This window comes from Marmota flaviventris, chromosome 3 (genome assembly GCF_047511675.1).
Source record: "Marmota flaviventris isolate mMarFla1 chromosome 3, mMarFla1.hap1, whole genome shotgun sequence".
In the NCBI taxonomy this organism is placed as follows: domain Eukaryota; kingdom Metazoa; phylum Chordata; class Mammalia; order Rodentia; family Sciuridae; genus Marmota; species Marmota flaviventris.
In genome coordinates this window covers 76,650,524-76,938,881 of record NC_092500.1, presented here as the reverse complement: position 1 = coordinate 76,938,881, position 288,358 = coordinate 76,650,524, and the positions used below count along the sequence as shown (strand labels likewise).

Below are 288,358 nucleotides of genomic sequence, written 5' to 3'. Positions count from 1 at the left end.
ATAAAGGTCAGAGAAACAAAGGACCTACTTTTTAAAATACAGTAATCAGTAACATCTCTAAAAAGATGATGGTAAAGGTAAACCTGACTACATCTGTAGTGATGAGTATATATTTAAACATTTTTTCCATTAAAGTTATAAATATTATTTTCATAGATATTTAATTTTGAATTAAATTATTCTCTTAAATGTATGCAAAATTTAATTTACATGTGTTGAGTGATCTAGCATAATCCTATTTTCCATATAGGCTGTTATATTTAATGAGTGATTTTATAAAGTATGTTTGTTTATTTTTTCCAGCAACACTTACATTATGCCATTGAGAAATGATGATAATTAAAGTAGGGGACCAGAAATAGTGGCACATACCTGTAATCTCAGTGGCTCAGGAGATTAAGGCAAGAGAATTGCAAGTTTGAGTCCTGCCTCTGCAAGTTAGTAAGGTCCTAACCAACTTAGCAAGACGCTGTCTCAAAATTTAAAGGGCAGGGGGTCTGGGGATGTGCCTCAGTAGTAAATCACCTCTGGGTTCCATCCTCCCTACAAAAAGGAAAAAAAAAAAAAAAGCAAGTGGCAGAGAACTAATGTGGGGTTGGTGGCTGTCTCCACACTGGTCCTTAGAACTAGAATAAAGGAACATGCTTCCAGACAAGAAACATGTCAAGAGTCATTCCCTCTTGAGTTCCACCTGATTCACTAATTCTTTCTTTTCTGCCACAGAAACATAAGTTTTCCTAGCCTTGTCCTTTGGTCCTTTCAAATACCTCAACAAATGATGTATGTTGTTCTTCTCCTGATGAATAAGATTTGTCTGCTGCCTTATCTAGCTTTCCAAAAGCATATTTAGTTAGAGTAAAATAACTTGGAAATCATGCTACAGGTTTTGTTTTATTAGTTCAAATCTTTAGTAAGTTCTTAGAGAATACTCAGAAAATAATTAACCGAAGAAATCACAGACCTTAAGGACACTGTACTCCACTTCATTTGGCAGCACCATCCCCACAGTTTGGGGCAGCAATGTGACCCCCTGGCTAAAGGTGTGACTGTGGTTTCAGACCTGTGTTCAAATCCTGGCCTCCTCACCCTCTGAGTAAACTTGGAGGTTCTTTCCCTAACACTCGGGTATTCTGTCTAAAAATGCCCCATCTTCTTGAAATTATTGTGGCATCTACTGCCCTGTTAACTAAATACTATACATAAAGCCCTAGTAATATGATTGATGCATAGAGAAAAAGCAGAAATATTAGCTATTATAAACATAGTATGAGCTTTTAAGTCCATAGATTGCAGGGGAAGGGAGAGTTTTGTCAACTTTTAAAAGAGTAATTTCACTGTGGGGTAAGAATCAAAACACATCTACTCCCTAAATATTTCAAACTATAAATCACAAAAACATAGATGTGGGCTGACCTTTATCTTAGAAACAGCATAATTTTGTTTTACGTATTGTTATAGTCACTTAAGTATTCCTTTCATTGCATTTATAAGAACCCCCAAAGGATCTCTTGGCTTCACGCTCATCGCCCCCATAGGTCGTGTTAACAGTTCATTTCTCTTACTACTTGCTTTTGGAAAAACATTGTTTTGCCCTTACCCTCACCCTGTCTCTTATAAGCACTTACTCACATACTAAATGGGCTGCTGTCACACAGGCACTCCCAGATTAGCAGTCTGCACAGCCGCTGCAAAAGCAGGAATGGAAATCAGGAAGATTTTGCAGTCTTTCACATATGTGTTACCAAGGAAACCATCTATGTGTTAGCTCAGAGTTGGGTTGGCCTTTGTTTTGTCTTTGATTCCGTGTGAAGAAGATACAATAAACTCAGATTTCTCAAAGATGCCTCACGAACCATAGTTAAACTCTAATTTTTTTTTAAGTCGATAAACTGCCAGTGCTAGGATGCAAGTAATAGAAATACAGTAGACATTTCAGTACCAACAAAAATTCATTGTAAACCTTCATAAAAATGCATTTGAGATTTCAAGTACAACAGCCAGATAGATAGTTTAGAGAGAACACAGAGCTCACATTGCAGTCAAGCGAAGGTGTGACTAATTTCTTTTCATTCGCAAAATGATGGTTATGAAGATACTGTCAGGTGTTAGATAAAAAGGTAGAAGACTAGTCTTTACTCTGAATTCACCCCATAACATTTTGGAGTCTTCTTTATCTTAGGTTTAAAATTGGCACAAGGATACCTACTCTTTCTACGTCAAAGTTTGTTTAGGATCTATAAAATACGAGTAAGGGGCTAAGGATGTGTCTCAGAGAGAGTGCTTGCTTAGCATGAGTGAGGCACTGGGTTCGATACTCAGCACCACATAAAATAAAATTAAAATATTGTGTCCACCTATAACTAAAAAATAAGTATTAAAAAAGTGCATGAAATACATTGTGAAGTACTGAATTGCTGTTTAAATACATATATACATATGTGTATATGATTTTTATAGTATAATTTCCCAAGATGCTGGAAACATGTAAAGTCAAATTAGTTCTTAAAGTGAATAAATTGGGTATTTTAGTTCATTTTTATCCATAGACATCTTTTCTTGCCATATTAATAGTTGTTGGTCAAGACAATAAAACTAAAAAGTTAGTAACTATGAAATGGTAGAAAGATCTGAAATTACACAAAAGCTTGCATTCAAATATAATTCTATCCACAACAGGTTTTTAAATCTTAAGTAGATGTAGACAAGTGAAGAAACAAGTAATATGGATGTCTAAGATGAAAGATTTTGAATTTTATATATGATAAGACTACCAAACAGATTAGGACATAGAGATCCCAGCAGTAGTTTCTAATTCCAGTCTTCCCCCTGCCATGGAGTAGCCATAGATCATAGTGCCAACAGATCATTCTACCCTCACATTTATCCATAACTTATATATCTCTATGGTCTACCATGGTTGCTTTTTAAAATCCATCATAATGTAATCTCAATCTCCTAAAGCTCACATCTCTATTATTAGCATGTATTCTCTATTCTTATGAGTTGCACTTAAACAATGACCATTTCTAGTCCATCATCTATGGAATATGCGTATTTTCATTTCTAGATTGACTACACAAGAAAAATAGAGAACCTGTAGTAGGACCTTCTCAATTAGACTGACAGTACCCATCTTCTCAGAATCATTCATATCACTATTTAAGGAGGGAAGTCATTGTCAGTTTGTCAATAAGTGTCTTAAAACCTACATTCCAAAATTAGTGTTCTAGAAACTTTGTAGTATTTATGCTACAAAGTGATGGACTATATTTTTTTGTTCAAACTCATTATAACATTATTTTTTTCTAGTGACCCTTTTATCTTCTGTGTAACTAAAGGGAAGAGCTCTTATCTGATATAATCCTTAAGGTATTCATCTTTACTTGCCACGTTAATACTTATTGGTAAAAATAATATTTATAAAATTTTAAAAAATCACTGTAGGGTAGTAGAATTTGAAATCCCACAAAAACATATGCTCAGGTCTTGGTTCTAGACAAGAAGACACTTATATTGTCTAGATATATTAATCTAAAATGGAAGAATAATACCAACTTGATTTAGTTGAATTGAGCTTTGATATATAGAATCTGATACATATATGATTATATAGACACATGAATAATGTATTATACAGAAAAGTCACAAAATATCTTAAGGTGCTTACTACATACATAGTCACAAATGGTGGTAAATTACTGAAAAATCTTGAATGTTAAGTTAAATTTTATTCTCTGAATTTTTATAATACCTGTGAGTTTTCTTCTATTGAAGGAAGATTGGTTCCATCTGAACATTTTATTGAAAATTATGAAGATTCACAGTTTTAAAAAATTTGAAAGAATAACAAGTCCAAAATCTTCCCTTTTAATATATCAGATAATTTGGAGATAGAAATTATAAGCACATTACCTACTAAAACCTCCATATTTTCACAGTTAAGGAGAAAGCAATCTTTTCTTGAGGAAGTGAAAGGGTTTTATATATTAATATTCTATTATGGGAATGAAGACACCAAAGGATATGACATGTTCATTAACTTGCTTATTTCTAGGGGCACTATAAAGACTAACTGCCTGGGTTTTCCTAGATCTTTAAGTAAGATGTACAAATAATATGATCTCTACATAATGATTCACTTTGTTGCTTTTAGAAATTAGCATGAAATATTTAGACCTATTCAGTCAACCAAGGTTTTAAACATACGGGTGGAAAATCTGAGGTCAGTAAAATTTCATGGAGAGATTTATCTCACAGGATTTTCAAGCAAAGGAAAAGCTAAATTATCCTCACTGGTAATTTCCCACCTCCATCTTCACAGCATATCCTGTTTCCATACCATGATTGCTGGGTCCTTCCATGATCCTGTCAACCCCCGCACCATGATATATGTGCTTTCTTCAACCTCCAACACCCCTGCCTTGAAGAAATCTTACTCCTCTTCCTATTCCATCCATGTTCTCTCACACCCACTTTGTGTAAGCCCCATGTTAACCCACTTCTACAATTTTTGAAATAATGTGTGTTCTCCCACATTAAACTTTGAGCTCCTTGACAGAGTTTATCATGCCATATGTATTATTGTTTCTTCATGACTTAGAACTGTGCTTGATAGTAGAGGGAACTGGGACCAAACACAGAGCAGGCCCAGCGGCCTGCTGAGGGACAGAGCCGCCCTCCACCCCCCTCGCCTGCCAGGTAGGGGAAGGGTGACCACCGACAGAAAAGGCCCAGTGGCCCGCGGCGGGACAGAGCTTCCAATCACTCCTGCAAGGTAGGCGGGCCTGCGACCCACCGGCAGAAGAGGAGCAGCCGCCTGCTGAGAGGCTGAGCCGCCCCCTCCCCCTGCGCCGGCATAGTAGAGGGAACTGGGACCAAACACAGAGCAGGAGCAGCGGCCTGCTGAGGGGCAGAGCCGCCCCCCACCCCCCTCGCCTGCCAGGTAGGGGAAGGGTGACCACCGACAGAAAAGGCCCAGTGGCCCACGGCGGGACAGAGCTTCCAATCACTCCTGCAAGGTAGGCGGGCCTGCGACCCACCGGCAGAAGAGGAGCAGCCGCCTGCTGAGAGGCTGAGCCGGCCCCTCCCCCTGTGCTGGCATAGTAGAGGGAACTGGGACCAAACACAGAGCAGGCCCAGCGGCCTGCTGAGGGGCAGAGCCGCCCCCCACCCCCCGCGCCTGCCAGGTAGGGGAACTGTGACCACCGACAGAAAAGGCCCAGTGGCCCGCGGCGGGACAGAGCTTCCAATCACTCCTGCAAGGTAGGCGGGCCTGCGACCCACCAGCAGAAGAGGAGCAGCGGCCTGCTGAGAGGCAGAGCCGCCCCCTCCCCCCCGCGCCTGCAAGGTAGTCGGAACTGAGACCACCATCAGAACAGGTCAGACCTGCAACCGAGAGACAGAACAGGCCCAGTGGCCTGAGGAAGGGTAGAGCCGCCCCCCCCCACGCCTGCAAAGTAGGCGGACCTGCGACCCACTGGCAGTACAGGCCCAGAGGCCTGCAGAGGGGCAGTGCCGCTGCCTGCGCCTGCAAAGTAGGCAGAACTGCGACCACCGACAGAACAAGCCTAGCGGCCCGCAGAGGGACAGAGCCACTGCCCGCGCCTGCAAGGTCGGCGGACCTGCTACCGACTGGCAGAGCAGGCCCAGCGGCCTGGGGGCGTGGTAGGCACATTGCCCCAATTGGAGGAGGGGCAGAGCCGCCGCCCGCGCTTGCGAGGGAGACTTTGCAACTATACAAGACCAATATAAATATATAGGGGGAAAATTCAATAGCACAACAGTTTCACCAAGAAGAAAGGAACGCGAACAGTATGAAGAGACAAGGAAAGAAAGGACCACAAGCATTGCAGGTCAACTCAACGTTAGAACAGGTAATAGCTGCAGCTGATGGAATGTCAGATAAAGAATTCAGGATATACATGCTTCAGATGATCTGGAGTCTCAAAGAAGACATCAGACAGCAAAATCAGACAATGAAAGATCACTTCAACAATGAATTACATAAACAAATCCAAGAAGCAAAAGATCAACTATACAGGGAAATAGAGGTTATAAAAAACAAACAAACAGAAATCCTAGAAATGCAGGAAGCAATAAGCCAACTTAAAAACTCAATTGAGAATACTACCAGCAGAGTAGAACACTTAGAAGACAGAACATCAGACAATGAAGATAAAGTATTTCAACTTGAAAAGAACATAGACAGCTCAGCAAGACTGTTAAGAAACCATGAGCAGAACATCCAAGAAATATGGGATAACATCAAGAGACCAAATTTAAGAGTCATTGGGATACAGGAAGGAACAGAGTTTCAAACCAAAGGAATGAGCAATCTATTCAATGAAATAATTCGAGAAAACTTCCCAGACTTGAAGAATGAGACAGAACCCCAAATCCTAGAAGCCAACAGGACGCCAAATGTGCAAAATCATAAGAGACCCACACCTAGACACATTATAATGAAGATGCCCAACATACAGAACAAGGAGAGAATTTTAAAAGCTACAAGAGAAAGGAAGCAGATCACATTTAGGGGTAAGCCAATCAGGATAACAGCTGATCTTTCAACACAGACTCTGAAAGCTAGAAGATCCTGGAATAACATATTTCAAACACTGAAAGAAAATGGGTTCCAACCAAGAATTGTGTTTCCAGCGAAATTAAGCTTCAGGATGGAAGATGAAATTAAAACCTTCCACGATAAACAAAAGTTAAAAGAATTTGCAGCTAGAAAACCATCTCTTCAAAACATCCTTGGCAAAACATTACAGGAAGAGGAAATGGAAAATAACAATGAAAACCAACAGTGGGAGGTAGGACACTAAAGGGGGGAAAATAATCAAAGTGGAAAACAAACCATGTTTAGTAACATAAATAAACAAATATGGCTGGAAGAACAACCCATATCTCAATAATAACCCTAAATGTTAATGGCTTAAACTCACCAATCAAGAGACACAGGCAAGTAGAATGGATCACAAAACAAGACCCAACAATATGCTGCCTACAGGAGACGCATTTGATAGGAAAAGACATACATAGGCTGAAGGTGAAAGGTTGGGAAAAATCATATCACTCATATGGACTTCGGAAACAAGCAGGAGTATCCATACTCATATCAAATAAAATAGATTTTAAGCCAAAGTTAATCAAAAGGGATAAAGAGGGACACTACATACTGCTCAAGGGAACCATACACCAACAAGACATAACAATCATAAATATATATGCCCCAAACAATGGTGCAGCTATGTTCATCAAACAAACTCTTCTCAAGTTCAAGAGTCTAATAGACCACCAAACAATAATCATGGGAGACTTCAACACACCTCTATCACCACTGGACAGATCTGCCAAACAAAAGTTGAATAAGGAAACTATAGAACTCAATAACATAATTAATAACCTAGACTTAATTGACATATATAGAATATACCACCCAACATCAAGCAGTTACACGTTTTTCTCAGCAGCACATGGATCCTTCTCAAAAATAGATCATATATTATGTCACAGGGAAACTCTTAGACAATACAAAGGAGTAGAGATAATACCATGCATCCTATCTGATCATAATGGAATGGAACTGAAAATCAACGATAAAAGAAGGAAGGAAAAAGAATACATCACTTGGAGAATGAACAATAGGTTACTGAATGATCAATGGGTTATAGAAGACATCAAGGAGGAAATTAAAAAATTCTTAGAGATTAATGAAAACACAGACACAACATATCGGAATCTATGGGACACATTGAAAGCAGTTCTAAGAGGAAAATTCATTGCTTGGAGTTCATTCCTTAAAAAAAGAAAAAAACCAACAAATAAATGATCTCATACTTCATCTCAAAATCCTAGAAAAAGAAGAGCAAAACAACAGCAAAAGAAGTAGAAGGCAAGAAATAATGAAAATCAGAGCTGAAATTAATGAAATCGAAACAAAAGAAACAATTGAAAAAATTGACAAAACTAAAAGTTGGTTCTTTGAAAAAATAAACAAAATCGACAGACCCTTAGCCATGCTAGCGAAGAGAAGAAGAGAGAGAACTCAAATCACTAACATACGAGATGAAAGAGGCAATATCACAACAGACACTTCAGAAATACAGAAGATAATCAAAAATTATTTTGAATCCTTATACTCCAATAAATTAGAAGATAGTGAAGGCATAGATAAATTTCTTAAGTCATATGATCTGCCCAGATTGAGTCAGGAGGATATAGACAACCTAAACAGACCAATATCAATTGAGGAAATAGAAGAAACCATCAAAAGACTACCAACTAAGAAAAGCCCAGGACCGGATGGGTATACAGCAGAGTTTTACAAAACCTTTAAAGAGGAACTAATACCAATACTTTTCAAGCTACTTCGGGAAATAGAAAAAGAGGGAGAACTTCCAAATTCATTCTACGAGGCCAACATCACCCTGATACCTAAACCAGACAAAGACACTTCAAAGAAAGAAAACTACAGACCAATATCTCTAATGAACCTAGATGCAAAAATCCTCAATAAAATTCTGGCCACTCGGATACAGAAACATATCAAAAAAATTGTGCACCATGATCAAGTAGGATTCATCCCTGGGATGCAAGGCTGGTTCAATATACGGAAATCAATAAATGTTATTCACCACATCAATAGACTTAAAAATAAGAACCATATGATCATCTCGATAGATGCGGAAAAAGCATTCGACAAAGTACAGCATCCCTTTATGTTCAAAACTCTAGAAAAACTAGGGATAACAGGAACATACCTCAATATTGTAAAAGCAATCTATGCTAAGCCTCAGGCTAGCATCATTCTGAATGGAGAAAAACTGAAGGCATTCCCTCTAAAATCTGGAACAAGACAGGGATGCCCTCTCTCACCACTTCTGTTCAACATAGTTCTCGAAACACTGGCCAGAGCAATTAGACAGACGAAAGAAATTAAAGGCATCAAAATAGGAAAAGAAGAACTTAAATTATCACTATTTGCAGATGACATGATTCTATACCTAGCAGACCCAAAAGGGTCTACAAAGAAACTATTAGAGCTAATAAATGAATTCAGCAAAGTGGCAGGATATAAAATCAACACGCATAAATCAAAGGCATTCCTGTATATCAGCGACAAATCCTCTGAAATGGAAATGAGGACAACCACTCCATTCACAATATCTTCAAAAAAAATAAAATACTTGGGAATCAACCTAACAAAAGAGGTGAAAGACTTATACAATGAAAACTACAGAACCCTAAAGAGAGGAATAGAAGAAGATCTTAGAAGATGGAAAAATATACCCTGTTCATGGATAGGCAGAACTAACATCATCAAAATGGCGATATTACCAAAAGTTCTCTATAGGTTTAATGCAATGCCAATCAAAATCCCAACGGCATTTCTTGTAGAAATAGAGAAAGCAATCATGAAATTCATATGGAAAAATAAAAGACCCAGAATAGCAAAAACAATGCTAAGCTGGAAATGTGAATCAGGCGGTATAGCGATACCAGACTTCAAACTATATTACAGAGCAATAGTAACAAAAACAGCATGGTACTGGTACCAAAACAGGCGGGTGGACCAATGGTACAGAATAGAGGACACAGAAACCAATCCACAAAACTACAACTATCTTATATTTGATAAAGGGTCTAAAAGCATGCAATGGAGGAAGGATAGCATCTTCAACAAATGGTGCTGGGAAAACTGGAAATCCATATGCAACAAAGTGAAACTGAATCCCTTTCTCTCGCCATGCACAAAAGTTAATTCAAAATGGATCAAGGAGCTTGATATCAAATCAGAGACACGCCGTCTGATAGAAGAAAAAGTTGGCTACGATCTACAGTCGGTGGGGTCGGGCTCCAAATTCCTCAATAGGACACCCATAGCACAAAAGTTAATAACTAGAATCAACAAATGGGACTTACTCAAACTAAAAAGTTTTTTTCTCAGCAAAAGATACAATAAGAGAGGTAAATAGAGAGCCTACATCCTGGGAACAAATCTTTACTCCTCACACTTCAGATAGAGCCCTAATATCCAGAGTTTACAAAGAACTCAAAAAATTAGACAATAAGAGAACAAACAACCCAATCAACAAATGGGCCAAGGACCTGAACAGACACTTCTCAGAGGAGGACATATAATCAATCAACAAGTACATGAAAAAATGCTCACCATCTCTAGCAGTCAGAGAAATGCAAATCAAAACCACCCTAAGATACCATCTCACTCCAGTTAGATTGGCAGCCATTATGAAGTCAAACAACAACAAGTGCTGGCGAGGATGTGGGGAAAAGGGTACACTTGTACATTGCTGGTGGGACTGCAAAGTGGTGCAGCCAATTTGGAAAGCAGTATGGAGATTTCTTGGAAAGCTGGGAATGGAGCCACCATTTGACCCAGCTATTCCCCTTCTGGGTCTATTCCCTAAAGACCTAAAAAGAGCATGCTACAGGGACACTGCTACATCGATGTTCATAGCAGCACAATTCACAATAGCTAGACTGTGGAACCAACCTAGATGCCCTTCAATGGATGAATGGATAAAAAAAATGTGGCATTTATACATAATGGAGTATTACTCTGCATTAAAAAATGACAAAATCATAGAATTTACAGGGAAGTGGATGGCATTAGAGCAGATTATGCTAAGTGAAGCTAGCCAATCCCTAAAAAACAAATGCCAAATGTCTTCTTTGATATAAGGAGAGTAACTAAGAACAGAGTAGGGTCGAAGAGCATGAGAAGAAGATTAACATTAAACAGGGATGAGAGGTGGGAGGGAAAGGGAGAGAGAAGGGAAAATGCATGGAAATGGAAGGAGACCCTCAGAGTTATACAAAAGTACATACAAGAGGAAGTGAGGGGAAGGGGAAAAATAATACAAGGGTGACAAACGAATGTCAGTAGAGGGGGCAGAGAGAGAAGAGGGGAGGGGAGGGGAGGGGAGGGGTGATAGTAGAGGATAGGAAAGGCAGCAGAATACAACAGACACTAGTATGGCAATATGTAAATCAATGGATGTGTAACTGATGTGGTTCTGCAATCTGTGTATGGGGTAAAAATGGGAGCTCATAACCCACTTGAATCAAATTGTGAAATATGATATATCAAGAACTATGTAATGTTTTGAACAGCCAACAATAAAAAATTAAAAAAAAAATTAAAAAAAAAAAGAACTGTGCTTAACAGATTGTAGTCAACAAATGTTTGCTGCTGTTTAATTAAAAGTTTAAAATGGCTTTATTTGCCTTTTTAAGTAGGATAATTAAGGTAGATAAGGGGGTTGTATCCAAGGAGAGCCCAGAAAGAAACTCCAAATGAGAAGATTCTTAGCCAACTGCAGCGGAACTGCAGCTAAATGTGACTAACTTGAGAATAATTCAAGACCCTGATTCAAAGAGAAAAAGATTTTTAGGTAGTGCAAGTTTTCTAATCACATTTTTTTTCTCAAAATGATTGGATTTAGTGAAAAAAATAGAAAAACAGTTTGCACAGTCAAGAAGCTGCGCTATAGAGCTGAAACAGCATAAACCAGGCAAGCTGGTGTACTTGGAATGCTGGATATGCTCCTGGTAACCACGCATGGAATATGTTCTTATCAAACTGCAGTGATGCATTTAGTTTCTCATATTTCTTGTACTTTGCATTTCCAACAAAAACTATTTTTTGTCAATGCTAATTTTGGATTTTTGAGCGTTGATATTTGAGTTGCATGCAAAATCCATCCCCACTAACAGGAAGACAAGTCAATACAACACAGATACTCTTAAAAAAATCACTGTCTCATTGCTATGCCTGGCACATTAATTTTCTAATGACTGACAAAATAAATCACCACAAATTTATTGTTTTTTAAGCTTATAGTTTTGTAGGCTAGAATTTCACTGGGTGAAAATCCAAAGTGTTAACAGAGCTCTATTCCTCCTGGAAGCTGTGAGGAAGAATACTCTTTTCCCTGTTTTCACCAGCTTCTAGAGGCCACTGATATTCCTTGACTCCCAGTCCTCTTCCTCCTCCTTCAACCTGGCGACCCAGCAACACTCTGACTCTGCTTCTGTCACAACAGCTCTTTATCTGACCCTCTCTGCTGCCTCCTTCCACATTCAAGACTCTTGACATTACATGAGGTCCACCCTGAACAATTTGAGATAATCTCCCTATTTGAAGTTAAGATGATTCGTAGCCTTAATTCCTCTACAACCTGAAATCCTCTTTGCCTTGGAACCTAACATATTCATGGGTTCTGGGCTTTAGAATGCAGACACCTTTGGGGACAATTATTCTACTTCACATACCTGGTAAGGGAAGTTCTTTTTTAGCCTCAACTATTAACAACACCTGACTTGAAAGAGATCCAGAGCTGAGGTTGAGATCATTGAGTTGAGGCAATATTGTTACAAAGGTTTTTCTTCTGGTCAAGGAATTCTTAACCTTAAGCATTCCCTTTTACAAACTAGTGTAAACAATTGCTCTACCATGCGGCCTGCGCAATGGTTTCATTAATGAGGTTCTAGGCATAAAGTTAGTTAGAAGAGATCGAAATAAACACACAGACTCAGTTACCTTATTTCTATTGCCAGGTCCGAGACGGCTCCCCTCTCTGGCTCCGACCTCTAACCGCCCAGCAGGGCAGCAAGGATTACTCAGGGCTAGCAGGAGAGAGAGAGAGTGAACACGCCAGGGAGTAGCCTTTTATTGGGGAACAAGAAATTCAGGGGATAATTCCATCCAATGAAGGTTGAGGGGGGACTGCACTCCAAGGTCAGGGTCAGTGATTGGGCCCCCGGGGTCAGTGGTCAGTCACACACCCACACGGACGGGCTCTCTCATCAGGAAAGGGCCGGAAAAATTCCGACACAGCCAGAAGCCTCAGACCCTTAACGGGAGTCGCCCAGTCACGTGTCAGGATGGCTTCCCACAAATTGCCACATTCTTCTTCTTCATATTAGAGGAACATCTTCCTATTAAACAATTTTACCTTTCCTTGTACCTCCTTTTAAAATACTTATTCCCCAAAAGCTATTTTTTAGGATCTTCATAGTATGTTTCTAAACAAAGTCCATATTGAAGAAGGACATCCATTGTTGTTAATAGATCAAGAAATAAATCTATACAATGTTTCTAGCACTAAATAGGACACAAGTAATCATCATTGTATTTGTTCTCTTCTTGACAGAGAAGTAATATTAAAATTAGCAATATTAAACATTATTTTCATTGAACATTTATTAATTTGTGTTTAAAAACCTACGTTAGTATATTCAGTTGTACTTGAAAAGATCAAAGAAGAAAATGGTGAAGCCAAGTATCTGGAAAAAAGACACAAAAGAGTAGTAGAAACTACATGAAATATGTCCCATTGAAAAAGACCATTAAAAGTAAGTCATAATGGAAGCAAGAATGCTGTTCTTCAGAAGGATTGTAGTATAGCTAATACATAGGGGCTGAGAGGCCATGTTTGACTTTGGCTGGATAAAATTAAAGTAGCTAGATAGAGAAAAGGAAGTCTGAAAGAAAAGAGGAAGATGTTAGGGAACAATTAATCTTCATGCCCTGATTAGCAGTCAAAAGCTTTAAGTAGAATTTCATAGGTTAAAAAAATAGCATTAAAAATTATTTGAAATCTAATTGAATTAATTATTACTTTTGAGTTGAACTGCATTATTCATATCTAGCTCTCCTCTTAATAATAGGTACCCAAGAAGAAAAATAATTTTTTAAATAATAAAAATATTTTCCATATTTACTAATTCTACAACTACACAGCTACACTGTCACATGTATTTGACATTAACCAAATATTGACCCTACCATCATAAAGTTTATACTTTTACTGATTTGACAGTAGTATTGACACTTGTACGGAAAACATAAAACTTAACAATGTCATCAGCGGTAATGTACCATGAGGAACATGATTCAGCGTAAGTAATAAATAAGTACTAGTATATTTCAGACCGTGCAAACAGAGCCATGCTCCTACTAATTTAATTCAAAGGGTGTTGCTGCAGGAAGAAATAACAAAGAACAGCCTTCATAGCTACATATCCAGATGTTATAATGCACCGACCTCATCAGATCAATATTGTAATTGTAGCAATATTCTGAACTCAGAAAGCCCCCAGGAAATCCTCTCTTGCTTCTTACTTTGGCTTTATCATCACCATGCGGCCTCAAATGCTCTCTCTTTTTTTCCCTTTGGGATCCTTCTATTTTACCCCATACTGTTATCTTTTTAGTGTCTTCTCTGTTTATATACTGCCTTCTGCCTTGATCTTTCTTTTTTTTTTTTCATTTATGTTTCCTAAGAGGAAGAGAATTTGAGTGTTTGGCAGTTATGTCCAGAGATGTCATAATTGCTCCCTTGAAGAGCCTCTGCAGGCTGTCCTCAGGTACTCTCTCCACTGTGGCCAGGGAGGAGATTCACATGGCACAAAGAAAGAGTAAGTGCCTCTTACTGTTTTTTCTCTAACAGGTTGTAAACATGGCAAGATCCCAGAAAGCCTTACTTGTTCATAGGTAATGTATATTCCATGACATTTTGGGAATTGCAATTGTTTAGAATTTTATACTCTCTGGAATGATGACCCATAGCACAGAATTCACAGCCTGATCAGGTGAGAGCATGATACAATGTGAAGTGTGTGGAGTGGTATTATTTATTTACTCATTATTATTGGGCATTTATTGAAAATTGAGTTCTATTCTTTGTGTGATATAATAGGCACACATTTTCCTAGTCCATTGAAAGTTTCCAGTCTAATGGAAGAACCAGCCCTTACCACAAAATTAAAATAGTACAAATAACAATAATTCCAAATGTAATAAATGCCACTTTCCTCTGCTGCTGCCATCAAACACCTAAACCACCTCATCTGTACCCTTACTTTCTGTCTTCCCTCCTGGTACTGTGGGGGAATGACTTAGGCTCCTCCTATAGAATGGAGTCTCCTCACTCAAGTTACCACTCCCCAACTCAAGTTACCACCGCCATATGTCTCTTTTTGCTCTCTACTAGATTATTCCCGTTATTATCTCAAAATGCTATAATTCTCCCATCTTAATACACAAGTCTCTTGATCGTAGATCGCCTTCCAGTGATGGCCCAATATCTATGCTTCCAAGAAGTGGTATACTCACTGTCAAATATTTCTTCCTGTTCTCTCTTACTATCTAGCCAAGCTATTTTTTTCAACATCTCACTTAAACATTAAACTGTGCTTTTGAGGGTCACCAATGACCTCCAAATGGCCAACTTATAAGACTAATTTTAATTTCTATATCATTTGTCTTATCAGCAGTTTTCCCATAATTGATCACCTGTCCTATAAAACTTTTTTTTGTTGTTGTTTTACTTTGCCTTTGGCACACAAACTTCTCTTACTTCTCCACACAAAGGACTAGCCATTCATATGTCTCTGCTGATTCTCTTCATCTCACCTGCATCAAGTACTTGCAGTCTCTAATCCCTGGACTTCTTTATGTATCTATTGTTTTATGTGTGAGGTGTACAGAGACTGAAGCCAATCTAGTTCTAAGGACTTCACAGTTGACTGACATAAGAAGGAAGATGAATATTTTGGGTGTTTGGAATCCAATTGGATCTTTGTCTATTAAACCTTTAAATGTAGATTCCATTTTCCTCTGAATCATAATGTCAACTCAAAAGAATATATATAATTTAAGTTCTTCTTTTCCTATTTTTATGCCTTTAATTTCTTTCGTCTGTCTAATTGCTCTGGCCAGTGTTTCGAGAACTATGTTGAACAGAAGTGGTGAGAGAGGGCATCCCTGTCTTGTTCCAGATTTTAGAGGGAATGCCTTCAGTTTTTCTCCATTCAGAATGATGCTAGCCTGAGGCTTAGCATAGATTGCTTTTACAATATTGAGGTATGTTCCGGTTATCCCTAGTTTTTCTAGAGTTTTGAACATAAAGGGATGCTGTACTTTGTCGAATGCTTTTTCCGCATCTATCAAGATGATCATATGGTTCTTATTTTTAAGTCTATTGATGTGGTGAATAACATTTATTGATTTCCGTATATTGAACCAGCCTTGTATCCCAGGGATGAATCCTACTTGATCATGGTGCACAATTTTTTTGATATGTTTTTGTATCTGATTCGCCAGAATTTTATTGAGGATTTTTGCATCTAGGTTCATTAGAGATATTGGTCTGTAGTTTTCTTTCTTTGAAGTGTCTTTGTCTGGTTTAGGTATCAGCGTGATGTTGGCCTCATAGAATGAATTTGGAAGTTCTCCCTCTTTTTCTATTTCCTGAAGTAGCTTGAAAAGTATTGGTATTAGTTCTTCTTTAAAGGTTTTGTAAAACTCTGCTGTATACCCATCTGGTCCTGGGCTTTTCTTAGTTGGTAGTCTTTTGATGGTTTCTTCTATTTCCTCAATTGATATTGGTCTGTTTAGGTTGTCTATATCCTCCTGACTCAATCTGGGCAGATCATATGACTTAAGAAATTTATCTATGCCTTCAATATCTTCTAATTTATTGGAGTATAAGGATTCAAAATAGTTTTTGATTATCTTCTGTATTTCTGAAGTGTCTGTTGTGATATTGCCTTTTTCATCCCATATGCTAGTAATTTGAGTTCTCTCTCTTCTTCTCTTTGCTAGCATGGCTAAGGGTCTGTCGATTTTGTTTATTTTTTCAAAGAACCAACTTTTAGTTTTGTCAATTTTTTCAATTGTTTCTTTTGTTTCGATTTCATTAATTTCAGCTCTGATTTTAATTACTTCTTGCCTTCTACTTCTTTTGCTGTTGTTTTGCTCTTCTTTTTCAAGGATTTTGAGATGAAGTATGAGATCATTTATTTGTTGGTTTTTTCTTTTTTTAAGGAATGAACTCCAAGCAATGAATTTTCCTCTTAGAACTGCTTTCAATGTGTCCCATAGATTCTGATATGTTGTGTCTGTGTTTTCATTTATCTCTAAGAATTTTTTAATTTCCTCCTTGATGTCTTCTATAACCCATTGATCATTCAGTAACCTATTGTTCATTCTCCAAGTAATGTATGCTTTTTCCTTCCTTCTTTTATCGTTGATTTTCAGTTTCATTCCATTATGATCAGATAAGATGTATGGTATTATCTCTACTCCTTTATATTGTCTAAGAGTTGCCCTGTGACATAATATATGATCTATTTTTGAGAAGGATCCATGTGCTGCTGAGAAAAAAGTGTAACTGCTTGATGTTGGGTGGTATATTCTATATATGTCAATTAAGTCTAGGTTATTAATTATGTTATTGAGTTCTATAGTTTCCTTATTCAACTTTTGTTTGGAAGATCTGTCCAGTGGTGAGAGAGGTGTGTTGAAGTCTCCCATGATTATTGTATGGTGGTCTATTAGACTCTTGAACTTGAGCATTGATATTTGAGTTGCATGCAAAATCCATCCCCACTAACAGGAAGACAAGTCAATACAACACAAATACTCTTAAAAAAATCACTATCTCATTGCTATGCCTGGCACATTAATTTTCTAATGACTGACATAATAAATCACCACAAATTTATTGTTTTTTAAGCTTATAGTTTTGTAGGCTAGAATTTCACTGGGTGAAAATCCAGTGATTAATGGGTATATGAAAAAAATTCTTGACCTCACTAGTCCTCAGGGATATGATCACAACTAAAATAAGTGTCACTATTATTTTTAAAGGCACATAATAACAATATTTGCAAGGATGTGGAAAATTAGAATCCTTTTACCATTGTTTGTGTGAATGCAAAATTGTGCAGCCACAGGGAAAACAGTATGGAGATTGCTATAAAAAAAATCTAAAACTAGAACTAGCAGATGATCCAGCATTCCACCTCTGGATATTGATCAAAAAGAACTTCATCAGAATCCTGAAGATATTAGCACTCCCATGTTTACCACAGAACTATTTATAGTACCTAGGATATGGACACAATCTAAATGTCCACTGACAGATAAATGAATTCTTTAAAAATATAGTATATATGCTTACCGTGGGATACTATTCAGTCCTAAAAAGAATAAACTTCTGCTATATATTACAATATGGATGGACTTTGATGACATTATGTTAAATGAAATAAGTCACTCACAAAAGGATGTATACTTTAGTATTTTACTTACATAAGATACCTAATAGTCAAATTTGTTAAATGATGGAATGGTATAGTAGCTCCCAGGGACAAGAGGAAGGGAGAAATAGAGTTAATAATCAGTAGGCATTGAGTTTCAGCTGAACAAGGTGAGTAAACTTGAGCCCTGCTGTACAAAGTGTACATAGTAGTCAGTAATAATCTGTTGTACACTTCAAATTTTAAGAAGGTCGATCTCACATTAAGTATACTTAACAGAATAAATTCTTTTTTTTTCATTTACTCGAATTTTTTTTAAATAATAAGCCTGACTTCTAGATAGATACAGTGACAGAAAATTTTGCTATTAGAGATAATGTCAGTTACCTGGAAGACTTGCACTGTCTCTGTGGGCAACTCCATGAATCGAAGCATAAGCATGAATGCTGAGCAGGCACGAGGGCTGTTCCTGCAGTAGGAGCACATCCACCCACATTCTTGTCTGTGTTCCCCTCTGTATCACAAGGGCCAATATGTTGAAGTACTATTTCTTGCAGCTGGAATCAAGGATCTGGCTTTGTTTTGCCAGTGAAATTTACTCCTACATGTTGGGAAGGTGGAAATGAGATGGAACTAGTCTTACTGGGGTTGCAAAGGGTAACAACAATGTTATGGTGCATACAGGTGTGGCTGGATCAGAGGCAGTTACAAGGTCTTCAGTAGCAGAAGCACCAATCACATCTCTGGATCACAACCACAGTTGTGATATGGACACTGATTGCTTGGAAGCCCTAAACTTGCATTTTTTTCTATCCTTCCAACAATTTGTGAGCAGCTTTATTCTCTCTACGATATCTTTTTCTTCTTGAAATATTAATTGCTTTCTCTTTCTAGCATGACACATTGCTGCATACATTATGCACAAACTTTACGATGGTGAAACCAGTTTCCTCACTGTAAAATCATGATGAATATACTGCAAAGTTTTGTTTTTATTTGAGTGTATAGAAATTCTAATAAAAACTCAGTGCATAACTGTTCTTCCCACTAACACTCACTAATTGTTCAAATGTAAAGTATTTGACCACTAGCTTTATTACATTGCTAGAACTATAATACTACAGATGACTAAGTTTTGAGCATTATATTCAGTGTCACAAAGTATGATTGAACAGTTTTGTGGTTTCCTGGAGTATATTAAGAATATATTTTCTTTGGAGTGTGTGTTAAAAATTTCACATCCCTCTCCCTATTCTATTTTGTAATCCTTGAAATTTTAAATCAGGTTAGAGAGTTTATAAATATTCCTATTTTCACAGGGATTACCATTCATCTCCTTTTTTGTTTACACATAGTTTCTGAGAGAAATAGAAGATGAAAACTTATTATGCTATTCATAGATTGGAATGTTTCCCTCTGGTAATTTATGTGGCTTAGATTTGTCACATTAATGGGAAATGTCATTGAATTTATGCTTTGATTGTGTGTGTGTTTAATTCCCATAAATAGAGAAATTTTCTAAATATATTCCCTGGAATTATATTAATGAATACAGCTTTCTTAATCTTCAGAGTAGCATTTTAAGGTAAAGGAAGACCCACATTTCTCTGTAATAAAGTGAGAAATAAAGAAATCCTTCTTCATGCTGCTGTGACCTTTGGCAGGTGTCATAGCTAACTGGTTGTGGCAGCAGCAGGATTTATTTCTTTCACTGAGGTTTGTGTTCTGCCAGGTGGAGACAATACAAATCTGGCAAAACTGACATTCAACATTAAGGGAAAAATTAAGATAGTCTCAGATAAACAAAAGCTGAGGGAGCTTTAGTACAAGATCTGTCCTGTATGAAATGTTAAAGGAAGTCCATCCAGTTAAAAAGAAAGGACAGGTACTCGAAGCCATATGAAGAATAGAAATATTCATGAAGGTAAATTACAAGGACAATTATGAAGCTAGCATTATTCCAACTTTGATTTGTTAACTTCACTTTTGGTTTTCTTCATGATTTAAGAGACTAATAGCCAGGCCTGGTGGTGCATCCCTGCAATCCCAGTGGCTCAGGGGGCTGACATAGGAGGATTGCAAGTTCAAGGCCAGGCTCAGCAACTTAGCAAAGCCCTAAGCCCCTTAGTGAGATCCTGTCTCAGAATAAAAATATAAAAAGGACTGGTGATATGACTCAGTGGTTAAGTATCCCTAGACTCAATCCCAGTCCAAAAAATAAATGAATAAATGAGAGATTAAAAAAGACTATACTCAAAAGACCTAAAAACGGCATACTACAGGGACACAGCCATATCAATGTTTATAACAGCACAATTCACAATAGCTAGACTGTGGAACCAACCTAGATGCCCTTCAATGGATGAATAGATTTAAAAAATATGGCATATATACACAATAGAATATTACTCAGCACTAAAAAATAACAAGATCATAGCATTTGCAGGGAAATGGATGGCATTAGAGCAGATTATGCTAAGTGAAGTTAGCCAATCCCTAAAAACCAAATGTCAAATGTCTTCTCTGATATAAGTGAGGTGACTCAAAATGGGATAGGGAAGAAAAGCATGAGAAGAAAATTACCTTTAGATAGGGAAGAGAGGTGGGAAGAAAAGGGAGGGGGAATGGGAATTGCATGGAAGAGGGAAGGAGACCCCCTTTGTTAATCAGAATACAGGTATGAAGATGTGAAGGGGGGAAAAAGAAGAAATGGGTCACATTAGAGAGTGACTATACTAATAGAGAGAAGTGATGGGAGGGGAGGGGAGGGGAAGGGGGGGAATGGAAGGACAGCATAATAAAATAGACATTATTATTGCTGTGGGTATATACGTGACTGCATGACCAATGTAATTCTGCAACCTGTACACTCAGAAAAATGAGAAATTTTATACCATCTGATCCAAATGTATGATATGTCAAGATCATTGTACTGTCATGTGTAACTAATTAAAACAAATAAAAAAATATAATAAAAAGAGAGATACTGGTGAATTACAATATATTACACATGCCTATAATCACACTCAGATCGTAGGAAGGCTCAAGCAGGAAGATCATGAGTTCAAGGGCAGCCTGAGAAACATAGCAAGGCTCCATCTTCCCCTCCCCCACAAAAAATTACTAGTACAGAATTTTGTGCACACAACATATAAAGATGTAAATTTGTGATATCAGTAACTTAGAAGAAATGAGGCTAGAGAAACATAAAAACATAGTTTTTTAAGGTGTTGGTAAAAATCAAATTAGAATGTCTTAACTATAGGATGTTAAATATAATAACCATGGTAAACACAAAGATAAGAGTTATAGAATACACAAAAAGGTAATGAATGCATTTATTATAAAAAGTCAACTAAGTGCAAAAGTAGACAGAATACCTAAAATGATGGACAAAGACTGTAAGGCACACAAACAAAAATAGCAAATGGAAGAAATAAGTCCCATCTAATCAGCAAAGATTGTCTCAATTTAGAGTGGTTTTTTTGACTTTATGATGGTGTGCAAACCACATCTATTCAGTAGAAATCATACTTCAAGATTTGATGTTTTCCAAGGTAGCAATACATTGTAGGGAACTCTCTCTTGACACTGAGCAGTGGTAGTAAGCTACAGCTCCCAGTAAGCCATGTAAACATGAGGGTAAACAACTGGTACTCTACAGTGTGCATTGTTGCTAAGCTATGATATTTGGTAGTTTACGTGTATTCAATGTATTTTTGACTTACTATATTTTCAAGTTATAATAAGTTTATTGAAATGTAACTCTATTGTAAGTGGAGGGACATCTGTAATTACTTTAAATGTAAATAAATTAAACTCAGTGAGGCAACCACATCAATGTCTATAGCAGCTCAATTCACAATAGCCAAGCTATAAAACCAACCTAGGTGTCCTTCAATGGATGAATAAAGAAAATGTGAGATATATATATATATATATATATATATATATATATATATATATATATATATATACACACACACACACACACACATACATACACAAACACACACACACACACACACACACACACAAAGGAATATTACTTGGCCATAAAGAAGAATGAAATTATGGTATTTGCCAATAATGGATTGAAATGGAGAATATCATGCTAAGTAAAATTAGCCAATTCCAACAAACCAAAGCCCAAATGTTCTCTCTTATATGTGGATGCTAACCCACAACAAGGGAGTGGGGAAAGGGGAAGAATAGAAGTTCATTGGATTAGACAAAGGAAAGGGAAGGGGAAGGGGAAGAGGAAGAATAATAGAATTAATCAGACATAACTTTCCCAGTCTTGTATTTGAACACATGACCAGGGTAACTCTGCATCATGATAACCACAAGAATAGGATTCTAATTAGAATAAGCTATACTTCATGTATGTATAATATGCCAAAATACATTTTACTGCCATGTATATCTAAAAAGAACAAATCAAATTTTAAACAAAGGCAGAGATTGGCAGAATAGGTTTATAAAATGACTCAACTATATGCTATCTAAAAGAGATTTGCTATAAATTCAAGGACACAAATAGGTTGAAGAGGAAATAGTGTAAAATCATTTACCATGTAAATAGTAATCAAAATAGAAGGGGAGAGAGAGTGACTATACTAATATCAGACTAAATTTTAAAACTTAAGAGATAGAATGAACATTACTCGTTAATAGAATTTTTAATACTGCAATAAGATAATAATTATTAACCTTCAGATGTCCAATTATCAAATTATATTAAGAATGGGAAAAATTCAAAAAGATAAATAGTTCTATAATAATAGACACTTCAATGCCCTAATTAAATAATTGATAGAATAACCACATATAAGATGGGTAAGGAAATAGAAGACTTAACACGACAAAACAAGATTTAATAAACAAATACAGAACTACTTAATAACAATACACAAGTGTACATAGAATATTCTCCAGAATAGATCACATGTTAGATCACAGATTAACTTCCAGTAGATTTTAAAATGGATATCAAATAAAATGTCACTGACTACAGTAGAGTGAAATTCCACAGATTCATAAAAAATAAGCAATACATTCTTAGACAAACTATGGATCAAAAGAAGAAATTATAATGGAAATTAGAAAAAAATTGGAGATAGTTAAAAGCAAAAACACAACAGACCAAATCTTATGAAATAAGAAATATCTCAAATCAATAGTCTAAACTTACAATCTAAGGAATTCAAAAACAACAACAACAACAAAAAAAACTAAACCTCAAAGCTAGCAGAAGGAATGAAATAGTAAAGATTAGAGATAGATTAAATAGAGAACAACAGCAAAAAAAAAAAACAAGCAGAGAAAAGTCAACAAAACAATAAGTTGATTCAAACATACTGATAAAATTGACAAAATTTTAGCTAAATTGACTAAGAAAAAAGAGGGAAACAGATCAGGAATGAATATGGAATCATTAGTACCAACTCTACAGAAATGTATCATAACAGATTACTTTGTACAATTGTACATCAACCAATTGAATAATCTCATTGAAATGGGCAAATTCCCAGAAACACAAAGGCTACCAATATTGAATCATAAAGAAAATCTGAATAGAGCTATAACTACTAAAAGTATTGAATTAGTAATCAAAAATCTCCTAACAAAGAAATGTCTGAAGCAAATGGCTTAACTGGTGACTTTTCCTGTAGATGTTTTGTGCTACTACAGCAAAATGCCTGAGTTGAGTAATTTATAAAGAAGAGAAATTTGTTTTTTCACAGTTCTAGAGGCTGAGAATTCCAAGATCAAGGTTCTGGCATCTGGTAAGGGCCTTCTTGCTGCATCATAACAGGGAAAAGGGTATCACATAGATAAGAGAAAAGGAAAACAGAGCCAAGCTCTCCCTTTTATAATAAACATATTCCCACAATACGGGCGTAATCCATTGCCTTGGTACCAAAGCCAAAGAGGTACCATAATAATGTCCCTGATGAAAATTGATACAAATATCCTCAACCTAATACCAATAAGTCAAATCCAATAGCACATTAACAGAATTATACATAATGACCAAGTGAAATTTATTCCTTGAATGCAAGGATGGTTCAATATACAAAATTGAGCATCAATGGTATATACTACATTAACAAAACAAAGAATAAAAATTACATAATTATCTCAATTGATGCAGAAAAAGCATTTGACAAAATCCAATATCTTTTCATGAAAACATTCAACAAACTTGGAATCAACAAAAACTATCAAAATAATAAAAGCAATTTATAAAACAAACAAATGAGAACAACAACAACAAATATTGAACACACTCAGTGGTAAAATACTGATAGCTTTTACTTAAAGATTAGGAATAGGGAAGAATGCCTATTCTTCTCACTTTCATTAACCATGGTACTTGAAGTCCTAACCAAAGCAATTATGCATGAAAAAAGAAATAAAATATATCAATGCTAGAAAGTAAGTAACAAAATTCCATTTTAGATGATATGATCTTATATGTAAAAAGCACTAAAACTCCTACACACAAAAAAATGAAACCTACTATAATAAACAAACATCACAAATTAGCAAACTACAATATGTACTTGCAAAAATCAGTTGCATATCTACATACTAACAATAAATAATACAAAATAACTGAAAAAGTAATTCCATTTATAATAGTAAAACAAGAATAAAATCCTTAGGAATTAATTAAGAAACTAAAAGACTTAAAAATTGAAAATTATAAAACCCTACTGAAAGAAATTCAAAAAGATATAAATAAATGGAATGATATCCATCATTTGTGTATTGGAAGACTTAATTGTGAAGAGTCAATAATACCAAAAATGACCTACAGATACAATGCAGTCCCTGGCAATAAACCAACAGTCCTATATATGTCAAGGAGAGAGCAGGTACAGTGTCCAGAGGCCATTCTTCTGATTTCTTAGCTCATAAGTGAGGGGGACATATTCTAAGCCTCTAGGGACCACATGCTTATCAGCTATTAAAACACATTTGGGATTTTAAAATATAATCATAATAAATGGAAAAATTGAGTAATCATAGCAGAGAAATGAGAACTACAAAAATATATATATAAGAAACTTCTAGAGGTAAAATGTATAATTACCAAAGAAAAATCAATTGGATGATTTAACAGTAGATTGGAGGAAATGAAGGAGTAAGTAATGTTTAATGAGAGAACTGAAAATATTATATCCAGAGAACTGGGATAAAAAGGATTGAAGAAAAATTAACAGAATCTCACTAACCTATGCAAACTCATAAAACAGTTTGAAATGTATGTAATTGAAACTACAGATATAAACAAGGAACTAGCAGAAAATACTTACATTTAGGAGTTCATCGTTTTTGATACTCTTGGGCTTTACCAGGAGGTGAACAAAAATGAATCTGCTTTAGCTGCTCAGGCATTTTGAGCTTCTTCAATATGAAAACCATTAACATCATTTATAACCATTATCTTCCATAATTAATCCCCTTCACCCACTTAATAATTAACATATTTCTCTATAACTGATCTATCATTTCAGCTTTACTGACTTGAGACTATTTAACAATAAAATTTGCATGTCCTAAATTAACCAAATAAATTCCCATTTTGGGACATTTGATTGTTTTCAGTGTTTCTCATAAGCTCTTTCTCACAAAGAATGTGGCATTATATAGTTATTTTTTTTCAGTAAAAAATTAAATGTCTGGCAGAAAATAATAACAAAGCCAAAAAGAGAAGGTTCCAGGTGTTAATTAACAATAGTCTTAGAAAGTGTTAGTAAATAGGAGTACTAAAAGTTTCCATTCCCTATGACAATGTTTCAGCAATCAAATGGCTTTGTTTGTTTGGAGTAGGTTGGTTTGTTTTTACACAATTAATGGCCCAGAAAATGAAAGAATCTCATAATAAACCAGAAAGAAATGCCTTTGCCAGCACTGTTATCTCAAAATGAGGTTTGCAATGCTCTCAGAAAACTCCCACGTCATTGGCAGGGACATGACTTCCTCTACTTCACATGGCCTTCTTCCTATTTTGAGGTGCCTACTGGATGGTAACATACAGACCCAGAGAAGCCTCACTTCATCAGCCTTGGGAAGAACTTGCAATTGTGGTGAGGGCATCACAGCTGAAACTGCTATAAACTTGAGGAAACTCATCTTTCACGCTGTTTCCAACACTGTTGCATTGCTTATCAGAACCAACACAGGTTAGCATCCCTACAGCTTCCTGAGTCTTCTTCCATCTCAGAAGTCTATTTCCATTAAATGGAGTATTTTCCATTAAACTAATTATTTTTTAAATAAAATAAAGCACACAACAACAAAGTAACTGCAATGAAGAAAGCAAAACACAAAATTCCAGGATAACAGCCAAGATTCAAGACAAAAGTTGCTGAAAGAAACAAACAAGAACAAAAATTGGATTCCTAAAGATAATTTTCTCAAGAATCAAGTGACTTTCTTTGAAAACCAGTTCCATCATCTTGACAATCAAATGTTTTTCTACATAAAATGCCAGTAGACCCAGTCTTATTATTTTCATTCTGCACACTGTGGTCTATGGAGAGTACATCTTCCAAAATAGTTTAAGCTGAAGATAATGTAACTTATTTTCTATTTGAAGGCCCTATTTTTACTCTCATAGGTAAAGGAAAGTTAAATTGCTTCATCTCTCAATTGGCTAACTGATTTGATTGTCAGTACCACAAAATGTTCTTCCTGCAGACTTTCAAGTTTAATTAGGTCCCTAGAAAGTTACATGAAATGCCGCACTGCTTAGTCCATGGCACAAACACACCTGGACCAAAGAGAACTCAATCTTGTGATGTTTGATATGGTCACTGAAGCCGAGGTAGTGACCTTGTTTAAGTGACAGCCAGGATTGTGAGGCTACAGCCTAGCTTAAGCAAGTTCCCAAGAAGGAGATAAATCCCGGCTCATGTTTGATACACTAGAAGAATTTAAGGGGAAATCAGACTATTGTAAAAAGAATAAATAAAATTTAACATTTCTTCAAAAAGATTAAAAAAAAACATAAGCAATGAAAATAAGCATTTTTGCCTGAATAGAGAAAATAGCAAGAGAGATAGCACAATCTGTGTGTGCTTTTCAAAGGATTATCTTTGTATAATCTAAAATTATAAAAAATGTAATGGGCATTAAATATTAAATAGAGTTCATCAGTTGGAAAATTTGAGGAAGTGTTGTGGAAAATAAAGACTGGTGGAACTGTGCTGAAGATATATTAGGTTCCTACTGCAGCTGTAGCAAACTACCATAAGCAAGTAGCTTAAAATAACATGAATTCATTATCTTATAGTTCTGGAGGTCAGAAATCAGAAATGAGTCTTAAAGAGCTAAAATCAGAGTCAACAAAGCTGTATTCTGGTGGTTGTGGGTGAAAATTCTTTTCCTTGACTTTATCAACTTCTAGTGACAACTTTGGTTCTTACTCTCTTTCTTTATCTTCAAAACCAGCAAAATAGGATCTTCAAGTCTGTCTTTCTAACTTTTGCTCCTGTTGTAATATCTCCTTCTCTCTTTGACCCCCCCCCCCCCCCCCCGCCTACTCCATTCACAAATATCCTTGTGATTACATTGGGTCCACCTAAATAATATATTTTCCATTGGCCTGACCCTTAACTAATCACACCTGAGAAATCCTATTGCTTACATAAGATAATACATTCATAGTTTCTAGGTGTTGGATCATGGATATTTGGGGGAAGCTATTTTTCTATCTGCCACAAAAGAACAAGAGTGTTATTTAAAACTTCTAATGTTTTCCATCTTATAAAACAGCTGCCATTTACTTTGTAAGTACAAACAGATGAGAAAGTCTACAATACTTAACACTGCAACGTCTGGAATCACAGTAAATTTAATGTCTTTTAATCACAATCCTCATAAAATGCAAAAAAGTGCACATTTTTTAGTTGTTTTTTTCTTTCAGTAGTTCTTCTTTTGCACTATCGACCACTTAGAAAATCTGATGAGTCTTGCAAAACGCATCTGTGGACACATTCATCACATTACTATGCTAATACTACCCTTAAAAGACCATTCATGAACCATAGGGCTCAGTTTAAGAATCTCATTTGATCAGGTTTTGTGGCTCATCCATTAGTTCATACATTTCAGGATATATCTGTTCTTGGAATGAAAAGCCCGATGAAATACGTGTCAAGAATGTAGACCCTTAAAATCTGTGGCTCCATTCTAGAGGAATTCCTTAGCTGCAGCCTGTCTCAAAATTCTGCAAGTATAATTAAGCATCTGTTTGCTTTGAAGATGTCTTTATCACAACATGACACGTAGCCTGGGCTTTTCAGATCATTCACCATAGAACGATGCAGAATTAAATAACCGGATCATTTAAGATTTCACTATCCAAACCTGTGATATGACAAACAGCCTAAATTTATTATCTTCCTCCATCCCTCCCCTTTTCTCCCCTTCTTGTTCTCCTCAGATTTCTCTGGCTCTTGCCTTAGCTTAACTTAACTGTTCACTGACTTTTCTAATGAAGAATTAATCCAGCAATAAAAAGATGAAATTTTTCAAACTGATCACGTAAGAAGAACCTGGCTGCATGTTTTAGTTGAAGAAATAGCATTAGGTTTGTGTTACAAAAAGTCTGGTGGTCCATTTTCAGAATACAGTATTTAACTTTAAATGTAAAATGATTGCAGATATAAGAAAGGCAGCTGGAAGGGACAGCAGACTGAAAAGTTACAAGCAATTAACATTGAAGTGTTAGTGAACAGTGAATGGATAAAGAATGAAGAAAAGTGGGTAAAGAAAACATGTGCTCTTTTGCCTCAAGAAGTGTTTCCCAAAGTTGATCTATAACACATCTGCCTGTATAGCATTGACCTCTTGGCAACACCTAGGCAAAGGGGAGAGTAAGAATCAGTCTTTCATTCAAGCAGCCACAGCTAAAATTTCAGGAATTCAAGAGGTTAAAAAAATATAGATAAATGATAGTGGGGGACTATTGTTAGATACTAGAATAACCGAACTCTGGCTTCCCAAAAATCCAGCAGTATTCCTTTTTCTCACAAAGTAAAATAACCCCATCCTTAAGTAAGACACTGTCAATGTCCCACTACATTGCACTACATTCAGCCCCAATCCTAGATCTCAGATTTCAGTATTTTCTCTTTTTGATATATCCTAAAAATTCAAATATAGCATTTGCCCTCATTCCACCTAATATACAATGACCTAGTCAGAATGCAAAATTGTAATAAAAATTTGCAATGGAAAATGAGAGAATGGGAAAAATATGCAGTCATTGATCCTTAATTAACATAATCGCATTTCTATGGAAAGTTATTGTAAAGACTTCCTCCTGTTGCAGTCAACTAAGTTCCTTAGAGAGTAGCCCAGGTGGCTTCTAGTTCATGCTTGTCGTAAAGTTTCTTATCTGGTGACTTCCCTGGTCCCTTCCCTGATGTGCCTTCAGAAGTTTCTTTGGATGCCATTCTTGGGAACTGCATACTTTTGGGACCTAGTGGTGGTGCTGGATGCAGGAATTATTTTAGGTATTAAATAAGCAATTCCAAGTATTTCTTTAGCAAAATAATTTCCTAAAAAATACAGCGGGCAACAGATCTCTTTTCTTTTGGTCAGTGCCATATCTGAGTAACCAAAAAAAAAAAAACTCATTAGACATCATTTGTTAGTCTGGAGACTCAGGCCATCTAGATTTTGCTTTGTTTTTTCTTTTACCCCTGGGCTCTGCCCATTCCCTCTTCTCTCATGTAAGTCAAGAATATCTTAAGACCATTTGAAACCAAAAACATAGGTAAAAAGACAATTTTTTTATTTGTTCCTCCATTTTTGGCAGAGACTTCTTAAACAGGGGGGTTGGGCAGTACTGGGGATCAAACCCATGGGTATTTTGCCACTGAACTATATCCCCAGCCCTTTTTAATTTTTATTTGAGAAAGGGTTAACTAAATTGCCAAGCTGCTTGAACCTGCTGACCCTCCTGCCTCACCTTCCTGAGATTAGAAGAATGCAACACTGTGCCCAGCCTTGCTTCAGTATTTATCACCTCGTAAGACCCTTGTAGGCCTCATTTACAACTATTTCAATATGGGTGCAATATTTGAATATTTGTCTTCTTTAAATAATGTTGAAATGTAATCGCCTTTTTAATAGTACTGGCCTCTGAGTGGCGCTTAGGCCATGAGGGCTCCACTCTAGTGGTTGGGATTAGTGCCATTTGGGCAAGTTCAACCCTTTTGCTTCTCTTTGTCTTTTTGCCTCCTGTCCTGTGGTAATGCAGCAAGAAGGTTCTTGCTGAATCCAAACTTCAGCCCTTTGATCTTAAACTTGCCAGCCTCCAGAACTGGTAGAAAATAAATTTCTGTTTATATAAATTACCAAGTCTTAGCCACTCCTTGGTAGCTGCACAAAATGAGTCATCTCTGCCACATGTTCTAAGACTGTTTAAATGTTAAGGGTATATAATTTTAAAATACATTATTTTTCTTTTTAATGGATGGCTTGATCAAGATTTTCAAATATGCACTAATTACTGTTCCCTGCTTGGGCTATTCATTCCTACAGGCAATTAATTAGTATTAATTACCCCCAACCTCATGCTTTATTATTTAAAATAAAAAGAAAAAAGATAAACACTGACTCAGTGTAAAAATAAAATTACAGCTTGATGAATAATGTAAGAGAACTATATAATTATTAAAGAAAAATTCAAGAAAATGTAATTTAGGATCAGATTATACAGTATATATTTTTTTAATCTGCAGGAATTTGAAGAATTATGAGATCACAGAGGTCTACATTTACTCCTGACTACATGTGAGAAATCCTAAAAAAAAAAATTACAAAATAGTCCAGGACCCACCTCCTGAGAGCTTGATGATTTATACAGGGTGAGATACAGATGCTGGTAGTAAAAACAAGTCAAAATCAAAAGCCTTACATCGATTCTACTGTGAACTGTCATTGAGAATCACTGACTTCTGTTATTACAAATATTTAGTTGAGACGGTGTAACTATAACCTGTAAAGAATAAATAGAGCTTGGGTTGGCTGACAATAGAATGGCTGAATACAAAATTGTTATATCAGGCCAGGACCATGTCTTTAATGTTTCTTTATAAAAAGCTATGCCAACCACTGTGGATTAAGTAAATTTATACATATTCTATCACCAATATCTCATTTCCATCTTTAGTCTCTTTCAGATTTCTTGGTGTCTATTCTGATGATTTATAAACCGGTTGTGCTTCTTTTTAGAGATTTTTCATGGAGCCATCATCTGGACTTCTATTTGACTCTGTCCAAGCTTCTGCTTCACTTCTCTGTACCTCAGTTATATAGACATATGCATAAACAGTCAATCCCAGTCAAACATTGCTCACCTATGTGCCCAACCTGAGTTTCTAGGACATGACCACCACTACTGACCATCAGCATCAAGGGAAAACTGGCAGAGTTCAAAAAGCTTGAGCAAAAATAAAATCAACCAACACATAAAATTCGAACAATAGATTATTGGTCTCCAAGTCTCTTAGTCTAATTCACTTTATGTACAGATTTTTTTAAATCCATTTTTTATTCCAATTGTGGTCCTTATTTCCTTAGAAATTATTTTACTTTATCCATGTTGCCCTTCATACTTTTTCAATGGTCAGCTTCACATTTCATTTCTACATGTAAGAAGAGTATTACATGTAGAACTCACTAGAAGAATGCCCAAGTTGGAAGAACAGTATTGTAGATAACCCTCCAGTTCCTTGTTTTGGCAATCAAAAACATCTCTTCATTAGAGAGTTTCTAGGTGATGCCAAAAATGACCCTATGATAACATTTATTATTTTCTAGAAGTAATTACAGTTCAGTTAATACTTCTTTTAAGTAACTTGTTCTCCAAATTACTTTTCTTGTAGATTCAGGTCATTTTATATTTATTATTTTTCAAATATGTTCTACTTTAACATTGAAATCTCTCTTCCAGAACTTGGCCATGTAATTATGTTGATTGCATTCCCACTTCTTTATTTCCAAAATGCAGCAGGTAATTGTAGAGGTGCAGCCAAGTCTATGCTAGGCTCAGATTCATTTACTGTGCTAATAAAAGGCTTAACCCTTTGGTATTGGCAGCTTTGAAGCTCTTTCTGTACATGTTCCTACATTTTGTAGAATAAAGTAATTCCTATCACTGGGAGCTTAAGTAATAATTAAAACAGAATTATTGATGGTAATTTTTAAATATTAAGATTCTCAGATTTGTTGTTTCCTCTCACTTGCCACCAAGAATAGTTCTCAAAGCACATTTAATCAGAAAGTAGAACATTTTAAAACACAAATAATATCACATTTCAAATGCAAAAAGTTTAGAACTCTCTAGATATTGTACATATGACATAGAATTTAAATAATGAATTCCTGAAAGGTAATCATACTTATAAGTGGTCAATATCAGATGTTCATATTGTACACTCTGAGATTTACACCAGCATGAAGTCTGGCCAAAGAGAATACAACTCTCCATATTTTACTAGCAAAACTTATTGAAAACTTGAGGGAACTAACAGAGTCAAATTCAATAGAAATACAGGATACAATAAAGGTTGTCAGTGCTGGGGACCAGGAAGAATGAGGTGTTGTTCAATGGGCACAAACTTTCAGTTATAATAGATGAATAAATACCAAAGATGTGTACAACAGAGTGCTTATAATTAACAATACTGTGAACTTCAAAATGTAAGAGAGGTTGTCCAATGTTAAGTTTTCTCATCACAACAATTCCAAACCAACAAATCAAAGGAACATAAGGAAGCTTTGGAAGATATTGGATATGTCTATTACTTTGATTGTGGCAATGGTATCACAAGTGTATATATTTCCAAACTCATTAAATATGTGTAGTTCTTTGGTTATTAGTTATACTTCAATAATCTAAAGAAGTGTTAGGAGACTGAAGATTTAACTTAGACCTTAGGATCACAAATGCCAAATCTACATATGTTTATGTTTGCTTGTATATTCAACCTGCCAATCAAGGCTCTCACATTTAAAAAAAAATGTCTTTCATCTAGGCTCAGTGGAAAATTCAGCTATTTTTAATGTGTTTTGTAAAAAAAAAAAGAGAGAGAAAAAAAGAAAGAAAGCAAGAAACAAAAGGGGAATAAAGGGAGAGTATAATCAAAGAAAATATTTGAGCATATTAAAATGCTACTTAAATTAAAGAAGATTGGGACTAATGTAGAGAAACATGGAGAAAATAGAAAAAAGGAAATAGGCCCAAGTATACTGTTATAGAATTTAACATATAAATGTCATCGGGAAAAGAGGAAGTACTCAATAAATGTTAAGACTAAGAGCTAGCTAGTAAATAAACCTGGTTTTTCTTGTCATCTGTTATAACAAAACAAATTTTACATGGATTGAATGTTTAAGTGCTAAAAATTAAAAGTACTAGAGAAAGCAAAGGCAGTAATTACTGAGTGTATAATGTTTCTTCTCTATAAAAGAAAAACACCAAAGATATAAAGAAATAATTTTTATTACACACATGGTTTTAAATTTCTGTACGATATAGGTGAATACCAAAAATAAAATAATTAAAAATCTAAGAAAATTATTTCTAATATTTGTAGAAAAAACAAATTTTCTAGGTATGTAAGAAGCTTTTCAAATTAACAATAGTTTCATAATTTCTCATATAAGGACTTATTATAATATGCAAATTAGCTTCATTGAAGCATATCTGCTGTGGTAAAATATGAAATAATTCTAAATACCAATTAATAGGATATTATTTTATTAAATTATGGTATAGTCAGATAACCAAGAAAATATGGTATAGGCAAATAAATTATTGTTCATCAGCAGAGAATAAATAAATAAACAAGTAAAACTGTATGTGTAGATAAGAAAAAATATCCAATATATTCATTAATGAGGGCCAGGTTAGGAAAAACAAATGCAATATAATAAAATCTGTGTGTGTTGAGGGAAAGCATATATAAAATATGCTTATAGGGAATAGGTTTTGTGAAATGATGCTAAAGAAATTGCAAATAGTGGTTTACCCCCCTGAGGAATCACACTTGAAGATAGGAAATGGAGATTTATTGTGCACTTTAAACCTATCTGGACCATTTTTTTTCTTTTTGTTGGTTCTGGGAATTGAACTCAGGAATTCTTTACCACTGAGTCACATCCCTAGGCCTTTTTAATCTTTTATTTTGAGATAGGATCTCACTAAATTGCTTAGAGCCTCACTAAATTGCTGAGGCTGACCTTGAACTTGAGACCTTCCTGTCTCAGCCACCTGAGCCACTGGGATTACAGGCATGTGATGTCATGCCCAGCTTACATCATTTGATTTTATTCAAATTAAAAGATGAAACAAAACAACAAAAATAATTGAATAGCTCCAAATAGCAAATAAACATACTGAGTATGGGTTTTTTTTTTTCTTGGTGTTTGTGTATTTATTGCTATTGTCCAATGCTTAAAGTCCAGGAGATTCTACTTAGATCCTCACCCCCTGATGACTGTTCTCTTTGACCTTAGAACAGCTTGTAAACTGCATCGATGGAGCATATTTTCGCAGAGACTGACCCCGACTTTCCAAATTTCCCATCTACATTAATAACTATAGTCCAGGCAACTAAATTAATTGCCTGAGATGATGGTGACCATAAAATGAAGCAATTAATTCTTGACAAAAACAGATGCATTTACCCTGAATGCTCAATATAAGCCTAGTTTACCCAGCAGATTATCACTCCCAAGGCTTCGTCCACATACCCAAACCAATTAGTACTTTATAGTACTCTCTTGATTGACACTGAGAATTACAAAATGTTAGAACTGGAAGAGACCTTGAAAGTAATTTAGTCCTGTCTTTTCATCTTGTATTTTAGAAAGCCAAAACCTGGTGATAGTCTAGTTACTCAGCTAGCTGAGGATAGCAAGGATATTTCCTAACCCCTAGTCAAAGGCCATGGATACTGGATAAAATTGGTTGGAAATTCAGTCGTTTTCAAAGATGTAGACAGATAACTATTTGGACTCTTCCTTTTTTTGGTTTTTATTGACATACTAACTGAATGGTTTGGATGAGATTTCATTTAGAATGATGATCCATAAGAGCTACACAATTCCCCATGACTTCAGAATGACCTTGGATGTCCCTTCTTTCTGTCCAGGATTCCTTTGAGGCATAATGTTTAAGAGCAAGAAATCCAGGATCACAGCATCTAATTTTGAATCTAAGGTCCACAATTTACTAGCTGCAATCTTGGGCATGTTACACTTTTGGGATCTTTGTTTCCTCATATATAAAATGGGAAAAATAATACCTATTTCATAGGGTGCTTGAAAGAATTAAATAAAATAACATATGTAAGGGTGACCAAAGTGCCTGGCACATTCATGAGAAAAACTCAAGAATACTAGCTCTTGCTACTAATAACCCAGTAGTCATATTATGAAAATACCTGGAATCATTATGTGTTCTTGTATTGTGAGTATATGATCCATATTTTCATCTGGACTATTGAAATAACTTTTCAACTTTGTCCCCTGACCACAATCTTTCCTTATTTTGTCTTATCATCCCCCTGATTGCTACCATTAGCTTTATATAAGATTAAATCTGATAATGTTATTTTTCTGGCCAAACCTTTCAACTCCCATTACCTGACTAAACTCTGAACTCCATGGCAGAGCACATGAAGTCATTTGTGCTGAGTTAATAGATCATTGCTAAGCACTGCCCCCTTCCCCACTCCCTGCACAATAAAATTATAAAGAAACAAAGCTGGTTGAACGTATTCCATCTCATTATAGCACTGCCTTTTTAAATTCTGTGCTCTTGTAGCATTCAGATGTGGCCCTATGTAAAAGTTTCAAATATATTCATATTTTTGGTTCATAAATTATAAAAAATTATGTTTCATAATTTAATTTGATATGCTTGGATTCAGTAGATCTGCAGACATTGTACAATAATGCTAACATGATACATCTGTTCAGTTGATTTGGAAATGTTATAACTTCTTTTGACAATAAAGATCTAAAAAGAGGGAAGATGGCAGCGAAGGGAGTGCATCAGCCCCGTGTACCGTGTCACTGTGCGGGAGAATGAAGAGTTAGAACGGCTAAAAGCTATCTTGTTAGGAATTTCCAGCAAAATTGGGGTGCTCCAAAACCTAGAGGAAGGATTTCCATCGCACGAGGATCAGCTATGGGGGCTCAAACGCGAGAGATTTGTCCACACGGAGGGTCATGCTACTTATTCAGCAAATCGCCCCGCAGCTAGAGTCTGCGACGCACGCTGGGAAATGGCGAGATAGCAACGCAAAGATACAGCACTGCGGATTCTGCGGGCTTCTGCCAGCTGTGAAATCACCGTGCTCAGTGCTGAATTCTGGGTTTGAGACGGGGGAAGGAAGCGGTCCAATTCGGTTCTCCACACCGGTCAGACCACAGAGGAAGCCAGCGGCCACCATCTTGGAGAGTTGATGTCACCATCCCTGTTTTCGACTGATCACAGCTCATTCAGCCATAGAACAGGTAATTTCAGGCTGCCATTCGCCTGCATCTCACAGACAAATTACTCAGGCTCAGTGCTAAAGAACCTGCGGAAACTGCTTCTTGGAGCCTGCTCCTATCAGAACATACACCGAGCCTGGAGAGGCCGAATTCTGGCTCCTGGAACTGCTCTGGCGCAGGGATAAAGAACCCGCAGAAACTGCTTCTCGGTCCGGGTCCTGCTGAATACTGTGGAGGTAAATACCAACCAGGCCTTCATAGGCAGTGGCAACAGGATTGAGACGGGGCTTGTGAGGGCCGGTCAGGACTCACCCGTTGCTTTGGTCACCCGGCAAAGGGAACGAAAGGCTGCCATCCGCATGGGATACCAGCATGGCAGAGATCTGATGTCATCAGAAAGCGGCAGAGGAGAGAACTTCATTGATACCAGTGGCGACAGAAACAGTTGGTCTCCTGGTAAAGAAAGTGAGTCACAAACACCCAAGTCTCTCTCACATTGTCATCAAGCCAGAGGGGCAGAGCAGAGCCACCGCCCGCGCCCGGAACAGGCCCAGCGGCCCGCCGGCGTGGTAGTCACGTCACCCCGATTGGAGTAGGGGCAGAGAAGAGCCGCCACCTGCGCCCGCAAGGTATGCAGACCTGAGACCGACCAGCAGAATAGGCCCAGTGGTCCACGGGCGTGGTAGGAGGGGCAGAGCAGAGCCGCCGCCTGCGCCTGCAAGGTAGGCAGACCTGCGACCAACCGGCGGATCAGGCCCAGCGGCCTGCTGGCGTGGTACACACGTCAACCCAATTGGAGTAGGGGCAGAGCAGAGCAGAGCCTGCGCCCGGAACAGGCCCAGCGACCTGCCAGCGTGGTAGTCACGACACCCCAATTGGAGTAGGGGCAGAGCAGAGCCGCCACCCGCTCCCACAAGGTAGGCAGACCTGCGACCGACCGGCAGAACAGGCCCAGGGGTCCGCGGGCGTGGTAGACAGATCACCCCAATTGGAGGAGGAGCACAGCCGCCGCCCGCCCCTGCAAGGGAGACTTTTCATCTATACAAGAGCAATATAAATATATAGGGAGAAAATTTCAAAAACACAACAGTTTCACCAAACAGAAAGAAACGCGAGCGGTATGAAAAGACAAGGAAAGAAAGGACCACAAGCAATGCAGGTCAACTCAACTTTAGAAGAGGTAATAGCTGCAGCAGATGGAATGTCAGATAAAGAATTCAGGATATACATGCTTCAGATGATCTGGAGTATCAAGGAAGACATTAGACAGCAAAATCAGACAATGAAAGATCACTTCGACAAGGAATTACGCAAACAAATCCAGGAAGCAAAGGATCAACTATACAGGGAGATAGAGGTTATAAAAAACAAACAAACAGAAATCCTAGAAATGCAGGAAGCAATAAACCAACTTAAAAACTCAATTGAGAATACTACCAGCAGAGTAGAACACTTAGAAGATAGAACATCAGACAATGAAGACAAAGTATTTCAACTTGAAAAGAACATGGACAGCTCAGCAAGACTGTTAAGAAACCATGAGCAGAACATCCAAGAAATATGGGATAACATAAAGAGACCAAACTTAAGAGTCATTGGGGAAAGGATTAGGAAGATGGCGGCGAGGGGAGTGCATTGCCCCCGTGTGCTGCTTCGCTGTGTGGGAGTATGACAAGTCAGGATGGCTAAAGGCTATCTTGTTAGGAATTTCCAGCAATAGTGGGGTGATCCGGAACCTGGAGGAAGGATTTCCATCGCACGAGGATCGGCTACGGGGACTCAAACGCGAGAGGTTTGTCGCACGGAGGGTAACACTGCTTATTCAGCAAATCGCCCGCGGCTAGAGTCTGCAGCGCGCACTGGGAAACGAGGAGATAGCGACGCAGGAATACAGCGCTGCAGTTTCTGCCAGCCGTGTAAGCACCGTACTCAGGGCTGAATTCTGGGTTCGAGACGGGGCAAGGAAGCGGTCCATCTCGGTTCTCCACACCGGTCAGACCACAGAGGAGGCCAGCGGCCACCATGTTGGAAAGCTGACGTCACCATCCCTGTGTTCGAATGACCGCAGCTCATTCAGCCATAGAACAGGTAATTTCAGGCTGCCATTCGCCTGCGGCTTGCAGACAGATTGCTTGGGCTCAGTGCCTGGGTGCTTCTTAGAACCTGCTCTTATCGGAGCGAACACCGAGCACGGGGCGGCCGAGTTCCGGCTCCCGGAACCGCCCTGGCCCAGGGCTGGGGAGCCTGCGGAGGCTGCTTCTTGGACCCTGCTCCTATCAGAGCATACACCAAGCACTAAGCGGCCGAGTTCCGGCTCCCGGAACTGAGCCCGCGGGGGCTGCTTCGTGGAGCCTACTCTTATCGGAGCATACACCAAGCACGAAGCGGCCGAGTTCCGGCTCCCGGAACTGCCCTGGCCCAGGGCTAGGAGCCCGCGGAAACTGCTTCTCGGTCCGGGTCCTGCTGAGGGCCGGTCAGGACTCACCCGTTGCTTTGGTTGCCCGGCAAGGGGAACGAAATGCTGCCATTCGCATAGGATACCAACATGGCAGAGATCTGATGTCATCAGAAAGCGGCGGAGGAGAGAACTTCATCAATACCAGCGGTGACAGACACAGTTGGTCTCCTGGTAGGGGGGGTGAGGCACAGACACCCGAGTCTCCTCGATTTGTCGTCGAGCCAGAGGGGAGGAGCCAGGCCGCCGCCAGCACCTGGAGCAGGCCCAGCGGCTCGCCAGCGTGGTGAACGCGTGACCCCAATTGGAGAGGGGGAGGAGCGGAGCCGCCACCCGCGTCCGCAAGATGGGCAGACCCGCGACCTAGTGGTACACGGGCGTGGTAGGAGGGGCAGGGCAGAGCCGCCGCCCGCGTTTGCAAGGTAAACAGACCTGTGACAGACTTGCAGGTCAGGACCAGTGGCCTGCCAGCGTGGTACACACGTCACTCCAACTGGAGTACGGGCAGAGCAGATCCTTCGCCCACGCCCGGATCAGGCCCTGCCGGTGTGGTGGTCACGTGAACCCAATTGGAGTGGGGGTGGAGCGGAACCGCAACCCATGCCCGCAGGGTGAGCAGACCTATGACCAACCTGCAGATTAGGCCCAGGGGTTCACAGGCATGGTAGGAGGGGCAGGGCAGATCCGCCGCCCGCACCTGCAAGGTAGGCAGACCTGCGACAGACCGGCAGATCAAGCCCAGGAGCCTGCCGGCGTGGTACACACACCACCCTAATTGGAGTAGTGGCAGAGCAGAGTCGCCGCCCGTGCCAGGAACAGGCCCAGCGACCTGCAGGCGGGGTAGCCACGACACCCCAATTGGAGTAGGGGCAGAGCAGAGCCACCACCCGTGCCCGAAAGGTGGGCAGATCTGCGACCGACCAGCGGGACAGGCCCAGTGGCCTGCCAGTACGACAGACACGTCACCCCATTTGGAGTAGGGGCAGAGTAGAGCCGCCGCCAGCGCCTGCAGGGTAGGCAAAACTGCAACCGACCGGCGGATCAGACCCGGTGGCCTGCCGGCATGGTACACTCGTCACCCCAATTGGAGTAGGGGCAGAACAGAGCCGCCGCCAGCGCCCAGAACAGGCCCAGTGACCTGCCGGCGTGGTAGTCACAACATCCCAATTGGAATAAGGAGAGAGCAGAGCCGCCGCCCGCGCCTGAAGGAAAGATACGCAAGCAGTATGAAAAGACAAGGAAAGAAAGGACCACAAGCAATGCAGGTCAATGCAACTTTAGAAGAGGTAACAGCTGCAGCAGATGGAATGTCAGATAAAGAATTCAGGATATACATGCTTCAGATGATCTGGAGTATCAAGGAAGACATTAGACAGCAAAATCAGACAATGAAAGATCACTTCGACAATGAATTATGCAAACAAATCCAGGAAGCAAAGGATCAACTATACAGGGAGATAGAGGTTATAAAAAACAAACAGAAATCCTAGAAATGCAGGAAGCAATAAACCAACTTAAAAACTCAATGGACAATACTACCAGCAGAGTAGAACACTTATAAGATAGAACATCAGACAATGAAGACAAAGTATTTCAACTTGAAAAGAACATAGACAGCTCAGCAAGACTGTTAAGAAACCATGAGCAGAACATCCAAGAAATATGGGATAACATTAAGAGACCAAACTTAAGAGTCATTGGGATACAGGAAGGTACAGAGCTCCAAACACAAGGAATGAGCAGTCTATTCAATGAAATAATACGAGAAAACTTCCCAGACTTGAAGAATGAGACAGAATTCCAAATCCTAGAAGCCTACAGGACGCCGAATGTGCAAAATCATAAGAGATCCACACCTAGACACATTATAATGAAAATGCCCAACATACAGAATAAGGAGAGAATTTTAAAAGCTACAAGAGAAAAGAAGCAGATCACATTTAGGAGTAAACCAATCAGGATAACAGCTGATCTTTCAACACAGACTCTGAAAGCTAGAAGATCCTGGAATAACATATTTCAAACACTGAAAGAAAATGGGTTCCAAGCAAGAATTTTGTATCCAACGAAATTAAGCTTCAGGATGGAAGATGAAATTAAAACCTTCCACGATAAACAAAAGTTTAAAGAATTCGCAGCTAGAAAACCATCTCTTCAAAACATCCTTGGCAAAACATTACAGGAAGAGGAAATGGAAAATAACAATGAAAACCAACAGTGGGAGGGAGGACAGTAAAGGGGGGGGAAATAATCAAAGAGGAAAACAAACCATGTTTAGTAACAGAAATAAACAAATATGGCTGGAAGAACAACCCATATCTCAATAATAACCCTAAATGTTAATGGCTTAAACTCACCAATTAAGAGACACAGGCTAGTAGAATGGATCACAAAACAAGACCCAACAATATGCTGCCTACAGGAGACGCATTTGATAGGAAAAGACATACATAGACTGAAGGTGAAAGGTTGGTAAAAATCATATCACTCATATGGACTTCAGAAACAAGCAGGAGTGTCCATACTCATATCAAATAAAATAGATTTCAAGCCAAAGTTAATCAAAAGGGATAAAGAGGGACACTACATACTGCTTAAGGGAACCATACACCAACAAGACATAACAATCATAAATATTTATGCCCCAAACAATGGTGCAGCTATGTTCATCAAACAAACTCTTCTCAAGTTCAAGAGTCTAATAGACCACCATACAATAATCATGGGAGACTTCAACACACCTCTCTCGCCACTGGACAGATCTTCCAAACAAAAGTTGAATAAGGAAACTATAGAACTCAATAACACAATTAATAACCTAGACTTAATTGACATATATAGAGTATACCACCCAACATCAAGCAGTTACATTTTTTCTCAGCAGCACATGGATCCTTCTCAAAAATAGATCATATATTATGTCACAGGGCAACTCTTAGACAATATAAAGGAATAGAGATAATACCATGCATCTTATCTGATCATAATGGAATGAAACTGAAAATCAACGATAAAAGAAGGAAGGAAAAAGCATACATCACTTGGAGAATGAAAAATAGGTTACTGAATGGTCAATGGGTTATAGAAGACATCAAGGAGGAAATTAAAAAATTCTTAGAGATAAATGAAAACACAGACACAACATATCGGAATCTATGGGACACATTGAAAGCAGTTCTAAGAGGAAAATTCATTGCTTGGAGTTCATTCCTTAAAAAAAGAAAAAACCAACAAATAAATGATCTCATACTTCATCTCAAAATCCTAGAAAAAGAAGAGCAAAACAACAGCAAAAGAAGTAGAAGGCAAGAAGTAATTAAAATCAGAGCTGAAATTAATGAAATCGAAACAAAAGAAACAATTGAAAAAATTGACAAAACTAAAAGTTGGTTCTTTGAAAAAATAAACAAAATCGACAGACCCTTAGCCATGCTAGCGAAGAGAAGAAGAGAGAGAACTCAAATTACTAGCATACGGGATGAAAAAGGCAATATCACAACAGACACTTCAGAAATACAGAAGATAATCAAAAACGATTTTGAATCCTTATACTCCAATAAATTAGAAGATAGTGAAGGCATAGATAAATTTCTTAAGTCATATGATCTGCCCAGATTGAGTCAGGAGAATATAGACAACCTAAACAGACCAATATCAATTGAGGAAATAGAAGAAACCATCAAAAGACTACCAACTAAGAAAAGCCCAGGACCGGATGGGTATACAGCAGAATTTTACAAAACCTTTAAAGAAGAACTAATACCAATACTTTTCAAGCTACTTCAGGAAATAGAAAAAGAGGGAGAACTTCCAAATTCATTCTACGAGGCCAACATCATGCTGATACCTAAACCAGACAAAGACACTTCAAAGAAAGAAAACTACATACCAATATCTCTAATGAACCTAGATGCAAAAATCCTCAATAAAATTCTGGCGAATCGGATACAAAAACATATCAAAAAAGTTGTGCACCATGATCAAGTAGGATTCATCCCTGGGATGCAAGGCTGGTTCAATATACGGAAATCAATAAATGTTATTCACCACATCAATAGACTTAAAAATAAGAACCCTATGATCATCTCGATAGATGCAGAAAAAGCTTTCGACAAAGTACAGCATCCCTTTATGTTCAAAACTCTAGAAAAACTAGGGATAACAGGAACATACTTCAATATTGTAAAAGCAATCTATGCTAAGCCTCAGGCTAGCATCATTTTGAATGGAGAAAAACTGAAGGCATTCCCTCTAAAATCTGGAACAAGACAGGGATGCCCTCTCTCACCACTTCTGTTCAACATAGTTCTCGAAACACTGGCCAGAGCAATTAGACAGACGAAAGAAATTAAAGGCATAAAAATCGGAAAAGAAGAACTTAAATTATCACTATTTGCAGAAGATATGATTCTATACCTAGCAGACCCAAGAGACTCTACAAAGAAACTATTAGAGCTAATAAATGAATTCAGCAAAGTGGCAGGATATAAAATCAACACGCATAAATCAAAAGCATTCCTGTATATCAGCGACAAATCCTCTGAAATGGAAATGAGGACAACTACTCCATTCACAATATCTTCAAAAAAAATAAAATACTTGGGAATCAACCTAACAAAAGAGGTGAAAGACTTATACAATGAAAACTACAGAACCCTAAAGAGAGAAATAGAAGATCTTCGAAGATGGAAAAATATACCCTGTTCATGGATAGGCAGAACTAACATCATCAAAATGGTGATATTACCAAAAGTTCTCTATAGGTTTAACGCAATGCCAATCAAAATCCCAACAGCATTTCTTGTAGAAATGGAGAAAGCAATCATGAAATTCATATGGAAAAATAAAAGACCCAGAATAGCAAAAACAATGCTAAGCAGGAAGTGTGAATCAGGCGGTATAGCGATACCAGACTTCAAACTATACTACAGAGCAATAGTAACAAAAACAGCATGGTACTGGTACCAAGACAGGCGGTTGGACCAATGGTACAGAATAGAGGACACAGAAACCAATCCACAAAACTACAACTATCTTATATTTGATAAAGGGGCTAAAAGCATGCAATGGAGGAAGGATAGCATCTTCAACAAATGGTGCTGGGAAAACTGGAAATCCATATGCAACAAAATGAAACTGAATCCCTTTCTCTCGCCATGCACAAAAGTTAACTCAAAATGGATCAAGGAGCTTGATATCAAATCAGAGACACGGCGTCTGATAGAAGAAAAAGTTGGCTACGATCTACATACTGTGGGGTCGGGCTCCAAATTCCTCAACAGGACACCCATAGCACAAGAGTTAATAACTAGAATCAACAAATGGGACTTACTCAAACTAAAAAGTTTTTTCTCAGCAAAAGAAACAATAAGAGAGGTAAATAGGGAGTCTACATCCTGGGAACAAATCTTTACTCCTCACACTTCAGATAGAGCCCTAATATCCAGAGTATACAAAGAACTCAAAAAATCAGACAATAAGATAACAAATAACCCAATTAACAAATGGGCCAAGGACCTGAACAGACACTTCTCAGAGGAGGACATACAATCAATCAACAAGTACATGAAAAAATGCTCACCATCTCTAGCTGTCAGAGAAATGCAAATCAAAACCACCCTAAGATACCATCTCACTCCAGTAAGATTGGCAGCCATTATGAAGTCAAACAACAACAAGTGCTGGCGAGGATGTGGGGAAAAGGGTACACTTGTACATTGCTGGTGGGACTGCAAATTGGTGCAGCCAATTTGGAAAGCAGTATGGAGATTTCTTGGAAAGCTGGGAATGGAACCACCATTTGACCCAGCTATTCCCCTTCTCGGTCTATTCCCTAAAGACCTAAAAAGAGCATGCTACAGGGACACTGCTACATCGATGTTCATAGCAGCACAATTCACAATAGCAAGACTGTGGAACCAACCTTGATGCCCTTCAATAGACGAATGGATTAAAAAAAATGTGGCATTTATACACAATGGAGTATTACTCTGCATTAAAAAATGACAAAATCATAGAATTTGCAGGGAAATGGATGGCATTAGAGCAGATTATGCTAAGTGAAGCTAGCCAATCCCTAAAAAACAAATGCCAAATGTCTTCTTTGATATAAGGAGAGTAACTAAGAACAGAGTAGGGACAAAGAGCATGAGAAGAAGATTAACATTAAACAGGGATGAGAGGTGGGAGGGAAAGGGAGAGTGAAGGGAAATTGCATGGAAATGGAAGGAGACCCTCAGGGTTATACAAAATTACATACAAGAAGAAGTGAGGGGAAAGGGAAAAATAATACAAGGGGAGAAATAAATAACAGTAGAGGGGATAGAGAGCGAAGAGTGGAGGGGAGGGGAGGGGAGGGGGGATAGTAGAGGATAGGAAAGGCAGCAGAATACAACAGACACTAGTATGGCAATATGTAAATCAATGGATGTGTAACTGATGTGATTCTGCAATCTGTATACGGGGTAAAAATGGGAGTTCATAACCCACTTGAATCAAAGTGTGAAATATAATATATCAAGAACTATGTAATGTTTTGAACAACCAACAATAAAAATTAAAAAAATAAAGATCTAACAGTATCACAGAAAAGCCTTCCATTTTGATATAACTAACTCTATCCAGAACATCTTCTACAGTTGCAGTCATTTGATATGAATTGTTTACTGAATATCTGCATGAAGAGATCCTATAGGAATTTAAACTTGGTAATAAAATATATGCTCTATTTCCTTTATTCTCCACCCACTGAGTTCTCCCAAACAAACCTGAGATACATTTGATATTCCTCATCACCCCCTGAAACCTGATCAGTCACAGATTCCTTCCCAATTTGCTTTCAAAACTGTTCCTTCCTCTCCCCTCTAAAAATCATTAATCTTATCACTTCTTGCCCATGTGATTCTATGAGCTCCACCAAATACCTCTGCCTCTATACTCACCCCCACCTGTCATACTCTCCACAGCTACCAGAAGAAAACACCTGAACTAAAAATTTTATCTTTTGTTCTCTCTCCCAAAATCCTCAGGAATCCTCCCATAAAGCTTCAAGAACAAAATTCAAATTTCTCATTCTATGATGTAACATATTTCATAGATATTCTGTTATCTGCCTCTCTAGACTTACTTAATCCTATTTTCTTAAACATACCTTTTACTCATTCATATCTAAGTAATTATAGGCTCTTGAAGGCTATGCTATTTCATGCCATTGTTCTCTTAATCTCTTTGTTTGGAATATGTATATCCTTTCCCCTCTGCTAACTTCCTCATTTATTAAACTCTTTCCTGCAATTTTTTTCAACTGTAAATTGATAATTTATAATTACATAAATTTATGGGATACAAAGTGATATGATTTATGAATACAGAATGGAATGATTAACTCTAGCTACATAATATATACATCACCCTGAATACTTAATGTTTTATGGAGAGAGCATTTGAAATTTATTCTCTGAACAATCTTGAAACGTATAATATTCTATTGTTAACTATATTCATTATGGTATGCGGCAGAACTAAAGAAAAAACATAATTTTCCAGTCTGAGATTATGTACCATTTGACCTCCATCTCCCCATTCCCCTTCCTCTGTAACAACCATTCCCATTCTCCCCATCCCCCTGCCTCCATAACCACCATTCCACCATTCCACTCTATTTCTATGAGTCCTATTGTTTTAGATTCCATATATATATATATATATATATATATATATATATATATATATATATATATATATATAATGCAGTGTTTGTTATTCTGTGCCTACCTTATTCATTTAACACTTTCTCCAATTTCATTCATGTTATCACAATGAAGGATTTTCCCTTTTTTGAAGTTTGAATAGTATTACATTCAGTCTATGTACATTGTCTTTGTCAATTCATCAGTTATTGGATACTTTGGTTTCATAACTTGACTATTGTGAACAGTGCTGTAATGAAAATGGAATGCAGACATCTCTTGGACAAACTTACTTAAGATCTTTTGGGTAAATACTCAGAAGTGATATTGCTAAATCATATAATAAATCTCCCTACAGTTTTCCATAGTGATTGCTCTAACTTACATTCCCCCCAGCAGGCATAAGGGTTTCCTTTCCTCCACATCCTCATCAACACTTGTTATCTTTTGCCTTTTTGAGAATAGCTTTTTTTTGACAAGTGAGAGGTACCTCACTGTTAACTGCATTGTGTTTTATTTTGCATGACCTAATGGTTAGGAACGCTGAGTACTTCCTCGTCCCCTTTGGTCATTTGCCTGTCTTATTTTGACAAATGTCTATTCAGGTTTCTTTCCCAAGGTTTAACTGAGTTTTGATTCTTTCTAATGAGTTTTTTGAGCTTCTGATATATTTTGAATAGTGATCCCTTGTATTATTTAAAGTTTTCTAGAGCAGATTTATCAAAACCAGATGATGACACTTCCAGAAAATAAAATTATAGACCAATATTCTTGATGAAAACAGATGGAAAAAACTAAAAGAAAAAAAAATCAAACTGAATTCAACAACACAAATTAGGCATAGAAAGACCTTAGCATTAGGCCTACATGATCAGAGGCTCAACTAGTTCCACAATGGCTACCTGCAGACTGAAGACCTGGACAAAGGAATAGCTGCTCAGTCCAAGAAGTTGGAAGTCTCAGAACAATAGACTAGTGATGCAGCCTCTGTTTAGAGCTGAAGGCCTAGAGGCTCTCTGGAAAACTGCTAGTACAAGTTGTGTTCAAAGGCTGAAGAACTTAAGTCTAATGTCCACAGGTGATGGTGGAAGAAGAAAATGCACCTGCTCCAGGAAAATGGAGCTTGCCCAACCATGCATGCTTCCCACTTTTTCTACTTTGTTCTACCAGGGCCCCTAGGCTATTGGATGGTGCTTCCCACATTCAAGGAGGATCTTGCTCAGTTAGCAAACTGAGAAAGACCCTCAATTTGCTAACCCACATGCCAGTCACACACACACAGAAGTGCGTTTTATCACTTTTATAGGCATCTCTCAGTTCAGTCAAATGTACAACCAAGATTAACCACCATACCCCATATCAGATTATCATCTCACAAGGTTTGCAAGATAGTTTGTCAATCTGTAGGTTGTCTCTCTGCATGGTTAATTATTTCCCTTGCTAGCTGTACACTTTTTAGTTTCATGGAATCCTATTTTTCCGTTTTTGTATTTGTTGCCTGTACTTTTGGAGTCAAATCCAAAAAGTCATCACCCAGACTAATTTCAAGCAGTTGACTGCTCTGTTTCCTTCTTGTAGATTTTGCACTTTCTGATGTTACATGTAACTCATTCAGTTTTGAGTTGATTTTTGTATGGTGTGATTCAAGGCTCCAATTACATTTTTATGCATCTGGATGTCCAATTTTTCCAACAGCATTTATTGAAGAGACTATCTTTTTATCATTTTATATTCTTGGGTGCTTTGTGGAAAAACCATACATGCAAGGGTTCATTCCTTGGTCTTCTAATCTCTCCCATTGGGGTCTCTCTCTCTCTCTCTCTCTCTCTCTCTCTCTCTCTCTCTCTCTCTCTCTCTCATCATGCTTCATAGTTTACTATAGCTTTATAGTATAGTTTGAAATTAGGTAGTGTCATATCTCCACTTTTGCTCTATTTTCTCATAATTGCCTTGACTATTTGGTTGGTTTTGTTTTGGTTTTTGTTACCATATAAATTTTTGAATTGTTTTTTTGTTGTTGTTGTTTTTATGAAAAAAAGACATTGAAATTTTAATAGAGATTGTATTGAATATGTAGATCATTTTGAATAGTTTGGACATTTTAACAACATTAATTTTTCCAATCCAAGAACACAGTATATCCTTCCATTTATTTGTGTCTTCTTTACTGTCTTTCATCAATATTTTATGGTTTTCAGTGCACAGCTCTTTCATCTCTTTGATTAAGTTTATTCTTAAGTATTTTATGTTTTTGCAGCTATTGCAAATAGCATTGTTCTCTTGTTTTCTTTTTTGGATCATTGTTAGCGTACAGAAATGCTACTGACTTTTGTGTGCCTATCCTGTACCCTACACCTTCACTGTATTTGGTTTTTAGTTCTAACAGGTTTTTGGTGTAGTCTTGTAGGGTTTTATATGCATGAGATCATGTCCTCAGTAAACAGTGACAGTTTCACTTCTTTCTTTCCTGTTTGGATACTTTTTATTTCTTTCTCTTACCTAATTTCTCAGTCTAGGGCTTCTATATTATGTTGAATAGCAGTGGTGAGAATGGGCATGTCTTTAAGCCTTTGTTACAGGAAAGGTTTTGAATTTTTCAAAAGTGAGTATAAGAAGCTAGGGCTGTAGCTCAGTGGCAGACCATTTGCCTAGTATGTGTGAGGCACTGGGTTCAATCCTTAGCACCACATTAAAAAAATAAAAAAATAAAAGCATTCTATCCATCTACAACTACAAAAAGAATTTTTAAAAAGTGAGTATAGGGCTGGGGTTGTGGCTCAGTGGCAGAGTGCTTGCCTTGCATGTGTGAGGCACTGGGCTCGATCCTCAGCATTACATAAAAATGAACAAATAAAATAAAGGTGTTGTGATCATCTACAACTAAAAATTATTTTTTTTAAAAAAAGTGAGTATAATATTAGCTGTGGGACTCTCGTGGACCTTATTGTGTTGAGCTACATTCTTTCTATGCCTGATTTAAAGAGTTTTATCATAAAAGTATGTTGAATTTTGTCAAACACTTTTTCTAATTTTATTGAGATGATCAAATATTTTTCATCCTTTATTATATTAATATGATATATCATATTATTTTTTCACATATTTTTACCCATCCTTGAATCCCAGGGATAAATCCAACTTAATCATGGTGGACAGTACTTTTAGTGTGTGGTTGAATTCAGTTTGATTTGTTTGTTTGTTTGTTTGTTTCTATCTGTTTTCATCAAGAATTGGTCTATATTTATTTTCTGGAAGTGAAGTGTCATCATCTGTCTGGTTTTGATATCAGAGTAATGTTGACCTTATAAAAAGAGTTTGGAAGTATTCCCTTGTCTTCTATTTCTTGAGATAATATGAGAAGAATTGGTAAATAGTTCTGTAAATATTTGGTACAATTCTGCCGTGAAGCTATCAGGTCCTGAGCCCTTCTTTAATGGGAAACTTTTTATTACTGATTCAATCTTCTCATTTTTGATCTGTCAAATTTTCTGTTTCTTCATGATTCAGTCTTGATAAACTGTGCATACCTAGGAATTTAACCATATCTTCTCTATTATCCACTTTGTTGTACATAATTGTTCATGGTGGTCTCTTTTAATCATTTAGAGTATTAAGAAAGCACAAAAGAGTTTTTAATTTAGATAGATGAAATAAAGCTTTCCAGAGATGGAGGACTATTGTAGTTATTTTTGTAACGTATAGGATCATTTCTCATCCTAAGCGTAGCCATTTAGAACATGTCACACTTTCCTGAAACTGTCAGCTCTCTTACCTCTGTCTCCTAAACTTCCTTGAATACAGGGATGATACATTATTTACCATTGCATGCTCGGATATGTCCATAGTCCTTGGCATTTGTTCTTTAAAGGATCCTAAGGTCAGTGTGGTGGTGGCAGCAAGAGTTTTTGAGCAATTCCCAAAAGAAAGAGAAAAATGAGCATGTCTCCACATAATAGAGGATCTTGGCTTGATGGTCTTAAGGAAACTAGGAGTTTCTTTATAGTGACACTTGTTTGCTTACATCAGTACTCAAGAAATCCATGTTGAATAAATGGCATAATTTGATTCTATTGAGAAATCTTCAAATCTTTTTTATTATAGTAGTCCCTCCTCAAACTCCTTATGTTCAAATTCAACAAGAAGGACATCCCAGAGGAACAATGCAATTCTAAATCCATTACAGTTCTAAGTAGAAGCATTTGTTAGCTTTTTGTCACTGTAACCAAAATACCTGACACAAACTACTTGGAAGAGGAAAGGTTTATTTTGACTCATAATCCATGGTCAGCCAGCTCCATTGCGGTGGGCCTGAGGTAAAGGCAGAACATCATGGTGGAAAAGTGTAGCAGAGAAAATTTGCTCAGCTCATGGCAAGTAGAAGCAAAAAAAAAAAAAAAAAAAAAAGTGAGAGGAAGGAACCAGAGATGATATAGTCCCCAAAGGCATGCTCTTAGTGACCTACTTCCTCCAACCATGTCCAGCTGCTTATAGTTTCCACCACTTCCCAGTAGTCCATTCAATTCTTAATGGATCAATTCACTGATGAGGTCAAAGCTTTTATGTTTCAATCACTTTCCCAAAGCCCCAACTCTGGAGTTTGCTTCATAGAAGACCAAGCTTTCAATGAATCAGCTTTTGGGGAACATTATAGGTCCAAGCTATAACAGAACTATTACATCCATCATAGAATGTGGAGTTAAGTGATTCTAATTATCCACATGGGTGCCTTAGTTGGCTGCTGGATTTTCAATATTTCTCATAGATAATTGTGAGTAAAAAATAGACACTATCTTCTATTGTAGCTCTGAAGGAAAATAGTACTTATTTAGCAATAAAATACTGTTTTGTTGAAAGTCTGACTGTTCCCTGTTTTAATACTTTTACTCTCCCACGCAAAACAATATCAGAACCTAGAAGTTCAAAGATTTTTCTCATTCACTGGAACTAAATGTGTCCTATTTTTATTCACCCAAGAGGCTTAGTAAGATAAGAATGCTTTTATAGCAATTATCTAGGCCTTGCTTTGGCACAGATAGTCACCTATGTGAAGGAGAAGAAAAATTTTACAAATAAGTATTTCATCATAGATTTTTGTGAGATTGGTACTGGTTGAAAAGTACTGCTTCTATTTATGTACATAAATTCTCTTGTGCTAAAGCAAATGAGTGAGTTGTAATCAGTTTTAATGGACTTTATTCTAAAGGGAAAAGAATATATAGAGAATTTTTGGTTAAAATACAAATATAAAAATAATGTTCTATACCACTGACAAAAAAAAAATGGTAAGGCCCACTTAAGAATTTGTAACTCCCAAATAAAAGACATCAGGGAAGTGCTAGATAAGTTAGGAGAAGCTTGCTCTAATTCTCTCATAAATAATCCAGTTAATTCCTTTATTTCTGACAATCTAATTATTCAAACAATAATGATTATTTTTACTGATAGTTTGAAATAGATCAGGTCAGAGGCCATTTTTATGAACTTAATTATGGTTAACTGTCATTTCTATTAAAAAGTAGATTTCATGAGAACAAGAATGTGGTGTTTTTTTTTCCTTTTCACTGCTGAATCCCATTGTCTTGTGCAGCTCTATACATACAGTAGGTTCTCATTGAATATTTGGTAAGTGAAAAAGTGGTGTCTTTTGTGGTAAAAGGCATGGACATTAGGAGAACAAGAATCAACTCAGTAGAGTTGAACAGGAAAAGCATCATTACCTGCATAACTCACCCCCAAAATTCAATAGGTAGTAGAGACAACAGAATGTACACAATTCCCTTGATACTAATATCTGCACAGCTGTAATTTTAGATTGTCTCTTTGAATGGATTTTGCAGTTTCAAACAAGGCAAGTTTAAGAGGAGATTTTTATTAATGTTTTATGGAGTATTAAGCAGAATTGTCTGGAAAATATATTTACTTAAAGTCAGAAGGAATATATTGTAACAATCATTCATGAGAAAACGTTTCCACTTTTGATGTGCACTACAGCCTTCAATTCAGTAAGCCTTTGTTGGGCAACTACTGTACATTAAGAAGAGTTTTATGAGGTACAAGAGAGAGCATGAAAATTATACTCTACCAGTTCCATTAAGGAAGGTTTTGTTTACTATTATTGACTTGTCTTTCTTCCCTAGGATTGAAGAGGTCTTTCTCAAAATTTAATTTTTTTGGCATTGAAAGATGATTCAGGACTTTCTGAAGTCATCCCAGAACTACATGCATTGTTAACTTCTCTAATCAGGACATTATTTAGATGGATCATCATATCCAGAACCCTTCCAGAACAGAGACTGTATGGCATATATGAAAAATCTCAAAGATGGAACTTTTCACTAAAAATATTTACACTAGAATTGTTTTCATAGACAAGAGATATCAACTGTTAATGGAAACTCATGTCAACCACATTTCCTTAGTTATTTATGAGTACATCTGTTGGATATGCAGATGAAAAATCAGTGCTCTGTATTATCAAAGAAATCAATTGTTCAATAAAAGTCAAGACACTATATAAGGTATGTGTCATATGACAAGCCATCCAATCAATATGGATTTTGAATCTTGAATAGATTATTCATTCTTTGATTCCATTAGGACTTCTAACCAGTCCAAGACCCTCAATGGACACTATGACCCAGTGTTTGAAAAAGAGATATTACAACACAAAGTAACAGAATACTTCAGGAGCACCTGATAGGAGTTGAAAAGAGTACCCAGGCAAAGGTAGAGGAGATTAAAATGTCACATTCAAGAAATTAAAGATTGAGTGGATCAATCAAGAGTTTTTTTTTTTTTTTTTTTTTTTTTGTGTGTGTGTGTGTGTGTGTGTACCTGTGTATGTTTGAGAAGGAATTAGTGAAAAAGAAAAAGATGGACATGAATCTAGACATGCAAATTGGGCTCATGGACCATAATAACCTATGAAGGCTTTTTCCTATGGGCAGTGGGAAACTCTTGATAGATTTATTGAAGGATACCAAAGTCATCAGATTGGTAAAGATCCCTAGCTGTAGTTAGGTGGAAAAATCACAGCAATAAACAGAAGAAGGGAATCAAGGTAGATGGCCAGCATATTTGTTCAAGTTAGAGATACTGGTAGATTTATTTAGGGTAGTGGTGGTAGAAAATAGGAGTTGGTGGATTTGAGAGGTATTTAAGATACAAAATAGAATGTGTGCACTGTTTATAGAAATAGTGATTATTTCCTTTTATTGACAATGGTAAGAACTGACCTTGTTCAAACTCTGAAGTCCCAACAAGACCTATTCCAGAGGGAGGGGTGCACATGAACAGAACAACTTCAGAGCATACCCTTGCCTTTCTTATAATAATCATTCCTGGACAGAGGGGCTTTCGGAACAGTACTGGGGATATGGCAAATAAATAATCTGGATTTTTAACAACTCATTCTGAGGTTCAAGATATATGAGAAAGTAAAGTTGATGAGGCAATTAAAAGTCAAAGAAGAACAAGTCAGATTTTTGGAAAAGTGCTTTTATGAATAGCTTCCCACTTAATTGTGAATTTCAAACATGTCTCCAAAGAATCCCTTAAAAGAAATTTATATCAATCAGGTATTGAAACACAGACAAAACTGGCTTGATTCTATGTATGCTAAGGCTTCAGAACACTTTGTTAGTGTTTCAATAAATAATAAAGTATTAATTCAACATATGACTACTTAACTCTAGGATTTTATAATTTGGAATGTTAGGGTTAAAACTAAGGCAGACATATTTTGTAGCTATATAAACAAGATGAAGTGAGAGGAAAATTTTTTAGGTGTGTTTTATTGGGATGAGAATGGCTATAGCTATAAGGCATATGAAAAAAAACCCACAGATTTAGTGGAAGTCATTATTGTTACTTTCTAAGACTTTAGGATGACTGTGAGGATTTTCATCTCATAGTAGAGGAACTACTACTGTATTTGTTAAATTATTGGGATGGAGCACAACAAACATTCCTCATGCATTAATTTACTTATTTGAATAATATTCATTGACTACCAATATGAACACTTACTAGAATCTGAGTTTTCAGGACAAATGATACTTGGCATTTTCTCTCAATAAACATAGTTTTATTAAAGGACAACAACAACTAATTCAACAATGATAGCACTGTGTCAACAATACCGTGATCAAGGATGTATAAGAGAATGGCAGAAAAAAGTCCATAAGCATGATGTCTGAGAGAGCTACAGAGAGTTCCAAATGATGAATTTAAGGTTGGAGGGATGATGGTGGAAACTGCCTAAAGTAGCATGCAGGAAATGGACTCATTATTAAGACCATGTGTGACAAGAAATGGTGTTTAAATTTTATCCTGAGAGCTATGAGGAATTGCTGGAGGATTTTAAGCAGAGAAGTGATCCAGTTCAATGTATTATGGAAAGTTGGCAGCCCCTGGGCTGGGGATGTGGCTCAAGCGGTAGCGTGCTCGCCTGGCATGCGTGCGGCCCAGGTTCGATCCTCAGCACCACATACAAAAACAAAGATGTTGTGTCCGCCGAAAACTAAAAAAATAAATATTAAAAAATTCTCTCTCTCTCTCTCTCAAAAAAAAATTTAAAAAAAGAAAGTTGGCAGTCCAGATATGACTGGAAATTCCAGTTTCATGGAGATGGAGAACAAGCAAAGATCCAACAACTACAATAACACATGTGGGTTACATTTGATCATGACAAATCTACTGATTGATAGTCAGCAAAGTGTCAGTAGGAACATTTCTGACAGTGTAACACATGCATGTGTAAAAAGAAAGAAAACTCTCAACAATGGGAGGATAAAGTAAAATATCTACCCCTTGGATTTCATTCTAGGGTGTAACAAGTAGTTAAAGTAAATGGTTTAAAGCTGATTTGGCCAGACAGTGCTATTAGACTTTAATCCCCAGCAAATGCCCTATGGTCTTATTGTTAATCTCAGACACTGAGAAAAACAATAACTAAAGGTGTACTGAGGTTTTAGTGGGTCATTCAAATTTAATTGCCAGTGTGAAGTGTATCCAAACATGATTATTGCCTACCACAGAGACCTTGCAATACAAACACCTAGAATACTACGGCTGCTTCAGGGAGCTTTCTTATAATATCTGAGAGATAATGACACTTCTTTTTAATAATCATGCAGGCACTTACATATCAAAATGAAGCTAATAGCTTTCAGCATAGGCTGTGTACTTGTTCCAACAGTGCTCTCTAATAATTCTATGCATTTACTCAAGCAAGATACAAATTTTAAAATTTTATGAACACATTCCTGAATTAACATAGTAGGCAAAATTATCCAAAAATGAATTCAAACCAATAGGAAAATTTATTTAAAAATTGTAAATTTTATCTTTTATTTTTATTTAATTAATTTACTTCATTTTGTTTCATTTCACTTAAAAATAAATTTATACATTTTCATTATTTTAGAATTTAATGCAAAGTAGCAAAGAACTATGGAGAACTGTGATGTCCCCTGAAGTAGCTGCCGTATCAGTTTAGGAAAAACTGACATCAAAGATATTTATTGTGCTCAAGGAAGAATCTAGACAATGTATTACCTCAACATATTTGGTTTTCTTTACCATGTATTTGAATTTAGTAAAAGTTAATTTATTTAAGAATTTTATCTTTATCCCTAATTTCTATAACCCATAAATGTAGGCCAGAATATGATTCCCTTTACCACGGTCCTATTTTAAAACTCTGGCCACTGCCACTGCTTTTGTGTGTGTGTGTGTGTGTGTGTGTGTGTGTGTGTGTGTGTGTGTTTCTAATTAATTTATACCACAATAATTCAATTAGAAGAGTAGTGAGCTAAAGAGGGAGTTTTGTGAGCTCTGATGCCTTCAGAATGTGTTGATTGAAGGTACACTTTAAAAGTACTATGGAAATCACAGGAATATCTTTCAGTAAACCAGGCAAAGCTTGATCTATGGAGAAATTGATGTTTTATGTTATCTGCAATAATTGACACCAAGTAAAAAAGAACATACTTATTTTGGATTAATCTCTCCTAAAATATTGGTACCCATGGATTATAGCAGATATTTACCCCTGGATTTTTTTTTTAAAAAAGTTGTTGAAGTAGACATGTCATCAAATTTATTCATTGTAAATATAAAATTCATTGATTTTAGTATACTTGCATGGTTATCCAACCATCACCACAACCCACCACAACTTAACAGAACATTGTCATGCTCTGTTAAGTTCATTTTATGAGAAACTCAACATTCTTGAGAATACTAATAGCTTATGCCAGCCCTGCCACTAGGCTCAAATAATCTGTTATCTATTTAATTGGTGGATTGAATCACTATCTTCTACTTGTAGGAGGAAATATGACAGTTCCTTGAGGTAAGTCATGATAAAGGAAGAAATAGCCAGAAAAATATAGTTTTATCAAATAATGATGAGTTCAACAGTTGAAGGACCCATAATTCATATGTTACTAGAGATTCATAGATGATTAGATGATTCTGCTCCCATATTAGATACATGCTCATGGAATTTTGTCTGATAAAAGTACAGGTTTAAAATATAACACAACTATTCTATTAATGTTGTATAATAACAGAATGGGAAAGTTTCATCTACTCTGCACTAGGAAAATGAATGATCATAGCATCTGACAGTTCCATTAATTGGCTTCAGAAAGAATGAATACCACTTGCAGAGAGAGAGCACTACCTGTGGACAGCACTACCTGCCAAACCCAGGAGAGATGGTTTGGTTATGGATAAAGAGTGCAACTGTTACACGTTCTTCTAGGATCTAGCAATTCCCCCTGGAAAACTCATTGGGTGAAAAGATTGGATTATGAGAACAATAACTTAATTACATTTGATGAATTAAAAATTGAATGGAATACTGCATGTTAACTGTACACAGATTAGTGTATCTGGAAGGAGGTGGGTCACTGGGGCTGTGTCCTTGGCAATTATATCTTGTCCCTGGTCTCTCCAACACAACCACCTCCTTCCTAGCTGCCACAAACTGAGCAGCTTTCCTCCACCATGCCCTTCTGCCATGATGGTCTGCCTCATCTCAGACCTAGAACAATGGAGTTGGCTAACCATGAGCGAACAACTCTGAAACCATAAGCCAAAATAAACTTTGCTCCTCCAAGTTGTTCTTGTCCTGTATTTTGGTCACAGTAACAAAGAGTTTATTAACACAGAAACACTGTATTTTCCTGAACTTTGTACCAGAAACATTGTATTTTTCTGAACTTTGTACCAGAAACATTGTATTTTCCTGTTGCCTTCCAAAACTTGTGGGGAATAAGAGACTTGACTCCTCCACCTAATTCTGTACCACTCATGCCTTTGCTCAGTAGCCTATTGGCACAGTGGCCCTCTTCCTGACCTTCTGCCATGATAAATTATTCCCTCACTCAGGGACTTTTGCTCACTGCTTCCTCACCAAAGACTGCTCATCTTGGACCCTGAAAGGTTGATTTTCGTCTTCAGATTTCAATTGACCTCCTGTCTGTCCAATATAAAGTAGGAATCCAACACTATCTTTTTTCATTGTACTTATTAGCATACACTTAGAAACTTATATATTTTATTTTATAAGCATAAGTTAGGAGTAACAACAATGAGAACAAATTTATTTGGATTAAAACCATAAGGTTATCTCATAAAAATATATTGCTAAGGCCCACTGTAGCACCACCATCTGCCACTGTTGCCCATCTCTAGATATGCCACCTCCATCTTGGGACATTGCTGCCACTGCATCACCATCTTGAGACATAGCAGCCTCCATCTTGGAATATTGGCCAGGGCCTGGAGGTCCATTATCCTCAGGTTTGATTACATCTGAGATCTTCCTGCTGGGCATGCTAGTAGCCACTCTCTTATTGCAAAAGCAGGAGAGAACTGGACTCTCCCCAGCTCCACAAGTCCTGAAGTGTGCGGGGACTGGCAACAGTGGATTGGAAGGTAGGATGAGGGTGTGAGCATATCTTGCTCTCAGCTCGCCCAGCCTTTTATCAAACAAATAAACTTTCTTCTCAGCAGCAGAAGAATCATTCTCTAAAATAGACCATATCTTATGCCACAAAGCAGTTCTTAGTAAATACAAAAAAGTGGAGATAATATCCTGCTTTCAATTTGATCATAATGGAATATAATTAGAAATCAAGGATAAAATAAAAAATAGAAGCCACTCCAATACCTGGAAATTAAATAATAGGCTATTGAATAAGAAAGAATAGCAGAAGAAATCAGGGATGAAATAAAAAAAAAATACTTGAGGTAAATGAGAACCCTGATACAACATATCAAAATCTCTGGGACACTGTTAAGGCAGTGCTAAGAGGAAAGTTCTTTGCATTGAGCTCAAGCACTAAAAGAATAGAAAGCCAACAAATAAATGACCTAACATTACATCTCAAAGCATTAGAAAAAGAAGAACAAATAAATACCCAACACAGTAGAAGACAGGAAATAATTAAAATCAGAGCTGGAATCTATGAAATTGAAACAAAAGAAACAATTGCAAAAAAAATTGACAAAACAAAAAGTTGATTATTTGAAAAAATAATAAAATTTAAAAGCCCTTAGCCATGCTAATGAAGAGAAAGAAAATTCAAATTACTAAAATTGATAATGAAAAAGGAAGTATCACAATGGACACTACTGAAATACAAAAGATAATTATAAACTATTTTGAAAATTTATACTTCAATAAAATAAAAAAAAATATTGAAGGCATTTTAAAATTTCTAGAGACATATGACCTACCCAAACTAAATCAGGATGATACACACGATTTAAACAGATCAATTTCACGCAAGGAAATAGAAGATGCCATCAAAAAATTACCAACCAAGAAAAGCCTAGGACCAGAGAACCCTTCCAACATCATACTATAAGACCAGTATCACCATGATACTAAAACCAAACAAAGACACACCAAGGTAATAAAACCAATATCTTTGATGAACATAGATGCAAAATTTATTAATAAAATTCTGGCAAATTATATACAAAAGCATATTAAAGAGATAGTGCAACACAATCATGTGGGGTTCATCCCAGGATGAAAGGTTGATTCAACATATGGCAATCAATAAATGTAATGCATCATGTCAATAGACTTAAAGATAAGAATCACGGTCATCTCAATAGACGCAGAAAAAGCATTTGATAAAATAGAGCACTCCTTCATGTTCAAAAAACTAGAAAAACTAGGGATAGTAGGAATGTACCTCAACATTGTAAAAGCTATCTATGCTAAATACAAGACCAACATCATTCTAAATGGAGAAAAAATGAAAGTATTCCCTCTAAAAACTATAACAAGACAAGGATGCCCTCTATCACCACTTCTATTCAACGTAGTCCTGGAAACTCTAGCCAGAACAATTAGATCAAAGAAATTAAAGGGGGTATAAACAAGGAAGGAAGAACTCAAACTATCACTATTTGCTGATTACATGATTCTATATTTAGAAGATCAAAAAAATAACACAAGAAAACTTCTAGAACTAATAAATGAATTCAACAGAGTAGCAGGATATAAAATAAACACCCATAAATCAAATGCATTCTTATACATCAGTGATGAATTCACTGACACAGAAATTAGGAAAACTACCCCATTTACAATAGCCTCAATAAAATAAAATATTTCAGAATCAATCTAATAAAATAAGTGAAGAATCTCTACATTAAAAACTACAGAACAATAAAGAAACTTAAGAAGAACTTAGAAGATGAAAAGATCTTCTTTGTTCTTGGATATGCAGCATTAATAATTTAAAAATTGCCATACTACCAAAAGAATTATACAGACTTAATGTAATTCCTATTAAAAGCCCAATGATATTTTTTACAGAAATAGAAACAGCAATCATGAAATTCATTTTGAAAAATAAGATACCTAGAATACCCAAAGCAATCCTTGGCAAGAAGAGTGAAATAGGAAGCATCACAATACCAGACCTTAAACTATACTACAGAACCATAGTAACAAAAACAGCATGGTATTGGCACCAAAACAGACATGTAGACCAATGGTACAGAATAGAAGACACAGAGACAAGCCCACATAAATACAGTTATCTCATACTAGACAAAGGCACCAAAAACATTCATTGGAGAAAAGATAGCCTCTTCAACAGATGGTTCTAGGCAAACTGGAAATTCATGTGCAACAAAATGAAATTAAACCCCCTTCTCTGACCCTGCATAAAACTCAACTCATGGTGGATCAAAGATTTAGGCACTCAAACAGAGACCTTGCACCCAACAGAAGAAAAAGTAGGCCCAAATCTTCATCATGTCAGCTTAGGAAATTACTTCCTTAAACCAGACTCATATAGATTAAGAAGTAAAATCAAGAATCAATAAATGGAAAGTATTCAAACTAAAAAGCTTCTTCTCCTTAGAAAAGTAAACAACAACGTGATGAGAGTCTACAGAAGGGGAGAAAATGTATATCACATGCACCTCAGATAGAGCATTAAATTCCAGGATATATAAAGAACTCAAAAACAAAACAAAACAAAAAAACATCAACACCAAAAATTAAATAAATAAATAATCATTAAATAGGCTAAGGAACTGAACAGATACTTCACAGAAGAAGAAATACAATCAATCAACAAATCCATGAAAAAATGTTTAACACATCTAGCAATTAGAGAGATGTAAATCAAAACTACTCTTAAGATTTCATGTTACTCCAGTAAGAATGCAATTATCAAGAATACAAGCCACAGTAAATGTTGGCAAGGATGTGAGGGAAAAGGCACACTCATACATTACTGGTGGGACTACAAATTGGTGCAACCATTCTGGAAAGCAGTATGGAGATTCCTTGGAAAACTTGGAATGGAACCACCATGTGACCCAGCTATTCCACTCCTTGGTTTATACACAAAGGATTTAAAATCAGCATACTATAGTGACACAACCACATCAATGTTTATAACAGCTCAATTCATGATAGTCAAACTATGGAACCAACCTAGATACCCTTCAGTAGATGAATGGATAAATAAAATGTGGTACATATACACAATGGAATATTACTCAGCCTTAAAGAAAAATGAAATGATGGCATTTGCCAGTAAATCGTTAGAGCTGGAGAATATCATGCTAAGTGAAATAGCCAATCCCCAAAAGTCAAAAGCTGAATGTTTTCTCTGAAATGTGGGTGCTAATTCACAATAAGGCAGGGGGACTAGGGAAACATAAAGGTATTTGGATTAGGCAGTGTGGAGTAAAGGGAGAAGACGGGGTGTGTGGGGAGAAAGGATAATAGAATGAATCAAACATTATTACCCTATGTACATATAAGATTATATGACTGGTATGATTCTACATTATGGACAACCAGAAGAATTAGAAGTTGTACACCATCATGTGTGATGTATCAAAATTCATTCTATTGTCATATATTATTAGTTAGAGCAAATAAAAAAAATCTATTGCTAAAAACTTTCTGTGACATGCCCAAAGGTCATCCAGCTTTTTCTTTTCAGTAAAAGAAAAATTGTTCTCTCATTGGTCAAGATACTCAGTAGATAAAAGATTCATATTTGTTTTTCAAAAATTTTTTGGTAGTAGGAACATTTTAATAACTTTTTGCTATAACTGTCACTATTCACCATTGACACTACAGTAAAATGACAGAAGTATTAATTTAAAGGTTCTTTGCAATATGGAACTTGAAACACTACCACTGAATAGTTCATAATCTGCCATGTTAAAATCCATGTCTATCATGCACATTGAATGGATCTTATACTAATGTATGAGATATTTAAAAAGCAATGCATTTTTTCTCAAATTACATACATCTTCCCGTGTCCCCATACTTAAGGGCAAATGACCAAAAAGTCACATTTGCAAATATTATTGCAGATGCCTCAGAAAAAGATATAAGTAATGGGAAGAAGGTAGGGTTAGGGTTCCTGTTATTCAAATTCTTTCTCTTCAGATCAAAAATTTACTGTCAAAAATTTTTATATTGATTCAAAATATGCTTTCTTGTAACTTTAACAGAGAGCCTTGCTTTTTCCATCTTAATTATGTAAAATAAATCAACACATATTTATACATTTGATTTTTTTCTACTATTTGATACAGCTTAAATTATTGCAGATTCAATCTTTAAACAGGAGTGAATACATTTTCATGTTCTAAGAAGATGTCTCATCAAGAATTAAAATATGTTGGAAATAGTAACCAAAGTATGACATTACAAAACAAAGAGCTTACAAGAATTTATTGTTCACTAAACTGATTGGTGGTTCATATCTCTGCCAAAGAAATGAGCAGGGGGAATCTTAGATGAAAGGCAGAGCAGAGGTAAGCTTAACAGGTAGGTGCTGACTAGTGACTGGTGGGCTAACATCTTCATCTTGCAGTTTTTTTTTTAACCAGAGAGTGGAAGAAACATCAACCACTGAAACTAGTTTGAGGCTTTCAGAACTGTTTTTTTTTTTTTTTTTAGTCATAATGATATTGTATACCAAAACAATATCCTTCGATGGGTTTGCTACTTTGAGACTGCAGAAATGACTTCCTTCCTATGACAGGAAAAAGAAAAAGTCTGATTCCTTTTGCAATTCTGATTATTTCACAAAAAGATGAACATGCTGTGAATTCTGTTGAGTTTATGCTTTTCTTAGAAAAGTTAGTAGAATAAGAGAAGTACTCAAAATTTTCTTTGTAATTAAATTACATACACCTGGTTCTAGACTATTCCTATCATTTTTGTTCAATGGACATTTGACTCAATTTGAAGTATGGGTATTGAGTACTGAATTGTACCAGGCCCTGGGTGGGCTGTAGGTAATCAACCCCCAAAATGCAGTCCCTGTCCTTGGGAAGCTCATACTATAGTGAGAAAAGCAGATAAGTGGGAAAATACTGTTGCAATTCCACCTGTGAAAATAGAAATACTCTGCCCCAGACGCAGTAGGAGCATAACCACGAGGCAGCTGTGCCAGTCTTGGAGGACCAGGGGAAGGTCCTCAAGGAAATCACCTCTGAAGTGACACTTGTAGAAGGAGGAGAATGAAGTAGAGGAAGGACAGTGAAGGACGTGTAAGAGCCTGCAAATAAAAGAGATCATGACCTTGAGTCACAGCAAGTAGTTCTGTATGGTTGAAGCACAGGTTTTGAAGTTTGGAGAGATGAAATAATAAGGCTAGAAGAATGAACTGAAGTCAGATCTTGAAATGTTCCACATTTTGACTGTAAGTCAAGAAGGAAGAAAAGCAAAATGAATTCTCATTCATATTCTCTAATTTCAGATGACACTGTACCTGTGCATGACCTCAGTTTCTCCTGTCCTATATTTGAACATCACAAAATACTATGAAACTCAAAAATCATATGAATGAATGACTGTGAGCATTGATCCTCCTCTTTTCAAATAGGTAGATGCCAGTTTTAGGACCTCTTAAGTCATATTACCTCTTCTAACAGCACTCAGCTAAAGATGAACTCTTTCTTATCTAGTAGATATCAATTTAATCCCTATAAAAGAGCATATTATACTTATTTAGTAAATTTTTAGTAGGTAGGGAATATTGACAGGTTAATAATTCTAGGAGCTTTCATTTCTAGTTAGAATTGAGGGACCTGTGACACACCAATATTTCCCATGCAAAAGCTAGAAAACATAGAGGAAGAGTGGGAAGAGGAAGAGAACATATAATTCATGAGGAGGATGAAGAAAAAGAAAAAATATGTTAGAAGATAACTATGCCATCTGGTAGTGGTTTTCATCCTCGGATACATTAAGGACACCACGCTGAATGGCTAAGAAAAGGGTTCAGGGAAAAGTGATGCTACCACTGAGAACTGAAGAGAGTCCAAGGTCTTGAAGAAGATGAATTTACACATTTACCCAGGCTCAACATTCTGCTTTTGTTTTTCTTTTCATTTGGCACATTTGCTGATTTGGGTTTTGGGGATAAGGTTAAAAGGATGAGAGTATCTTCTAAGAAAAAGAGAAGCCAACCAAGACGTCAGCATTCTAATGGATACAAGGAATTATCGCTTAAAAGTGTGAAGTCAAGCCTCTGAGAACAGTCTACTACCTTATTTGGAAAACTTGCAGAGCAAAGTATTCCAGGAACAAATGTGACGCAGAGGTGACATTGGTAACAAGCATGCATTTTAAACAACTTACTCCTTAATTGGTTCACTCAGTACAATCTATTCACCTACATATTGGTAGGTAGAAAAAACGCTCCATGGAGAAACATTTTATATATTTTCAGACATTTTTCTGGCATTAAATAAAATTATTGAGCAAACTAAGAAACAAGACAAGATACTAAATAAAAAATATAAATATATCCATCAACATCACATACATTGAAGTTATCAGATAGAAACTTTAGAATGACTGTAATTATATGCTTAAAAAATAGAAAATATAAAAAGTCACTGTAGAACTGAAATTTATAAAATCTAATAAAATGAAAATTCCGTGGTAAAAATATAATAATTGAAATTGAGACTATAATAAATAGGTTTAATAGAATACTGCATTCTAGAAATGATTAATCAAATGGAAAATGTATCAGTAGAAAATATCCAGCTGAAGCACATTGAAAAAAATAAGTGGAATACTTTAAAAGTGTGTAATGATTTATAGGGCAGGTAATTGAAATTCCAGAAGCAGAGAAAAGAGAAAATGGTAAATAAACAAATTTAAGAAGGATAATGAGTGAGAATTTTTAAATATTGATCAAAATAGCAACCCACACCTTCAAGAATAGTTCCGAGCAAAACTAAATACAAAGAAAACAACCCAATTTTACATCACTGTAGAATTGCTGAACACTAAAGACAAATGAACAGTCTTTTTGTGGGAACAAAGAGGCATTTTACCTTTCAAGATAAACACCACATTCTAAATAGTAATGAAAGCAAGAAGAAAACTGAGTGATACCTTAAAGGTACAGACCAAAAAACAAAGTCAATCTAAAATTTTCTGCACAGAGAAAATATCTTTTAAAATTGAATGCAAAATAAGACGTGTCTAGAAAAATAAAGATTGATTCTCTTACCAGCAGAATCTTAATAAAATATAAATAGAGTTCTTAAGACAAAAGGAAAATTATCCCAAATGGAAACACTGAAATGCAAGAAGAAATGAAGAATCATGGAAAAGTTAGACATGAGGGCAAATAAAAACTAATATTAACTGTGAAAAAATAATCATTGCATGTTGTGGAGTTTAACATATATGTAGAATTAACATACATTTCAACACAATCACACTAATTCAGAGTTAAAATAGTCTACAAGTCTTGCATTACCTGAGAGGTGGTACATGTACTAATTTCTCTAGACCCTACTAAGTCAAGGAGATATATATATATACATATTAATCTCTCTACTAACACTAAAATAATAGTAAAAGAATATATAACTAAGAGGCTAATAGATTGGTAATTTTCTTATGAGATTAAAAAATACTGGTTAATCAAATCAGAATGAGTGAAATGAATTCTAAAAAAATTAAGATAGTAAATATTAAGCTAATCAATTATATTAGTAATTACATCAACTGTTATTGGACAAAATACTCAAATTTTTGTTCTCAGTCTGGATATACCTAAAGATTTAGCAAGTAAAACCACATGTCACCCAGTTAAGTTTAAATTTCAGATAAATGATGAATAGTGTTTTAGTCCTAAAAGACTGCTTATCTGAAATTACAATTTAAACATGATGTATTGGACCTGGCAAACACAGGTTTACCCTTACCACTGATGAAGTTATCAGTCATGCTGGAGAATGCAACTTTTTGCAGAAAGCCTCCTGAATAACTTCAGAATCATACAGGTTAACCCAACTACAGTGCTAGTTCAGGTAGTCCTCCCTGCTACAAATTCAAAAGCTGTTCCTGGAGAAGCAGAGTATAAGCCCCAGTAAATGTTGCTACCAAAAGACAAACCTTAAATACAGAATAAGAAAAACTGAAAGTAATAGAATATTAAAAATATACAAATGCGAATACCAAGCAAAAGAATCCTAACTTAGCTATACTAATTTTGGACCAATAAACTTTAAAGCAAGAGAGGTGGAAGATTACTAATTTCTCTAAACCCTACTAGCCAGGCAGGGTGGTGCATGCCTGTAATTGTTTTCTGCCAAAAACAATTCTGAGAAGCATTCTCTATGATCCTCATAAGATGACAGAGGACAAAAAGGGAGGCTTGTTACCTTCAGTGGTAACCTTGATAATACACCCTTATAATAACTTTTTGTGTTTCCTCCCTCTCCCAAGTCCCTCACTCCCACTTCAGAAGATTTGCCTCCTTAACGAATTATATTCACCCTGTCCTTGTCTTGGATTCTGCTTTATGGGAGAATACAAACTAAGAATTGTGATTTCTATTCTGCAAGTCAGGGGAACCCATGCACAGAGCCATGTTGGAGTGTCACATTGCAGGCAAGGAACTCATGGGAAGACTGTTGGGGTCTTTGAAAGCCTGGATAAATCATCCCCTTCTTTGCACAAGCAGTGAAAACAAGGACAAAGAAGTAGTGCAGATGGAAAAAAAAAAGCATTACCTTTATTGTTGGCAAAGGTCAGAGTGCAGAACGTGACTCATCTTTAAGGCACATGAGCTTCCTGCTAATGTTCTTTGGTCAGATATCGACTTCTGACAGCTTTAAGGCAGTAAGACCACCCCACTGTAAACACATCCTGCCCCTAGAGAAGCAGAGCAGAATACCTACATACAGACTGGGAAAGAAGGATTGATTTCTAGTAAGCAACGGAAAACAGGAAAGCTGTGTTGAAAAACAGCTTTTTGATTCAAGCCTTAGCACCTGAGTAGTTTTGACAGGTGTAGACAGGAGATTATAAGTGAGATAGTTCTTCCTAAGTGATTAAATGCTGAAGCAAAGTTATTACTACACTCATGGCTACAGGAAATGGATCATTTAATGGAGGATACTGGTAGGATTTTGAGTATGTATTCATTTCTTCTCAGAAAGTCAAATGGAATTCAATCTTATCAACTAGTGGGTGGAATTCTGAGTTAAAATATCAACATGTAATAACTACAGTCCTCCACATTTCTTCCCTACAGTCAAATTTATATTCATTAAATCCTTCTCCCTTGTTGCTAAGCAGGGAATTCAAGAATACATTAAAATCATAAATATTAGCACAGTAGGATTTGCAAGTCAACCTGATCTATTATGAATGCAGTTGTAAAGTTTTAACCTTCAGAATTCTTGTCCACATTCTGAAGACGCCATCAACACTGCCTGGAGAATAAAAAAAATTGACACCAGAAAATGTGGCAAATGCATGTAGAACATTGTCATTTCTTTTGTACCTGGTCCCCTTATTTACTGTGTTCACATAGTCTATTGGTATACATATACGAGGGCACATCCGGGAGTAAACATATGTCACACCCCACGCACACACACAATCCACTTAGAAATGCACACAGATAAAATGTACACTTTCCCAGTACCTAAAAAATAAGATCTTGCCACTTCTCCAAGTTTAAGGGAGAATGTGAGCCAATATTAGGCTTAATAGAGTCTTGTATGTTATTTATCATATTTTGGTTGGCATTGGGGTTAGCATGCTTGGCAAAGGAAATTTCATAATGCACATAAGTACAAAATCTTGACATTTTTAAATGCTTTCTCCCGGACCAAGCAGCTATCAGATTATGTCAAAGCTTCATTAATCTCTTCTCCCCTGCTGCTTGCCTGCCTTTTGACCATTTCATTGCTAATTAGCCCTGAAAGCAAGGGAAAGAGAGGCTTTTGATCTCTAGGCACTCCATTTCACAGTTAAAGAAAAATGGGAAAAGTGAGGTTTGGTGCTGCTTTGTTTTACAGATCTTCACTCTAAGTTTGGACACAATGGAATTCAGGCTTGCCTTAAGATACCAGTTGCTATTGTAACCTTCATAGCAACCAGTCTTTTGATTCAATTGGCTTTCATGATTCCACTAATGATCTAGCTAGAGCTGGGCCTTGTCATGTGTTAGGAATAGATGAGTAAATTAGACTTCCCTGCTTCTTTCCATGGTGGAATTTGTGGAGGAAATTGTAATTACAGACACCACACACATAATTGCACAGCTGATGGCAGGAGGATAGGGCAGGGTGAGGTGGGTATGCACAGCAAGGAGATTTGGGTCAGTCTATCAGGGAAGGTCTCTGAGGGAATGGTGCTAAAGAGGACACAAGAAGAATAAGTAATAGTTTGCAAAGTAAAAGCATTGGATTAGCATTTGGTGCAGGCAGAGAGCATGCAATCCATCAAATGATATTACCTAATAAAAAATATTTGTTTTGAGTGGCCGTGGTCTTTGTTTAGGGCAAATCTCTGAGTGTCGAGAAACACCTCTGAGCACTCTGAAGACTACTAGGAAGTGGGAAGGCCAATGGCTCTCTTTGTGAGTGCAGGCACAGGGTCACATACAAATAGGTTTAAAGACCTTCATGGAGCATTGGCACTTCAGCTTTTTCTCCCTTCCTTCCCATACCTTCTGTGTTCTCCGGTGAAAAGAAGAATACTGACAATACATGACTTAGAGTAATGGCTAAGCTAATAACCTGCCTTTTTGAATTAGAAGTAGAGATTTTTCACTTACACAATCTCTCAGAAGATTCTTTGATAGCTCAAGTTCTTTCAGTAACCTCCTCCCATCTGGATCTTAAACATGCAAGCTTCTGGTGAGCTCTAATTAAAGCAACTTCTGACTTTGAGAGAACAGCTGGATAGTGCTTTGAGGACCCTTGGAAATATCACCACATTAAAGAAATGATAAAAAAAAAACCAGGTTGGGGCATTTACATGATATTTTTCCAAAAGCAGACTGATATGATGGAAATTTAAGTCCTTTGGCTACCAATATATCCAATACCGATGAATCAGACTCCCGGTGAAATTTTTAGGAGTTTTGTAAACAGCCTATAGGAGACATCAAGCATGTATATAATTCTTTGGATTTAGGTTTCAAATCCCTGGTTTAAAATTACTAAATATCCTCATAAAATAAATGACAATTAAAAGCACCTATGATTGTTAATCTTCAAGTCTGCCATTTGATGACCTAAGTCAGGTGCAAACTATAGAATTGATTTTTATTATTGTTGTTAGATCCATGTAATATCCATATTTGGACATTAAGGGATTTCTAGTGATTGTTGCTTTGTTTACTTAGGCTTCAACCACTTTCTTACAGATGTGGTGCAGAACTATCTCAAGTGTGTGCCAAATTCGCCATTCTCTAAATTATGGAATATGCCATAAAGGCTGTGCTGCTAGCTTGGATTTTGATAAGGTAGAAATGTCTTTGATGAGTGAAATATTTTTATTAATTTTAGGTAGATTCATATTCGAATCATTTTTAAAGATTTGAAAGGTTTTTCATTTTTTTTCTTGTCAACACCGCTTTGTGGAAATTATAAGAGTTATCAAGGTGATTGTTCTTTGTAAAAATGGCTGAATCAGTCTTATGTCCTTTTAATTTGCTTATTTTGTAGAGTGAAGGTCTGTGAAAGATAGCTATTTTTAATCCAACCCTAAGCATATTTCTTCCTTCACCCTTCCTCCTAATTTGTAAGGTCAATGATACTCACTCCTTTCACTGATAGCAAATCCTATCTGTATGAAATCAGCTTATCTAAATGCATCACGAATGCCCAGCAGGCCTGTTTCATGGAAATTAAATAAGTGAATAACTTTGTGATGAGAACATCATGAGGTCATGGCCACAGTCGCTTTAAAACTAAATGAGCAAATCTTCAGATCAGTTTGCTTTTGCTTTTTTCCATGGTAAGAGCTCAGTGGTCATCTTCTTGTTGTAATTTTGAGATTCAGAGCCTCTCCAAGGCCCAGGAAATAAAGTCAGCTGCTAGGTTTGGGGTGGGTTGATGGGACCAACAGCCCAACCTTATGAGATCTGAAGAAGCTTCCTCAGAAACTGTTCAGGAGTTTGAGATAGAAATTAGAACTATTATGTCTTTGTAGTCTTCCAGATACAGATGTTATGTTTGAAGACTCTGGTGTATTATGCTGGTATGCTATGTTTAACAGCTTACTATTTCCACGTAGTAAAATGGTTACTGGGGTTACAATAAGAAAAAATAACTTTGTCCTTGACATCTATACTACTCTGTATTGGACAAGTTTATACTTCTACCTTGTGCCTCTTCATTTCACATTGTGAAACTTGAAATCTGGGATGTGAACACTGCTAGGATGATCATCTATTAAGATTATAAACAGCTTGGACAATAACTTGTGAGGGAAAATTTGTGTTTGTTGATGCTGTAATTTCTCCTCCCATCTTCAAAAGATGCCCTTGCAAACATTTGTATGTTAATGATATACCAAATCTTCCTCCTCAAAATCATATCTTAAAAAGATACATTTTTAGAAACAATTTTTGGTGCAAAGAACTATGTCAGTAAGTTTATAAGATGCACTTATTAATGCTTTAAAGTTCCACCTATTTTATCTCAGTGTCTTCTTATATTTTGAGGGATGTGAAGCTTTGCCATTGATAAATGCCATTCAGGTATCAGTAGTGCAAATGGAGGAGTGTTTGGTGGAGGAAAAGTGGGGTGAGGAGTAAAACAGTTGTGAGAAGGAAGGAAAGGCTTATAGAATTGTGCTTATTGTAAGGAAAAGAAAACCTGAATACTTTTGATTTTATGCTTCAGTGTCACATGGGTCATTTAGTGATAGATTCAAGAACGCTCACTTTCTGTAAATAGTAGGGTTTATTTAGCTCACAATTTTGGAGGTTCAAGAACATGGTGTGAACATCTGCTTGGTTCTGGCGAGGACCTTCTTTGCTGTATTACATGGCATATGGTAACACACCACTTCTCTTTAGAAATCCCTACTTTAGGCATTTTGTTATAATACTGGAAAACAGACTAGTCTAGAATGCAAGTAGAGAAAAATTGAAGGCAACACCTATTGTAAACAGAGACTGAGAAATTATCTCTGTAGTGAGATAATATAATTACTTCATTTTTGGGTCAAGACATAAATAGTGGGGTTATGTATAAGACAGCCTGAGGTTAGCTAATTAGAATGCTGGAGGCTGGAACCCCAAATACCCCCGATGTTTCTTGATTAGGAAAATAATGGCAGAAATTGTTCAGAGTTTTTTAAGTGTCTTGCCATTCTGTGTCAGATATAAGTAATGCAAAAACATATAATGGTTTAAACATATCCAAGCTAAAAAGTAAATGTATACCTTTAGTAAAATCTTTGGCAGCTGTGGGTCCTAAAATACAACCTCACCCTGGCGAGAGAAATCTATGTCCTATGTTGTCCTAATCTATGTCCTGTAGGTCACAATAATGTTAAAAGATAGGAGACCATGGTTTTGGACTGAACTCCTACAGTAGGCCTCTAAAGACCAGACCAAACAAAAATGGAATCAGACTTGCTAAGTGCCATATAACCAATCCGAAACTTTAAAGAGGTAGATAAGATTTTCCTGAAAACAGGATATTCCAATCTACCCAAGACAGCATAATAAGGAAGCTCCCTTTGCTTCAACCCTTACAAAACAGTAACCTGATATAAAAAAAAAATCAATTGTTTTTCCTGATGCTGTTTCCTCATCCTCACCCTACAAAACCCACTGTTCTGCTATTGCTCACAACTCTCAATTCTCATTCCATTTTGTAAACAGGAGACTGAGCTGATTGATGAATTGCAAATAAAAGTTGATTAGAACTACGTTCAAATTTGTTACAATTTTGTCTTTGACAGTAATAAAAATGTGCAAGGGTCCAGCTAATTATCTCTACAAAGCATATGAAACAAAATAGCCTATGCTCCAGGCCTGCTCCCAGTGCCCTCCTTCCCTGACACCAACATTTAGACTCATACCCACCTCTTTCTCCATGTGCCATGCTCAGGAAGAGAGGCCTTTAAATATAGTGATTGAGTCATCTGATATAATCTTTAATTGCAGCAGTTATACACCCTAGTTACATATTAAACTGGGAAACACTTAAAAATTTATCTATATCCAGGTGCCATTAAATCATATTCTCTCAGGATGATGAGACAAGGTGCCTCATAAGAAGTACATAGTTTATAAATAATCTGAGGTAATGATTATACTAAGATGCACTGTGAAGACTAATTCATAGAAAGGACTGATTACTATTGGCTGGAGTTAAAAGAACACAGTTTAGAGGAGTTGGGGCTTGACCTGGAAAATGCCAATGATATTTTAAGTGGACATTAGGAGAGGGCCCAACAAAAGCAGTGTGGGCAATATGACTGGGATTCCATACTGATCCAGGTCTGTTGGGAAAAAGTGATCAGAGGCCTGGACAGTGTTAATACTCATTTGTGAAGCAATGGGAATTGGTACAAGTGGGCAAGATCAGATGATGGAGAAGATTGAATAAAAGGTGAAGAATGCATTGTGGAGATACAATGGTAATTTGAGGCTTTTATCAAGAGGACAACATTGAAAGTGCTGGGGATTCCCAAGGACACCCATTCCTAGATTGGAATTTGTTTTCTGTAGTAGAGTGGATGACTTAGATCTATTATTCATCTTTCAATATATACCTTTCTTGTTGCTCATTATCTAATGTCTGAATTTCCCAATACCTAGTTTGTAGATGCAATAACTAGCATGCATTTGAGTTTATGCAAGGTGTTCCTGGAATTTTTTCATTGCACAGCACCTAATAGCCACTCAAAAACTGAAGTGAGTATAACAAATATTTTCACAATAGCAATGAGCTTTCTTTTCTGATTAGCCTTACACAAATCACTTAATCCTTTCAGTCTTAGTTTCTTCATTTGGCCAATGAAGAGACAATACTAGACATTTTGTAATTTTACATAGAGAAGTAGCATCACATATATTTCTGATTATTCTCAGCCACACATACAGTAAGATTTGTAATTGAGATTGTTCCTTTCCTGGCCATCTATTCCCACTTTGTCTGTGTACACTATTATTTAGATGAGAACATGTGCATTATTTTTTCTGGTGAGTCCAAAGAAAAGTAACTGATGTTTGACAAGAAGAAAATATTGATCATGTTTATTTTTTTTTTGTTTTCTGAAAGGATGAATGAAAGTAAATAAAAAAATCTGCAGGTTAATAAATTAGACTGACATAAATATTTGAGTAGAGGAAACTTCATGTCACCCATATATGAAACATACAGAGCAAATAGTTATCCTTTTGAAGATTTTAATACAGACTTAAAAATGGACAATTTAATATTACAGTTATATACCATTGATTCCGTTAGATATGTGGATGAATGTGTTTGTTTGTTTTTCAGTAAAATAGTTTCATGCTTATAAAAGTCACCGTAGGTCAAGTTGGAACAAAGAGAACCACGTACAGTAGAAATAAACCTGGTATTAAATAGGGTATAGGTAAGGAAAAAATATTATAAAGCAGTTGCATTGTTGACACAAAAGAAAAATAAATAAAAACACTTCTCTACATTTTGAAGGCAATTCACAATCATTTCCAGGAATTCTGTGAGAGTTTAAGGCCATTTGTTCTAAAGAAATGCTTTAATTTAGACACAACTTCACAAAACTTTAATTCTTGTAAAAACTGTACATGCAAAAACTTTACAATTAATTGTGGACAGGCAGATCAGTATATAGGAGTAGTTTATTTCACAAATGTGTTGTGCACTAAGTCACATAGTTGTATATATTGAACTGGGTATTTCACAAAAGACTCCAGCCTGTGCACCCTGTGTGGCAAAGTGGAATGGTGAGAACAAGGAATTCCAATCAAGAGAGCCAGTATCCCTTTGAATTAAAATATCTAGACAAGATATAATGGAATAAAAAGTTTAAAACATCTGCTACATGGTTCATAGTTAAATAGTCTTGGTTTTTAGTCTTTCTAAACAGCATTATAATATAAGGATGCTACTTTTTACATAATGTATTTTCTGTGCATTTAAAGTTCACAATGTTTGACTTTTTATTACTTCTACTTAGCGTTACAAAATATAAACTGACTGCTGTCTAAATTTAGAACCGGGAAAATTTGTGTTCTTATAGGATAGACATCTGCTAATCTTAAACTCCCATACTTGGCAAACATTGCAGAAAAATTAATTACTAAGCAGATGTGCCTTCTTAAGACAATTCAGTTTCTGAGAAATACAGAGTATCTTCTTTCCCTATTTGCAAATGTATTTGTCCAGACAGTCATTCAAAGAGATATTGCTCTTGTGATTATAACTATTGCAATTTAGAAGACAAAGGATTCAATATTCAAAACTCTTATTCTTAAGAACAGTTATAAAAGTATTGAAATTTAAAAAGTAGTAACATGTAAACATTGATACAGAGAGACTGCTCTCCTATACATATAGCAGTCGAGGACAATATTTGAGTTAAAAACATAGTTTGTGCTTTTCCCAACAATACATTGGAAATTAGCTGTTCAGTCAAAAAAAAAAAAAATTAAAGATTCAGAGAAGACATCCGTACTTTGCTTCAAGCATTTAAACATCTTTTCTGTTGCTCATGCAACAATCATATTTACAGTTTTGGTTTAGGAAGAGAATTAATTTTGGATCCAAGAAAGCACGTTAACTAGTACTGCTGAAACCAAACTGAGAGAAGTATCTTGATCCCTGGTTCATTGCAGAGCACCAGGCACAAAGCATTGACTCAGCAGCTCTGACTGATGTGTAGGTAACACGAGCATCTGGGGGCACAGTCATATTTGTGTCTGCAACACATGTGTAGGTGGGGTGTATGGGGGAGGCGCGGGTGATGGCTTGATTCCTCGGGCCCTCATGTAGGAGAGAAACTGCTCGGGGATCTCAGCCAGGACATCTTTGGCCAGTCTAGCCATGCTCAGTATGTGGTTTCCACTTCTGTCAATGTAATCCCTGAATGGCACAAACTAAAACAGCGGCAAAAGAAAATTATTTCATAGGCTCATAATCTCTATAAAAGACAAAAATCAGCACATATAAACATTTGGTAGGAGGAGAGTCACGGAAGCCCAGGATAACCAGGAGATGAATGATAATAGTACATTTAAAAATATTTGATACACTATAAGCAACTATAATAGTAAACAAATGCTTTTAATATATACTTTATCTAAAAAGGGATACAATTCTTTTCTTTTCTTTTTCCTGCAAAACTAATGCCACTTGGTCCTGACACACTGATTATATTGCTACATGTGTTCTGCAGTTTTGAATTCTATATCCAGCCTGATGCCCCAAAAGGACGGAACATGTAACCTCTTTAGGGCTCAGTTTCCTATCAAATGGAGTAAATACATGTCTAATTCAGTTCCGATCCAAAAGTATTACTCGATGCAACATAAGGAGCAAATATTACTCAATTCAATGTAAAAAAATATATATATCATTAAGCAATCCTAAGTACATGGATGAGGACACAAATGGTGTGACTCTACTTTGTGTACAACCAGAGACATGAAAAATTGTGCTCTATATGTGTGATATTAATTGAAATGCATTCTGTTCTCATGTATAACAAATTAGAACAAATAAATTAATTAAAAAACAACTATTGTTAGGAAACACAAAATGATCACATTGCTATAGTAAACCAAGTTAAGATTTTGAAAAATCAAATAGCAGGTGTAATGTCTGTAACAAAGTGAAAGCTGTCTCTTAAAAGGAGAAATATACTCCATTCTCTTTAAAAGAAGGCATGTTTGGGCTGGAATTGTAGCTCAGTGGTAGAGCACTTGAGTCACTAGTGTGAGGCACTGGGTTCAATCCTAGCACCACATTAAAAAAAAAATTACAAATAAAGGCATTGAGTTCATATACAACTAAAAAAATAAAATTAAAAAAAAAGAAGTCACGCTATAGGCAGAAGCATGCCTTTGTCACTAAAATGTTATCCTGTTTTGCTATTAGGAGGAAAACTCAGAGCAGGTTTCAAATCAGTGTTATAGAAAAGTGACACATCTTCCTCTTACCCCTAAAGGTAGCTAAGTCAGGGTAAGAAAAACTTAACAGTGAACGTAATTCAGCTGAGAACAGGGAGGGTGTGAACTTTTGTGATGTCACATTATCTAGCTATGCATAAGACTTGACATTTTTAACAAAAAAGCAGAGAGGTGACAAAAAAAAAGTTAAAGTTTACATTCTCCCTGAAACTTGAATTAGAACAGTGAGAAAATAGGAATCAATGTAGGTAAGGATTAAGAGGAAACAAATTACAATTGCAGTTACAGTTATTTTATTCTTACTTTAAAAGTCATGATATTTTACAAATTAACATTTAGGAATGTTAATACAGTTAGTATACATATAGCTATTTTTTAAACTATTTCTTTAAAGGTTTAGTTTTTTGAAAACGTGTAGCTAATATGTTCATTTCGGGAAAATAGAAAACAGTGGATATTTCTTTAGAAAAAGGGGAGATCATATCTGCTTGTGTCTTACCTCAACTCTGGTCTTTCAGTTTTGTTTGATTCTTTACCTCTTATCATACCATGGACATGAAACTTATCTTTTAACCCTTTATTATCACACACTCTGGAATTAGACTTCTTAGGTTTGAAGCCTGATTTTGGTACTCATTACCTGCATGGACTTGGGAAGATATGTTCCACTATTGCCTCAGTTTCCTCTTATATAAAATAACTATAATATATATAACATCTACTTCATTAGGTAGTTGCATTACATAAATTAACATATACATTGTTTAAGACAGTGTTCAATCATAACATGTACCATATGTGATAATTATCATTATCATCATTGCTAATACTATTCACCCATTTGTTCATTCCTTGAGTTATCAATATAAATATGAGGCTTTTCTCAACAGCTTTCTATTCACACTCATATCAACCATTGAGAATAAAGAACTATTATATTTTCTCTCTCTTAAATGGAAGTACAATAGCAACTAATCTAAAACAGTAATTCATAGAATTTTGGTATGTTGAACACTTGTTTTTTTTTCTTCATCTTACTAGCAGGTGTTATAGGATCTATAGGTTTTTAAAACTGAAGTAAATTAAAATTCATTTCAGACTTTTATGATTCTCTAGAATGTCACAACTACAGGTTCCCAGCCACTGTTCTCACATCTCACACACTTATACAGATTTGTAAAGTCTCCTTATAAATGATGGGTAAGAAAGAAACCCTTCTTTTCAACCAAGCATGGGAATATATAAATCATATAATTTAGGCATATCAGCTGGGGTCATAGACTCTAATGTGCCACTTGAGCCCGAGGTTGAGAATTGCTGTCCCAGCAAGTCACTGTCCTCCACAGAAGCACATTTCATCCTACATATATGTGGGGAGTAGAAAAAGAAGTTGGAAACTTTCTCCTCACTAACCTAAATGATCTCTATCTTTTCCAAAGGAACATTTAATTTTTCAGTCCACTTTGTAAGTAAGAAATGAAAATGGCAAATGACTCTTTGTTTCCTTTACCTCTTATTAGTGTCATATTTTGTAGTTTTCATGATGAAATATGCCCTCATTTTTCTTGGAAGATGGATCATGGCCTTCTACCATTAGAGATTCCTACTAAACTACTCAGACCACTCTCTTTATTTTCTCTTTCAACCTCATTTCTGAGTCCTCAACTTGGGGACTTCTTGTTCAAAAAAATTCCCACACATTTGTGGCTGCAGGTTGACCATTAATTCAGCTGGACCCTTAAAACATTCAATTTAAATAATAAATAAATAAATAAATAAATAAATTTTCACTCTTCAATAATTTATTACATTCATATGATAAATATCAATAAATGCATTCTGTACTTTATACAAATATGGTATCCTTAATACTCTACATCCTTTTCTCAAAATCCACAAGTATAAGGAAAACATTCCACACGGCTGCTCTAATGGCTGGCTTTGCCTGTTTGTGAAAACAAGTTGGAATTAGTTTGGGCAAATGGGTTTTTAGTTGCTGTTCTGCTCAATTTTGTTTGATTGTTCCTACTGTGCAGAGCTCCATTAGTGATTTTCAAGTCTAAGCCTTCAAGGTTATTATTCTCCTTTTAATGGAAAATATGATTTAAATATAATTTTTCAGGAAATGATATGCTGGTCAGCAACTGCATGCAGCTAGGAATAATGGCATTGAGTTATTCACAATGGTCAACCCACAGCACAAACAAACAAACAAATAAAAAGCCTTTGCATATATGACTTGAGGAAATAACTCACTTAAGTTTTAGAATAACAACCACAGGAACTCATCTTGCTTACTGTTTATATTATAGTCATATGAAATTGAATCCCAAGGCAATGAGACATAATCACTCATGAGATTCACTACATGTGTCAAGGTACAGCTACTTGAAATAGTGACAAACAAGTGCCTTCCCATCAGACTGTGCCAACACACTAGCCGATGATAATAATTGATATTGATATTAATGTATTTACTGAGCAGCTCTTCAGTGGAAGGACTTCTGCTAAGGGATTTTTAGTATAATACCTCATTTAATTTTCACAAGTGTCTATCCATATTTTAAATTTATGTAAGAGGAAACTGAAACTCAAGAGGGTTTAATTAACTTACCTCTCAGTAACAAGTATCATTATTTGAATCTAAATTAATCCAACTTTGACCCATTATCTACTACAGAAATCTGAAAAAGGGAATAGATCCCAATGATGTTTAGAATCTTGCTTTTTAAGGGAGTAGGCATATTATCATAGAACACAGGTTTGGGAATCAGAATGGTGTTGGAAATCTCGACCTATCAATTTATGACTTAAGCAACCTGGCATAGTTGTTTAGCTTCCCAACTTAGTGCACAGTTTCTTTATGTGCAAGTGACTGTAGGCAAAAAGGAACTAGCATGTTTAGGAGGATATAAGATGATACGGGAACAAAGTGAAGAAGAGGAAACTAGTTCAGGTGTGGGAGTGAGGGTAAGACAGAGGAAAATTTTAAAATAGAAGATTTCCATCAGTACAGATGAGGAAGCAAATGACATCAGAGGTAAAATGACAACAGAATAAGAGTAAATATTATGAAATTGTGTGGTACAAGTACAATTAATTTGTCTACATAAAATTTAGTATGTTTGTGTGTGTATTTAGCTGAAGAGGAAAACTGAGGTCAGGTTATAGAGACTCTTAAATGCTATGTTGATGTTTTAGAATCAAAGTTATACAGAATACTTCAGAATATTACAATCAGATATTTTAGAATTAAATCCAGATTCCACTTCTTGTTAGCTGTGTGATTATGGACAAGAGAAAATTGAACTCATTTTTTTTTCTTTTGTAAAATATAGTAATCCAAGTACCTGTTTCATAAAGCTAATTAAGGAGGGAGTTATGTAATGCTGTACCATGACCAGCACATAAGGCATGTCAGAGTTAGAAATTTCTACTAGGAGAAGAAGCTGTTGAAGATTTGATGTAAAAATAAATACCCAATCTACTATCCTCGACTCCCTCGACTCTCTGCTGAACCTCGACTACATATTATTTGTAGTCCTAGGCTTTTGTTTGTTTACTAGAGAAATCTGTTTTATTTGTGGTTTATTTAACATGATTAGCTTCAAAATGTAAGAAATGGAAAGAAGAGAAAAAAATAAAGGAGTCTAAATGGATCCTGTTCTCTGGTAATAGTTTAGCTAGTTTGTTTATAGATATTTTCTGGCCAAGAGGAGATGGACAATATTAAGGGAAGATTGACAATATTATCCTAGATGTGCCCCTGCAACCTCAATATTCTAAATATTCAAAAATGCTTCTATTCTTGAAAATAACTCATTTAAAGCAGTTTACAAAGGCTGGGAAGACATGGAAAGCTTTGAAGGTGGAATATTTAACCTTATTCAAGATGTGAGACAAGATGCCAGTTCTTCAACATAATGTAAATGTTTGGCTTGCTTACTATTTTGAAAAGGTCAATCCCCATTGAGGAACATCTCTGTGAAATTAGGAAGAGTGCATAAAATCTCCTTAACTGAATGATGAAATGTAAAACAAGATGTCCCTTGTCATTAGGGGGCTCCTCATTTGCTGGCTATACTGTAATTTCCTGTCCATGTCTCTAAGAATGCTCTACTCTTTCAGCTCAGCGTTTTGTGGCAGAATCCTTCAAGTGATTGCCTGTATCCCCAGGTGTGTTCAAAACCTTTGGGGATCCCAGTATCACTGAAGGACTGGTTATAAGGATTCTGATTCTTAAGAACAGGAAACTTAAATAATTACACTAACATATGTCTATGCTGGTAGACAACAAGTATTTTATGTTGTTACTTCTTCTGAGACTCATCATGGGAAGAGCAAAGATGAAGGAACTTGAGTTCACACACAGTGAAACAAAGGCCACTAGAGATTTACTGGCTTCTTCAAGATCGTGTCAAAATTGTACTTTCACAGATATATGGGTCCTATCTTAATATTCTACTCAATGCAGTAAATCCACTGAGAGAGCCTAGTTGCATAATAAAGGACATTGTTTTTATAAATGCAAGCAGGCATAACTCTTTGTTATCACTCACATATCAATTCTTTTAAAGAAAATCTTAGTGATATGAACAATCTTGGCTACTTCCTGGGGGAGGAAATAGTATACTAAGTTTCTCTCAAGCATCATCTAGAAGGAACTATGAGATATAAGGTGTCCCTTGCTAATTTCATAACAATTCATTACAACAGCAACATGACACTTTCTAAATGACTTCAAATTCATACTTCCCTCTGGTAATGTGATTTCTTGGAAACTGTGAGCCGGACATTACAGAAAGCTTTTAGATAAAGTGCGTAATTACTTGGACTTATAATTATACTGATGAGGTTGGTGAATAATTATATGTTTATGAAAAAACACCATGAGATTCTTAAATAGATGACATCAACACGTCATCTTTCTCAGATGCTTTTAGTCTATAATCATTTATTGTATATCTGTGTGCTTTTTACTTTACCAATTATGTTAGAGTGGAAGTTTAAATCATATTTAATTATTTAAAAAAACTTATATGGTTGTTTCTGTTTTAAAATTTGATTTTACTAATTAATGCAAAAGTGTTTTTTAATCTTTAGGAACATTATTTACTCTTTACATGATCATATTCATAAGTTGATTATAAACTGACATTATTTTCTCTTTCACTATATTAATCATTTTTGTTGTTTTTAGTGACTTCTAGTTCAGAAATATATTTTATGTAAGTCATCTCACTTAATTTTCACAATGCGATTTGCTTTGTAGAACACTGAAATTTTGAGAGTTTATCCAATTATCACAAGTAAGGATTTGAACCAAATTCTGAATGAGTCCAAATTATATTCTCTGAATAGCTCTAATATAGGTAAATATATAAGTTTGATTATTTTGGAGATAATACTGAAGTCCATTGTTTGTTCATCCAAAAACTTCTATGTACTGTGCTTAAATAATACTAAGACCCTCTTCATTTCCTAGTTAAAAGATGTGCTTCACGGCCTTTTCCCCTTTGCATAACCTAAAAAGTATGGACACTCTAAAATATGCAACTGTTTAGTTGAATTAACTCCTTGCTTTCAGTTATAAATTTTAGCTGAATCTTTGATTATTGAATGTTTTCATTCTATTCACTCCCCAAATAGTAGTCAGCAGTTATTTCTTCTTTTTTTTTTTTGATTTTTTAAAAAATACAAGACAGTGGAATGCATTACAATTCTTATTACACATATATACCACAATTTTTCATATCTCTGTATGTATATAAATTAGGTTATTTCTTAATTCTAACATTTTATATGTAAAACTTATGACTATAACATATTGTTATATATTTTATACACACATATTACATATATGTAATTTTAAGATCTATTTCTCCACTTTCCTTACTATAATCTATGGGGAAAATGTGACAATAATTATAATCTTTTTGTAACTATTTTATTTGTACATTTTTTACTATGTTTACTTAATCTGGATATATGTCAGCTGTTTTGAAACACTTAGTTTTTCCTGAGGACTAAAGAATGAATAAACAGGCATCATTTAAAAGACTGTTATGTTTCTAGCTTTTGATTTTACTAAAGGTCACAATGATGTTTTCTGAAAATAGTAAAGTAGGAAAAACACTTATTAGTAATTCCACTTATACCAATGAACCTGAAGGAGGAGAAGTGCTTAATATAACATCTCACAGAGAATTAACCAACTTAATTAAACAGAACCTAAAATTTCTGATTTCAATTTAAGTAAGTTGCTTATTTTAAATTATAGCAGACATGGGCTCTTCACAATGAACAAAACATAATTTTTGCTTAGTTTCTCCCCCGCCTTCTTTCTTTTTTGGGGGGTACTTTTTTGGGGGATACTTGGCCACTGAGCCACATCCCCAGCTCTGTTTTGTATTTTATTTAGAGACAGGGTCTCACTGAGTTGCTTAGTGCCTCACTTTTGCTGAGACTGGCTTTGGAATCATGAACCTCCTGCCTTAGCCTCCCCTCAGCCATTGAGATCACAACCATGCACCACGGCACCTGGCAATTTCTGCTTAGTTTCTTACCTGCACAATGTCCCTTTCGGCATATTTTCCTCTGGAGGAGACTCTTACATCATCACCATCCAATTCAACCATTGCTTAAAAATAAAATACAATCAATGATTTATTCAGTATATTTTTATCAAAATTTAAAACTATAGACAGTAAGACATCAGTATATATATATATATATATATATGTACACAGCAATATGTTCTATGTAATGACAGCAAGCCTGCCACCTTCATCTCTTCATTTATTTCTCCCACAAAACATGACTGAGTACACCACTTTTTGATAAAAGCAAGACAAGACCTTGAATGGCCCTTTCAGAGATAGGCAGAGCCAGTACATTCAGGAACAGTCTTTGGGTCCATTTCTCTCTTCTATAGGTTCTAAACTTTAGTTACATGCTTTTATGACTGATTGGGCAAGTAATATTAGCCCATTAAATTTTAATTTTTCTTTCTAATTTAAGAAATTTGGCAGCAATTTTAGAATTCTGGATGCCAAGTTAAACTGCATTCTCATCGGAACTACAACAAAGCTATATGTCCACATTGTCCAATTTTTACTTTATAAATAAATTACAAAATAAAGTGACATTTTATCAGTCCTTATACTGATCGCATAGTTAGGTTTTTATAAAGTCTGTTTTGTTGTTGTTGGTGGTGGTGGTGAAGAAGTAATTTCAGCATTGCATAGATCAGCTGGTATTTGGAAATGCTGTGATATAATGGGGCAGCTGGTGGCATAGAATGCCATGCTGCGATTAAGAACATTTTCCAGAGTTTATTAAGTTTTCAGTGAGAATTTTCTAAATAATTAATTACATGAGGGATGCTAATTTGTTCTTAAAGTATAATTCTATTACTTATAATTCATTTTGTATACACATGACATTCACCAGACTCCAGAGAGCCACTTGCAATTATGTTTGCCTCTTTACCCCCCAAAACAAAATAGTGCTCAGTCAGAATACAATCCACCTCTTCACTATTTTCTTCAGTCCTTGGATAATGTATTTGAGTTAAAAAAACATTGTTTTCAATTTTATCTTTCTATATATGTTTGTGAGTCAAAGTTTCGGCTGAAGTAACACTAATACGTACATCAGAGAGCAAGCATTCAACACTTTGCTTAGATATACCACACAAGTCATAATTTTATAAGATGTATACATTATCAATAATAAGTTAATGAACTTATTTAAAATACAAAAGACCTATATTTTCTCTGCTATTTCTTAGGATATAAATATGATGTTCAAATATTTTCAATACTTACTTCCTATTTCAACTAGGTTAGCTTTCATAATTTTCATTATTACTTTGAGACAAAATGGCACATTATACCTGGGCACAGTGGCCACACCTATAATCCCAGTGACTCGGGAGGCTTAGGCAGGAAGACTGCAAGTTTGAGACCAGCCTTAGCAACTTAGCAAGGACCTAAGCAATTTAGTGAAACCCTGTCTCAAAGTAAAAAAAAAATAAAAAGGGATCGGGATGTAGCTCAATGATATAGGACCACTGGATTCAATCCCCAGTGCAAAACAAACAACTGCACATTGATAGTGACAGATCAGCAATCACAGAAAATTCCCCTTTATTCTCTAATATATTAATAAGCTACAATAATTACCCTGTGCTCACTCTAAAATGGGAAACAAGAATCCAGTGATAATCTAGGTCTCACCTCCACAGTCCTCTACAATATCTATCTGTCTTTGAGAATGTTTCATTATCATTAATGAAGACAATGACAGTAATTCAGGTAATCCATAAAAGGATGAGATCTTATTAAGCATATCTTACTTTTCAATGTGCCCTTTGGGTTAAAAGGTTTCAGGCAGCAAGAGCCGGAGGCTCTGCATTTGAGAGAAGAAGAAGGGATGGTGTGCAAGTAGTGAGGGGCCACATCCACTCTTCAGGTTTTCAGACCATCTTATTCTCAAGGAGGCAGAGATTATGAGTCCCATTCCCTACAGGTATCCCAGCCCAGAAAGAGGTGCAGGAGAGACATACCTGCACTTCTTTCTAGCCATGAGAAAAAATGAATTTAGAATCCTTTCTATTTACTCCTTCCCCAACTTTCATCAAAGCTGATGGCCAGATGCCGCTGTAAGTTTACTCTTTGAATGTCTTTTAAGGATAAAGAAATCATATTTGGAGAAATCATTTTTTATTAATGAAGGTGCTTTATATTGGATAGGAAAGTCACCAAGGAAAATTACAAAGAGCATTTAAGACTATTCTTATTAAAATATAGAAATGGCTGGGTGCAGTGACACATGCCTGTAATCCCGGTGGCTTGGGAGGCTGAGGCAGGAGGATCATGAGTTCAAACCCAGCCTCAGCAACTTAGTGAGGCCCTAAGCAACTCAGCAAGACTCTGTCTCTAAATAAAATATATTTAAAAAGCTGGAGATGTAGCCCAGTGGTTAAGCAGCCCTGAGTTCAATCCTGAGCGCACGCGCACACCCCACCCCCCACATATATACACATTGCACACACATATGTATAAATGAATGAGAATATTCACTAATCTAATAGTTTATTCTTATTTCCTCTCTTCTCAAGAACAGATAGAAAATTTTGCATTTCTTGTTCATGCCAACCATGTCTTTCTGATTAAAACTGTGTAGATGTAGACTTATGTGATTAACAGATATAACCTGCAATTTGGATTTCAGTCTTTACTTTGCTGGATTAAATATATGAAATGTAAATTTATACTATGGTAGATTTCAAAGTTACAAGAGAGGCTCTTCTGATAGGATAGCAGTAATTTGACTGTAAGTCAGAGATTTTTCTATATTATGCATTATTGTCTCCTAACAGGATAGTTGACTTTTCTAGTACTCTTGAGTATCCTGAAAGTTTTCCATCCTATTAAAAGTTCTTTCTGGTGAATATAGAAACCAGGTGTTGCATGATACTAATTCCATATTCACATGTTCCCCAGGGAAAGTTTCAGTCTAATTTCCTGGAGGGGATTTTACTCGGAAGGTAACTTCCCTTTCTATCTGTAACCACCACATGCTGAGAGAGGAGTGAGTCATAGGATTACTAAGATTAGGAGAAAGAAATAAACTTGACTTCCCCTATCCTTGGAATGAATGTAGTTTCTCCTATGGAATGTTTACCAGCTAAAGCTCTACCCCATCAGGAGATCTGCAGATAACAACGAGGTCATTTAATCTAAAGGTAATGGAAAGTCCAACTCTGTTCACAGGATAACCCTATATCTCAAATTCTGCATTGCTGGTAATATAAGCTGATATGCTGGTCTGAGTGATGCCTGAATATTTTTTTTTTTCCAATTAGTTCAGAATCAGGGAGGAAAATGATGAATTATACCTCAAAACATAACAAATTCATTGGGAACAAAAGAAAAAAGAAGATAAATAGATGTGGCTGTGGGATGAGGGTAGTGTCCAGATGGTTGTACCTGCTGTTCTTCATAGAAATACGTGACCAAAAATATCAGGAAAGTGCTTTGTAGTCATGCACCATGTGTGGGGGTTCTTGAACAAGAAGAAGGGACTGAGGCTGACTATCACTGAGGTCATACACTTAACAGCAAAATTCTATAGGTGTCTGGAGACCTGAGATGTACCCATGAGTGGTGAGTCCGTTAGAGCTAAAAGCAAACAATAGCTGAAGAAAAAATGAGTTTAGTTCAGCAATCAGTAATGTTTGTGAATCACAGTCCATCACTGATTACTGCACGTTATCAGGTGCACAAGCATGGAAAAGAAGGCATTCCTAGCTCCAGAGAGGTGTTTCAAATTCACGCCTGAAGTACTATGTAAGCTGATGCAAACACTGAGAGAAAATATTAGCAGAAGCAGTAGCAGTCAGGACTAAATGACTTTTGCTTTAGAAACTGTAAGATAATGATCATGAAAAGGATGATCAGTCAAGCAAAAAATCTAAGGGAATCCAGAGTCAGCCAGATAGCTTTGCCCCTTGTGCTGTATCAGAGACTGACAGATCAGCACTATCCTTAGGCAGGGAGTCTGCTGATTAAACAAGAATCACCCGGTCATAATCATACTCAAATGAGCCACATATGTGCCTAATTTAACCAGTAACTTACCAAGGATGGTTCCAAACATTCTAAAAGTATTTTCTTTTCCAAAGTCCCGGGCTAAATAAATAGCCATTGTTAATAAAAATACTAGAACCAGGTGAATGTTCTATGGTCACACTATTGTTCAGCACAGTTTCCTAAAAGGAATTCACCAGATGACTAGAAATAGATTATGCCTAGTTTACCCAGATCACTAGTTACAAAACACCTGTAACTTAACTGATATTTGAATGAGGCCGGGGTCCACAAAGAAAACCACTCATGAGCCAATTTAGCATAATCATCTAAGGTCTCATTAAATTTCAGCTGGTCAGTTCCAATTCGTTTTACTTTGCTCTTTCACATGACAGCACTTCTCTATTTATAAAACTATGTCTATCAAGAAGCCAGGGTCTGGAAACTTATTAAATTAACATATTATGCTTATTTAACATTTCTTTTCACAACTTGATGATTTATTAATTTAGTGCTCATCCTTAAAGGTTTTTAGTGAACTCAGAATGTGTTTTGCCTCGGGAACTAAAACTCAATTTATCACCCTGTCAGTCTTAAATATTATTTTGAGGTATAAACTATCGCTAATGAAATGGTAAGCTACATGTTGAATTAATCTGAAAACTAGGGAGAGAATGTCCTATTTGGAAGACAGTACCTTTTACTTTGTTTACCTTAACAGACATCATCATGAACTGTCTATTTTTATGTCTACCTGGAAATTTTATCCAAACCCAAACAACCACAATAAAAGTCTATGAGCTTGACATATCAAACTCATTAGATTTCCAAGGAATGCTATTGCAATTTTACTACTTACCATCAAATTCAGCTGGTCCAACACCCACTATAATGATCGACATTGGAAGTTTTGAGGCCTTTGGAAAAAATAACACAATTAGCTTTCAATTGAGAAACTTAGTTATTAAGAAGAAGAAAATAATATTCTGAGTTTGATTTGATGTTTTCACAGATGTTCATTAACACAGTTTTTAAACGTATCCAAAATTATTAATAGAATGATATACTTGATTCCACTCTTATCCTTTCCAAACTCTCTAAGTATGCTAACCCAGTAGAGCATTTTTTCAGGAATAACCAGCTCTATACAAAACCAAGGAACATACACTTTCATTGCTATTTTCAGCCAAAATCTTTCTAAGCTGATGCTGGGTGTCTTTAGTTGGTTTTTCATTTTCTTTCTCCTCCCTGGATCTACCAGTTGCTAAGGGATAGGGGGAACCAAATTATTGCCAGATTCATGAAATAGTACTACCATATTTTACTTCATTTATACCAAAGGTTAGAAAAAGCCATTTTCACAGTAAATGAGGAAAAAAAAATAAATTATCACTATAGAAAATAATTTTCAGAATTCTTAGTTTATGTATTAAATATCCAGGAAATTGTGAGGGATACTGAATGTTTGATGTTTTTCCATCATTTGTATTACTTAATTTATATTATCACCTTAAATATTTAAATGGCAAGAAGGTGAGATCCAGCAACAGATAGATGGCACTCTATAGCAAACACATTTTCAGTCTGAAGGTCAATAAATTATGAATAATTGTTTCTCAGTGCATCATGTCCAGTTAGTTAAAACCTAAATTATTAAGTCCATATTTTAAAGTGCAAACTAATGCCGCTGAAGAAAGCATCAAGGAAATTGATAAATTTCAAGCATGTCTAGTTAAAAACACATAAACATAAATTTGTCTGCCTTTACCACCTTTTTGTTTGTTTTTTCTAAGAAAATCTATAATGCATTTGATTTTCCCCACATGTAACTGTTTTTTTTTTCTTACACCAAACAGTTGTATTTCTCTGTGTTTTTATTAAAACTAATTTTTCATTAAATGTCTACATTGTGCCAATCATTGCCAAGCCTAGGTATAGAAGGTGAGTAAAAGTGGATATGATTTAATAGATTATCATCTAGTAAATAAAGACTTCTATAGACAATTTAGAACAGAACTGGGCACAGTGGTATATGCTTGTAATCAAAATAACTTGGAAGGCTGAGGAAGGAGGATTGCAAGATAAAGTCCAGCCTTAGCAACTTAGCAAGATCCTGTCTCCAAATGAGAAATAAAAAGGACTGGAGATGTAGCTCAGTGGTAAATCATCCCTAGGTTCAACCCCCAGTACTATAAAAATTTTTTAAAATATATAGTAATAAAAACTAAACATACAATTAAGAATTAAAATGAGGAAAAAATCAAGTCCAGTTCTATAGAATTAGACAGCACAATTCTGTAACTGGAATGCAAATGTTAAGAAATAATCTTTACAAGTCATAACACTGCATACAATTATATCAACTAACAGAGGTATATACACTAACACACATTAAGCTAATACTGCTACTTTCTGTTTTCAAGGCAAGAATTTTATGCCAGTTGAACTATTTACCCAGACGTGTCCTTATGGATCAATAGTGAAGATATACATGAATTACCTGGATAAGGTTAAGAATGCAATCTGCTGCAAAGGTATGGGCATATTATTTCACTGTTATGTCACCTAAAATAGATTCTGTTCTCAACCTAAGGGGCCCCATGCTATTCCTTAGCCCAAGACTCCAGATCCCTACTCACATTAACTATGGACTCCTTGGTTTGAGCCATGTCAGAGATAACACCGTCTGTAACAATCAGGAGCACAAAATACTGGGAACCATCCTTCACAGAAGAAGCATATCTGTAAAATTAAGGAATACTGTGGTAAATAAAACATTCTATCTCCATATGATGGTTGCTAAATAACACAGTAAACAAACCTTTTAATCTTGAGAAAATATTTAGACATGTTAGAAGTCTACACAATGCAAACTCTTATGTAAACACTTTTCTGAAATAACACACTGGAATAACAGCAATGTTAGTGCCTGCCGGCACACAGAAATATACGGATGCCTTAGAAGTTTGTTTTTAATAAAAATTTTACTAAGATGAGGGCTGGTTTAGCACAATGGGATACACAAGGGTTTGGGAATAGACTTGTCCTGACTAAGCAACATATTATGATCTTCAATAAATTATGTGAGCTGTCTGAACTGTATTTTGTTATCTTGAAAAATCAGATAATAACACATCTCTATATTGTTGGATGAAGTAATAAAGAATTACACGTATGATTCTCAATATATAATAAAATTTGATAAGTTATAATAAAATAAATATAATAATAAAATGATTTCTGTTTGGAACAATATAGAGGTGATGGTTGCACCAACATTGTGAACATATTAAATACCTTTAAAATGTACACCTTAAAATGGTTAATTTATAGAATAGAAATTTCACTTCAATAAAAAAACTGTAATAGAAGAAATGCCTTTTGACATACCCACAGTTCAAGTTCTTAATACACACGTTATTGATGAAAAATGGGAAGAAAATTATAATACGGAAAAAAATTACATGTAGAATAATAACATTCTAGTACTTAAAGTCTATCAGAATTCTCACCAAATAATAACTCAGAGGCAGATTTTATGAATTTGCTACATTTTACTATATTTCGTCTTTTCCTGTTCTTCATTCTAGATTCGTAGTCAATATTGTCAACTAGATAATTTTTATGAGTTCTGTGCCTGACCTGTATGCAGTCCATATCCAAGCAAACACTCACTGGTACTTGTAAGAGACATATAGTGAACAGGAAAACTACGGTCCAAGTTTCTAAAAAATTATCAGAATTACTGAATTTAAAAAAATTCTATTGACCGGCCAATGAAATTCCTTCCAATCTGAAGGACCCCAAGGGATCCTGTTTGAACAGGTTGCAGGGCAGACAAATAGCACATCATCCCAGTGAACAAGTTTTTTCTTGGACTGGAGAGTAAGCAACCATATGAATAAAAAAAATGTATTTACTAGTTTCTTAGGTACTACTGAAACTAATATGTATTCATGCTTCTAATAAAATGACGGGTAAATTTCTAGACTGATGAAGAGAATATGAACAACTGATGCTGGATGTTAAGGAAGGTGCATTAATTTGATTGTGCTACAACCAATGGGAAACAATCCAAAGCAGTTAGGAACCTACTCTCTTAATACTTTTACGAAATCTCACAACTTTACTCAGGAATTCAATTTTTTTTTCTTTAATTTTTATTGTTGGTTGTTCAAAACATTACATAGTTCTTGACAAATCATATTTCACACTTTGATTCAAGTGGGTTATGAACTCCCATTTTTACCCCGGATACAGATTGCAGCATCACATGGGTTACATATCCACTGTTTTACATATTGCTATACTAGTGTCTGTTGTATTCTGCTGCCTTTCCTATCCTCTACTATCCCCCATCCCCTCCCCTCCCATCTTCTCTCTCTACCCCATCTACTGTAATTCATTTCTCCCCCTTGTATTATTTTCCCCTTTCCCCTCACTTCCTCTTGTATGTAATTTTGTATAACCATGAGGGTCTCCTTCCATTTCCATGCAATTTCCCTTCTCTTTCCTTTTCCCTCCCACCTCTCACCCCTGTTTAATGTTAATCTTCTTCTCATGCTCTTCCTCCCAACTCTGTTCCCAGTTACTCTCCTTATATCAAAGAAGACATTTGGCATTTGTTTTTTAGGGATTGGCTAGCTTCACTTAGCATAATCTGTTCTAATGCCATCCATTTCCCTGCAAATTCTATGATTTTGTCATTTTTTAATGCAGAGTAATACTCCATTGTGTATAAATACCACATTTTTTTTATCCATTCGTCTATTGAAGGGCATCTGGTTGGTTCCACAGTCTTGCTATTGTGAATTGTGCTGCTATGAACATCGATGTAGCAGTGTCCCTGTAGCATGCTCTTTTTAGGTCTTTAGGGAATAGACCGAGAAGGGGAATAGCTGGGTCAAATGGTGGTTCCATTCCCAGCTTTCCAAGGAATCTCCATACTGCTTTCCAAATTGGCTGCACCAATTTGCAGTCCCACCAGCAATGTACAAGTGTACCCTTTTCCCCACATCCTCGCCAGCACTTGTTGTTGTTTGACTTCATAATGGCTGACAATCTTACTGGAGTGAGATGGTATCTTAGGGTGTTTTTGATTTGCATTTCTCTGACTGCTAGAAATGGTGAGCATTTTTAGGAATTCAATTTTTACTATTTAAATAGCAACATTTTTTAAAGCATTCTTACTAGCCCTAATTCTAAAACATGGGAGTTTTACCTTTTGTGTAATTAAAGGAAGGTTAGAAATAGTAGTGGTGAATTTTTACCAGGTTCAAAAATAATACAGAAAATTGAATATTAAGTTGACATCAAAAATTCCACTTCAAGTAACTTGGCTGATTTTCTTTTGATTCACCAGTATATATGTCTAAGAGGAGATCACATTCATAATTCTCCCCATTTATAGGGGAGAGCAACTGAAGCAGATCATAGTAAACTGTGAATTTCTCTTAAATTTGTTATTTATCTTATAAATGCATAGGAATTTTGCACTCATAGTATATATGCAATTGTACTAATGCTTTATATTTCTTAACTTTGAGGAAAACTTATGCTGTAGAAAGATGCACTCATTTTATTATGTGATTCCTTCCACCACTAAATCATTTGACCTGAGAATAAATTACATTATTTTATAGAAAAGCATCCAATCCATTTGAGTCTTTATCACAATCAGCAGCATAAGTCAATGTTTTTAAACTATTTATTGTTTCTATGGCATTTGCCCTATGCAGTGGTATAGTGTTCCACTTTGTAAGTAAATCTAAATTTTATACAAATACAGTGTTGTACTACCACTTCTTCTAATTTAGCCATTTATTTTAAAAGTATTACTTAGTATTTCTTAAATATGTACTTAATATGCTACAGAAATGTATGAAGTAGAAAGCCTATGCTGGCCACACCTGGATACCTCTTCCAGGAGGTGACACAGATACATGGACTGGCAGAACAGATCATATTTTAAAGGAAGCTTGTTCCTTAACAGAACCTGATGATGAATCATTCAGTAAACGCATAATTAAAACTTGCATTAAAAGTCACCTCACTGCCTTTTCTCAAACATAGCCAATCTATAATTTATATATTAATATTACCATGATCAATCTGAGAGAAAAGCTAGCTTTGTCAGGGTTGTGGAACTTAAACATATTTCTTTGGAGTTTCTGTCCAAGTTTCTAGAATTGTTCACATAAAAGCTCAGAAACTGTTGGCTCATTTTTGTGAAACATTATTTCAACTTATTATTAGTTCACAGGAATGGAGAGGGCATGAAGACAAGAAACTGGCTCAGGAATGTTTTACTTAAGGAACTCGGTTATGATTTATACAATGGATTGAATCTTCCTACTATCCAGTAAAGGAATGCATACATTTAAATATTTCAAAACAAAGGAACCATAAATTTTATGCTAACAAGTCATCACCCCAAACTACTTTTGCCTGTGTAATGAAATGACCAAATACATTCACAATGACAGGTAGCCTTGCTTCAGTTCCTTTTGTGTCTTTACCTCTGTAGCAGTGACAAAAAGGTTTAAAGAGGCAAGATGTCAGAACAGACTGGAGTTGAAGTCAGACTATTTAGGTTGGAATTTTAGCTCCACCACACTTAGCCACTCACCATACCCACTTGATTATCGGTACCATAGGAACAATAACACTATTGTAATCTCCTAGAGTTATTATGAAGATTAAAAGAAATAATCCATATTGCAGCACTGAGATAATGCACGGGCTCAATAGTGATTGTTTAGATTTTATTATTATTGATCATATGGAAGAAATAAAGTAGACTACACTCTATAAATTAATTTGGAAATTCCAAAATAAAAATGTCATTTTTTTTTCAAAAATGAAAATTAATTTTGACTAATTATCTAGATTCTGCAATGTTCTCAATATCAGGAAAAAAAATAAATATAAAAAGCCAGTAGAGGGGCTGGGGATGTGGCTCAAGTGGTAGCGCGCTCACCTAGCATGCATGAGGCACTGGGTTGGAGTCTCAGTACCACATAAAAATAAAATAAAGATATTAAAAAAAAAAGTCAGTAGAACAGAAGTTGATAGATCCCTCTTTTTTATGGTACCAGGATTGAACCCAGGGACATTTAACCAGTGAGTCACATCCCCAGCCCTTTTTATTTTTTATTTTGAGACAGGATCTTGATGAATTGCTTAGGGCCTCACTAAGTTGTTGAGGTGGCTTTGAACTTGTAATCCTCCTGTCTTAGTCTCCTGAGCCTGTGGGATTATAGTTGTGTGCCACCACACTCAGCTAGATCCCTTTTTTAAAAACAGAAATGATAGTGCCTCAAAACAAGTAATTTATTAGGCAGTGGAAACAAATGGCTAAAAGGAAACAATGAATATATCTATGTCAAGTAAAGAAAATGGAGAAATTTTATGGTAGTCTGGAAATATATTTGATATTTTCACTGTATTTATTTTTGAAGTATTAAGTTGTTAAAAATATACCAGTACATAATATTCATCTCAGAAAATTTAAAATTGACATAAAATTTTAGATGAATCAAAACTTTTAAAAAAATAAGAATGGAAATATGTTACCATAGCCAAGAAGAAACTGTGATTAATCATGAGATAGTTAAAACTACATTTTATTCAAACGGAATACCTACATACACATAATTTCCTTCATATTTTCTATCTACTGTTATTAATTAATGAAATTGAAACAGCATAATAAATATTAAGCACTTATTAAGGTCATTATATGGAAGCCCCCAAAATTATTTCTCCAATTTCAAACTTGCTTTCAATTTGCAAAACAATGGTAAAACATTTCTTTCTTTGGTAGATATGATGATTAGTATTGTGTGTCAATTTGGCTAGATTTAAAACCCAGTTATTTAATCAAATTATAATCTAAGCATTGCTGTGAAGGGATTTTGTAGATATCATTAACATCTACAATCAAATGACTTTTAAGTGAAAGAAATTCGTTCAACTAGTTGAAGGCCTTAACTTGTTTTGTCCTATTGTCCCAGATTTGGAACATATATAAACAGTTAGATATAATATGTAATATAATTACATAACATACAATTATAATAATAAACACACAATTATGTTACAATATAATATTAATTAACATGATGATATATTTAAGCTTTAGATTAGCATTTCTAACCTATCTAATGTAGCCATGTAATTTCATTGTAACATTGTTAACATTCCTAGAAAAAGAGAATTCTATTTTAAGAATGCAGTATCAGCTTACCTGAGTTTCCAAACTGTCCACCTCTCCTATAAATATTACACTTTCCAGCACCTACAACTGCTTGAGTCAATTCTTTGAACTACATCTCTACATGTATACCTTTTTCTACATGTCTCTTATTTGTTGCAGAAACCCGATAGGGCCGGTATCAATCACAATCACATTTTCCACAAGTGATTAAGACAGACTAAGCATTTATATTGAATAGTTTCTTTAGTTTTCAATTATAATCTTGCTAATTAAAATACATTCATAATGTATAATATTTAGCTAATTAAACAGGTATGGATTTCTCAGTATATGCAAACTACTGTGTATATACACATAAGTATATAATTTAATCACAATAAACAGTTCCTACCTTCAATGTGGAAAATATCTACTTACATGTGACAATAGAGCAGCATTAAATTAGGTAAGTGTTGTGATAGACACATACATGGAATGATATCACAGAGCAGAAGCAATGATTCACTGTGACTGAACTGTGGTACATTTGGGAAAATGTGAAGTAAAATGGAGTCAGATGGGTGGGAAGTGGCTGGATATTGGAAGTTCTTGAATGCCTAGCTAAGATATCTGCACTTAGATTTATGACAAGGCATTAATAGATATTGAGTAGAACTTTTACATCATTTTAAATATTGTTCCTTGGCCAGCTTTGGGAAAAGATAACTGAAAAAGCCGGAAATCAGAAGCAGAGGGTTGGAAATCCTCAGAAAAGCATATAAAACCTTCGAATATTACAAATTTGATATCTAGAGTCTTCTCTATTTCATGGTCTGTCATCCCATTAATATTGTAAGTCAGCAGTCTTACTACGCAAAGATCAGTTCCCAAAATGGGCATGTGCTTAAAGTCATTCTTAAGAAGAATAAGCATTCTTCAAAAATGCCAATAGAAATGATAAAAAGCCACTAAGCTTTTCCTCATTTAAGAAATATACTTCTGAAGGTTCAAAAAAAATGAAACAAATGGACAAAGTATATACAAATATTTTCTCGACTTAAAACAAGTTTTAATAGCAATAAGTTAGTATATTTAGAATTCTTTTATTAGGTATTTGTTGATTACTTACTGCCTATATGATAGACATGGTGCTAAGTACTATAGAAATGCAGTTACAAGTGATGAATAAGAAATTATATATAAGTAAAGGTCACACTCATTTTAAATATGGTATGGCACTTATTTTGATGTAGAAAAAATAGTACCTTGTTTGTAGTTGATAAAGTTTTTGGATGAGACAAATTGTATGCATGTTTTAATAAAAATTTAAAAACAATTGAAACATAACATTTAAAGATAAGAGAATGAAGAAAGGTATTTCTTTTACAGATCTGTAATAAGAGATAGATACACAGCATTTCCTATTGTGTTGAAAAGAAATGATGATTCATAAAAAGCATCTTTATTGTTTTTTCTCATTTTCTTCCATTTAAAAAAATAACAATAAAGAATTATTAGATTATGTCTTATTTTCAAAGAGTCTAAAAGCTTTAGCTAGCAACTACCTCTATATTTGAGAATTTACAAAATGCTGGGCAAAACATAAAATGGCAATAGAATACTATAAATAGTATATACAAATGTATCAAGAAATCTTGTGTCTGTAATTTTAATTTTTATAATGGAGATATACCAGGACAAGAAAAATTTAAAATTAATTTGTAAGCACTGATGAAGACAATTATAATAACTAGCAGGAATTCACACAAAATAAGTTCTGCCATTCTTGTCTTACCTTTTTTGTAAAAATGTGATCTGTTAGGTCATATGAATCAATTAAAATTTGTCTTGTACTAATATAATATTGATTCTGCTTTTTTAAAAAAATCATCAAAAAAACTAGGAAATTGTAGTATGTATAACATTTCTTATCCAGGCTAATATAATAAGGTATGATATGTCTTTCAAATTACAGGTAATGACCTACTAGTGTATTATGATATGAATTTTGTGGGCCAAAATCTGAATTGGGAACAGAAAAGAATAGCATGCCATAGAAACAGAAAATATGAGATAAGAATAAGTATCATTCTATAACTAAATTTTTTGTGTGTATGTACAAGGTTGAGATGTAAAATTCACATTTTAGCACAGATTAGAGATAAAATGTTAGAAAAATTCAAACTAATGGGTAAAATTCACAGAGTTTTCCTTAATGTATCACTGTCATTCCGAGGTAGAGTTTCCCCTGGGGAGGTCCACTGAGGTCAGCTTTGGGTGCAGGGGTACTTTAGCATCTTGTCCATGTCCCAGATAATGGAAAGTAGAACACATTAAAATTTTTAGTCATGTCCAGCAGGGAAGTGGTAAAGCAACAGAACCTTCAGAGAACTAGAGTTTCATATGACCTTTGTACACTGATAAACTGGTGAGAATGAGATACTTTTTCAAGTTTTGGTTACATATTTGAAAGGACATAGAGATATTCCTTTTTGATTATCTCAAAATAAGACAGAGCTTCATAGGATTTGCAGTTGGCTCAAGTGAAACATTTTAGGGATTTGAAAGGCAGTGTCTAACTCATTTTTTGCATTAATGAACAAAATGGTAAATAAGTATAAATAGATTTTCAGATTTTTAACATTTTCTCTAGAACATGTAATAGATGGAGTCACAAGCAATTATATTCTGATCTCAGTACTATGCACTATATATAGGTAAAGCACTGGGAATTTATAAAATTAACTACTATATTAATTCCAGAAGTTAAAATAATGTGCCCTATATATATCATAAAACTTCAAATTGTTGTCTTAATTGAATTCAGTCTCATTACTTCTATGCTACTATGGAACATGACATTAAGTATGAATGACTAACATAGTTGAGCTCATCATCAATCATGTTATTGCTCTCATGAAAGCTTTTTTTTTTTTAAATAAAATTCCATTTTGTTGAACAAAGACAGGTCCTAACATAACTTAGTGTATGTTTCTTCACTTAACATTCTGATGTAAAGTTCTCAGCGAAGTATCCTGAGAGCTTAATAGGGGCACCACCATTTTAACTTTTTCCTCACTTTATTAGAGGTATATTAAAGAAAGCAACTTTGATGTGTGGAGTCATTCCAAAAAATATCATCATCCATTACACTGGAATAAATACCTTCTCTATTCTATACTTACCTTGCCACATGGTTAATTACAGGAGCAAAGTTGGTTGGCCCATACAGTTGGACAGATTTCAGACTCCTATAATAAGCCTCCATAACCCCTTCAATGCCATCACAGTAGGGATTTTGAGGGTTGCCATTCTGTAGAAAGTTAGAGGGCAAAAAAATTAAAAACTTAATGTCTCAGCCAGGTGTAGTGGTGAATGTCCGTAATCCCAGCAGTTTAAGAGGCTGAGGCAGGAGGATCACAAGTTCAAAGCCAATCTCAGCAACTTAGAAAGTTGCCTCAAGTAACTTAGTAAGATCCTGCCTCAAAATAAAAAGTAAAAATGGAGTGGGGATGTGGCTCAGTGGTTAAGTGCTCCTGGGTTCAATCCCCAGTACCAAAAGAAAAAGTAATGTCTCTGTGAATATCAAATGAAAAAAAGGGAATAATACACACAGACATACATAAAGTTACTTTTAAGAGATATTCTTTTGTAGACTTTATAAAAACAAAAATATAATAAAGTGTTCAATAATATATTAATATATATTACAATGATATAAAATGCATAGACAAGAAAATTCAAATTAATCTTAAGAGAAACAGAATATCACACATTCTAAAATGAATACTGTCTTAATTTCACATATGTTGATAAATAGGTAGAGATGAACATATCAAAATTCTGAAAAGCAGAATATCAAAATAGCGGTTACATCCAGGTGGTTAGATAACTGGTGATTTTCATTTCATTCTTTAGCCTATTCTATATTTTTTTTCAAAAATGCATGCAATGAACATACATTAAAATGAAAAAAAAATTCCAAATGTATAACTTTAATCTATTTTAACTGAAAGAAAGAAAAATGTAAAATATATGCCACATGGACAATTTTCAGATTACAACTGATAACTCCAACTAGAGAAGGGATCAGAGGGATGATAATTTGGAGTGGGAAACATCAAGACAAAGTAAAAGGAAAAATATTTGAAGAAACATATGCACATTGTTCAAGGGAAATGAATATGATACTAATGAGTTCTGATTCTGGGGATGGTACCCAGATGGACAACTTGTAGTGCTTTATCTACCTTCCATGTTCTTGTCATTATTCCATCTGATTCTCCTATTTCCCATTCCACAAATAAAACTAATAATTATTATGAATAACACATGGTGCACAAAGTTGTGCCCTTTTGCATAGTTGCATAAGACAATAAACAATTATTGTCTCACACCTGGGGAGAATCCAGAAACTGCTCAACTGGGTGGCTCTTGAACAGGATCTCTCATGAGGTCAAAATGCTGGCCTGGACTGTAGTTATCTGAATGCCTGACAAGGCTGACGGATCTACTTCCAAGACTCACAAGGCTGTTCATCAGAGGACAGATTGACTCTCCCAGTGCTGCTTCTCATAACATGGCAGCTAACTTCCCCCAGAACTTGTGATCCAAGAGAGATGACAAGGACAAAACACCAAGGGACTTTCATAAGCTATTTTAAGAAGTGGCATACCATTACTTCTACTTAATTTGCTAGAAACCAGTCACTAAGTATAGCCCACACTCAAGGGAAGGGGAATGAGTCTCCACCTGTGAAGGAGGGGCATATGGAAAATTTTGTAGTTATATTTTGAAACACAGGGATAGTTATTACATTTAAGCACAGTTAGCAATCATTTTGGCCTGAGTGTGCTTATCTTTAAAAAAATCACAAGTAACTGGCAATCCACAATTAAAATTTGTTGAATTTTATATGCCAAGTTTTAAAGTATTTACATATATAATTTTTATAATAACCTCTAAAAAGGTAGCTTAAAGTACTGTCATTATCCTTGCTTTATAGATAAAGAACTGAGGCACTGAGATCATCGTATGCCCAAAGTTACACAACACAAATAGGAGATCTAAGATTTGAAATTTAGTTAGTCTAACTCCAAGGCTCCCTCTCTTAATCACCATTACATCACCACATTATGAAACCCTAAACTTTTCGCAAAGTTGGAGAACTTGGAAACTGAGCCAGAAATTACCAACTACTTCAATTTTGTCATTTGTAAGAAAAGGATTTTTAATCATTTTTTTCCTTTTATTATTCTCTCTTCAGTTTTTATTAACTCTCACATAATGTTTTACATAAAAAATTATAAAAGACCTCTGTGAATTATAAAATCGGTTACACAGATTATTTGAAATTAAAGTGTAAGAGTTTAACATTTAGCACAAAACAGTTGATGATTGGTTTTGATGTTAATCTGAGCTGGCCTATTTAACCTTCTTTTAAGTAAGATTTTTATGGTGCTCTTTTCCCTTGATAAGATATGAAACTAATTAAAATTAAAACTCATTACCAATTTTGAACATATAAAAATGTAGTATGTATCTGCCTTAAGGGAACAATTACAAACTAGGATAGTTCTGAGCTACTTTTTGATCAGCATTTTAACATTTTACTGGGGGTTTTTATTTCTTTTTCTTTTCTTTTCTTCTTTTTTTTTGAGAGAGAAGAGAGAGAAAGAAAAAAAGAGAGAATTTTTTAATATTTATTTTTTAGTTTTCGGTGGACACAACATCTTTATTTATTTATTTATTTTTTTTATGTGGTGCTGAGGATCGAACCTAGCGCCCTGCGCATGCCAGGGGAGCCTACTAAGGCTTCAGCCACATCCCTAGCCCCAGGGGTTTATGGCGCTATGAAACTATTTTCTTCTTTTCCTCTAAAACTGAAATTACAACAAGGCTCATGTTTTGTTTTGTTTTTTTCTTTTGGTAGTGGGAAGATAATCATTAGACCCTATTCACCACATGGATTGGTTTAAGCTTTGATTTCTGAATTCTTCCTAAACCATAAGTTGCTCTAAGGTTTCTTCAAATGGCTTAAATGATAATAAGAATGTGTTGTAATATAAAATCATATCTTCTTTTTCACATGTATTCTGTATTATGTCAGGATTATTTTAAATATTTTACGGCTACTCAAAGGAGATTTTTCTCTTTTTAAAAAAATATTTTATAGTTACTGATAGACCTTTATTTTTTACTTATTTATATGCAGGGCTGAGAATCGAACCCAGTTCTACACACATGCCAGGCAAGTGCACTACTGTTGAGCCACAGCCTCAGGCCCAAGGAGATTTTCTTTTTAATGGTAAAGTTGTAATGAGTTACAAAGGATTTTTAGTCTGCTTAAAAACTAATTTCTTTAAACAATTATACATGGAATCAATTTTTGCTTGTTAAAAGATATTGAAATGAATATATACGTGGCTCTTGCATAAAAGAGCTAGATAAAAACTAGATGTTTTTAAAATTAAATTCACTTAATTCTGTTGTTTATTAATGAAGGAGGCAAAGGATGCCCTACTTCATAACTTATTTTTAATTAATAAATTTTTATATTATAAAATTATGAATATTTAGTCGTAAATATGTAGAAAAGAATAAAGAACTGAAGTCAAATGAGCAATAATTCCACCACAGAAACCTACCTGGCTGGAAGTGTCTAAGCTCTCATGCCTTTCCCTCCCCATGGCTGCCTCAGGAATCCTACTGAGATTTAGATTCAGTTCCATGCAAGAAACCCATAGCATCTATTGCTGCCTGTAGCCTATAACAGTTTTCAGCAGGGCTAACAAGCTGATAAGACACTGAAGAGAAGCTGTTAGAGGCTATTTCTGTGCTATAAAATATGTCTGTTGTTGCTTGGAAATTTTCTTTTCTATGGGAAAAATGTGGGAGAATTATTCCTTTTATTCAACCAACAAACATCTTTTGAGCTTTTATTTTATGTATGTATAGTGCAGTGTTAAAAACAGTTGTTTATTAAATTGTTAGTGTTTAGCTGGAAGAAAGATATCTATGTAAAAATTAAAATGTACAGATTTCTATAAATGCCAAAATAAGTGAAAGGTATGCAAGAGATTTAGACATTTAGAAGGAGCTATCACTTGGACAGGAGTAGCATTTCTCTGCTGATCAATGTAGAAGCCTTTCTTTTTAAAGGTCCCTGGCCACATGCCCATTGGAAATATTCTTCTAGAACTCCACATGATTGCATTTTAGAATAGCCCTACAAGGAGTCATCAAAAGTTATAAAGAGAGGGGAGAGATGACTCATTCTTTTTACAACTTGAAGTGTTAAAACTGTAGGAAATTCTTTCTTTCCTTTCCCATTCCCTTTTCTTTCCCCATGGTATCTATTCTTATACATGCTTTACATTAAAGACTCAGTTTATCTGAGACTTTGTTGATAAACAAAAGCTCAATTTCAACATCAGTGCTAGCCAAAATCACTCACTAGGAATTATTTTATTTTCAAATATGCCTCCTTTGCCATCTGAAAAAAAATCGATTTGGTGAAATAGTGACTATATCTCAATCTCACTATATGTCAATATCTCATTACATTGGCAGTTAATGTACATCATATATTTTTACCATGGAGATATGAGGGTTGGTTACTACTATGTGGTCATTTATTGTCAGATTGTTACAGGATTCAAGCTTTTGTATTTGCCATGTTTGGTACCTCTCTCTATATCTATTACAGTGATTTAGGATGAGGTTAATGTAATGTGTTAGCAGACATCATACCAAATATCTCATCCAAGACCTAAACATTAAAGTAATACCATTGTTACGTAATACTAAATGGAAGCATTCAGATCATCACCATCCACATAACCATTATTTTTATCATCAATTTAGGAGACTAGGCTTCATTCATAGATTTCAGAGGGTAGGATACCTATGCTGAAAGATTTGAATTGTGTTAGAAGAAAAGCTTAAGGTGAAAAATAATAATAATAAAAAATCTTTCCTTACAAGTAGATCTCTGTATAAGTTTGCCTACATGGAGTGAATACAGAGGTAGAAAAAAGCAGAGCTGAGGAAAGTAGGAGAGATTATAAAGAAAAAATTATACACAAGGGTGAAAAAAAAAGTGTAGAGGGAAAATTAATAAACCTCATTTAGTTTAACACAATTATTCCTTTTCCTAGGTTTCAAAATAGCTCATGACCTTTTTCCTGAGGCACTTAAGACTTAGGATCACATGAATGATTTTCATGGTTTTATAAATTTCTGGGAGATTTTAATTCTCTAAGACCCAACAAAATCCAAACAGACACTCATTTTTATTTGACACTGAGAGTGTGACATGTGGGCTATTTCATGGAAGAAAGAATTAAACCCTGCAGCAACCTTCCCAGAAAGTGTCTGGGTGACAGAATAGAAAAGCAAGAATAAGTACAGAAATAAAAATACTCTTCTCAAAACATATTTGACCAAGATGAAATGAATCATATCAAAGGATTTGGAAATATCATTGTGTTGATAAAGCATGCATCTGAGTGACAGGATGAGAGTGATTTCATAGGATACAGTTTGGTAGCAGCTAGGAGCCCAGATCCTGAAAAAAGACTGAATGAAGTTCAAGTCCTATCCTTTGGAACTCTGGTTAATTTCTAAGCCTCTGAATTTGACATATACAACTCTTGGGGGTACTCTCCTCACTGGGTCAATAGGAGAAGTGCAATGTATCTGCCATGACATTTCTAACTCCCAGGAGTTACAAAGATTACAGAAGATAATAAGTATAAAGTGTATGCCTCAATAGTGATTATGGAGTCCCAAATCACATACCATCTCACTGAATCAAGACCACTTAACCCGCCCTGTTTTACCTACTCAAGAAAAAAAAAAAAGGGTTTTGAAAAAAATAATCATAATGTATAAAGTTGAGACATTATCATCATCATTGACCATAATTATTGTTGCTCTCTTCATCAATTTGGGAGACTATTTTTCATAGGGTTTAAAGAGCTCTGTTTCAGTCCATTGTGAATTACAACAGCAGCATACCTGAAGCTGGTAATTTATAACACAGAATGCTATGTCCTCATATGACAGAGGTAGAAGGGTAAGAGACTGAGTGCTAGCCTAAGTTTCTTTTATTAAGGCTTTAATTCCATTAGACTCTCAAGGTCTAATCAATCCTTACATTCTTAAATTCCCATCTTTTGATGCTATTCCATTGGCAACACCAGAGTTTTGAAGAGGACCCATTTAAACCATAGCAATCTCTGTCCTATACGTGTTATTTTGGGATCAAAGAACAGATAAAAATGCAAATTAAAAAATCCTTCCTTAGCAGTTTATATCTGCATTGGTGTAGTTACATGGAATGAATGAGGAAGTAAAAGCAGAAAACGAAATAATTAGAGGAAAAGAGAAAAAAAAATCACACATAGGATGAGAATTATCATTTGTAAGAAAAATTAATAAGCTTCATTTAGTTTAACATAGTCATTCCTTTCCTCAGGTGTGAAGAAAGGTGGTAATTAAGATAGCCAGGCATTCTCTGATATTCCTCCCACTGAGAGGTGAAAATTAATTTCCCTACCTTAAACTTGGGATGGCCTCAGTAACTTACGTAAAGAATAGAGACTTCTACATCTATGCTATGAATGGCCCTGGAGTTTCTGTCTCAGACTTAAATACTCATTTTGGGCCATGTGACCACGATGAGGCCACCATGTAAGGATGAAGCCCACAACAACCTTGGATAGACCAGATCTAAAAGGGGAAAGATGTCCAGGAAGCCTCAGCCCTTTCAGCCATCTCAGCCCAGGCACTGGACATGAACTCAGATGAAAAAGCTATAGTAGGGAACACATGCACCCCTGGATACTTGACACAGAGAAGACCTGAGGAATTCAACCAACATGAGAACTGAAGTTCAGAAGTATGGCCCTAACCAACAAATGCAGCTCTCTCGCCATTCAAGTCATAGCAGCTGAGGCCCCAGCTATTGAAAAGGAGAAATGTGCTACTCCACATTTCTGACCCACAAATTGTGAGCATAAAGGAATGATGTTGTCTTATGCCTCAAAGTTTTAGGGATGTCTGTTATGCAGCAACAGAAAAAGAAGAGACCTCCAATTTATAAATTAGAAATACTTCAGTTAGATTTACTCATCGTCTAATTTATCTTCGTTTTCCATTAAGATCACATTTCTAAGTCAACTATTTACCAAAACGAAGCTGACTCTATGGTTATGAAAGTTTGTGCACAAATGAGTAAAGAATAAGCAGAAAATCAATGTTAAAATAGCTAACATATGAATTTTTCAAAATACCAAATCCCTTTGGTATATTCTTACCAAAGCAAATTCATGAGATATCCTTCCATCTGGAGGCAGCTTTGCACCAAAACCCAGAGCAGGGAACATCTTATCACTGTCATAGTCTTGGACGATTTCTCCCACTGCTTTCAGCGCCATGCCATAGGCGTTCAGCTGGTAAGGATTCATGTAGTGGAGAGAAGTGGGCTGGGCAGGGTTGCCTGACAACAGAAAATGTATTGCAAGTGTAAGTCATCAGGCTAAGGATATTTTTAAACAACATTGTTCTCTGATGTCCATTTCAGAATAAAATATTCAAAATCATGATTTCCTGCCTATTTCCATAGTGTGTCTAATAGTTTCATTTTTGATGGATATTAAGATACAGGTTGAATTCTTATGCCTACAGTCAGAGGACCAAAATGATTTATGCGTTCAATAATTGTAAGCCCTTCCTAAAATATAACTATAAATATAAGTTGAACTTTGGAGAACTATCCCAACTTGTCATTCAAGAAAAGCAGAGCACAGTGATTTTCAAATTCAAGGTGATTAAATACGTAGATTGGAAACATATTCAGACTTGCTAACTAGACAGTAGGTTAGGAGCCAGTGGCCCAGAGGTAAGTCTCTCCATTTCCAGGAGAACATCTGTAAAATAAATCCTCCCTTAGTGATATCTGGGAGGACAAAATAAGGTTATGTGTTTGAAAGTGATTAAAATTTAAAAAAAAAGTATCACAGAATTGTAGGCTTAACTATTACTGTTATTATTGGTTGGGTTATCCATAAGGTTTTATATTTCTAAAATGCTTGTTCTATATAGGGGATGCATCTGAATGGAGATGACCTTGAGAGCAAATGTAAAACACCACTCAGACACACTGAAGTTCACACTGAGTCACCTTAACTGCCAGCACAAAGGCAGCCTCCAAGTCCATTCAGTATCTTAAGTGAAAATGGAAAGTTTGATTGGACTTGTAATAGCTCATACGACTCTATTCCACATTAAACCAAGGCCCAAAGAAGGAAGGCCTTGAGACATTTTTCCCCCCTAAAGGGGAAAAAATAACAATAAATACTTGCAATTCAGAGAGAAACAAAATAAAAGAGAGATTCCTCTTGGTTTATAATACGTATAACTACACAAATGCATTTGTATTTCCAAAGGGTTACCAGCATTCACATGTTGGTTCTGCATGACGAAATTTCTAAGACAGTCTTCTATAGATGTCTTTAAAGGTTCACCTCAACTTGACTGACTTTTGAATGGTTTCTTCCTGACTCTAGGACCCTGACCTCACTTTTCTTACAGCATTTGCTTTAGAAAACTTGCAACTGTAAATTCTTTCTTTCCCTCTCAAAGAGGAAAAATTCTATAACCATGAAGTATCTTCCTTAAGAAGCTGGGGGGGGGGGGCATTCCTTTGAAATATAATCATTTAAAAATGCAGTACTACTATCTTCCAGTTTCTGCATATTTAAGAGGCTGCTTTCAATAAGAGCCAATCAGCAAACACAGAGGCCTGCTCACATAGACCAATCTCCTAGTTAATGTCCCACTAAATCACCCTAGCATTCAAATCCCTCCAGCCTTTTGCTTCAGAGCCCCAGAGTTCAATTTTTTTCTCTTCTTAACTCTTGATCCCTATTGCTATAATTCTGAATAAAGTCTTCCTTTTCTTTTTAATTCATCCAGTACAATTTTTTTCTGTTATGTCCTTCTAAAGTAGGGACTTTGTCATTTGGTCAAAAGTCTACTGTAGTCAGAAACAGGAATACCATTAAAGGACTAAATGGTTATTTAATGCAACTCTCAAATAATGGTAGCAATATGACAAATACTTCTATTTCTCTAAAAAACAACAACAACAACAAAACAAAAACAAAAACAAAAAACCCCAAACCATTAGAATCCCAGCATGCTTAATATCTGAACCTCTCATGCGTAGCAGGACCCCACCCCTCTCTCTCAGCATCTTCATCTGAACCATCTCCACTGTACACCAATGATACTTCCCTCCCCTCCCATCTCTACAGACTTCTCAAATTGCCACCCTGTCCTGAAAATAAATTTCTTCTCTTCCAGCTTATGTCTTCTGTGTACCAAACAACGTTCTTCTTTAGCTTGGCCCTTGCTATCTTTTCTTTTATATCCTTATGGCTCTGATGTTCTGCATTACAAAATTTGGCAATTAAAAAATTAACTGCCAACTCCAAGAGTCTCTGACCATGTTTGTCTTTCCTCTATATCTGCAATGGTGCTTATAAAGAATGAACTGTAATAGGTCAATATGATATAGTTATAATAACAGGGAATCTAAAATATATTGAACATATTATTTCATATCTCACTTAAGCGTTTCAACAAACCAATTGCATGGGTAATTTTATTATACCTGTCTTTCAGATTAAATAACTTGCTCTAGATCACATAGCGTAAATAATTGGTAAAACTAGAATATGAATTCAGGCAGTCAGATTCCACAGCTCTTGACCTTAGTTATCATTCTTTACTTAAGGTTTTTATAATAGTTTTAAGCCTAGAATAATATCACACTTAAAGCTGATTTTATTTTAGAGATAACACCAGGCGTTTGTAAGAACATTAGACTTAAATAGATTTTTAGCTGCTTACTGAGACATAATTCACATCATTTGTAAATTACAATTCTATCATTTTTTACTACAATATACTCACAGATATGCACAACCCTCATTACAATCAATTTTAGGACATTTTCATTGCTTCAAAAAGAAACCCTGTACTCATTAGCTATTGATCCCTTATCATCTACCCCAGCTCTAAACAGTGAATGTCTCTCCTGATTTTCCTAATCCAAATATGTCATACAATGGCATCCCATAATATGTGGTCTTTGTAACCAGCTTGTGATTTCAACATCCGTCTATGTTGTAGCATGCATCAGTTCTTCACTCCTGCTTATTGTGGATCAATATCCATTGTATGAATACACTGCATTTTGTTTATCAATTTATCAGTTGACAGACATTTGCATTGTTCCCATATTTTGGCTATTTTGCTGCTACAAAAATCCACTGGCAAGTTTTTCTGTCCACGTTTTCACTTCTCTTAAACATATATCTAGACGCAAAACTGCTGGGTCGTATGGTAACTTTTTATTTAACAATTTGACTAACTGTGTTTTCCTAAGTGGCTGCATCATTTTATATACCCATTCATAATATTATAAAATATCTGGTTTCTTCACATCCTGACCAATACTGATTATGGCCAACTAAATAGTTGTGAAATCTTACACTTTGATGTCTATTTCTTGAAGTCTATGCATGCTAAGAATCTATTCATGTGTTTACTGGTCATTTGTATACCTCACTTGTAACAATATCTACTCAGATTCTTTGCCTATTTTAAAAAATTTGGTTATTTTTCTTATTCAGTTAGAAGAGCTCTTCATAGTCTACGGCCATACCACCCTGAACACATCCGATCTCATCTGATCTCAGAAGCTAAGCTGGGTCGGGCCTGGTTAGTACTTGGATGGGAGAAGAGTTCTTCATATATTCTAGATACAAGACCTTATAGGATGTATGCATTGTAAATATTTCTCCCATTCTGCAGTTTGTCTTTTCACTTTCCTGATAGTCTCTTTTGGAACAAAAGTGTTTTAATTTTGATGAAGTTCAATTCATCTATTTTTTCTTATTGTTCATGGTTTTTGGTGTCACACTTAAGAATCAACTGCCAAATGCAAGATACAACTTGTTTTCTATAAGTTTAGCTCTTACATTTACATCTGTGTTCCTTTTTGAGACTTTTTTTTTAAATCTCATAGAGGTAAGAGTCTAACTTCATTCTTCTGCATGTCTATTCAGTTGTCCAAGCACCACTTTTTAAAAAGATTATTATTCTTTATCCGGACATCTATTGAAGGGCATCTAGGTTGATTCCACAATTTAGCTATCGTGAATTGTGCTGCTATAAACACTGTATGGTTGTATCACTGTAGTGTGCTGTTTTTAAGTTCTTTGGGTATGGATGGAAGAGTGGGATAGCTTGGTCAAATGCTATTTCCATTGCACCTTTTCCAAGGAATATCCATACTGCTTTCCAGATTGGCTGCACCAATTTGCAGTCCCACCAGCAATGTATGAGTGTGCCTTTTCCCCCACATCCTCACCAACACTTATTGTTGTTTTTATTTCTAATAACTGCCATTCTGACTGGAGTGAGTAGTTTTGATTTGCATTTCTCTAATTGCTAGAGATGTTGAACATTTTTTTCATATATTTTTGATTGATTTTATATCATCTTCTGAGAAGTATCTGTTCATTTCTTTGGCCCATTTATTGACTGGGTTATTTGTGGGGTTTTTTTGGTGTTAAGTTTAATATTTCCTAGAGATTAGTGCTTATCTGATGTGCATGTGGTAAAAAATTGCTCCCATCCTGTAGGCTGTCTCTCTTCACCTCACTGATACTTTGTTTTGCAGAGAAGAAGCTTTTCAGTTTGAATCCATCCTACTTATTGATTCTTGATTTCATTTCTTGCACTATGGGAGTCTTGTTAAGAAAGTCAGGTCTAATCTGACATGATGAAACTGTGACACACACACACACACACACACACACAATGGAATATTACTCATCATTAAAAGGGAATAAAATCATGGCATTTGCAGGTAAATGGATGGAGTTGGAGAATACCATGCTAAGTGAAGTAAGCCAATCCCCCCAAAACCAAAGGCTGATATGTGGATGCTGATTTATAATGGGTGTGGGGGGAGCATGGGAGGAATGGAGAAACTTTAGATAGGGCAAAGGGGAGGGAGAGGAAGAGAGAGGGATTGGGGATAGACAGGATGGTGGAATGAGGTGGACATCATTACCCTAAGTACATGTATGAAGACACAAATGGTGTGAATCTACTGTGTGTACAACCAGAGAAATGAAAAATTGTGCTCTATATGTGTACTATGAATTGAAATACATTCTGTCATATATAAAAAATAACAATAAATAAAAAAATTTTAAAAAATTCTTATTCTTTCCCTCACTGAATTGTGTTGGTATCCTTGAAATCAGTTAACTTAAATGAGGTTTTTTTTTCTTTTTAAAAAATTTTTTCATTATAGATATACAGGACAGTAGAGTGTATTTTGACATATTCTACATATATGGAGTATATATTATTCTAATTAGAATCCTATTCTTGTGTTTTAAATTTTATTGATCTTATATCTATTTTTATGCTACCATCAAACTGTCTTGATCACTGTTGTTTTATAGTAAATTTTAGAAGTTGAAAATGTGAATCTACCTAGGTGATCTTTTTTAAGTTTTCTTTACCTTTTCTGGATACCTTGCAATTCCTTTATAATTTTCAATATGAATTTTCCACTCCTCAAAGAAAAAAATGGCCTTTGGAATTTCAATAAATATTGAACTCAATCTGTTGATCATTTTGAAGAATACTTCGATCTTCACAATATCAGGTCTTCTAATTCAGAAACATGGCTATATTTTTATTTATTCAAAATATTTAATTTCTTTTGACAATATTTTCAGAATATAGTTTTCAGAGTATAAATTTGATGCTTATTTTATTCAGTGTATCACTAATCATACCATTTCTTTTGATGCTATTATAAATAAATCTGTCTTCATTTTTTTGGTACCAGGAATTGAAACAAGGTACACTTAAAGACTGAACCATATCCCCAGCTCTTTTTTATTTCTTATGTTGAGACAGGGACTCTCTAAGTTGCTGAAGCTGGCTTTGAACTTGTGATCCTCCTGCCTCAACCTTCTGAGCCACTGGGATTACAGGCATGCACCACTGCACCTGGCTTGGAATTGTCTTCTTAATTTCATTTTAAGATCATTCCTTAGATGGGCATATTAAAAAATTGATATATATATATATCAATTTAGACTTTTCTATATATAAGATCACGTTACCTGCAAATAGAGTTTCAGTTGTTCCTCACCATTCAGGATATTTTAAGTTTCTTTTTCTTGCCTAACTTTCACGGCCACAGCCTCCAGAACACTGTTGAATAGAAGCAGTGAGAGCAGATATCCTTGGGTTGCACTCAGGAGGAAAGCATTTAGCTTTTCACCAGGAAGTATAAGGTTGGTTTTGTGTTTGTCCAAGACTCCCTTCATAAGGTCAGAAAATCCCTCTACAGTTCTAGTTTGTTGATTGTTGTTACCATGAAAATGTGTTGGGCTTTGTCAAATGGTTTTTCTCTATCAGTTGGGAGTTACATGGCTTTTGCATTCTATTTTTTTTAATGGTTGTTCAAAACATTACAAAGCTCATGACATATCATCTTTCATACATTTGATTCCAGTGAGTTATAAGAACTCCCATTTTTATCCCAAATACAAATTGCAGAATCACATCTGTTACACATTCACATTTTTACATAATGCCATATTAGTGACTGTTGTATTCTGCTGCCTTTCCTATCCCCTACTATCCCCCCTCCCCTCCCCTCCCCTCCCATCTTCCCTCTCTACCTCATCTGCTGTTGTTCAGTTCTCTCCCTTGTTTCCCCTCCCTTTCCCCTCACAAACTCTTATATGTGATTTTGTATAACATTGAGGGTTTCCTTCCGTTTCCATGGAATTTCCCTTCTCTCTCCCTTTCCCTCCCACCACTCGTCTCTGTTTAATGTTAATCTTTTCCTCATGCTCTTCCTCCCTGCTCAGTTCTTAGTTGCTCTCCTTAAATCAAGGAATACATTTGGCATTTGTATTCTAGGGATTGGCTAGCTTCACTTAGCATAATCTGCTCTAATGCCATCCATTTCCCTGCAAATTCCATGATTTTGTCATTTTTTAGTGCTGCGTAATACTCCATTGTGTATAAAGGCCACATTTTTTTTTTATCCATTCATCTATTGAAGGGCATCTAGGTTGGTTCCACAGTCTAGCTATTGTGAATTGTGCTGCTATGATCATTGATGTGGCAGTATCCCTATAGTACGCTCTTTTAAGGTCCTCAGGGAATAGTCTGAGAAGGGTGATAGCTGGGTCAAATGGTGGTTCCATTCCCAGCTTTCCAAGAAATCTCCATACTGCTTTCCAAATTGGCTGCACCAATTTGCAGTCCCACCAGCAATGTACAAGTGTACCCTTTTCCCCACATCCTCGCCAGCACTTATTGTTGTTTGACTTCATAATGGCTGCCAATCTTACTGGAGTAAGATGGTATCTTATTAATAGAGTATATTACATTATTTGATTTTTTAATATTAAAGGAATCTTGCAATGCTGGGATAAATATTTTGTCAGAAGATATAATTATCTTTATATGTTGCTGGATTCAGTTTGTTAGTATTTTGTTGAGGATATATACCTCTGTAACTAAAAGAAATACTGATCCTTAATGTCTAGCTTTGGCATTAAAGCAATAATAACTCATAGAATAAACTAGGGAAACTACCATTTTCTTTCTTTTTTATGCAAGAGTTTGTGAAGAATTGGTATTAATTCTTTAAATATTTGATGGAATTTACCAGTGAAGCTGTCTGAGTGTCATGGCAGATACACATTGAGGACAGATTTTTTTTTTTTTTAAATTACTAATTCAATCTCTTGTTACATATCTATTCAGATTGTCTATTTCTTCTTAAATAAGTTTCCGTAGTTTGTGTCTTAATCGACATTTATTTGCTTCTCTTAGTTGTGCTAAAATTTATCAGTTCAAAAAAAAAAGCAAGTTTTTAAACCAATTGCCTTTATTACTTCTGTTTCATATTGTACTGAATGAGTAAAAATCACTAACTTGAAATCATAATACTAGAGAATAAACTCAATATACAGTGACAGGAGAACCGAATTACAGTTTGGTCTTCTCATCTGCAGTTGTACCTCTAGGACTAATCTTTTTATTAGTAAAAAGAGTTTCTGGTTCTCAGTTTCCTCATTTGCATAAGAGAAGGGTGGATTAAGTGACCTCCTATGGTGCAGTTTTCCCTAAAAATTCTGTTATTTTGTGAAATACGAGTAAATTTAAGAGAAATATGAAGTAAAGATCTTACAATGTGAAAGCCATGGGAAAATAAGTAATTTTTTTAAAAAAGAAATAACCCTAAGGATGCTCCTCAATTGATGATTGAATAGTGTTTATGTCGCATGTTTACTGGGATATAAGTTGAAAAATATCATAAATAAAGAATGTATTTAGTACACGGAACCTACTGAATATTATGGACTAGCAACTCAGCACACTCCAGAGAACCAGGCATTCATCCTCATGGTTGTGTGGTGGACTGGGAGTGGAGGTTGCCTAGCACCAGGAGGGGATACTGTTCCACATATCTTCAGCCCAAGAAAAGAACAAAATGCAAAATTGAAAAGTGGTTTCTGCTAAATGTATTATAATATAAATATATAATAAAAATAAAAAATATATAATATAAAGGTATTATAAATGTTCCGTACCTTTTTAGAGTTGAAAAAAAAAATGTAAGTCAAAACCTTGTAAGTTGGAGACCAATGGTAGACAAATAAAACTAGTTGCCACTTCTGGGAAAGGATAATGAATTTCATGATCTTGTGATATCTAACAATGAATTTCAAATGGTTGGTCTACTTGAAACAAAGTTGGTTCCAAATAAGATTAAAAGTATACTAATTTTCTTTCTTAAAATGTTTCATACATGAATTACGAATATTCAGTCATGGAATATCATATGTCAGTCCCAGTTAATTAACTAGATATAAATATGTTAATATGAGTAATTCTTAAAAATAAATGAGTAAAAATTAACCAAGTTGTGCAAGGTACATGTACTGTTAAATTAGATCTATATGGATTAGAACACACAAAATTACTACAAAAATGAGGATTATAATTAGACACACATCAGAATTATACTTATATATGGAAAAGAGTAAAGGGTATATGAATGGGCCAGAGATAGACAATGAGATTAACGATTTCTAAAACTTGAATTCTTCTTAAATACATGTGGAACAAAAAGGACAATATTTCAACATTTAATAAATCTGTTATGCATCTTTGTGACATTTTTTTTTGTAGTCTGTTAAATATCTTAACTTTTTGTAATGCTAACAATATAGGAAAATCTATGTTTTTTTTTTTTGGTACTGAGATTGAACTCGACCACTGAGCCACATCCCCAGTCCTATTTTGTATTTTATTTAGAGACAGGGTCTCACTGAGTTGCTTAGCACCTTGCTTTTGCTGAGGTTGGCTTTGAAATTGCGATCCTCCTGCCTCAGCCTCTTTAGCCACCGGGATTATGTGCCACTACACCTGGCCTATGTGATTTTTTTTTTAATGAAAAACTTCAGAAGTATGTAAAGATAAAAATGAAATACCTAACTCTCATAAAAATAAAAATGTATTTTTCACTTAATTGGTGATAGCTTTTATCAGGGAATAGTCTTAATACTCACCATTTGATGCTGTAAAATCAATAGCCACTGTGAAGTTGATTTGTGTTCTAGAATATAAATAAATGAGAATCATTAATAAGCAAATAAGTGCACAAAAGGAGTTTGTTTTCCATTTGTGTTATATTTTTTAGTGTGACTAAGTTTCTTAAATGTTACTTATATGCAAATATATTAAAATATATATTGGATAACATTAGATAGACAGTTTTACAATATAAAAACTTGATAAAAATACTGTTGATAAAAATATATTCATACTACATACAATAAAAAAATTAAAGTCCTAGGAATAAAAGTAACTTGTATTTTTTACCACAATAACTATGGGAATAGCTCACAGTGAAGAAGTCAAATTGCAAATATTTTCCAGTTTCGAATGCCAGTATTTATTAGTAATTTATATTAAGATCAAAATTATTTTGTAGTCATCATACTACACCTTAAAGTATTGCATTGCTAAAATCATTTCTAAAGATATTGCTTAAACTAATTTTCTTTCAGCAATCCTGAAAGTAGGATTCTCTTCTATTTTCTTTAGAAATCAAGAACTCCAGGTACATATTCATCTCTAATTGCAGTATTCCTCTATGTGTATATATGTATACTCATTCATCATAAATATGGAGATGTTAATGAGATCTGTCATATATTTTAAAAATTATCAGCCCAGGTAATTAACAAAACTATTTTACTGAATTAGTCAGATTTTTGTGTTTTTTACTATGTTAGCTTTTTTTTTTTTTTCTCATTTAGAAACCAAACAGGTGGCATTCACCTAAAAAATTTACTCAGGAATATTTATGGCTCCTTCTGTTAAGTAATTTCATCTCTTTCTTACCAAAGAAGACATCAAACACATAAATAATGATGATGATATGATTATTGTAATAACTATAATCATAGTTATTATAACTATAACTATAATCATTATTTTTATAATCATAAAAATAATTCCTATTAAAAAGGAAATCATTTGAAAAGATGATACTTGGACTATTGTTTAGCCAAAATTACTTTTGACACATTGAACAACCAATGCAAGGCTTCAAAGTTTGGAAATGTTGGATAAATGATGATGATGATGGAATTTAAAAAATAATCTGGCTCAAGGTACCTTGTTCTCTTAGCAAAAAGTATGACAATATTTCCTTCTTTCTCCAAAAATTCAGTGTAAATACTTAAATACTAATCAGGGATTTAATCAAATTCATTCATTCTTTTCCCTAAACAATTGAAAAACCTTTTGTGGTTACACTTAACAAAAACTAATGTAGATTTCCTTTATATTCCCTTATATGATAACTTCTCTTCGAAGTGGAAATCACGTTTGTAGTCTAACAATATAGGCTAACATGGAACAAAACACTAACCAATATGAACCAAAGTGCATACAAACTTTCAAAAAAAGAATACAGTGAGACTTTTGGGAGAACATTTCCAAAATCCTTTGAGGGCTTGAAAAGAACAGTCCTCATCAGTACACACCTTCGCCATGCAACTTCTTATGAACAAGTGACCATAATTCAGGGTAGGATACTGTATCTTAGAAAGGGTATGGTTTTTGAATTGGAAAGGACAGGGATTAAGTCCCAGCAACTCAGTTGGTGACCTCAGCCAACTTTGAGGGCAGGTTCCTGGCACACAGTAACAAAAAGAAAACTGAAAGATAACTACATAAAATATTATATGCAAAATATATTTAAGTGCATAATATATGTAATATATTTTATATGCACAATAATTTGATAAAGAACTATTGTCTTACTTTTACAGAATGAAAGTTTTGCTCATAAAACTTAGTATCTTCCCATGCCAATGGTAAAAACAAAATTATAAAATCCTGTATTATGTTTATTTTATATATACATAAAATATATTTAATTTTCAAGATATACATATATAAAAAATAAACAAATATACATATATATATATATATATATATATATAAAATGAATTTATTTTAAAAAGACAAAAGATAAGAAAAGAAAGGGATAGAAAGAGAAAGGAAGGCAGGCGGGTAGTCAGGCCAGCCTAAAGGGTACCACTAAGACCCAGGATGCTTTAATACTAAATATAAAAGATTGATGCATTTAGCATTAAGGGTAAATAAGACCATTTGGTAATCAGAGAGTAAGAGAGATATTCAAGAATTAAGCATTGTGCTTGATGCATATTTGGTTGCTCAATAATTACAAAGTTTGATTAATTCTTTGTCTCATTATGCATGTCAGAAAGATTTTCTGCCTTTTATTGCTTTGAATCAGCAGCACTATTCAGATCAGAAGGGAAATGTGGCTCACAACAGAAAGCTTCTCCTCATGGTAGTGATGTTCCCTTAGCCTACTATAATACCACTGAATTTTTTTCCTTTAAAAAACTAAAGCTCAGCAATTACTTATTAAGCATCTTCCAATTGGCAAGCACTGTGCTGAGATGAAATGAAATAAAACAAATGAAGCGCCATCTTTGATCTTACAGATTTTACAATTTCAACTTTCTATTCTTAAAAACAATTACAAAAACATCCTGGCATTTTTATCACTAATTGATTATCAAAAGTATAACTAAAACTCAACTGCACATTTACTGTGAGTAACAGATTATTCATTTCCATGATTTCTGAACATTTTCATTTCTACTACAATGTATATTTATCATATCAAATACTATATTCTATATATTTAGAAAATATTAATTAATAAATGTTTTAAAGATGTTAGCAATATGACAACTTTAGGCTATAAGGCAGATTTCTCGAAGATAATGATTAATAATCTGTTATAAAAGCAAGCCCCAAAATACCACCAATAATCTTGTTATCCTTTTCATTCCCTAATATTGCTTGAAGTCTAATGTTAGAGGAAAAAAATCAATCACTTGTCAAAGTAAAAAATCTGAATTCACACAGATGACTCCTGATAGAATATTCATAAAAACAATCACATATAAATCCTTGAAACATTTTGCTTAGGAAGTGTTACTTTAGCTGTCATTTTATGTTTTAGAAACAGAAAAAGAAATGCAAGGTTTCAAGAATCCAAGATAGGAGCACCATATCCTAGAATATAAAAAAAGTTATGCCTGCCAAATAGCACAAGCTAGTACCAACATCTCATGAGACTTCCCAATGCATATGTCCTAGTACTGCAAAAATATATACTTGGAAAGTGTTCCTATTTTACTTTGCCACCTTTCCAAAAACTGTGAATGACAGAAAAATTAAATGTCAAGATGGAAAGAATTTACTAGCACAGCAAGACCCACAGAAAACAAGAATGTATACACACACATGCACACACACACACGTCAAAGAAAATTACACACACATACAGTACTATCATCTCAGAATTTTTTATAGCTATTAATATGAATTAATTATTATGAACTAACAGTTGTGATGGGGGTATATAGAAACGCTGTTTTCATTGATTTTCAATTTCAAATCCTGTTGTACACACTGCACATTATGAATCCTAAAGATGGACTTCCCCCATCCTTATTTAATTCTGACAAACAGATTCAGATTCACCAGCTCGTGGAATCTAGAGCCCCCCAATACTGGGATGCCCACCCAACCCTAACATGCATATCAGGACTTTGCTTCTGCCTTGATTTGCCAACATACAACCTAGTTTATACCTCAGTTCTGGGACCTGCTGTGGACTCCTAGGCCCCTTGCCTCGGGCACTGTCACCCAGCCTGAGTGACCCTATCTCATCATGGGATGAACTTTATACCCTTTTTTGTCCTAACTTTTTCCTCTTTTTTAAAAGTAGTTGAAGTACTTTAATGACAGTACTGAGTTGCTAGATTCCAAACTTTCCTGCCTGTTCAAAATTGCTGCTTCCCTTGCTCATAAACTATTCCCAGGAATACTGTCCTCTGGAGATTTGCCTAAATGAGGGCAGGTTTTAAGATATAAATGTGAATTCCAATATAAACACTTCCAGCTATTGGTAATGTGCCTTTCATAAAGCTAATTAACCTCTTTGCACCTCATTTGTAATAATAATAAAGAAAACTTCCTTGGATTGTTGTAGATGGGACAAGAAAAACACCTGTGCATAGAAGGCATTGAAAAATTAATTAGTTATTATATCTAATATTGATGCAAGTGTGTTAGGACCTGAATTCAGCATACTTCCTTGAATGTAGAATGTACAGTGCTTAACAAATTTCTGGGTCTACCAGAGTTACAGGTTATTGCCTCAAATCTGATCCTTCCATGTCAGATTTTCTTTATTTCACACCGGCTTCTTTATTTCCCAACCTGCCCAACCCAAGACTGCACCATGAATGATCCATCTTTTTAAAAGGTATCATCTGGATACCTCTTCAAACAAAATCCTACTACATGAAGTAATTATGAGCTTGGACCTCCTGCTTATTTCCTTTCTATCCTTCCAAATACTCTGGGTTTCAGAGGGATCATTGAAATATTAAAAGTAAGAACTAAAAAGAAACTAGAGGACAAGTGATGTAATTCCCCAATAGTTTATGCTAGTATTCTTGGTCCTTAGAGAATCTAGTTGTCATAAATTAACAAAATGTTCTTTCTCCAGACTTTGGTGATTGATTTCAGTATGTTCTAAAGTACAACTTCACAAGGAGGCTAGCTCATCTTCAAGAACTCCAAGTCAAAAAGCTATGCAAGACTACTAATCTTTTTTTTTTTTTCTAACGAATACTTAAAAAGGATCTCATAAGTAACATAATCAAAATAAGCAAAAAAAAAAAAAAATTAACATCAAACCACAACATGTAACCACAATTAACATACACTATCCAGAATTCCATTTAAAATGAGCTGGGTGCTAGAGAAGAAATGGTACCTAGAAGAAAGACAGTGAGATGTCAATCATATAGACTACAGCTTGAGCTCTAGGATCACAACTAGCCAGAGAGTTGTGTCTCCTTGAAAAATTAACAACTGTCTGCACCATTGTTTTGAGAAACAGGTAATGGCTTCTTTGAAGAAGTCCACTAAATATTAGAAATAAAACTCTTAAGTACCTGCACACGACAAACACCCCTGCATGCTAGAGAATGAGGTCTTATGACATCTTCTCCTGGTTCATATGAATCACTGTTGGGTCAAAAGGGGCAAGGTCTCTTTACATTGTCATAAATTTATTTTTCATTAATCCTTACTATAATTGTCAGTCAGTGGTTCAAGGTGAAGCAGTAAAACTCCCACCAATGCAGGAGTAAGAAAGGCACTGTCTGCAGAGAAGTTAAAAGCAACCCATAATGCAATCTACTAAGGAGCAGTCTTCATTCAATATTAGCAATTCTAAGCAACGTCAAGTACCCCACTACTACCTGCCTTTGGTAAGCCACTATTGTTTTATTATTTATCCTGTCACCAACCTTTCAATTGCCTACCAAAATGAAACTATTTTAGAGGGCAAAGCCTACTGTCCATAATACAATAATTTAAATAAATAAAATTTTGTTCCTACAGAAGTTCTTATATTTTAAAAAGTTCTATGTTTATAGCAGAAATAATTAGCCCATCATTAGTATGAAAAGATGCAAAGGGTAGCTCTCGTATTAGTAATAGGTCTGCAAAATTCCATTGCTATTACAGCACTCAGCTCCTTTAGACTTGGCTTTGGTTGGCTAAATGTGCAGACTAACCATGCAAAATTAACTATGAAACTGCATGCTACAAAATAAATTGTCAATATTTTGGCTGCATTAGCACTATTTCCCTATGATGAAGCATGCATACAACTTTCTTTGACTTTGAATGGAATTCTCTGAAAGAGTTTTCTGTAAAATGCATCATAAAGCACATAACTGGATACCCAAGCTTTTCTAAGCATGCATTTTAATGTACAAAAATTAGAATACAACATTAACCCAAACAATGTTTATGAGATTCTTCTTAATGTTTATAAGACTTTTTAATATTCATAGAAGTTTCTTTTATAAGTCCTAGTTTAAATGAGTTTAGTTGAGATATGATAATGTTCTCTGTGAATTTTTATAGAAAGCAGAATGGCTTTATTTTTATTAGATTTATCCCCGTTCAGCCCGCAGGATTTAGTTCTCTACTGATTTGATAAATGCAAAGCATTTAGGTGCCACAACAAGAAGCCCTATAAAAACAAAACAAAACAAAAAAATCACCACTAGACATGTATATTTAGTTTCCAAGTAAGAAATTGGATTAGGAAAAAACTTTATAGTGTTGCATGTTCGGGCAAAATGTGCTCCCTGAGGCAAAATATCCAATACAATACCATAAATTTTATTAAACTAAGGCAAACATTTTTATATCATTATTGTATTTGCTTTAAGTATTTTTAAAGAAAAAAAATTCTTGTGGGGCTTGTTGATAAAAGCACTTACTGATATTCAACTTGCCTTTAAAATAAGCAATATCAAGAAACTCATTTCAGCCTTAAAAATGAGCTTATGATATGTAGGTAGCTTTTTTTAATTGCCCCCTAAGATATATTTTCACTTCTTTTAAATGGGATATCCATTTGTCTATAATTGTGGACAAGGTTTAGATTCAGATAAAGACTTGGGGTAGGGTGAACAGGAATGTCTGAAGTGAGTGCCCATGAGTTATATCCTCCAACAATTTACACAAGAAAATTACTGATGTAGTAAATTTGAACACATTTTTTCTCTCAATATCTCTGATAATGAGGGCAATCACCACTAACAATGTGATGATGAACATTGCTGAGATATGGTGAAACTTTAAACACATTGACATTTTTCAAAAGAAATCAGTCGAGTGTTAACCATATAGCATTTAATTCTCAAAACTGTCTATAAGAAAGGCATTATTATTTTTATTTCTATTTGTCACTGACAAAAGGCAGATCTAAGATTTGAACTGTGCAATTTAACTCAAATTCATGGCCATTACATGCACTGCCTCAACTACGAGTAACACCTTTTTTGCGACTGTTTTGATTATTCGCCAAATAGTTACCCCTTATCGAAATTCCTTCCTGGAAATTGCCCACCCAGAATCATCCATTATGTTCGTTCATGCTCCCTTCTGTTAGGATGTGCAGAAAGAAACGTTTCATGATTCTAATCTGATCTTGCCTTTCCTCTAAGGAACTACTAACCAAGATATTAAGTACAGTTGAAATAATTTCTGTGGAGGCAAAAAAAAAGGGGGGCATATTTTTTCTTATCCTGGAAAACCTGGTCCATATGTTTTGTTTGGTAATGATTGTAAGGAGCAGAAACAGAGGAAGGTCACAAGCTGATAAGGTCTGAATCATCACACTCTGTTTAAAGTTCTATTTGTTCATGTTTTAATTACACTGAGAGATTTGGGCAGAAAAAGGTAGAAAATCATGCTTAAAATGATCATCTAATTAATCCATATTTATTCAATGGTTACCTTGAGTTCAGCCTTATAAAAATATTTAAAATTTGTGCCTCTATGAAGAGACAAACATAAGAATGGAGAATTAAAATGACACCAAGGCAGGCTAGCACCCACTGACTATACGTGGGAAGGCCACGTATTACTCACTTGGGGTGGTTGGATGAGTTTGGAAATCTTCCCAATATGATAGCCTGTTGGATGAGTTTGGAAATCTTCCCAATATGATAGCCTGCAGAACTCCAATTTTCTAACACACTCAATATTCTGATAAAAACGCAGACCAGGGTTTCAGGTTGACATGAAATTTCAGTAGCTTCACAGGTTCTCAGTGTGCAACAGCATTTGTGATCTCTTTCCCTGCCTTCATCTGCCAGTCTGAGAGACATGAAAACTTCATGGGTATGTGTTCTTGAGTCATTTTGGTGGAGTGCAGATTCAGAAAGACCTGGGAGGCACAGAGGATTGAAGGGCAAGCAAACAAACTGAAATTTAAGATTTTGCCCTTAGATTCTTAGAGTTAGAGCTGTTGGGAATATGCAGATTTGTATTCTGTGTAGGCAAATAGACCCATTTCACAAATAATAATAAAATAATGATGATGTTACCCAACAAAGTATTTTAGAGCAATATATGATTTGGAATGAATATGACATTGTCCTCACTAATGAAAATTTAAATATTCAATGCCATGAATTAGGTTTTAGTAAATAAATATTTTTAGGAGACAAATACATCAGATATTTAATATCTAAAATCATTTTAAATATATAAAGTGAAAAAACCCTCATGTATCTATGTCTATAATTTAGATAGATATAGATATCTATATATCTTATGTATATATTTATATATGATATAACTCAAAATAATGATTGCAAAGTCGATAATTCAGGGGAAACTAACAGTTTTTGTTATTCTGTATTAGAGCTCCTTTTAAATATTATTCTATTTAGAAAATAAAACTTTTCAAGTCATAGAATGTATCCCACGATCCAGGAAAATCATGATAGTGCTTAACCAAAAAAAAAAAAAAAAGTCTAAAAATTAGATTTTTATTTCAGAGAATATTTGCATAAAAACTGGATCTTGGCTAATTTAGAATGCATCTGTCTCATCTCCTCACCTGAGTCTATCACCCATCTACTGCAGCCAAACACAGTATTTTAAAGGGGTTGAGACAATAAATGAAAAATAACAAGCTACAACCATATTGATTGCACAAACAATCAAGGGTATATTTTCATGTAACTATCTATATCAATTAAGATGACAGCAAGGAAAGACCAGAATGTCTGATACCAAGAATTGGGCCTAAAAGGAAGCTCCTTTGAAAGGGAAAGATACTAAAGGACTATGAAAATAATTTTGTTTCATATTTAAATGTGCTCATTCTTAACTTTGCATAACTTATACCTGAATTCTGAGAAAACAAATAACTTGATGTTTTTATAATTTTCTATTTAATTTTTTGTGAGAACAAAAAAAGAGTTGAATTTTTAAAGTGAAATTGAAATATTTCTATGCATTTAATCTCAGTTATGACTATCAACAACACTGCTACAGTCCACATCATGGTGAATCTTGAGGACAAAGTAAATTCAGGAAAACATCAACTAACTTTATTTTGGTTGGAGCAGAGTTAGCCAGAATAAGTACCAATTTAATTATTATTATTCATATTTTATATGATGATTACCCATCCTTTTGAAGACCTTAAGCTTTCTTCATAAATTAAGATTCAACATAGGCAGAACTCAACATTCTGTCAGATGAGAAAAGTGACCCTAAATGATGAGTGTGACTCTAAATTGATGCTTCCCAGATCTAGAAACAAAACAATCCTTTTACCCAGCTATCCCACTCCTTGGTCTATACCCAAAGGAATTACAATCAGCATACTATAGTTATGCAGCCACATCAATGTTTATAGAAGCTCAATCTACAATAGGGAAACTGTGGAAACAACCTAGATGCCCTTCAATAGATGAATGGATAAAGAAACTAGAGTATAAATACACAAAGGAATATTATTCAGCATTAAAAGAGAATACATTCATGGCATTTGCAGGTAAATGGATGGAGTTGGAGGGTATCATGCTAAGCAAAGTAATCACAAAAAACCAAAGGCTGAATGTTCTCTCTGATCCATAATGGGGGGTGGGGGATGGAGGAACTTTGATGGGGCAAAGAGGAGGGAGAAGCATGGGGGCAGGAAAGATGGTGGAATGAGATGGACATTTTTACCCCAGGTATATGTACGACTGCACATATGGTGTGATGCTACATCATGTACAACCAGAGAAATGTAAAGTTGGGCTGGAATTGTGTACAATGAATCAAATGCATTCTGTTGTCATATATACCTAATTAAAATTAATTAATTAAAAAAATTTAAAAATCCATAAAAATATAGGAAACACTGATTTTAAAAATTCTGATTTATTCTTAAAGCCATGCTGAATTTTGTAATTTCTACTAATTGCTTTTGAAATATCATACCTATTTTGAAATATGATAGGGCACCTCTTCCAAACAATTAATCTTGAGAATCCCACAAATCTTCAAATGTACTAATAAATATGACTCCAATATGCTATTTTGGTTTTTCGGTTGATCACAGCCTGAAACACTTGCTTGTTTCATTGTTCCCCAGGTCCACAGAGGGTAAAAGGCAAGGTCAGATTGTTAGTTTTAGTCCCCAGATGCATGCTGAAGAGAACTGGCATCAAAACCAAGGCATGAACCATAGGGTGGTATTGCTGAAGCCTTGCTCATCTAAGGAAAGCAGCTCCAAGCTGCCCTCCTGTTGATGTCCTCAGTTGAAAATACTGAAGTCCTTTGAAATGGAACTGAGGAAAGAGATAGTGGAGAAAAAGAGGCCTGAAGGCTGTCTGTTCAAAGACACAATGGGTTTAACATGGGACTTGGTAAACAGATCAAATTTATCTATTAAAATCGGCAAAATAAAAAAGGAGAGATGCTATTTAGGAAGGGTAAGGATATGATAAACACTCAAAAACAGATGTTAGGAACATAAATTATTATAGCCTTTTAGCAATACCATTAAAATATGTACAAACTATAAAATACATATACTATTTAGCCTACATAATTTCTAGGCAGTGACTCTAAAGACATGCTTAATGATGCGCACAAAATGCTATGCACCTGGAATTTAAAGTACAGTCTTATTTATAATTTTAAAAATTGGATACAACTAAAATATGTGTCAGTAGGAAACTTTTAAACTAAATTATCTATAGCTATACAATTTGGATCTATTAAAATAAGGTGGATATATAAGCAGTGGCCTGGTAATAAATATGCACAATATACTTAATGAACAAAACATACAATGCAGGAAACTGTGCATATCCCACTGTTTTAAAAATATTGATACGTGTTAGAAAATAAACAGGGAAGAATAAATATCAAGTCTCCAACAGTGATTATTGTTAGGGTGTAATATTATGGGGAATTTTAATGTAACACTAAATGTTTCTCACTTTACCTAACTTTTCTTTTTACCATTTCATCTTTTATCTTTACAGTGTGAAATAAAAAATATAGTATTTTAAAATTTGAAAATCTTGATACTATGTCCTCCAATATCTTAATAAACATTAATAAAATATAATAGAACTAAAGCATTCTGTAGTTTTAGAAAAAAATATTATAAAGCATATTAAATATCACTGAGGTGTTAAAATGTTTCAGACTATTTTTTTTCCATTGCAAGAGTCTGAACTGTCAGTTATATCAGAAGACTTCTGTCAACAATCTTTGATGTCATTCACAAAAGTCAGTAGCCATTATTGATACTTTATTTTGACTGGTAGTAATTAGATGTCATCTATTAATTATACCAATACCAAAACATAAATGCAAGTAAATGATTTATTTATTGTAACTATTTTTGGAAAGAGAATATTATTGCTGGGCATGATGCCACCCAGCAGTAATGCCAGAAACTCAGGAGCCTAAGGTAGGAGGATTATCAATTCAAGGCTGGCCTGAGCAACTCAGCAAGATACTGTCTCAAAATACAAAAGGACTGAGGGTGTTCTTCAGGGGTAAAGTGCCCTTGAGTTTAATCCCCAGTAGCAACAAAAAAGAGAATATTACCAACATTAATATTGTTCATGAAAGAAAGGAAGAATGAGAAAGGGGAGAACAAAAGGTGAGAATCCCATGGAAAATGGGAGAGCTTCCTTCAGGCACTTATCTCAGGGCCTAGCATGTGATAAGTGGTCAACAAATGTGAGCTATCAGATATGCAAATTATACTGTATAGTAAACTGACAGTTTAGATTAAGCCCCTGCAAAAAATATAAAAAATAATTCCAGGGAAGATAGAATAAATAAGAGAATCGTTGGCTAGTTGGAAGATCTAGCTGAATTAATCATTTTGGAACATCGTATTCACGTGAACCCCAGGAAAATGAAGTTTACATATATGAAATCATTTGCCTATTATGTAAAATGGGGAATGTCATAATAGAGTAGATCTCCTCACTACATCTCTAATAAAAATCAGAAGTTCTGTGCCCAGTTACTTATAACAAGGTCTTCAGAACAAACACACATAAGGTCACACAATAAAATAATTATTACTGCTATTGATTTGGATTCCACTGTCAGAGGGATGATATATTCATAGCTATTTGTTTTATTTTGGATACTACAGTGATGAATGATATGTAAATGTATAATTGTAACATCTTTAAAAGACATTATATATATTTATTAAACATACTTCCATAAATAATATTTTCCATGTTATTTTAAGATACTTCTTTAAAAAAGTCAACCAATTCACAGAAATAATTCATAAATTTTAAATACTTTTATTATAGTATTTAATGTTTGTTTCATTATTATTGTTGTTAATTTCTTCCTTTGTCTAATTTATACTTTTAAATTTGTAATAAATACGTGTATCTATAAGAAAAGCACAGTATCTATAGGGTTCAGTGCATCCCTGGACATCTTGGAACATGTCTTGTAGATTCTACATGAACTAATATAGGTCCAGTTGGATTAATTATCTAGTGAAATTCAAGCTCTGTTTCCCCCATGTCCATTTATAAATCAAAAATGGGTTCTTAGGGAGGATTCAGGGAGTCAGGATTGTTGCCTAGCGTAGTAGAGTGGGTGGACCTATTAAGATGGGGCTCCACAAGTATACTGCCTCCTGGAACATCCTCCAGCACAGGCAGTGCTGGAAGTAGGAAGTATGGAAACACAATGAATTGTGGAGGACAGAAGCCACAGAACACAGAACACTGTGAGTCTGTCAAGACCATCATTGTTGTATGTAGTGTGGAAACCCATTTGCTCTGATTAGCTATGAGGATTTTCAAAAGGAGAATATGAACAACCAATAAAAGTGATCTATTGGAAATAATTTAGGAAATATTTTTATTGATAGACTCACACCAAAATATCTCTAGATGTGTGCACTGCTGACAAAACACACTAGCATTTTTTTATACATACACACATACACACACACACACATTTCAAAGATTCACGAAGGAAAACAAGAAATAAATACCAAAAGGAATATAACATTTCAAAACTTAAAGTCATTATTTCAATATGCAAAATATAACCAGATATATGAAGCACTTTGTTTATAAATAGCATGGTAAAGTATATCTGTTGTCTTACTTTTTCTTCTCTACCATCTATTATCTATAGCTACTAATGAATTTATCTATAGAGGAATAAAATCTATAGTAACAAACTCAGCTTACTATCTTTCCATCCACTAATGATAAAAAATATGCACAGATGTTGGAATACATAGGCAAACTTTTTTTTTTAATTTGGTACTTTAAACTTTATAGAAACTACCATCATAGATTCAGGGGACAGAATGGAAGATACCCACATATAGACCATAATTCCCATTTATGCAGGTACTGGTTTTTGCTTGGTTTCTTTTCTTAACAAAGAGTAAAAAGGAGCCAGCTCTCTGTTTTCTGGGTATTTATCTTTGCTTCTTTGGTTCCTCATTCCCTTATTGTTTTCTTTGGCCCAATGACATTCTATCAATAAATAAATATTGCAAAAAAAAATGGCTGACATAGTTAGGAAAAGGTTTACAGAAGTGATGTCTCTGGCTGTTATTCATCATGACTTTACTAAACAGTCAAATCTACCTTACCAATTTTGTACATTATAAATATAAAATGAAAGCAAGTAAACATGTGAATATTTTGTATTGTGAAAAAGAACGAAAGCCTTTTGAAAAAAAAATCTTTAGGTCCTAAATACTCAGGTAACAAACAAACAACAACAAAAAAAAACCTAGGTTCAAAACGGAAGAAAATTATTTACCAGAAATTATAAGACATTACTAATGTGGGATCTATCTGAACTTAGGAAAATTTAAAAATGGTTACAACAACTGTTTTTTTTTTTTTTAAGGAAATGTATTCTTACCTGGGAGCTAACAGAACAACTAAATGACTTTCATAATTATAATGCATGTCTGCATTATGATTTTATGACAAGGTACATTCCTTTAATATTCTGAAGTTAGCATATGCATTTAAATAAAGCCCTCAAGCTGCTCTGCTATTCTAAAAGCAATAAAAAGTACAACTAAAACGTCCTGTGTTAGGCAAGTAAAAATATTCTATGTTAGTGTACATAATAGTTTTATCTACAACTATTAATGGCATAACAAACTATTTTTCTTGATTAGAGAAAAGTTACATTTTGTACCAGAAGTAATAGTGCTTGGTATGTACATTTTTCTGTGTAGGTTTGAAACAAAAATATAGTAGGTCTGCATCAAAATGTACAAACTTGCCCCCATGCCTGGTGTTGCTACACACTGCTAAAACAATGAAATAATTTGAAAGAATGACTTACCCTCCCTTAATATAGTCAAGGAATGAAACTTCGGTTTCTACCAAGAAAGAAAGTAAAGTTACCTTAAAAAAGAGAGTGAGAGACAGAATTACCTGTTAGTACTAATTATAACCCCAAATGGACTTTTTTTTTCTAACTGTTAAAGAGAAAATAATATTTCCTAGCATTTCAAAAATCACTAGAGACATTATTCTTTATTAAAATCTGCTAGGACTGACTGTTCATACATTTTAAATTATCAGAAGGAAAGGGATAAAAATATTAAATGAACTTCTTTCTATGATCAGTTTACTTTCTTTGAAGAACAGCATGAAACTTATCCACAAGGACACTTTGTTATTTCCATTTTAGATAAAAGGAAAGATGAAAGGGTGTTGGAAAATGGTTAAAACCAAAAAACTGGAATCAGTGAGCTATGCTACACCAGAAGAGATGTGTGTTTTTGTCATAGTTTTATAATAAGTCCACCTAATATTTTAAGTGTCTTGGTTTATAAAAATATTTGAAAGGAAACTTGAAGAAAACAGATTTTGCTTCTTTGAGAGAGAATCAATCTTCGAAAAGAATCTTCAGGACATTTTTTTTCTCAAAATAGGAGGACATTGGATTTTCACAATTTTCAGATACATTCATCTTTGCCCCCTCCTAGGCTGAGTTAGAAGGGCATTCCAAAGAAAATGTACTATATAAATGGACACCTTCATAACCCGTAAAATGAATCCTAATAGTTAAGTGTAGCCTATAAAAAAGACTATTTCTTACAACCAATTAAGATTTTTTCAAGTCTGCCTGATTCTCCAGTCTGATTCCACTGGTCAAAGAGTTCAGAAGAAACTTCAGCTTCCCTCTGGGACCTTACTAACTCCAAGAAAGGGGGCAGGAAACCAAGCCATTAACTTTCATGATGAATTATCCATATAGTCACTCCAACAAGAAAGTAAATTTTTTGCTATAGTCTTTCATATTAAAATCAGAGGTAAAACAAGATTAGTGCTTTAGTTGCTTTTATTCTGATTAAAAACATCATATATAATTCATTAATTTGAATCCTTAATGAATAACATAAAATTTGACTTACAGTTCCAGAATTAATGTATTTTTTCTTTTTTGCTTTCTTTTTGGGATTCACCACCTTAAAAAGCAATTAAACAATTAAAATGTTAGATTTTATACTGAAATTTTTTAAAAAGATGGAGTTGATCATGTTGCTTCACTTCCTGTCCAGGTTTTCATTTGTAAGTACCTTCAGGAGGATTCCTAGACAGTTAATTGGTGAAAACGTCTTGGCAAAAGTTACTAGGATCATCTTTTAAAACACAATCTTTGTTGGTACTATTCTTCTCAATCATTTTATGTATCGATTACCTATAACTATCTGAATCTTCCACATTTGAGAGAGACTTTTAATATTTAAGGTCCTAAAAATGTTGATTGCTTTGTAGAAAAATCATAGATTGCTAAAAGAAAAGTATATTGGAGAGGCATAACTTTTACATCCCAGATTAAATACACTAACATAGAAATCAGGCAAAGCATGAATATTTAAGGAATCTATCGACCTAACTATTGTTTTATAGCACTAGAAATTTCTACCAGATACCATGATTGGAACATAATAATTGGTAAGGGTCTGGTTTAAGAACATAAGGTTGAATTTTTTTTATTAATAGTTCAATGAGGAAAATATTGCATTCCTGTACCCACAAGACACTAGGGAATATAAAAATGAGGAGGACCTGTCAATCAAATAGGGGAAATTAAATACATAAGTGCCCTAAAAGAGGATCCTCCAGTTTTTCTCAGTCCAAAATATGGAGAAAGCCTTTGACGGGGAAAGAAAGGTGAAAGATTTTATGAATAAATATTATTTGAACTAGTATATATTTAAATAGGGCTTTAATATAAAACAAATTGACAAATACAATGTTAAAAAGAGGAAAAAGAGGGTATATACAAAGAGACTAAAAGGTGAGCAGAAGCCACATTAAAATCCTCCGTACAAAACTAGAGAGTTTGAGTATTACTCAATTAATATTTAAATGGGAGAATGATATAACTGATCCTCAGTATAGAGTTCTAAGAACAGAAAGTGGAGGCAACAGTTAGGGCCCTATAAATCATCTACCCAAGAAGTAATGTTGCATTAAATAAGTTAGTACCATTGAGAATAGTTCACAGGAAAAATCTGGGACATAGAATAAGCTGGATTTAGTAGGTATAGGTTGAAATCACAAAATACAAATTGACTCATCCATTCATTCAATGTGTTATTTTCAATATTTGCAGAACCCTCACCAAGCATATTTTACATGCAAAAAAAAAAAAACATACAATGATTAAGATATAGGACACCATCAGCAAAATGACACATTTTTCAGATTAAGTAAATGTCTTGAGAGTAAGAGCATTAACTATGTAGAAGGTTGTTTCAGTGGTAGAAGGGTCAGGTTTGACCTTGAAGTTTGAGGAATTTCTCAAAATTGTTTGAGGAGAATAGTACTAAAAAATACGGGAGAAACCATGGAATAACATGAGATCAATCAAAAGATAAGAAATAAATTTGATGATTTAATTTTTTGAAAATTTGTGTGTTGGCATTTTGTGATCTAAAATCAACCATCTAGCATTAGGATTTTTCCTGCATCTTTGGACTGAATTTTCAGTAAAATTTCAAAAGCATTTTTTCAAAAAAAATCATACTAATCTCTTTGGCTTCCAAGATATCATTAACTAGAGTCCAGAGGAATTATCTTAGATTATTCAATTTTGTGATCAATTTACATGAGAATTTGTCATTTAGTCCCATAGGAGAATTTCAACTACCAAAAATAAAGTACCTTCTGTAATAGCGATAACAATGTTAGTTATATAAAATGTAAATATAATAGCATTATTATTTTTAACATAAAAAAATGGACTAGGGAAACACTTTTAGAATGGTGAAATAAGAATCTCAGAAAATATCCTCCTCCATAAAGGCAAATGCGAACACTAGGAAAAAAATGTCAAAATCATTTCCGCCCTCCTCAAGAATCTGAAAAACTCAAAAGCATGCACCAATCTTGGGGGTCAATCATTTAAGGAAAAAAAGGCTGAGTCTCACTTTGTGGCATTTTAACTTTTCCTATTCCAATCGCATTTGCCTTAACTCCATGGTGCTGAAAATAAGCCAACCTTGCAACCATAGTAGCTGTGTAAATACAAGTCTAAAAGCCACTGAAGGGGAAAGAATGGGTATGGAGTTCACTAAAAAGTATCATTTTCAGAGAACTGTCATTAACTGACTTAGTCAAAAGCTCCTGGAAAAGACCCAATTAATGGAGGTTGGACTAGTTTTGACCCCCACTTGAAGTTTGACCAATGGGAAAAGCCCTGTCTTCTGAGCACTTACTGGAAATAGTCAGAGGCAACTGTGTAACAGCAGGTCCGCCAGAGGGGATGCAACAAGTTTGGGCAAATAAAAGCCTGATGCAAAAATCAAAAAGAAGATCTGGGAAATGAATGAGATGTTTATAGAGGGTTTTAAAAGCTCTAGTGTAATGCTGGGGGTCGATAAGACCATGTGCTTATGAAGGGGTACGCATATGCCTAGGAAGGATCTCAGGAAGCCCCAGTCCCTAAGCTCTGGCTGACCTTTCAAGTCCTTACCCAAAGAGCATATGAAAGCTAAGGCAGTGTTATACACCACTGGAGCACATAAGGAGCAGCCAATGCACACAAATTCTAGTCTGGGAAATGTGGGTGCTATGATTTGAATATATTCCTTCTAAAATTCAGGTTTTGCCAAAGTGTTAGTATTAATCAGTGAGGTCTTTAAGAGATGATCAGGCCATAAGAGCTAGTCCTTTGTGAATGGAATTAGATGCCCTTATACAAGGATATGACAGAGAGAGCTGTTTGTTTTCTTTCTACTTTCCACCATGCTGAAGATACAAGAGAAAGCTCTCAACAGATGCTGGCACCTGTTTCCCCAACTGTGAAAGTCAAATTTCTGTTCTTTTTTAATTTAATTAAGCTTTTCGGACAGAGACAGTTGTTGAAGCTAACATGTGAAAAAATAATTTTCAGGTGTTCTTTTATAGTAGCATAAAATAGACAGGAACCTGATTTGACCTGTAGTGTTACTACAATGTATTATTTAAGATTTCTGGCATTCAACAACAAATAAGACATACAAAGAAACATGAACTTATATACCACATAGGAAAAAATATGTCAATATAAATTGTCTTGGTACTCTCAAATAAAGCATTTAGTAAATAGTCTTTAAGTCAGCTAATATGCATGTATTTGAAGAACTAAGGAATTGAAGTATGAAACAATGTCTCACCTAAGAAAACAGGTAAACTGAGATTTTAACACAGTACCAAATAGAAATTCTCAACTAAAAAAAAAAATAGCTATAATGACAAATTCACTAGAGGGGTTCAATAGAATATTTGAGATGGAAGAAAAAGTAATCAGTGACCTCAAAAGTTGGTCAATTGAGATTTTTGAATTTGAGAAACAGGGAGAAAAAAAATAAACTGTCTAAGAGACCTATGAGACACCATCAAGAAAACCAACATATATATGCTGAAATACCAAAAAGAGAGCAGAGAAAGAAAAGGGCAGAAAGAATACTAGAAGAAATAATGGCTAAAAATTGTCTTGGTTGCCTCCAAGAAAAGGGGTGCGGAAAGTGAAGTGTCTAATATATTGTTTCAAGGTTGTCCAAAGAAATCCTAAAACTAGTTGTTTGTAATACACATTAGCTCCCCACTTCAAGTTCTTTCAGACTGATGTCTTATACTGATGTTATACAAAGTAAGTCAACATTTGTATTTGAAGTGAAGGCCCCAAGTTCTTACAGGGTATTTAATTAAAAAAAAAAAAAAAAACACTATTAGCCATTTTTGTCATTTCCTCAGATGTGGTACCAGTCTTCTCCTTTAGCAAGTTCTGTTGAACAAGAGAAAGTGGGGCCTGGGGCTGAGGTTGTGGCTCAGTGGTAGAGCACTCGCCTAGCACATGGGAGGCCCTGAGTTCAATCCTAAGCACCACATATAAATAAATAAAATAAAGGTATTGTGTCCAACTACAACTAAAAAAATAAATAAATATTAAAAAGAAAGTGAGGTCTAGCTGCAACCCAAAATGAGAAGTGTATTGATCTCTTCAGGGCTACATGGGGACTAGCAAGAACTAGTATGGGGGTACGTACCTCCTCAGCCCTGAAGCTGGGCAGGGAGAACAGGCACTTGCTTACTCACACACTGTCATATCACTGTCATTGCCAGTTTAGGGTCAATATTCTTTTCTTGTAAGACCCAGGTAGAAAAGATTGATTTATTTCTTCATCTTTGTTTTTTTTACTGAAAAGCTTTTTTGAGCTGAATCTGGCCCTTCTGTAGTAATCATATAAGTTCATTAAGTATACTACTCTTTTGAGCATATATAAAACTATACCAAACATACTTTAATTGTTTGCCTCTCCCATTACACACTGAGATTTTTGTTTACAGAGCAAGGAGTATAGACGCCACTTAATAAAACATCCTTTTATAATTAAATAAACAAATGAATAAATTATGTATGAATGAAATACAACTGTTTTAGCCCAGGAAGAAGGTCTTAATTTTAGGATATTCTGCTACTATAAAAATGGTAAATTTTAGTGTCAACGTAGCAGGGAGGATAACTGTCATTGGTTAAATATTGAGATATTTTCTTTTGCTATCCATATACATTTAAAAAAAACCCCAACTATCCATATACACTAAATTTAAAAATTGAACAACAATAACACAACTAAAAGATGAACAGTACTAAAACTTAATTCCATATGCTCAGTACAAATCTGATGATTAACTGGCAAGGAACTTTATAACAGAAATAACTATAGTGTGTTTACTTTAATAACTTGGATTTTTGGAATGACTACATATTCCCTATCATTCTTTCAGTCTCCACCTAAACAATAGGGAAGGTGCTCAGACCACAGTTTTTCTTATAATACCATGCTGACCCTAGTAAAATGCATTTTTTTTTATTAGGATACAAGTGAAGACATCAATAGTAAAACAAAATGCAGAGGCTTAAGCTTAAGAAAAAATGAACTTATATCCATATTGATTTTTCTTAGGTAAGAAAGAGATTTATAAACAAGAGTTAAAAATCTCTCAAAACAGACTTAAAAGATCACATGGCTTGAAGAGAAGTAATATCATTTGATCTGAGAAATTAGACAGCTCAATAATTCACATATATACAAATATCATAAAGATATATATATACAAATAAACCTTTAAACTTATATATACATTTACATACATGTATGTGTGTGTAAACTTAGTTAACTCTTGCAATTACCCTTCGCAAATTTGTGCTTTTAAAGCACAAATTTACTTATTGTAGAAGAAACAGTAGTAAAACAAAGTGTCTCTTACCTCATATACGTTGAATTGTGATTGCCCTCTTGAAAGTTCCCTATAGCTCGTTGTAAATTCTCCAATGAAATCATGACTAAAATTAAGAGGAAAAAATATATAGCATTAACTTCATACATTTGTCAATTATATTGTAAAGTCTTTTAGAAAGGTATAATTTAATCAATATGAAAAAAGCTTGTTATTTTTATGAATGTAAAATATTTTAAGAAACTGACAACTTCATTATCCAGCATTCCAAAATTTTATATATTCAACAATTACATTTTATTAATATTCAAATATTTAGTTTATACACAAAATCATCTAAAATAAGTATTTCTGTTTCAATAGCTCATATCTCAAAAACATACCATATCAATGTTATCCAATTAATTATTTTACTAAGTTTGAAACATAGTAGTGAGAAATTAATGTAAATGCTGGTATTCAGTAGAATGGAGAAGCATAACAGGAAAAAGGTGAGATTGTTGGAGCTAAAGTAGTATAATAAACATGATGGACGTCACAGTAGCTATTTGTATCATATAATTTAAGCTTGGCACATTCATTTTCCAAACACAAGCTGTTCATTGACATGTGAAGGGACTGTCCTGCAAAACCTCCTGTGTTAATGTTTCACCGTGATCACTTAGAAGCCAAGGACCTTCAGTAGATCTGACAATGACCAGTAACAGCAACTAACATGTTGTGTTTATGTAACCAAAATACAATGTCTAAAGGTTTGGGAAAAAATTAGGTGCTATTAATTTTAGCAGAGTTTTTGCCATAAGAAATTGAGGTATGGCTTATTTTGATACCTAGTCTCCCAGTTCTGCATTATCTGAAAGATTTTAGACATGCATCAAAGTACTTTACAAGGGGCATTCCTCTTTAGCATCACCTTGACTTCTTCTGGATTTAAAATTCAGAAGCAGATTTACACACATGAAAATGTTAGAGGAAGAGAGAGGGAGAGAAAGAAAGGGGTCTGAAGACAAATATTTATATTTATAGTGATAAACCCAAACCACTAGAATTCACTCTTGCAAGTTAGGGATAATTACAGAACAGTATTTTAGTGTTATACACAGTCCGTTAGTGTTAGTAAATTTCCTGTGGAATCTGACAATGTGGATTTAACCAGCATAAATGAAATGATTGTTTTTTGACCTTCATAAGCATAAGCTCACACTCACGGTTTCTTTCACTAAAACCCTAAAACTCTTTGAGTTATGGAGGTTCTATTTAGAACCCATCCTCCCTATTGCTATGCAAGTTTCAGATGTCTTAAGTAACCACTGAGATAAAGGTTCTATTGAAGCACTTCAAACACAACACTTTGATGTTGATAGGTGTGAAAAAGTCTTATATAACCAGAACTCACCACAGCAGTCGTGGGAACCTAATACAGAAACCATAAAAATGTCTGGATCATTTAAGCCCTGAGGGTAGTTTTCTGATTGTACTAATCTATTCTGTGTTTGGTTAACTGTTCCAATGTTCAGCTCTTAATTGTTAACATTAAATTCCTACCACTAGATAATCATCCTAAACTTGTTAGAAGCCATATTTACTGGTCTCACATAAATGCAATTATGCTATCATTTCTATGACATGTAATATGTCCACCTGGGTACAGGCAATCTAACAGTTACAAGTGTGGGAATGCCCAAACTGCCCTTTGATATGCCCATGTTAAAGTCATGGAACTTTCTAAGAAGTAGATCTTCGACATTTGGTTCTGTTTTGTTCCTATTAAATTGGTTACTCTTCATGGAGTTCTGAATAACAGGGTACAATCTATTGGGTCTCAATGCTAGAAAACAGTGCTTCCGTATTGTTGACGTGGGTTTTCTGTTCTGAAAGACCCTTGTTCATGAAATGGAGAGTTTTCTCCTCTGAGTTACTTGCTAGAGAGCTGAGAGTCAAACTTGTCGTCTATCTCCAACACATTATGTCTTTATAATATGATATCTTCTGCAGACTTTTCAGATTTCTTACCCTTTTACCTCTTTGCTTCAGTATCTTTACATATTTTATCTTATTATATATTTTTATAAGCGGTCATGGATCCTTTTCAGAATTGAATAGGGCATAAATAAATGAAAAAATAAAAAAAATTAGTCCTCCATTCTGAATCTTGTTCAAGATGATTATTTTGAATAAAAACACTGAATTTGCATGTAATACAAATACAATGCTATCCTTGCATTATTGAAGAGAAAGTCTGTTAAGTGACTTCCAAATCCTATTTCAGCCTCTAAGACAGCATTTTTAGGAGACAAAGAAAATACAGCATTAGATCTATTCTGCATTCACAGAAATGAATAAAAAGAGAAGACTTGCAAAAGGTCACAAAAATAAGGCAGTAAATGGAGGTAGCAATACAGCAACCGACCCCAGAAATAAGGGGCTTTGTCTCATGAATAAATCTGAAGAATAAAATCTGGGTAGATAAATGGTAGATTCTCTGGTTAATTTTGTTATAAACCTCTTTGCATACATGGATATTTTTATAATTTCCATCCTTTTTTAACCTGTCCTACTTCAAATATTGTATATTAAATCATAGGCAAGTAGTTTAAAGAGAATATTAAAGGTGGTTTTACTGATTTATTCTCATAGTTATCTTGATCCTTATCAATGATTCCTAGATTCTACTAAGATTAAAAGAAAGAAAATGAATTCACTTGAACACTTTTATCTGTTCATGATGTTCAATACTATATAATATTGAAACATTTCTTATTACACTAAGAAATAGCTTGAGAAGTACTCTGATAATAAATCACAACCAACAATTTCCTTGTGATTCAATAATACTATTTTGCTATTTCCTGTTAATTTAATTGTAACTCAAATAGTTATTTTATGTTATGAATCCCAGGCTCTCTGACGGCATTTACAAAATAAAGTTTGGTCTAGATCCATTTACCTGGTTTGTGTCTGTTTATATGTCTATTTTTTTCATAGTTTTTATATGTGTAAATACTATGTAAGGTCTAAGGGAATACATTAAAGAGATATTTAGAGCAAAGTGATTATGACCATAGCTACTAATTTGGCTCTACAAAGCCTCTAGTAAAGAGATTAAAGTGTTGAATAAAATCTGTATATTACCAATCTTACCTAGTTCTATTAATAGTGGATAAAATCATACATCGTACATTCACATTTATACCTGAACCCTGTAGGACAGTCGCTGCACACAAGCTCTTTCATTCTCTCTGACAGTTAGCACGTTCTTCCTTTGCATCCTTTATCTTTTACTCTACAGTTTAGTTATCTCCTCTGAGAAGCCTTTCCTGCTTCATCTCAGTGTTTTCTATTCTTCAAAATCAATAACAAAAAGCAAGAAACAAAAACAAAACACCCAGCATCTCTCCAACATCACATGTACTATATTGTATTACACTACTGTTTATATATTTCCTCTCTCTGCCTATAACACACTTGAAGGTGAGAAAGGTGAGAAATCCAGCTCAGTTTCCCAGCATCTATTTCAGTGCCTGGCAAACAATGGGCACTGCCAAACGTTGCAGCACTCAGGAAAATTTCAACCATGCTGCGATCTGACCTTGCCAGGAATATTACCCATTTTACTTTACAGCATTCAAATGCAGTCCAAAAGAATGGCACAAGTGCCAATCACATTAATCATTATAATCTTACCTCCTAAAAACAACTCGGAGAGTAATGCAGATGACTACTGTTTCCCCACAGAAACACACCTGCATAATCATGTTAAAGGAAAAGCATAACTGGAGAATATTGCCTTTTATTGTCACTTCTGATGAACTGCATGTTTATTTTCCTGTTGACATTTAATAGTTTTGCACAGAATGGACACATTGCAACTATGTACTAAATCCATCTCATCCTTTTCTCTACCATCATGAAGTTTTGAGTTTGTCAACTTCAGGGATCTACCTTGTATCTTCACCTAAAAATTGGAGGTAATGCCTATTTGCTATTTCAAAACTAAACCCAGAGAATTCATTTGATTCGTTCGGCAATGTTCAATTTTTAAGTGGCACACTAGAATACATCTTAACTATTAAAAATATAGTTCAAGACACATATACTTGTAGTCAATAAAGAAGTTTAATGGAAGTCATTTATGAAGGTGGATTAGGCTTATGAATTGATATTGAACATCATGATATTGTGAACTTTCATACTCATGTGGCTTGTACTGTTCTGATGCAAGAGTCCTTAATTCATGAGGCATTCTCCTTTGGAATATATCACAGTGTGATACGTTTCCGGTATATATTGAAGGATATCTCAAGAAAAGATCTTTAAGCAAATTTTAAATGAAAGACAGTTTATCTAATTTGGATACTGAAAACATCTGGGCAAAAAGATTGGCATGACTGATCTTCCTTATGGGAAAAACAGCCTTAGATTTTGTCTCCTCCATTTGTACTTCAGTGCAGTGATTGCCCATGTTTCCCTGTCTTGCGGATCCTGTTCCCATCAAGACAGGGAGGTATTTGAAAACAGCAGGAGTTTGAAAGCTGAGCAGTTATGGAAATGGCAACTCCTTTAAAATGAAGGATAGTTAGTTCAATGCACAGGCTGCAGATATTCTCACTGGTTAAACCTGTCTTTATAGGAGAGGCGCCAGTCATCTTCTATAGGAAAGGAAGCACCAGTTCCATGATTACAAGTCATCATGTGACAGGAGGTTGCCCATGATCACCAGAAAAAAATTGTTTATAAGTTTAGATAATACAAATTTATCTGTTTCCCCTGAATGTAAAATTTTTCTGCTTTTCTTCTAGTTGTAACTCTTTTACACACTCATCGGTATTTAAGAATGTTTTATAACATTAGCCTTCTCTGATTCCTTTTTTTTTTTAAATACTTTTTTAATTGTAGTTGGTCACAATACCTTTATTTCATTTATTTATTTTTATGTGGTTCTGAGTATTGAACTCAGTGCCTTGCATGTGCTAGATGAGCACTCTACTACTGAGCCACAACCCCAGCCCCTCTGATTTCTTTTAAAAAACAGTTTTATTTAAACATTTCAACAAAAGCAAGTTCTTTTGTGTGTGTGTGAGAGAGAGATAACTACCTGAAATTCTGATGGAGAATTTAGTTTACTAAAAAAGTCTAGATATTTGACCTTTAAGTATTCCTAGATTATGAGCTGGTCTGTGTCTAAATTTGTAGAATTAGCATGATTCCTAATTAACTGCCCCAAAAAACACAGATTATAAACATACCCTGACAAAAGTAAATTTCTCTTCATAACTTGTGTTCTTATTAGTAGGAATTACTTTGTATAAAATACAGATGAACGAATTGAATGTAGAAGTCATTGTTTAACTTCAGATTTATGGAAAATTTAAGTGATTTCAGGAGGCATGCATCTTCTCTGAGCTTCCTGTAGATTACAAGAGTACGTCAGGGACTGTAGAGGGAAATGGATAATCACTCCTTTATGTTAGGAGTTCAGCAGGAGAACTAGACTAATTTTATCAGTCTTATCCACACCTGCTTTTTTAATCCAATTCTAATAGATGGAATGTTTTTAAAGCTATTTATTACATATATAATATATATAAAATAATATGTATAAAATATATGTAATATATATTTGTCCTTTGGGGTTCATATATACAATTATATATAATACCTACACAATCATAAGTTTTAATGTTTATATTTTATCTATTATGATTATTGCATATTTTATTTATAAATTTGATTTTCATTTATTTATTGTGTCCACACAAACACTTGGACAGAGCACGTTTTCTAAGATGAATATTTTTGACATGGTTCCCACTGATATAGCAAATAATACATTCCATAATTAAAGAAATGTTCTATGTGATGAGTTATCACATTTGAGTCATTATTATATGTCTGGATAGTTCTTCCTATTTTCTAAAAACAGTAGCATATAGAAATAATTAAAGTCTGCTTATAATGTTAGACTATTGAAATTGTACGCAAATCTATTAGACATAACTTAAACTTTTGCACATAAAATAGAACAATATATACAATTATATTAAGTTATTTTTCTATTATATTAAGTTCTAATAAGCTTATTACACTAAACCACTGTTTAGTTTTAGTACACGAAAACACTGCTTCCTACTCAAATTAAAATTTGCCTGGCCAAATAAAAAGCATATTATATTTAGGACCAAAACTTCCTGGAATAAAATATTTTTACACCTAGCTGTAACTTCAAAAACACATTTTAGTCCGTTAGAAGTCACAGCAGAGAAAAAGCTGCCTAAAACAATGTTGAAATTTATTTTAAAGATTAAATTATAAATTTATAATATATGTGTTCTAATGGATTGATTTATTAGAACTATATTCTAATATATTCTGAATTAAAATATCACCTAAACTTTATATAGTAGATATGGTAGATTCTTCCTACATATTAAATATTTTATTCTAATATCTTTAGGAAATAAAGCATTATGGAACTATTAAGATAGTGATGTTTTCAGGAGATATCATGAATGTGAAGACTCCAATATAAATAGATTTTTCTGTGGCTGAATAAAATTTCAGTTTTGAATTCACTTTAAAGACATAGCCATAGAAAAAGAGCACATCAGAAATTTTTTACTCTTGTTTTGTATGTTAATTTTAGTCCATATACAACAACACAAATACGAGTTCAAACACTATAAGTTAACAAGTTTATATCTCTATATTAGAGTTAGACATATAATATTAGGAAGATCAACAACACAAGTCGTACAATTTATAAAAACTCATGCCTTCATGTTTATGTTTTATTTCAAGTGTGAGTCATGATAGAAATTTAGAATATTTGGCTTTTGAAGAAGAAAAGGTCTGGATAATTCTTCAATACTCTTAGCATTGTATATACAATGATAACGATTCTATGTTTATTTAACTAAATATATAATTTACCAGAAAACCTGAGATAATCTTGACATCTTTAAAGAACACTATATCATAAATATAAGTCATAGAAAAAATATGAATAAAACCTCAAGTTCTTTTAAGGTATTATTTATTAGTCAAAAAGCAATTACATAATACTTCTTCAAACTGAACATTAATGCCAAATAATTATATTAAAAAAGTTTAAATATACATACAGGATGGATAAGAAAAATGCAAGAGTATGGCTTCTTCTCTCAGTTGTTCCCTGAGATATCAAATTCAGCAAAACACAAAAAATATTCATCTTACATTTTATTAGCAAAATATTAAAATTTCCAGATTTTTAGTAACATCTATCTTTATGTGGACTATATTACCTGGTTTCAAATAAAATACAGAAATGACCCCAAATATTTTGAAGTATCTTATACACAAAAAACTTTCTTCCATTTATAAGAATGTGGATAACTGAGGCAGTTACTTAGATAATTCAAATATATTATTACTTATATGTTTCAAATAAAATAGTCTAGAGGGCTTTGTTGTCTTCCTTAAAATTACTTGTGTAGATACCATTTAAAATTATGAATATCCAAAATAATGCTCACAAGCAGGCTGGAACTAAGATTATTGTAGTAGAACTCCAGAATTTAAAATTCAAACATTGAGCAGAAGTGTTTGGTGAAGTAATACAGCACAACAGACCTTAAGATATAAAATGGAATTTGAGATGTTTGGCCTTTACCCACACCAGGAAGGCACATGCCAGTCATTCAGACAAAATGTTCTTTAAAATACATAAAACCAGCACTCAAATGTACATCAATATTTACAAAAGCTAAATTTTCAAATTGCCTTGATGTTTTAAAATTACAGAGAAAATAGTAATAGAAAATAATCACTCTACTGTATAAAGAACAAGCATCATTACTATACAAAATCTTCACAATATCCAGAAATTTAACTTGTAAGATCTCTTTGACCTGTTCCATTGATTTTTCTCCTAAAACTCTCATTGAGCAATCACATATGTCTGTTGTTTCAAACAGATCATTTAAGTAGAACATTCCTCAATTTATATCTTCAATTTATATTGCAGTTTCTCCCCTAGTTCCCAAATCTCTAACAGTCTGAATCACAACTCCACATGCTATAAAATTTTAAAAAGAGGAGCTAGGTATGGGAAAGAGTGGAGATACAGTGATATCTTAGAATGAGAAACAAGATGAAACACAGCTAGTACTCACAAATATCTAGATCTTTTAGGAATAGTCTTATGTTTAAAAGCAGAGTAGGATCCAGTTGCTAAGGTCTGACATGTTTCCCTTTTTCCAGCAGGAGGTGAGCATGAGTTCTAGTATCATCTTTGTTGCAAACATGCACCAGATTTATATATTTATTAGTCTCTTTATCAAGACTAAGCAAAGGCTAAACTGGAATTTTAAATCCATCAAATTGAAGGCCAAGTTCATCATATCCACTTCTAAAACTGACAAGTTAGCAACTCGTTATTCCGCTGTTTCTATCAATAAAGCATGTTTTCTTTTACAATCTATATTAGGAATCCAAAAATTTTGTTTTATTTCAGTCTCCAACTGAAACCATTCAGCCATTATAAACTCACAGAATCCAGCCCATTAACACTAGCCCAAGTATCCATTCTCACCTTTGTTAAATGAGAAAGTGTGCGTAAAAGTACATTGGAAAGTGCAAACTCTAAGCATATTCGAAGTGTATAGGCGCTGTACCTGACAGTGAAATTCAATACTGTTTCCATTGTCTTTGCTACCAACCTAAGAGGTTTTTATCACTATCCCAATAATCTCCATAAACCTCCCAAGTAGCTTTTGTACTTCTGTCTCTCTCTGATTGCACAGATATTTTTCTATAGTTTGATCATGTTAAAATGTCCCTGGCTGAGAATCAAAATCTCAACAGCTCCAAAATTCCAATGGAATTCATTATATAACCTCATCTGTCACTAGAGTTCTTTCATTACATACTTTTACCTTACTTTTTATATCTGTATTTGTCATTAGTTTTTTTTTTTTTTAATATATGATAACCTACTTACACAGAACCATAGCCAAAACAAAATCCTCTAATCCTTGGTTTCACAACATCCCTTCTTTTTGTATTTCCTGCTCTCTTTTCAGATAAATCACATATCAACTTACCACAAATTTATCTGGAACATTCCCACCCAGATGTAAATTTTTATTTTTTCTGAAATTCAGCATCCATTTTATGATATAGTCCTATCAGGAAATGTTCATGCTTTGTCTAGTGTTTTGCTGCAGAGGTTGTACTGTATCTTCTATAGGACCACAATCTTTCTCAATATATGGGCTGTATGTATGTTAATCATTTTTAATTCCCATGCAGTAACTAATACAGCAATCTGCTTTGAATAGATGCTCAAAAAACATGTCTTCATTTTAACATATTGACCTTCTGTTCCTAATCTCAGAAAAAAAAAAAGTTGGTCTCATCGACGGCAATCTTTTTATTATTCAATTCCAGAGTAAGTTTCTAAAATAGCTTTCAGTCCAAATATGAATCAGAATGAATCAGAGTTTTTCTAAAAAAAATTAAAAAATCCCTCACACTTAGACTGCATCCTATCCTGAGTCTACTGAAGCAGCATCTGGATGGGCAACAGTTTCAAGCAAGCTCCTCATATGTACCTCCAGCTGAAACCACCACCACTGCCAACAGTCTGCAATATATATCTCTGGCAAGTAGTGAGACGATTTCAATAATTTGCTCTTGATTACATTAAAAGGTCAATGTGTTATATTTCATAGGGTGGAGATGTCATTTAAGGTCATTTTAGAGATATGCAAAATACTGTTCAATGTGAGCCCAGGGGAAAACCTTTGAATATAATTAAAAATCTTTTGGGAAGCAGCTGGTAAGATGAACTGAAGTCAGAAATATGTTAATTAATGAAATATTTCATCCAGTAACCTGGTTGTCAAAAAGATTGCCATTAAACAACAACAAAACAGGTAAGGTTTTGTGCTTTTTCTTTAGAAACTTCAGTATATTTCTCATGTGTGTTATAATTAAACTCTTTTTTCAGATGAATTTCTTATAAACCTTAAGACAGTCCTATGGATGCTAGAAGATAACAAAAATGATGAAAATGAACAACGCGGAGGTACTTCAGACTTGAGCGACTGAATATCTTGTTGACAAAGTGTCAGTCTCTCAGTATGGTATTGAGAACACTGCTGTCCTTCATCAGGAGATTGTTCTTTGGAGAAAGCATCATTACAAGAAATCATTCTCCAATGTTTTGAATATAACAGAGAGATTTTCATTTTAAGGGCAATAACTATGAACCCCTGGAGACACAAGCAGGAACTTGAATCAAAATCATCAGCAGTAAATTTCAGTCATTTTATTAATTTTTATGAAGAATAAAGTGCAATTAAAAGCTTCCTTTCTGTTACCACTCAACCTTAAAGCAGAACCTGGAATCTTACATATTGAAAATATAGAATGAATTTGCATATGACTTAGATGTTTTTGTCTCCTGAATGAAAAAGATGGGAGTGCAAAACATATTAATTAAATAAATGAGAAAAAATAAACTTAAGATGTAGTTTCTGTAAAGAGAAACTGGAAATTAGAGAAATTGGTGCTCTGCTTGCCAGTTTAACATGAGACATCTTTCACCCTTAACTCCTAGCCTCAATCCTTGAAGTATAGGATTCTACTCATCTGATCGTCTCAGGCTTTTTAGAAGCAACCAGATTTTCTGAATTAATTTTTTTTTCAAAATGAAATGCAATGATTGTACATATTTATGGTGTACAGTGAGATAATTTAGTCAATGTATGTAGGCAATGTATAATAATTAAAACAGAATAATTAGCATTTCCCTCTCAAACAGCTATTATTTCTTTGTGTTGGGAAGCTTCAGACTCTATTCTTCTAGTTCTTATAAAATATACTTTGTTGTGAATTGTTACCATCCCATTGTGCTATTATTATTTTTAAGAAAGTAGCAAGCTGTGATTTCTTATGAAGACACTATATGCTTTACTAACAATTAAAATACTATTACCAATATTTGGAGCTATGGCCAGTGTTTCTAGATAGATATCTTCTGACATTTGTTAGTTATCATCCATTATTCTCTCTCCCCAGAGGCAGTCTCTTCTTGCTTACTTAACCATCTCTTAATCCCACAGGTAAAGAGGTATGAAATGCATTAGGAACTCAGCTCTCTAAGCCACATAATGGAACTAGAGAGTTGATATGTCAAGCTGATTTATTTATAATATTGATATTTCTAGACATTTGGTTGACACCTTCTTTTCTTAATATATTTTAAGAAACCATGGAGAAATTTGTTGAGAATAGGGAAAGGTAGATTAAAAAAAAAAGAAGTAAAAAGAGAGAACCTTTCTGATGGTTGATGTATCTTTTCTATTTACATATTCTAAATATTGCAGATACAGCGCTTAAAGCTACACTGTTCAATTTACTAGATATTAGCCAGGCGGAATCACTGAATACCTAAAATATGACCAGTATGGAGCTTTTCATGAAATATGTAAAATATTTTGTATTTCAAAGACAATACACAAATAAAAAGTATCTCATTAACAATCTTGATGTTAATCATGCTGAAAAATAATACTTCATTTACATCCATTTAAGTACAATATATTATTAAAATAATTTCACTAGATTATAATTCTTTTTTATTGTGGCTACCAGAAAAATGTGACCATATGCTACTTCTACTGAATAGTACTCTAAAATTTCAATTTTAAAATTATTAAAAGCATACCCACAAATCATTAAACCTCCCTAGAAAACAATATTATTAATAAATATATAATATTCCTTTTGATGGATGTCTCAGAATTTAACTTGAACACTTAAATTGTTATATATGAGTTGAACATTTTTAGCATAAGCCTTCTTTTCTGTTTTCTGATAATTATCATAGAGTCTTAGAAATGAAAGAAGTAGAGAAAAGTTAAAGAGGTATTTTTAAGGATATTAATAGATGTAAACAAATCAGTTCCCAATATTTTGTTACCATTTATAACCCTATTAAAGTATAAAACTCCTACCTCAATCCCATGATCAATATCAAATAATGTATTTTAAAATATTTTCTAGTTTGGCTTAAAAGTTATTTGGTTTCAATGTAATTTATTATACATATATGTTTGAAATTTTGTTTTTGTTGTTGATTACTAGTGACTTGATTATTTTCTTATGAATTTACTATTTGTGTTTTTCTGATCAATGATAAAGTCTTTGTGTCTTTGTAATTGAGTGTGGGCATTTTCTTATTATACTAGGACTATTTGTGTATTAAAGAAATGATATTTTTATCTATAAAGCTTTATATATTTAAATTTATGGATTTCTTCAAATGGCCAATAACTGTCAAAAGCAGTCAACCTGACTGGTGACTGGTCCCCAGGGACAAACAAAATGAGATATGCACAATGAGACGCCTTCAAAAATGGCTAAAATTTAAAACTGGATCCAAATATTGACATGGATACAGAGCAACTAAAACTCTCACACAATGTTCCTTGTTAAGTAAGCTGGCAAACCACTTTAGAAAAGTGTTGGTGAGAACCTACTAAAGTTAAATACAGGACCCAGACCCAGGTATATACCCATTGTATCAAATTTCACCACGTACTACTAAGAGACATACACAAATATGTTCATGCGGCACTGATCATAACAACCAAAACCATTAAAAAAAAGGTCCACCAAGCATGGACTAATTAGATTTATTGTAGCTTACTGACCAGCAAGATACGCTAAAGACACTGCAATGAACAAAAACAATATGAATCTCATAAACTTTTCTCAATGTCAAGCAAAAACCAGACATAAAAGAGGAGTTACTCTGAGAATACATTATATTAAATTCAAAAATATGCAGCACTAAGCCATGGTAATAGAAGGCAGGAAAGTGGCTGCCTTGAAGAAGGTAAATAGTGACTTAGAAGGGCAGGAGAATGCTTTAAACTGCTGCTGAACCTCTGTGTGTCAATGCGAGTGCTCCTCACAGGGTGTGATCAATCTGTGCAACTTCATTACACTGTGAATTTAGGACTTGCACACTTTGCTGCAGTGAATTGTAATTGAATCACAAAAATCATTCTTAAAATGGACCCATAAGTTCCATCCCTGTTAAGGGAGGTTTAAATTCAGAAATTCATTCCTAGCCTTCTATTTTCTTTTCTTTCTGTTATTCCCATTTAGGTGGAAATTATTTTGTTAATGGTTTGAGTCTTGATTAATTCTTAGGTTGGTTTTAATCTCATATAAAAATCATCTCAAATCATATGAAAGGCTAAATTGGTTATTTTCTAATTTCTCATTCTTCCAAATCTAACTCAAAAGAAGGAATTTGGTTGCCTTCAAATAGCCTGCCTCCCTGGCAGGTTTCAACCTGAGTTGCTGTAGGATTTTAGATTCAGAGAACTACAGACTTTAATACTAAATCTTATCTATAGACCAAACTAAAAGCTAACATTTTCACTCAGTTTAAGTTCCTTTTCTGTGATAGTTAACTTTAATTCAGCAATAGTGGTCCTGAAGACATAAAATGATTTATTTTGGAAAGGTGGACTTAAAATCCAAATCTTTCCAAGAGACATTAATAAGACCTTAGCTTCACCCATTTTCCCTTATTCCAAAGCTTGCTAGAATATTTTTGTCCTATTCTGGACAGTCCTTTCTGCCTACATTCCTTTTCTTCCATTTGTAATATTCAGGCCTTCATTTGTCTTGATTTATTTTCTCTCTCCCTGGGCTGTATTATAAAATTACTTCCTACTGTTATACTGTTCTCTTTATTATTTTTCTCTTTTCAGCATCTGTTTACTTTTTTAAAAAACATTTTTTTAGTTGTCAATGGACATTTATTAATTAATTGATTGATTGATTGATTGATTGATTTATATGTAGTGCAGAGGCTCAAACCCAGTTCCTCACTCACCAGAGGCAAGCGCTCAACCACTGAACTACAACCCCAGGCCAAGTATCTGTTCAGTTTTTAAAAAACCATTTCCAGTGTTTTATTGTATAAATTATGGTATTCTTACAAAGCAAATTCTAGTAACTTTTAATACTCTTTTTATTTACATCTGTATTTACTTCATCTTTTTACCTCATGAAAACTACAGATAATTACAGAACTACTTTAGGAAAATCATTAATTTCTTCTAGTGACAGTGATGCTGTTATTCACTGTTTATTTCTGAGAGATGCAGGCGTTTACAACTTATTGGACACTGTGGATAAGAGAAAGGAAGGGCCAAAAAATGATTATGATCCTTCAGTTCTGCGTATTTGGGATTAGAGGACTTATTTTCAAGAAATATTAATTGGTAGAGCCAAAGTAAATATAAAAATAGAAAGATAACAGACCTGCCCACCTGGTAATAATTAGTCACTGCTCAGTCTCTTATGTGGTTACTTACTGCCCCATATTCCATGGATGCCCCCTAGGCTTTCCAGGTCACCCCATAATCCTAAAAGATTGACCCTGGCAATGTAAAGGGCTTGTAGATCCCTATTCCCATTACATGGCTCTCCTCTATTTTGATGGTGTATGAACATTTGAATATCACCCCTGGAAATCTCACAATAGAATAAACCTGAGAGAAGAAAGGCAGAATTAGTGGTGAAATTGATGACTAGTTTAGGATTGGACAGAATGAAGCAAAATCAATCTCCTCTTTGTAAAATAGAGTTTTAATTTGAATAGTCTTTCCCAGTCCTAAGGATTCTAATATTATCTTGTACTGGAATTAGAAATTAATTTATATTTCACAATTGAATGATAACATTTTAATGGAGACAAAAGAATTTAAATAGTAAGGTGATAAAAAAATAAAATTTAACAATATAATAATAAAGCTATGGAGAAACACACACACACAAAAAATTAACAATATGGGTACACAGGTTGATTTGAATTTGATAATTCTGTGCATCAGGTGAAAATTTATCAGTATTTGGACACAAAATAAAACAAAAAATATCAATTTTCATCATAAGATCATAAATACATGAATGTAAAACCAAGGATAACTGCAAACAGTAAAACAGAGACTCAGGAAATGACAGCTCAAAACTCACTCCCTGAAGTTCCACTGTAGAAATAAAGCACCGATATTATTCAAAATATTTTCATTTAAAGCATGATAATGAAGAGATAAAACAACAAGTATTGACAGAGGATCATTAAACAGATAACAGCTATTTTAAATACTCTCTTCTGTAATATTGAAAAATAACACAGCAAGGAGCTAGTACATAAAAGGCAGTTAATCTACACTGTGAGGAATAAGAAGATAAAATCCAGGTTCTTGACCCTAGGGAATTAATAATTATCACGAATGGCAAAGCAGAAACAAATAATTTTGATACAAGTCAAAATGTATTAAGTCTGCTAATAAACATTCATAGGTGGTAAACACACAGGAGAGGGGGATTAAATGAATTCTGAGACAAAGAAAAGCTTTCCTACAATTGATGGCATTTAAATTTGGCCCAAACAGAAAACCAAGAGGCAAAAAGAACACAGCAGGTTTTTCCAAGGGATGAAGGGATCTCAGTAAATGCACAATGGAAGAGGACAGGCCCAACATGAGACTGCATGGTGGAAATTGGCTAGAGTACCACTTCCCAAAATCTGTCTTGCATTTTTCTGTTAGTAAAGGGCCTGTGTGAATTAGTTACAAAATTTTCTTTAAAAATAATCTAATTGAAGACAAGATATATGCACTTCTTGAAATATATAGCTGAGAGAATCCAAAATCATTAAAGGTAGAAGAATTTTTAAAAACTTAAATGTGATTAATATATTATTGTATAAAGGATTCTGTTTTTTTTTTTTTTTTTTGTTAAATAGCATCACCTGGTTCAACACAATGTGTGCTCAATGACAATTTATTCCAAATTAATTAATAGAATTTCTACTGGATTATAAATCAATGAAGAAGTTCAAGAGTTAAAAGTTGATTACCATACTAAGTACCTAATGATATATAATTAGATCAGCCTTTCTTGAGAGTAAGAATTATAGATTAAAGGGAAATGCAATGAAGAACTCACAAGCTATATCTGAGAAGAATCATTTAGTAGATGGGGGAAATAGATATGTCAGTGAATAATATGCACATTAAGAAATTCCACTTATTAATATTTTAAAAATCTCAAAGAATAGGCAATGGAATAAGGAAAAGATTGAATCTTGTCTACTGAATACACAGGATATTCAGGGTTAATTACAGGTAAATGGTGTGTTATATTTCAGGGAAGATTAGCTAGAGTGAGTGAAGAAACTGAAAACAAATGAAAAACATAAAAGATTTACAAAGATCCTCCTAAAAGGAGGTCTAATGTCTTAAACAACTCACAATTCTCAAGCACTGGGCCGGGAATCACTTGGACATGATGATGCATAATCCCAGAATGAAAACATCAAATACATTTATCAAATATTAGCTTCAAAGGTAACATACTAGAAAAAGACAGTATTTGTATAGCAAAATGAAGTTTGCACTTAGTTATAATAAATGCCCCTATTAAATGACACCATTTGACAAAATGCAGAGTGGTAACAATGAAACTTTTAGTCTCCCTATTCAAGAGACTTTGGCAAGCTGGAATTTCCTGATTGGCAGTTCACTATCTCAGCCTTTTCATCAAATCATCATTTTCTGGTAGACAGCGATCTACTTGGTAGCCCATTTACAATCAGTCCCATATAATAGATACTTGGACTTAATGCAGAGCTACTCCATTAATGCTCACTGAATTTTAAATTAAGCTACAAATTCAGCTAAAGCAACTTCAAGCAATTGAAGCTTTTCAAGGACACCGCCACTGATTGCTCCAGAACTCAGACAAGTCAGTTTTACAGCACTTTAGCTTCCAATTGTTAAAATGAAGTTTAAAATAATCTTCTTTCTCATCCTTTAAAGAAAAAGTGGAATCTATGGGAATGATTTTAGTAAAGTGATTTAACTTTTTGAAAATGAAGTGCATTGAAACCAATTACTCATCCTAAGGTCAAGCAATGCCCCTGGCACTCTCAGATATTGTCAGTATGTTTAAATAAAAGGGACAGATGACTATATTTCTTCTCTTCTAGATTAGCTCAGGGTACCTAAGTTAACATTAAGTGCTAACTTGCTTAACAGCATTACCACATTTGTGTATACTTCATAGATTGATGAGATGTTCCTCACAGAATTAATTTCAAGTTGATGAATTAAGCTAAAAATACTATCAGAATTCTGACAAGACCACACTGCTATCTGAAGTTCCCTGACCATGAATATCATTGTGACCACAATTATCTGAAGTACCCTTTGCTGCAAAAACTAAATGTTCTAAGTAGGTGAAACTAACCAAGCACTTTCCATTTTAATTTTTACCTGAAATACTTTCCCCAGATTGAAAGAGCAGATTACTCTACTGGTTTCCTATGGTCAAATTTATACACAAAATAATATAGACATATGACCAATTTTTCCCACTATGTCAGGGGACAGTTCTAAACTTCGATTAAATGCCAAGAAAACATTCCATCTAATATAAAGTTACTTATGATATTTATCAGATGGGCTTCATTAAATACTAAGGTGGTGCTGTCCAGTGTGGTGGCTGATGGCCATGTGTTGCTAGAGGGCACCCGAAATGTGGCAAGTATGAACTAAAATGTGGTGTAAGCATAAAACACATTGTAAATTTCAGAGACAGTATTAAAATGTAAAACTTCTCCTTATTTTTTTATACTGACTCTACATTGATAACATTTTAAATACACAGAATTAATGAAATATATTATTACATCAATTTCACTGACCTATTTTTAATTCCTAATGTTGCCACTAGAAAATGTAAAATTAGGGACTTGCATTATATTTCCATTGAACAATGATAGTGTATAGTGTAAAAAACAAACCCACTGAGCAAATAATCTATTCTAATAAGAAGCATCAAAAGTTCTGGACGTATATATGGAATATAAAATTATAAGCATACAGGATTTTGAACAAATATTAAAGATAGCAGAAGGACAAACATAGTGAATAAGAAAGTCTCTAAATTGTAACATTGTGTCATAAAATATAATGAGTGTCATATCATAGTCACTCCGATTTAAGGAAAGGACACTTACTCTGGGAAATTATGTCAGAAAAACAAAAATGCATGTAAAAAGCTTAATAAGCATGCTCTTATTCTACATTTATCCACAGCTGGATATCAATTTGTATATCAACCTATATGGTGACTATTACTATAAATATATATGGTAATATAAATTTGAATTTATATTATGAAGTTATCATACAGAATTGTATTATGATACAGAATTATCATACAGAATTGTACATTGAATTTTTTATTAATATATTGAGCTACATTTTCCACTAAAGAAAAAGTATTCTACCTTAACATTAAAAATATATTAAGGCACTTACAAAGTTGCAATCCATTTCCCTAACTATTCATTCTGCTAATCCTATAATTCATTTCAAGGAATGTTTAAATTTCTCCATAATAATGTTTTCTACTTCCAACCTCACCCTCTTTATTTTCAGCCTTTAACAGTTCAGACCTCTTATGAATGTGCTGTTAATGATGGTATATTGAAGCAAAAATTAAAAGATAAATCAACATATCAAAGTTAACAATCCAATGACAAAATGAATTTGTTAATATCAAAATAGTTTCTTTGCTTCTGAAGTTTGATATCTCAAAAGTAATTATTTATTGAAAAATGTTTCCCCAATCTAATGGTCTAAATCCTCCACTTCCATTAATTGTTCATAAATTGTGTCTCTGTGTATGTCTGTTTCTCTCTCTCATCTCTCTCTCTCTTGCTCTTACTCTATCTTTCGTGTATGTGTAACCCAGATTGTGCATATATTTTATTGACCATTTCAATATCTGTTAAGAACCTCTAAGAATATATAATACTCATTTATCTGCACCTAATTTTCGGTTATACAAGACTTGCTACTTAAGAACATTTTCCCCGATAATATAACATTTCAGGTAACGAAATAGTCAAATTATAGTAAATGGTTTCCTAAATAGCCTTTGCACTCTTCACAATTACCACATTATCAATTACTAAAGTATCGTGACCAATGTCCACGATAAAAGCTTTCATATAAGTAGAAGAATTTATAATTTTAGGGTGTATCCTATAGAAACACAGTGCATTAATTATTACTGCACTGTTGGAAGCATACTACCAGGTTTCAAAGTCTGGCTCCACCTTTTATTACTCATATGACCTTAAGCAAGTTACTTCTTTTCCTCAGTTTCTTCATTTCTAAAATGGAATTAATATAATATCTATCATTTATTGTAAAAGTTAAATTAAGAATAACATGAAAAATGCTTAGAAAATACCTGGTACAATAGAAACATTCATCAAGTCATATCTTGGATAGGAATACTCAAAACCCACAAATCAAAAGAAAGAAGAATCACATTCCAAGTTAACTCTGATACTGAAAGCTACTTGAAATGCTTGCAACTTTAGAGAAATATTGAAGGACAGTCATAGAAGCACACCTTTCAGAGATAGATAATACAATATCTACAAATCTGCAAACAGGATTGAATGCTCATGGATATAATGAAATCTGAACTTACACTCCTCATTCCTAAGTGGTCAAATTAAAACCATCTCCCCAACTTGTAAAAATTATTAGGAAAAGGCTACCAGTTTTGTCCAATTCTAAAAATTTAAAATAAATTATATGATAAAGTGCCTAAAGTCCTTCTTTACTTAAAGCAGCATTATTTCTTTTTCTAAATTTCTAGGAAGCAAAATTCATTTTCTCTGTGAATCAAGTTTAATGAAGCAATGGAGCATAAGTTTCCAACAGAAAAACAGAAAGTTTTCTGATAAGATTTTACTCCAGAATGCATGTCAAATTCTTATAAAGGAAAGTCAAAAAATTAATTCAACGAATACCTGGCAGAAATGCAATGATCAGTGGTGTAATACAGGTTATCACCAAGAGTAAATTCCAAACCATGACTTTCGGACTTTAGGACAATCATGTTTGAGATACAGTTTGAAGACTGAAATCCTTAAGTCTTATAGTTATTTGTTGGTAGCTAAAATGTGATATAAAATTTCCACCTCTCTTTCATCTTCCCTTATCACTTCTTTTTTAAAAAAGGAAAAAAATACTACTTTTTTCAAATTTTTGGACATTATTAGACCATATGTGAGAATATGTGGGCAAATGTCACATATATGCATGAAAGTGTCTGTCCAGTTGGACATTTTCCTACCTATGCAGCAAAAGAATGAGAGAGGCTGCCCCTTTGGCATAGGCTGGGCTTCTGAAACTGTTCCTGTACCCACAGGAGTGCTCAGGGAGCTCACTCCCATCTCTGGGTGTGGTTGCTGGTTTCTATGGATTGCAGAGAGAAGGACTTTGCTTGCATGCTTGCATCTTGAGCTTTGACTTCCTGTTTCAGCTTAATTTACCAGTGAGCTGTGGGCTGGGGTTTAGGGCATTAGCCAAGTGGAAAATTAAAAGAGCCCTTTACTACTTTCCCAGTTGTCATTCTCTTTTGTCATGAGTCTATTCAGTCCTTTCTGGAAGTACCTAGAAAGGCAATTATCTGGAATTTTGAGCATTTCTGGGTCCTTGGCTTGAATACTTGAAGACATCTCAATATTAATTCTACTTAAAATGGCAGAAACACTGGAAAAATGCTCAAAGAAGAAAAGGAAGAAGTAGTGTGTTTCCACCCTTTTAGTCTTTAGCATCTACTGTGATATGCAGGGGGAGAGTGTCCCGCAGAGCTCCGAACAACCATTTGCTCTACCAATCCCCAGACACAATTCTAGGGTTTCTTTGTTTCTGCAGGGGGAGTGAAGAGTGTGTGTTCGGTGCTCAGATATATTCCCTTGAATGGTACAGGATATAAAGGTTGTAGGAATCTTCAGAGAGATTTCAGGATGCAGAAATTTGACAAACTCTGATCTACAGCTAATAAACTAGACATCTACCAGTCGGAAGCCATGAGAAAAACATCAGGTCCAAAGTGAAAAATCTTTATTACTGTAAATGATGAAAATCTCTTTTAATCTCCAAGTTGAAAGAAGATACACTCTTTTAAAATCTCATGTAAACATCTCAATGTCATTTGAAAAAAACCAGACAAAATATGTAATCTAAAAATGGAAATTAAAAATGAGGGCCATTTCCATGTACCTGCTTCTTAAAGTATATGTAGTTTGAAAAGCATGAATAAAAGAAAAGAAAATGTCTTACCTCCCATCTCTATCCCAGTCATAAACCTCTACTTTGATTGTTCTGTCCATGGGAAAAACACACATTAACATTAATTAGTATGATCAAAATAATATGATTGAGAATTAAAAACTAATTTGTCAGATATTCTTGACAGATAAAACAGTGCAAGCTTGTAGATATTTACAAAGTAATTTAAAAGTGATTTAGCTAACTTCATTGTTAGAATTCACTTCAGATTTTAAGTCGATTTCTAGAATCTATGCTGATTCTTTAATGGGAGTAGAGAAAGTACATGGGACGCAGCTCCTCAACCAGGAGGCAGGCCCCCACTTCCACACTTTTGAAAACCACTGTCTTGGCACAGTATTTCTCAAAGTCAGAATCATATGGGGACTTATCAAGACACAGGTAACTGGACCTCTTCTGCAGAGTTTCTGGCTTAGTCGGTCTGGAATTGGACCTGAAAATCTGAATTCCTACAAGATTACCAGATGGTACAAATACAACTAATCACATTATAAGAACCACTTTCTCAGAAAAAGAATGAGTCCAGTTAAAAAAAAAAATTGCAGTCTTATTAAATAAATAACATGATAATTAAGTAGCATATCACATTTCAAAGTAAACTTAATGACACATTGGTAATCAAGTATTCCTTGTATAATATTGGTTAATAGAGTCAACTTCCTTTTTCTTTTATGCAAATAAGATAACTATATAATTTACTCTCATTAAAAGAGAAAAAAAATTGATTTTAAGAAATCATCAGGAATGTGGGAATATCTTCAGGACCACCTCATCTGGGTACTCATCAAAACAACATTCTATATCTATAGAATTTCTATGAATCAGCAACCATGACCTCAGTTGTGCCAAGTAACATTTTCAAGACTTTGTGTGACAATAATTTGTCTTGTAACTCCGGTATATGTACTTACTCCACTCGAGAAGGATGTATTATATTAAAGCCTTGAGGCAATGAGAATTCCGAAATGGCTCTCAAATAACAAGTTAAAGCTTAAATTAATGTTCAATGTACCTTGGATATTTTCATGTGTAATATTTTCACTGCACATTTTCATCTTTGGAAAATCAGTTTAACCAAATTTTAATTAGCCAAATTACATCTATTGCCCAAATCATCATCGAATAAGAGTCACTTAAAATTTTTTGAATAAATTAAACAACCATTTATAAATACATATTTACATAAGCAAAAAAGCCACCATTTAAAAAATAATCTTGCTTCAATTATTAGATCTATACTAAACATCTGAAATCCTTAGAGAAGTTGCCATTTATTTTACCTGTCATAATCTCCATTGCATAATGCTCTGACTGAGATCTTGAACGCTTGCCATACTGGATTTAGAGTGTTTTTGACAACTTCAGTTTTATGACAAATTGTAAAACTGTAAAAAAAAAAAAAAGTTTTCAGTTACTTTCATGATTCAGTTATGATATAGTGTTTTAATGACAATCCTCTTTCTTTTTATGCAGAATAAATGTTGTTGATCCCACTCTTGTTGCTACACCATGTAAGAAAAGGAGAATGACTTGAAAACTTTTAAGATTAGCTCACTATAATATAAAACAATGAGATTTCGCTATAAGTTTATCACAACTGTTTTTCCACAGATTCAATAAACCTAAAGCTATTTTATAAGTTATTTTTATAAAAACTCACAGGCCATATATAAAGATGATCTATAACTCTAAAAAAGAATGATTTTGTTGGAGTGTTGGAGAGAAACACCTGGTTGAAGTGGGTTTAATAAGGAAAAGAGAAACTAAGAGTCATGTACATTATTTTTGAAGGGTGCAGCTGTGAAATGAAAAACAGAAATGGAGGGTAGCTCAGTTGAGTTGGGTCTTCAATGAATCCCACAATGTGTTCAAGGTTTGGCCACCATCTGCAGTGCCACTGGGAAATAGTGGAACCTTGAGGAGGTGGGGCCCAGTGGAAAGACATTAGGTCATCAGAGATGTGTCCTTGAAGGAGATATGGGGAGTCTTTTCTCTCTTTCCAGTCACCATGGGGTGAGTACCTTTGCTTTACCATGGGCTCCCCACAGTGATGTTCTGCCTCAAAATGGGTCCAAAAGCAAGGGAGTCAGCTGACCATGGACTGAAACCTCTTTAAATCATGAGCCAATATGAACTTTTCCTCTTTTATGTTGATTTTCTCAGATATTTTTTCCCAGTCACAGAAAGTTGAGTAATACAATAGCTTAAAGTAAAAAAAAAAAAAAAAAAAATAGATAAGGAAAAGGGTTTTTGTTATTTTTATCATTATTATTATTCATGACAGAAGAAAACAAAAGCCAAGATTGTTTGACAAATGAAAAGATCTAGCACAGGGGAAATCATGTGATGTATCAAAGAAAGGAGAGAAAGACTGGAGCAATGTACTTCAGATCAATGACAGTAGACAAGATAAAATAAAAACCAACTGACCATCTTTAAAGCAACATGCTCAACAGTCTACTGATTTTTGGGCTAATTTGCTTATGGTTAAATGAAAATTTCTGGTATATTCCTAGTGTCACCAGTCACAGTGATTAAATAATTTGACACTTGAAATTTTTCCTCATAAGAAAGTGACTCATCTTCTTAGTGAGATATTGATGAGCCAGGTAGTCATTTTTCTCCTGTTAAACATTCTCATTTGTAACACATTAGATGTGATGTGGACAGAAAAATTTCACCAGTAAGAATTCCAGAGCTGATATAGTTGGTGGAAATTCTAACAGGATTCTGATGTAGCTTTTTCTAATATTCAGGAGTATAGATACGAATATAAATGTGTATAGATGTCTATCACAAAAATATTGTAAGAAAAATACTCATTAAATAATCTATATGAAGATACTTCAACCAAATCTATTTACCAAGATTACTTACTACAAAGGTCGAGTTACTAAATAAATGTGAAAGCAAAAAATAATTTGTAACATATATCATTAGAGGTTTTAAATTAACATTTCTAGTAGAAAAGAAGTTACTTCTTTTTAAAATAAAATAAGCCTCACACATTATGAGCGAGAGACAGTTTTTGAAATAGTTCCATGTTCAATTAAATAAAAATAAAGCAAAATCTTTTGAGTAAGAAATTGACATACATGTAAAAAGTGAGGAGTACTTCAGAGCATTTTACTCATTCACCATCAAAACAGAATGATCTATATTAATTCATTTATTAATTAATGAATATACTTGGCTCTAGCTAGTGAACTAGTTTTCTGTGTCTAAATATATATGGAAAGTTTTCTGAAATGAGATTTATCAAATTTTAGCAATTTCTGCTTTATAATTTTAAATTATATCCTTTCTTAATAATTATTTTTTAATGATTGAGTATCTTTCTTTTTTTTTTTAATTTTTTATTGTTGGCTGTTCAAAACATTACATAGTTCTTGATATATCATATTTCACACTTTGATTCAAGTGGGTTATGAGCTCCCATTTTTACCCCATATACAGATTGCAGAATCACATCAGTTACACATCCATTGATTTACATATTGCCATACTAGTGTCTGTTGTGTTCTGCTGCCTTTCCTATCCTCTACTATCCCCCCTCCCCTCCCCTACCCTCCCCTCTTCTCTCTCTGCCCCCTCTACTGTAATTCATTTGTCCCCCTTGTATTATTTTTCCCTTTCCCCTCACTTCCTCTTATATGTACTTTTGTATAACTCTGAGGGTCTCCTTCCATTTCCATGCAATTTCCCTTCTCTCTCCCTTTCCCTCCCATCTCTCATCCCTGTTTAATGTTAATCTTCTTCTCATGCTCTTCGACCCTACTCTGTTCTTAGTTACTCTCCTTATATCAAAGAAGACATTTGGCATTTGTTTTTTAGGGATTGGCTAGCTTCACTTAGCATAATCTGCTCTAATGCCATCCATTTCCCTGTAAATTCTATGATTTTGTCATTTTTTAATGCAGAGTAATACTCCATTGTGTATAAATGCCACATTTTTTTTATCCATTCATCTATTGAAGGGCATCTAGGTTGGTTCCACAGTCTTGCTATTGTGAATTGTGCTGCTATGAACATCGATGTAGCAGTGTCCCTGTAGCATGCTCTTTTTAGGTCTTTAGGGAATAGACCAAGAAGGGGAATAGCTGGGTCAAATGGTGGCTCCATTCCCAGCTTTCCAAGAAATCTCCATACTGCTTTCCAAATTGGCTGCACCAATTTGCAGTCCCACCAGCAATGTACAAGTGTACCCTTTTCCCCACATCCTCGCCAGCACTTGTTGTTGTTTGACTTCATAATGGCTGCCAATCTAACTGGAGTGAGATGGTATCTTAGGGTGGTTTTGATTTGCATTTCTCTGACTGCTAGAGATGGTGAGCATTTTTTCATGTACTTGTTGATTGATTGTATGTCCTCCTCTGAGAAGTGTCTGTTCAGGTCCTTGGCCCATTTGTTGATTGGGTTGTTTGTTCTCTTATTGTCTAAGTTTTTGAGTTCTTTGTATTTGAGTATCTTTCTTAAAAGCATAATAACATTTTGCAACAAAGGCATAACTTGTAGCTTCCAATGTATGATACCCTGAACACCTATGCTTGTACAACTAATCTTTACAAATAAAGTAGTAAGAAGGAAAATAGGAAATTCAGTAAAGAAATAGTTTGGTCAAGAGAAGACAAGAACTTTGTGACTCCAGAAAGTCTGAATCAGTCCTTTGTTTCTCTCTACATTTGAAATGCCTGGGAAATATGATTACTTTCTTCAATATTTTTCATATGGCTATAATTGATGTACAAATGCAACTGACACTCTTACATTTTTACCACCAAATTCAAATGACATATACAATAATAAGGCACTACAACAAAAATATCCAACAGTTACTTAGTAGGTTCATCAGCAAAAATCTCACAATAAGTAAAGCATCATTCTAAACTGCCCAGTGCATTCACTTTAAATAGCAAACTTTATATTTCTACTTGACATCTTATGAGTTCCACATAACTTTAACATGTTGTGTGATTTTACTTAAAGTGAAGCAGTACTAACAAATAATTATTTTTCATTTTATGCCCTTCACTCTTAATTTACTCTTAATTATTGTTATAAAACAATAATAATTATAGCAATAATAATAAGTATGTTTAAATTCTTCTTACATGCTAGAAAAACTTCTAGACATTTTGTGTAATAAGTCATTTAATTCTTTTAACAATCCTGGAAGGTAACTATGATCATTACCTCAATTTATACATTAGAAAACTGAGTCTTAACATAGTTTAATGCCCACCCACAGGCCTATAGCTGTTAAGTAACATGATTATGATTTAAACCTTGACAACATAACTTTAATAATATATTTAACCACTAAATTTTTTCATGAATACTGACAGTACAACATGAATCACAGAACATGATAATCAAATATACTTAATGGTAATTATTTATGCTAAATTATGCTCTATAAATCATAGACATGTACTCAAAAACACAAAAAACAATCTAATAATAACTAGCAAAACATCAAATTTTATTATACTATACTAAAAAAAATTATTGACTTTGGACTCAGATATTACTGGAAAAAAAACCACTGTAGCATAAAAAGCAATCCATATAAGTTCATATCCTTCTAAAGAAAATGGTTTAAGAGTTCAATAATACAACAAAATATATTTGTTTCAGCATTTTGGGTTTCTACACAATATCATTCTTCCACAATCCTAAGGCAATATCATAATTGCATAAAAAGTAAATAGGAAATGTTTCTGTGAAACTTAAAATCATTCATCTTAAGTATCAAATATAATATACAAAATGATTATGAAGTTATACATTACTACTGAGACACAAAAATCACATCAATTTTTAAAGTACCAAAATATTTTCCTCCATTTATCAACTTAATATGCTCCTCTGACTCAAATGTAATAACTCAAATATCACTCTCACCAAAGAGTTAAAATGAATAAAAGATAAATCTACCTGCCATCTTCATTACTTCGATAAAATACAAGAAAAGGGTCTGATTTTCCAAAGAAATCCTTCTTGTCCAATTTGTTTGCACAAAATTGCATCAAAACAGCATCCTGAAAACAAAATTAATAAAAAAAGACTCAAAAGCTGGGCTATAAATAACTAGAAACTGCAGACCTCAAGCAAGACTTGACAAGAAAACAAATTTGTCATTTTAATGCAAATGGCCAAGTGTGGAAGAGCTCTACACAACATAAAATCTCTTTTTCAAGGATTGTGGAACTTTAAAAATTGCCCTGGAAATTTTCATTCAAGTTACAAAACTTACTTATCAAAAACTGTTAACATTCTTTCCCTAAAAAGTGATATTAAGCTAAATGTCTCTGGGTATTCAAGATTGCCATACAGGAGCTACATTCATGTTTTCAATCACTCAGGTACAGATTTAGAACAAGCCATGCACCTGCCATGTATTAGATGTTGAAATACACTAAATGATTTGAAGGCAACACGATAGACACACTCTGACAACATAGTTCAGGATCTTTTTTGGCAGGGTTGGTGGTGAATTCTTTCTTAAATTATAAACAAATACATCAAAATGTCTGAATAATTATTAAAAATAATTTCTATGATACCGAGTTTCAAGAAAATTAAAAGAGTTTCCTTCCTTTCACTCTTCTAATATTTGCATGTTAATTATTATGCCAAACCAATCATTGCTATCAATTCATGTATTCAGGAACTCATAATCTACATGATTTCAATGTAGGGAAGTTAGACATTGATTATATAAGTTTTTGTTTAAAAGGTAAATAATGTAGAGTTCTTTAAAAATTAAAAGTAATACTTTGGAGATTTTTTTGTTTTAACTGACAGGAGATGGTAAAAGTTTTAGGAAGAGGCAGAGTGGAAAAGCAATTCAGAATAAATGAAGAGGTCACAGTTTTGAGTAGTATATGGTGGAAACATTAATGATGCCTAAAAAAGATCAGACTTATTCACCATTTTATTTGGGGGAGTCCAACAATACTTATAAACAATGAAAAGGATGATGCTCTCTTTATCATCCATCCATTCATTTACTGTGCAAATATTTCTCAAGAAATCCAAGTCAGACTTCTGCATTTAGAAAGTCATAGTTCTAGATTTCCCCACTCCACCCTTCCTCTCCCATCCCTTCTTTAGATACCAAAGATTGAACTCAGGGATGATCTGCCACTGAGATACTTCACTAGCCATTTTTAATTTTTTTTTTTTTTTAAATTTTGAGACAGGGTCTTCCTAAGTTGCCCAGGTTGGCCTTGAACTTTAGATCTTCCTGCCTCAGCTTCCTGAGCAGCTGGGATTACAGGTGTGCGACAGCACACACAACTCTAAATTTCTCACTTTCAGAGATAATGGTATAGTGTTATTTTACTTTATTATTTAGCATATAGCTATGATAACTTCTGTCAGGGGAACTTAGCCAGGCATATTGATAATATACATTTTGAAGAAAATTAAAAGAACAGAAATAAGAACAGTATAGACTTCTGTCACCTCCAGCGAAAAGTAATCAAATATGATCACTTTACTTTCAAATTCGAGGGCCAAAGATTAAAAATTTCTATACTATCCACTAAGGAAGTAATGAGAGAATAATCGCAAGAACAGAATTAAGAAGGAAGGACTGTTTTGTTTTGCTTGTTTTCATATATTTATATATATATACATATATGGAAATGCTCTTGGGAAAGAGTGGTTTTCTAAGAACATGGGACATTACAATGACATTATTCTTGATGCAGAAAAATCACTCCTTCTCAATATTCCCCTGTGAAGTGCCTGGAACAAAACACAAACTTCCAAGGAACATATACTTAGAATGCAAAAAAGATGTAAAAACTGGGTGTAGTGGTACACACCAGTAACTTCAGCTACTGGGGAGGCTGAAGCAGGAGGACTGAAAGTTCAAGGTCAGCCTCAGCAACTTGGTAAGATCCTGTCTCAAAATTAAAAAAAAAAAAAAAATTAAAGCCCTGGGGATGGATCTTAGTGGTAGAGCATGCCTGGATTCAATCTCCAGCATCACTAAAATATAAAAATAATTTTTTTAAAATAAATAAATCATGTGTATTTTAAATTGTGAATAAAACTTCAAAGATATGTTATTTTTAAAGCATGAACTTTACATGATCATTAGTAAGCTCAATATCAATATTTCATATCTCAAATTTTATTCCTTAAGTCTGATAAAAATGAATAACTAATTCAAAATAAAGATTGCTTTCAATGAAACAAATTATATGATGTTGAGGAAAATATTTTTAACACAAATGTATTAAACTCAAAAGAAATCTAATGTAGGGTGAAAAATAAGCATTAAAATACTTTTAGAAATATACCAGCATCATTGCACAGTTTTGAGGTTTTCATTCTCTCTTCACTTTGTGCCACCAAATAGATTTTTAAGATCTCTCCTGATGCTTCACCGCAGTATAAAGATCTTCCTACTAAAGAAATCTGCTTGGATGTTTCACAGGCATGTCTAACAAGTTCAAAATGAAGTATCTACTGTGTATCCATAAACTTACTTCTCCTCCAATTTTACCAGTTCAATTAGTGGCAGAATTGTCCTCCCAAGAGCTCAAGGAAGCCATCCTTAGCTCCTTGCTTTGCACTACTCTTTATCCAGTCCAGCACCAGGTTGTTCCATTCCACCTGGAAAACTTCTCTCAAACCTTTTCTTTGCATTGACTACCATACCTCAGTCCCAGCCAACCTCACCTCTCACCCACACATGTGCTGTAGCACCTACTCCTTTCTCCTTCTTCAACTTTTAGACCTTGTCCAATCCATTCTCTGAACATTCAACAGATAAAATAAGATTTTTCAAATATGAAAGAAATCAGGCTACTCTCAGCTTAATGTTCTTTAAGGATTTCCCTTGCATTTAGGATAAATGCAGAATTTTGAACATTGTTTCAAAAGCCAGCATCAAATGGGCTTTGACAGGTCTTTTTTACCTATATCTGGGGAAGGTTTAACCCAGTTATCCCCTACTGCCAGTCCTGGTCATCACACCTGGACACATTTCTTTCCCAATCTTACCCAAGCTGTGCTCTCTGCTGGAATTCTTACACTTTGGCTGACAAACCACTGCTCCTGTTAGGTCTGAGTTTAAATGCTGCATTCTAAAAGAAGAATGCAGTTACCCCCTCCTCAATATAAATCAGATGCCCACTGCACTCCCTCATAATACATCTGAATCACTTAGAATAGATCATGATATATTTATCTGTATATTGCCAGCTAGGTAATGTCTGTGGTTCCACCTAACTAAATGTTCTTTAAAGACAAGGACCTCCTCTCACCATTGCATTCCAAGCAACCACTCCTGGGACATTACAACATTCTGTAAATATTACTGAGTCAAGACATTAATCATGAAAGCAAAAAATATTCTTTGCTGAATATTTTCAAGCTACTTTTAAAACACATTCCCAGTATGACTTAAATGATATTAGTTTTCACTGTCATTCCATTAGATAATAAAAGTATATAATACTAAGTTAAGAAAAATAGGATTATCAAATAAAAATAAACATTTTTATAAATTTAATATTTATACGTACCTAAAATGAAGCCCTTTTTTTCCATACATAGTATCCACCCGGAAGAGGTATTAAGAATACTTAAATTTTTGGAAAAGAACATGGGGAAAGTTTTTTTTGCTGTTGACATTAACTATAATTTTTTTGTTTTTGGATTTGATGCCCAAAACACAAAATACAAAAGCAAAAATAGACCAGTAAAATTACATGAAAATAAAAAGTTTCTGTATAGTAAACAATCAAATAAACAGGCAACTACAGAATGGGACAAAATACTTGTGAAACAAATAAGTGATGAAGGGTTAATCTCCAAACTATAAAAAAAAAAAAATAAAAGAAACAAAACTCTACAACTCAGTAAGAGAAAGAAAAAAAATACCAACTCAATTTAAAAAATGGGCCAGGGAACTAGATAGACAATTCTCCAAAGAAGACATACAAGTAGCCAACAAGGTACATGAAAGAGTCCAAATATCACTGATCATCAGAGAAAGATAAACTAAAACTACAATGAGATACCATCTCACCCTTGTTAAAATAGCTATTACGAAAATGCACAGAGAAAAGGTTACAAGTGTTGATAAGGATATAGAAAAAAAATCCTTATAGCTGTTGGTAGAAATGCAAATTAGTATAGATACCATGGAAAACAGTATGGAAGTTCCTCAATAAATGAAAAATAGAATTACTCAATGATTCAGCAATTCCATTTCTGGGTTCATAGCAACAGAAATTTAAAACAGCATCTCAAAGAGATATCTGTACCCTTTGTTCACAATAGCTAAGATACAGAAGCAACCTAACTGGCCCTTCAGTGAAGGAATTTCCAGAAATGTGTGCGTGTACTTGAAGGTTTTTTGTTGTTTGTTTTGTTTTAGGGGTGTGTGAGTGTGTGTGTGTGTGTGTGTGTGTGTGTCAGAGAGAGTGAGAGAAGGAATATTATATTATTCAACCTTATAAAGGAAGGAAATCCTGTTATTTTTGATAGCATAGATGAACCCAAAAAAATATTACGTAAGTGAAATAAGCTGGACATAGAAAGATAAATAGTACACAATGCCACTTATACAAGGAATCTAAAATAGAAAACTCACAGAAGCAACAAGTAGAAGGATGGTTGCAAGGATTGAGAGAAGGAGAAAACTGTAAGGTATCAGTCAAAAGGCACAAAGTTTGTTTTGCAGGATGAATAGTCCTAGAGATTTACTGAACAATGTGGTGTTTATGGTTAACAATACTGTATTGCATATTTAAAAATTTGCTAAAAAGGTAGATCTTAAGTGTTCATATTACAACAACAATAAAGAAGTTGGGAGAAACTTAAGATAGTTTATAGTATAGATTGTGCTGAGTTTCACAAGTATATATTCATCTCCATTCATCAAGTTGCACACATTAAATATATAGAGCTTTCTGTATGTCAATCCACCTCAATAAACTGATTTTTAAAACAGGATAGTAGCCTTTAAATTGCAGAAATTAAAGATCTAAGTATATAACATTCCTCAGCTGACTAGCAAAAGAGACAAGAATGAAATTCAGGCACTTAGACTCTAAAGCTTAGGCTCACTGTACAAGTTAACAACCAATGCTTGTTTGAAAGAAAAAAGAAATGTAGCTTTCTATGGTGTTGAGTGTGAAATAAAATTATTTCATTTAAAATTCTAAGTGATAATGTTTGATATTTTAAAAATTCCCTAAAATATAAATTCAAAAAGAACTTAATTCTTCCGTAAACACTATTTTGAACACACTTGTGCATCCACTATATTAGTATAGAATGAAATTCTGTTTCTAGGTTTATTATTAATGATGCTGACCATCATAAGGCTATAACTAAGAATCTAAGGCTATAACTAAGAACTTAAAGAATATACATTGAGGGATTGGGGATGTGGCTCAAGCGGTAGCATGCTCACCTGGCATGCACAGGGCGCTGTGGCCTCAGCACCACATAAAAATAAAATAAAGATGTTGTTGTGTCCACTGAAAACTAAAAAATAAACATTAAAAAATTCTCTCATTCTCTCTCTCTCTCTCTCTCTCTCTCTCTCTCTCTCTCTCTCTCTCCTCTCAGATGTTCTTCAAGCTTTCACAGTAGAAAAGGGGAAAGTACCCAGATCAACAAGTAACAAGTTCTACTTCATTTGCATGGAAACCATGAAGAATTTCCACATTCTTCTAAGTAATACAATAGAATTGAACATGAAAGATATTTAAGATACAACCTGAACATCTCTGCTCAACCTATACTTTGGGACCTTAATTCTATTTGAAACAGAACTTATAACAGTGTGTTCATGGCAAATTTAAAACAGAACTATCTTAATGAACTCAAGGTTTTGACAAACTAGCATATTAATATTCCCATAAAGGACATGTATCTTATTGACCATGAACTTCCTTTTCTCCGCCCTCCTTTATTATTCTGCAAAGCACATATTATCACAAACATATATGAATTCAGAGACAAGAAGCATAAAATATGACTACTTCAAGTCATCAGGCCACTTTAACAAAAAAAAAAAAAAAAAAAAAAACGAGGACAGTGGGGAGAAGAGAGTATTTCTGCATTTAAATAATGATACTATTTTTGTAAGGCATTATAAAAACATACAAATTACTTTTATGTACACTGTTTTATCAAATTTAATGCTATGGGTCAATTATCAGAGCTCAAAGAATTTTTGAAGATATTTCAGTAGCTGATTCACATGTTTTATTTTTTTTTTCCTTTAAATATGGAAAGTAAAACTTGAAGTAGTCCAGTAAGTTGATAATACAAAGTACAAACTCATAGTATGACTAAAATTCTATTTCAGTGTGAGGGATTTTAATACTGCAGGTAGTTTCTGGGTTTTTACAGATGATAAAAGTAGTGTTTGTAGACAGCGTAAGAAGACAAAGACATTGGGAGGATGATAAAAACAAAAATCCTCAATTTGCAAGAGTTTTTAGCTCCTAAGATTCTAACATTTTTGCTTGATTCTTATTTAATTCCCTTCAGAATTAAGCCTGTTTTAATACTCTCCTATGATTTTGTTTCCTGTGATTATTTCACCTTTTCCTCCTCCCTTGCCCATTAGGATCCCAAAACTATGTAATCAATTTAAATACTCAGTTCCTATCATTTCCTAGTCAATAATATTGTAGTTTTATGATAAGATTGTCTCAGAAATATATTGTAAAATAAATCCATTGTATTATCTAAAATCTAAAAATCCTCAAGAGAATAAAACACTGTTACTCTATATAAAAATTGATGCTAAAGTGAAAGTATTAAGTTTTTGGTATTCTTCGGAAGTCTCTGTTCCTAAAATCATCAAGCAGACATTGAAAATAAAAAGCCCTAGAGGTATAATCTAGGGCAAACTTTTTTTTTTCCTTCCAGAAATAACAATTCCCAGAGATTCACCGGGCCACATTTTAAGCAGATAATATTGACAGTGGATTCAGCAAGCCATCATTACCTCCACTGCAGAGTGTCACAGCTATCACCCCATTTCTTGTTGAGAGTGAAATTATTGAAGATGAGTCAATAGGTGTATCAGCAAATCACAACTAAAAATAACACTTTTCTAAAAATACAGTCAATGTACTCTACAAGTCAAACTCCCATTTCTAGTGGCAGTTGGTCCTTTCTTCAAATATGAACTTCCCAAGCTAGCAGAAGATGGAACCAGTATAAATTCTGGGGTAATTCTGTTAGAAATATGAGGAGAAATACTTGTACAGAAAGGCTAAATCGAGTGATCAGAAATGTTCCTTCAAGGGGATAGTGGCTCCGTGGTAGAGTGCTCACCTAGCATGTGTGAGGCACTGGGTTCAAACCTCAGCGCCACATAAAAATAAATAAAATAAAGGTTAAAAAAAGAGCAAATTCCTTCAAAATTAGGCATAAATAAACATTTACCAGTAAATGCGTGGATCTGGATACTATCATGGTAAGTGAAATAAGCCAGTCCCCAAAAGACAAACGTTGAATGTTTTCTCTGATATGTAGAAATTAACCCACAATAAGAGGGGAGAGGGGAAAAAGATAGATCAGGCAATGGGGGATGGAGAGAAGAAAGGGGAGGGATAGGAAAAGGGAAGACAGTGGAATGAATGAATCTCACATCAAAGTTAATCTCATCATCATGTACATACACAAGTATGGGGACCCAACTAGACTAAGGTATATTACATGTTTTTATAATTATATCAAAATGGATTCTACTGTCATGTATAACTCTATAGAACTAATAAATAAATTCATTAATTAAAAAAATAAAATTAGATATAAATCTGCCAAATTTCTTTCAGGAACTGAACCAATTGGTGTAACTGACAATACCTTATAATAATGCCTAGAAAAAGAGATATTGATAATGGTTTTTAGTTTAATACTTTTTATTCTTTAAAAAGCTTATTAACTATAGTTTCTCTGGTCAAAGTTCTAAATATCAGGAGTAATATTTTATGAATAATAGAATGATATAACACTTAATTTCAAATTTTTTTGCTAAGATTACTTGAGAATTAATTATTTAAGTGGAATTTCAGAAAAAGTATTTCAAAGAAGCATTAAAAATGACTTTAAACAAAGAAATATTTACTCACCCTGCAACAGTTTAATTCCTCAGCTGTAAGTATGATGGTACCACACTTCCTCCCTGGAATTCCTCTAGAACAACAAAAATATATTTATCTACATTAATCCCTTATATTAATATCCAATATAAATTAATATGCTATATTTTCATGTGATCAATACAGAGCATACTACTAATAGATGACTCTTCTCTAACAAAATAAATTCCCAGGCTCAACCCTTAGTTTATCCTATAGAGATCCACATCTATCGATTAAGCTAAACTTTTCACATCACTTCAACATGTTATTCCTCTGCTCGAGAATCTTCAATATCTCTGTATTGTCTAACATATACCATACATAACACAGTGTACTATAACAAAACTTTCCCTTATGGTGTCTTAAGGTTTCAACTATGGTATTAAAAACCTGCTTGGGTGAGGGGATGTGGGGATAGGAAAGATAGTAGAATGAAACATACATTATTATTGTACATTTATATGTGACTCCATGACTGATATAATTCTGCAACATGTACACTCAGAAAAATGAGAAATTATATCCCATCTATGTATGATATATCAAAGTGCATAAATGCATTCTACTGACACGTATACCTAATTAAAACATATTTAAAAATTTAAAAAGAACAATTATATATTTAAAAAAGATCGAGTAGCTCATATAGCAACCATTAAGGAAAACACATTGACATTGTCTGCACCAAGTTACAATGTATTTGTTCTATGCAAAATTCCAATTGTTATCAGTTATTTGCTGTTGTGTACAACACTGAGATGTGTAAAGGTATATTTAAAGTAGAACTGTTCATCCCAGCAAAACACAAGGAAATCAAGTACCACCCCTATTATCAATTTTTAGGAAGATAAATGACAATTATTTCTGTATATTCACATAGTTCAATACTATATATAGGTGAAAAAAAAAAAAAACTACCTGAAATCTTGCCTTCTACTATTTCCCTCTTCTTTCATCAAAAAGGCTCCTTATTTGTGCTTCTCTTCTCTTTGTGTTCACTGCCTGGATCTGACATACCATAGCTTGGTAATTGTTCCCTACATGTCTCAAATTTTCCATAACCCAAGATGAAGTTCCAGGAAAATCTTATGCCTTTACTGTATACTTACTTGCACTTGAAGTTAGTACCATACAGATTAGCATTTAATTAATCCTAAATTGTTAAAATCACATATTTTGACCCTTCTTTTTTCAAGTTGGTAAGTTCTATGGCAGCAAATGTCATGACATAAACCTCTTACTAATCCACAGAGTTAAACATCTACGCATGGCAGGTACACATTATGTAAGCAAGCATGTAATATATAAGCAAACCTAAGCAAAATAAAATACGCACTAAATTTAATCTCTACATGCTTTGGCTTTCCAGCTGACTCCAAGAACAAAGTCAATATTCTTACATGCAAGATTGTATACAGTGCCTATGGTTTGGAAAAATGTCCCCCAGAGTTCAATGTGTTAAAAAAAATCAGTCCCAGGGTGGTGCACCAAGGTTAAAAAATCAGTCCCAGTGTGCTATGGATTTTAGCTTAGTAGAAAGTTCTTAGGTCATTGGGGATATGCTCTCAAAGAGGATTGTGGGAACATGGCCCCTTCCTGTCTTACTTTACTTCCAGGGTCAGGAGGGACATAGTATACTAGTATGCTCTAATATAACTCTCACCATGATGCATCACTTTTGCCAGGGATCCAAAACCATGGATCACCAGAAGTGTGAAACAAAGTAAACCTTTATGTTTTATAAGTTAATGGCAGTTTTTATTTTTGTCACAGTAGTATTAAGCTGATCAACATAGTTTCCCTACTTATATAAGGAAACATACAGACAATTCCATGAGAAGTTTCCAAAGAGCAATCCTAACACTCTAATGGTGTATGTTGTGCTTCTTTGCCCTGTCATGAACCATATCCCAGACCCTCCTGTGTGTCTTGGGAACTACAAATGGTAGCAACAAAAGCACTTTTGTCTTCAAAAATATAATTCATTCCCAATAATTTATTACAACATATATGCAACCAGTTCCTTACCCCTCTTATCTCAAAGTATACAATTGTAGTCTGAATATCATGATTGAGAACAAGGTGAAATAATAGAAAGTTATAATACTAGGGGTTGCAAATATATTAATATAAATTATGTTCACTTGAAACCTATTGCATCCTCTCTTTTTGTTCTCAGAAATCGTCTGGAGCATGCCACTCAGGCTTATACTAACAATGCCAGCTCATAGGTTGTGCAATAAATTGTCACAAAATCTGGTCTCCACCACATCCTTACTCCCCATCAGGTAAATTGCACATGTCAGAATCTTCAATTTCTTTGGATCTTTATGACTAACAGCTCAATTAATCTAACTGTGCACATTTTTCTTAAAATATTGCATACATCATTTTTAGCATCCTTCAGTGTGCCTTATTTTTTCTAACCCAGTAGTAACTTTCTTTTCTTCTTTCTATTGTTAATCACAGATTTGCATATTCAGCATGGTGACAAACTAAGCATATGGACTGAGCATCTACCTGGAAATACTACAAAATCCTGAATAAAATATGTCAAGGTTTAGATAAATGTTCTGATAACCTGGCAGGAAAGCAAGGACCAATTAGAAGCTGAAATGAATCCAGGGGAATTTGTTCTTGGGCTTCTCCTTTACCTCCCCCTTCTTTTTTTTTCTTAATGGTTTTTTAGTGCATAGAGATAAGAGAGGGGAGAAAGAGGAACACCCAAAGTGGGAGTTCAGCAGAAAGTTTGAGTCTTAATGACTAGATTGCTTGACCACAGCATGAATTTCATACAAACATTCACTTTGGAAGGACTTACAAAATAAATCACTGCCTTAAAACTAGATGAATAAGTGAGAAAAAAGCAGTTCTAATAATTTAGAACTCAATGAGGCTTACTGCCTTAATTGCTACCACGTGAGTGAGTAGTTAATCAAAACTTCAAGAATTCGGTTTAATTCAATTGATCATAGGTGCCTGGTAAAAGCAGGTTTGCTTTTAAATTGGATGCTAAAATATTTTCACACTAAAAGTTTCAAAAGTACACTTAAGGCTTATTTTTACATATCACAAAATACTCAAGGACAAATGCACTATGTATTGGAATCTCCAAAACAATTGGTTACAGAATCAAACACAGATTTAGAATACTGAAAGTATTATTCACAGTACCAAAAATATAAGCATGTATAATTTACCAAAAATTTAGAAGAATGGAAATGTGATAATTAGCAAAGGGTTATAAAAATAACTAAGAACACTTGAAACACCATTGAGATCCCATAAATGAATTCAAACATACAAAGTCAACCAGCTTTTGACATAGGCACCAACAGGACAAATGGAAAATAGACAAGTCTCTTCAATAAATAGTGGTGATAAAAGTAGATTTCCACATAAAAAAGAATGAAAGTGTATGATTATCTTATTACAAACAAAAAAAATCAACTTGAAGATGGATAAAAGACCTAAATATAAGAACAGAAAGTATAACACTACTACAAGATAACATAAGATAAAAGCTCCTGGATATTGGCATTGGCAATGGTATTTTGGATGTCACATCAAAAGCTTAGGCCATTAAAGCAAAAATAAATCAACATGACTATATCGAGTTAAAAAGCTTCTGCACAGCAAAGGAAGCAATTAACAAAATGAAAGAGCAACCTACATAATGGGAAAAATTATTTGCACACCATGGATTTGATAAGAGGTCAGCATCTAAAATTTTTAGAGAACATGTGAAACTCAAATGAAATAAAAAACATTTCTCCATTCTCCAAAGAAGACATAACAATGACCAACAAGTATATGAAAAGCTACACAATATCATTAATCACCACGCAAATCAAGCCTATAAGATAGCACCACATACTCATTGTTAGGATGATAATTATCAAAAAGGCAAAAGATAATGAATATTGGTGAACATTTGCAAAAGAGAATTCTTGAACATTGGTTGGTAGTGACTTACATTTGTATGGCCACTATGGAAAACACTATGGATGTTTCTAAGAAGTTAATACAGAACTACCATATGACCCAGCAATCGCTCCTCTTGGTATGTACTCAAAGGAAATAAAATGGCCACTTAGTAAAGGTATCTACTTTCCTGTGTTGACTGTAGCACTATTTGTGATAGCCAAGATATTGAAAACACCTAAGTACCTACTGACAGATGATAGATTAAAAAACAGTGGTACATACATACAAAGGAATATTATGCATCCCTAATAATGAACTAGATCCATTTGCCACAACATGGATGAAACTTGAGAACATTATGCTAAGTGAAATAAGCCAGTCCCCAAAAGAAAAATACTTGCATTATCTCATATGAATAATATTTTTAACTATTCAAAAATGCAGAGATAGAGAAGGAAATGGTGATTGTCAAAGAGAGGAGGAACTGAGAAGATCTAAGCCAGAGAATACAAAGCAGAAAATATTAGGATGGACCAATCTGAAAATCTTATGAATTACAAGATTATGGAAACAAGATTAAACTGCATATGAGTTGCATACTGAGTAGATTTCAGCTGTTCTTGCCACACATCAACACAAAAAACAGGAAACTGTTTACTGAGAGAAGAGATACATGAATTTACTTCACAAAAGTAACCTTTTTACTATCTACATTATCCTATAACATCATGCTGTACACCTTAAATATACACAATGAAATTTTTTTAAAAAAGAATATTTGGAAAAAACAAATAGAAATTCTATAAACAATAGTGACTATCATTAGGAGCTGGGGCTAAGTGGTAGAGCACTTGCCTAGCACATTTGAGGCACTGGATTCAATCCTCAGTACCACATAAAAATAAATAAATAAATAAAATAAAGGTATTGTATTCATCTACAACTTAATTTTTTTTAAAAAAAATATCATTAGATTATTATTACTGTATTTCTATTTTATTACAAATAATAAATAATAAAACAGAAATATAAAATCCAATGGGTATATTTTATAGTAGATCAAACAGAGGGCCCATGTCTCTAAAGAAACAAATTTCCTGCTCCCCAAATGTAAACACAGGATAATAGCTGTAGACAATTCAGTCCAAACGTGGAAGAAAGAAAAGGCAGAAGGTGAGTTTTAAAGTCCAGCTGAATACTATCAGTTTTCACGGCAGCACCCCTGGGTTGTTCTTCCTTTTTCATAAAAGGTAGCAAGAGACTGCAACTGGCTAGCCTTCTCAGCTGGTATCCTGCCAGTAGAATATAGGGGGTCTGACAGCCCACTTTCATTTGTACTCTCCTCCGCTCATTCAGTCTGAGGCAGCAGTGTTTCTGCCTGCAACACAAATTTCACTTCTTTGTGAGGCTCCTGCACATGTCATGGGCAAGAGCTCCTCCACAGGCCATTTTTGGATGTTTACAAATGGATTACTCCTACCTGAGAGAACTTAGGAGTCACTTGGCCTCTTCAAAGAGACTTCTGAGTGACTGAATACTAACATTTTTAGATATCAGTAACTTTTTAGCAGGAGTTGTAGTCACATCTCCAATCTTTTTCCTTGCATGAGTCTTTTGCATTTAAAAAGGCAGAGAGTTTCCCAATTTATCAACTCTGCTCAAGATAGTCTATTTTTTTTTTCCAACACATTCTTCAAAATTCTCCCATCTTCAACCCACTCCTTGATTTAAAAGCTACTTATAATCTTTTAGCTTTCGATTACGGCAGCATTCAATTCCAGCTACCAAAATGTTTCAGTTTCCTATTTCTATTTTTCCTATTGTTGCCCTAACAAATTACCAAGACCTTAATGGGCTAAAATAATATTCATTATCAGGCTATTTTGTAGATCAAAATTTCTGCAGGCTCAGCTACACACACTGCTTAGGATTTTGCAAAGCTGAAAAATAAAAAGTGTCAGCAGGTCTGGGTTTCTATCTACAGGATCTGGGAAAGAATTAACTTCCAAGCTCATTAGCAGTTGGCAGAACTCATTTCCTGGGCATGATTTCCAAGGACTCCCTACAGCTTCAAGTCAGCAAAGGCAGCTCAAGTCCTTCTCAAGCTTTGATTCTTTTTGGCTTCCCTACCTGTTGCAATCTTTCTGACTTCCTCTTCTGGCTTTTCTCATCTGTTTTGAAGGGTTCATGTGATCACAGGAAACTTACCTAGATAATCATGATAAACCTCTCTCTTGAGCTCAACTGATTACCAACCTTAACTAGATCCACAGATCTCCTCTCTCCATGTAAACTTGCATAACTATGAATGGGACACCATACCACAAGTCACAGAAGCTAAACTTCTCTACTCCACACTGCACACACCCCCAAACCCCAGATTTTCATTCCCATGTATATGATTGTTTTTATTGTGGCATTGCTTGTATAGGAAAAATAAAACTATTAAGAAGTCCACTAGCTTGATATTAGGTAAATTTGTAATTCACAAAATGAATTACCACACAACAGAAAAAAAAAATAGCAAAGCAACAAATAAAGCCCAGTGCCTATATATTAGGTAAACTTGCAATTCATGAAACTGATACAGCAATGAAATAAATGAATAAACTACAGCCTCACACAAGATCAATGGTTCTCACAAACTATTTTGAGCGAAAAAATCAAGTCACACAAAAACATATATTATGATTCCAGTTATATTAATTGGAAAAATATGAAAAAACACACTTGATATTATGAAAGAGTTATCATAAGGTTTAATATTTTTCAGAAAACTAACCTGTTTTGATGACTAAAAGCAACAATGTCTTCAGTAACATAAAATGTTTTCTGCCTCAAAATATCTCCTTCATTAGCCTTTCCTAATGTTTAAAATTTTCAGGATCTCAAATTTATCTTTATGCTGTTCACCTGGTAAAATTGCCTTCATTTTCCAAAGTCTAACCCAGATGTCACTTCTCAGTCTCCCAAAATGAGAGTTAGTTCTTACCCCCACCTCTCTCTACCTTTGTACTGTGGTACACTGAGACCCAGTACACAGATTACAATGAGAGTTTACACAGGGCAGCTTAAATCCCATATCCATCAACAGATGACTGTGACCTTCAACAAGTTGCTTAACCTTTCTAAAACTCAGTTTCCTCATCTGAGAAATCAAGATATAATGTGTTTCAAATATCACATGCATAATAAACATAGGACAGGGTAAGTATTCAATAGATTATAGTATTATATGTTTACATACATCATTTCCTAAGGGTAGTGAATTCCAGAAACTGAAAGACTATGCAATGCTTCTTCTATATGTCAACAACTAGAGATGTCTGTCATTTGTTTAGATATTATCTAAACATTTGTTGAATTAAATAACTTTTGATGTAAGAGAATGATTTCAGGAGGCCACAGCTAAATTATATAACTCATAGTGCATGTACAAGACTAACAAATTAAGATTAGTATGCCTAGAATGCTAAAACCTAGCACTGATAAGTTTATTACACTAGCTCTCTGGTGAGAATATAATAAAATGTAGTACATTCTTTGAATGTGGGCAGGAAGAGGGTGGCAAGTGATAAAGAAACAGAATGGAGGTTCTTCATACAGAATGTTGAACAGCTAAAGGGGAAAAATGGAATTGCCAAATGTTTTGCCTTATCAAGGGATACCCTAGGGACCAAATTTATCAACTTGGTATACAGACTTGACCAGTCTCGACTAACCAGCTAATTCCCACATTGGAGGGGTTGGGGGAAAAGGACATAGGCTTTAATCAGGGTTATTTATTAAAAGGGTAAATAACAGAGCAATACTTTTGGTATGTCTCACCATCTATTATGACTGGAGCAAAAACAATTTTTTAAAAAAATCTTTCAGGATTGATTTTTAAAAAATATTAAATTAAAATGTTAATGCAGTACAGCCACATCAATGTTTATAGCAGCACAATTCACAATAGCTAAATTGTGGAACCAACCTAGATGCCCTTCAATAGATGAATGGATAAAAAAAAATGTGGCATATATACACAATGGAATATTACTCAGCAATGAAAGAAAATAAAATCATGGAATTTGCAGGTAAATGGATGGAGTTACAGAAGATAATGCTAAGTGAAGTTAGCCAATCCCCAAAAAACAAATGCTGAATGTTTTCTTTGATATAAGGAAGCTGATTCATAGTGGGAGGAATAGACGAACACTAGATGGGGCAGAGGGGTGAGAGGGGAAAGGAGGGGGCATAAGGTTATTAATAATGGTGGAATGTGATGGACATTATTATCCAAAGTACATGTACGATGACACGAATTGGTGTGAGTATACTATGTATACAATGAGAGATATGAAAAATTGAGCTCTTTATATGTAGTATGAGTTGTAATGCATTCTGCTGTTATATATAAATTTAAAAATGTAATTATAAGAATTACCCAGTAGCACAATGAAGTATTTCACTGTGAACATTACACTCTGATTTAATAACACTTAAATAATAAATGAATAAGGGTTGTGTTTATACATTAAATGTGCAAGGGAAATGACTTAAAGCATAAAGGGAAAACTTATAAATAATTAACTGAAACTGACCCTTTCAGAAAAAATGGAAAACATGTAATATTGAAATAAACATATGTAATACATCTGTTCTTCATCAACATTAATTATTTCATTCTAAGGAATAAACCTAACATGGAACTCTGGATTTTCCTTGTTAGTGTATGAATATTTTTAATTCCAAATGAATCTTAAGTTCCTAATATATGAAACTGATAGTCAAGATGCTCATATGATTCTTGTCATTAGTTCTATTTCACTATAAAATGTTAACAAAAAATAACTTATACTCAATATTTATTTTTAATTCCAAATAGAAAAAAATCACTTATCTCTATAGAATTGCAATACATAAACAGAATATAATTTGTGCAACACTTGGACATTTCAACAATATAATTCTGCCTACCCAAGAACACAGGAAGTCTTTCCATCTTCTGATATTTATTCAATCAATTTCTTCAGTGTTCTATAACTTTCATTGTAGAGATCTTTCAATCCTTAGACTGATTCCCAAGTATTTTATTTTTTTGTTTTTTGAGGTTATTGTAAAAGGGACAGCTTTCCTGATTTCTTTCTCAGCAGAATCACTATTAGAGTATAGATAAGCTATTGATTTATGAATGTTGATTTTGTATCCTGATACTTTGCTGAATTCACTTGTCAGCTTTAGAATTCTGCATCTTTCCCCCTTTAAAATTGTCCTGGTTAGATCTTTTAGTCACAGCAACAAAAAATATGACTAAAACAGGAGGTGTCAAGGAGGGTTCTGCCCTCAAGAGTGGATTAATGCTGTAAAAACAAAAATTTATGAAAATTTACACATTTAGGTCCTCTGTGGGTTCTCTCTCTTCAGCTTTTCTGTTATATGAGGATACAGAGTTCACTTCTCTCTGGTCCTTCCAGTTTGCACCATGTGAGGATGCAGTAAGAAAATATTTATGAGATGCTGGTGCCTTCACCTTCTATTTCCTGCTTTAGAACTTTGAGAGCATCAATTTCTATGTTTATTCTTTTCCCCTAATGACCCAGTCTCAGGTATTCTATTATAGCAGCACAAAAGAGACTAAGATAAGTACCTTCCAGACAAAGGAATCAAATACAGTGTTATGGGAATATGGTCCACTGAAGGAAATCCAAGTAAGTGGGAGCATAATATATATTTGGGGAAACTACAGTGCACTGATACATCTCAAGTAGTATCACAAAAAGTTGAGATTAGTTTTCCTCAAAGATTATGGAGAAGAATTGGGAAGATTTCATAAAAGGGAAGGTAGCTGAATTTTAGATCCCATACCAAAGAGACCAGTGGGAACTGCTGCACATAGATGGGATGAGTACAGATTAAAACCATAGACACCAAGACCAGCTGTAGCTAAACAGGAAGAGTTGCTGCCCAAGAGATATGGGGTGGACACAGGAGTCTGAAAAAGAAATTGGGAAAAGGAGAGGGGGAGAAAGAGTGCAATATGATTCCCAGTTATCCTACTTTGAAAACTATCTTGTGATGCTACCACAGAGAAAAAAAAAAACAGAGAAGGAGAAGTTTTGATGGTATAAATGATAAATTCACTTTAGAAGCATATTCGGCATGCAATTTTTTAGGACATTTATGTTTTATAGGAAGGTGTGATAAGGCAAGAAATAAGATTGGTATAAGAAATAAGCACTGCTGGCATGTGAGTGGCAATTGAAACAAGGCATGTATGAGGTCACTCAACTATCATACATTGTAGGCTACAGATCTTAAACTTTGTTGATTCATAGACAACTTTGAGATTTTAAGTTAAGCAGATTTTTCAGGAGAAAAATGTCATCTGGTATTTTGCATAAAATTTGAGGTTACTCTTGGGCCTATGAAGGAGAGTGAGAAGACTAACCAGGAAACCAGAAGGAAAATCAGGAAGAAAACCAGGAGTAGCATGCTGTCCTGAAAACGAAGAGGGAGGAGATACAAGGAAGAGGGGGATCAAGAGTATCAAGAGCCATAAAGAGGCCAAATAAGATGAGAACTGAAAGCACTTTGTGAATGCACCCCAAGTAAGCCATCTGAGGGGATGCATAAAGAATGCCCTAAGAGGAAGCAGGAGTTGAGAGCTAGACAAGAGTCTTCCTGCCCTGAAGGGAAGAATGGAGGGAGAGTTGTAGCACAGGTAGAAACAGCTGTATGCTTCTGAGGCCCGAGGGCAGGGAGGTAAAGAGAAGGGGCGGGAGATATCTTCTTAGCAGTGATCCAGAGCTCTCAAATGAACTGTCTGAGTAAAGAATAGAAATAAATGCTGATCTAAACCAGGACAGGATGAGGTAAAAAGAATCTCATCTGTAGTTAGGATGAAATTCTGAGGAAAGTTTAAGGTGCCAGACCTGAATTTTATTAACCAGCTTGGGTCCTGACTCGATTTAAGGCAAGGAATTGAACTTAACTAATTCTCACTCATCTCATCTGGAAAATATGAGATCCACTGGTAGAGTATATTTTGCTAGGTTGAGGAAAGACTGAATGATATGATAAAAAAAAGCTCTTGGCACAGTATGACAGGGTATTGAATAACAAATACAAGCACTGATAATTATAATGACATTATTTTCTCGGACAGTTTAAGGTAAGGTTGTAAAAGGAAAAGGCTGGGAGTAAGTGAGAACAGGAAAGGGTGTGAGGTGGATGGCTGGAAGGTCATTTATGCCTTTTTGAAAAAGCTCCTGAGCAGAAAGGGGAAGTGTGCTCCTGGGCCACAGTGCATTGTGGGTAGACCTGTGGCTGGCTGAATAGCTGAACAGTTAGTGGGGGCACCAGCCTGTGTGGGTCTGTCCTGGGATCCTGTAGTGCTTGGGACTCGTGGGTGTAGATGCACAGAGGTAACTAGCCAGGGTTTATGACAGCCTGGAAGGAAGGAGACAGGAGTGAAAAGGGTTGAAGATCTAACAACAAATTCAATGAAATGTCTGATCATGCATGTACACTGGAAGGAAGGGAAGGGAATAATGAATCATAGGTATTGTAGGTCACATGTGGCTAAAGAGGATAATAAATGTAAATTTAAAATCGTTGACGTATTCACTGGCAAAATAAAATTACTTCAGTGGGGTTCGTGGTGAAGCTATACAGATTTCTATAAAGAGACTAAAAAATGGGGAGTTTTATTAGTTGCTAACAAGTCATAATCAGTTGTGACAGTTATTATATCATTTAGAACAGAATACACATTATGAGAAGCTATATCTTAGTAGCTATCTACATAAGATACCAAACTGCCTTAAAATATATGTTGTAGGCCTGCCAAACTGATGTGTACCCATAACATCTCAAAAGTCCCTCCTTAGAGCAAACAAAAGAGTCAGAGTCGGGATGAGTCAAATAACTGAAAACTCTAAAATGTACGTGAAAAGAAATTTAGTATATTAATTTTGTTCAGAGATCTAATTACATGAGGAAATTGTGTAAAGATCCATGCAAGTACAGTTTTTCAAAACTAATGATCGCTTAATTTAATTCTGATGCATTTATCTTTCTATGCAATATGCCTTATCTCCAAATTCTTAACAAAATGTCATTTCTAAGATTTTAGTATATCAGTTATCTCAAAATGAAAAATACTGTGTTGCTGATAAAATATATCATATGCCAGAAAACTGAAATTGCAAGTTTTGTTAAAATTTGAATTATTGTGATCATCAGTAAATCCATCTGTTACCCTGTAATCTTTAATGCTGCAATTAAATGAAATGTGATTTAATTTTATAGTTAGAATGTAAATGTTGACACTGAAAGAAAAGCAAGTTGGTTATTATCATGGTACAAAGTCATAAGAGGTACAACCAATGTATTGGATACATAATTTTCAGTGACAAAAACAAAATAAACTGTTCATAATCTCTGGCAAGTCACACTTTTTTAAAAAGCAATAACTGAATATAGAATGGTTCTAGCTTTTAATTGTCACAAATGCCAAAAACATTTTAAGAAATTAGTTTATTGTGCTTTGATAAGTTAGATCTATCTATAGAAATATTAGGTTAGTATTACTAAAATTGCACTTTGCATATTTAATGTAGTAAATTGCATTTGTAGCAAGGATTTTACAATCTAAAAATTATACCCCAAGTCCTGAGAAATGAGTTCAAAGTTAAAATGTGCAGAAGAGACATTTAAAAATACTTAACAACAAAAAAGACACATAAATGTGACTATTAGTCTGGAATATTTGGTTCAACAAGCATTCATTGAGTTTTGAATATTTACAAGACACAACAGCTCCATACAATGCAGGGGATAGGACGGTTCCTTTTTAAGTCTTTTCATAATTGTTATGTGAAGAAAAGGGATGTAGAAAGTATTCAGCTCCTTGACTGCTATGGAACTGCCTGCAGTCTGGCTCTCAGGACAATCAGTAAGAAAGGAGCAGGGACAACTACTGAGAATGCTTTGGTTTTTTTGTTTGTTGTGTGTGGGGTGTGTGTGTGTGTGTGTGTGTATGTGTGTGTGTGTGTTTGCTGTTTTTGAGTTTTGTTCTCAAGTGAATCTGCTTAAGCAAAGACAATAAAAAAATTAAAGCAGACAAAGATAGTATAAAAGGAAGGGGAGATAGAATCTTCACTATAACACTGGGAGAAACTCATAATTCATGCAAATGACTTAAAAATGCACATCAGAATGTAGTTGTATTTGGAAATGTCACTTTGAGGCTTTCATCAGTTAACTCACTCTGAGAAAGAGTTCAGATCCTACTGACCTATTTTCATGATTACTGGGAGGGTCCAGTGAATATTGCTATTACAGCACAGAGTGGATTACAAACATTACTGAGATTTTTCACTTACTGGAATTTATTCTCAGGGAAGTCTAATGTACTCTGAGTCATTATATACCTAAAATGGTGCCATAGGTCTAAATATTCACAACAACTTTTTAAAAAGAAGACAATAAATATATAAAAATATTAATAGTATGTCTAATCTCATCCCCTTCTCATCCTCCAAGGAATATGTGAGCCATTCAGGCAGGAACTTTGAAAACAGTCCCAGAAAGCTCAGTGTTATGGTTTGGATGTGAGATGTCCCCCAAAAGCTCATGTGTGAGACAATGCAAGAGAAATGATTGGGTTGGAAGAGCCTTAACCCAATCAGGGAATTAATCCCTTGATGGGATTAACTGAGTGGAAAATGAAGTGGTAGGACATGGCTGGAGGAGGTGTGAATTAGGGCGTGGCTTTGGGTATATATTTGTATCTGGCAAGTGAAATCTTTCTCTCTGATTCCTCATCACCATCTGAGCTGTTTCCCTCTGCCATGCTCTTCCACCATGTTGTTCCTATCTCACCTGGAGTCCAGAGGAAGGGAGCTGGCTGTCTATGGATTGAGATCTCTGAAACCATGAGCCCTTAAATAAACTTTTCCCCCTTCACAATTCACAATTTTTCTGGTCAGATCTTTTAGTCAAAGCAGCAGAAAAGCTGACTAAGACACTTAGTATGATTAGAGATGGAGGCAAGTCATCTTTCAGCACCAAACTGAAGAAATGAGCAAGGATAGGAACTCCATGCAGTTTTCTTCTCATCATGTTATACATTCAAAATGATGATTTTCCAGATTAGGGGGAAAATCCTGGTGTACTTATTTAATTCTTTTGAAAACTTGATATGGATTTTTTTTAAGACTTCAATAGTCTTCCTATGTTTGGATTGCTTGGATTTTGTGTTGATAAGCAATTGAGCATTGAGTGCTATTTATCTCAGAAAAAGGTGGGACCTTGTACTATAGTTGAGTAACGGGTGTGCGGGTGAGAGATGTTCGAAGGAACCTCATCCTTGAAAAGACCTGTCAGAATCAGTAATCCCTGAAAGCTCTTCTAACCATCCAGAGATGTTCAGGACTTTTCAGTAAGTACTTTTATATTACTAAAATAAAAGGAAAGTCCAAATTTTCTTTCAAAGCTATCCATAAATAAATTCATTTGTTGCAGGCAATCTACCACTGTGGTTGATCATATGTGCTCAGAAGCCAAACCACCTCTACTCTTAGCTTGGCTTCTCCAGAATCCTTGTCTCAGTTATTTCCTCTGCTGGATAACAATTAACAATACTTAAGGGTTTAGAAAGTTGGTATATGTAAAGTAGGTAGAATAGCAACTGACACTTGAATACAATCAAGTTAGTCATTGGCTGTATTGAAAACAATTCATGGCTTCTCTCACTTGCTGTATGGTTTAGATCCTGTTTCCAAAAGGCACACAAGCTCAAGTCTTGATCACCAGCCTATGGTGTTATTAGGATGTAATGGAACTTTGGGCAGGTGGAAGCTAAGAAAGGAAAATGAGGTTGCTGGGAGTGTGCCCTGACCCTGATCCCTCCCAACTGCCCAGTCCCCCTCTGTCTTTCCCAACTATCATGAGGTGAGCAGCCTCCTCTACCCTGTGCTTCCGTCCTGATGTACTAGTGCTGTCACAGGCCCAAACAAATGTGGCCAACTGACCATGGACTGAAATCTATGAAACCTGTGATTTCCTCTGAAGAGGCATGAGGAAATAAATCTTTCCTCCTTTTAAGTGGTTTTTCTAAGGTATTTTTTCATAGTAACAAAAATTTGACTAACACACTTGCTTTGATAACTAAGAACCAACTGAACATACGTACAAAAGCAAAGAATCCCCAAATATGTCTTTCCAACATCCATTTCATCAGTTGGCTAAAGCTCAGACTTAGATGAGAATGATAATGTTGATTCATAATGGTCTTTCCTTACCTATTAGTTTGCTTAACTATAGAACTCTATTCCTGCCTGCAACTTGAATCCTAGAATCATCAAATTCTGCAATGCACATGAGGGTGGAAAGAAGAAAGGAGCAATGAATTTCTGTGTAGAGAAAATGGTAGTTTCTCTGAAAAACCTTGTCCCAGCATGATTTCCAAACACTGTCTATAGAAAGGGTGATCCTTTAGAAACACATCTGATACTGAAACTTACTGAAATTAGGACTGTTTATGCAGTCCATATGATAAGCGCTAATTAATCTATAACACATCCTCTAAAATAGCACAGATCATGTCTCACCATTTGTTTCCTTCAAGACAAAATCTTCCACTAGGTTTTCCAATCCAATGAGGCAAACACAAACAAAAACATCTTGCTAATCTTTACAGTCTAGGCAAATTCTGGCACCTGAAACACAAGGACAGAATGGCCCACCTCCTTCTACAGCTTACCAATAGGTAACAGGAAGGTCAGAAATTGATGTTCATCCTCTTATCAGAATGTAGTGCATCCAGCCCATTATATCCAGTTATTCATGCAAGAAATCTGAAGGTCATTTCTGAAATCTTCTTCAAGCCAGATTATTAACCTGTCATCAAGCTTTGAGAAATCACCTTTCGAAGCATATATTGAATCTTCCCATTTTTCTTCATCTTTCTAGTCCAAACTATCGTCATTTAGTTTAACCACACACGACCATTCTCCAAACAGAAAGAAATGATCCTCTTTATACAAAAATCCTGAATTCTCCCCCCTCATATTCATGGTAAAATTCAGAATACTAAAAATGGTGTACATATTCTGGTCTAAGCTAATAGTCTAATTTTCATAGAGCTTATATAAGTCTGTAATTATACTTGTTTATGTAATTAGTCCTTTAATGGATAAATAGTAAGCATATTAAAGGCCAGAACGATGCTGCATTTTCATCATTTATACTGGGCACCTAACAGTTTCTAGTCCATAAGTGGTTCCCAGTAAAGATCTGTTAAGTAAATCAATTTGAAAAATAATCCCTAAGGCTTCTATTAAACTCTGATTCTGTTTACCCAGCAAAGAAGTAAATAAACCCAATCAGTAAATTATTTGCTCAGTATATTAAGCACTGACATAAAATACTTTTTTATGTTTTTTCTTTCTTGAAGTGGGATGCCTAAAGGAGTTACTTACACACAAGCCTCATAAGAGCAAGAGAAATGTCACAGCATGTCAAAGTGACAGGCTAACCACTGTGGGGCTTGTCTCTGATAGGGGTGTTAAAGGCACTTTTGAGAAAAATGCATTCATTTTACTCAAATCTCTCATGACTGACCACACCAATTATAAGGCTTTATATCCAGAAAAGTCCTTCATTCCATGAAATTATTTGTAACTACTGAAACTTCTGAGCATAATAGTCATGTAATTTGCAGTTGTGAACAATTTTATTATTTGGTATAAACAATTACATTCCTGGTGATCTTTCCAGAGCATGAACTCAGATATAAAAATAAATATTAGACAGTGGTTCAGCTAAACATTTATTAAACTTTTATCACATGTAAGTTTCAGATGCTTTGAAAGACATATAAGAAATGTATATAAGGAATGTACTTACAAGAGGAAATGAGGGGAAAGGGAAAAATAATACAAGGGGGACAAATGAATGACGGTAGAGGGGGCAGAGAGAGAAGAGGGGAGGGGAGGGGAGGGGAGGGGGGATAGTAGAGGATAGGAAAGGCAGCAGAACACAACAGACACTAGTATGGCAATATGTAAATCAATGGATGTGTAACTGATGTGATTCTGCAATCTGTATATGGGGTAAAAATGGGAGTTCATAACCCGCTTGAATCAAAGTGTGAAATATGATATATCAAGAACTATGTAATGTTTTGAACAACCAACAATAAAAAAGTTTTTAAAAAAAGTAAGAAAGAATTGGTGAAACTAAAAAAAAAAAAAAAGGAATGTACTAAAATTCCTTCTACCTCTATCCTTTAAAAAACATATGTGATTTTTCAGACAGGCTCTCCCAGAATTAGATAAATGCTTTACTCCAAGTTGATAAAGAATCTAGCACAACTCAAAAATACAACCAGTGGTCTAGTTTTTAATGTGTTGAATCCTATGAACATTGATAATATGTGGTATACACAAATGGAGTTTTATTCACCATAAAGTGTATTTATCTGTGTGATCTTTGAAAATGAAAGACTAAAAATAATGAGTAGATATTGAACTTGAGATTATTTTGCAATTACATAGGAACATAGTTCTAATACCTCTAAATATTGAACATTTCCAAAAACTATATAAAACTGTCTTATAATATCCAAATCAATGAAAAACAGAACTATAATTCATTTCCCCAATTGGATTGTTCAGCTATATACTAAGAACGGACAAAATAATTTTTAATATCTACATTTGGATAGTACTTAATTCACACAATGTAATCAAGTTTGGTTTAATATTATCCCCTGAATTCTTACCTTACCAGATAAAAATACAGGAAGGAAGGAAAGGAGGGAGGGAGGGAAAAGAAAAGGGAAGGGAAGGAGAAAGGATGTAAGAAAGGAAGGAGAGAGGAAATAGGAGGCAGTTAGACTGAAAGAAGGAAGGGAAGAGATTATTAGATGATTTAAGAAGTTTTTCCTAAATTAGCATGGAAGTTCCTCAAAAGTCTAGGCATGGAACCACTATATGACTCAGCTATCCCACTTCTTGGTATTTTATTCTGAAGAATAAAAGTCATCACACTACAGTTACATGCATACCCATGTTTATAGCAGCATAATTCACAATAGCCAAACTATAGAACCAGTCTAGGTTTCCATCAATGGATGAATGAATAAAGAAAATGTGGTATACACAAATGGAATTTTATTCACCATAAAGAAGAATGAAACTGTGTTATTTGCAGGAAAATGGATAGCACTTGAGACCATCATGTTAAGTGAAATAAGCCAAACTCAGATGGTCAAGAATCATGTGCTTTCTCTCATACTTAGAAGCTAGAGAGGAGAAAGGGAATAAAAGGATGGGACAGAGATTTCTTAAAAACCAAAGCGAGATCAATAGAGGAAAGGAGGGAGGGAGGAAGTGCCGGGGAGTAACACAGGCCAAATTACATTGCTATATTATGTGCATGTACAAATATGTAACAACAAATCCCATTACTATATGTAACTATAATGCATCAATTTTTTAAAAAGTAGAAAAAAAAAGAAGCAAAAAATTCACACCTGAATAATAAATTATTTGTGGCTAAGAAAGTGAAAATAAAAATAAAAATAGATTTTTCCTAAAAGACATTGACTATTCTAATAACAATATTAACTAATCACTGTTTGAGTTTTTATGAAATTCCAGTGTTTTCCATGAGAAATATATAAAATATTGCTATTTCTTATTGCAATCCACTTAACAGTGCATTATTAAGGCATCTTTTAAAAAATATTTTTAGTTTTAGATGGACAGAATACCTTTATTTTGTTTATTTAGTTTTATGTGCCACTGGGGGTAGAACCCAGGGCCTCACACATGCTAGGAAAGCACTCTACCACTGAGCCACAACCCCAAGTCCTATTAAGGTATCTTAAATGAGAAAATTGGGGCTGAGGAATTTAAATGAATGTGCTCAAATTACAGACATAATAAACTGTGAAATCCAGGTCTGACTGGCTGCAAGACTCTTATACTCTCACCTCCATTTCTCTAGAACAAAGTTTTTTATGTTATAAACATGACTACAGATGTAAAAATATAATATATCCTATAGTTCGGACCTCAAGTGTCCTCCAGAGGACCAAATGTTGAAAAGACTTGGTCTTCAGGGTGGCACCACTGAGAGGTGGTGGAAACTTTAAGAGGTGGGATCTAATGGGAAGTCTTTAGGTCACTGGGGACATGCCCTTAAAGGGGACAGTAGGACCCTGTCATTTCCCCTCTCCTTTGTTTCCCAGCCATTAAGTAAGTGGTTCTGGTGCACCATGTACTCTCCACCATGATTGCTGCCTCACCATAGGCCCAAAAGCAATGCGGCCAGAGGATCATGGACTGGAACCTCCAAAACTATGGGCCAAAATGAACATTTTCTCTTTAGAATTTGATTATCTCAAGAATTTGCTACGGTGACAGAAAGCTGACTGACACAATGCAGATATAAAAATGTAGAACAGCATAACAAATCAGTAGCACATATAGGACTAAAAATGTGTTCTGAATTCTAGCCCAATATTCTTTCCAATAAAGTAAATTAGAGATTATAAAGATATCAATCCAAATTAGAAAGTATAAAAATAACAATCAAATTTGCAGGGAAGTTAATAATAAAGTAAAGATGACTTTGAGAGCCAAAATTTATCTCAAAATTGACTATTTTCACATGCAAATAGTTGCACAATAAAGACATTACCCTTTTGTTCTATTTTCATGTTGTTTTCTTCAAGATTAACCATCTCCCAGCCTTCTTCTTCCTCCTCTTCCTCTCACAATGACATCTGATCTCTTGTGTTCACAGTCACCACATGGTGTTCAAGGTAAGTTCACGTCTGAATCCAGATCTTTAAGCCAACACTTTAAGGCTGAGCCTCAAGTTCCCTTGGGCCCCATTCTTTTGTTTTGGTTTCCTGCCTTATTCCCAATTATCCTTTCTGCTTTGTTCCTCTCCCTGCATAACTTGTGGATCCATCTGGTTCTGTGTTTGAATGCTGTGTCACAATTGGAAATCCTGCAAGTACTACACAACTCCCATCTTGCCTTCTGATTATAACCAGCATCTTAGTTCCTGTCCATGTACCCTTCACAGTTGTTACGGTACTCACCGATCCATCTTGGATCCCTCCCTTTATCCTCCATCCACTACAGACTACCTGGTTCACAAAGTGCTGTTGCCAGCCTAAAAAGAATGGAACTTCTTCCCTCCTTAATTTTCTGTAACCAAAACAGCTGCTGGTTCAGTTACCCCTGAGATCCCTGCTCCTTCCCAGAATAGGAACCTACTTTGTAATCACTAGTCCTTGCTATCCTGCTCCATCTTCTTATACAGAACAATCATGTCTGACTTCGAGCAACAGGAACAAACAGGTCTGTTACTTGATGAACATAATGAATGTTTTTCCCCAAAAGGAGAGAATGGCAATCTTTCTTAAACTGGTGCTGATTCTAGCATTTTAGAAGGCTTTGCTGAATCCATCACAGAGATCCCTAAAGATAGACAAAGTGAGATGCTCTGACAGCATCACACAGAAAATTGGATACAATCTCACAGCATGAGAAAAACACTGCTGAGTGGAAATAATGCTAAATAACAATGGCATGATCTAAAGAGAGGATCCAATGAGTCATCGAAAGGCACAGTAAATGCTGCAGATGAATTAAGTAGCTCAACACTCATTTTGGGAGGGTTCAGGGAAAAGACCAAAAGTATAGGATAGAATTAAGATATGAGAAATGTATTTGCTACAAGTTTAAATCCAACAGAAGACTGTTGTAAACTGTGAAAATCTTGACCTGCCATTAAAAAAATAAATGAGAATTCATCACCTCATTTCTTAAAAATAATTTAAAATAATAATTTTGATTTCATAATAGGAAGAGAAAAATCTAATTTTTAAAATGATAATAATTAAAGTATTAAAATGAAAAGGCTTAAGTTGAAATTCAAATTCTGGTTATTTAATATGGCATGAGGCTATGTATAAGTAACAATTTTTTTCTTCGTAACAAAGCTGGCTTAGTTGTTAAAGGTGTGATTACTAATAAATAATTTAGAACTCTAGTTTGTCTCCCTTATATTCCAAAATTTTACCATTATCATCAATTTAAAATAGTATCTCTGAGGAGATATTATAACACAATTGCAATTCAGAAGTTAGAAGAAATTATCCTGAATACCTTATAAGAAAATAATTTAAATGAGGACATTTAAAGAGAAGAAAACAAGGGATGATTTTGAATAGCTTAGAATATAAATGGGAAACTAATTAGAAAATAAATCTCTAATCTAAAACAAATTAGTAAATAAGAGCTAAATCACTTGGATAATGCTATTTAGGATAAAAACATTTGGGACACAGGAGGACTTTTTAAATTCAAGATGAGTCAATTTAGCTAATTGTGGGTAGATTATCTGCCTCAGGAAGCATCCTGTGTTGCAATTCAGAAACCTAGAGCCACCCAGACAGGGAAGATGGTCTAAGCACTAGCAAGATGGCAAAGGTGATGGCTACAACAGGACAATGTACCACTTCAATCTCCAGTTATGAGAAATAAATCATGAAAAATATAAAATATAGTCCAATATGTAATGACTGCTCTACAGTGTTATCTTTAACTAGAGACCATACGTCCAGCCAGGGTAGGTTCACACACTAGAGAAGGCAGTTGGGACTATGGAAACAGATGTACACTCTGTATCTTAAACACTTATTATTTCCCCAATGTGAACTGCATCATTTCATAAAATGCACTGTTTTTATATATTGTATGATATAACATGACACCTTTAGGACTTGCACTTGTCACAAAAAAATCTTCCTGATATTCCCCCTGGCTTCATCCTTCCTTCCAAAGCCATTCCCTCTTCCACTAAAACATCCCAGGGTCATTCCATTTTCCCACCTATCCCTACCATTTTCCTATTATGATTCCAGAAATCACGCAAACAACATTTCACACTTCCTCAACCAACCCAGTATGCTTTTTTCTAACAAAAAGCATGAATGGTTTTGATAGCTTTCATTTGAGGTCGAGGTAAGAGAGTCAAATACAATTTCCTAGAAGCTACCTCTTCACTCAACCCACTTAAATCTCATGCTTAACACAATGCACCTTGTTCTTCAATTTATATGTTCTTCCTACAGATTCATGCCTCTCTCACAGAGTTTTCCATAAAAGCCAAACTTTTTTTTCAAGCCAGAGAACAGGTAACCACAAAATGTTTTCTTCAATCCGGTGTATTTACCTGGGTTGGAGCATGCTGAGGTGACAGCATGTGAGTATATTACTGCATGCTCCAAGTAACCAAGCCAAAATATCATTTTACTAGTAAACCAAGCACACTCAATTTTACTCTATTTTTGACTTATGTCTTCTGTTTGATTTTCTTCTCTCATCTCTTTTCTGTTGTTTATTTCATGTTGTCTAATTTACATTCCCTCATGTAACAACTACCATTCTTCAGTTCCTAGTTATATTTCTTCTTTCTTTTTTTGCCAATCTCTCGGTTAAACTCAAGTTCTGCATTTCATTACCCACTTACAACTAAGCTTAGCCTGGCTAAGCTCCCTTAGTAAAATTCTAAAAATCTCCCACTGCCCAAACAGTAAGCCCACTTTTAAACCTTTTGTTAATGTTTGTTTGCCTTAAAGGATTGCTCAATAAAATCAAACACTGAATAAAATATTAGTTACATACATATACTTAGAAAATTAAAGGAACTGTATTTTTTTCCAGGGGATAGCCAGAACAACAACACATTCAACAAAGCTGTCTAAATTTCAAAGTACCCTCTAGATGAATCACAGCATGCACCACAATAGTTCCACATCCCATGAACAGGTTTCAAAGGCTTTGCCTCATTATGCCACCCCATCCTCAGCAAGAGCTAAGAAAAATCTAAAGGTCAACCCAATCTTTCTGATTATGGAAAATGATCATGACTCAACCACAGGTAAATTCTCCCAACATTTGCATATTTATCTAAGCATCATCCTAGATATCTTCACCTCTTAGCATGTATTGGTATTTGATGGTCTTGTCTAGTGGAAATTCTGGATCCCCTGAATAAGGGCTATAATTGTATGCTATGTTCTATTTACCAAATACCCCAACCAACATCATATCAACTGTTCATGTTTCAAAATTAATATAAATAGGATTTTCCACCTGGAAAAGTAATTTGTAATTCAACAGTTTTCTGAAATTACAATTATGATTGCCTGTTAAGGAGAAAATAACACCAGAAAAATTTCCAGTGAAATCACCAACTTAAAAATATGTATGTCACTTCATAAAAATCTTTATTCTCTTGCTCTCATGTGAAATGAAAATTCAATATTTTACATGCTTTTGTTTTCTTTTGAAAAATATTAAAGGGATCTTCAAGGTGGCATTATATACAATATTGATTCTTTGTGCACCAAAAATGAGATAGATTTAGTAATTTTCTAAGTATCCTTGTGGGTCTAATTCACTGGATTAGAAAATGCAGTAAGAATTATATGTACTTAATAAAATAGTTATCCTTGCTTTGCAGATCACTCATTACTTATTAAAGTTAGCATAAAATATTTTAATAATAAGCATCCAAGTTGTCCAATGACATGAAAAGAAATTACACATAAAAAGAATATTAAAAATGGAGTTGATATGTGTAAATCTTCAAACTGATATTCAGTAATAATTTTCTAAGGAAATAAATCTAAACAAGAGAAGTTAAGATTAATAGCTGTCTTTACTTTTTTAAAATATTATAAGTGGAAATGCTTTATGACACTAAATATGAAGTTTAATTTTATTGACAGAATGTGAGGATGATGTTTTGGCCATTTTGAGTATTTGATGTCAGAAATGAACAAATTTAGTTTTGACAGTTTATTTTGTGAATTTGAGATTTTTAAAAGAATGATGAAGACAGAGATTAAAAGTACCCAAACCTGTTGACACTGTGTTTAGTTTTGCACAATGTCACTATTTAGTGCTATACAAGAACTTCTTAAACTAATAAGTCATTTTTTAAAAAAACAATCAAGATTGATGAAACCAGAGATATTTATCAAATACACTTTTCTTTCTGATTTTTTATAAACTGGTCAATGAATCAAAATACTCAGAATGAAGGAGGAGAAAGGGGGAAGAACAGGCAAGAAAAGACACATGAAAAAGTTCTAGAATTTGTTTTCCACCTTATTTGGAAATGGGAAAAATAGGATCATCTCTTTCAACAACTCAAAAACTAAACATGTTACTGAAATGGAAGAAGAAGATGGAGGGTGTGATTGTTAATAATGGCCTTCTCAACAGTTGCACACTTACCACTTTCTCCACAAATCACTTTTATAGCCAACAACATCATTAAGATGTCAATAGTCAAAAACACATTTATTAAACACATGGTATAGATGGGATTTATATATAGTCCCTGATCCAAAGGAATAAAATCTCTTCCTCAAAGAGTATTTGATCTAAATATAGTACTTGATCTAATAAAGAAAACTACATTGTTCCTTGTTTAAGTCTGTTCATCTTGTAAACATTTTTTAGCATAGCATAACAGCTGAAATATAAATTATTCTTTACATATATGTCTAAAATTAATTATTAGAAGAAAAAAATCAAACAATGTTTTAAAGCCCACTTTTGATTTACAGCCACATGTTCATGAATTCCAAACTGCCAAAACAGAAATGGAAGACTTAACATTTCATTGTCTGAATTAAAAAATACTTACACTATTGGTTTTTCCAGGCGACTTCCCTGTGAACCAACAATCTCCCCCAGTGTACAAAACACTTGCCCCAGAAAGTCCTAAAACAGATAAAAAAAAAATTAAAGCTCATCAGTTCCCAAATTATCCTTACAGTATATATTTTGTACATCACATTTGCATTATTTTCATTAATGAACTATTGCGTTTTTTAACTTCTGATAATAAATAAGCCCAATCTGCATTAATTTTAGCATAAGGCCTTCCCATAACTTTGCATGGTATTTTGTGCTTTTAATCACAGAACAGGTTTGTTACTTTGAGTTTTCAGACACTGTGTTTGTTTTATGGTCTAAACTAAAATGAAAATAGAAATAAATGTTTGCGGTTTTGAATGCTTGACTTAATGCAGAGACTTCCAAAGTGCTAGCTGAGGAGACAAATCTAGAGTGCACATGGCAAAGGTGGCTAATGAGCCAGCACTACTTAGAGAAAGGTGTTGTGATGTAACAGCCACAACCAGGGTCCAGAGCCACACTGCCATGTGTCTATTTCAGTACCACCACTCAACACCTACAATTATGGCAATTAGTTTCTCCAGTTTCTTCCTCTCTAAAATGTATTAGTATCTACCCACAGCATTGCTCTGAGGGTTCACTGAATTACTGTATGAGTTAATGTTAGCATATAGTAAGGGTTAAGTAAAATATAGTGTTCATTAGCATACAACTAGAAAAATTCTTCAAGACAGAATAACCCTGCAACATGAGAAATACACTTTATATAAAAAGAAACTAACAGTCTAGGAGGTTAATTTTTTGTCTTAAGCAGTCAGTAAGTAGCAGAGCCAGGACTAACTCTAATACTTGGATGCTAGAAACTGACATGCCACCATTCAATAAAAATCCATTTTAACTTCACATGTCCATACTATAAGGGTTCCAACACCATCTGAATATGTGAATCAAGAAACAGGGAGTTATTTCATGGAAAAATACCCACCCCTCTAGTTTAGCCTGTTTGTGATTCAAAGAAACTGCATTGATCTGAAGGAGAAGGTGAGAGATCTATCAGAACTGATTGTACAGTGAACTGGCCCCAGAGAAGCCCTAAGGATGAACAGAGGACTAATAGTAAACAAAATTTTTTTTAGTAAATCCAATTTAGCAAATCTATTTATTAAATATACAAATCATTATACTTTGTTCACTGGAGTTACAGAGAAGTTATTAAAAAAAAAAAAAGCCAATTCATGCTTGGGAAATTTCACTGTCCCTACTTTACAGATAAAGGACCTGAGGTATAGAGAAAATACACAACTTGCTCAGCGCCATGATGTGGGCCCAGTAGTCCAAATCCAAGGTTCATCCACTAAGTACTTTGCCCAGCCTTGCCACCTCTCTACTTGTAGTCTAAGGGGAACAATGAGACCCAGACACACAGAAACCTAACAAACCACCAAAGGAAGAACTATGTTTTTCAGTGGGGAAAAAAAGGGGGAAGGTAGAGCTCTGAGTCAAAAGATAGAAAAAATACTAAGATAGTCAGGGGAAGTTTTTCCCAGAGGAAGTAAGCTATGAGAGTCAGGTAGGAATCAGATTGTAGAGAAGAGAATTGGCCACTCTAGACTTAGAGAACAGATCAGATTTAACAGTCAAGAAAAAAAAATGAGAAAAGAAAGGAGCCCAAGTAAATGAAAAGGAGATGAGGTGACAACACTATTGTGGAGGACCCCCTTGGCTAAATGAAAAAGTGGTGTTAGGGTAATCAGAAGTGACCAGAGCCTTGTGGCATTTCAGGGACACCATAAGAATAGTGCAATTGGACAATTATTCAAGTACCAGTCTACAAAATGTACCGAGGAGTAAGGGAAAAACTGGAAGTCAGACCAATCAGAAGGCCACAGGAATTAAAAAGAAGCAGGGCGAAGGCCCAAACTAAGGTTGAAGCAAATGGTAGGGAACAGTACACGGAAGAGAGAAAAGATGATGAAAACTGTTCCTGCACATTGGGGGCAGTTGGGCCAGAAGAGGGAGGTGAAAAATAACTGAATCTAGAACGTGGCAACTAACAGAGTGGCTATACCATCATAAAACGGCAAATCATTTGAAGTTTGCTTTCAGGAATGCAAAAAGAACTCAAAGTGAAGCATTAAAATTTAAATTAAACATTCTTAACAGCATATCCTTACTAATTTCAAAACAGATTTTAAAATATGGTTATAGGAGTTTAATAAACCTAAATTCATCTAAATCTCATGATAGCTCGATAGAGCAGAATACTGAACATTTATTTGGAATAAATCATTGCTTTTCTGAGTCTGCTGCAAAAAAAAAATGCATGAGGGATTCTAGAACTCTTTTCTAAGCATACTTGCACTAATGGACAGCTGCAAATGTTACATATTAAATAGATTTGGCTGAGTAGTCTCAGTAAAAGCTATGTGATGTGATTATTCAAGAAAACAAATTAGAAAATATTGAGCATGTTTTAGATTAGGGTCCATGCCTACTAGCAAATAGAAAAGAACATCATTGAATCATCATTGCTGAACAAAAAAATTTAAAGGATTAATTAATATAATAGGCACTGACCATATTGTTATTACACATTGTGCCCCCATGTAGGGACAGCATTTATGTAGTAGTTTCTGTGTGCTGATATACTCCCTATCAAGCAGCACATTTACTATTCACACTGCAAAGACACCAAATCATATTTATCAACTACTTACTGTGTGGGAATGTTCTACCAAATTCATGTTTTAGCTGTTCTCATGATTCACATTTCCTATGTACATATATAATACTAGTAACATAGTATCCTTTAAATAAATATTTTAGATATTTTGGTCTGTAGTTAGATAAAGATGGAAATGAAAGCAAGCTAGCTCTGAGCTGCTTTATTGTTTCTTCCTCTACCATTGTATTCCCACTAATGAGTCATTACAATTAGATTATGGTAATATTTTCAGTAACAGGTCCAGGCCTAGTTCCACAACTCTAACCTACACATAGACCAAATCTACCTGGAATGTCTCCAGCTCCTGAGAAATGCTTCTCTTTATTCAATCATCTTTTTAGCCACCGGGCTTCCTCAAACCAACCATAAAATCAATAAATGTTGGAAATGATGAATTATTACATTAAATGATAATAAACTTAGAGAACTTAGTTTTGGTATCTATTTAAGTATAAAAAAACCATATTGCTAATACACAGGATGACTTCCAATACTCTTAAAATGTATCTAAATATCATCATTAATTCAGTAGGCGGGTGTTAAAACTGAAGGACCTAACAGTGAGAGGTGGAAGAGCTAAGAGATGAGCAGCACATTCAGCAAGAGGAGGCAATATATAATAATAATATAAGTTTCATGTTACATAGTTTTTTAAATTTTTTTTTTAGTTACAGATGGACACAATGCCCTTTATTTTATTTATTCCTTTTTATGTGGTGCTGAGGATCAAACCCAGTGCCTCACACATGCTAGGCAAGTGCTCTACCACTGAGACACAACTCCAGCCCATATTACATAGTTTTTAAAAAAATCAATCAAATATTCAGAAAGAGCAGTTCAGATTATTCCTGTACAATCTAAATCTAGATTTTATTACTAACAACTGGCTCAAACTCTAAAGAAGCATTGTTATATTATTAGGTTCCAAATTATTATTATACACATTTGTTTCTTCTTTTTTTATTAATATACAGGAGAATGTCTATTCTATGAGCATAATACTTTTATTCCTTCAAATTTATTGCTTTAATTATTTTTTAAGTACCAATAAATTATCTGTACCTAAACTATATTTTATCTTGTAGATTACTATTTGTCTATATTCATGAAAATTACATTAATATCATGGGCTTTAGTAATTTTGCATGTATAAAAGTGAAAGTGACTTCTCAGTAAAAGAACTGGTATTGTTTATTGGTCTGTTTGCTACCTTGCTTGCTAGGTACAAAACTTAATGTTTCCTGTATGTCCTTTAAAAAATTTATACATACATATACATGTACATATTCACATTTTTTATTTTGTAAAGCAATACAACATATGCCTTAAGAATGAAAATTATTAAGCTCTAAATTGCCTGTGTTCATATCCAGACTGATGCATTCATGTCTCAGTCTCCTAATCTATAGAATGGACATAATAATACCTACCACCTGGATTGTTAGAAGGACTACATAAAATAATTTATGCAAAGCACTTAGGACAGATGCTTGGAACATAAGCATCTAGTACTAAATGACTTATTCATCATCCTACTCCCCTGGGTGAAGGTGGGAGTTCATAACCCACTTGAATCAAAGTGTGGAATGTGATATGTCAAGAAATTTGTAATGTTTTGAACAACCAACAATAAAAAATTTAAAAAAAAATAAAAAAAAAGAATATACTTAATACTTGCTACAGGATTTCAATATTAGAGATTCTATAACTGTTTAAGTAAAATACTATATTTTCTCTTCCAAGACCATTTTACATTCATGGTCAATACAGGTTTGTTTAAATAAATGCTTATTGTAAATGCTATTATGAAATCCAAATGAGCCATATATACCAACTTGTGTTACATTTGACTAGTATACATAAAATCAACATACATATATAAAAGAGTGACATTTTGAAAACAATTATGTGCTGAGCCACAAGGCATTAACTGCAGTGGAAATGTCTGACTTCTATACTACTATAAAGTAATCAACATATGTAGTTTATTATTAGCATCATTATAAACAATTTCATAAGCATTCAATAGAGTAGTGTCTTTCTCCTGGAAGTTCCACTAAAGATGATCTTTAAATGACTTTCCTGTTTTATAAAGTGATCAATGAGAATTTGAAAATGTTATTCCCCTAATTAATAGATGAGTTAGATTGAAAGACATTAAATGGTTTCATTGATAGATCAGTTTTAATATAGTATAGTAATTGGGTGTAGTCAACTGTTCAGGAGTTAATCACTAGAGTTCTTCATAAGACAGAGACATGATTAGTTTCTTTCTATTCCTTCTATGTATTTCGTGATATGTTAACTGATTTTTAGCACATTCATACCAAGGCAATCAGAACTAGAGAACATACATAATAAAAATTTCTTGCTTTTGCAATATTTTAACAATTGTGGCAAAAATCAGTGGGGAAATTTACCTGCAAAAAATTTATTACTGGTTCTTACTAATATTTTATTGCTGCTACTCCTTACTAATATTTTAGACTTGCTTTGTATTTAATTAAATTAATATAAATAACATCAAGAGTAAAGACCAAGATGTAACTTAGTTAGGTTATGCACTGTGTATTATATGATAATCATTTTTAATAACTGAACACGGTACTTCTTTATTTCAGTAGTAGCTCCTTTTTAATGACTGTTAACACATTCACATGATTTTGGTGATAACACAAACTCAACATGGAAATAAATGGATTCAACATATTAGAACAATTTGCTGCATTTTAGCATTATAAAAAAACTTTATTTTCAAAGCAAGGATTTGTCTTTTGAATGGGCAGATCCACTTTCAAAGATGTTAATCCTACCTCCAAAAGATTAACACTTGTTTGGATAAATTACAAATATAGTTTAAAAAATTATACCTTAAAGCTGAATTTATTTCTTTCCCCCAGCACAACTGATGATTTTCAAGTTACTTGTGGCTTTCTAAGCAACCAAATGAGGCAATTAAATAAACCACTAAAATAAAATTAAGCTTTTGGTTGGGCATGATGGCACATGCCTATAATCCCAGTGGCTCAGGTGGTAAAGGCAGGAAGATGGTGAATTCAAAGCCAGCCTAAGCAATTTAGCAAGGCCCTAAGACATTCAAATTAAAATACATATGTATGTCAAAATAAAAAATATGTATATATATGTTTGTGTGTGTGCATTATATATATATATAGAGAGAGAGAGAGAGAGAGAGTGAGAGAGAGAGAGAGAGAATGAATGCTGGGGATGTGGCTCTATGGCTAAGCACCCCTAGGTTCAAACCCTGGTACCAAGAAAAAAAGAAAATTAATCTTTCAAGGAGTGGATGATCATGGATTAAAATTAATCCATTTTTAAATTATCTATGCATATATATTTAATATTAGTCAACATACATAATATATAAAATTTTAAAAAGCTATATACTATTCACAAATATAAGAATAAACCTATGTAAAAATATTTACCTCTTGGAGACATATCATTTTTGTAGTACAGCTCTCATCAATAAAGAAGCTTAAAATGGGAGGCCCGCTCACCCCGCCACCCCACGTCCCACAGATCCGGTGAGAGGCCCAGCTGGTGGCTGCACATGGAGAGCCACTCCACGCTGTGGTACCTTAATCACCAAAGCATGTCTCCACAGCCCAACATCAGGCTACATATAAACTTGAGATTGCCATGACCACGAAACTGGGATATCTCCACTTTATCAAGGGACAACAATAAGGACGTAGTAAGATGTCACCAAGGTCCCTGTGGGCCTGGCTGTACCAGAGGTTTCTCTACCAGGGATGCTAACAGTTATTCTGTTGCTGAGGTAACAGGGAATCTTGTATGGAGTTGCCTATCTCTTGTTTCTCCTAATAACAGCCAACTTCTTATGATCATCCTCTCCCTACATGTAATCTAATCACTCCATATTCTCACATCCTAACTCATAAACATCTCAGAAAACCCCCCAGGTCCCCTTATACCATTAGACACTACAAACCATTATACAAACTTATTGACTATATGGTAGAAAATAACTGAACTCATCTTTTCTGATTATAATGACTAAACTGTTAATGTAAAAATAGAAGCTAATTGATATATGGATGCACATTGGGTACATTGAGTAGAGTAATATTGATCTCTTCCTTAAAAGTGAGGTATAAGTAACCTATAGAGACACTATAAGACAACAGGGCAGAAGCTGACACATAGACATCATGAAAAAACAAGGGAGGAAAGTGCCTCAAACAAACCAAGATAGTAAAAAATAGAATCCATAGATAGTACAGTAGGTTAAGTGTCAGAGAATGAGCTCACAATATACATAACTTAAATAATTTGGGAATTAAAGAATGACCTAAGTGAGCAGATACAGGCAAAAATTGGGCACTCTAAAAAAGAGATAAGAGAACAAATACAGGTGACCATTGATCATACCAACCAAGAGATATGAGAGCAAATACAGATGGCAAGAGATTACTTCAAGAAAGAAATAGAGATACTGGAAGAAAAAAAGGGAAATCCTTGAAATGAAAGAAACAATAAGCCAATTAAAAACTCAATAGATACCATCACCACAGACTAGATCACTTGGAAGACAGGACCTCAGATGATGAAGAGAAAATATACAATCTTGAAAATAAAGTTGACCTCACAGTGAAGATGATAAGAAACCATAAACAGAATATCCAAGAATTATGGGATACCATCAAAAGACCAAACTTAAGATTTATTGGGATAGTGGAAGGTTCGGAGATTCAAACCAAACGAATGCACAATCTCTGCAATGAAATAATATCAGAAAATTTCCCAAGCATGAAGAATAAATTGGAAAATCAAACACAAGAGGCCTATAGGACACCAAATGTACAAAATTACAACAGATCTACACCAAGAGATATTATAATAAAAATGTCTAGCATACAGAAGAAGGATAGAATTTGAAAGGCTGCAAGAAAAAAATATCAGATTACCCATAAGGGAAGACCAATTCAGATCTTAGCAGACTTCTCAACCCAGACTCTCAAAGCCAGGAGATCCTGGAACAACATATACCAAGCTCTAAAAGATAATGGACTGTAACCAAGAATCATATCCAGCAAAATTAAGCTTCAAATTTGAAGATGAAAAGAAACTTTCCATGATAAACAAAAGCTAGAAGAACTTACAGCAAGAAAGCCTGTACTACAGAATATTCTTGGCAAAATATACCATGAGCAGGACATGAAAAACAACAATGAAAATCTGCAAAAAGAAGAACTACAATAAAGGAAAAGTTAACCAAAAGAGAAACCAAATAAAGCTAAATAACAAAAATAACCAAAAAATTACTGGTAATACAATTCATGTCTCAGTAATAATCCTTTATGTTAATGGCTAAACTCACCAATCAAAAGACATAGGCTAGTATACGGATTAAAAAAAAAGACCCAACAATATGCTGCCTTCAAGAGACTCATCTCATAGGAAATGATGTCCACAGATTAAAGGTGAAATGTTGTTGATAAAATATTCCATTCACATGGTTATGTAAACAAGCAGGGCTTTCCATCCTCATATCAAATAAAGCATACTTTAAGCCAAAGTTAATCAAAAGGGATGAAGACAGGCATTTCACACTGCTTAAGGGAACTATACATCAACAAGACATAACAGTTATAAATATATATGCCTCAAACAAAGGAGCATCTATGTTCATCAATCAAACTCTTCGCAAGTTCAATTGTCAAATGGACCACAACACAATAATTCTGGTGACTTTAATACACCTCTTTCACCACTGGATAGATCTTCCCAACAAAAGCTAAACAAAGAAACTATAGAACTCAATAATACAATCAATAATTTAGACTTAACTGACATACATAGAGTATATTATGCATCAACGAGCAAATGCACTTTCTTCTCAGCAGCACTTAGATCCTTCTCTAAAACAGACCATATACTATGCCACAAAGCAACACTTAGTAAATACAAAAAATTAGAGATACTGCCCTGCATTCTATCAGACCACAATGGAATGAAATTAGAAATCAATGATAAAATAAAAAAAGCTATTCCAACACCTGGAAACTAAATAATATGCTATTGAATGAACAATGGATTGCAAAAAATATCAGGGAGGAGATTAAAAAATTCTTAGAGGTAAATGAGAACACCATATAACATATAGAAATCTGGGACACTATGAAGGCAGTTCTAAGAGGAAAGTTCATTGCATGGAGTTCATTCCTTCAAAGAAGAAAAAGTCAACAAATAAATGACCTCACATTACATCTCAAAGCCCTAGAAAAGAAAAAAAAATCAACACAAAAAGCAGTAGAAGACAGGAAATAATTAAAATCAGACCTGAAACCAATGAAATTAAAACAAAAGAAATAATTGAAAAAATTGACAAAACAAAAAGTTGGTTCTTTGAAAAAAATAAATAAAATTGATAAAACATTAGCCATGCTAACAAAGAGAAGGAGAGGCTGGGGTTGTGGCTCAGTAGTAGAGCACTTGCCTAGCATGTGTGAGGCACTGGGTTTGATTCTCAGCACTGCATATAAATAAATGAATAAAATAAAGATCCATCAACATCTAAAAAAATTTAAAAAAAACAAAGAGAAGGAGAGAGAAAACTCAAATTAATAATATATGAGATGTAAAAAGAAATATTACGATGGACACTACAGAAATACAGAAGATAATTAGATATTATTTTGAAATCTTGTACTCCAATATAATAGAAAATATTGAAGGCATCAACAAATTTCTAGAGGAATATGGTATGCCCAAGCTAAATCAGAATGATATACACAATTTAAACAGATCAATTTCACACAAGGAAACAGAAGATGCCATCAGAAGCCTACCAACGAAGAAAACCCCAGGATCGGAAAAATTCACAGCTCAGTTCTACAAGCCATTTAAAGGAGAACTAACACCAATACTTCTCAAACTGTTTCATTAAATAGAAAAAGAGGGAACACTTCCAAACACATTTTGTGACATCAATATCACCCTGTTTCCAAAACCATACAAAGACACATCAAAAAGAGAAAATTTCAGACCAATATCTATAATGAATACAGGTGCAAAAATTCTCAGTAAACTTCTGGCAAATCAAATACAAAAACATATCAAAAAGATAGTGCACCATGATCAAGTAGGGTTCATCCCAGGGATGCAAATTTGGTTCAACATAAGGAAATCAATAAATGTAATTCATCACATTAATAGACTCAAAGACAAAATAATATGATCATACCAATAAATGCGGATAAAGCATTTGATAAAATAAGCATCCCCTTTCATGTTCAAAATGCTAGAAAAACTAGGGATATCAGGAATATATTTCAACATTACAAAGGCTATCTATGCTAAGCCCCAGGCCAACATCATTCTAAATGAAGAAAAATTGAAAGCATTCCCTCTAAAAACTGGAACAAGACAGGGATGCCCTCTTTCACCACTTCTATTTAACATAGTTCTCGAAACTCTAGCCAGAGCAGTCAGACAAAATAAATTAAAGGGATACAAGTAGGAAAAGAAGAACTCAAATTATCACTATTTGCTGATGATATGATTCTATACCTAGAAGACTCAAAACATTCCACCAGAAATCTCCTAGAACTAATAAATGAATTCAGCAAAGTAGATGGATATAACATCAACACCCATATTAAAGGCATTTATGTACATCAGTGACAAATCCTCTGAAAGAGAAACTAGGAAAACTACCTCATTTACAATAGCCTCAAAAACAAATAAAATACTTGGGAATAAACTTAAGGAAAGAGGTAAAAGAGCTCTACAATAAAAGCTACAGCATGCTAAAGAAAGAAATTAAAGAAAATCTTAGAAGATGAAAAGATCTACCTTGTTTGGGATAGGCAGAATTAATGTTGTCAAAATGATCATACTACCAAAAGCACTATACAGATTTAATGCAATCCCAATCAAAATTCCAATGACATTCCTCATAGAAATAGAAAAAGCAATCATGAAGTTCATCTGGAAAAATAAGAGACACAGACTAGCCAAAGCAATCCTTAGCAAGAAGAATGAAGCTGGTGGCATTACTATTCCAGACCTTAAACTATACTACAGGGCAGTAGTAACAAAAACAGCATGGTATTGGCACCAAAACAGACCTGTGGATCAATGGTACAGAATAGACAACACAGAAACTAACCCATATAACTACAATTATCATTTACTAGGCAAAATAGCTGAAAATGTGCATTGGAGAAAAGATAGCCTTTTCAACAAATGGTGCTAGGAAAGCTGGAAATCCACATGTAACAATATAAAATTAAAACTCTGTCTCACCATGCACAAAAGTCAACTCAAAGTGGATCAAGGACCTAGGAATTAAACCCAGGGACCTTGTGACTAATGAAAGAAAAAGTAGGCCTAAATCTCCATCATGTCAGATTAGGCCCCAACTTCCTTAATAAGATTCCTATAGCTCAAGAATTAAAACAAAGAATCAATAAATGGAATAGATTAATTTAAGATTCTTCTCAGCAAAAGAAACAATCAGTGAGGTGAATAGAGAGCCTACAGAATGGGAGTCAATCTTTACCACAAACACATTAAATACAGCACTAATATCTCTCTCTCTCTCTCTCTCTCTCTCTCTCTCTCTCTCTCTCTTTCGGTGCAAGGCAGACACTCTACCAACTGAGCTATGTCCCCAGCCCGAGCACTAATCTCTAGGATATATAAAGCACTCAAACACCTTAACACCAAAAAAAAAAAAAAAAAACAAACACACAAATAACCCAATCAGTAAATGGGCCAAGGAAATGAACAGATACTTCTCAGAAGAGGATATACATACAATCAATCAACAAATATATAAAAAAATGTTCAACATCTCTAGCAATTAGAGAAATGCGAATCAAAACTACTCTAAGATTTTATCTCACTCCAGTTAGAATGGCAGTTATCAAGAATACAAACAATAATAACTGTTGGCAAGGATGTGGGGAAAAAGGCAAACTCATACATTGCTGATGGGACTGCAAATTGATGCAGCCAATATGGAAAGCAGTATGGAGATTCCTTGGAAAACTTAGAATGGAACCACCATTTGACCCAACTATCCCACTCCTGGGTTAATACCCAAAGGACTTAAAAACAACATATTTCAGGGATATAACCATATCAATGTTTATAGCAGCAAAATTCACAATAGCTAAATTGTGGAACCAACTCAGATGCCCTTCAGTAGATGAATGGATAGGGAAACTTTGGTATATATACACAATGGAACATTACTCAGCATTAAAAGTGAATAAAAATCATGGCATTGGCAGGTAAATGGACGGAGTTGGAGAATACAATGCTACCTGAAGTAAGTCAATCCTAAAAAACCAAAGTCCAAATATTTTCTTTGATATGAGGATGCTGACTCATAATGGTGATGTGGAGGGAGTGTGGGAGGAATGGAGGCACTTTAGATAGAGTAAAGGGAAGGGAGGGGAAGGGAGGGGGCATAGGGGTAGAAAGGATGGTGGAATGAGGTGGACATCATTACCCTAAGTACATGTGTAAAGACACAAATGGTGTGACTCTACTGTGTGTACAACTTGAAAAATTGCGCTCTATATGTGTAATATGAAAATGAATTGCATTCTGCCATCATGTGTAACAAATTAGACTAAATAATTTTTTTTAAAGTTTGAAATATAACATGCTAATTGAAAATAAGTAAATATATTATTGCTAGTAAATATAGTTAGACAACTGACTTACCAAAAAACTAAAAAACCTACCAAACATTATTACTTATTATACTTTTATTAAAATTATTAGATATATGAAAATATTATTATTAAAGAATACTATTAAATATGATAATAATATCACAATGTTAATATTAAATGCTAAATCCTCCATAATGGCCAGTTTTACACACCAACAATACTACCTAATATAACTTAATGAGTGCTAAAATTACTCTCATCAAACCCATCCCAAGTATTATCCTAATCTTTATCTCAAAGTCTAGAGCAGATCTATAAGATGATATTAAAAATGTAAATGGGAAATATAACCCACTTATAAAGTACATAAACACTTCAGTTTGAATAGCTGTTTAAGGGTAGTTTTTACCATCTGTAAAGGACCAGAAAGAAGGCTACATAGAAAACATACCTTTTTTTTTTTTTTTTTTCTACCAGGCATCAGAGGATGATGTGGAGGGCAACAAGGCAAGAACTCTCAGAGGTGACAATTAAGAAGCACCTGACTAATCTGAGGGAGAGAATCATGTAAATATTTGAGGCAAAAGCATGCCACGCAGGAGAAAAAGAAAGCAAAAAGTCCCTGAGAAAAGAATGTACTCAGGAGGAGAAGGAAGATGGAGGCGAGGGGAGTGCATTGTCCCCGTGTGCTGCTTCACTGTGTGGGAGTATGACAAGTCAGGACGGCTAAAGGATATTTTGTTAGGAATTTCCAGCAATAGTGGGGTGCTCCGGAACCTGGAGGAAGGATTTCCATCGCACGAGGATTGGCTACGGGGACTCAAACGCGAGAGGTTTGTTGCACGGAGGGTAACACTGCTTATTCAGCAAATCGCCCCGCGGCTAAAGTCTGCAGAGCGCACTGGGATAGAGACGCAGGGTTACAGCGCTGCAGTTTCTGCCAGCCGCGCAAGCACCGTACTCAGGGCTGAATTCTGGGTTCGAGACGGGGGAAGGAAGCGGTCCATCTCGGTTCTCCACACCGGTCAGACCACAGAGGAGGCCAGCAGCCACCATGTTGGTAAACTGACGTCACCACCCCTGGTTTCGACTGACCGCAGCTCATTCAGCCATAGATCAGGTAATTTCAGGCTGCAATTCGCCTGCGGCTTGCAGACAGATTGCTAGGGTTCAGCGCCTGGGTGCTTCTTAGAACCTGATCCTATCGGAGCGAACACCGAGCGCGGGGCGGCCGAGTTCCGGCTCCCGGAACCGTCCCGGAACCGCCCTGGCCCAGGGTTGCGGAGCCTGCGGAGGCTGCTTCTTGGACCCTGCGCCTATCAGAGCATACACCAAGCACTAAGCAGCCGAATTCCGGCTCCCGGAACTGAGCCCGCGGGGACTGCTTCTTGGAGCTTACACTTATAGGAGCTTACACAGAGCACGGAGCGGCCGAGTTCCGGCTCCCGGAACTTCCCTGGCCCGGGGCTAGGAGCCCGCGGAAATTGCTTCTCGGGCCGGGTCCTGCTGAGGGCCGGTCAGGACTCACCCGTTGCTTTGGTTGCCTGGCAAGGGGAACGAAATGCTGCCATTCGCATAGGATACCAACATGGCAGAGATCGGATGTCAGCAGAAAGTGGCGGAGGAGAGAACTTCATCAATACCAGCGGTGACATAAGCAGTTGGTCTCCTGGTAGGAGGGGTGAGGCACAGTCACCCGAGTCTCCTCAATTTGTCCTCGAGCCAGAGGGGAGGAGCCGGGCCGCCGCCAGCGCCCAGAGCAGGCCCAGCGACTCGCCAGCGTGGTGACCGCGTGACCCCAATTGGAGAGGGGGCGGAGCGGAGCCGCCACCCGCAAGGTGGGCAGACCCGCGACCCAGTGGTACATGGGCGTGGTAGGAGGGGCAGGGCAGAGCCGCCGTTCGCGCGGGCAAGGTAAACAGACCTGTGACAGCCTGGCGGGTCAGGCCCAGTGGCTTGCCAGTGTGGTACACACATCACCCCAACTGGAGTAGGGGCAGAGCAGATCCTTCTGCCACGCCCGGATCAGGCCCTGCTGGTGTGGTGGTCACGTGACCCCAATTGGAGTGGGGGCGGAGCGGAACTGCCACCCGTGTCCGCAGGGCGAGCAGACCAGTGATCAACCTGCAGATCAGGCCCAGGGGTCCGCAGGCGTGGTAGGAGGGGCAGGGCAGATCCGCCGCCCGCGCCTCCAAGGTAGGCAGACCTACAACACACCGGCGGATCAGGCCCAGGAGCCTGCCGGCGTGCTACAAACACCACCCTAATTGGAGTAGTGGCAGAGCAGAGTCGCCGCCCGTGCCAGGAACAGGCCCAGCAGGACTGCAGGCGGGGTAGTCACGACACCCCAATTGGAGTAGGGGCAGAGCAGAGCCTCCACCCGTGCCCGAAAGGTGGGCAGATCTGCGACCGACCAGCGGGACAGGCCCAGTGGCCTGCCGGTACGACAGACACGTCACCCCATTTGGAGTAGGGGCAGAGTAGAGCCGCCTCCCGCGCCTGCAGGGTAGGCAAACCTGCAACCGACAGGCGGATCAGGCCCGGTGGCCTGCCGGCGTGGTACACTCGTCACCCCAATCGGAGCAGGGGCAGAACAGAGCCGCCGCCAGCTCCCAGAACAGGCCCAGTGACCTGCCGGCGTGGTAGCCACGAAACCCCAATTGGAATAAGGAGAGAGCAGAGCCGCCGCCCGCACCTGCAGGAAAGATACGCAAGCAGTATGAAAAGACAAGGAAAGAAAGGACCACAAGCAATGCAGGTCAATGCAACTTTAGAAGAGGTAACAGCTGCAGCAGATGGAATGTCAGATAAAGAATTCAGGATATACATGCTTCAAATGATCTGGAGTATCAAGGAAGACATTAAACAGCAAAATCAGACAATGAAAGATCACTTCGACAACGAATTACGCAAACAAATCCAGGAAGCAAAGGATCAACTATACAGGGAGATAGAGGTTATAAAAAACAAACAAACAGAAATCCTAGAAATGCAGGAAGCAATAAACCAACTTAAAAACTCAATGGAGAATACTACCAGCAGAGTAGAACACTTAGAAGATAGAACATCAGACAATGAAGACAAAGTATTTCAACTGGAAAAGAACATAGACAGCTCAGCAAGACTGTTAAGAAACCATGAGCAGAACATCCAAGAAATATGGGATAACATTAAGAGACCAAACTTAAGAGTCATTGGGATACAGGAAGGTACAGAGCTCCAAACCAAAGGAATGAGAAGTCTACTTAATGAAATAATACAAGAAAACTTCCCAGACTTGAAGAATGAGACAGAATCCCAAATCCTAGAAGCCTACAGGACGCCGAATGTGCAAAATCATAAGAGATCCACACCTAGACACATTATAATGAAGATGCCCAACATACAGAATAAGGAGAGAATTTTAAAAGCTACAAGAGAAAGGAAGCAGATTACATTTAGGGGTAAGCCAATCAGGATAACAGCTGATCTTTCAACACAGACTCTGAAAGCTAGAAGATCCTGGAATAACATATTTCAAACACTGAAAGAAAATGGGTTCCAACCAAGAATTGTGTATCCAGCGAAATTAAGCTTCAGGATGGAGGATGAAATTAAAACCTTCCACGATAAACAAAAGTTTAAAGAATTCGCAGCTAGAAAACCATCTCTTCAAAACATCCTCGCCAAAGCATTACAGGAAGAGGAAATGGAAAATAACAATGAAAACCAACAGTGGGAGGTAGGACAGTAAAGGGGGGGGGGAAATAATCAAAGAGGAAAACAAACCATGTTTAGTAACAGAAATAAACAAATATGGCTGGAAGAACAACCCATATCTCAATAATAACCCTAAATGTTAATGGCTTAAACTCACCAATTAAGAGACACAGGCTAGTAGAATGGATCACAAAACAAGACCCAACAATATGCTGCCTACAGGAGACGCATTTGATAGGAAAAGACATACATAGGCTGAAGGTGAAAGGTTGGGAAAAATCATATCACTCATATGGACTTCGGAAACAAGCAGGAGTGTCCATACTCATATCAAATAAAATAGATTTCAAGCCAAAGTTAATCAAAAGAGATAAAGAGGGACACTACATACTGCTTAAGGGAAGCATACACCAACAAGACATAACAATCATAAATATTTATGCCCCAAACAATGGTGCAGCTATGTTCGTCAAACAAACTCTTCTCAAGTTCAAGAGTCTAATAGACCACCATACCATAATCATGGGAGACTTCAACACACCTCTCTTGCCACTGGACAGATCTTCCAAACAAAAGTTGAATAAGGAAACTATAGAACTCAATAACACTATTAATAACCTAGACCTAATTGACATATATAGAGTATACCACCCAACATCAAGCAGTTACACTTTTTTCTCAGCAGCACATGGATCCTTCTCAAAAATAGATCATATATTATGTCACAGGGCAACTCTTAGACAATATAAAGGAGTAGAGATAATACCATGCATCTTATCTGATCATAATGGAATGAAACTGAAAATCAACGATAAAAGAAGGAAGGAAAAAGCATACATCACTTGGAGAATGAACAATAGGTTACTGAATGATCAATGGGTTATAGAAGACATCAAGGAGGAAATTAAAAAATTCTTAGAGATTAATGAAAACACAGACACAACATATCGGAATCTATGGGACACATTGAAAGCAGTTCTAAGAGGAAAATTCATTGCTTGGAGTTCATTCCTTAAAAAAAGAAAAAACCAACAAATAAATGATCTCATACTTCATCTCAAAATCCTAGAAAAAGAAGAGCAAAACAACAGCAAAAGAAGTAGAAGGCAAGAAATAATTAAAATCAGAGCTGAAATTAATGATATTGAAACAAAAGAAACAATTGAAAAAATTGACAAAACTAAAAGTTGGTTCTTTGAAAAAATAAACAAAATCGACAGACCCTTAGCCATGCTAGCGAAGAGAAGAAGAGAGAGAGCTCAAATTACTAGCATACGGGATGAAAAAGGCAATATCACAACAGACACTTCAGAAATACAGAAGATAATAAAAAACTATTTTGAATCCTTATACTCCAACAAATTAGAAGATAGTGAAGGCATAGATAAATTTCTTAAGTCATATGATCTGCCCAGATTGAGTCAGGAGGATATAGAAAACCTAAACAGACCAATATCAATTGAGGAAATAGAAGAAACCATAAAAAGACTACCAACTAAGAAAAGCCCAGGTCCGGATGGGTATACAGCAGAATTTTACAAAAACCTTTAAAGAAGAACTAATACCAATACTTTTCAAGCTACTTCAGGAAATAGAAAAGGCCAACATCACCCTGATACCTAAACCAGACAAAGACACTTCAAAGAAAGAAAACTACAGACCAATATCTCTAATGAACCTAGATGCAAAAATCCTCAATAAAATTCTGGCGAATCGGATACAAAAACATATCAAAAAAATTGTACACCATGATCAAGTAGGATTCATCCCTGGGATGCAAGGCTGGTTCAATATACGGAAATCAATAAATGTTATTCACCACATCAATAGACTTAAAAATAAGAACCATATGATCATCTCGATAGATGCGGAAAAAGCATTCGACAAAGTACAGCATCCCTTTATGTTCAAAGCTCTAGAAAAACTAGGGATAACAGGAACATACCTCAATATTGTAAAAGCAATCTATAATAAGCCTCAGGCTAGCATCATTCTGAATGGAGAAAAACTGAAGGCATTCCCTCTAAAATCTGGAACAAGACAGGGATGCCCTCTCTCTCCACTTCTGTTCAACATAGTTCTCGAAACATTGGCCAGAGCAATTAGACAGACAAAAGAAATTAAAGGCATAAAAATAGGAAAAGAAGAACTTAAATTATCACTATTTGCAGATGATATGATTCTATACCTAGCAGACCCAAAAGGCTCTACAAAGAAACTATTAGAGCTAATAAATGAATTCAGCAAAGTGGCAGGATATAAAATCAACACGCATAAATCAAAGGCATTCCTGTATATCAGCGACAAATCCTCTGAAATGGAAATGAGGACAACCACTCCATTCAAAATATCTTCAAAAAAAATAAAATACTTGGGAATCAACCTAACAAAAGAGGTGAAAGACTTATACAATGAAAACTACAGAACCCTACAGAGAGAAATAGAAGAAGATCTTAGAAGACGGAAAAATATACCCTGTTCATGGATAGGCAGAACTAACATCATCAAAATGGCGATATTACCCAAAGTTCTCTATAGGTTTAATGCAATGCCAATCAAAATCCCAACGGCATTTCTTGTAGAAATAGAGAAAGCAATCATGAAATTCATATGGAAAAATAAAAGACCCAGAATAGCAAAAACAATGCTAAGCAGGAAGTGTGAATCAGGCGGTATAGCGATACGAGACTTCAAACTATACTACAGAGCAATAGTAACAAAAACAGCATGGTACTGGTACCAAAACAGGCGGGTGGACCAATGGTACAGAATAGAGGACACAGAAACCAATCCACAAAACTACAACTTTCTTATATTTGATAAAGGGGCTAAAAACATGCAATGGAGGAAGGATAGCATCTTCAACAAATGGTGCTGGGAAAACTGGAAATCCATATGCAACAAAATGGAACTGAATCCCTTTCTCTCGCCATGCACAAAAGTGAATTCAAAATGGATCAAGAAGCTTGATATCAAATCAGAGATGCGCCGTGTGATAGAAGAAAAAGTTGGCTACGATCTACAGTCGGTGGGGTCGGGCTCCAAATTCCTCAATAGGACACCCATAGCACAAAAGTTAATAACTAGAATCAACAAATGGGACTTAATCAAACTAAAAAGTTTTTTCTCAGCAAAAGAAACAATAAGAGAGGTAAATAGGGAGCCTACACCCTGGGAACAAATCTTTACTCCTCACACTTCAGATAGAGCCCTAATATCCAGAGTATACAAAGAACTCAAAAAATTAGACAATAAGAGAACAAACAACCCAATCAACAAATGGGCCAAGGACCTGAACAGACACTTCTCAGAGGAGGACATACAGTCAATCAACAAGTACATGAAAAAATGTTCAACATCTCTAGCTGTCAGAGAAATGCAAATCAAAACCACCCTAAGATACCATCTCACTCCAGTAAGATTGGCAGCCATTAAGAAGTCAAACAACAACAAGTGCTGGCGAGGATGTGGGGAAAAGGGTACACTTGTACATTGCTGGTGGGACTGCAGATCGGTGCAGCCAATTTGGAAAGCAGTATGGAGATTTCTTGGAAAGTTGGGAATGGAGCCACCATTTGACCCAGCTATTCCCCTTCTTGGTCTATTCCCTAAAGACCTAAAAAGGGCATGCTACAGGGACACTGCTACATCGATGTTCATAGCAGCACAGTTCACAATAGCAAGACTGTGGAACCAACCTAGATGCCCTTCAATAGACGAATGGATAAAAAAAATGTGGCATTTATACACAATGGAGTATTACTCTGCATTAAAAAATGACAAAATCATAGAATTTACAGGGAAATGGATGGCATTAGAGCAGATTATGCTAAGTGAAGCTAGCCAATCCCTAAAAAACAAATGCCAAATGTCTTCTTTGATATAAGGAGAGTAACTAAGAACAGAGTAGGGACGAAGAGCAGGAGAAGAAGATTAACATTTAACAGGGATGAGAGGTGGGAGGGAAAGGGAGAGAGAAGGGAAATTGCATGGTAATGGAAGGAGACCCTCAGGGTTATACAGTGGAGGAGGTAGAGAGATAGGAGGGGAGGGGAGGGGAGAGGTGGGGAGGGGGGAGGGGGAGGACGGGAAAGGCAGCGGAGCACAACAGACACTAGTATGGCAATTTGTAAATCAATGGATGTGTAACTGATGTGATTCTGCAATCTGGGTATGGGGTGAAGGTGGGAGTTCATAACCCACTTGAATCAAAGTGTGGAATATGATATGTCAAGAAATTTGTAATGTTTTGAACAACCCACAATAAAAAATTAAAAAAAAAAAAAAAAAGAATGTACTCAGGTACTCCAGGTACTCGTGGAAAAGCATGAGAGCCAGTGGATTAGAGCAGAATAAGCAAGGAAGGTGAGAACAGGAGAAATCACAGGGGCTACAGCACACCTAAGAGAGGAGAAAGTCATGAGTACATTGAATAGAAAGTGACTATCCTAACTAACTTGCTTTTAAAATGACAATTTAGGCTCAGCTCCTTCCACCAAATTTCTAAACGGTGAAGTTTCTTCACGATTCTATCCTATTATTTTCTCATTTCTACTGCCTTTAGGTGACTTTGATTTCCAACTGCACTGGCTGATGGTTCCTGAATGTATATTTCTAATCTCCAGACACTGCCTAATCAGTGTCTCCATGTGGATGCTTACTGGGGTCTCAAACTTAACATGAACCAAGCTTTACCACTGGTTTATCAATCTTCATTCCTTGCCTCAGTCTCTTCCTCCCCAATGACTTTCTTGCATCAATTGCATCACTATTTACCCAGTTAATAATCCAGGAGTCATTCCACCTTCTCTTATTTTTTATACCTGACATCCAACTCATCAGCAATCATCAGCAATCACACATAAAAATACATTACAAATCTGACCACAACTTCTTACCACTATAATGGCTTTAACCACCAAACGTTGCTCACTTAGCCAAATTGCAACATAGCTGATCTCCTTAATTCCAATCTGGCTTCTCCTCTTCAACTATCATAGCCTTCATTTAAATGCACAAATCAGATCAGGTACTCTCCTGTGATATCCTCAAAAAATAAACCCAAATTTATTTTTTATATGTGACCTAAAAAATTTCTGTACCATATGTCCCTTTCCAAACTAGTTCAATCCACTCTCCTCATCATTCATAATATTCTATACTTGCCAGCCATCTTTCTGTCACACCAACATACCAAATTTTCCTGTCTCAAGGCCTTTGAATTGTTGTGCCTTTTTTCTAGAATACTATTATCCCACATTTTTGGCTGTCCCCTCTTTTTCTTCAGTAAGTATATACTTAGGGTGAAAACTGGAATAACACCATGCTGTTCAGTTGAGGAGCATCTCAGCTTCTAGCTAACATTGCTTTTCCAATCTCTCTCTCTCAGTATTACTATCTTACTAATGTAACTTTTATAAAGAAAATTTGTTATTTTAATCATTTATGTGAATTTTGTTCATTGACTAAATCTTCCCACCTCACCTTCCCAATTCCAAAATGTAAGTTGTTTTAGGACAGAGACCTTGCCTATTCACCAGCATCACAACCGTGGCTGTAAAATATTTGTTGCCTGACTATATAAATACACACACACACACACACACACACACACACACACACACTAAAATTCAGTTTGGTTATATATTTATTAACTAAGTTTTATAATATAATGAAAGAATCTTGCCTCATTCATAAATCTGTTCCTATGCAAAAGTTCGTTTCATGGTCCAAATAATTTTCAAATGAAATTGAAAATACAACTAATCTACACTAGAAGTTTATATGCATGATACTTATATCAAAGAACACACATGTCTTTATTGAAAGCTAGTGACTTGTGGCCAAAATAATCCAGTAAGCCTTTATCAAGTGTGATCAATTTTAGTGGGTGCCTTCTGAGATCAATCAAGTGGATAAATGCATTTTTGATTGCCTAGTGGGGATGAAATTTTAGTACACAAAGTACAGTGTCATTGTCATCTGGTCCAGCATACTGAGAAGGATCCTAGATGCACAAATTCTAGGCCTCTGATTAATTGTTTTATTAATTATTCAGTCAATGCAATTAAATTATGCAAATGAAAGGATGTTATATAGTTCTGCTAATAGCATTGAGATGAGTGGGTTCACTGGCACCTCAGAGAACAAAGTTGGAATTCAAAATACCATTTTTTGCTCATAGTACCTAACACTTTCTGGGAAATATATTTTAGTAAAGATATTTCCTCAGAATCACAAAAGGGACAAGTACTATAAAGGAGGTGTGCTTGGATTCCGTAATTTTTCACCTGGAGTACAATGTTTTCCCCTGAAAAGTTTTCCGCTACCAGCAGAACAAATCAGTTATATGGACCCTTTATATCTCACCTAATATTCATTTGTAGTATTCAAAATCTAAAATAGATTTATTTTCTCTAATAGTATTTAAAAAAGTTTAACCCAAGACCCTTGAGTACTAGACACCAAATAATATCAACCTAATGGGAATTCTTTCAAAATTATCAAAAATTATGATGAAAAATAAAAGATTCTCTTGCTAAAAAAATATCTTTTGTAAAACAGAAAAAAAGTACCTTCACTTCACATGCAAGCCTAAATACTCAGTAATCTTTCTTAAAAGGTTCCAGTTTATATTTCACTTTGTAAAATTGGCAGGTGCACAACCTGCCTTAAACATTCATATCCTTAAACATTCATATCCTCAGGGATTAGCCCTAGTTACTTATTGGTTCCTCTGATTTTCAAATGCATCATGAATTTCTTTCAGGCTGAATGAGTTATATGTTCTTTACCTAAAATCTGTTCTTGGTGCTTTCAAGTAAGGAAGGGCTTTTACTGCTGTTAATTTCAAACAAAATTTCAAGGCAGTCATCTCTAATAATTCTTACAATAATTCAAAATCACACTTCCTTTCTCTTTGACATGCTTCACCCACTTACAAATGGAGGCACTTATTAACCAACTTATCCTGTCAACTGAATATATTTTTAAAATTACAGCACAGTAATATAAAGAACAGATTAAAAAGTGAGATAATGTGAACCATAGGATTATATGGGAGACTATGCAAGACTTCAGAAAAAAAGGTGAAGAGAATTTGAACTAAGGCACTAACAGCAAGAAAGAACACAGAAACAATTCTTTGTCATAATAACAGGATTCACTGATTCACTAAACGTAGAGTGTGTGACAGAAAGTTGTTAATGATGCATCCAAATTTTCTAAGCAAACTATGTTGATGAATTATTCCCAAGGCAGATAATATAGACAAAATAACAAGATTGACATGAAAATGGTCATAAATTTTTTATATATTTTGGTTTTGCTTCTGTAAGCCATCTACTAAAAAATCCTTAATAAGCGATCAGAAACTCGATTTACTTGTGTATACACAGGGATGGATCAACCTTTGGGAGTCATCGGGTTAAGCTATGAAAATGGTGGAGTTCTTCCAAGAACTTATACAGTAAGTTGACATAAAATTTTAAAGTAATTGGTAAGAAACACTAATATTAAGATGGTGGAGGAAATTAGCTTTATAATAAGTAAACAGAGAGGTAGGGGAAGAAGCCAGGAAGAAGTTTCCATGGAATTCAGGGGAAGTGAATATTTTCTAGAAGGGAACAGTTAATTCTGTCCCCCAAACTGAGGAAGCCAACTATGGTAAAGAATGAAGAGTGGGCACTAAATCTTGACCCACACTGTGTTAGAGTAGTATGAGTACAAGTGGAAACCAGAATCCAATTAGGTGAAAGGAGAACGGGAAGGAAGGAAGTTATGATACAAACCCAGGCATCCTTAAGATGGATGGCGATGAGTGGATAGTTAAAGATGTATCATGAGGGTAAGTCAGAATCAAAACAAAATACTTTAGGATGGGAAAAATATGAAACTTTGCTTGTAGGGGAAAAGGATATTTCCCATAAAAGAGAAATATTTAAAATATGTATCTTTCATACCTTCGATGAGACATATGTCATATAGTATCATTTAATAATTCCTGATCATTGAAGAAGACAGCCCTGTCTGAGGCATGTTCCCATTCCATATACTACTTTCTTCCCTAAACACAAGAAACTGTGTTGGTAGGAACCATCATACTTACCCTCCAAATATCCATTTAATGGAATATCCCTAACTGCCCAGTTACAATGCCTTCTGAATAATTTGAACTAAGAAAAACAGAAATTATATTCATGGAGAATGAGGACTTAGAAATCTATGATCAACCAGGGTTAGGGAGTTCATTTTTCCATATGTAAAAAGATGGATAAACAGAGATACCTGTTCTTTAGAGAACAAAAGATCAGAGAAAAGGCACAGTAAAAAGAATATGTGGCCTCAGAGAGAGAGAAAGTGAGGGAAAGAGTAAGAGAGGGAAATAGAGAAATCTAAGTATTTCAGTTCCAACCCACTGCCTGTTTCCAGCTTCAGTTCTTATGAGGCCAAGCTATACATGATATTTATGAGATGCTCCTAATCTTTAATAAACCCCTCTTTTCTTTCCTTTACTGAGGTAACATGATTCCTTTCCTCATTCTTCCAAGGATATTTGGAAAACTTCCGGTACAAAGGTTCGTAAAACAATTCAAATGTCCATTCACAATGGTGTGCGTCTGCCCATGGAGAGCAGGAGGGTGCCATGGCAGCTGCAATGAAATTAATTATGGAGAGGATGAGCTAATTACAGCATTTTTTCAATTTATAGAAAAGTCAATCACTTTGAATATTTTGGAACACTTCTTCACATGATTCTCCTGCTTGCTTTATCATACCAATAAATACCCTACTTTCTTCAAAGAAATAAAGAGTAGTGAATTGTCACTTTTTAAATCAACAATCCAGGTTCCTAGTTTCCCCAAATTTATCTCCTGGCGTATAATAATCCTTTTTGTTATCTCTCTCCTCTGAATTACGACATTCCACCTATCTTAAGCTACACTGGATAACAATTGCCCATCTATTCAATTTGAACCACATACAAAAATAAAAAATCCCTGAGGACAAGTCCTGGTCCATCTGGCCTCCCAACCCTAGTACAAGTGTCAATTCTGTCTGTGTATTCAGTTTTCACTTTGAATCTTGTTGAACCCTTTTCAGGATGCTAATTTCACCCCCATTCAGCCCTTCCTACTAGGTGTGGTCTGATTTCTGTTCTCAGGTGGAGGGAATGCCAGTGCCTGCCTGGAACAATTCACTCTCTTCCTCCCCTCCTGCCACTGCCTTTCAATGGCCGCACTCAAGGACGCTATGGCTCCCGATTTGTAAACTACCCCAGGTAGAGTTACTGTCTCACAAGTGAAGCCCTTAAGAAGGAGGAATGGGTAGAAGAGGTGGGGGGTGAGATCAGGACTACATAAGAAATTTTAAAAACTGCATGTGATTTGAGGACAGAGTGAATATATCCTTCCTGCTCACACTGAACCCTCAGAAACTGGCATGTGCCTGGACTAAGGAGTTTCTCAGGAACTTTATAAACCTTGATAAACAAAGGAACTAAAGGGAAAGCAGATGACAAATCACTCCACCCAAACACAAGTAATTCCTGTTCTTTCAGAACTGAAGGCTTCCAAAAAGATACAAGCTCACTATTTCATCTTGCTTAAACTGATCCAAATGATAACAAGGAATTGTCATTATCTCTTAAATATAGAAAATATAAAATAAGAAGTTCAGTTCATTTTACTTTTCTTTTAATAAGTTTCTCCCAAAATTGATTCTCAGGTTCTTTCAAAATATTATTTATAGCCAAGGGAGGTGGCTCATGCCTATAATACCAGCAACTTGACTCAGGAGGCTGAGGCAGGAGATGAAAAGTTCAAGGCCAGCCTCAGCAACTTATTGGGCAAGACCCTATCTCAAAAGATAAAAAAAATTAAAAGAACTGGGGATGTGGCTCAGTAGTAGAGCACCCTGGGTTCAATCCTCAAACCAAATAAAAGGAAAAAAAAATATTATTTATAGCCTAGAGTGGTGACACAGGTCTGTAATCCCAGCTATTTATGAGGCTAATGCAGAAAGATCAACAGTTAAATTCCAGCCTAGCCAACTTAGCGAGACCCTGTATCAAAATAGAAAATAAAAAGGGCTGGGATATAGTTCAGTGATAAAGCATTTGCCTAGCATGTGTGAGGCTTGGGATTCAATCCCCAGTAGAGAGGGAAAAAAAGAAATGTTATTTATTTTCTATGACAATCACATTACATGAAAAGTTATAAACACATAATTTTAATATTAATAAAATCATCATAGTATTAACAATAAATCATCATATAATATATATACTATACAATTATCATTAAAACATAAAAATATGAACTTACATGTTTGGACAAGTTGGGGCTCTTTGAATCAACATCATACCTGAAAAATTGAAATATAAAATTCAAATTATTGCCACAAAGTAAATCTAGAAAATTAATATTTTCCAATATGTAAAAATAAACAAAAAAATACCAAAAGAAAGAAAAACTTAGCAAATTAAGAATTTTCTAATAATCTGTGGCCTATCTGCAAAAGAAAGAGTTTACACAACCCTGATCCTTTTATTTTTACAAATCTAGGAAGTCTTACTATTTGCCTAATCATCAATTCTGTTGTTTGAGAAGTTTAAAATTTATCTTTTTGGGGCATCAGCAGGATCCTAGTAATGCTCAAGTAACTTCAAAACTCTGTAAGAACTGAAAACTCCTCTTCTTTGGATATAAGTTATAAAATAAACAGGTCCCCACAACAGGCTGTCATTTTTATACATTATAATTCTTATTTAATGTCTTAAATGCTATTATAGTTGCTATTATAATTCTTAATGTCTTAAATAGTATTGTTAACTTTGGAAACTGAAGTAATGAGAGTATTTTTCCCTGATCACAGGACTTGTGCAAACTGAGTGTTTCTAGAAATAGGAATATATTTCCTTGGGACTACTCCATGTTCTGCTTTTCCCTGGTTGATACCAAAAATCCATTATCTTTTAGATTTTGGGATGATATCATTCACCATCACTTTAGCCTCTTGCTTTGAAGAGTCTTTAGAAATGGAGAGACCACTAATAGTCAAAATAACTTCAATGTGCCAAATTCTTTCATAGGAAAATATCTATACTGGTTCCAATCTTTCTCCCAAATCCCATTCCCTTCATATGTCTTGTGAGTTGCTTCCTACCAAAAATTAACTCTTTTTTAAGGTTAATTAAAGTCTCTCATGTATAAATACTGTTTTCACAATGAAACAAAGCATCTCAATCAATAGGGGGGGGGGGGACAGTTTATTGAGTGCCCTGATGGGCAGAGATGAGCTCACTCTCTAGCAAAAAAAAATATTTACCACAAACTGGCTTTAAAATTGTATGATATAAAGAATATCATATGAGAATAATAACAAAGCACTCTCAATTTCACATCAGGGCACTTTGACTATTTTCCAACAGCTACAGCTTAGAATTACATATCAGCAAAATACCATATCCACTATAGACCCACAGATGTTAATTCAAAGATAATTTTTATTCAAGATAATTTTATAATAATAATAATAACAGATAGATAGGAAACAAAGCTAGACTGGCTCTTTCTCACAAATGAACCCTTGAAAATGTCTTTTAGGTTACTGTGGCCAAGAAGAATACGATGCTCAGTTCAGTCAGAAGAATTTAACAAAAAAAGTTCATGTTTTCATCACAAAGAGATTAAGTATCTTCAAATACAATCCTCTTTAACTGTATTTAACAAAACGCTTTTGATACCATTATCTCAAAAATAGCTAATTTATGTCATTCCTCTGTAGACTTTAGATAATATGCTGGATTATAGAGCACTAGAAATTACTATATTTTTTTCTTCTAATGAATTTTCCATCTAACTTTTCTAAAAATATCAGGACCATTCTAGTTATCACCCTCACAGGTCAGAACATGCACACTATATCCTAAATGTCTCTACATGTGACTATGACTATGAGAGTCACAGTGCCTTGAAGAAGTCATAAACCAAGACAGAGTAGGAAGCTGAGCAGTGGAGGGGGCATCCCACTAAGTGGACTAACTAAGGGGAATAAGTAAACTACTTCATTCTGCTATTGAAACTTGATGATGACAGTAATGAATTGACAGTATCTGATTTGAAGGGATCTTAATATGTTTCCTATTAGAGAGGAACAGATGTCAATGGGAATAATTTCTGCATTTCTGGAACTGCATCCATTGCTCAAAGTGGACAACACAATATGCTTAGAATTCCCTCATATTGGCTCAGAGCTACCTGAGTCAAGGATCCTCAGGGTCAAACCAGTCCATGGTCTTGTGATCAACCCTGAATTCATAAGTATTCCTTCCCTAATAAAAGGCAGGAAGGAAGTTCTTTTCCACTCCACAAAGCCAAGCAAGGGGTAGCTTCAAAATCTAGGCTATCTTTGAGAAGTGCAGGACAAGATCTGGTTCCCCAGCAGGGTACAGAACCTGCCTGCAGGTCCACCCTGAGGCTCCCAGTGACAAAGAATGTTCCATGAATGTTCTAGGAAGCACATTCTGAGAGTTGAGGAACACTTTCCTTTTCCTGAGCAACTTCCTTTTCTTTTTGGGGGGGCGGGGGTCCCTCTCTATCACAATGACATGATAAGCATAGTGCTAAAAATGTGTCCCTCAGGCTTGTACTTAAGATGAGGCCTAAATTTTTTAGAAGATAAGATAACCACATCTCTACCTAGGAACACGTCCTACTTTCCCCCTCTCTTCTCTCCTGAAAAGAGCTGGGGGAGATCCAAGAGAGGAAAAGGAAATGAAGAACTTTGAAATAAGTTTGAGATTAAAGTTTTAAAGTGACATGTACCCAACAATCAGAATACGATGATTCTAATAAAAGTGATCGCAAATTCATGAAATTCAGCCTAGACTTTGTTAAGGAAACCTTTAATCAAAGGAAAAAAATGGAATGCACACATTGGGACAATTATTGAAACAGATGAAACAACATTTTTTCTAAAATGTTGAGATCCTTCAAAAATAGGTTGTAATAACAATAAACATTTCACTATTATCACCATTTAATTTATGAAGAAGGAAAATAATTTGCTGGGTAGGACAAATCTTGACTCAAGATGAATCCTTTTAAGTGTATGGAAAGAAACATCTCAGAGGGTTCTATCTCATTTCTTCTGTATTCCAGCACATACTATTATTGATAAGACACCCACACTTCTTGCACAAAGACATTTTGGTACAGGTACTCTACCAATAAGGTTTTAAACTATGACAACAAAGAATATTTATGAGGCACCCATATTACTATCAGTGTGATAATTATAATGAAAATAAATGCCAAAGTTTATGATGTGATAAATACACAGCACGATGACAATGACCATGTCTCATGAATGAATAAGTACACATCAGATCAAAAGACAAGAGAATTTGAAGATACAAAACTGATAGACTAATCTAAAATGCATCTCTGGCATCCACTGCAATAATAGCAAAAACCACTATGGCTCCAAAAGAAAAATTACTATACCTTAACCAGAACTGATAAGAATTTAGATCAGAGATACCAGGAATACAGTCTTTGTCAGTCTGTCTGTCTCTGACTATGTCTCCCTCCCTCCTCCCTCTCTCTCTCTCTCTGTCTATATAATATATAGATAGATAGATACATATAGATATATATATAGATACATAATTTTGTTTATCAGTTAAAGTTTTTAAAAAATGTTTCTACAGCCACTTTCATAATTTTATAAAATCAACAGACATCAACTAAATTGAAAACAATTCAGAAAATCATTTCCATCTATCTTTTGGCCATTTTACAGTGGTGTGACTTTCTGCATAACTGTTCCATCAAGGGTTATGCTATTGCTGATATGTTGGAATATTTGCAGTAATTCTCTAGGCAATGGAGGTTGGTACTACAGATGACTTTTGTATCCACTTTATCCATTTTTTGTTTTCCAGTTTTTCTACAATGTACTTATATTATTTCTCCAAGGAACAGCACCTTGCTTAGACAAATGTTAAAAGACAATTTCAGGGACTGGGGATGTGGCTCAAGCGGTAGTGCGCTTACCTGGCATGTGTGGGGCGCTGGGTTCGATCCTCAGCACCACATAAAAATAAAATAAAGATGTTGTGTCCACTGAAAACTAAAAATTAAATATTAAAAAATTCTCTCTCTCTCTCTTAAAAAAAAGACAATTTCAGGAATATATACATAACTGGTAAACTGTTAAATTATTTCCATACTTATTTCACTTATTCACTGAAAAAAATTAGCACAATGTAAAAAAACCAGTTTAAAAGTATTATGTGCACTATTCTAATAAATTGGAAATCAAAAGGAATTAATTAAAGTGATATCAAAGATACATCATGAGCCCAGAGAATGTACTCATTACTTTTCTTAATAATCTTCTCCAAGTAACACTTTCCAGAGATACCTGTTTTAATATTTTAGAGATCACATAAAATTGAGATGTTGTTTGAATTGAATTTCAGAAATTAACCAAATGCATTCAAAAGACAGAGTTGATAGCTATTTAATTCAATTTTGCAATGTTTCACTTTTCAAAACATTGCACGGTTTTTGTGAGAATTACTATAATTTGTAGGAAATTGAAGATGTTAAAACATATCAATTTACCTAGATTAATTTCTTTATGTTTTCTTATCACACTGAGAGAAATGTTCCTGGAACAGCCACAGCAGTAAGCATCAGGAATCATGAGCAGGACATGGCCATAAGAAGCTGGCAGAAGGAGGGCCAGAGTGAAACAACAGAGTAGCAAAATGGGTAGGTACAGCCACCTGGCAGAGGTACTCAGAAAGATGACAGGGCCTGTCAGCAGAGAAGAGGCAGCAGAACCCAGGGGGAAAAAAAATGGCTCTAAAAGTTAGAGCTTAAAAGCAGACACAGAGTTCAGGGAAGAACACAGCTCACAGGGTCTCCAAGTCAATTTCAAAGATTGATGACCAGGCAGTAAGCAGTCTTACACATGTCCTTCTATACTAAAATTTAACTCTGAGTAATTTTTCCTCTGAAAGTACAAACAAAAATTATAAACACGTGTTACAGAAAATTTTTATCAGAGCACATGTAAAAGAAAAAAAAAGGAACAAGCAAAAATGTCCATCAATCAATGTTTAATTAAATAACTTACAGTTCTTTCAAATAATAAAAATTATGGAAGCTTTAAAATGAATGAGGTATATGCATATTCGGTGGCATAGAAAAACATCTGAAAAATTTAAGGTACAGGAATTGCACATGCAAAAGAAAAACCTGCCAAGGTATGCACTGAATTATTTACCTTTTTTTTTAAAATATTGGGATAGCAGGGAATCTTTATTTTTTAATACATATATCACTTAGTTTATAATAAATATTTATTACTTTTAAATGAGAGAATATAACACAGATGAATAAGAAAGGGAAAGAGAAAAAGAAAAACAGAACAAAGGATCATGAAATAGTGGATAGTTTTAAGATAAAAGTCTGAAACTAAGGGGAAAAGTTGAGGGGGTACCATGAGGTATGAGAAAGAACATTCTTAAAAGCAATGGCTATGAAGGCCTGAACAAGGGAAGCACACAGCCACATTCTACATGACTTATGTCTGGTGTTGAGTATCAACACTGTGTGCAACCTCCATGATAAACAGGAAGTCATTACATTGCACTCCAAATTTTCTTTGCATAAACCATATTTTTATTATTTGGAAAGGAGTGTCTAAGAAATAAAAACCAGTGTGAACTTAATAAAGATTGTTTGATAAATTTGATGAATATTTGGTACTCTGAAGAAAAGGGGCTGTTATGAGATGATGCTCAAAAAGAAGCACTGCAGGTTATTTACTGCATGCATTTTATTTTGTTTTTTGATACCAGGGATTGAACCCAGAGGTGCTTACCACTGAGCAACATCCCCAGCCCTTATTTGTATTTTATTTAGAGACAGAGTCTGGCTGAGTTGCTTACTGAGTCACTGAGGCGGGCCTTGAAATTCTCCTGCCTCAGTCTCCCAAACCTCTGGGATTACAGGCATTGCCACTATGCCTGGCTATGACATACATTTTAGAGGAAAATGAAAATGTCTATTAACAGAAAAAAATCTTATCTTTACATTAGGAGGCAAATTAGGACTTTCTAAAGTAAGATATTGGCAGTTTTTATTATTGAAAAAGTATTTATAAATTGTGATAATGGCATACTTAATATTTCAGTTGTTTAAAATAAGACATTTAGCCAGGCACAGTGGTGCACACCTGTAATCCCAGTGGCTCAGGAGGTTGAGGCAGGAGGATCATGAGTTCAAAGCCAGCCTCAGCAAAAGCAAGTAACTCTGCCTTTAAATAAAATACAAAATATGTCTGGAGATGTGGTTCAGTGGTTAAGTGCCCCTGAGTCCAATCCCCAGTACCACCCTGCACCAAAAAAGATATTTATCTTTTTAAATGGTTGTGATATTTACAAACTCCCTTTAAGTATTTTGACATATTGAGCAAATTTTGTAATGTATGATATTTCTTCTCTCCTCCCCAATATATTTCCTTTAATCCTATGCAGAAACTTCAACAATCACCAAAGTTTTCCTCTGTGGAACAAAGACTCTAAATTAATAATACCTTGTAAACAAAGTGACTCCAGGTCTCTGTGGACAGGAATTTAATTTGACAATAATACTTTTATATGCTTGATTCAGCATCAAAATAGCAAGAATATTTAAAATATTAAATATGCTACATCTGCCACCCAGGGTCTTAAAAATACTGGGCTATCAAGAGATAAGAAGAAGGCACAGTTAAGCAGAGATCCATGTACTATTCTAAGAAGCTACAGAAAGACATTAGCTATCAAACTGGAGTTTACAGAGAAATTGTAAGAAACCCACTGAGGCATCACAGGTTTGAAAGAACACCCATATTTACTGCCTATTATGGTGAAACTGTTCACTTATTTATTCAACAAGCATGTAGGTGAAACTCCACAAAATGCAAAGCAGTGTTGGTCTACACTCTGAATAGAATAAATCTACTTTCCTGCCAATATAATCCTATATTCAGTGCAACCCCAGGACCCCAACTTATGTTATGAAAATTGTCTTTAAAACTCAATTTAAAAAATTGCAAGTTTGGGTAGAACTTACAAGTCAAAACGAAGATTCTCTCTTTCTTCAAAAAAGTAGTCCAGAATAAACTTCCTTACAAAATCAGGATTCAAAGTATTATCAATCACTTCAGTTCTTCCAAACTGTTGAGAGAGACAGAGAAAGTCAGAGGTTAAAATCAAGCCTCATGTGGTTGATTACTTTAAGAATAATACTTAGTATTGATACAGTTTCTTTAAAACATAAGCAATAAATATCCAAATGACTTGATCAAATAAAGTCTTTTAGAAAAATTTTTAGAGATCAGATCATCATTCCTGCTCACTCAGGGAAATCAGAAAATGAGCTCTGAGTTCATTAAAAGCTGAGCTCCCCCTCAAAAAATTCATGTAACAGTAACACTTCCTCCCTTGTTTTCTTGAAAGCCAAATCTGTCTCTACTCAAAAGAAGTTATGTGTACATTAAATTTAAATTATTTTCCTAATCTTGTATATAAATAAGCCAGGCAACACACAAAAGTCTCAATTGGAGGGGTCAAATACTCAGATTTCTCATCTTCAGTACTTATTAAAAACAGTCCTTCATCCAGTAGAGTTTATCAGCCGCGTTTGGGGGAGAATTTTCCTGTGACACATTGATGTCACAAAGATCAGTCATTTTTGTTTTGTTTTTCTATAATTTTTATGGAATCTATAAGCTGAAATAATTTTTGTGTGTTTTTTAGATATGTATTTTACTTTAACTTAAAAAAAAACAAGTTTCCACATCTCTTAGCAAATAGAAACCAGGAAAGAAAAATCCACATCAGGTCCTCCCTTTTTCAATGTGAAGGAAGGCCATTAGGCACCACTCCTAAAGACAGAGCACAAACATAAACTTTACAGATCTTTTTGTCCTTGGCTCTTATATTCTTCCCCTCCAACTGCCATGGAATTCTAATGAGGGAATTTTAACCTTAGTTCTTGCATAACATTATGCAATCAAGCATACTGTCTTATCAAAGAAGGAACTTTCATTAAAGTTCAAGGAAATATTATCTTTTTAATAGGAAAAGAGAACAACTGTGCTAATCCATTAAAATATGAAGGTCAGAAGGTCTCTTAAATTTATTAATAAAACTATGGTATAAAATATTGATAAAGGATTTACTAAGGCAATTACCAAATAGTAGCCCCCCCCCCAAAAAAAAAAAGCACTAATGGACAGAGGGTTATGTCATTGGACAATATTCTATATCAAGGACCAATGTCATATAGACAGATAATAACTCAGGTAGTTAATCCAATATTTCAAAAACGATGACCATTTACACTGGACAATGTTAATAATTTCAGGCACCAAGGCACTATGTATTAAGTACTTAGCACTTGTCCTACTTTAAATCTTTACTATAGAATTGCAAGGTAAGTATTATTAATCTCAATTTATAGATGAGAATACTGAGGCAGAAGATATTAACCTAAGCCACTTTGGTTACAATATCTGCATTCATTCTAGGATTCGCCTCTATTTAAGCACAGAACATATCACATCCTGGGGAAGATCCAACTATGGATCTATCTGTGCTTTCTAATTTTAAGAAAAAGGAATAAGAGAATGTACCTAAATAACCACAGGCTGGCAGTGCCACACACATCAAAAGAAGACAGAGGACAAGAGGTTTGAGTGTAAAGTAGAGAGTGCCTGGGCCCCCGCAGCCTTCCTACTGCCAGGAGGCAAATGGTTTCCAAACCTGAGCACAGAGCATCAAACTGGCAAATTTGCAAAATAACACAAGTCTCTCAAACAGAAATTCAGCCAATATCCATATTCCTGAGCACCCAAATCTGTCTTATGAATTTTAACCCAAATCCACACTTAAAGGAAAATTTAGATGACAGAGTGAAATTCCCAGGGTAAACTCAATTGAATTCCAAGCCAGTAGTTCCCCAGGGACTAAGAGCTTTTTTGTTATGGAATACTGATTCATCAGCAATAGGAACAGCTGAGTATGCTCTGGTGAAGACTAATACGTAGCCATTCTGGTTTTAGCTAATCATCTATAAATTACGACTATATTCATTTTGATGTCTTCTGACACATAATCTGAAATTGCTTTTGAGAATATCACTAGTGACCTTCATATTGCTAGATCCAGTGGTCACTCTATGGTCCACACTGCACTGCCCTCTCAGCAGCATTTGACATAGCTGTCCACTCCACCCTTTCTGAAGCAGCCTTTCCTGGTTTTCTAGTAGCACACTCTCTTATGCTTCTCTTGTACTACTCAGACTCAGGCCTGACATCTCCTGTTTTCAGAGCACAGTTCCAGGCTCTCTTCATCTCTCCATAGTCACTCTTCTCCAGGATATGCCATCTGTTTCCTCATGTTTGAACGTGTCCTCTCCAAAATTGAAGTGCTGCTAGTGTGGTAGCCCCTGGAGATGGGGCCTTTAAGAGGTGACTGCAGGCTCCTCCCCTATGGGTGGGATTAAGGCCCTTATAAAAGAAGCTTTACAGGGGTGTTCAATTATGGCTTGCCCTCCCACCTGCCACCACCTGAGAAGACCCTCACCAGATGCCAGCACCTTAATCCTGGACTTGACAGTCTCTCATGAGAATAAATTTCTCTTCTTTATAAATTACCTAGTGTCACATTCTGCTCTAGCAAAACAAATCAGATTAAGACAGTTCCTTTGGCTTTAAATCCCAGCTACTTAATGATAATTTCCAATGTATGCCATCAGCCTAGACTCACCTCCTTACAGATTCACGCGTACAACTGCCTTAACTTACATACGTGGTTATCTTATAGGCCCCCCAAAATTATCATCCAGACATACTTATTTTATATACCCCCCCCCCACACACACACACTCCTGGTACTTTCCATGCCTACCTCCTATCAATAAGTGATACCCCTATCCACTTTGATTGCTCAGGTCATATACAGTCATCTATCCTATCTTCTCCTTTCAACCCATCAGCTTCTATTCAACACCACCTCATGAATTACCAATTCTAACTCCAAAACATACCACACAATTGTCTACTCCTCTCCATAACTCATGTCATCAACTTGAGTTCAAGCTTTTCATCTTTCTCATGGGCTACTTCCAAAAGCCTTCCTAATTCACCTGCTTCTACTCTTGTTTTCCTTCAATTAATCCTCCACACAACATTCAATGTAATGTTTTGAAGAATATAAACATGATCTTGCTATTTCACTACCCTAGAATTTTTAGTGGTGTCCCAGAGTACCCAAAATAAAATCACGTTGGTGTATAAAACCTGGTTCCTGACTTCCTCTCTGATCTCACATGGGCAGTACATTCTGTTTCCTTGCTCTGGCCTCCTGGCCTTCTGTGAGACTCATTTACACATCAAACACTTTCCCACCTGATGTACTCTATACCTGCAAACTCCTCTTCCTAGGATGCTGCTAACCCCATTCTTTCAGGGCTAACTTTTCTCACTCTTTAAGCCTCAGCATAAGCATCCAGGATGTCAGCATTCCTGCATCTAATCTAAAGTTGGTCCCACTTACCCACATTTAGTTGCATACCAACTTTTTTCCTCCTCCACAAAACTTACATTTTGGAAATATACATTTACATTTGTTTTTTGTTTCCTCCCCTAGACGACAAGTTCCATGAAGGCAAAGGACATACATATCTGTTTGATTTACACCTGAATAAAATTGAACAAATGAACAACTAAAGAGTAATAAATCAGAAAGACTATGCAGAGGGGGAAAAAATGTCAAGAGCAATGTATAATACCAATTTTGACAAACTGTAAGTATATCCACAAACACATACATAAAAATAGAAGGTAAATCAGAATGTTATATTATTTTTAATTTGGTATATATTTTTAATTTGGTATATATTTGGTATAAGTCTTCCCAATTTCCTACAATGAATATGTTTTACTTTAAATATCAGAAACAAAAAACTTTAAACAATGTTCCTGCTTTTAATTCATTATACTCTGAAAATTGAAAACTGAAAATAATAAGAAATCCACAAATACATTATGACTAGTTCAGCTCATGGGAAATATGTTGGTTCCTTCCCAGAGGCTAGAATATATTAGCTCTCAACCTAATGATTAATCTTTTTGACTTGAAATAAAATTTAGGTCTTAGCTAATATCTTTTATTACTAAATAAAAAATGTCTACTTCTTTAGAAAATAGGCAGCTATATAACATATTGTGCATATCAGAGGGGTTTAAAATATTGAGGAGAGACAATTATTATAATATTTACTGATGATAAATGTACAGAAATAGCTACATATGAAAGAATTATAACTTGTGTCCTAAAAAGTCTTGTTCTGAATATTAACCAATCTAGATTTAGTCAAAAGTATGTACAAGCCTGGTTACAATAATTTCTGACACAATAAATAATATACAAATTAAATTTTACATAATAATATAATATTCAGTTTTCATCATCTAATAATTAGGGAACTGTTTTTTTAATTTACAAAGTATGAAAGCTTTTAGTTATTTGAAAAAAACATGCAAACTGTGAGTTTTATTATAACATAAAACATTGCTTCTTGCAAAACTTTAAGCAAAAATTTCAAAAAGAACAATTCACAATCAAGTCTTTGAAGGTTTTTCTTTGTTTTATGCTTGAGCTAATCGGATAAATACCTACTTTTCCAATTTAGGAACAAATCTTGCAGAAAATGATAGATTGGAAATACTCCTGATTTCTAAATCAACCAATTGTTAAACTGCTCTAGAGGAACAGTAGTGGAAAGAACAGTCAGTAATTCCATCTATTTATGGCACCAAGTACTTGAGCTGTTTCAAGAAAAATGTTCAGAAAGGTTTAATAAATTGTAAAGGGGTAGCACAAACCCCAGTCTCACATTTGATTGTCAACTGAACTGAACAGAAAATGATGTAATAACAAGGTCCTATGAACTAGGACACATCTTTAATTTTACATAATTTTAAATCTTTTTCAAACATTTTTTATAATTGTTTTTAGTTGTCAGTGAACCTTTATTTTATTTATTTATATGTGGTGCTGAGAATCCAACCCAGTGCTTCACACTTGATAAGAAAGTGCTCTACCACTGAGCTACAACACCATCCCACATAATTAAATCTTAATGACATATATAGGATACTTCCCAGAGATTAGACAAAAGAAGAAAATAAACTTTGTAGGGAAAAAAATATTAATAAAAGCTATTAAGATTAATTCAAACCAAAATGCTCGATTTAGGACTATAAATATCCCACCTGCATAGAGGATGGCAAGCTCACACACACACACACAAAAAAAAAAAAAATAGAAAAAAAAAAGATCTGACTTCTCATATATATGCTCATAGAAGTTAAACACACCTCATCAAAGAATTGACAGCCCTCTTTCTTTGGGGGAAAGAGCGGTAGTTCTGTCATGTAACTCATCATGAAAGATTTTTTTTTCACAAATAAATAATCTGAAATTCATTTTTTTCTAAGATGACATATTAAAAATCCAAAGACTCTATCTAGATCTTACATTATTATAGGTCAATGAGATGGAACCAAAAATATAATGAATACACAGAAAGAGAAATACATTTCTTAATATTCTTGGTTAAGACAATGTTTCACATTAAAAAACCTTCATTTAATTTTTAAGATCTTATTAGGAATTCACCTAAATAATTAACCATCAAAACACATACACTGGGGCTGGGGTTGTAGTTCACTGGTAGAGCACTTGCCTAGCATGGGTGAGGCACTGGATTCAATCCTCAGCACCACATAAAAATAAATAAATAAAAGTATTGTATCCATCTACAATTTAAAAATATTTTCTAAAAATATCTTGATCATATCTTTGCATTTTATAGAAAGGATTAAACTCTATCAAGGTTTAAATTATAGTATTATAAAACTACTGAAAACATTTTTGAAAATCAAATCATATTCTTAAAAATAATATTTAAAGGGATTGATTTTCACAAGTTATCACCAGCTATTGATTGTGTGATTAGAGATATATTTTACTGTATAAAGAAAAAAAAAAAAACTACAGACTTAATTTTGGGGAATATGAGTTAGTTTTCTCATATATCAATTAAATATTTATATTTATGAGATTGAACATTTTTTAAATGAATCATGAAGTGCTATGGCTTGTCCCCCAGAGGCCCTGAACTAGAAACTTGGTACCCAATGTGGCAATGTTGAAGGGTCAGAACCTTTGAGAGGGGAAGTCTAACATAAGGTCACAAGGTCATGGGGGTGGCACCCTCATGAATGGATTAATATTATCTCAGGAGTGAGTCAGGTCTGATAAAAATGTTAAAAAAAAAAAAAAAAAAAAAGTAATAAGCCTGATGACTCCTGGGTAACTTGCTTCTTTACTTGTGTATATGCCGTCCTATACATGGCTATGTTCCCTGCATACTAGTAAATCATGTTTTAATGCAGCCAGATGTAGCACTATGTTATTAGACTTTCCAGCCACCAGAATTGTGAGCTAAATAAACATTTTTTATTATAAAGCATCCAGCCTTAACAATTTTGTTATAGCACACAACACAGATTAATACAAAATTATTTGAATCTTCCAATTATTTTAAGTTGGATTATTTTAATTTATACGATTATCCAAATTCAACTGGTAATAGATTTGAAAAGTATAAAGTTTGGAGGCAGAGCCCAAAGGTAGCTAAGTTCTTCCAGTATTCCTCTCCCCATAGAACAAACCATCATCTCAAGAGCTAACAAAGCCAGATGACAGATCTTAGTACTTGGTTTTAGCATAATAAAAAGAACAGATGCATTGAATAAGGCAGGAAGGAAAAAGTTGCCAGTATTATCCCTCCTCCACTCCAAACAGTATGAAGTAAAATACCCCTCAGTTGGAGGAAGGAGAGAGATTTATGACCAAGCCTTAGACTTAAAAGCCACAATCTGGCCCACCATGGTAAGAAGTACTGGGCAGAACCCCACAACCCCTGCCTCCAAGCCAACACCCATGGATAGAGCCACTGGAACTGCTTCAGTCCGGTGACTGACTGCATCCATCCATCCCTCAACCTCAGACAGCAAGGATGGGACCAAGACTCCACCAGCAGGAGAGCATGGCACTAAAATTAGCAAGGGACTTTGTCATGGAGTTCAGGGCTGGGATCTCTGAAGTGGGAACCAATACTAGGCAGAAACCAAAGGGCCCATATTTAGGCCAGAGCTCACAGATGGAGCCTGTAGGCCTGCCCCAGCATCAGGCAGAGACCAGCAACTTAGCAAGCAGACTCCACTTTCATTCTGGAGCACATCCTGCCAGTCACACTATGCAGGATCCTGTAGCTCTGAAACTTAGAGGGGACCCTGTTTTATGCCAGACTTGCTGGGCAAAGGACTATCTATACCACACATCCCCAACCTCAGGCAACAGAGCTCACGTAGACATGCCCTAGCACCAGGCAGAGACCTATGCCCTGGTGGGACACACTCATATCTTGGCCTGTAATACCACCATCTGTGGCATAGGCTTGGGTGCACCCCTGAGAATTAAATTCTTTAATTAGTGTCAGAGAGACACTAATGAGTGAAAAGATAACATATGAGTGTGTACGATTCACTGGTTAAAGGTAAACATTCAGAAAAATTCAGGAGGTTCTTACATTTACATTAGTGCAAAAATCATTTATACCATCATTAGCATGAAAACTAAAAAACAAAATGCTATAGTTTGGATCTGGAAAGTCTCCTAAAGCCCTATATGCTGAAAGTATGTGCCCAGTTTGTGACACTATTGGGACATGGAGCCTAGTGAGAGGAAGTTAGGTCATGAGGATATGTCCTGGAAGAGAATTTTGGGACCCCAACCTCTTCTTGTTTCTCTTCAATTCCAAGGCCCCATAAGATGAATAGCTCTCCTATGCCAAATATTCCCGCCATGATGTAATAAGGGGCCACAGGCCCAAACAACAGGGTCAAGTGATGATGGGCTCAAACCTTTGAAATCATGAGCCAAAATAAATATTTTCCCTTGTTAAGCACATTATCTCAGGTATTTTGTCATAGTGATAGAAAACTGACACAAAACAATTAATAATACCTCACTAACATACAAGATAACAAAAATATAAAGATGTAGGGGCATCAAAAATTCAAAATGTAGTAAGGAAAGGAGTATCACTGTAGATATTTTTATTAATATTTTCTCTCTTTATTTTTTGTTGTTGTCTTTACATTCAAATTATGTTGTGTTATCATTTCAAAATAGTAAGTTATAATCAAAATGTAGATTTTTGTAAGCCTTAGGGTAACACAAAGCAAAAAGCTTAAACAAACCAAAAATAATAAGGAATCAAAACACACTAATAGAATAAATCATTTAATCATAAGGAAGACAGGAGTTGGGGAAGAAAGAAGAAAGGAGCTCCAACAAAACTCAAAGATAAGTTACAAAATGGCTGTAATATGGCCTTACCTATTAGTAATTACCTTAAAGGTCAATGGATTAAATTCTTTAATTGAAAGACATACAGTGACTGAATGACTAAAAAGACTAAACAACTGTTGCTTGCAAAAAAACTCACTTCTCTTCCAAGGATACACAGGGACTAAGAAAGAAGAAACGGAATAATATATCTCAAGCAAAGAAAATCCAAAAGAAAGTAGAAGTAGCCATAATTCTAACACATAAAAATAAATCTTAAAAGCAATAAAAACAGACAAGGAAGGCTAGTATATAATGACTAAGACATGAATTCAGCAAAAGGAAATAATGATTCTAAATACATATGCACCCAATACTGGAGCACCCAAATACACAAACCAAATATCAGTAGAACTAAAGAGATAGAAAGACTCCAACAAGGTAATGGTAGAGGACTTCCACACAACATTTTTAGCAATGGACACATCATCCAGAAAATAAACAAGGAAACAGCAGAGTTAAATTATACCCTAGGCCAAAAGGAACTAATAAGGCATCTATAGAATATTCCTCCAACAGCTACCGAACACATTCCTCTCAACAGTACATGAAACATTCTTTAGAATCAATCAGATGAGGGGTTCCAAAATTAGTTTCAATAAATTTCAAAACCCTGAAATCAAGCTGAGTACCTTTTCTGATCACAATGCAATAGAATTAGAAACTGATAACAGGAAAAAGAAATTAAAACCATACAAATACACGGAAGTTACACAAGTGACACTTGAACAACCAAGGAATGAAGGAAGAAATCTAGAAGAAATTTTTTAAATTTCTTGAAACAAATGAACATGGAAACACAATGTACCAAAACCTATGGAACATAGCCAATGCATTTTTAAGAATGAAGTTTACAGAACTCAAGAAAGAAGAAAGATCTCATGTAAACAACTTACCATTGCATCTCAGGGAACAAGCACAACAAGAAAAAAAAAAAATCAAATAGTAGAAGGAAAGAAGTCATAACTATCAGAACAGAAATAAATGAAAAAAAAATACTAAAAGGACAATACAAAGGATCAACAAAAGAAAGAGATGGTTCTTTGAAAAGTTAAACAAAATTGACAAATCCTTAACTAGTCTGAAGAAGAAAAAGAAAGACACAAACAGAGATGAAAAGAGAGATTTACAACTGACACCACAAAAATACAAAGGATCATTACAGATTATTGTAAACAACTATAGGCCAACAAATTTGATAACCTAGGGGGAATCTAAAAATTACTGGGAAAATACGCATTACCAACATTGAATCATGAAAAAATAGAAAACCTGAACAGATCAATAATGAGTAATGAGATTAAGTAATAAAATGTTTACCATCATAGCCAGGACCATATGGCTTCATTTCTCAGTTCTACAAAACATTTAATACATTTATAAATTATTTTAAAATATTGAAGATAAGGGAATTCTTTCAAACACATTCTAAGGCCAGCATACCCTAATACTAAAACCAGATGAGACCACACATAGAAAAAGAAAGCTACAGGCTTTCCTTAATGAATATAGATGCAAAAATTCTGAACAAAATACTAGCAAACCAAATTCAACAGCACAATAAAAAAGACTATTCACCATGATTAAGAGAGATTCAACCCAGGTAGGCAAGAATGGTTCAATTCCTTCACATCAATAAATGTGACATAACATAAAAAAAACAGACAAAAACTATGATCACCTCAATTGTTACAGAAAAAGTACTGGATAAAATTGTAACATCCATTCATGATAAAAACTCTGAGTAAACTAGATTTAGAAGAAATATGCTGCAATATAATAAAGGCCATGTAAAACAAATCTACAAGTAACATAATACTGAATGGAGAAAAATGGAAAGCTTTTTTTGCAAGATTTAAAACAAGATAAAGATGCCCACTTATGCAACTTTATTCAAATTCTAACCAGAGCAATTGAGTCAGGGAAAGAAATAAGAGGCATCCAAATTGCCAGTTTGCAGAAGGCATGATCCTACATGTAGGGAGCCCAAGGACTCCACCAAAAATTTAGAACTAATAAATGAGTTCATCAAAGTTGTAGGATACAAAATCTACATATGAAAAGCAGGAGTGCTGTTACACCAATATTGAATAATCTGAATAGAAATCAATCCTTTTTATAATAACTACCAAAAAATACTCAGAATAAATTCAATCAGAAAAAATATAAAACAAAAAATATAAAACACTGATGAAAGAAATTGCAAAAGACCCGCCAAAAATGTAAAGAAATCGATGGCCATGATTTATAAGAATTAATATTATTAAAATGTTCATACTATCTAAAGCAAACTATAGATTCAGTACAGTCTCTTTTGACATTCCTCACAAGTCTATTAAAAAAGTTCTAAAATTTATATGGAACCACACGCGCGCGCCCACACACACACACACACACAGAAATCTTAAGCAAAAAGAATAATATTTTAAAACTATATATATCTGACACGGGTTGATAATCAAAATATAATGAAGGAATATGCTGCAGTATAATAAAGGCCATATAAAATAAATCAACAATAGCATAATACTGAATGGAAAAAATAATCAAATATAATCAAAATATAAAGGGTGTTTCTAGATAGATAAAAATTTAATAGCAAAAAAAAAAAATAATAACTCAATTACCAAATGGGAAAAGAGGCATTTCTCAAAAAAAGACATTCATATTTTCAGGTATATGAAAAAATGTTCAATATCACTAATCATAAGGTAAATGCAAATTAAAACCAAAATGAGATACCATCTCATTCCAGTAAGAAGGGCTATTATCCAACCAAAATACTATAGAGACAGCAAGTGCTGGTGAGGCTGTGGAGAAAACTGAACCCTCACACTCTGTTGGTGGTCATGTAAATTAACAATGCCATTAAGGAAAACTGTTTGGCAGTTCACCAAAAAAATTAAAGCTAGAACTACTGCATGATCCAGCAATTCCAATTCTTGGTATATACATACAAAGGAAATGCATGTAGAATTGAAGTATCTGCTCTGCCATGATATTGCAGCTCTATATTCACAACAGCCAAGAAATGGAAACAACCTAAGTGTCTGTCAACTGTTGAATGAATTTTTTAAAATATGGCACATATATACAGAGGAATATTATTCAGCCGTTCAAAAGAAGGAAATCCTGATATTTGTGACTACATAGACAGAATTGAGATCATTTTGTTAAATGAAATAAGCAATGCAGACAAGTACTGCATGATCTAATTCATTTGTGGAATGTTAAAAATTGATCTCACAGAAATTAAGAGTAATGGTAGTCACCACAGGCTGGGAAGAAAGGAAATGGAGAGGTTAATCTATGATACTAAGTTATAGTTGTATAGGGGTAAGAAGTTCTATCATACAAATGAACAAAAGGGTGTTTCTAGATAGCAGTTATGTATACAATATATCAAACAGTGGAGAAAGAATTTACAAACTACAGCATGAAGAAATAAATGTTTCAGGAGATAAATATATTTAACCTGATTTAAACCTTACACTATGCACACATGGATCAAAACATCACATTACCCCATTAGTATGTTTAATTTTTAAATTAACTTTTAAAAATTTTTATGTGCCAGTTAAACAAATTTAATTTTTAAAAAATTCTTTGACGTTTATTGAATGATATAAAGGAAAAGATGACAAGGACCATAAGAAAGATATAAAAGTGAATTTCAAAGGTGCAAAGTGGAAATTTTATTTGTAAGGTTAGAAAAGATTTACAAGGAAAAATAACAATTCAGCTGAAGTATTAAGAATTTCCCCATCCTTCTTTAACATGTGTGTGCACATGTGTGTGTTTCTTAGTATGTAGATGAATGGGTGTTAAAATAGCTCCATGTCAATGAAATAATGCAACATCAAACTATAGTAGAATGGTTTGCTCTAAACTACAATCACTGTGGTTTGTAAACAACTTCAGCTTGCTTTCTTTCATTACATACTAAGTCAGGGAATCCAGAACCAACTCAGTTATTATAAATATTTAAAGGTAATTCACAAAGTGGATCACTTATATATAACTAAAATCTAACTCAAAGAAGATAATTGCAATATTTTCTGAATTTCTTGAAGCGTGCCCTTAAGAATGTTACTTCACTATATCCACTTGCCATAAGAGCTTTTCAGACTTTCATAATTCATGGCATTTAAGTATCATTTCTAGTTCTGACATTATTATGCACTGAAAATCATTTTAGTTTTAAAAGATCCATTATTTCAAAAACTTTTCATAATTCACAATCATTAGAATTTATTAAAGAAAAAGAGGTGATTCTAATAGTAACAGGGGTAATTTTAAAATTGCAGGTTTCAAATACAGATTAATTTAAAATAATTTCTATTTCATTATTTGGAGCTTTTTGTTTCACATTTCTAGCTCTTTTTTCATTCCTCCACCCCTTACTATGTAAAATTAATTTATCTTGGAACACAAAATCTGATGTTTCTATGTGCTTTTCCATAGCACACCTGAATTCAAATAAAAACACAATCACCATGTTATTAGGATAATATTGATACGTAAATCAGTAAATTAATTGTATAGATATACCAAGATTGCTGAGAAAATTCTCTCTCTCTCCCTCTGTGTGAATAAATATATATATTCCTTATGATAAAAACACTCTATTTAAATTTCATTTGCCACTCCAGCTACACATTTGGCACCCACTAAATGCTGGTCTAATTGATAAGTGGGTATTTTTTAATAAAGTACCCAAAATTTCCCAGTCTGAAATATCACAACTAATTTTCATCCTTATAAAATAATGTTTAATACATAAAAGGTATTTGGAAAATTGTTAATATGATTAGGGAACTCTTTTTAAACTCCATAACATCATAAAACAGATACTAGCAAGGATATCAAAGCTGAGTCCATCTTCTTCCTGATGACTGGATGTGGCCCCTGTATGAACACTGCTTGTAACGAATGGTACCTCCATTATAGTCCCTAAATATTGTTCCAGGAAACTCATTCTACTTTTGAGAGGCTCTATGTGCTAAAACGTTCTTCCTCATGGAGGACTAAACATCACCTCTTTGTCCCTCCAACCTTTGGATCAAATTTTTTTTTAAATTTTTATTGTTGGTTGTTCAAAACATTACATAGCTCTTGACATATCATATTTCATACATTTGATTCAAGTGGATTATGAACTCCCATTTTTACCCCAAATACAGATTGCAGAATCACATCGGTTACACATCCACTGTTTTACATAGTGCCATACTAATGTCTGATGTGTTCTGCTGCCTTTCCTATTTTTTTGTTTCCTCCTAAACAGTATCAAGTTAGCCTAGCCCCCCTTACCAATGAAAATATTCTAAGAGTTTGAAGACAATCATTTTGTGACTACTCAGTCTCCACATTTTTCAGAGTAAACCTCCCTTTATTCACATGACAGAGCTTCTATCCCTTACTTCAAGATGGTAATCTTCCTCCAATACATACTTGGTTTTTTGTTTTGTTTTGTTTTTTTGTTTGTTTTTTTTTTTTCCTTTTTTGGTGGTACTGGGGATGAAAACTAGGGGAACTACTCTACCACTGAGTTTTGAGACAGGATCTTGCAACAATGGCCAGGCTGGCCTCCAACTTGTGATCCTCCTGCCTCTGCCTCCCAATCACTGGGATTACAGGTATATGCCAAGGCATCTGGCCATACTTGGCATTTTGATGGACTAAAAGGTAGAACTGAAAAAGTAACATTCCAAATTTTCTCCCACCAGAGCAAAATACAACAGTATTACTTTGAATCACATGTAACTGCCAACCCTCAACCACTTTTGACCTACAAAAATGACAATTTCATATGGTTCCACATAACAGTATTATCTTCCTTGATGTAGAGCCAATGCACATCCATCAATGCAGCCTCAGATTGCATTAGCTTTTTAGCAGCTGTGTAACACCACAGCTTCAGATTAGGTTTGAGGCCAAGTAAATCCCATAGGTCATTTTCCCATCAACTGCTGAGCTTGTGTAAAGAATTTTATAAAATTATATACTGTAGAAATTTATTTACCTGCCACTTGCTATTTTTTTTTCAAGGCAAGTCATTTAATCTCTTGGAATCCCAATGTATCTATAATGGTATAATGCTTCCTAGGTACCAGATACTGCTATCAGTGGTTCCCATTTCATCGTCAGAACAAACATACAACATAAAATCATTATCATCCTCCCTCATGTTACAGATGGGGAAACAGAATCACTGAGAGATGCAGTGCATGGCCCTCAAACAAAGAAAACTGTCTTTCTCAAAATGTTGAATGGGGACTACCAACAAATGTGGTATATTTCACTTTCTCCTCCCTATGTCTTCCCCAGTAAGTTCCTTTAATTGCTAAATGCTACATGATGTTTATCTCTTGCATCTGGCATATTTTTTTCTACCCTTCCATACTGTTCTCTCCTTCTGGAACACATTTAACTCTTTTGAAATTCCATTGAAATCACCTCTTCATTGTTAATATGGTATGAATATGCACCACCACCACCACCACCACCACCACCACCTCCCCGACACAAAATTCCTGGGTTGGAAACTTAATCTCCAATGCAGCAGTGTTGGGAGCTGGGACATTCAGGAGATGATTAGGTAATGCTTTCACAAATCGATTAATGCCATCATCTCAGGGGAGGGTTCATTACGGAGTGAGTAGGTTCCTGTAATAAGAATAAGTTCATGAGTTCATCCCTCCTACTCTCTTGCCCTTCTACCTTCCACCACTGGATAATGCAACAAGAAGGCTCTCTCAAGATGTGGCCCTCTCAGCATTGATCCTGGATTTCCCAGCCTCTAGAAATAAAAGAAATAGTTTTTTTTCTTATAAATTACCCAGCCTGTGCTATTCTGTTATAGCAACACAAAACAAACTGGTGACTCTCCATCTCCATCTCCTACACATTTTATACAATTCTGGTCCTATCATCTTCTCCATGTTTACTTTATTTTCAGTATCCAGTTTGAGTATGATTTCCTCTTACCAACTTTCTACTGCAACAAAATATCCTGTTTTCTTTCAGTTTAATAATATGCCATTTTTTAAAAAAATAAACTTCTTCCTACTTGAATTTCTTTCAGATTGAACTAAAGAAAGTCATAGTAAAAGTCCAAAATCTGATACAAAATGTCCTTCCATTTCTAAAACCAGACTGTAATGGTTGAGATCAGACTAGCAATGGTGCATAGTAGGCTGGCCTCATGGCTCTGGAGCCAGTCAGTATGGGTTAGAATCTTCACTCTATCATTTACAACCAAGTAAATATGGTCAAATTACTTAACTTTTCTGTGTTTCGGTTTCTTCATTCATAAAATAAGGATTATCATAGTTTCCAACTCTTAAAGTTGTGGTAAAAACTAAATTAGTCAATATATGTTAAGGGCTTGAAACAGTAGTTAGCCATTACTATTATGAAAGAACTTGTAAGTTATGCAAGAAACTTACATTTCACTGCTTAAGAAATAGGAAATTTTTCAAGCAAGGAGTTCAGCCTGTCCTTTACCACTCAATAAGAATGAGATCCTTGATTCAGTTCTGAAATATTTTCTATAGTCCTTTCTGACAAATCTCCTTATCTAATGAAGTTTCAAATTGCCCCATCATTAGGGAGCTGCATTGACCCAGATGCCCGGTTCCTTTCTTGGTTTCTGAAGTAATACCATGTTCTGAACACTCCTGGTATATTCTAAGCCTCCATGCAGCCTGGTACCTATGCCAGTCAGAAGTTTCATATTGGACTGTGCCAGGCCTTTGAGAAAGAGAACTCAAGAGTGAATGATAAGAGACAGCGTGACCTTCAGGAGGAAAAATCAAAGGAATGAAAAGAAAGATGAACAAGAGACAGACAGGAAAATGATGCAACAAGGAAGACAAAAGGCAACCTAAATCTGAATAAAGGGCAAGGCTTGTATGAGAGTTATTGTTTTGTTTTTTTCATGAAGGAGAATTCACAGTGCTGGGTAACTGACTCAATCACAAGTGGGGAGGAAGCAAGGACAACTATAAAAATTGGTTTTATATTTTGGTTGATGATGTTATTAACCATATCTGTAGCAAACACAAAGCAGACATAGGATAGGGAAGAGGAGCTTACTTTTGGATATTTAGAGTTCAAGGTAAATACCAAACAACAATACAGCAATGTGCAAAAGCAATTAGATATGATGCTTTTGGATAGTAAATATCTCCCAAAGGCCCATAAATTAAAGGCTTGGTCCCCAGGGTGGTGCGACTGGGAGGTTCTAGGGCCATTGGGGTGTAGCCTGGTGGAAGGTCTTGAATTCAATGGAGACATGCCCCTGAGGGTATTATTCTCTGCCACCTACTCCTGTCATGATGTAATCCCTCAATCAAAACAACAGGGTCAACCAATCATGGACTGGAACTTTTAAAACTATGAGCTAAATTGAATCTCTTCATAAATTAATTATTGCAGGTCCCTGTTAGAGTAACAGTAAATTGACTAATAAAAATTGGTAATAAGAAGTGGCATGATCTTTATCACTACTATACATAGTACATAGTACTTTATCACTACTACACATAATACATAGTACTTTATCACTACTACACATAGTACATAGTACTACTACAACACATGTTGTAGAGAAGCCTTTGGAATTGGTTTACAGGAGAAATTTGGAAAAGTTTGAAGAAGCAAGCTAGAAAAGACCTAAAATGCAATAAGTGGTGCTTCATTGGGTGATTCAGACCAGAATGCTAATAGAGATGCAATAGTAAGGGCTATACTGATGAGGTTTTAGATGGAAATAAGGACTGCACTGGAATTTGACCAAAGACTATTGTTGTTAGGACATGACAAAGAATTTGGATGCTTTTTGTCCATGTCCATGTGGGAGGCTAAGTTTATGATGAACTAGTTTATCTGGCAGAGGAAATTTCAAGGCAATAAAGCATTCAAATTGCAGCATAGGTAGTATGGGCTGCCGATAACCAAATTTAAAGTAAGAATCAGATACAAAGAGGAGCAGAGCAGAACATTTTAGAAAATTTGCAGTTTGGCCAGAAAAGGAGACACATTTAAAAAACAACAACAACAACAAAACACAGTGCCAGGATTAGCACTGATAAAAAAAAAATTCTCTGCACTGGAATAATAGGAAAGATCCTTGAGGATCTTTCCTTGAGGGACATCTAAGAAATATGCAAGGCCATCCTAGGAATCATAGGTCCAAAGGTGCAGAAATGCAAATTTGTATTCAAGCCTTTCTTTTGAGAAGACAGTCCTTGGGCACAGTCTTCACCTAGGATCCACTAAGGAATCATTTCCTTATGGTTAGTCATCAGGTTGCTAAAAAGCCACTGCAATCATAGTACAAATAGGCCCAGGTACAACTCAAGCTGGTGCAAAACCCTGATGTCACCTACACAATGCTAGTTTTCCAGGTATGCAGAATGCAAACATAATGGAGTCAGAGAAGCTTTCACCAAGACCTCAAATGAAAGCCTGAGGCAAGACAGTGTTCTGCAGGTTCAAAGTCCTATAAGCAGCCATGACAGGGCAATGCATAGAACTGTAAGACAAAGATCAAGCTGTAACAGAGACCCCAGGAAGTTACAGATGCCAGCAACATGCAACATTCACCAGGGAAAGGAGCAGGCAGCAAGCAGAGCCAGCCCCAAATGGAATTTTTTCAGAGGAAAGGTTGGTTGTAGCCCACATGGACAGCAAGGCCTTAGGGCAGGGGACTGACCAAGTCCTTGGGAGCCTACATCCTGCCACAAGCTGTGAGATGTGGAGATTTCAGATTTAATGTTTTTGTTCTGATAGGTTTCAGTCTTGCTTAGGTACAATTTCTTTCTACCTTTCTCTTCCTCCCTTTAGAGATGGGAATGTTTACCCTGTGCCACCCCAACCACTGTATCTTAGAAATATGTAATTTTCTTTATAATTAATTCTTTATAGGGCCCAAAGTGGAGTGTGCCTTACACCTCACAGGAGATTAGACTTAAACTTTTGAGAAATGGTGAAACAGAAATCTGCAAGGCCATACAGATTTTTATTTTATTTTTTTTAATTCTTAGGGATGGACTAAATGCATTCTCCATTAAAAGATGGACATGAAGTTTAGCAGACCAGGGACAGGGATCTTAAAGTTCCCCCAAAGGCCTATGTGTTAAAGGCTTGGTCCTCAGGATGGCCCAATTGGAAAATGGTGCAACTTTTGAGAAGCAGGGCCTAGTGGGAGGTGTTTAGGTCAATGGTGATTGAAGGGGATTGTGAAAGGCTAGCTTCTTCCTCTCTCTCTTTAGCTTCCCGGCAATGAGGTGAGCATTTTGCTCTATCATGTATCCCCCACATGATGTACTGCTTCGTCCAAACAAAAGAGCTAACCAACCACAGACTGGAACTTCTAAAACTGTGAGACAAACTATTCATTTTCTTTCTATAAGTTGATCATCTCAGGTATTTATGATAGTGGTGAAAGCTGACTAACATAAGAATCTTGTGCTCAGTATCCCAGTGGCTACCAACTTATTACCAGTAGCAACAAGTTTTGAATTGTGTCTTCTACACCAGTTATGACAATAAATTACAAAGATCTACTCTTACCCTCTACCTCACAATTGAGATGCATTGATAACATGGTTGATACAAAGCAATCTGTGAGAACAAATAGCACAAATCTCTGTAGGAAAATCTATCCAGAAACAAACCCCATTAAAACAATGCACTCTCTTCCTGAAATAGCCAGAAACGACAGATACATGGAATGCCTCATGTTTTAACATGCACCCACCCTCCAGTGATCACCTTTCTATTCAAACTTGGAGATGCACTAGAAAATAAATGAATAAAAATGATAGTTCAGACTCTGATTTTGCTTCATTAAACAGTAATAGTTGTATTAGGATACTAAGTGTCTATTTTTAAACAAATAACTGGCAATAGTCATGTGATATTTGATATCAAGCACTACACAAAACACTTTTATGTGGAATTTTATAAAAATCAGTTGACCTTTGAATGGGAGACTAAGTTAACATACTTGCAGGAGGAATCATGTGAAGTAAACTATAATAAAACACTAGGCTTACGCAAGCCAAAGTCTCAGGTTTAGAATATTTCACAAGCTCATAAATAAGCTAACCAGTCATAAGCATTCAGTAATATTAAAAACTATGATGCAAAGATAGCTGTCATAAAATGAAAGACAAAATCTTTGGACTGAAAAGACTTAAAAACAGGGAAGTTCTATTATGATTAAATTGTTAAAATATAGCTTATACTATATCTTCAAGAACAGTGATTTTTTAAAAAATACTCTGTCTTACCTCTCTCCATTCTTTATTTCCAACTCCTTGTACATATAAGACACAAACTACAAAAGATAAAAAAATACATATATAAATTTCTCTTATAAACACCAGATGGGAATGCATAGAATTTCCTTTTCAATGGTCCAAAAGCTACAACACAATTAAATGCCTAACTCCTAACCTTACCCTGGCAAGAAAATTACTATTCAATCATCAAATGATTAAAAATTATTTTAATGAATCAAAAAACAAACTGTATCAGACCTTTGGAATTTGATATGCATACAAACTTGACATGTAAAGAACACTATAATTATTTGCTAATATCTTTATTTCTATTGCATACAGATGTAGGTAAATTTTCAAACTATAATTTAATAATTTGAAGTATAAGTCAAATTTCTCCTAAGATAATTAAAGTGCTCAAAGTCATCCTAAGAGGGACAAACTGGGACAAATCATAGTCTCCATTTAATAATTACAACATCTACCCTCAATATTTTTAAACAGGTAAGAAATTGTATCAATCAATAAAGGGAGTCCAAGAAAGGGAGTTTAAGGGCTTTGGGTAAGATTAAGGGATAAAAAGAATCTCATCTACTCATAAAATAAACCCCAAGACTTTTTAATCTCCAAAATTCTAATGCCTTTTCCCCAATGACCACTTCAAGAATCTTCCAGCACCTGACAAAGACCTCTTTCCTATAATTAACCACATTGTTCATATATTGCAGAGATGCAGAACTCCTGCACATCAATTTCAAAATATTATGAGATTTGGAAACACTAATTGATTTACACACTTCTGCTGTTTTCTAATTCAAACTACCATTTTCATTTTGCAAGTTATTCATAAATTTCAATCTCTTTACTTAGTAATCAAATTCAGCTCATGCCAGCATTTCACTGGTTGGTATGCCTTCTATACCACTTCAATGATTTTTTTAAAGAAATATTATCCTGTGACTTAAACTCTTAAAATTACAGCCTACTATGGCTATCTTTCAAATGGTATTTCTACCATGTGACCATATCATGAAGTTTTAATTTCAAAGGAAACTGTCCTATGCTGGAGTTATCTGCATTTCCTTATTCTCAAAGTGCTAAGCCACTTCATCTTTAGCCATAGTTCTGCCCAGATAGATAAGCAAGCAAAGCCTGGGACCATCTCCCTCTGGAACTATAAGTTTCATACAATTTTTGCAAAATCAAGTAAGCAAAATAAATAGAAGCAAGTTAATGAATACTTACTTGGATCAGATTTAGAAAATGTGTCTCTGTCAAGAAGATTTCTGTTGAATAAAACAGAAAATGTTAGGTGGGTATAAGGCCAAAACATTTCCATTTATATTTATATAAATGTATGAAATGTTTATAAGTACATAAAATATGTGTATATACTTAGGTATATGTAACTAATAAAAAATGTGCTAGAGGTCTGAATATCACTGCACAGGAAGCTGGGCAGGGCGTGGGTTTATTACCTCAGTCTTGCCTTGCAGTTAACTAACATGAACTCTTCACATACTAACATTAAAATCTCTTTGAGAGAAGTAACTGTTTCAGGTTTATTTCTAAATTTTCATTGAAAGTTTACATGCTCAGAAATGCTTCCTGAATTGAAACATGGGTTATGAATACTGCAAAATTGTTTGGAACTCAGAGCCCATGATCAATTAGAACACACCAGTAGAGAAGCACTGTCTCTTACATCTATCCTGATGAGTTTTATGTTGTTATTACAGTTTGGAAATTTAAGATGAATATACAGACCCTGGATAAAGATTCTTTTCAATAAAGGAAAAGATTAAACAAGTAGATCAGACCATCATTATCAGAACCTTTTTTTGTATATATTTATACATTTATGAAAGAATTGAAATTGAAAGTAAATATTGAGGTATCCTGTTATCCTCAGTGGCAGTAACACAGCCTTATACCTTATGCTCATAAGAGTAACACAGGGCAATTAATGAAAACTTAAGATTGATACGTTATGATCAACAAGGGAAGCAATTATTAAATTGAATTAGAAAACAATCCCAACTAAAACTGACTTTTTTTTTTTTTAAAGGGACAATTTGAAGATACATCCTTTTTCTGAAAAGGGGTTATTATGGTGATGGCTTGAGGGTTCCAAAAGTTCAAATTTGTACTTCATATTCATCCTCCATTTATTGGTAATAACAGCTAAATTATATTTCTGTCTCTAATACTTTAATGAAAATCTCATGTGCAAGCTGTCTTATTCCTCCGCAGGACCACTGCTCCTGTGCATTTATTTGTTGTGCCCTTGGTATTTGAACAGGCCTGCTTTTTTCATATCAACCTGACATCCATTTTTAATTCATTCAGGTTCTCAAACATGATTGCTTCCATGGAATCACTGGACACTAAGAAAATAAAAACATATTCAACAGAACAATGAAGCACAGATCATAAAATGAAATATGTTTTGAAATATTCCTGGAAAGAAAACATCAGATATATTTATATTTGGAATTACAAGAGATAAAAAAAAAAGACCACTAGTCAGAAATCAAATTAAAATAATCCTTTCTGTCCCCTAAGCAGACACCATGACTCCAGTAATGGTTGGCAAACAGTAAATTAAAACATTTCCATTTGAAAAATTACTGTGATATTATATTTACAAAGCTAGTTCTCCACTTGAGTGGAAATTCTCTGACCCTTCCTGTAGCTCCAGCTTTTGTTCATTAAGTATCCTAAGAAAATGTTAAATAAGCGCTTTCTTTCAAAGTTCACAAAAATCAAGAGAGCAAAATACTTCACTGTGGTTCAGACCCTGTAACTATGATATATACATACTTTAAGGAAAATAATGCAATTTCAGTGCCTTGGTTATGCAAAGATAGATTACATTGTTAATTATAAATATAAAATAAAGGATTTTTATCAACATCAGATATTAATATCCTTAATGAAAAGACTTTCCTCATTACATTGTTTCTTGCCACAATTATGATCCATAACACATAATGACAAGGCAAAAACAAACAAAAAAATGATGTGACAAGAAGTAAAACTCCATGAAATTTAACTTTACAATTGTTTGACCAAAACCAGGAGAGAAATGAAGAGAGAAAACCAGAATGAGAACAAATTCTTGAAAAAAATAAAAAGTTCTAGAAAAAACAGAGTGAAATAATAATGAAGGTAGAAATAATAGTGAGGTAGAAATAATACCTGAAGAAATGCATAATAAAAACTGTAAGTGAATTGCCCGACCTGTTCTAATAACCACTCACCCTCAAATTCCAATTAAAATTCCTGGTCTCTGGACTTAAAAAGAAGATGATTAAAACAACACAACTAAAGCCGAGACCTGGACAATTAACTCTAACCAGTATCAGGAAATACTGGGCTAATGGAAAAGGCATATTTCATACATCTATAATAAGACAGTAGATAAGTGAGAATTTAGTAAGCTCTTTCTGAGAGCATCTAGGGGAAAGGATTCCCTGCCTGCCCTCTTTACTGTCCAGTCCTTATGGATATTAGTCCCATACAGTAGAGCACCCAGCTATCTTCCCTGATGACAACAGTCAGTCAGCTCATGTGGTAAGCCTACCTCCTCCAATTAAATGCTCAACAAGCCACTTTCCTATTTTAAGAAAGCTTCCAATACATTTTTTTTTTTTAAGCCCAGAAAATGTGCTGAGTAGAGAACGTGAATGTCAGGAGTTTACTGTCCATTGGCATTCTGAGTCCCACACTTAACAGCCAGGAAGCCTCTTGAAATGGCACCTCAGGTTTCCTTTATCTAACTGAAAAATAACAATTCTCTTTAAACTTCTGCACAATTCTGAAAGTATTTTTTCAAACAAATATTGAATGTCCAAGACCAAACAAAGCACTAGCAAACATATACATAAATATTAAAGACACATTCCCTGATTTCAAAGAACCTGAATTTTAGTGGGATAAGAAATTCACAGAAACAATTAAGTAGCAAAATTAGGTGGTACATTGAATAACAGTGTGTAATGGGGAGAAGGTATAGGAATCTAAAAACAGTCAAACTGAATCAGCTACAACAGCAGCGACAAAATCAGGTAGCGTGGATAGCTCTTATTCCAATCATTTTTTAAACCATACTATGAAAAAAACACTTATAGATATTTATACATAATTAAAATAATCTAAACAAATACATAAGCTGAAATAAGTATTAGTTTTAAAAGTCTCAAATATTCTTTTTTATTTATATATGATGAAGTTTTAATAATAGAAAATCAAACCCTCAAATTCCTCATACATAAAATGAACATTACAAAATGACCTATTTAAGGAATAGAGGTACTAAAAGTGACCTGTGGGTTCACCCAATAGTTACAGGCCTTCTACTTCCTCTTTTCTGAAACCAACTAACAAGCATTCTTTTTTAAAAAAGAAACATTATCCTACCACAGATGTGACTTGGAAAAGAAAATCTACTTGGCATTTATATGAATTCCAAAGTTAATAGTTTCAGAGTGTTAATAAGTGGAGTATCTGTGAACTCTTAAATTACTAGTTCAGAAAACCATACATTATATGTATTTTACAGAGTAAGTCCTCATATTGAAGGGATGGAGTACGTTCCAAAAAGCAATGTCACTTGTGGCCAGCCAAGCTCCAACAACACATAGAGGACTTCACTGCTATAACTGGGTGGAACTGTTCCACTAAATTTTTTAATAGGAGTAGAAATATAGCTTATAAATACAGACAAAGGATAAAAACCAATCTATTTAATTTCCTATGTAGATATAAATAGTGCTAATAAATATTTAGAGTCAACAATGCCTTATCACTTGACGAATATTTTCCAGCATAAATTTTCCACACATTGATAGAGACCAACATCTCTGTATCATACAGTCTCTCCTGCAAATTGTCCTGTAACAATAAGCAGAACAAATCTGGGCTTAATTAAAATTTGAAAATTATTAAGAGCCTTCATTTGCTATTTTTCAGTGTACTGTCTGGACCACTCTCAGCTTGCAAAGTCTTTACCAAATATTGCTTAGGCTCGCTCAGAAACTAGCAAAAGCTCAAACATAAGCAGAAGCCAAACACCTGCTGCATAAATGAAGAATCTTCTTATCTAATCAGAAGCATCAACTTTTTTCACATTAGTTATGGTGAGGTGTTTTATTATGGGAAGTGGAGTAGAAGAGGAAGGTGCTATTTGGGGCCTTTGCCCTAATAAGTAATCCATTAACTGAAAACACATGAGAGAGGTAGTGTCATTGGAATTATAAAGGAGCCCCATGTCACTAGGCCATCCCTGTTGTTCTTCTTTTGGGTATTATACTACCTCATGGTCTAGAATTAGGAAGTTGTTATTTATTTATTGGCAAGGAAATCAAAACATTTATTGAGTAATTGAAAGAAAATTTACTCAGTCTTTAGGAATGATTTGAAAGTAACATTTACATTCTCTGATTCATTTATTCATTATTTTACTCACTGAACAAACCTTATCTCTGGACATTCAGCATTCATATTTAAGAAAAAAATATTTTTTTCCAGACTGTAACTGTTATGGCAAAAGGAGACAGACTTGTTCAGAGGCAAAAGTAGGTTTAGAAATGGAAAAAAATAATGAAGTATTTTGAAACTGAAACTTGCTCAAAAGCCAAACCCAGCTAGAATCTAATAAGATACCAAGTAATTTTGAAAGATGGGGTCATCGGAAAGTACTTAACAAGATTATTTGGCTTTCACAAAGTAGGAATAGACTTTTAGATTTGAAGTTGCACAAATAGACCAAAAAATTTGTCTCAACAGTTTCCTCTGAAAGCCTGAGCACACAGGTAAAACTTCATCATAAATGACAGATACTACTCCACACACACTGGGAATAATAGAAACTTTATTTTGCAGTTTTTGCTGAAATTGGTTATTCCAAACATTTATATATTAGTGTTGCTAAGCTGAAAAGGCCAGTGATAAAAATACAGTTTCAACTTCTGCATTAGCAAAGTTTGGTTTAGATACTAAAAGAAATTTGAGGGGAAGACAATTAGCAGTAAACGTTTTTAGTATTTCTTATGAAGCATTCGATTGTGATTGATATTCTTGGAAATTACTTCAAAGAAGCCCAGCTCTGTCACAATCTGACAATTTGCCCTGGTTAACCTGAAATAAACAGAACCTAATGACCTGAAGAAATGTGAGGTTACTTGAGGGTGATGTAGTTTCCAGAAAACGGTATAGCATGCAATCCCTGATTTCAGCTGGGGAAAAGAAATACAACATTTGTATTTTAAAAAATGGATGGAAAAAAAGACAGAGTGCAATATGGGCCTTCTTAAAAACCTAAAACTCAGGTACGAAATTTAGTTCACTATCTTTCCCCAATCTCTCAGCTCCTGTATTTCCTATCTTGGTGAATGGCAACTGTAGAAGGTGAAATAAGAGCCACATGAACGTGACAAGTTCCAATTGCAAGAACCTATATATGTGACCTTATTTGGGAAAAGGAAAAAAGCCTCTGTAGATGTGACTATCCTATGAATCTAGAGATAAGGAGATTATCCTGGGTTCTCTGGTGGGTCATAAATGCAATCACATGCATTCCTATAAGAAGAAAGTGCAGGGAGATTTGACACCCACAGAGGAGTCAGAATGGAAATGGGAACAAAGCAGAGAGACCTGCAGCTTCTGGCCTTGAAGATAAGAGTGTTATGGTCATAGATCAAGGTATGCCAGCAGCCCTCCATTGGAGAGTGATCCTGCTAACACCTTGAATTCAGCCCACTGACACTGATTTAGGAATTTTAGTCTCCAGAGCTGTGAAAAATAAATAAATTTTGGTTCCTTTAAACTAACAACTTTGTGACGATTTGTTACAAAAGCACAACACTGTCCATCCACTTTTCCAAGCAAGACTCCAGGGTCATCTTCCTTTTTTCCTCTCCCTTAAACCTAAAGCTTCTACCACCATGACGTGTGCTTCTATAACCAGCTATTTTCCCAGCCTAAGATTTCTTAATGGTGGAGTTGTCTCCCATCTTCCAACTCATTCACTAAGATGCCTCCTAAAGATACTTCTCCACAGAAAATACCTGAATAGATGGCTCCCTTGCAAAAAAAAAAAAAAAAAAAATCATTTGCTAACAGAAATTCTGAATTCCATTTTTTTATTGGTTGCTCAAAACAGTACAATGATCTTGACATATCATATTTCATACATTTGATTCAAGTGGGGTATAAATTCTTATTTTTACCATGTGTACAGATTGCAGGATCATTAAGTACTACAGACTGAACCCAGAGGATTCTACCACCAACCTATATCCCCAACCCTTTTTATTTTTATTTGAGACAGTGTCTTATTAAGTTGCCAAGGCTGGCCTTGAACCTCTGATCCTCCTGCTCAGCCTCCTGAGTAGCTGGGACTTGTGGTGTATGCCATCATGCCTGGCCCAAACTCTTTACATAGCACTAGCCACATTCTGACAAATATAGACCTGGCTATGTCTCTGGGGGCACCTCTATAGACTCTTCTTCAGATATTTCAGAATTTCTGCATCCCCTAAACTACCTATCCACAGCAATCTCTCCCCCAGAAATTTCCACACCAACATCTTTCAAACTCTCCCACAGCTATCACCTAGGCATGGAGAACTGATCATTCCCTCCAATGTGTCCCACTTCACTCAAAATGAACCTATATCACAAATTCCACACCTACTATTTATTCACTGACCCAGTTACAGGCTCTGAGCTCAGCACTTTAAATAAACCATTTCATCTAATCCTCACCATAGTCCCAACAAGTAGTGATTATTGGCAAAATCCATTTTCCAGATGAGATTACAAAATTCAGAGATGTTAAATAAAGTGGTCAAAGCCACAGAAGTGCTTAAGATACATTTTTTATAATTAAAAATAAAACTTTGGTCTTATTTTTTGATATTTAATGTTTGTATTGATTATATTAACTATTGGTTGCTATCATTGACAAGAAAATTAAATGACAGGCAAATGACGTTAACATTTGGCATCATTTTGGATGTTTTAGAGAGTAAGCTATAAAATAACAAGAGTAGTAGAAAGAGAAAAATTAGTTTTACTTGTAGAAGATTTAATTTTGCATAGAGAAAAACAAGAGAATAAGCTAATAAAAGCTTCTAAAATTAATAGATAATTCAGTAAAGTGATTGGAAGTATGAGGAAAAGGTGAAGGTCAACTCTGGGTTATCAACTGTTAATAATTCTTTTATCCAATTCAGGCTTTTCAATAATGATCTGCTGCCTTCCCTTGCTGAAGTATGTGAGGGTTAGGCAGCTCTCTTTCACTATAACTGCACTCCCAAAGCAAATCTCAGACCAAATGTACCAAAGAGACAAACATTCATTAGCAAGCAGGACCCACAACAGTCACACAATATGCTCTCTGAGTTTAATCAACTTTTAGCTCGGTCTTTGCAGGCACTCCAAACAGCACTTTAAAGCAGATGTGACTATGGTCTGTTGTCATAATTTATCTGAGCTTCTGGAATTATCAGTGTAGATAATTCCCTAAACATTCTGTACCCAGGACTTAAGGAGTCCTTAAGACCAGGGGAACATTCTAAAGGCATAAGCAAGGGCTCACTAGGCATGTGACCTGTTCTCTCTGGCAATATAGTCACAATCAAGGATGGGCCACAAATGCAACAGTGATCCCATGAGGCCATAATGTAGCTGAAAAACTCATATCACCTAATGACATCACGGCCATTCCAACATCACAGACCAACACTTATATTTATGGTGATGCTGGTGTAAACAAACCTACCATGCTGCCAGTTGTATAAGTGTAGAACACATAGAATTATGTATATTATATAATATTTGATAATGACAATATATGACTTACTGGTTTATGCATTTACTATACTAATCAGGGTTATTTTAGAGTATACTTCTTTTAGTTATATACAAGAAAGGTTACTGTAATTAGGCCAGCAGCAGACTGACACATCTCATTTACATCCCCTTTTGACTGCGCCATTTTCTCTTATGCCTGATTTGTGTTTTGCTCATTGTGGGTATAAGTGTGTGTGTGTGTGTGTGTGTGTGTGTGTGTGTTTACCATATAGCCTAGGTGTATAGTATGCTGTACCATCATGATTCATGTAGATAAAATCTGTGATATTTGCGCACTGACAAAATTGCCTGAGAATGCATTTCTCAGAATATATCTCCATGTATCTGTTGTTAAGCAATCTTTTTGCATAACAGCATTATTCAGATATGATTCTTGTACTATGAAATTTGTCCTTTCAAAATGTACAATTTAGTTTATGGCATGTTCACAGAACTGTGCAACTATCACCTCTATTTAGTTTTCGAACATTTTCACCTCTTTCCTCTCTGCCTCCCACCAAAAAATCCTGTGCCTGTTAATAATCATAGCCTATTCCATTTTCCCGTTTCTGGTAACCATTTATTTGTCTTCCTTTATTTCCTATTTGTAAACATTTCATATAAATGGAATCATTCAATATGTGATTTTTATGACTACCTTCTTTCACTAGTCATAAAAGTTATGACTTTTCCATGTTATAGCATGAATCAGTACTTCATTACCTTTTATGGGCACATAATATTCCATTGCCTAGTTAAACCACATATTTTTCATCAGTTGTTAGGCACGTGGGTTGTTTCCATATTTTTTGCTATTATGGATAATGCTGGTGTGAACATTTGTATACAAGTTTTTGTGCAGACATATGTTCATTTCTGTTGGGTATATACCCAGCAGTGGAAGGTTGAGCCTTTTAGTAATTACACTTATCACATTTGGAGGACCTGCCATACCATTCTCCCAAGTGGTTGCACTATTTTATATTCTTACCATCAATGGATGAGGGTTTTAATTTCTCCAAATTCTCTCCAATACTTGTTATTGCCTGTCTTTTGTATTATAACCATATGATGTATGAAGCAACTAACCCATACATCTGATTATCATACATTCCACCAGAAAAAGGAAAAAAAAAAACATTTCTGACATCTAGAATAATTACAACACAGTTTGGTGCTCATTAACCATTGATGGTGTAGTAAGTAGTCCAGAGCATATGGACTTATGATTAAACTTCAAATACTATCTCACCACATCCAAATTATGCTGATTGAAATGATTCAGATTTAATTTTACAGCCTAAAACACACATTTATGACATTGCCTTTGCTAAAATATTTGAAAGTAAATAGCAGAAAAATATATTATCTACCAGAAGTAACTGGACAAGATGGGAAGAAAATAAAACATGTTCCCATTTTTGAAATCTTGGCATGAAGACTGTCTTATAAGCTTCACATAAAGCCCAGAGGAAAGACTAACCTATTTGATAACTAGTGCATTTTAAGATTCTGTACAAAAATGATTCAATAATTAAAGTTAAAATATAACATCTGCTACATATATCATAGATAAAATGTTATAGCTATAAAAATATGAATCATTCTCTAAATTACCAAGGAAAAAATATAAGCACCCCATAAGAAAACATCTGGCTAAAGAAGTTAACAAGGCATTGTATTTTATGAAAGTAGAAATATAGCTGGTCTTTGAGCACATTCAAAGAAATTCATCCTCAATAATGAGCATCGACATGTAAATAAATAAAAAGCTAGTTTTCTCCTATGAAACAAATATTAGCTACTCAGTAGCAAATGACATATTAGGGCTCATTTAGTTGTGACAGAAAAAAAGAGAAATCTATGATGAAAATCCATGCAGCTGATTCTATGAGAATAGCTAAAACAAGGACAGAAACAGCAAAACTTTTTCTGTGAGCATCTGTTATCAGCCTTTTTTTTTTTTAACTGTTTCTTCTACTTCTCTTGTCCACGTGGAAGGAAACATAGATACCTAGAGACCTTAAACTTTACATTTTATAATTCTGGCACCCTAGAAGGGCTGTCATCTTTTTCTTCATTACAGTCACCAAACCTCATGTATTTATCCCTAGCTGGCAGGATGCCTACCTCTGAGACAACCAACTGTGGCTGGATGTGTATAAATTAAATAATACACTGTGATCACGGACAAGGGTCACACTCATTCAACCACAGTCCCTCTTTATTTCAACACATATTTACTGAACATCTAATACATAACAACCACTGTTCTAGGAAGTAGGCATAGAATGGTATAAGAGAATAGTGAAAGCCTGATATTGAGTTCAGTTCCCAGGAGAGAGGAAAGATGCAACCCATAGAGAGGTGGCCACTGGCATTTCTGTTAGTGTTAAGAACAGTGGAGACATTAAAATCTAGCAGTGTGAAAGTGCCTGAGAGGCTCGTTTCAGGGAAGGCCTCTCTGATACAACATTTGAACTGAGAAAGTAAAAAGAGGCAAGCATGGGAAGATCTGGTCATGTAGTATGCTAGGCCGACATTATAAGTGCAAAGGACATGAGACAGAAGAAGAAAGTGAGGGTGAGATGAGGTGAAGAAGAGGCAGAGAGAGAGCTCACTCCTGTGGCCACAGTAATGTAAGATTTCATGGTGAATGTTGTTGTGAATGTTGTTAGAAAGTTACTGTCTTGAAAAAGAAGGCTTATATAGTTTTAAACAAATATCCAGTCTACTAAGACTGGAGAGTCTGTGGGGAACTGAAATTCTCATAAAACCAGGTAGAAATCCATCTTGATGTATTTTCCAAAGCTTTAACATGTTCGTCAAAATGGTAAGTGTGCATTCCCTGTGATACGACAATCTATTTTCTGGAAATAGAGTCAAGTGCAGAAGTAAATAATATATATACACAATGACATTCTTTTCACTTGTATAGTTACATACTATATACTTATAACTCTTAAAAACTTGGGTAAAACTAGCCAGGTGTGGTGGTGCACACCTATAATCCCAGCTGCTTGGGAGGCTGAGGCAGGAGGATCACGAGTTCAAAGCCATCCTCAGCAAAAGTGAGGCACTAAGCAACTCAGTGAGACCCTGTCTCTAAATAAAATACAAAATAGGGCTGGGGATGTGACTCAATGGTCGAGTGCCCCTGAGTTCAATCCCCAGTTCAAAAAAAAAAAAAAATGAAGGTAAAACTAACCAGTCATAAAATGAAGACTGGTTAAAAGATTGGATTCTAAAAAAATTAATGTCCTGAAACATTTTAGTGAAAATTTAGCATTGAAGAAGAAGCATAGTGCAATCATTACAATCACAGACTTTGGAATCACTAATTTTTCTGCTCAGTACCATGTAAACTAAATTCTATATGCTTCACTTTACTTTCTGTTAAAAAAAAATAAGTGATAATGGAATCTGCCTCATAGAGTTGTCCAAGGAGTAAATAAGTTAGTCAACAATGTCCTTAGAATATACTAGCATACAGTAAAACTAGAAAAAGCAACTAGGGGGAAAAGTAAACACAATAATATTGAGGCTGACGTGGCCTGTGGCTCGCAGGATTGGTAGGTAATGATGTCCTTTCAAGGCCAAAGAGCCTCCTGGAAAAAAAGAAAGATTATGATATGGTATTCCTGGATAGCTGGGGTTGGATGGGAAGAAAATACATGGGAGCCCCTACCTGGATTCTGTCCCTTAGAGTCAGTGGAGATCCTATTAGAAACCCAGATTCAAAGACAAGGCATGGACCCAGACAACCTGAACCCTGGAGCTGTGTAGTCTGTGCCACAGAGGGAAAAAAAAAAAATCTGCGCATATATGGATTTGCAGAACTAAGGATGTTTAGAAAATTTTTACAAAGGGGGACTTGAGGTTAAAATGACCCTGGAGAGACCAAAAAGAACCACAAAGATCTGGTAAATCGAGAGAGACAGGCACCAAGAGGCAATGAGCATGTCCCAGGCTCTGCAACAATGGGGCAGCACTGCCACCTTCCAGGGTCCCTCTCAGCAGCAGCAAAGGCTCCCTGGAGGCAGAGAGAAAAGAGTGTGGGTCATTCACTTGATAAAGTGACCTCTTCACAGCACAGGTCACTCACTTGGTAAGGTGGTTCTCCAGGCAGAGGGTACCAGCTGCTAAAAGGAAACAACACACAGGTGTTATTATCTGGAGTAGAATTATTTTTTTAAAGTTGGACTTTCATCTTAGCTAAGTGGTCATCACATGGATTTCAATGGAAATGTGCCTTACATGCAAATCAATAAATGCAGAGAGAGATGTCTAGCTGGCATGACTTATTTATTAATGGGTGGGGAAGTTGGGCAGATTTGTATTTTCTCTTCTGCTCTTTTCAACAGCTTGGGTTGGTTTTCCATGTATTTTTATAATGATCATATAGCCCTTTTATAAACATTGTTAGATTTTTAGATTTCTTTAGAGAGCCTTCCCCATCTTCATGATGTAATTCACTGCTTTCCAACTATTTCAGTTGAATGCCAATATAAAAATTAAGAGTTTCTTGCCAAGTGACTTTGAACTTTCAAAACATTTTATTGACATTGTATCATACAATCCTCAAAGCAACTATGAGAAACAGCTTCTATTCCTATTCATAAACAAAAGCACAGAGATTAATTTATCTGTATTGTCATAGTTGGTGATGAATGGAGCTGCAGTTTAAAACCAGATCTCTCTAGCTCTTAACTTTCACTCTGCTCCTTAATACACTCACCTAATTATGTTACACACTTGAATTTCATATCACCATTTTTCCCAATCCCTCTTGCTGACACTCTGAAAAATAGTAACAATATTTCAGCTCACTACTAACAGTTAAGTGGGCAAGGAGTTTCCCCATATTTTAGACAATGGGCTAGATTAGTAGTTTTTCAGCATTTATTTCTCCTAGAGTCAATGAATGAAGCATGTGTGGTTCAAGAAGTGAGTGTTCACGATTGTACCATGTCTGCAAATCACCAGGAAGGAGAAAGCTGAAAGCTACAATACTTTAACCAACATCAGCTCAGCAGTTTCTGCCTTGATCCAGGCACTCCCCAAATATGATAAACCTATGTCCAGGTATCCTAACTTTTTGTTTCTTTATCCATAAACTGTTGAGCAACATAAAGTTGAAATCCTCATTGATCTTCAGATTCAACATGATAATGCTTCAAAAGAAAATCTTTATATTCCGGATTGCCTTGTGTAAGCCATCTTTAAGATTCACCCATCAATATGCACAATATGCCCGTGAGAACAATAATATGCCTAGAAAGGTAAAGCTAGATTGGCAAGGGTGTTTCTCTCTTCTGTAACTTGCTTGAATCACTGAATAATTCAAATGTTCCTAACAGCAATCTGAGCTTTGCAGACTCAACAACAGAGTTCAAACAGAAGGAATTAATCTGGAACGAGAATTTGCATGTAAGCATAAAGACCTACTGATATAGGAAGCCTGAAAATAATTCCCTAATATGCATCTGTTATATGCATCCAAGTGTTTAAAAATGTGTCCCTGACTCAAAAGCACTCATGTAGCTACAATAAATAAACAACAACAAAAACAACAATTGCAACTACAAACTTAAGCTACATATGCTCTACAAACCCTAAAAATCAACAGAATGAATCCAGCATAAGCAATTGCTTAGCCAAGTCATATTGATTCTACTTTTTACAGTTGATTTTTTTTAACTCAATTGATGCCATACATGGTCCCATTCATTTTAGATGATCTCCTCTCCTTTCTTCAACTTTACATTGAATGAATAATTACTAAGCACTTTCAACATGTAAAGGTATTGGACCAAAATCTAAGTAATACACAGTATCTGCTCTATGAGAATTTATGGTTTAATAGCTGTCTGATACTCTTCCAAATGTTTACTCAACAAGCACTATGTTACTGAGCGCCAGGGCGGGAAAAAAAGTTTTGGTGTTGGAGATTGTGATATGAACACATGAGCTCCTGGCCCTAGATTATTTATATTTCATAAGGATTTGTTTAAAAAAATATGTGCAGTAAAATGTGGGATCCTAAAACAATTTGTTACAGATTAGAGAAAGAGAAAGAAGGGAGTAGTCAATTCTATTTGAAGGTTCAGAAAAAGTCCTCACAATAAGAGGAATATTATTGTGTACCATTGATGGACTTCCTCGGGTGAGACGAAGGAGTGTCCTACAAGAGATAACACGTGTATTCGTCACAGGCGCTCTCAGGAAATACAAGCAGTCTCACGTGGCTCAAAGTTCAGGAGAGAGTTTGGAGGGAACAATGCAGAGGAGGAGGGTAGTAGGACATGGAGAGAAAGAGATGAAGCTGAAAAGTTAGGTCAGGATTCAAAAGATCCTTATTACATAGGCAACTAAAGAGTTCTCAACAAGGGAGCCATAGTATAATGGTAATTGTCCCTTTTAACTGGGCCCTACCAGCCCAAACTGCAGAACTGATGACAGGGAGGAGAGGGTGACCAGACAAGATGTGAGTTTGAAAGAGTCAAGGAACATGTACTCTGTTCTCTCTAAGGATCAGTCTGGCCTGAACCAGTCAGGACAATAGTCAGCCATGTTAAAGGGATATAAGGAAGCAGAAGAGACAGGCAGTAAGGGCTTGAGGCTCAACTGACAGGAGTTTACTAGAGAGTCAGAACATAGAAAAAACGGTGGAAAGAACTTAGTTCTTTGCAGAGAAGTGAACTAAAATTTTTCAGAGCACCCATATGTTGTCTAAAAAACCTCTGAGGCAATTCTCATGATATCCCGATTGAGAATAGATGGTTTAGACCATGCCCCAGAATAAAAAAGATACGACCACACAATAATTGCATTTTTTTTTAAATCAGGGAGTGTCCTAGGCGGGCTGGGATTTGCTCATCATCACCACCATGTATTAAACTAATTCACCTATTCATCACTCTCATCAAAACAACCATTAGTGAGGTTAGTGCCTCTGAGAAGACTTGATCTAATCAGGCATGACAACATTTTAGGCTAAATATAATCAATTGAGCACTTAGGTTCTTCAGCTGTGTTAGAAGCACTTAGGAAATTACTCAGACAATCCCACAAAACTTTAGAGCCAGACAAATGTGAGAAATGACATGATTTATGGGTAGTGACTTGATTAAGTAAAACTCATCCATTTTTAAGTTGTGCCCATGAAAATAGTTTCTTTTGTATTGTTTCCTTCCATCTTACCATTCTTGAGACTTTATTTTGTTCTTGAATTGGACTTTTTGAAAATTCTGTTTTGTACTATGTGGTATAAAAGTACAATTGTTGGAGCAAATACCCAGGGTCTAGAAGAGAGGACATCAGTATATAAGTATCCTATTGCTCCCTCAAGAGGCCAGACCACCAAGCAGCTCTATGTACTGTAGATTATACCCAAGTAACACCATCACACACTGCAGCATCTCATCAGCTCACCAAATAAGTTATTCAAAATATTTTTCCCAAAACCCAATCTTTCTTGGTTGAAATATATGTTTATCCATTTTCTTATTAGATGTGCTCTATGAGTAAAGTCAAGTGATTATGTTTTATTAAATTTTACTAGTAATATCAGTCATTTTATAACCCTTACCATATAAGCCACTTTTAAGAGTGTAAGCATACTCAAGTTCTGGATATAATGAATGTTCAGATTTCATTTTTCCAATTTGTTCATCAAGTGTCAAACATTTATTTTTTTTTATTTTTTTAAATATTAATTTTTAGTTGTAGTTGGACACAATGCCTTTATTTCACTTATAAATTTTCCTGTGGTGCTAAGGATCGAATCCAGGGTCTCACACGTGCAAGGTGACCACCCTACTGCTGAGCCATAACCCCAGCCCCAAGTGGCAAACATTTATTGCATTGAAAATATTTTATGTGAAAAGCACAAAGTTAGATTTTATAATAATATCAAAGCAGGTACTTTTATAGTTGGTTGAGGACATAGACATGTAAAAGTCTGAATAATTTTAAGTATGAATTGAATTAAAGTACAAGAAATGTAGTGTGAGAACTCAAAGAAAGGACTAATTAATTCCATTTGCAAGACTCATGTAAAACATGAGTTCTTTCTAGGTCAACCTTGAAAACCAACCGCAAATAGACAGAAATAGGAAAAGGCTTTCAGACAGTAAGACAGTATCAAATATGTTGGGAAGTGAATATAAATAAGAAATTTGTCCAGCTGTGGTAGTGCATGCCTATAATCTCAGTAACTCATGAGACTAAGGCAGGAGAATCGCAAGTTCCAGACCAACCTGAGCAACTTGGTGAGACCCTGTCTCTAAATAAAAAAGACTGGAGGCTCAGTGCTATAGCAACCCTGGATTCAACCCTAAGTACTGGATAAATAAATAAATAAGGGCATTAGCAAATACTTCACTTTGACTCAAATGTCCAATGTCTAGGAGAGAATGGAAATGCCTGGCTGGCAGGATGAGGAAGTACCCTGAATACCATGGAGAGTGCTTGGACTTTATTCCGTAAACAAGGAGAAATACTGTATGTTTCTGCAAAAGAAAAATCAGACAACTCAACCTTTGTTTGGGAAACTACACAACATGTGAAGAATGAAACAAGTTAATTCTAGAATCCGAAAGAATAATCCCAAGAACATTTTAATTGTCTGGGGTAAAGTGACTACTTATTGAACCAGCATGGTAGCAGCAGAAATGAAAAGGAGGTGAGACACAGGAAAGTCTCAGTGACTGACAAAGTGATTTAACAAAAACATGCTGAATGAGATTTCATCTCACACCAGTCAGAATGGCTATCATCAAGAATATAAACAACAATAAATGCTGGAGAAGATGTGGAGAGAAAGGAACAGTTTTGCACTGTTGATGGGATTGGAAATTAGAACAACCACTGTGGATATCAGTATGGAGGTTCCTCAAAAGATTAAGAATGGAACCACCATATGACCCAGCCCTCCCACTTCCTGGTGTTTATCCTAAAGAATCAAACTCAGCATAGGATAGGACACACGCATACCCATGGTTATACCAGCACAATTCACAACAGCCAAACTATGGAACCAACCTAGGGGTCCATCAACAGAAGAATAGAAAAAGAAAATGTGGTATATACAATGGAGTTTCACTCATCCATTTAAAAAAATGAAATTATATCATTTGCAGGAGAATGGACAGAACTAGAGATCATTATGTTAAGTGAAATAAGTCAAACTCAGAAGATCAAGGGTCCTATATTTTCTCTCATATGTGAAAGGTGGAGAGGTAAAAGGAAAAAGAAAGGTGGGAACAGATCTCACTAAAGGATCAAGTGGGTGGGAGGTGAGAGGTGAGCAGGGCAGTGCTGGGGAATGATATTGGCTATGCAACAACAAATCCCATTGGTCTGTACAACTATAAGGCACCAGTGGAAAAATGTGGTTAAAAAAATCTTCCAGAAGGAAAAAAAAAAAAAGCAACATGCTGAAACTGTAAGTTATATGAAATACAGTAAGTCAAGCTGAATAGAGAACTAACAGTACACATGCCGCATATTACAGTGTACTTTATTTCTCAAGTCAACTCTTTTCCACAAAGCCCTGGTGTCCCCTCTGAACTCGGCCAGATAATTTTAGGCAGCTGGCACTCAGCAGCAACTGACCAGCTAGCACACAAGACCAAATCCATTTACCATCTCCACTGAAAACTCTATTTGCCACATGGTCATCAATGAAAATATATATTTATAAAAAGCAGCAACATATTACAAAAGTAAATTGCAGGAAAGGCACAGGTATCTATTAATATCAAACACTGTTCATTCCTAGGTTGAAAAGCAAGCTATAGGTTCCTAATGAGAGGAAAAACTAGAACAGTGACAGCAGAACTTGACACCCCTTTGGGGAGTTAGTAAAATGAGGACTTTGAAATAGACCATGGCTCGCACTTAAAACCATCTATCATGATAGCTTTTTAAACAATTCTCAGATACTAAAATTAAGTCCTAACTTTTTAAAGTTTCATGTGGTCGCACAAAGGCTTAAGAGACTATGTTCAGAAAATCATGCATACTGTGTCAATAAAATTATACCATGATAGAGAAAATGAAGATTTCTCTAAATACATATTAATCTAAACTTTTTCCTATTGACTTTTCTTTACTCACTTTTATTTATCAAAAAATTCAGATAATAAATAACTTTCCATGATCCTAAAGCTCTTCAATAAATAGTACTACATTTCATTTTCTGTTTATTATTAAAATCTATTCATATTAAAAATTATAAATAAATATCATTTTAATACATCAAAGAAATCATTTGCTTAAAAGACACTCTGAGGGGCTGCAGTTGTAGCTCAGTGGGAGAGCACTTGCCTAGCATATATGAGGCACTGGGTTCAATCCTCAGCACCCATAAAAATTAATTAATTAATTAAAGGTATTGTGTCCATCTACAACTAAAAAGAAATTTAAACAAAAGACAATCTGAGATAAATGTTTTGAGGGGTGAAATATCCTTTGCTTTTTGTTTGTTTTATAAACCACCCAGGTTAGCCAATTTGCAAATGTGTATTAACAGGCACAAGATTTCCTTAAACTAGAGCATATCTACATTTCATTTCAAGGTACTACTTCTCCTATCATAGAATTATAAAGCTTCAAGTGACATAACAGACCATTTGGGCTAGGGACCTAACTTTTCTATAGGAACTAAGATGCAAAGAAGTAGAACAATTTTCAAAGTCACAAAACTAATTAGAGAGGCAATGAAAACCTAGGGATTCTAAATACACTTTGCTGTGTGGCATAAGAAAGCAAAACACTGACATTCCAATGGCATAAATGGAATAAAAAATGATTTAACCCAAACCAAGAAAAACTAAGTTATAAGATGAATCTTGAGTTGAAAAATCAATCATTTTCAAGGTGTATATTTCAAACTTTTCTCAAAATCTGTTTAAATTTGCTCAGTGAAATTACCAATTAAAAGAGAAGGTCACTAAGAATATTGATTATGCCTCCATTTCCCAAAGCCTACAAAAAAGCTTTGAATGAAACCACTGACATAAAAATCAATTATAATCAACTTCTACTATCTCTGTTTCCACAATCAAGTTGAAAACTGAAATATCAAGGTAAGTTAGATAATAAGCTAAATCCAAAATAGTAGCTAAGTGCTGGATGAGGTGGTGCACACCTGTAATCCCAGTGACTCAGGAGGCTTAGGCAGAAGGATCTCAAGTTCAAGGCCACCCTCAGCATCTCAGCAAGGCCCTAAAGCAACTTAACAAGACCCTGTCTCAAAGTAAAAACGAAAAAGGGCTGGGAATGTAGCTCAGTGGTTAAATGTCCTCAGGTTCAATCCCCAGTAGCAAAACAAACAAAGAAACAACAACAACAACAAAAACATGATCAAAATAATAAGTCATTTAGATATATTAGCAAATAAAAGTTATTGTTCTGGTATAGTTCTCAAATATCTTAGTTTTACTCACTTGCTGTTGCTCTAGAGTTCTCTCTCTCTTACTCTCTCTCTCTCCCTCTCTTCTCCCCCCTTCCTCCCTCTCATATTCTGTGTTTATTATTGAAAAACATGAAAACCTACTAAAAACATTGAAGAAGAATGACTGAGTTTCTTTCAGTTACCTAGAAAACTACAAATAATGCGATACTCTCTTTACAGGAGGACATTTTGATAGAAGAGATTTTTAGGAATGCCCAGAGTTATACACATTGAGATGATGCAAAATCAAGGATCTTCAGGCAACAAGGAGCAATTTTATTACCCAAAATGGACTGTAAAACCACCATTATGCTAACAAGGCTGAGAAATGTGTTCGTTTCAAATAGTTACGGCAATTATAATCATTGCTCTGGTTCATTACACTCTCTGACATTTGAGATCCTTCTTAGTAAAATGAATGTGTCACTTGTTATTTATTTTACACAAATATATGGAGAGGGAGCACAAGTGAGCAGGAAATTAGCAAGGTAAAAAATACTGACTTTTATAAACTCATGTCTGAGTAACATGCTGACATTTTCAATATCTAAGTAGTTATTTTATTTACATGGAATTCCAAGTTTGTTGTGATGGGCAATCCAGGAATTGAGTATTACAAAAAGTTAGCAAGTTAAATCGTGAAAGCAGTGGACTGAAAATGATGGAACTTAAGGTTAATTCTCAACTCCACTAGTGGATCTGAAGGTCACAGAGTCGATTCAATTAATTTTTCGTTACCTTTTTCCAGCACTTAGTGTTCATCTCACATTGCCTGCTGATTTCTAGCTAAATAGTCCTCTCATTACTTAATTTCCCACAGCTTCATTAGGCAATGCAGTATCATAAGAATGACAAGAATCAGTACTTGGAAATGCAACATCTAAGTGTTGAAGTTTATGCCACTCCCCTGAATTGCTCTACTCATAGCTCTCATCAATAGGGGGCTCAAAAACACAAAAGACTTCCCTATTTCCCATCTGCAGAGAAATATTTCCTTTGGGATATGTTGATATTACCTATTGTGTCTCCCAGGTTTTCAATTCCTTTTCAGTTATTAATAACACAGTGATACTGATAGGAAAGAGCCACACCTTCAAGACTAAAATAAAAAAAATTTATGGAAGAGTGACAGCAAGTGACTGGCAATCAAAAGCATATGCCTAGGAATTAGACATATATGCATGAAGAACTCAATTTTGTCATTTGCTAGATGTATCACTTAGACCAAATTATTTAAACTCTCTCTGAACCTCAATTTCCTCATCTGTAAAACCAGACCTAATATCACCTGTTTTAAAAATTGTTGTAAGGATTGAGGAAATTAACCTACATTTAGTGCTTTACACACTGTCTATCATAGAGTTTGACTTTGACATTAATTTAAATCAAATTCATAGCAAACATCCAAAGCTTTCTTGTTTCTTGGCTTCAGTAGTATAGCTTATGTTTGAATTGCTTTACTGTCTAATAAATACAAACATTTCTCAGGGACTATCAATGATATTTTTTTCATTTTTAGAAAATCAACTGATTATTCCCTTGGAATATTTGGAACACTATTCCTCATAGAATAAACTTGAAAAAATATCTCACCACTGGAAAGAGAGCGTTAGTAGGCAATGTTCCCGGCTGGAGAGGCATAAACATTGACAGCTGTCGTATGTTTGCAAATATTACAGGACTGTGTCAGGCAGTGAATAACGGTCACTAGGGCAGGCATCTTTTAAATGCAATTCATTTTATTAATAGCAATAAACACTTACCCACCCTCAGCCTGTGGTGTCACCTACTACAATCTCTGCTTTATCACATATCCAACAATAAAGAGCTATCTTAAAAGTAGACATGTTGATTTTATTAGTCAGAAATATGAATGTGCTAGAATGTTCTTTTGTTCTAAACTTTGTTATGGTAGAAAACCTCCTGCCTGTCACATCCCACTAGTTACACATATCTGTGTGTCTTGGCAGGGGTAGAAGCATGGAGTGCTATCTGTAGAAACTGTGTTTGCATTTCCAAATCCACAGTCTTCTGACCACTATTTTATTCTATATCCCACTATACTGAATTATTCAGACTGGGATAAAATGTATTATCTTTAATATACAGCTTTATAATTATCACCATGTTTCTATGTCTTCCTAAATTGCTTTAAATTTAAATTTAAATTGCTTGTAAATTTCTCCAAAGTAAAGTTACTCTCTCCTATGATGCTTATATGTCACCAAGTAAAATACTCTTATGAAACTGAGATAAGACAAACAATTATTAAGTATTTTTCTTGTGACATACCTGTGCTGGGCACTACAGAACTTATTTCATTTACTTGCCCAACAACCTTGAAAATTCGCTTCTAAATCATTTCTATGTTACTGATTAGGAAATGAGATTCCAAGAGTTGAAGTTACCCAAAATAATATTGGGATAAAAATGTAATTTAAAGACATCTGCCTGACTCCTAATTCCATTTTCTGGCTGCTATACTCTGCTGCCCCAAATTCTTATTAATCTCAAATGAAAACATCTCAGGGGAATAAAAAGTTTTTAGAAAGGTACAGTCAGTAGTTTAGCTTTTATTCTGCTTACTTAGAGAAATGGGGGAGAAATTACCAAAACAAGCTATTGAAATCCCCTTGAGAAGACAGTTTTTGAGCAACTTCAGCTCTAAAAAACTAACCCCAGAAAAAAAAATTAAAGATGCTAAATGTTTGTGAATAAGAATACTAATTGTTGGCACTGTTTTGAATGACAACTTTTTGAAATAAAATTTGAATAATAAGAGCTAAATTAAATAAGTATATTATACCCATATAATAGAATACTGCAGAAATGGAAGTTTGTGTTTTTAAAGCCTAATGACAGCAAAATATTCATGATATATAATGTTAATGGAAAATCATAGGAGATACACTGTAGACAGTATATAATTATAGTTATATTCTATCTTATGTACACAATACAAGAATTACAATTCAAAAGTGGTAGAACTAACCTACTTCACATCCATGTTCTTCAAGGTTAAGCAAAACTGGCTCTGCTAAGCAAGTATAACTGTTATAAAGGAGGGTAACTGCAGAATAAATCCTTTTGAAAACTGCATTTCTTCTCTTCCCTGAGTAAACTCACATAGAGGGTGGAGCCTTTTTCTGTTGCACAAATAACACATGGCTGATGCCACCCCTCTCCTGGGGACTTGTTTTGTGAATTGCTCCTGGGCTTACATTCTCCATATCCCTGGGCTCTCTTAGAACACCCTGGGATCCCAAACTCTAAGACATGAAGGGCAGACTAAAATATCAGTGGAACAACAATGCAAGGTGTTTCTCTGAAAAGATGTACGTGGGCCACATCCACATTAAGATGTCAAATCACAGATGGGAAATGATCTTAGGAAAGATTTTCCTGAATATTTGGGGCTAAGACAAACCCAAATATGGCAGAAAAAAAAAAGCACTATGGAGTGACCATAATCTTGAACCACTGGACCCCAGGAACTGCAGAGTCACAAGAATGGGATGTATGGTCATGCAATAACTTCACCCATGGTTCATTCATCCTAATAGGCCTTCTAATATCCCCCATCTTAAAGTACTAGAATTTACCAGGGAGCAGCATCATTTGAAAACCTATTCACAGAATATCTTCAAAATTTTTGTCTGAGTAAGGAAAGGTAAAGAATGTCTAGATGAATAATTTGTGTTGAAATACTTCGATTCTCTTTCACCATAAATAATTAGAACAAATCAGGTATTTGTTTTATACTGGGGCAGTTCCAGCAGGACCAGTCAGATTCTCTATCCTGGAATCTGAATGTGCTTTCACACTCAGTTCATCACTAAGTGTAGCTGGAACTGTAACATGTAAATCTGCAAAGGATAAAATGGCAGCAGATGGAGAAACAAAAAATAAAAACAACGAACAAAATTTCAAAGTCAGAAAATAAGGAATATTGAAAGGATCACATGAAAAGGAGGGGGAGAAAGTAAAACCACAAAGTCTCAATTGGCTTCTGGTTCCATTCATAATATATTTGCTGTCATGACCTTTCATGGATTATAATATCACACAACCCCAATGTTCCAGTAGATATGACAATACATAATGCCAAACCTGACATAATCACTTTTAATACTGATAGTCTGGTGTTATGGACTGAATGTGTGTTTCCCCCAAAATTCGTATGTTGAAATCCTAAACTCCAATGTGATAGTGTTAGGAGTTGAGGCCTTGGGAGGTCATTAGGCCATGAGGGTAAAGCCTTCATAAGAGGGATTAATGTGCTTTTATAAAAGGAACATCAAGCCCCCATGCACAAGCCTGTAATCCCAGCAACTCAGGAGACTGAGGCAGGAGGATTACAAATTCAAAGGTCATCTCAGCAATTAACACAGAATGCTTTCTTAAGTGTAGTAGTCTTCTGCTTTCTATGGTGTAAATATTCCTGCTATGGCTACCAGTATGACATCCTTGTACATGAATTGGGAAAAGATGAATAATAATACACCATTGCACAGTATTTTAACCACATACATAAAAAGATAGATGATGATAAAGAACACAAAGAATTATAAAATGTAGTACAATAATTATGAAGCTATAAGTTTTATCCCTTAGCCTTGTCTTTAATATAATGTTTAATTTTAAGTTTACATAATTTAATGTTTAACAATCAATTTGTTTCACAACTGGCTCACAAATTCCCATCTCAAGCCCATTTAAGCCATCTCCAACACACCATCAAACAGTATTATCCTAAACCCGTAGCAGAGTATTGTTGACTCAGCTCAGGAAACTACACATTTACTTATGAAACCAGTAAATTAAAAATTGTAATGCACATAATCAGCATGTGGAAAACTTGTTAAAAAGTCCAGATTGCAAGGTCCCATTGCCAGAGATTTTGTTTCAATAAATCTGCCATGGGGCTCAGGAGTCTATTTTAACAGGAATCCCTCTTCCACATGTGAAATGACTTCATTAGAGAACGATAACATCATTTATTGACTATGTAGCCTGTACCACACTCAGAATACACAAACACAAAAAAGACAAGAGCTGTCCTCAAGGAGTATACAGGCACCAAGAATTATATATATCTACAGTACTGGTCATAGTGGCAGCTTTCGGAATACAGAAAAATCCAGCTTGGGAGAGGAGTCATGAGAGAAGATGATGGTTGACCTGAGTCTTGAAGAAGGATCACAGTTTAATCAAGAAGACTAGAGAAAGGGAGGCAGGGATGTTCAGGGCATGAGAGAAGGCGCATAGCCACACAGGCACAAAGAGTGCAGTCAGCTACAATATTGTCACACATTTTGGAACTGTGCCTCTTATTCATATTTTGTAGCCATATTTATCTGGCATGAGTCTTGGCATATAGTAAGCATGTGTTTGTTGGACTCAGTTCAGTAAGAGTTCATGTGAGGATTGATGAGGCAAAAGAGTTAAGGTCAGGTCTGGCTTTTCAGACCCAACACAAAGTAGGCAAGTAATAAATGTCCACTTCTTTCCAAAGTAACGTTAAAAATCATTATTCTTTCCACTAAAGGATTCTTTATATGAAATGATATATACTTGATTGCTGTCTAGAACTTTATGTGATAGCAATCAAGTATAGATCAAGTTTTTCACTGCTTTTATGATCAATAAACTGATTTCTCAATCACAGAAAATGACAAAAATCACTCAAATAATGAAACAAACCAAAACTCCAGGGAAAACAGATTACTTTAAATTACTTTTCCCATTGGTTTTCCCCCACTATGTATCAATCTGTTTTTCAGAATAAAATGGAAAAGTTATTTTGTCTATCTAAAGCTGTATCATTGCAGCTATAGACAAGTTCGATTAATTAGGTAACCTAATTAACTTAAAAATCTACAAATTGTTTTAATAAAGAAAGTGAATGCAAGAATAGCTATATGATAGGTATACGAAGAAGGAAGTCAAAGTAAGAGCTTGCCTCCACATAAATAAAACAAGAAAAGTGCACTTATCCCCACCCTAACAACATGGATACTGTCACTTTTCTCAAACCATGCCTATCCATCATGTCTCTGCTAGAACCCCATTTGCCTTCATCTATGTAATATGTTCTAAGCACTTTATTGCACAATATCCCTTCCCTGTTCATGCATGAGCCTCATTTTTGGATTTTTGTCCTAGGCTATCATGTCTTATGTCATGTTTATCTGTCAACCAGGTTTTATATTTTCAGAGAGGAGAAACTATCTTTCATTTTGCATGGAGCATGACATAATTCTAGACATATAAAAGACATTCAGATACGTGATGAGTGAATAGAATTATATTTTGCTTCAAGCTTTAGTGGTTGATCCGTGTCACCTCGCCCAAAGTGAAGATGAAGCCTTCAATGATAGGGGACAGTGAACAGATATCAAAGGGATCCTACTCCTAAGCTGCTTTTGAAGTATCAGCAATCTCTGATATAGTAAAACAGGGGAATGCCATGCTCTCTTGCCCATAGTGAGGCCTATGATTGTGCCTTGTTGCTAAGTGAAATCTCTACAAACACTCTGGGAACTAAGTGCCTTATGCACATCAAAGAAGAAAGAAAAAGAGGAAACAAGTATCCCAATGCTGGTTCTGTCCTTGTTTTCTTTAACCAATATATTAAAGTTCAAATAGAAGGACTACTTACAGAATTCTGTAAATGATTCAAATATGACACATTTATTCAATAAATTATGTTTCCAATATTATAATAATAGCAAGCATTTTGGTTATTCTTTTGTGTACTATGCAAGCACTTTTCCCACCTCATTTTATTAAATCTGATAACACTCTATATGAAGTCAAGACTGTAATTATCCTCATTTTTAGAGATGAAGAAGCTTAGAGAGATTAAATAAAAACTCTCTTCAAGGGAACAAGAGTAAGTGACAAAGCCAGAATTTGTAACACATCCTGTGATTACAAGATCCAATTCTCAGCAATATAAAAATAAAATTTACCCACCATAAGGCACTAACCTGAGAATTTAATGGTGTTTCTGTTTGCCCAAAAGATGTATTATATATCAAACTTACCAAGAAATAAATAGTAAACTGAGTCAAAGCAACTCAAATAATGGACTAACCAGTGGCCTTAGCAGAGATATTTGAAACTAAGTTCTTGGATTCTCGTTCAAGGGTTTTGTATTTTTTGGTTTTTTTGGGTTTTTTTTTTTTTCTGATTAAAAATTAAAAGGAAAAAAAAAAAAAAAAAAAACATGCCAAAGCCACAGTACACAAAGTGGCTAGAGAAGGGGATCTCCAGGGCCTGTGGTAGCAAGCTGAAACACACTGGCTAATCTAATTGATCTCAGTATTCCCCAGCAAACAAGCATCAAAAGAGGGGAGGGAGAAATTAACATAGATCCTATGGCAAAATGATCAGCCAAAGTATAACTTTCTCACCACCCCTAAAGAATTGGGGGACATTCAGATCTATAACCTTCTTTTCTATTCATTTTACATACAGGCTACATGCCATTCAAACACTGCAGGATATTGAGCAGAGGATAAGAACTCTAGAAAACATTGTATTGTAGGAATTTTGGCTATCCATTATCTTTATATATCAATAACCTTCTAGCATCCAAAGCGAGCCACAAAAAAAAAAAAAAAAAAAAGGCCTAGAAAAGAGTTTTCTATAAGCTTCCCCCATTCTATTGACAGAAAGAAATCTCAGGCAGTACTACAAGCAGTGACCCCAATAAAGCAAGAGCTTAACATTAGCTATCATTATCAGCATTATTATTTTCTTAGTTTAAAGTCAGCCTTAAGACAAAGCAAGCAATCATAAGATATAATCTCAGGGACAGCTAAAGGCTATCCCCTGCCCCCAAATAACCCCACTACTGGAGGTGATGGTGCTTGAATTTCCATGAGTTCCTCTGCAAAAATTAAGGCTGATGGCATTTTAAACTTCAGGGCTTAACTGCATCAAAGATTACCTATGTTTGTAAGATTTCTTTAAGACAAGTTTTGCTGCAGAAAGAAGGGAAGGATTTGAAGGCATTAAAAACAATCTTAGAGGAAAAATGGATAAATGAGTTTTCCACTGAGAGAGATGGAAGTTTGCAAACAAGGGAGTGGGCTCCGGAGTCTATAGTGCAAGAATTTCCCACTCCTTCTTTTGCCATTACAATTACAATATAGAATAGTCAGCCCATGTCGTCCTTGAAATCTTCCAGGATACAGCAGTTATGCTGTTTTCTTTTCAGGGAAACTGACCCACTGAATGTCAGGAAAATGAGTTTGGGCACATTGAGAGTTGTTGTAAGCACTCAAATGCGTCTACCAGCAGGCAGAAAGTCGTGACTTGCCAGATCTTAGGTAAGGCATACACAGATTCCTCTCCAAGGAGGGCTGAAGCTGAAATCTCTATCAGGCCTGAGGCAAAAAACCTGAAAGGGTGGGGGTGGGGGTGAGGAAGTTGGCTGGCTCCGGGAAGTGGGTGGGTAGGAAACGGCAGGAAGGGGAGCCAACCGTGGCAATAGGTTTGCACACGCCTAGCAGGGGGAGTGCCGGGCCACTGCGCGCAGCGGTCACGAGCGCTTTTGGCAGTGCTGTCCCCGTCAATTCCAGTCTTTAGTCAGCCATCCAGCTCCCGAGGGGTTGAGACGCCAAAAGGGCTTGTAAAGTGGGCGGCGGCCGAGGGTTCCCGTAGCTGAGTCACAGCTCAGCCAACTTTTATAGCATTTCCCAGAAAGAAAAAAGTCTCAGTCCCAGAGCCCATCACTCGCTTCTAATTCCCGCTCCCCACTCCGTGACACTTGATCCAGCGGAGGGAGTTAGGGGGGGTTCCACCCCATAACCAGGGGTGTTCCCCACTCATCCTGCAACTTTTCACCCGCGTAAAGCCTCGTGGTAACCCAAGCACCAGCCAAGCACTCCCAAACCTGTAAACGGGAGGACTGAAGAGACGGGAAAGGTAACGTCCTCACCTGCAGGACACGGACACCTCCACCCGCGTGGCTGGGATGGCCGCGCTCAGCTGGTTCAAGTCCCCGATGCCAGCAGTGCTGGTGTAGCGGCTGTCCATCTTGAGTGGAGGCGCGGTGGACTTGTCCAGCGCCCACATCCGGAGCTCAGGCAGACTCTGGGCTTGTTCGGAGCCTAGCTCCCGACAGACGGGGATGGGGGGGTGGAGGGTGGAGGCAGAGGAAAGAGGCGGAGGCAGAGCAGAGCACGGGAAGGGGGAGGGAAAGAGGGAGGGAAGAGGCGGACCTCCGCGCCAAGCCGCGAGGGAACCCAGAGTCAGTCCGGGGTGAAGCTGGAGTTGCCGGGGGAAGTGGCGTGCGGGAACCTTGGCTACCCTGCCCCCTCCTTTCGGGCAGCAGCGGGACGGGGAAGCCACCTTGCGACCCCCTCCCGGCTCTGGGCGTCAGTCTCTGCGGACTAACCCGGGGCCTGGCCGGGTTTGTGGTACCACAACGCACACCCCTACCGTCTAGCAGGGCGAGTCCCTGGGGGCTCTGCGGTTTTGGTTTTTGTCTCCGCCTCTGCACATCCCCCCGCCTCCTGGGCCTTGACTCCCTCCTGGTGTCAGGTGTGCACGGGAATTTAACGCAGTTTCCCCGCCTGTGCTGGAAGCTGGAGGTGAGCTCGCTCTGCCCGTCCCTAACTCTCCGCACAGGTTCTCATCTCCCCCTCGGAGTCCCCGGGGCTTCCGCCCACTGTGACCCGAGCAGCTGAGTTGAGCCCTTCTGAACTGCCAACTCTGGGCCACCTGACGGTTGGGGACAATGGGACATGAGGACGTTCTCCAACCTTCGGCTCGGCTGTGGTAAAGTGGCAGACCAATCCATGGGACAATAGGGGCGACCGAAGACTCAAGTGTGTGGGGGGGGTGGAATACACACACACATAATATGTACATTTATTTAAGGGATGCTTCTGGATTGCGTCTCCCTTCTGGGTTCTTTGGAGTTTGAGCGTCTAACGGTGACAGTCCTCCTACAGTTTTACTGCGTCCCTCGTTTCCAAATGCATGCAGTTTTTGCCCTGAAACCGGAAGGTCACAACCAAATAATGCAGTTACCTCATCCCAACTCCCAACCACAAAACCTAAAACCGGACGGATAAGAAGCAAAGAGAAGCTAAAGTGGTCGCTGCATTTGGGACACTGAATGCCAGGGTAGTGGGATTGGGGTTTAGATGTAGAAGCGGCCAGAGTATCGGGAGGTAGCTGAAGAGCCCCTCCACCACTGCGACCTTTATTACCCGCACCTTCCCTCCGGCCTCTCCCGTGCGCCTGAGGGTCCTCTGGCGATTGCCACCAGGGGGCGACGGAGAGCAGAACGCGGAGCTGCGGGAAGTAGGGTGGCGATGGGCTGGTGTCCGCACGCACTTAACCCGCGGAGTGCGTAGTTTGCAGCTGCCTGGGCTAACTCAGGGAAAAGCTGTTTTCGCGGCTGAGGATCCAGCTTCTTGTTAACCTTGTAATCCTCTTTAAGCCATCTGCATAGAGAATTTATAGCGTGGCAGGTGAGAATGTAGAGGTGCTTGCCACCTCCCCCTGCCGGGTGCACTTCCCCTATTTTTTTCTTGGTTTTCTTTTCTGATCTCCTCATTCGCCACTAGTCATCCCTTAAATTCAGAAGTTCTACCTTCTTCTTCCTATTGACTTATAACAAATTGAACTGTAGCGTTTGACTAAAACTGCCCCCAAAAGTTCGGGCATTTCTATTATGCTACCCAAAATACTTTGGAGGAAAACATGTATGTAAAATGATTTTTTTTTATGGAAGTCTATTGAAGTTGAGAACTTAAAATAGTACTCAACCCATAGAAATCTTAATTTTTTTTTCACTTAACTGAGGTATAAGTTATACATAATAAAGCATGCATAAAATAAATCACTTGATAAATTTTGATGCATATACACTCCTGTGAAGCCATCACCAATCTAAATAATGAATCATCCATCCCATCACCTGAAAAGTTTTCTAATGTCCCTTTTGTAAGCCATCCTTCCCTTCACCTAAAAACGATGCTAAAGGCAACCAATAATTTTCTTTCTGTCACTATAATTTGCATTTTTTAATTGTACATATGGAATCCTACAACATGTACTATTCTTAATCTAGCTTTTTAGAAAAAAAAAAAAAAACTTTACAGATTTACCCATGTTATTGAGTGCATCCACAGTAAGTAGTAGTCCACAATATAGATGTGCCACAAATTGTTCACCTTCATGAACATTTTGGTTATTTCCAGGTTTGGGCTATTAAAAATAAAACTGAACATTTTTGTGCAAGTCCTTTCTGTGGACATATGCATTTGTTACTTTTGGCTAAATGTCTAGGAGTGGATTAGGTGGGTTATATGGGATGTATTTGTTTCACTCTTTAAAAAACTACAAAACTGTTTACCAAACTAATTTTACTATTTTCTATTCCCACAGCAGTATATAACAATTCCAGTCTCCACATCCTTGTCAACATTTATTATTGTCAGTCTTCTGAATTTTAGCCAATTCAACAGGTGTGTTTTGGAATGGAATATGTAACTCAGTGGTAGATGGCTTGCCTAACATGTGCAAGGCCCTGGGTTCAAAACCTGGCACCACAAAAAATATATATATGTACATATATAATGTGTATATATAATATATAAATATCATAACTTATAAAATTTCTGTTCAGGCTCTCATTTAGAAAAATTTTAATTAAAATTTTGTCTATTAAAATTAATTTAAGTTAATATAAATAACCTTAAAATAAATATTCTTCTATGTTTCCAATATTTAATGTACCCTAAAAATCTTATGTGTTAGGCAACACAGGAATGTTCAGAGGTGATATGATTAGATTATGAGAACTGTAACCTCATCAGTGAATTAATCCATTCAATGGATTAATAATTTGGATAGATGACTAGGTGATAACTCTAAGCAGGTAAGGAGGGCATGGTTGGAGGAAGTAGGTGTAAGGTTCTTGCTTAGCATCTGGGTGGCCATCTTAAGTGACAGCTGCCATCTTAAGAAAAAATTTGCTTTCCCGCCCAAGGGCCTTTGTGAGAAAGGCCTCATACCAACCCCACCCTTAACTGCCCACAGTAGGACCCACCTGGCTCTAATCCCTGAGCCTCCCCATAAAAGTCTGGAATCCCAAGCCTGTATTGCCTCTCTCCTTCTTTGGAGAGATGTGCCTTTATTTGTCAGCTCTACAAATAAACTCTCCTGTATATCTCTGCCTGGTCTCCATCTTTTATTTCTTGCTCACCTGTCTCTGGGTTCCTCACTTTCCTTTCAGTAGGTCCCTGGGGATGTGCCCTTAGGGATTATATTTTGTCTCTGGATTCTTGCTTTCCCTCTCTCTGCTTCCTGGCTGCCAAGAGCTGAGGAGCTTAACTCTGCCATTATGTTCTGCTTCATATTGGGCCCAGAGCAATGGAGTCAGCAGACCTTGGACTGAACCTGTGAGTTCATAATAAACTGCTAAGTGGCTTTTGTCATGTATTTTGAAACAGCAATGAAAAGCTAACACATGTGCTAAAAATTAAAAATAAATTATACTTACCAAAATTTATAATAAGTCATTATTCACTGAGTTTGATTCAACAAACATTAGTCATGTTGGGCAGTATGCTAGATTCAAGACAGAAACTCCTACTGGTACTTATAGACTAAGTAAAAACTGGCAAGAAGATAAACGATTGAAGAGATCTTATACTGACTGACTCACTGATTTCCTTTCATTTCTCAGATTTTAATATAAGGTAAGAGAAGACCTCAGTTTGTAAATGAAATTGTTATTATCCATTGTTTTCAGAAGCACTTATTTACAAAATAGTATGGTTAAGGTGATGCCAATGAGAAAAACAAATGGAGAGAAAACCAGAACAAACAAAAACTATTGGCACACCAATAAGAGCAAGAAAACAAAAAAGGGTGGGGGGAGGGGCATATATTTTGAAGAATCAGCTGTGCCTAAAAGAGCATTTACTTATAAGGACAAATACATTACCTTGACAAGCAAATGGTGTGTCAATTCACAAAACATAAAAAAGAAAATTTAATTAAATTTGAGAAAATGGTGGATTAAGTATTTTTTTAGACTGGAGTTACATCAATGGAACATTTGTCTGTTGGACCCAACAACTAGTCTACCCAGAGATAAGCCCAGAATACCAACATTGGCATGTGTTCAACTTTAAAATGGCCTCAGAAAATGCAGGGTGAGGGCATTGCTTTCTGTGGATAGCGGTACAATCAGTTTAGCCATGTGGCCTGCTTTATGAAGGTACAGCTAAAAATAAAATAAATTTACATAATAGAAAAGAATGGGCTAGCAGTTTAGCTACAGGAAAATGGCAAATAAAGGGAGACAATTTAATGATTGGCCAAAATTTGTTCTCTGATTACCTGCCTTCTTTCTGGACTTAATAACCATTTGTATCTGAACAACCATAAGTGGATGAAATCTGCAGAGAATTCAATCATTGCATATATTAAAACAGCCAGCATCACAGATATTTTAAACTTGCAGTTACCTTTATCATTAAAAATCAATATCACCAATCTGAGAAATTACTAACTTTTTCATGGCTAGGACAATCAGAAAAATATCACTTTTAAAATCAACTTTAAAAATATTACAAATAATAGCACAGCTAGTATATGTTGTGAAGAAATGTCTGGTAATATTAAATCCAATATTTCAATCAAATAACACTATTCTAAGGGATTGTACATGGGTATTTAGGTAAACCTATTGTCAAGAATATATATTTTTCTGAGTTTGATAAGTGAATTTTACATTCAAAGTAGCACTTGGAATGCAGGATACTTTAAATTTCAAAATTTCACACACTTAGTATTTAAGTATGTAAATATTTGAAGAAGTTGGGTTGGTTTGGATAATATTTAGTTTTTCCTTTCACAGAGTAAGTTGGCCCCAACCCCTGGCTATTCAAGAACGAGATACCTCAAAGTTGCTGGAGTCAGAGGAGAGGAAGATAATGAAAGTGATGGAAGTCTGTTCAGTTACCTGTATAACTGAGTTTTCTGATTTTGTAATGGGAGTATCTCAATTTTTCTACTGCTCTATAACAAGTCAGTCCAAAATTTAATCATACCAAAAAAAAAATAAAAATAAAACCAAAAACAAAAACATGATTTTACTCTTTTCATGATTCTTTCAGTCAGAAATTAGGGCAGGACCTGTCAGACAATTCTGCTCCAAGTTGGGGTCAGACACATGGCACCTAGAGGCTGGCTGGACTGGAAAATTCAAGAAGGCTTCATTCCCATGTCCAGAAGTTCAGTGGCCTTCCCACATGTCAGTACTCTGTCATTTCTTCTCATGAGGCAGTCTTTCCTGAGCTTCTCCACAGCACAGACAGAGTGGAAATTGCCAGGCCTCCTTCAAAAGGAATTGATGCTATGTCACTTTCACTGATTTCTGTTTGTCAAAGTAGGTCACAAGCCCAGCCCAGGCAGTGGTAGGAGCAGCAGTGTGTTACTAGGTTGACTTAAAGAGTAGAGAAACATGCACCTGTTAGGGGAGATGGAATCAATGGCAGGCATCTTTGGAGACTACCTACATAAAATAGTTAATTCAATGAAGGTTAAAATTAAACATGTCCTTCACTTAAGAAAAAAACACTTTAATTTTCTGCTACTTTCAACTTTTTTTTAAAATTCAAACCTTTATAAAAAAAAAAACTGAACACTCATAGTAGTGAGCAAGGATTTGTCTTCAAGAATTGCTATACTATCTGCATGCTGAACAGTTGAAGTGGAGAAAGAAATGTAGAAAACATGAAGAAGATCTTTTTTGTTTTCAGGTATCTTACAGTTTAGTGAGAAATTTAGTTTTGACTCATTATACCAAGGAAAAGTATAGGAATACTATACATAAGCATTGACTCATCATAAGGTAATATAGTATAAATTATGAGGGATGCTCAAGGAAAAGCATATTAATGAGAGAATAATCATTAAAACTTTCCTGCAGATATAGGACTTCATATTTTCAACTGGTAAAAAGAGATGACAAAGAAAATTCAAATGAGGGGGAAATACAAGCAAAATACGAAATTAAGTACTGCATATGTTTGTACAGTAGAGAGAAGCCTAAACTCACTAGAGAAGAAATATGCAAATTAGGCTAGACAGATTGAGGTTATTTTAAAAGAGCTTGTAATTAAAGGCATGATATGTAAAAAAAAAAAAAAAAGTAACAAAATTATATGATTTATCCAATAAAGTAGACAGGAGTCCGAATGGTTATTTAAATTAATTACTACTAAATAAAGTTCAGAATGCTGTTCACTGGCTAGTTACGTTATCTAACAACTTGCAAATGCTCGATACCCACATGTGGTTAGTGGTTACCTTATTGGTCAGTTGCATGTTATAGAACATTTCCTTAACCCAATAAAGTTTCGTTGGCAGTGCTGACAATTGTTCCACTTCCTAAATATTTCTGAAAACTATTCAATTTTCCCTTCCCTCTGCCACTGTGAGTAGTTCCATCTAACAGCATCCTTCACCTGGGTTAAAGCCACGCTCCTACCTCACCTCCCTGTTTCCAGTCACACCCTATTCCATCTTCTCATTTCATAGCTAGAATGCTCTTTATAAAACATTAATCTCATGTTGACAATGTCCTGCCAAAGTTATTCTTGCTATTTTCTATTTCCAGAATATGCCTCTCTCCCCTCTTTCCTTAAGTAACCCTTAGGCATTTTTCTAGCTCCAGATTAGATGCTATGTCCTTGATGAAGACTCTTTAGATACCTTGACCTCAGTGTTCTTATCTGGGAAATAATTTCATTGCCCTTGATACAAAGTTCATGAAAATTAGAGATAAGATATGTAACTCAGTTAGCATTTAGCACATATGTGAGACTGTAATAGTGATTATAAAGATGTAGTATTCATTTGATGATGATGGTTTACGCTCCTGTTTTTTTTTTCATGCAAACTTCCCAGAGTTCCATATAAAGTGCCACCTTATCCGCCAAGTATTAATTTAAAATTACTTGTGTGATTCATATAATCCAATGGATATCCACATTCACTATGTTTCAACCACATCTCTTTCCTTGAATTAGTCTAATCTACTATGTCCCTCTCCTTCTTAAAGCTTTTAAAACTATACTTATTAGCTCCATCTTTCCTTGTCCAAATTCCCATTTTAGTCTTTTTGCCCTGTCTAAAATGTCATTTCCTCATGGAAGTATCCAAAAACTATCCTTCATACGTTGCTTTTTAAATAATGAATCTAACAGGACAATTTATGTGTACAGAAGAAATGAAAATAAGAAATGTGAGATAGTTTTATAAAATGGAATCTTTTATTTCTTCTAAAGTCATAGACATTTATTTGAATATGATCATCCAGTGATAACCAGGTGATTTTGAAGACCTTAGAATAATGCATACACTTCTTAAAATCTAGATGTCTTTCAAAGATGTCTTTCAAAGTGGCCTGTCAGAAGAATTGTACGAGGATATTTTTTTCATGGTTACTAAACACAGAAGAAGACAAGTTCTATATATGTTTTCAGCCTCTGAACGTATCAAAAGTTTCTCCTCAGTAGCCTTGCCCTAAACCTGCTAATTCAGAGAGTTTGATTTTTCAAGGCTGCCACAAGAAAGCCACTTGCTATAGTGAATCAGAAAGGGCAGGCCTAAAGAATCGATAGCTGTCAAAGGAATGTAAGAAAGAATGCATTCTTACAATAGGACTATGAAGTCTAAAATAATTTTCTTCTACAGAAACCTTCCTAGATGCCCAGACAGGCCAGGTCATAGCACCTTTTACTTTTAACTGTCATAATTAAAATAACGATTATGTGACAATTGCCTAATCCCTACTTCCCCTGCTAGTCCTGGAGCCTCAAGAGCACAAGGGTCCATCTGTCTGATTCTCTGATTCTCTTCTGCCCTCAGAGTACACACTGATGAAGTCAGATGTCAGGGGACAGTGGCCAAGGTCTATTGAAAGTGTCTAAGATCACTTGTGTATGATGAGTTCAAGCAGGATGCTGAGTACTCAAGTAAAATATCCAACAGGTATTTGGGGACACTGTGGGGGACAGGATTGTAGGGGTTGGAATCTGTAGCTTAAAATTAGTAGTTGAAGCCAAGAATGGAGGTAAACATTCCAGGAACAAAGGAAAGAAGAGTGAAAATAAGGATCAACTCTGAGGAGTGTCTGCCTTGGAAAAAAGGAGGGTAAAGAAGGTCCCACCAAGGCAATGGGTCAGAAAGAACCTGGACAACAGAGAGGTGGGGGGTTGGGTGGAATACAGAATCAAGACTCTAACAATAAAAAGAAAAGATTCTTAAGAGGAACAAGGATCACTCCAGCAGATGCTTCAGAAGCCACATTCTGCCTTATTTTTGGTACTGCTGTGGGTTGCCTCTTTTTCTTGGGCAGGTACCAATTTTACAGAATCCTGTAAAGATTTCATTTATCACCCCACATCTGTCTTTCAGATTCATCTGGCTGAAATGTCAGTGGTAGTCCACCCCAAGCCCCATTTTGCTGTCTTGAGTGTTAAGAGCATCCTACTTCATAAGTCTTAGATGCAGAAAATAAGTTTCAAGCAAGCCATGCATCACTGAGGACCTGGCACAGGAGCAAGCTGCCTGGCCTTTTATGACCATAATGTATGAGCAACTAATGCCTAATTTTCAAACCTGATTTAGATCTCTACTAGAGCAGGGCAGATAAGCATTCATTAATATGTGGGTGGGTCTACTCTGGTTTCTTGCCTGCTTGAGCAGTTAAAATGCACAACCATGCAAAAGAATAAAAAGTTTTATTGGAAACAACAGACAAAGAGAAAAATATATATAAACCTTGGGTATTTAATGACTTGACATAATTAACAATCCGCTGGGATCACGAGCTTTTGGTATGTTTGAAAATAGTTATTTTAACTTAAAAATACTAAAATGTGCCAGGTGTGGTGGCGTAGGTCTGTAATCCCAACAGCTCAGGAGACTGAGACAGGAGAATCACAAGTTCAAAGCCAACCTCAGCAAAAGTGAGGCGCCAAGCAACTCAATGAAACCCTGTCTCTAAATAAAATACAAAATAGGGCTGGGGATGTGGGTCAGTGGTTGAGTGCCCCTAAGTTCAATCCCCATTACCAAAAAAAAAAAAAAAAGACCTTTGCTAAAATGTTGGCTTGGAAAGTGAGCCAGGAAAATCACCAGTTCAAAGCCAGCCTCAGAAATTTAGCAAGGCCCTAAATAATTAGTCAGACTCTGTCCAAGAGATGTAGGCAATACTGTGATCTAACAAAATTATTTTCATAACCAGAATAATTGCTGTTAAATTTACTATAATTTGACACAGAAGATGGAGAATTTTTTTTGTTGGACATTCAAATAATTAAATCATTATGTTTCTCAAAAGAGTTCCTTAGAATGGAGTAAGATTTATAGAAATAAATTTAGGTTTTTTGGTTTTTAAATATTGAAAGAAAGTTTGACAGTCTCTGAGGATAGTAACTTTGGCTAAGGAGGAAAAACTTAAATTGTTTATTCTAAGAAAATGTGTTAAGGTTTAGTTTCTACTCTAATAAAAGGAGAACTGATTGCTGTTATAAAGCCCACCATTAGTTAAAATTGATCTACCAACAGCTATCCAAGGGAATAATTAGCTTTAATAAAGTTGCAGCATCATAAAATCTTTCTAATTTTGCCTGTTGATGCCAAGGGACCAAACCCTCATATTTCTGCTGAATAGCCTTCTCTCAAGGAGAGCCACAGCAACCTGGTTGTTGGAAGCCCACGAGTATGTGATGAACTGGAGCCAAGCATTTGGATTCTGTGGTTTTGTTTTGCAAATACAGACATAGTAAAAGAAAGCAAAACATTGAATCTATTAAAGTTAAAGCAGCTTATTTACAGGGCCTCACCATTTCACTATTACATTGGCTTGGTTAATGCCATGTCACCAAAAATTTTCTTCGTGAATTAGGCAATTTGAATCTTGGAGTCCCATTTAAACTCAGCTCTAGTTTTCTGATTTGGTTTGAGAATTCCTTCAAAAACACTATTTTAGAGTGTTAAAAGTTCAAAAAAATTTTTACAAACAGTGTTTATGTATGATGATCTATTTATTTTTTAAATGCAACCAAATACAATTTAACACTTTAAATTAATTCCCTAAAACATACCAAAAAATGACAACCCAATAGAAAATAATGAGTAAAAGATAGAAAAAAATTTACAGAGAGGAAATGCAA

General features: G+C 35.2%; 1 protein-coding gene across 1 annotated transcript; it reads right to left on the bottom strand.

Annotated features, from left to right (window-relative positions):
- Positions 1-73,953: 73,953 nt before the first annotated feature.
- Positions 73,954-278,310, bottom strand: Cpne8 (copine 8). Its single transcript, XM_027934231.3, has 20 exons — positions 278,086-278,310; positions 250,061-250,101; positions 248,825-248,871; positions 229,108-229,211; positions 222,298-222,337; positions 195,879-195,955; positions 171,204-171,267; positions 163,015-163,118; positions 158,358-158,462; positions 157,069-157,110; positions 135,869-135,944; positions 130,519-130,572; positions 129,441-129,502; positions 115,190-115,236; positions 105,812-105,993; positions 98,675-98,802; positions 89,932-90,034; positions 88,152-88,209; positions 83,264-83,337; positions 73,954-75,665 (listed from the first exon to the last, which is right to left on the bottom strand). The coding sequence occupies exons 1-20, from the start codon at positions 278,220-278,222 to the stop codon at positions 75,477-75,479; spliced, it is 1,734 nt and encodes a 577-aa protein (XP_027790032.1). The 5' UTR covers positions 278,223-278,310; the 3' UTR covers positions 73,954-75,476.
- Positions 278,311-288,358: the final 10,048 nt, after the last annotated feature.

Coding starts and splice junctions, on each gene's coding strand:
- Cpne8 (XM_027934231.3), bottom strand. CDS start 278,222: ATGTGGGCGCTGGACAAGTCCACCGCGCCTCCACTCAAGATGGACAGC. Junction 171,268..195,878: donor CGCCTGGAAAAACCAATAGT/GTAAGTATTTTT, acceptor TTGTTGTTCTAG/AGGAATTCCAGGGAGGAAGT. Junction 158,463..163,014: donor CGAAGTAATGAAGATGGCAG/GTAGATTTATCT, acceptor TTTTTTTTACAG/TTTTACAATTTGTCATAAAA.